This window comes from Cyrtonyx montezumae, unplaced genomic scaffold (assembly GCF_038088225.1).
Source record: "Cyrtonyx montezumae isolate F1298 unplaced genomic scaffold, pur_monq_1.0 scaffold_23, whole genome shotgun sequence".
Classification (NCBI taxonomy): Eukaryota; Metazoa; Chordata; class Aves; order Galliformes; family Odontophoridae; genus Cyrtonyx; species Cyrtonyx montezumae.
In genome coordinates, this window is record NW_027071970.1 from 3,353,195 (window position 1) to 3,604,163 (window position 250,969).

At 47.8% G+C, this 250,969-nt stretch overlaps 10 protein-coding genes and 2 non-coding genes across 14 annotated transcripts; 2 read left to right on the forward strand and 10 right to left on the reverse strand.

Annotated features, from left to right (window-relative positions):
- Positions 1-21,185: 21,185 nt before the first annotated feature.
- Positions 21,186-62,161, forward strand: BICDL1 (BICD family like cargo adaptor 1). The gene is made up of 11 exons (XM_065738654.1): positions 21,186-21,524; positions 26,100-26,315; positions 48,227-48,343; positions 48,973-48,984; positions 50,163-50,309; positions 51,806-51,985; positions 52,253-52,471; positions 53,529-53,672; positions 55,404-55,534; positions 58,339-58,459; positions 61,961-62,161. The coding sequence occupies exons 1-11, from the start codon at positions 21,201-21,203 to the stop codon at positions 62,159-62,161; spliced, it is 1,812 nt and encodes a 603-aa protein (XP_065594726.1). The 5' UTR covers positions 21,186-21,200.
- A 5,430-nt stretch (positions 62,162-67,591) lies between these two features.
- On the reverse strand, positions 67,592-81,850 carry RAB35 (RAB35, member RAS oncogene family). The gene is made up of 6 exons (XM_065738836.1): positions 81,744-81,850; positions 77,946-77,996; positions 77,132-77,255; positions 70,164-70,288; positions 69,945-70,069; positions 67,592-69,409 (listed from the first exon to the last, which is right to left on the reverse strand). The coding sequence occupies exons 1-6, from the start codon at positions 81,793-81,795 to the stop codon at positions 69,281-69,283; spliced, it is 606 nt and encodes a 201-aa protein (XP_065594908.1). The 5' UTR covers positions 81,796-81,850; the 3' UTR covers positions 67,592-69,280.
- Positions 81,851-86,769: 4,919 nt separating this feature from the next.
- Positions 86,770-124,522, reverse strand: GCN1 (GCN1 activator of EIF2AK4). 2 transcript variants are annotated; one of them, XM_065738837.1, is made up of 58 exons: positions 124,471-124,522; positions 123,580-123,682; positions 122,906-122,969; positions 122,215-122,346; positions 121,179-121,287; positions 120,400-120,498; positions 120,183-120,317; positions 119,650-119,718; positions 119,457-119,565; positions 119,000-119,074; positions 118,718-118,846; positions 118,438-118,488; positions 117,945-118,043; positions 117,505-117,678; positions 116,686-116,838; positions 115,895-115,987; positions 115,173-115,245; positions 114,871-115,030; positions 114,084-114,273; positions 113,832-113,956; positions 113,307-113,485; positions 113,040-113,133; positions 112,220-112,333; positions 111,940-112,138; positions 111,014-111,169; positions 108,065-108,246; positions 107,831-107,911; positions 107,209-107,352; positions 106,372-106,499; positions 106,009-106,198; positions 105,544-105,614; positions 104,589-104,754; positions 103,880-104,074; positions 103,478-103,724; positions 102,727-102,848; positions 102,439-102,553; positions 101,776-101,955; positions 101,202-101,422; positions 100,410-100,478; positions 100,120-100,258; positions 99,817-100,013; positions 99,333-99,475; positions 98,454-98,571; positions 98,099-98,314; positions 97,610-97,774; positions 97,053-97,214; positions 96,540-96,632; positions 96,193-96,336; positions 94,876-95,145; positions 94,469-94,582; positions 93,703-93,933; positions 92,920-93,113; positions 92,192-92,306; positions 91,023-91,119; positions 89,991-90,139; positions 89,276-89,380; positions 87,823-88,041; positions 86,770-87,450 (listed from the first exon to the last, which is right to left on the reverse strand). In XM_065738837.1, the coding sequence occupies exons 1-58, from the start codon at positions 124,486-124,488 to the stop codon at positions 87,325-87,327; spliced, it is 8,010 nt and encodes a 2,669-aa protein (XP_065594909.1). In that variant the 5' UTR covers positions 124,489-124,522; the 3' UTR covers positions 86,770-87,324. The 2 variants fall into 2 exon arrangements, with proteins under 2 accessions (XP_065594909.1, XP_065594910.1); XM_065738838.1 differs by lacking the exons at positions 120,183-120,317; positions 120,400-120,498; positions 121,179-121,287; ... (2 more) ...; positions 123,580-123,682; positions 124,471-124,522 and having other exon boundaries at positions 119,457-119,560; positions 119,650-119,689.
- A 109-nt stretch (positions 124,523-124,631) lies between these two features.
- Positions 124,632-127,217, reverse strand: RPLP0 (ribosomal protein lateral stalk subunit P0). Its single transcript, XM_065738839.1, has 8 exons — positions 127,155-127,217; positions 126,914-127,017; positions 126,604-126,779; positions 126,440-126,527; positions 126,027-126,173; positions 125,457-125,642; positions 124,918-125,058; positions 124,632-124,820 (listed from the first exon to the last, which is right to left on the reverse strand). The coding sequence occupies exons 2-8, from the start codon at positions 126,965-126,967 to the stop codon at positions 124,659-124,661; spliced, it is 954 nt and encodes a 317-aa protein (XP_065594911.1). The 5' UTR covers positions 126,968-127,017; positions 127,155-127,217; the 3' UTR covers positions 124,632-124,658.
- A 1,454-nt stretch (positions 127,218-128,671) lies between these two features.
- Positions 128,672-166,730, reverse strand: LOC136050185 (paxillin). 2 transcript variants are annotated; one of them, XM_065738876.1, is made up of 11 exons: positions 166,664-166,730; positions 146,169-146,395; positions 145,596-145,711; positions 143,728-143,867; positions 143,161-143,362; positions 142,492-142,627; positions 132,587-132,760; positions 132,070-132,243; positions 131,413-131,494; positions 130,908-131,056; positions 128,672-129,050 (listed from the first exon to the last, which is right to left on the reverse strand). In XM_065738876.1, the coding sequence occupies exons 1-11, from the start codon at positions 166,674-166,676 to the stop codon at positions 128,784-128,786; spliced, it is 1,680 nt and encodes a 559-aa protein (XP_065594948.1). In that variant the 5' UTR covers positions 166,677-166,730; the 3' UTR covers positions 128,672-128,783. The 2 variants fall into 2 exon arrangements, with proteins under 2 accessions (XP_065594948.1, XP_065594947.1); XM_065738875.1 differs by lacking the exons at positions 128,672-129,050; positions 130,908-131,056; positions 131,413-131,494; positions 132,070-132,243; positions 132,587-132,760 and adding an exon at positions 137,364-138,519.
- On the reverse strand, positions 133,828-136,684 carry LOC136050189 (uncharacterized). The gene is made up of 3 exons (XM_065738887.1): positions 136,439-136,684; positions 135,369-135,761; positions 133,828-134,813 (listed from the first exon to the last, which is right to left on the reverse strand). The coding sequence occupies exons 1-3, from the start codon at positions 136,655-136,657 to the stop codon at positions 134,514-134,516; spliced, it is 912 nt and encodes a 303-aa protein (XP_065594959.1). The 5' UTR covers positions 136,658-136,684; the 3' UTR covers positions 133,828-134,513.
- A 518-nt stretch (positions 166,731-167,248) lies between the features above and the next one.
- On the reverse strand, positions 167,249-167,389 carry LOC136050434 (U4 spliceosomal RNA). The gene has a single exon (XR_010622386.1). It is a non-coding gene; the product is annotated as a U4 spliceosomal RNA (small nuclear RNA).
- A 431-nt stretch (positions 167,390-167,820) lies between these two features.
- On the reverse strand, positions 167,821-167,961 carry LOC136050433 (U4 spliceosomal RNA). The gene has a single exon (XR_010622385.1). It is a non-coding gene; the product is annotated as a U4 spliceosomal RNA (small nuclear RNA).
- A 1,512-nt stretch (positions 167,962-169,473) lies between these two features.
- SIRT4 (sirtuin 4) lies at positions 169,474-172,571 on the forward strand. Its single transcript, XM_065738655.1, has 4 exons — positions 169,474-169,973; positions 170,427-170,721; positions 171,722-171,924; positions 172,368-172,571. The coding sequence occupies exons 1-3, from the start codon at positions 169,474-169,476 to the stop codon at positions 171,872-171,874; spliced, it is 948 nt and encodes a 315-aa protein (XP_065594727.1). The 3' UTR covers positions 171,875-171,924; positions 172,368-172,571.
- Positions 172,572-174,215: 1,644 nt separating this feature from the next.
- Positions 174,216-176,162, reverse strand: LOC136050041 (phospholipase A2, minor isoenzyme-like). The gene is made up of 4 exons (XM_065738656.1): positions 176,119-176,162; positions 175,880-176,039; positions 174,666-174,787; positions 174,216-174,340 (listed from the first exon to the last, which is right to left on the reverse strand). The coding sequence occupies exons 1-4, from the start codon at positions 176,150-176,152 to the stop codon at positions 174,216-174,218; spliced, it is 441 nt and encodes a 146-aa protein (XP_065594728.1). The 5' UTR covers positions 176,153-176,162.
- A 5,106-nt stretch (positions 176,163-181,268) lies between these two features.
- On the reverse strand, positions 181,269-182,917 carry LOC136050042 (phospholipase A2, minor isoenzyme-like). Its single transcript, XM_065738657.1, has 4 exons — positions 182,884-182,917; positions 182,645-182,804; positions 181,795-181,922; positions 181,269-181,393 (listed from the first exon to the last, which is right to left on the reverse strand). The coding sequence occupies exons 1-4, from the start codon at positions 182,915-182,917 to the stop codon at positions 181,269-181,271; spliced, it is 447 nt and encodes a 148-aa protein (XP_065594729.1).
- Positions 182,918-187,052: 4,135 nt separating this feature from the next.
- On the reverse strand, positions 187,053-213,031 carry MSI1 (musashi RNA binding protein 1). The gene is made up of 15 exons (XM_065738840.1): positions 212,878-213,031; positions 212,584-212,624; positions 212,377-212,458; positions 212,178-212,262; positions 207,769-207,810; positions 206,077-206,169; positions 196,978-197,026; positions 194,869-194,951; positions 194,214-194,331; positions 193,075-193,155; positions 191,726-191,782; positions 189,003-189,071; positions 188,723-188,877; positions 188,221-188,286; positions 187,053-187,374 (listed from the first exon to the last, which is right to left on the reverse strand). The coding sequence occupies exons 1-14, from the start codon at positions 212,934-212,936 to the stop codon at positions 188,245-188,247; spliced, it is 1,056 nt and encodes a 351-aa protein (XP_065594912.1). The 5' UTR covers positions 212,937-213,031; the 3' UTR covers positions 187,053-187,374; positions 188,221-188,244.
- Between the last annotated feature and the right edge of the window lie 37,938 nt (positions 213,032-250,969).

Below are 250,969 nucleotides of genomic sequence, written 5' to 3' on the forward strand. Positions count from 1 at the left end.
CCCCTTCTCCATCCTGCCTTGTACACAAATGCCATTAGCCCCATCTCTTGTAACTGCTAAAATCACTGATAAATATCCACACTATTTCTAATGCCACTTGGGAAATTGCCATATCTATTCATCAGTTTACATTTAGAAAATGGGGAACGCAACAATGAGTTCTCCTTCTGACAGTTCATTTCTATATTGGCTGGTGTTACAAGTTCAGGCTCTTGCTTGGGACACCCAGAGGTAGAGTTCTCGTTGCAGAAGGGGAAGGGCAACATAATGAGGATGAGGTGAAAGATTTAAAGACCCCTCTCCTCAGCCAGGCTTTGGATTGGTGTTCTGTGCCTACCCACAGAGATGAAAGGAGAATCAGCCACACCTTGTAACATGAACACAAGGTTAATTTTTCTTAATAAAGCAGGTGAGGGCTCAAGTTAGGTAGCTCCCTTCAGTAACATCCTCAAATACGTACTGTTGTCAGAAGCAGCTGTGATCACATAAGCAATAGCAGATCACACATTCACTTTTCTTCTGTGTTGCTGTGTGAGATGCTCACGTTAACAAGAATGTATGCTTATGAAATAAAACACGCAAAAGATACAGCTGTGACCAAACTTATCAAAACGTTAGGAAAAAAAAAGTTGGAGTGATGGAGGGATTTGACAGAGAAAAGCAGTGCAATTTCGCTGACAAAACCCACTTCTGATATCTCAGGTGAAAAATACATACTCTTTCAGACCAATATGTATTTAATTTTCCTTCAAGTTGGAGACAGGAAATATTCAGAGTGAAAGTGATTTCCTTCATTCTTCTGATTTGTGAGAAAGGGCAATACTGTGTCTACCAGACAAATTACATATCACTTCTTGATCTCGGCAACTACTCCAGTGGATAACCTCAGTTAACTTGAAGGCTCATGAGGAAACCTGCAATTGTAGAAAACTAGGGGTTGTTCCCTGCAATTAAATGAATAGGTCATCCAAAAACGAGCAGAGTAAATAGCTCTATGACTTTTGCTAACCAGGTCCCAGTATGGTGCTCAGTGTGTTTCTATGTCTCACTGTGCATTGAATTGCTTTCCATCCATTTGGCTTTTTGTTTTTTTAATAAAAGTAGAGATTTCCCTTTAAATTCCTTGGCCAAAAAGTTCCCTCCCTCGTACTGTTGTATAGTGCCCCAAGGTGACTGTGTTGCAAACATTTCTTATGAATGACTGTAACACCACTCAGGCTTTCTCAGAGTCTAGGACACTAAATATCTTTAAAAGCAGCAGCTCAGGCCAGCAAGTACACTAACATTTCACCAAGAACTTGATGCTCATTCTCATCCAAACTAGCATAGCCGTATTTTAATGGACAGAGAGATGCCAAATCCCTTTGTAACACCATCTGGCTGTGTGAACTTCTGTACCTACAGCATCATCATTCTTAAGTACTTTGGACTTTAACATCTTTGGAGCAGCAAGACACTTGTGGCTGCTCCCTGGAAGCTGACTTCCTGAGATTCACTGATGGCTAGAGGGTAGTAAAAAGGCTCATGCATCACAATTCTGGGAGCAGAGCGTGATGAAAATCTCCTGTCTCTTGTCCTACCTTGAAAATCTGCTGTTTCCAAATCTTACAGGCTGCTATCCGTTTGCAATCTAAGCTTCCAGAGCATATGGATCCCAGAAATACATCAAGATCTTCAGTGACTTTTTGTTACTGTGAATGTTGTGGCTGGCCTTAACCATATGACCTTGTATGCTATTACAGAAACATGGTGGGACCTCTCCCATGACTGGAATACTGGGATTGATGGCTACAAGCTCTTCAGAAGGGATAGACAGGGAAGAAAGGGTGGTGGCATAGCTCTCTATATCAAAGAGTGTTTTGATGTTGAAGAACTAGTGGTTGGAAATGACAAAGTAGAGTGTCTATGGATAAGGATCAGGGGGATAGTCTTTAGGAGTGACATCATGGTGGGGGTCTGTTATAGACCACCTAGTCAGGATGAAGAAATAGATGAGATGTTCTATAAACAACTCGTAGATGTTGCACGATGGCCAGCACTCGTTCTCATGGGGGACTTCAACTTCCCTGATATATGCTGGAAATACAATACTGCACAGAGGAAGCAGTCCTTGAGATTTCTAGAATGTGTGGATGATTGCTTCCTGACTCAGCTGGTGCAAGAGCCTACCAGGGGAGATGCCTTGCTTGACCTACTTTTCACTAACAGGGAAGGACTAGTAGGGGATGTGAAGGTTGGAGATTGTCTTGGCCGGAGTGACCATGAAATGGTGGAGTTTGCTATTCTGGGTGCCGTCAAGAGGGTGACTAGCAAAACTATTACCTTGGACTTCCAGAGGGCAGACTTTGACCTGTTCAGGACGCTTGTTGCAAGGGTCCCTTGGGACTTGCTCCTGAAGGGTAAAGGGGTCCAGGAAGCCTGGATGCTCCTTAAGATGGAAATCTTAAAGGCACAGGAGCAGGCAGTCCCGGAGTCCTGTAAGTCAAGCCGGAGGAGCAAAAGACCAGTGTGGATGAACCGGGATCTTTTGTTGAGACTCCGAGAGAAAAAGAGAGTCTATGTCCTCTGGAAGATGGGTCAGGCTACTTGGGGTGACTACAGAGAACTGGCCAAGATCTGCAGGCAGAAAATTAGAAATGCTAAAGCCCAGCTTGAAATTAGGCTGGCTACTGCTGTAAAGGAGAACAGGAAACCCTTTTACAAATATATTAACAGCAGGAGAAAAACTAAGGAAAATTTCCCTCCTTTACTCAACGAGGCAGGCAATATAACCACAGACGATAAGGAAAAGGCTGAGGTTCTCAATGCCTTCTTCACATCTGTCTTTAATAGACAGGACAGTTATCCACATGGTACTTGCCCTGACCTGGAAGTCCGGGACGGGGTGCATAATGCACCCCCTGTGATTCAAGCAGAGACGGTCAGAGATCTTCTCCTCCATCTGAACTGCCACAAGTCCATGGGGCCAGATGGGATCCACCCAAGGGTGCTGAGGGAGCTAGCAGAGGTGATTGCCGAGCCACTTTCTGCCATCTATCAGCATTCCTGGTTATCTGGAGAGGTCCCACAAGATTGGAGGCTTGCCGATGTGACTCCCATCTTCAAGAAAGGCCGTAAGGAAGACCCGGGGAACTACAGGCCTGTCAGCCTGACCTCGGTATCAGGGAAAGTTATGGAACAGATGATATTGAGGGAGATCACACGACACGTGCATGGCAATAAAGGGATCAGACCCAGCCAGCACGGGTTCACCAGGGGCAGGTCGTGCTTGTCCAACCTCATCTCCTTCTATGACTGGGTGACCAGACAGGTAGATGAGGGAAAGGCTGTTGATGTAGTCTACCTGGACTTCAGCAAGGCCTTTGACACGGTCTCCCACAGTATTCTCCTAAGGAAACTGGCAGCCCGTGGTGTGGACAGGTTCACTCTTCTCTGGGTGGAGAACTGGCTGGAGGGCCGTGCCCAGAGGGTAGTGGTTAATGGAGTTAAGTCCAGCTGGCATCCTGTAACGAGTGGTGTCCCCCAAGGGTCAGTTTTGGGGCCCATCTTGTTTAATATCTTTATTGATGACCTAGACGAGGGAATTGAGTGTATGCTCAGTAAGTTTGCAGATGACACAAAGCTGGGAGGATGTGTCAAACTGCCTGAGGGTAGGGAGGCCCTTCAGAGGGATTTGGATAGGCTGAACAGCTGGGCTGAGCTCAATGGGATGAGGTTCAATAAGACCAAGTGCCGGGTCCTGCACTTTGGCCACAATAACCCCATGCAATGCTATAGGCTTGGGGCAGAATGGCTTGAAGAATGTAGAGAGGAAAAGGACCTGGGGGTGTTGGTTGATGCTCGGCTCAACATGAGCCGGCAGTGTGCCCAGGTGGCTAAGAAGGCCAACAGCATCCTGGCCTGTATTAGAAATAGTGTAGCCAGCAGGAGCAGGGAGGTGATCATCCCCCTGTACTCAGCTCTGGTACGGCCGCACCTCGAGTACTGTGTTCAGTTTTGGGCCCCTCACTACAAGAAGGACATTGAGGCCCTGGAGCGTGTTCAGAGAAGGGCAACAAAACTGGTGAGGGGCCTGGAGCACAAGTCTTATGAGGAGCGGCTGAGGGAGCTGGGATTGTTCAGTCTGGAGAAGAGGAGGCTCAGAGGAGACCTTATTGCACTCTACCACTTCCTGAAGGGGGGTTGTGGTGAGGAGGGGGTAGGTCTCTTCTCCCTGATAAGTAATGACAGGACGAGAGGGAATGGCCACAAGTTGCGCCGGGGAAGATTTAGATTAGACCTGAGGAAGCATTTCTTTTCTGAAAGAGTGGTCAGGCACTGGAATGGCCTGCCTAGGGAGGTGGTTGAGGCACCATCCCTAGCGCTGTTCAAGAAGCGTTTAGATGAGGTGCTAAAGGACTTAATTTAGTAGTTGGGTAGAGATAGTGATAGGAGGATGGTTGGACTAGATGATCTTATAGGTCCTTTCCAACCTTATGAACTTATGAACTTATGAACATAGCTAACCTATACGCGTATTTTAAAACAGCTCTAGGCCATTCTGTAACCCAACAGTATTTAAAAGATGTTTTAATAAACCATGGTCTTCCTTTTTTTTCACCCTAGCCTTAGCCCTGAGCACAGCTGGGTGATCACTTTCTGCATCAAAATAAAGCTTTGAACTTGGCTGATTTGTGTTCTGTCTTCAACACTTGATAATAAGTAGCTCTCACTTTTGACTACTGAGATTTAGGAAACACTTGGCTCCTTGGCACATTTTTTCCACTTTGTTTTCCCAGACTATCACAAAATATCCAAATTAGCTGTGATAGTGATGCACACCTATAGGAAAAATACATATTGGCACAATACATACTGAAGAATAACAGCTATGAAAGAGGCAAGCGACTTCCTTTCCGAAGATAGTAAGGCAAAGAGAAATAATCACTAGGAAAACAGCTACATTGACTTTCCTCTGCCATACTTTTAATTTCCTCTTTGTAATTTTTGAAAGAAGACTGCTCTGCAATTATTCTCCTAGGATAAACAGAAAGGAAATGAAACATTAAGAGACCTAAATAGTTTTCTTGGTGTTTCTTCCCTACACTTCCAGTAGAAGTTAGATCCTGAGGTGCATCTGATAATACCCTTCAAGGTTATTCTGACTGAAACACAGAAGGCCTTCGTTTGTGTTAGCAATGTGCTCATGTATTATGTAAGTTTATCTTCACTATTTTTTAATACAGTGTTCTAATTTTCTTTATATTTACACAAGTGCAATCTGCTAAAATAATGTTTTAAATAAGCACAGTCGCCTTCCTATTAGTTACATAACCTTCATCTCTGTTTTTAATTATTTAAAAAAGAGCAAACATGCCTATGATGCTCTTCACACCTCATTCTCCAAACAGCACTCAGTGATTGTCCACCAAACTCTCCCAGCATTACAGCCCTATGCTGAATCACTCTTTAAAGCCAAAACATAACCATGCTGTTTCAGGCATGACCAAAATGAAATGGTAACTGAGTCAGAACAATCCTTTTTATATGCGACCTAAGCATTTATAGAAGAAGCTGCATGGGAATCTCAGAACAGTAAGAAATACCTGCGTCTTAGACCTGTGGCCAAGTAATGCTGCCCCACTCTTCTCTGAAGAGCGTGTTCCCTACTCTAAAGTAATCAGGCTTGGAGTAAACTGATTAAGAGAGTAAAGGGGATTTTCTAAGGAAAAAAAGTAAAAATTCATGAGGCACTTGTATAGATAGTGAAGTCTGTACAGTGCTCTGGAAAGCATCTTTCACTGCTCATACCCACAAAGCATATATCTGTCTCCTACTGATATCACTGTAGCACTGGGGAGCCTTATTACATACTAAGAAGTGAAAAGCTGGTAGTCAATTTCCGATGTCAATCACATATAGGAAAGAATTTGTTACTTTCTTTTTTAATAAAGTTTGGGTAAAGGCAGTTGCGTGAAGCTGGGCTGAGAAAATGAGATTATATCCACTTCTGAATGCTGCTCTCTACGTTTGCCACCTCAAGCACTCTGGAGCAATTTATACTGTAAATTATACTGTAAAGATGTTTAAACACTTCTGTCATCTTATTCCTGAGCCTCGCTCTTGGCTACAAGCTTCACATCAGTCTCTTTCTTATGGAGAAATAAAACTTTAGCTTTTGTAACTTTGAAGTTATAGCGGTGGTTTTTTTCTTAATGGTGAAACTATTTACTCCAATAAAGCTTCATGGAGGTGTTTTGCACAACTGTTGCCTTAAAACTGTAAAAGAGGTTTAAAATTCATAGAGAAAAGAACAGCATTTTATACATAGGTTGCTCCAAAAGTAATGCCTCATTTATTTCTATAGAAACCACAAAAGAGAGCACGATTACACTATTAGGTAAAGCAATTTCCAGCTGAAATATGCTGTTTTGTAAACGTAGTCACCACCAGCAGTGGCAAAGAGCCCATAAGTTGTGCTTGTAAAAATCTGCACCAATGGACACAACATGCTGTTACTGTCATCACTGCTGAAACGCACCACCCACCACCTCACTGTGCTCACATCCACTGGTAGATCTCCGTAAACGTTCAGCAAACATTGACGAACGTCAGTGGGTGCCTTTTTTCCACATGGAGAAGTTCAGTTCCACACCTTAGCTTCACATTCACTGCCATGTCAGACACCATGTGTCAGAGTGCCCCTCTGCTGCCTCTGTCACACTGCAACAACATGCAACAGGATATCGGTGGAAGGTTCAGCCTCTACTGCTGTGCCACCAACACCCACCTCAGATGTTGTGGGCTGACATAATAAAATAGGAGGCATTACTTTCAGAGCAGCCCTTTTATATTATACAGGTAGGACAGTCAGGTCCCCCTTAGGGCATGCAAGAAAGACTGCATGGAAGGAGGGCATCCAGGAAATCAGAAGGGTATAAGCCTTTAGCCACATTAAATTAAGCTTTTTCTTTCTCATAATTTGTCCTCCACACTGATTTTTTTTCTTTAGTATTTATCATAAAACAAGTACATAATTAGTTGCTGGATAAATTATGTATTGATTTTAGATACAGTGAAAAGCAAGTGATCTCTGTCATCTCTCAGCCTCAGGCTTCCTTTGTGCTATTACGGGAACACCCCTGATTTAAAAAAATTATTTCATGGAAAGCAATTTATTAAACCTCACGATCTGTCAAGGCACATGAATATTGATGTGTTCACATTAGCATCCCCTGCAATAGCTGGAAACTAAATTTGGCATAACATAATGGGAGTTGTGTGTTGCAGAGCAACAAGTGACAGGGTCTTAATTGAAGTAAAACGGACAAAGTATCTGTGCAATTACAGTAAGCATACTGTTTTGTCTTAAATGTAGCTAAAGAACTACTTGCATATTTTCAGTGTCATGGAAAATAAGATAATATTGAATTTTTTAGAAGGTAAAACCTGGAACAGTGCATGTACAATTTAACATCTGGAAATTGCATGTAACAAAATACTCAATTACTCTGGAATTTAAATCCAGTAATTGTGTACACAATGGTTATACCAACTTATATTTTACCTAGATTCCAAAGGAAAACACTAAGTGTCTTTATCATGTGTGGGGTAAATAACTCCCAAGGATGGTACTCCACAAAGAAATAGTATAGATGATGGCATATTTTGAGTAGTACTATATAGATAGTATACAAATGAGAAGATGGCTCACCTTCAGGATGCTGAGGCTCACAGAGAACTCCACGTGGGAGGGATCTCCAAGAAGAGATCCTTCCCTGGTGGTGGTCAGCCCTTAAATGGGGTTTGGGAGAGGTGCAGCCAGGCTCCACCCCTTCCACTCACACAGGTATATCACCTTCACCTGTGGCCACATGGCTGACTCGGTGCTCACCTCAGGTGACCAATCAGTGGTTCAGGCCGTGATTCAGCAATTCCCATACAGCATGAATGTATGAAATTCTGTTGAGAGCACAATTAAAACTGAATAGCAGCTTAATCTTAAATTGGCCCGCAGACAAATGAGTTCCAGTGGTTTGAAGGAGGACTTTTCCATGCCCTAAATCAACAACTCAGCATGAAGGACACCACAACAATAATTTAGTTGCTGGTGAGATGCTGATATGTGCTTCAGTGCCATGTGCTGTACTTCCATTTGGAAACCTGCTGTTCCCGTGGTCCTGACTTGTGTTGAAAGAAGTTCTGACCCATTCCAGTCCACGCACCATATTCAGAAAATGGAGATCTGACTGCTGTCAAGAGAAAGTAGCCCCAAAAGAATAATTCTGTCTTAATATCATTAGTAGGCTCTTCTTAGTTGATCTCTATCATTGAGATCAGCCAGAAACAGTGATGTGCCAGACATCTCCTCATCCAACCCTGATGAATAGCAGAGCCTTGCATACCCATCAGTCTTTTTGGTTGACTTCCAGGAAGGTGTGAATTAGTTTAGGAGTTAGCTAGATGGCATTGAAAGTGACTCATGTGTTGCTATCCTGCAGTGATTCTGGACAGGATAGGCCTGGTCACTGTTTGGAGTTTTATGGAATAAATTGGGTTAGACTGAGGTGTGAAGAGTTCCAATACCTGTTATCTAAAAGCAAAATAAAACTACTCACTTACACCTATAGTATAACAAATACCTTCAGACTGAAGCATGAAAATTAAGTATTAAAGTAGATGGCTATGTGAACTGTTTTGAAGTGCCTTGTTACTAACTCTGGGGAATTAAATTAAGATATAAAGACAGACCTCACTTATTCACATAACCGAACCTAGAACACCTTACCTGGTGTAGGGAACCTGCTTTGGCAGGGGTTTGGACTCCGTGATCTCTTGAGGTCTCTTCCAACCCCTATGATTCTGATTCTAAAAGTTCTAATTTTTGTCTTTTAAAGATTTATCCCAAACGTTCCAGTGAACAACAATCTGTGCGCAGAAGCCGTGCAAGATGGCGGCAGGCATGAATAGAGTATAAAAGAACAATAGTAGCAGTAGTTCAGAGTAAAAATAAAAGCATCAGATGTGGCAATGACAGCTTTAATGTAGAAGGACTCTTCCAGGTAAGACTAAAAGGAATTTAGTTCTGATTGCCTGTCTATTTTTTAATTTGGAATCACGATTTTGGTACTTTACAGATTTAAGATGTTCCTGCTCTGAGTGGGTGTGTTCATTCCTGTCTTGAAGAAATCAGCCATGGCAGCCTACATGTTACTTTATTTAATTCTTCTAGAATTAGTTCTATACTGTTTGCTTGAAGGCCAAGAAATATTTTATAGTAACTATTGTGGAATTCTGATTTTTAAGCAGTTTTCCATTATCAGAACTGGAATGACAAGGGATTAAGAGAAGGCAGTGACAAAGACTGAGGCAACATAATGTTCAAATAGGGATTGAATGACAATTGCTGGCTGTGCTGCAGGTCAAGTTGCTATTGGCCTGGCTCACATTGTTTTCTTACACTTTTACATTTACTCTGCTGTTTAGCTGCAAGACCAAATGAAGAGGAAAAATAAATGGGAGATGGTTGCAGCGAGGCAGTGTTCACAGTCTTCCAAGAAGTTGCATTTAGCCATTTTTAGCAGATGGGTCAATATTAAAATACTGGTTCTGAAAGAAGAATTGAAACTCTGGATAAAAGAAGAGTTTCTGTGGAATTAATGTTTCTTGCAATAGAAAAGGATTAGGACTACTTTTCTTCTATCCTATCTTAAAGCATTGCAGATGGACTTCCTTCCTTAGGTTATAAAAATAAATGTTTAATTAAAGGTGTTTTTGTACTTGTGTTTCAAATTCCTCTATAATTGAAAGAGTCACGTAAGTACAAAAGTAGAATATGTTCCACTTTCTGCTCTTCCCATCATTCAGCCATCCAGCTTTCCTCAGAGCACTGACTCTCTAAAATTTGAAATGGATCGGAAGCAGCATTTACGAATTGTACCTGAGGGTGAAAACAGCTCATAGCAATTACTTTCTTGGGAATAAAGGCAGAGGTACAGATTTGTTGGGCCTTAGTAAATAATACACTTATCAAACCTTATAAACACGAAACAGAAATCACTCAGCTCTTCATATCCAACAATTATTAGGAGAAAGCCCAACAGCCAGCCTAAAAATGATAAATAAAAATGACAAAAAATTCTAGATTAAGGAATTGTGATTTGCTAACAGCCCCCCTAGCGCAGACCACTGGCTGCTACCTAAAATCCTCCATAAGACAGCAGGGAAAGCACTGGGGAAGGCCAGTTTATGCATCAACTCAGTCCATCATGAAAATGGCAGTGGGTATTTGGAGATGAAGGCTTTAGAACACAAGGTGCTGGAATAAAAGACTGTTTTCGCACAGGCTGTATAGTCTGTTTGTCCTCTGTCCTTGTGGCATTCTCCTGGCTTTCAGTGGGATGCCGCTCAGTAGCCAACAACAAAAGATGATCCATCTCCTAGTCAGGGTCAATAAGCACAGCTACTCCTCCTCTGAAAAGAGCTCTTAAAGCCTACTGCTCCTCTGTTTTTCCACGCTGGGATTCCTCGCTGAGGAGGCACAGCCACGGCAATGCTGGCAGTGCTGATCAACAGCCACCATGTGTGTGCTAAAGGATGGCTGTCCCTCAGCCAGTCTTCCCACCTTCTGGGCAGGCACTTGGGCAAAAATACCATCCAGACATTCAAAAACTTTCAATAAACAGGATAGTTATAAATGATAAGAGGCAGTAAAAAGCCTGCTTCATGCATCCTCTCGTCCAATGCCCAGCTGTGGTGTGAGCAGGAGGGTGCACAGCGTGAATCAGATCAGAAAATGGCAACTGCTAAGTAACATTTTTCTTCACTGTCAAGTCTCTTGTCAGGAGCCACTTCTGCCCAAGCTGCACATAAATTGTGGGTTGTTGGTAGATCGATGCTCTCTCGCATCATTTGCACAGTGCTTCACGCCAGAACCACAGGACTGCAGGACCTCAGTTGTAAAAAACAATCAATAAACCCGGGCAGCTTGTGATGCTTAGTGACAAATTTTCACTGCCTGGATGGCTATATTTTAATTTAGACAAAAATAGCTAGCACCGCACTTGCAATGCAAAAAGTCATCTGCTACTTATCTAATGTGTAATTCAATAATTCCTATAATTGATCTTCATTGACAGTTTATGCAAGCTCACTCACCCACACTGCACATATTGTGCTTCCTGACATAATTCCCAACATAGACTATGATATTTCAACAGAGGAAGCTTGTTAAATCAGGTCAAACAAAATAAAGAATCAGAATCTGCTGCAGGTCCTTACAGCTGTCTGTATTTTCACCTCCCCCTCAAAAAAAAAAAAAAAAAAAAAAAAAAAAAAAAAAAACCATTTAACGGCTGACCATCACTGGAGAAGGAGATCTTGTTGGAGATCCCTCCTGTGTGGAGGTTTTTCCCTGTGAACCTTGATTCTCAGAGGCAGGTGAGTGTTTCTCTTTATATCAATTGTCTCTTTTCCATCTTGATTCTTTCTAAGTTATACCATCTGTAAAATATCTCAGCTAACTATACCATTTGGTATTATGTATTTTGTTAGCCTTACAATGATTCTATAAACCTATGATTTTATACCAATGTATTGGACATCTTTGGTTTAATTTTCTGCAAATACAAATGAAACTTCAGCTTTTTAAACAAAGCATTAATTGAAGCACAGACACTTCTCCAGCATTCCATTATTACAGATTATCTTGTCAACTGTAAGGACCAATGCTATAGCACCTGAGCAAACGACTCCCATGAATAACCTCTTTCAACCTCAAACCTTTTCCCCTGTTAAATGGAGGTAGTCTGCAGAGTAACTTACCAACTGTGCAGCTGAATGATTGTACAATTTTTGATGGCTGTAGCACTTCACCTTATTGAGCTAGTAAGTCATTGTGAGAAAAAGGGAAGCAACCAAGGGTGACCCACGTGCAGAGACAATAAAAAGTCACAGCAGTCTGCTCTTATCATAGCCACAGCAAGGCATTAGAGATGTTTGTGTGCAGAAGGATCTTGGTATGCTCCAGAGCATAGCACAGCATTTCACAAGCTCTGCAGCCATATCTTTTTATATGGAAGTGTCTTCTTTTTCCCACAGAGCAACTTCTGAAACACTGGATGAACAAAAACACTTCAAGAGCAAAGCCATAAATACTTCTGTTATTTGTATACAGGTTACTCTCTTGGAATGAGAAATGGAGTAGGACTGATACAGCACGTATCTTATCTAACACTAACTACAAAACTGACTCAAGGATTGGTAGCTCTTGACCAGGCTGTGTGGCATAGGGTGAATCACACAGGCTCATTTGGTAGGTGTGTTCAAGCAGCACTTCAGGAAGTAGTTGCCTTCCTCTCTTTTGGCCTTTTTATGGCTGAAGTTACTTCACTTAAATGTAAAATTTACGATATAGTATGCATTTCTCTCTGCAATGTCCTTGAATCAAAGCAGTGAGGGAAATAAAAAAAATTATGAAGTTCTTCATATAAGGCTACGTCTGACACTTAAGAAGAGTTTTGAAGCCTCTTCTCCTCCTACCCAACAAGACAGATTTCATCTGGTTCTAAAGCTCTTGCCATGCAACTTTCTGGAAGCTTTGGAAACCCAACCTGATCTCCAGGAAAGGGGAGAAGCACATTCCTAAATACAAGATGCACAAAAGAGCCATCAGCCAAACCAGGCTCTGATGGAGAGCCTGAATTGCTGTAGATATATATCAGAGTCTCTGCATCTAAGCCCAAAGGCTGTCAAGCAAACAAAATGTGTGCATGATCTCTATATCCTTTTACAACAGCATGCCAAAGTGCTCATCAATCCCACTGAACAGTATTTGGCTTTGTGTTTGTCACATTGCAGGTCACGCTGCTGTCACATGGCCCATGGGAGAAGTGGGCTGTGAACTCAGACCAAGGCTGCACTGCATGTTCATGAATATCATTTCCAATGAGTCTGAGCTCGCCCAGCCTTTGCAGACAGGGAAAAAAATAAAATGAGAAACAAGAATAGAAGGTGCATTATTAAGGTAACATTCCTACCTGAATTTCATCCCCATATAGCTCATGTGTGGGTGAATATTAGATTTAAGCAGTTAATTGAATGCTGAATATGTTGGTGACAAATAGGGTCTATGCACTCCCTAAAACGTCTAGGAGTATGCAGAGCAATAATATGGGAAAGGCAGGGCAGAAAGACAAAGGAAACTTTTAATCTTTGGGTTTATTTTTAGGTCATCTATTGAATGAAGCTTTGCTTTTTCCATCGAACACCCACTCCCGTGCAGCAGAGCAAAGATCCATCAACCCAGAGCATCACAGCTTTCTTCGTGGTGTTGTTTTTTTTTTTGCTTAATGTGGTTAGCTAATTAGATCTCCTCTGATCAGTCATTGAATTACTGCTTCAAAAAGGCATTACAATCTGATGAGAGTGCCTCACAGCATTTTAACACTTTGATTTTTCTGTCCTAACACATTTACAGCTACTGCGAACTAGGTCCTCTCAGCAAGAATAAAGAAATACTTTTTATTAAATTACAAGTGTGATTTATCTCTCAATTTAATAAATGACCAATAAAGCTATTGTAATATGGTTCCTTTCCTTCTCCCTTCTTGTACGTAAGACTAATCTCTTTAATGTTTTCCATGCCTCTTATGTTTTGATCTCAAGCTCTTTCAATCTGCAGCCTCCTCTCAAGCTCATGTTCCATTCAGCTCTTTTAAAACCATCAGCATTACACACCTGTGACTTCAGCTGTGGTTACAGCATTTCCTTCCTTCATTCTCAGGAGTCTGTCCCTAAAAAATGAAGAAATGTAGATTTCAGAAAAGCCTGATAGCAGTGTATGTGTGTCACTCAGGAGCACTTGCGTGGAAGTGTGACAGCCACACATGCATGGTGATGTGACTTCCTGGGCTGTACAGGCCAAGGGGACTTCAACCCTGCTGACTGCTGCAGTGCAAAAAAGGTGAGTGGAACGGATCCTAAGGCACTGAGATCACCCCTAATCATTCATTTTTAATGTCGCTATAAAGCAGTGACCCCTGGCTTAGCCCAATGCTATACAGAGTTTCTGCACTAATGGTCTAGCAGAAAAATGAAAAGACTTTCTGAGTAATGCTCCTCTTAGAGATGCAAAGCACTATATGGGGAGAAATGGGTTTTTTTTCCCTTTTTTCTTTTGAGTAGTGGAAATAGAGGAAAGTGACTTACTTTTTAATCCCAAAGAGTGACATTTGCCAGATGCAGGGGAGTGGAACAGTGCTATGGGAAGTCTGCTTTTGCCTTTCCAGAAGGATGGTGCAGTCTGCAAGTAATTAAACGACAGGAACCAATATCCATAATTCAATGACATGTCTTAGCTATTTTTTTACTTTTTTTTTTCCTCTTGCAGTCTCTTATACATAAATAAGAGCCTAAAATGGGAATTACTCATACCAACTTTTGTTTCATTGTAAAATATTCTCATACAGTAACGTGTGACCACATTGGTAAAGAAAACAACAGGTCAGCCAAAAGCTGACCTGTGCTCTTACAAACTCTTACTCTGCTATTCTGAGTTGGAATGTGCTACCCGCTTTGTGAGCAACAGGCTCCAGAGAGATGCACGCCAGCCTGGCAGCTCTCCATTGAGGCAGAAAGGTGGCAAAGTGAAGGCGATTTAGAAACCAGGAACTGGAATATGAAAACACTGGATTTGCATTTTTCTAGGGAGATCACGAATGGAGCAAGATTGCTGCAAGATTGATGACAACACCCAAATTAACCCCCATTAATCAGACTGGGAAACAAATGACCGACTGGAAGCTCTTTTCCTGGCACCTGCAGTGTTCCCCGTGCCCAGACTGATAGAGGAAAGATGGACATTTCCAGGTTCCCTCTGTTACCAAGAGGATGAGAGGTCTCTGCTTCAGACCGCCCTGCAGAACCAGTGCTCCTGGGGACATGGACATCCAGGCTCCTGCCCCATGATGCTATTTCACTTCCTGAAAGCTGTTTCAGGAGGAAAGAGCAGTTTGAATAGAACTTGGACTTCTCGAAGAGACTTAATGAGAAGTTTGATTAATTTTATCCTTTTTTTTTTTTTCTGTGTTGGTTTCTTTCTGAACACCCATTTCAATACAGAACACTCCATTTGTTCTGAGGTCGTTTTTAGTAAATGCTACAATGGGACCTAGTACTTATGCAACATTAAGAAGCAATATGTGAGTTTTCCAGCTTGAACTGATACAGGCAAGATGAAACGAAGGAATATTTCCATGTATGATCCTATTACCAGAACACACGTGTGTAGAAATCTCACCCTAACTAACCCCTGCCTAACCTCTGCGTCCAGGTGCCAAAAAGGGCAGGCATTTAACTTTGGCCTTAAGATGACGCGTACGAGGTAACAATGGCCCTTTCAGTAATTAAACAGTTTAAAAGAAAGAGAAGTAAAGTAACCATGGTTTGAAAGCATTAAAAGGGGGAAGGATGCTGGGGAATAGCACTCCCTGACTCACACTAATGCAGGGTTCCTCAACCATGTAGAGTGAGCTCCAGCTAACCAGGAGCCACTTAATTACTTCTGTTCAGTGGTTTTCCACCCACATGTTTATCACAGTTCATGCTGCTGAAAGGAGCTGAAGAAACAGCTCTGGAGATGAAAAGCTTCTCCTCTCATAGGTAATGAGGGCTGCAAAAGCTCTCTCTGAAAGCTCCAGCACTGCACACATCCAGGATGCCTCCACCCCTGTAGGACTGCCTGCTTCCTAATGATGTGACAGTCCAGGCCTTGAGAAGTTCCATACTTGGGATTAGCACCAGTCAGAAGAGTAAGTTTCTTTAGACAAAATACCCCAAACCAAAACCCCAATTGCTCATTCCTTTATTTTAAGGTAAGAAACCAGTGTGTGCAGTCTGTCTGAAAAGTGTAAGCAGATTGAACAGGAGCAAAAGGTTCTCAGATCAGATTATCAATGTCCTTCAGTCTCCACTGTCCCAGAAGTCAACATCAAAGGCAAAAGGACACATCTTCCCTGCCGCAGCCAGTTGCAGCGTTGGCCACAGCACGAACAGGGTAAATTCTTAAGTGCTCATGAGCCCCGTGGATGGCACTCACAAACATCCTCCACACACGGGAACCAGCTCATCTCCAGCTGGGCACATCCACTGGCACTCATTTTCTATGAGGGTTAGCTGGTCAGATCTTGCACAGATGCTAAGGCATTGCCATTGACGTGAAGCAGCTAATGAGCTGTAGATGTGTAGCTTTTTTATTATAATTTGTGATGGTATCTTGTACTTTCAAACTTCTTGTTCGCAATAAATGGATCAGGCCTCTCTTCAGATAATTTATAGAATACCAGTTTCCATAACAACATAATTGTTCAATGAAGCACAAATACCTGGTAGAATTGCCATTGTCATGAAATGATTGACCACAACAGTGAGTGAAGGAGGCTGTGCTACAGCAAAGATTGCTTCATGTCAACACACTCAATTACAGTCTAATGATGCTAGATCGAAGATCACCATTCCTTTGTGAATCACTACAAATCACAGCATAAACATAAGAAGCAGAGCAAGGTGGTCCTAAAGAAATATATATATATATTTTTTTCCCTGCAACAAAACACAAAGTCACACCTAATCATTTAATGTTGGCAAAACTGTATGGTGGCCAATACCACTGAAGGTAATGCTAGGACCTAATAGTTTCTTATGAAGAAATGCAAGCAAGAACATCTCACTCAGACTCTCACCTTGGACTCTCTCTGTGTCCAGAGTCTGCCTGGAGTGAACTTTCCCATCTGCCACAACAGTTTTTTTCCTCGGTGAGTAGTTAAGTCAAGAAGGAGGCTAGGTGCAAAGCAAAGTGTCACATATGTCACCCAGCCCTTTGGGACCAGGAGCAAAACCAAGTCAAACTGCCAGACCAATAGCCTTAACGATTCAAGTTGGCATGAAATATTGGCTGTGTGACTCCACGAGCTCCAGAAGAGTTCTGTTTGTGCTCAAAGCTGTTGTCTGCGTTGTCTGGAGAGATGGCTATGACTTGCTTCCAAGCTTCACACCTGAAACAGTGACTAAAAGCTATAGTATTAGTGTATTTCTATCTGTAGCTCATAGGTGCCTTAGCACAATCCTCATATGTGCTACATAACAAGTTAAATCCATTATCCTATTCTTTTTCCTTTGCATCCCTTGTTCCTCACAGCTTGGCAGCAGTTAGGTGTCAGCTCTGTCCTTAGGCAGTACTGAGTCACTCAGGCCATGTTTTTGTACCCTTAAGCAATCAAGACATTTTTCTCCCAACTTCGATGTTATGAGTCACCTTGGTGTCAGTGCTTTTTCTGCTCTTTAGGACATAATGTTGATAACCATGGGAAACAAGCTTGTTGGGAACTCCTTGGGGATCTGTTGTCTTGGGAAGAATGAGGATGGTCTTTTGTTTTACTGCATGTTGCTCAGCTATCACTCATAGCCACTTTGCTTTCTTCTCCCTTCAGTTAAACCAGGAATTTTTATCCTCTTCTCCCTTGCCAATCTCTACCAATCACTTTCCCATCTTGTATTTCCCATCCCTAGCACCGGGGAGAACCTGGGCACACACAGACCAGACAGCTTTGGATGTTACAGAAGCAAAGGGAAAGAAAGGTCGCACAGGAGTCTTATCTCCAGCTTTGCAGTTCTGGACTGCTTTGAAAACAAGACACGTATTTCCTTTAATTATTCATCTGGGTAACTGCAACCTCTGAGCAAACTCTCCTTGCCTGCCCGCGCCTCTTGCTGCCCACCTTGCAGCAGCAGGAGGCTGAGGAACACAGAAAACACCTCAGCATGCATGCACATGAACCACCAGCATAACTTAAAACTTTGATAAGAAAGAAAGTGCAACAAAGCAAAGAGAGAAATCAGGCAATTAATCATTCACACAGATAAGAGAGAAAATGGCAAAGGAAACCCGAGATATCGTAACGTCTTCCCCGGAAGTGTCAGCCCCCTGACAGGAAGATTAAGGATGCTGATGGGAATTCCTTTCTCATCGCAGTTGGATGTGGAAGCATAGGACAACAATCTGCTTGCACAGGTCCGCCTGTGGCTTTCCTGCAACACATCTTTTAGACTCCTTACTCGAAATAACAGAGGATGATTTCCTGCAGTGCTCCATTTCTGCCTGCTGCCCTCACAGCCGAAGTGGAAGCACTCGGGTCTTTATTGGATTTGTAGCTTTTCTGATGTGCTAAAAATGGTTTGTTCTGCTTCACTCGCACAGCTCAGTGTATGCCAGTGTTTCCTGGTGTAACAACCAAAGGTGCAGACCCTCTGCTTCACCTCCACTGTGAAGAGACCCAACAGTGGAACCCCCAGAAGGCAGAATGTTCATTTCAAAGCACCACTTCAAACAGAGCACTTGACACTGGGCTTGAAGAGCATGCGCAGCTTTAAGCTCACCTCTCCTTGACCCTCTGGGGAGGACACTGCCATATGTGCTGCTTAAATTGGATTGTCCGTTTCAGTATCTCGATCCTTTGGGAACACATCCAACAGAGCAACGTGCCCTGAGTGGCTCCTTCAGGTGAGTCCTCCAGCCCTTCCCATGGCTTCGTTTCTGAGCTGGTTGATCGTCAGATGGGGAAAAGCCAGAAGGAAGCATTACTTAAGAAGAAAGTCAGTGCTGTCCTTTTCCCTGTCAAAGTCAGACTAACTTTTGCTGCTTGCTTTTCTTTTGCAGCCCTCAAAGTTTCCCACCTGAGCAGGAAAAGGGTGATCTCTTATACCAGTATTTCATTTTCCCCTTTGTTTCCTAATGCCACTGGGAACGCATACACCCTGGATGAGAGGCCGCACATACCTGTGATGTGATTATATCACTTGCATTTCTTACTTACTCTCAATTCTCTGCTTGCTTGAATCAGTCTGTCCATAGGGAGAGCCAGAAAGGCTCTGTGCTGTCATCACCCCTTTGGTTTTGTTGGCTGTGGTTCTCCAAAGGACATATCCGAGCCCATCTGTACTTCTGTACTGATGGATCCTTACCCATTTTCCATTTGATTGGGATAATGCATACAAGACAGAATACTGGTAAAGTGGTCTATAAAGAGATTTTAAATGTATGTACATCTCTAAAAAGTCAGACCAATAATTAAAGTTACAGGATACTGGATTTTTTATTGAAGTTGAATTTTAATCACAGGTCGTGTTGTGAACAAAGCTTTAATCCAGGGTTACTCTTGATAACACTGTCATGTCATGCAGCCAATGGGCCCCAAATGAGCACTAAGCTTGTGGAGAGGCATGACTGAGACGGTGCCATACCTGCAATATATGGCACTGATTTACATCTCCTCCATCAAGCAATAGCATTTTTCCCTCCCCATCCAAACAGATGCAGCTTTGGGGTTTGTTTCAGGCTTTGTTTGGGGGATTAAAACCATCTCGATATAATCTCTTTCTGTTTTGCACACTGAAAGAAGCATTAGAGATGAACATTAAGGCCACAATGGATTTCATTAATCACACCAGGCTTGGTTTGCTGCAGTAGGCACTTCCAGCAGAAGGTGCTCACATTCAGTTTAATCATTAAACTCCCTCCTCTGTTTAAACAGTGATGAACAAACCCATGCAAGCCAGGTTCCCGCATCAGGGCAGGGGGATTCTTGTAAAAGCAGCAGTGCTGTTGGAGCCACCACCCTTCAGGTTAAATTCTGCTTTTGGGTGTCATAGGCCCCAGCTGATTGCAAGGACAAAAGGTCTGGAAAAACTGGTGTTTGGGGAACTGCTACGAGATAAAGGAGGAATCACTTCTGGGTCACCAGTGCAAAAGAAATCAGGGTCCTAATGGCCAACAGTTACCATGTGGAGGCAGTGGGCCTCCACTTGGCTTCAGTAGAGCAGGTGCTGGCATCAGAAAAAGAACCGGTGCCAGGACAAGGGCACCTACCAACCAGTCCTGAGAGCTGGGCTCCTGGGGCACGTCCCCCACAAAAAGCCACATCCCAGTGGCAGATGGCCAGAGGAGGAGCACGCGTGGCCACAATTCATGCTCTGACCGTTGTGAATAATCAGCAGCTCTCCAGTGCCCCGGGTCTGTCACGAGGCAGCAGCCAGCCGTGCCAGAAAGCTGCATCAGCCATCAGGCAGCCCAGCCAAAAAGCTCCTGGGGACTGATGTGGGCAGCTGCACACAGATGGACGCAGCCCAAGTGGATGCCTATAGAAGGAGAACAAACCCCACGGAAGCGGAGTCTGGGGATAAAAGCTATAAATCCATCATTTCGTGCTTCTGGAAGTCAAAAGCACAGGTGTTCTTAAATACAAACAACAACAAAAAGCTTTTGTTCAATCACTTGCTTTGAAATTAAAGCACCGCAAGAAAGTGAGTGAGCACCATCCAAGCTGACGTGCCCCTGCTGCACTCTGCCTCAGCCTCCCCTCTTGTGGCAAGAAAGGAAGGGATGTCCGGACCTAAGGGGGCATAAAGGTAAAATAAAATAAACATGAAATAAACGTGAAATGATATTTAAAAAATGAAAGAAAATAATAATAAAGTCAAATAAAAATAAATAATAAAAATAAAATAATAAAGTAAAATGAAATGAAATAATAAAATAATAACAAAAGAAAATAAAATGACCAAGTCCCCGGAGTGGGATTACCTGCAAATCCCGCCCCTGGTAAAGGCTCTTCCCAGAGACAGAAGCGCCATGAGCAGATTGACTACAACTCCCAACATTCAGTGAAGCCGCTGTTAGGACACATTTTATCCGGGAGCATCCAAAACAATCAGAAAACGAAAGCAAGCCCCAGTGGCTGCTGGAAGCTGTAGTCAGCTCTCCAGGTGCGAATCAGGGGGCAAAAAGGCGCTGAGAGCCGCTCTCCTCCCCAGCAGAGCCCAGCCGGGGCTCCGGAGGAGCGGGGCAGCGAGCAGGAAGCGCTATGCCCCACCGGAGCGCCGGGCTCTGTCCTTGGGCTTTTCACGCCAGCGCGGCGTTTCGGGAGGATTCTCCCCCCTGTCCCGCGGCACAGCCGGCCAGAGCCGATCGCGGCGGTCGGGCGCGGGGGGACGCGGGCCCGGCTGAGCCCCACGCCGCGCCGCGTCCGCGGGGCCGAGCCGGGGCGCCGAGAGCCGGGCGCGGCGCCGGGGGGCGGGGGCCGGGGGCGGCGGCGCTCCCCGCCCAGCAGCCGCAGCCGCGGGCCGGGCGCGGGGGGCGCAGCGGAGCGGCGGCGGCGGCGCGCAGGGCCATGTCGGCGCCGTGCCTGCGCCTGCCCGCCGCCGGGTCAGCACCGGCGGAGGCGGACAGCGCCGGCGGCATGGAGCCGCCCGCCGCCGCCGCCGCCCTGGAGCTGGCCCTGGAGGAGGAGCTGGCGCTGCTGGCCGCCGCCGGGGAACCGCCGGAGCCGCCGCCCGCCGCCGCCGCCCGCGACCCCGAGCTGCTGTCGCTGATCCGGCAGAAGGAGAAGGACCTGGTGCTGGCGGCGCGGCTGGGCAAGGCGCTGCTGGAGCGCAACCAGGACATGAGCCGCCAGTACGAGAGGATGCACAAGGAGCTCACCGACAAGCTGGAGGTGAGGCCGGCCCGCAGGGGCCACGCTCGGGGCCGCGCTCCCCGGGAGCCCAACGCTCTCTCCCCTTCCCCGACGAACCGGGGCGCGGCCGCGATAGAGTAGAAAAGGTCTATAAACCCCTCCTAGGCCTGGGGTGCTGCCGTCCCCGCTCCCCGGCTGCCGTGCGGGCCTGGGCTCGGGCTGCCAGCCTCGCTCGGGAGGCCCCGGCTGCTGCTCTGCCCCACGTCCTACCCGGGCGGGGAGACGCGCTCCGTGCTCGGCTTGTGGCAGAAATGCCTCCGAAGTTACGTTGATATGGAGGCACGGAGCGTTCGGACCCGCTCTGCTTAAGCTGTTGCAGCTGAGGCATTAGGCATGGCAGGAGATGAGAGATGAGCCCTGCTGATACGCTTCTGCTGGCTGTTCGCTCCGCAAAATACCTACAGGTTTCTCACAGAGCCGTTTGCCAGCAGCTGCGCCAGGTGGATGGAGCCACGTATCGATTTTTAAGGTTGAGATGGAGCTATTACAAAGGAAAAGTCGTGTAGGGAGCTTCTTTCAGAACTCTCTCGTGCCACTGCGTACGACTGTCGTGTTTTTTTCATAGATATTCTTGAAATGTACACCCCCTGAGCAAGCAGTAAAGCTCTGAGTTGCAGTACAGTGCTCACCTTCCTGGAGAGCGTCTGAACAATGGTTAACACCCAAATTTCAAGTAACAGCCCTAAAGTGATTCCTTCTGCAGTCCCACCTATCCCTGTGCTCGTTCCTCACGGACTTACAGCCCTCAAGCACGAGTGGATCCGTGGGATTACTGCACGGCCTTTGTTCTCAGATCTTTTTCTTCCCCAGAGGAGAAATTCTTCTCTGTTAATAAACTCAGCGCTTCGCCGTAGCTGCTCCCTTCCTCTTTGCAGGGAGATCTCTCTGCATTTACTGTTGGGTTAGAAACAATACCGAAGGTGACGTTTGCCCACATTGTTACTTAGCAGCACCATTTCTCAGATTAGAGTTTCTCAGGGTATTACGGTTTGCCGGGGTGAATGTTTTCAGGTTGGTCTTTAAGCAAGAACAGACATCGGTGGCATTGTGCTGACGTGGTTTCCCCAGGAGTTGGAGTAAATCCTTTCCTACCATCCAAGAGAAAAGCACAACTTCGGGCACTTCCTGGGAAGTTCTGGGGTCTCGAACAACACGTTGCAAAGCGTGAGGGTGAAAAGGAGAGGGGGAAAAATGAAAGGTTTTACAGTGCTTTAAGTAACATTCCCCAGATGTTTACCTCCTCTGCTATGGATCCATTTAAAAGGTGAAGGAAGGGATGAGAAATGCTTACATTTTTCATCCCATTGCTGTTGCTCCAACTTTCCAGTTGAATGACAGGTTCTGGTTTTTCAGGTGATATGTCTGACAGGAGTTCTCTGCTTAAGGGTCGGGGGGTTTTTTCTGCCCCAGCTGGTCAGACCTGAGGCTGTGCTACTTGACACACTGTAGGATGTGAGGTTAACAGAATGAATAATACCAAATGGTATCGTAGCCAAGATATTTTATAGATGGCATAGTTAGACAGATTATTGTGATGGAAAACAGACAACTGAAATAAAGGGGAAAATGCTCACCCGTGTCCTAGGCTCACAATAGGAAACCCTAAAGGAGCAGTCTCCATAAAGAGACCCTGCCCCAGTGGTGGTCAGCCCTTAAATGGGGTCTGGGAGAGGTGGAGCCAGACTCCACCCCTTCTGCTCACACAGGTGCATTACCTACACCTGTGCTCCCATGGCTGACTCAGTGCTCACCTCAGGTGATCCATCAGTGGTTCAGGCCGTGATTCAACAGTTCCCATACACACAACACAAACTTGTAATATTCGACAACACAAGCCCTGGAGTCCTTGTTCCTGCAGATTAGAAGCTGGCTTATTCCTGTTGCCACTGACATGAACTAATTTTCACAGCTTGTCCATTTCGGGGGAATGGGGACGAAGGACTCACATCTCTCACCTCCTTCCCTGCACTGACAGCTCTCCTATGTCTGGAACCAAAGTCCCAGATGGGATCCTTGATCACATTGCACTGCTATAGTGATGTGTGAACAGGATTCAGGAGGAGAGATTTCCCTTCAGGTAGCAGCCCAGGGTTGGTTAGGGGAACTCAGTGAAGCCTCCCCATTTCCCAGCAGCCAGCGTGCTGGCCTGCTCTTCTGGTACTTTGCCTCAAGACTGCCTTTGCAGTGTTATCACCACGATGGTGAGAAACATCTCTTCTGCCTTTGTTAACTTTGTTCCCAGGGCTGTGCACACATAAAGCAGAGATAGCTACTGGTGGCCAAATACATTCTGATTATGCAGGTGTGGCACTGAAGCTCAGAATTCCCACCATATGCTCCTACTCTGGCAATTATTTCTCTTCAAACTGAATTTCAGTTCATTTCTAAACACACAACTGAAGTCCTGTAATAAACTCTGATCTATGATCCCAGTTTTATCCTCTGAAAGTGGTTAAGACAATTCATATCTTGTTCTGTTGGTACAGAGACGCTTGTCCCATCTCAGCTTTTGCTAAGGGACGTGGTTTAGTGGGGTTACATTGGTGGCAGGTTGGACTGGATGATCTTGGAGGTTTCTCCAGCCTTGGTGATTCGATGGTTCTGTGAGTGCAAGAGCTGGAAACTGTGTGTGGCACGAGTTTTCCTTTGCACTGAGGCACCAAAGTGGTTGGTAAATGGTTGGGAGGGCTTGTCAGTGGCTTCTGAATCACACGTGGATACGTGTGTGTGTGTGCTAGGGAACTTCAGCTGCACTGCTGCTCCTCAGCAGCCTGAAGTCCCACCTTCCATTTAGAGAAGGCCCTGGATCTTTCTCAACGTTGCCTAGCAGTGAGAGAGACAGAGCTGTAAAATACAGCGTTTTTAGTGCGCTGCTGAAAGTGGAATTGTGGCTGCTCCAGCCACCCTTAGTTATCACAGGCCTTGTGCTAGGAGCTCCTGCCTACTTAGTGCATTAAAAATAAGGGTCGTAACGTTGAGTATTTGCAAGGGCTGCTTGTTCCTTCAGCATCTGGCAACACAAAGAAACACCTGTCTTTGTTTTTTACCCCTTGCATCTGAGGGTTGTTTTTTTTTTTTTAGAAAGTCCTGGATTTGCAGAAGGATTGAGAGGGATACAAGCAGGGCGTTGCTACATTGTGCTGGAGAGAATGTAGAAGATAGGGATAAGATCAAGAAAGAGACAATATGACATCTTCTGCAGAGCAGGAGGAACATTAGTGATAACACAGGCCAGAGTGCTGCAGAGCTGTGACATTCACACCTGCCCAGGAAGGTGACAGAGACCCCGCAAGGGAGGCTGTGTGTCATCAGCAGTAGGCACCCAGGGGAAACTGCCACCTCACAGCCTGTGTTCCTAACAAGCAATAAAAAGCCACTTCACATAAATGCAGTGCAATTTTCTTTCCCTTCTAGCGGGTTTATTTTCCCTTCCTAACATAAGCGTCATAGGGGATTGCTCACTGGGGGATGATAAGCTGGGAAAAACGCTGCCAGCTCTGGGCCTGGATGATTTCCGTTCTTTGCTGAGACATGTTCCTAAAAGGCCATGGATCTGGTCGAGAGTAGCAGCAGTTTATTATGGGGGACAGAAAACAAAGAGCAAGGAGAGGGCTCCTGCTCTTTCGGTTTCCTACTAATCTTAGGACGTGGCCATGTCCCAGTCTGACTGCTCTACGAGTATGCACGTGGTTGCAGTCACCAGGGGAAATCCACACTCAGATTTTCAGAGCAGAGATTCTTCCAAATGAGCACAACAAATCTATTTTGACCTCATTTGCAGCTCTGTATCAGTCGAGCCCTCATTTAACTTGAGCCTGTAAGGCATCCAAAAGTTCCACCAGGTTCGTGCTGTCCCTCGTTTTGCAACCAGTCCTAAACAGAGCAGCTTCCAGAGCTCAGGGTTGTTTCTGAAAGACTTGCGACCTGGAATGTGCACATGTCATGTCTAGAGAAACTACTTCAGTGCATCCATTGCCACCCCAGAGGGGACTGCATCAAACAATGGAGTTACTGTGGACTATCAAATCACCAGGCAACTAATTAGGTCAGGAATAGAAAGAGCAAATGGATAGATGACTCAACTGTTGTTCGTAAGACCCGTATGACAAGAAGGATGCCTCATCTAGTTTCTTCATCAGCAGTAAGGGTACAATTTGTGTAATTGTGACTGTAAAGGCAATTTTAAAAAGAATTCTGCCACTGCCCACTGAAATACTGCTTTGGAATTAGCTAGGCTCTGCTAATCGATTGGCCTGCCCAACCTATATTTTCCACCTATTGCCACACAGCCTGTATTACTCTTTTGGCAGTTATTTCAGTAAAAATTCAATGCATTGATCTACAGAGGCCAAGGACAGGCCAACTGCTGGAAACGAGAAGCGAGTTCAGTGCCTGTGACCTGCCCTGACACAGGGTGGGATTGCCACCTCCATAGCACTGCCATGGTCTAGTACCATTCTCCTTCCTGCACCAAAGGAGTCAGCGCTGAGCACAAAAGCAGCATTCCCTTTTTTCCTCCCTTCCTAACCTCTTCTCCCCCTCCCTGTTACCTAGCACCTGGAACAAGAGAAGCACGAACTGCGGAGGCGGTTTGAGAACAAAGAAGGAGAATGGGAAGGAAGGGTGTCCGAGCTGGAAAGCGACGTGAAGCAGCTGCAGGATGAGCTGGAGAGGCAGCAGGTTCACCTGCGTGAAGCCGACCGCGAGAAGACACGGGCTGTCCAGGAACTCTCCGAACAGAACCAAAGACTCCTGGACCAGCTGAGCAGGGTGAGTGAGCGCGGCACGGCCGGGGCAGGCACCAGCCACCTCGGATACGGCTCCGCTGTGAGCAACCTCTGGCAAATGAGAGCTTTCTGAAGGAGCAGAAATGGTTTTGGGTCTGCTCAGGTGACGCTGGTGTGTCTGTAAAGGCATGCTGCCTTTCAGCTCAGCTTGGCACCTGTAAGGAGTGTTGTGCTGCGTTGGCAAAAAGTTATGCTGTGGGGGTCGAGCGGTCATTTATTGCCCAGGTACCTTTCTCAGCTCTTTTTGTCTAAATCTGATTTGGCAAATCTGTTCTTCATTTATGAATAGGCTGAGCAAACATAAAATGCAAGAAAAAGGCTGATCTGTGGCAGGGCCAGGGAGGTGAAAGGCACTTCGTTGCCCTCCATTTATAGTCAACGTCCATTGACTGTAAAGTTATTAACTTGAATATACCACGTTGTTCCGTGATGGTGTGTCATGTCTGAGAATGTACTGAAATTCCTTGGAGTGGCATGTTTCAGCCAAGAGCTTAGCCTCTGAGTGAAAGAGGATTTATGGTAAGGCTGCTACAAATCAGCCTAATTGACTGACTCTTTCCAGCACAGGTTTCGTCCTGACAGCAAAAGACTTAACAGTTGCTGCCTCCTCCCCCAGATGCTGACCTGTCTTATAGAATTAAGAGCCCTGTCTTTTTCTCCCCACTGGACAGCACCAATCATAATCTTAACTGCTTGGGAACACTGTTAACTCAAATGAAATGAAAATGAAAGCAAATGAAACCATTTTCTCACCAGTTGCAAATCCCCAAAATAGAGTGAAACAAAAGCACACGCCAAAACTCATGCTGAAGAGTCCCACCTAAGGGTAAAAGAGCATATTTCAGACCAGATTCAATCAGAGGTGGGTCTCTGGGGCTGGCAAAGATATGTTTTAAGGAGTGCCAATAGTTCAGTTTCAACACTAGGACAGAAGACTGAAATGGGCCAGGAATAAAGGCCTTTTCACTTGTCCCTGCTCAATCTGGGTGTGCAGTTTTCCTGTGGCTCTGGAAGAGGTCTTCACTAAAATATTTTATACTGGAACTTGAAAAAAATCATTCCTCACTCTGCTACAGGTTTTCCTGTCAAGTGCTGAGAAAGTCACTTAGTCTGTAGATTAACTGGTCTTTAAAAAAGCAAGAAGAATAAAACATCCTTCTTAGCTCAGGAGAACTGCTTAGTGTGCCACTGTTTTTAAAGCAGTATCTCCCAGGTGTAACAGATGAGCTAGAGAGGATCTTTCACCTCTCCTCTGGATAGAGCATCTCATGTACAATGTGAATAAGTTCTATCCAAGCCCCTGCAGATTTCCTGTGTTATGTCAGATTTATCATCTGAGGCCAAAGGCTTGGCTGTCATTAGGTTTGGTGGCCCCCAGGGATTTTCTGTGAATGCATGATTTCCATTGCTGGCTAGGAAACGTCAGATCTGTGACTGTCCCAGTGTAAGCAGGTACTAAAAGACAGTCTGGAAGGTAGGAAAGGAAAACCAAACAGCTTGCTTTGGGCTTAAAACTGGATGGCATTATCCTCACTTAACACTTCTGCTGCAGGAGCCTCTCACAGCCCAGCTGCTCAGTAAAGCTTTGTGCAAAGGATCCAGCAAGTTAGGTCTACCAGCAGCATAAGAGCACGGGTTTTGTTCCCTCAGCTCCCTATTCCTGACAGAAATAATCCTCCCACTTCAGAATGATCCCATCTCAGGAAAAAAATCACTCCTTGGCACTGACCTTGCTGCTCCTGCCCCACCACATTCCCAGGTTTGAGCTGGGGACAGATGTTCTACAATGCTCAGATGAGCAGAGGGAGCAGCTTACTCTTGCTGAGGCTTTCTAGCCAAGATTCACCAGGCTTTGTCACCTGGCTAAGACTTGAAGACTTCCAATAACTCAGATATACCCAAGGAGTTAGTAGGTGTGCAAAAAGTTTTCCTTGAGTCGTGGGAAACTAAGCAAACTGAGGCTAAGTCAGGAACAGTCTGGTGTTCAGCCAAGGCTTTGGTTGAGGCTTTTAAAAATCCCAGCCCTTGGTTACTGCATACTCATTTGCAGTTCAGACTTTCTGGTTCTCCTACTCTGAAGTGGCTACGTACGCAGTGCTTGAGGCAGCAGTGTGCCCTGGTCACCCACATAATTCCAGCTCCTATTAGTATTTAAGCTTTCAATAAACAAATGCAGCTACATGGACACACTTCCCTACGGTTGTATTGCCATAGGCTGGTGTCCCTCTAGGGATCATGAGCTGAGCACCAGCAGAGGAAAACTGACAGCTTCTGAGAACTTAGAGGTGCTGCTGATAGCCTCTGTGTCCCCGATGCAGCATTTTTTGTCACGGTGCTTTGTCTGGGAGGAGTACATGAAGAATAATCAGTGATCAGGCAATTAAAGCCTCATTCAGAGCCTCAGCTCTACCCCCATCCGCCACTGAGTATCCTACTAGAGATTTCACTCACAGAAGGACAAAGAAATGTTGCTCTCTGATATGAGTTGTACTCTACTAAATAGGCACTGGCTCTTTAAAATTTAATTTCTACAGATTGGCAATTAACACCTCATGGCCCAGTTTCACAGTACTTGAGTATCTCTCTGGGAAAGGCATTCCCTTGGCACCAGATATCAAGTGATGGTCTCAGCCTCACAACCTACCAGCCCACATCGTCCTGCTTGCTTCTTTGGGGTTCCCAAGCTTCTCCCCCTGCTACCTTAGAGTCAGGCAGCACCCGCTGTCTCCTATCCCTCCTCCTTCTTGCTGAAACTCTTTTACTAATTAAGCCTTACTTTTTTTTTTTTTAATTCATTCTACCTTTCCCAGAGATGAAGGGCCAGCTCCCCACCATGCTTTTTTCCCATATGAACCTGGCACAAATGCTAACTAATTGAGCACGCGCTCCCACACACACGTAGCACAGGGACCTAGAAAGCTCTGTCCTGCAATTAAAGCACAGGACTGAAAAATTCATCCTTGATTCTGGCACAGACTGGTAAGGAAAGCTCAGTGATAGGGATTTAGAGACTGTTCCAGTCTCTAGAACTGGGGATAACTGTCTTGCCTTAGAGTTGCCAAGGGGCTACAGTAAGGTCTGTAAAACGACTTGAGGTCGTTAGATAAGATGATGATATATGAGAACTTTAGATATCTAATAATAGTAAGTAGGCTATAAGGAACTTTGCCTCTTTTTGCAATACAGCCTTCTGTTAGAAGCAGAGAACCACACTGAACAGAGATACCAGCCGGAGTTATAACAGTATCAAATGATATGGAAATGAGGTAGGACTGGGAGTCATAGTGAAAGACATGACTCAGATGCCGAAGATCAAGTTTAAGATCTTCACGGTAACCTTATTTTTTAATTTTCTAAGTGATGATTGCAATCCCTTCTGCATGATTGGATTTCCCTCCCCCTGCTTCAGCGTAGCAAAGCAGGTAGCACTTCTCAGCAGTGCCCTACCAAACAAAATGCTGATTTTTACCTCGGAGAGCTGCAAAGCGTGCCCACCAAGGTACATGCTGCTCACCATAAACACTCAAAGTACAGGAGGCAAAGCGCAGTTCTGCCAAGAAAGCCATGGCTTGGAAATTGTTTTGCTTCCAACTTCTTTGCTCTCTCCCATCTGTTTCAGTTCCCCATTTAAGGAAAAATACATATATAAAATTCTTATCCTTTTAAGTTACAAAGTTAGGGGGAGAATGGAGGTGGGGAGCCACGTAGTGAAAGGTTTCCTCTTATATTCGCCCACAGCAGCAACCACAGCAGAACTGTTCCCATCTTTGGACTTCCAGGAGCTACTAATATAAATAACAACAAGCAGCTCTTTGCCTATATTAAGGCAACACATTACTACTTCGTCAGGAAGTGAATGAAAAAAGAATTTCACACTGTTTCTAAGTAGTTTCACCAGATGGCATTCCCACACACTTCCTGCTACCAGCCCTGGGCTCCTGGAGCTGTTTGCTGCATGTAGCTTGGACAAGGATGTATCCTTCCTTGTTCTGTTGGGTTTCTTTTATGGTACACAGAGTATGAGGCAGTAATCTTGCAACGTCAAGCTCAGGTAGTTTTTGCAATGAAAGTCTCTTTTCAGTGGCAGGAAGCAGAGTGTCACCTTGCACCGCTGAAATAGCTCTTTGTTTAGAGAGGAGCACTGTGGCATCCCTCAGAGGGACCCTCAATCACCAACCTCTTATATTCCCTCAGCATCTAGTGCCAACATACAGCTACAAAGAATGAGGTGTTTCAGCCAGTCCCTTCAGTAAAGCAAGGAAATGACCAGCCAACCCTCAAAGTCTCCAAAGGTCTTTGCCTTTACCAGCCACAAAACCTTCATTTCAGTGATATTTCAAGGGAAGGAGTTCTGTTTCTTATTTCGTGCTGCAACATGCAGCACAGCTCCAGAGGACCAACAGGTGCTGCCTGACTTAGATTTGAAAGAAACATAGTGATGCAGTGGAACAGGTTACCCAGAGGTTGTGGATGCCCCATCCCTGGAGGCACTCCAGGCAAGGCTGGATGTGGCTCTGGGCAGCCTGCTCTAGTGGTTGGCAGCCATGTCCATAGCAGGGGGTTTGAAATGAGATGTTCTTTGAGGTCCTTTTCAACCCATTCTGATTCAAGAATGAACTGAATATAGGGTACCATCCTTTTCCAGTCGTTACTGCTTTAAATACCTCCTCTGATAGTCAACAATATTCTTAGAGAAAAAAAATGCCCCAGTTGTTAGTGTCTGAATAAGTGTGTTGGGCATGATTGGTGCCTTTCCCATGCCAGAGATGCACAGCCATTACAGTGTGAGCTAGCTTGTCTTTAATTCCTCATTGCTATCATACAGATGCTTAGTACAAACTTTCTTAGTTTGTTGAGTACATCTGCAATAGCACAGCAGGGCGTACTGAGAATAGTTACTGCCCATGCGTAGCATGGAGGCAAAGTCAGGCTCAACCCAAGCACTGCTCTGAGGGCTTTATTTTTTAAGCAGAATAAGGCCCCAAGCAGAGCAAAGCTGAAGAAGAGCTGCTGTGACATGCCTCACATGTCAAGGTGTGGATCAGTCACCACAATTAATTCTTTGTGGGTTTTTTTGTTTTTTTTTTTGGAAGACATTCACAGCAGAAGCTAAAATAAAGCATTCACCAAAGAAACTTCGGTAAGAGGGACTGTGTGCAGAGCCCTGTGTAGCAAATCTTCGTCTGCTTTGCCTCTGGACAGTATAAATTCAAAAGAATGGGGGAGACTGCACAAACCAGAGCCAGACACTGAAGTCAGCAAACCTCCCACTAACCACACTAGGCACCTGCACCTACCTGCTCCCTCTGAAGCATCAGCAGACCCCAGCACCACGTAACCAGATCCCCCATCACCTGCTGAATACGGATTACTGTGCAGGTAGGAATGGCTTCCTCTTACCAGCTGTTTCTCCTCTAGCAGAAAGCACTTGTTAATAATTCAGCTTCATGCCACATCAGGACTGGAGCGCTGAGGCTTTCTATGCTGAAACTGTAAATATAGGACGTGAGTGCAGCTGCATGTTCTCTCCTGCAAAGTCCTACAGTGAAATGAGTCAGTGCTCTAGGAGGTAACGAAGACATCTCAAGGTCACTGCTCAGTGGGGTTCCATCCATCTGGGTGGAGCGAGGAAGAATGAAGGGCTCAGCCCCCCAGTGAAATTATCCTCAACCCCTGCAGCACCCATTAACCCCATCTGAGAGCACCCTGAGCTTTGGGAAGCAGCCAGCAGGGCATAAAACAACAAGGCAGGAGGAGCAGCTGGGGCAATAGGCACTACAAGAGTTTGCTCAGAGGTTTTGCAGCCACCCATTTCAAGCAAGTTTTTTTTCTGTGTGTCCTTTGGTTTCTAGTGAGCAGTGGCAGAATGGACTTCTGTCTGTTCTTTTGGATGCACGCAGAATGCACTGCTAACGAGCCACAGCACAAAGCCCTCTGGGTGGAAAGAGTTATAAATTGCTGAGAGCATTACTGGGAAGGCAGAAGTACACAAATCCGTGTTCACGGGGAAAAGGGAGAGCATTTATCCACCCGTGGGCTGGATGAACCTCACGGCAGGGGACCTGCACCCCGCCATCTGCAGGGACCCTCGGCTCGTTGCTAGGCAACAGCACTCCACATCACAGCGGGTGATGTTGCCACGGTGACTGGGTGTGATTCCACTGCTTGTGATGCTGTGACAGTCAGAGGACACGCAGGGAAACGCATTGGTGATGTCAGAGGCGGTGAGTGGTGGGGGCTGTGGGCTCGGCTTACTGCCAGGACATCACCACTTCATCCTCTTATTTCCTGTGCTGCTCACTGCTGGTTTTTGGGTAAATTCACCATGGAAATCTCCCAGCCCAAGGCAGCCTGTTGACCATGCCACCCGTGGTGAGATTTTCTAGCTGCTACTGGAGAATAAAAGATAAACATTTCATTTTCCCGGTAAACAGAGCCCCTCGTGTGCAGGTCAGCCAGCCTGTGTGAGTGTGACTGCCAGGCCCGGGCACTGTATGTGTCCACCCTCCAGTGAGCCCTACTCAGAGGGGCGTTGCAGCAGAAATGTTTTTTTGTCACAGTCCATTACCCTCTGCACAGTGCACAGCTCGTCCCGCATCCTTGGAGGCTGGTGGTGCCCAGATGGAGCTGCAGACACCAGCCCCATGAGGCACCTCCATTCTGACCTCACACCATGGGCAGCACATCAACTGGAACAAGCATCCGGAGCACCATCTAGGTGACACCTCCGTACAACTGCTTATCATAACTGGTAATCAGCTGCGTGCTGTTCTTCCTCATACTCCAGCCAAGCCCAACTCACATTCTGCCTTCACCTCTAACAAGTAGTTCTGGAGCAGACCTCAAGGGTTTCAGCAAGGCTTTGTGCCTTGACAGATTAGTAGCATCACTGAGCTGTGAATATCTGAAAGCAGGAAAACAACATAGAACTGAAATTGAACTCGATATATGATGAGGAAATAAAAAGCTGAATGAATCCTTTCTTCCTCAATTACACCATACTAAAAAATTTCAAGTGTCTATTCTGTTTGAGTCCAGGTCTTGGTGTTCATAGGAGCTGCTTTATTATGCAGTAGCTCAGAGGCAGGGAGATGTGGGCAGAGAAGATTTTGTAGGAATATTTCTGCTTATTCACACTTGCTGTAAACACTTCCTCCAGGATATTCTAGAAAGTAGGACACAGAAGGTGTTTGCATCCAGCCACTGCATTGCTAGCTAGAACCAGAGCTAAACATAAGTAGAGATGTGCAAAGCCTTCAATTAAGAAAAAAACAAAAATTTGGTCTTTGAAGAGCTATTCCAGGTTATAAACTCTGAACACATTGTAATGAGAGCCTTTAAATTCCTTTTTTTTTTTTAAGTAGGATTGCTTTTTCTAAGCATGACTTGGTAGGCAGCTCAGAAGGGAGCTCTCCTACGCCAAAGGTTCTCTGCAAGATGTGTTAGGTGCTCTGATTGTCCATCAAATTGTAATGCCCCTTACAAAACAGCCTAGAGCTTCATCAACATGTTGTTTAGAATTGCATTCAGCAAAATCCTGCTTATTTTGAGCACGCATAGAAGATCGGCGAGGCTCTCACTGGTTTCCAGTAAATGCCACAATGAAATGGAGAAGTGCCATGCAGCTGAGAAGTTCCACCACAGATGGGAGCAAGAAGCTACCCAGTGGTGAGAGTACAACAGGTAACAACTGATCCTTTATACAGAGAAGATTCTCAGTAAGGAAGGATCTCAGTGAGGACGGATCATCCTGCTGTTAGTGAATATTGAAGGAAAAAGGCAGAGAGGCCCCAAGGAGCATTCACAAACAACACACGATGTTTAAAGCTTCAGAACACACCGTTTTTCAGTTTACATGGGCATGAAGTAACTGTGGGGGGAAGGGGGGGGTTAGGGATCCAGAGAAAAGTTCAATATCAACAATACAACAAAAATCACAAAACCATAACACACCCTTTGCTTGAACACGAGCTCTTGAACAAATTCAGCTGCTAGGGGAGCTGCGCTTTCCAGCAGATTTATGCATCGATTATGCCAAATGAGAAAGTCTAAAATGATAGTGTTTGCCAGAATCTATGATCTCTTCTGAATTATGTGATAGTTTTTCAAATAGCATCCATTGATCGGCTGTGAAGTTGCACGGGGATTTGCTAACTCTAATGATTTTTGTAGTTTTTGCCTCTGATCCAGAGAGATTTATTTCCCTAGGCTTTATTGAATGTTGTATTTCACTTCAAACACAAATTCTTCTCAAGTGTTGTGCTCATTTTTCCCCCTCCACCTTAGTACAAGAGAGCATACTTCTTCAACAACTGGTAAATATTCCAAGCATTAAGAGCTCAAGGCAAACACTCACAAAACTGGTGATTTTGGTAATATCTGCTCTACCTGGGGCCTTTTTGTCCCTGGAGCAGTGGGGCTGTAGGTGCACAACCTCACCCTGCGGAACTGCAGACAAGTAGGGGTGTATGGTTAACAAAATGAGTAATACCAAATGGTATTGTAGCCAAGATATTTTACAGATTGTATAGTTTGAAAGATTATCATGATGGAAAGAGACAATCAAAATTAAGGAAAATGTTCACCTGTGTCCTAGGCTCACAATAAGAAACCCCAAAGGAGCAATCTCCAGAAAGAGATCCTTTCCCAGTGGTGGTCAGCCCTTAAATGGGGTCTGGGAGAGGTGGAGCCAGACTCCACCCCTTCTGCTCACACAGGTGCATTACCTACACCTGTGCTCCCATGGCTGACTCAGTGCTCACCTCAGGTGATCCATCAGTGGTTCAGGCCGTGATTCAACAGTTCCCATACAAGAGGGATCTAGCTCTTCATCACCCTCTGCTGTAAGGAGCTGCAGGGATGTGGAGCTGCCCCATAATTCACCTTGGTCAAAGCAAGGCAGCCCAGAAAGCTGCTATTCAACTGCTCACACTTACCCATCTTGTTTTTGCGTTATGGAGGAATGAGCTCACCCCAGAGGGAGCTGGAGAACGATACACACTTGGAAACATCATTTTTTTTTCCCCTGCCAGTGGGAGTTACGTATCCCTGACACTTGTAAAGCTCAGTAAACACAGACTCCTTGAGAGCTCTCAGTCAGCACCCTACTCTGAATGGGAAGAACAGGTGCCACTGCGGAAACATCTGGGATAGCCACCGCTGATTTGCACTGAAAACCCACCTACAGAGGATTAGCAGATTCATTTACTTCACGTAAAGAGGTCTCCTCCATTCTAGGCATTATCCAACTCAGCAGCTCAGAGCTACTTACCAAGATTAACTCTGGCACCACGAGGCACAGTCCGTCAGCTGAGGGCTGGCTCTCAGTGGTTTCTGCCTTCTAAGGAAGCTATTTGCATCAAGGCATTGGAAAGTTGGGAAATTGCTTTATTTTCCTCCTCCTCCATAGTTCTCCAGTAAGAGATGGTATCGGAACAGAAAGCTCAACTTGTGAAGAAGGAAGGAGAAAGCCAACCCTCATCCCTTTGTCAGGTCCCTGCCTTGCCTCCATGAAGGGGAGGGAAGGTTTGCCCTGTGTGGGCTAGTGGCAGGCTGTGCAGTTTTAGTGCTCCAGGTCCTCTGTCAACCTGTACCCCTTCTCAGCCAGAGAGCACATGGCTAAGAAAATACTTTACTATGTGAATCAGACAGTGCAGAAGCCTTTCCTAACAGCGTGAGCTTGTTTGAATGAAGACATGAATTCTCCCACTTCTCTATCTCCCTAAGCAGAGCTATAAGCCAACTTCAGGTCAGGGTGAATGGCCCAGCCTGAGCAAAACACCCATTCAAATCCATGTACCAAGCAGCACATGATGTTAGTTAGCACCTGCACCCTCCAGCAGCTGGCCTCACTGCAACTGGGTTCACCCTGAGGAAGAAGGAAAGAGCTGGTTGCACTTGGAACCACTGCCAGAGTGCACACACATCTCTGCCTGTACACACACATGCACCGTTTTCCACTCTTCCTTCCCCTCACGCTGCCTGACATCCAAGATGTTTGCACAAAGCACCTGCTAGTATTTCAGGCACGTGAAGTGGCTGCTTTTCATTAAGCCCGTGTCAGCACCACGGGCCGTAATGACTTGTTTATCCATACGGTCTGCTGACGCTGCAGAGCGCAGGCGGATGGGCAGCCATCTCAGCACTGCTTGTCCGCCCCTTTACGTGACAGCAGATGAGGCCTTCGCAGGATGAGTTGGAAACCTCAAGGCCGAGCTGCTGCTTTAATATCATAGGGCATAGTGAGCTTTTGCAGCAGCACATCTCCCATATTTAGCACAGAAAAGGTGATATTTCAGAGGCATTCGAATAATCGCTTTTTGGTGCATTCCACCAGCATCGTTAGGCAAATGTCCATAAATACCCTTCTTGCATATCTTGTCTCACTGAGATTATTCTCGTCTCCTTGGCAACTGTCAGATGATGCGTAATGCCAGCAGGGATTAGCCTCAATGAGCCTGGTAACCCTCGTGTAAATTCCTGCTCTGTGAGGAGACCTGGCGAGACTCTCTTCTTCCCCACTAACATTGAAGTGTTGCCATAAATAATGTTAAATCCAAGAACCTTTCAGTAAACTGGAGTGAGGATGAAAACTAATATGGTGCTTTTTAGGTGGCAGTATGTCTTTTACCCTCCGGAAAGCAGTTTGAGACATGTGGATAAACTTGGTGTCTCACAGCCTGACAAGTAAAGCTATGTTTTGAACCAGTGCTTAGGAGAAGGCTTGTGCTGAAAACTTGGGCTCTAATATCTTTATCTCCTTTGTTCCTGGATGCCAGTGAGGATCACGCTGGGAAATTCTAAATCCCCATGAGAGCTTAAACTGATGCTGTGCTTTTAAAGCAATTAATTTCTGAAAACTAACCCAGATTTTCTGAAAAATAACCTGAATTTGGGTCAGCATTTGAAATCCAGGTGCATCCTCTGACATCAGTTGCATCGAGACTTTCTGTCCCAGCAAGCAGCTAAGGCCTGTACCTTCACCCAACTGCTTGAGCAGACACAACCAAAGAATCACATCACAGAGGTACAACTGCAGCAACTCCAGTTTTCTGCATGCAGAGCATTTCTCTGGGTAACAAAACACATCTGGGCTTACTGAGGAAGAATTTTGTTTCTGGGTGGCATGCCTGGACTGTCAGAGCTGGCTCTTGTGCACTGTGCTGATGGTGCACAGATGAGACCCACCCTAAAGCAGTGTCCCAGCTTAGGAAGCCAAGCAGCACTACATTATAGTTGACCATTAAGGGCTGTGGTGCACAAGTGACATGCTGAAACTACTTTTTGTTTTCCCCCCATCAGTCCCTTTCAGTCTTTATAATTCCCTACCTCGGCGGCATCTGCTCTAATTCAACAGGACAAAACAAAGAAAACCAACCAGATACACTACAGCAGAAATTAAGAGTATTGCTGTAATTAAACATACACATCTCTGGCACAGTGCTGCACTGATGTGGCATATCAAGGCTGATATCCATCAGAGAGACAACTGGAGAGCTGAGGAAGGACTCCAAGATCGTTCCAGGAGTTAGGTCACAAACCAGCCAAGGCAAGGGGCAACGGGGAAGCCACTGCAGGCAGAATAAGAAAACCCAAGTCTTGGCGCAAGCTCCTTAGCAATGATGCAACATGATTTCCTTACATGCTTCGTGGATCTGTTTGCTCCCCAGCCATCTGCTCGCTCCAGCACACACTTGTCACAGGCAGGACAGGGAGACGGGTCAGCAGCCTGGAGCAGGTGGTTATAGCACAGGGAGGATTAAATGCTTCTGACTGACCCACATGCCTGTGCTCTGGCAGAAATTGGAAGCAGAACCATTTTGGACATTCCTAAACGCAGCAAGAAGTCAGGAGATGCAACATTGCTACCACGGGCTTGAGCACAGAGAAATCCAGCTGCAGCAGCAGGAGTGAAGTATTCGCTGGGAGCCAAACACTGTGATCTCCTGTCACTGATCACACTATTCTTGCTTTCTGGCAGCAAGAGGAAGAGAAATGAAATCATTTAGAAGTAGTGATGCTAGAACAGATCCCAGTTTAAAATCCTGCTGTGGTAGCATAAAAAGTGGGCAGCAGATCTGCCTGCACTCAAGCGCAGGATGGTCTGCATGCATCCCAACAGAGCAGCCCTCACCCTCCTTTGAAGGCAAAGCAATTAAAGAATGTAACTGGAAATCAAAGCAGCCACAGTTAAAAGTCTAAGAACACTCAGGATTGCAAAAGCCACTCTTAGCAACCCAGTAACTGAGCAGGGAGGCTTGGAAGGTAAAGAGCAGCCACTGACACCTCAGTTCAGTCATGCTTTATTTGGTGTTATTTAGCTTGTCTCCTGTTACCTGTTTAGGGACAGAATTCACATGATACATAACATGCTCATCAGTTCTGATGCTTAACAGCACCAAAGCCAACAGTTTTGCACTCAACTTCTATCCCCAAATGGGGCTCGTGGACTTTTTCTCATTCCATCCTCTGAACCATATCACCGAGGTTGAAAGGGGGAGACTGGTGAAGGAGGGGAGCACTGTCCTTGCTCCAGCAGTGCTAACCTTCCCAAGGATGCCTTTAGCCACTGGGAGAAAACATCTTTTCTCAACACCACACAGACAGGACAGGCTATAATTCTCACAGCACCTGTCATCACAGTAGTTCCCAGTCTAAGCCTTTGTGCTGTGCCTGCAGATCCCCACACCTCAACATCAGCAGCATTATGGCTCAGCCACATGGAAACCCAAGCTGTGGATCTCCCTGACCCCACATCCTGCTGGTACCTGCTCCCTCACCAAGCACCTGAGCCCAGGATCACTGACAGCTGTTTCTGCATCAGGGAAGTTGTCAAAAAGCAGCAACCTTAATGCTAACAGCCACACTGGGAGTGATGCCTCTAAGCAGCAGCAACTGCAAGGGAAAAAAAAGGGCTTTTGATTCAATGGAGCATGACCTACATTTGAAAAAACTTTGGCTATGGGTACAAGTATGCATGTGCCAAATCTGAGGCCCACAGCCAAGTGCAGAGCCTTTGTCCTTTTCTGCAGGCTGTCGTTCACATCGGGTTACAGAAAGAGGCTCTTTCCCCTCACTGGAACTGATAACACATTCTCCTGCATGTGTATGATTTGGCACATATATTTGATACACCATCCCACAGTATGTGCTGCGTTCACTCTGTTTTTCAGCTAAGTTTGCTGCCTGCATTTTCTCAATATATTCTTCCACCAAGCCTAGCTTTTTGTAAGACTTAAAGTACCAAAACGCCTGTGTGTTTGCCAAAATCTGTTATTTTAAGAAATTCATGCAAAAACTTGGTGAGGATGTGACTGTGGGAGGATAAGGCTCCAGGGAGAGATCCATGTTCTTGTTTCTGGACTCTCACATTGCCCAGTGTCTCTGGCCATAGCAACATCCATGGTCTCACAGGAGACCAGGCTGACATGTGCATAGGATCTGCCCTCTTACAGAAATGCTCAGCACTCAGCTTTTGAGCTGAGTTACAGGCACTAATCAGAAACTCTTTATCCTGGACTTGGAATATACCTGCTGTGATTTAATCCAGCAGCTCTGGCCCGTATTATAAGTCACTAAACATACTGCTAACAAGGTGCTCTGAAGGTCGAGGCCCTGCCCTGAGGATCTACAGCAAAGACCCAATCTCTTACATCTGTGGCACTGCACAAGAAGGTAAATAAGCACTTTGGTGTTGGAGCATCTGCTGCACTGAGTCATGAACTGAGCCACTTTAGTGGAAACAGAGCAACGCAGAGCAGAGAAGCGTGTGTGCATGCACTTATAGACCATACAGACCAACACTTCATGCATGAGTGTATTCTACTTAATCAGACTGCTCAGATGCTATTACTAATATGTAACTGCCTTTTGTCAGTGATCACCAAGAGCAAGGTCTGCCTCGTGTTACAAGTCTGCTCCAAAGACATTATGCTCTAAGGAGCTGACAAGGGAGAACGACTCAGGAATAGCTGAAGGCAGCTCAAGTATGGCAAGAAGTATTGCTGAGTTAAATGATATCTCAGAGCTTTTTGCATGCACAAATCCAGCATGATTCTGTCACGTTTAGAGTGGTAGATCAAATACTTGATGACCAAGAAATAGATGATCTATTTTTAAACTTAGATGCTACCCATCAGCTCCAGAACTATTCTTCAACAAAACAGATGTGGATGGTCTTAAGCACTGTAGTTGTGACATACTGCCACGTGGGGTTGTTTTGTTTTTTGAAAGCTTTATAACAGTCTTGTCCCTTTTTATGGCCCTCATCTTTCATTTGTGGCTGACTGCACCTATCAGTGATTAAAACATCCCCTCGAGAAGGGAAGGCTTTAATGGAACTAATGCTTTCATAGGAGTAATAGCCTGAAGCTGGAGCTTCCACTCTAGCTAATATTAACTACAGTCTTTCAGGTCTCCTTATTTTTCTACAGAAAGCAACTACAAGTTTTAATGTATCAACTGTAATAAGCCTTCTGAGAGAGCATCTCCCATCTTGCCTTAGTCAAGTCAGACAGGAAAAAGAGATTTCTTGTCTCAAAACCCAGAGGAAGAAGAGTTAACTGCTCAGGTTGACAAAGAGCTGAGCAAACACGTAGAGTGCTGTTCTGCAGAAGTAGGCTAATACAAGCTACTGGGACATGTTTCATTAGCTGCCACACCTGTTGCCCAGGTCAACCTGTCAAAGTTTAAACACATTTGTGTTTTAGAAAGTTTTCTCCTTTCTCGTCTCAAAGCTTCCTCATAGAAATCATAGGTTTTAAGCTAACTGCTGGAATTTTGCTCCATTATTTGTTTTGGCACCCACTGGTTTCACAAGTGTGGGAACAGACTTTGCTATTTCCATGCAATCATGTTCGCAAGTGCAAGTCTGAGCATCAGGTCTAAATACATTGGAAGGCTTTTAGTTTGTATGTTACCACTAAATCCCCAAAGAGTATATCCTAAGCTTAAGAGAGTGCATAGGTGAAGATTTTAAAAGCAGGTGAGAATTCCTTCCCTGACATCTACTGCTAGCTTGCTACTCATGAAATATCCTCAACAGAACACAGTTCATTTTCTTTGAAACAAAGGAAGTGTCAGAGTGCTTAAAGCCATTGAAAGAAACTGCAAGGAACTCAGTTATCGTGTCTTGCTTCCAGACACACACCTTTGATTTTGAACACCTCCAGTCTGCAGACTCAGACTAAAACAATTTCAAAATAAAATAAATTCAAGAATGGAGATTTGCTGTCCTGGCTTCTTGCTGCCAGGAAAAACAACGAAGCCTCTCAAGAGCAGCAGTGTATGTCACACTTACCTTTGCCTTTAGCATCATCAGTATCTGCTTTTTCTTTCCAGAAGGTTTTAATGACTGTTAAATATTCATTTTTCCAGTTTATCAGCTACTTCCAAACTAATCAGGCACGTCATGTTTCATTAGGCTACCACCTGACCCACACTTAACTGCTCACAAGAACTCTACTGGAGGAAATATTTTCCATCCTTTGAGTTGAGAAGTCAAATTGAGCTCAAGAACTGTGGATTAAAACCCCCACATTAAAAGTAACACAGTCCAAATGTTCTATCATGGTAAAACATGGCTTTTGTGAGGAAAAAATAGCTTATGGAAAGTAAGCATTAGAAACGGATTAGAAATTACTGAGTGGAGCCAACGACTGAATTTATTGATGCAGAAGACCATCCCATGGGCTCCCACACAAAACTGGAGGAGTATGGAGGCTTTTTCTAACTTGAAGGTCCCAAAGGTTGCTGCAACAGTGAACCTGGGCTATGCTCCACTGAAATTGGTGTGATGGTTCCTCTCAGTTCTACCTTAGAGTCATTGACTTGATTTAAGCTATAAACCTCTCTGCCTCCATTTACAAGTGCATAACTGAACTGCAGAGCAACAGATGTTTCACTCAACATCACAAGCACCATCTACACAGAGCTGGAAGAGCCTGCTGGTATCCCTTCTCAACGCCCAGGAGCCGAGCTGCCGATAACAAGCCCTGGAGCCAGTTCTCCATCTTGAGCCCAATGACAAACACCATTGGAGCTGCTGTAGAACGTATCCAGAATTTGCACACAGAGAACAAGAGCCACTTCTTGCAGTACTTAGCATCATGTGTCCTCCAGGCACACTCTGTCCTCTGAGTTATCTCCAGTGGTAATTTATTACAGTGTTCGAAGCATCGGGCTCCAGCAGTCCCTCCCTCAGGAAGCTGGCTGACTCATTTGTCCATACACACTATTTTTCTCTCCATAAGACCCAAGTGCTTGATGAACAATGAACTTAGAGTTATTGCACCCACCCTGGGTTGTCCTCATCCTGCACACAACCCTCTTTGCTTTTGCTGCCAGCAGCAGTCCCTAATCCTGTAAGATGATTTTGCCTAAGCTAATGTCTGTTAGCTTCATCCAGCCAGTTGTCTGAGTACTCATGGACCAACGAGGTGAATGCCACCATTTGACACTCACTCCATTGAGCTCTTTGCCAAAACATTCTGATGTTTACCTTGCAAACCAGTTCTCTAAATCAACCAGCCTTTTAGGAAAGGAAAAAAGAACTGCATTGCCAGGAAACTCTCCATTATCCACTCTGCCATGCTTTGCTTGGTGATGCAGCAAGAGCTTGCTCCCCCTATTAGAAGGATTTTTCAAGGACTCTTGGAAACAGCAAAATAGCAGCACGTTATTGCGTTACCTGGATGTTAATAGCAGCTATCTCCAGCAGCATTTCCAGTTCTCTAGCTCCTTGAAACATGGGAAGCAATCAAAGCCAGCCAACACATGCAGCTTCCCCCTTCAAAACACGCTTCAGATTGAACAGGTTTACATTTTCCTGGAGATTTTCACCAAAGAACAGAACATCTAATGCTCTATCAACACTTCATTATCTCCAAGGGGAAATGCAAACCCTACTGCACACAAAAACATAGCACCTGCTGCTTGTCTCTTACAGGCCAGCTCCCCCACTGGTCTGTGTGGCTCAGGTGTGAGGTGTCTGAGCTGATGCTGCATTAACCCTTTGCTACACACAGAAAGGAAAAACTGAAGAGTAAGAGACAGATTTGCAGCAAAGAGTTTTCACTTCCATGCAAGCACCTCCTTTCCAAGACACCATGACCGTGTGAGAAGTGCAGACTTTAGCATGAGATGCCACTGCCTCCTCTGTTTTATGAAGTAGGTTTAATGTTACATCTAAGAGATGTTTCCCATCAGTGATGCTTAGAAAAGAGCAATTCCAGGTCTTCTCAGATGCCAAGCTCCTGACTTCGGCAATTAAGAGTCCTCATCCTTTAGATCTTTCATTCCTTTTTATTTTCTTTTCTTGACAGATCAATTTTGTGCTAAAAAAATGCTCATTTGTTTCTTCTTTTGTCCATCTGCTGTTAGTATGGGATGCCCTGATCCCTCCAGCAGGCCTGCACCTTACCACATGAGCCTGTTTCTAAAAGCTCATCGACCTGTATGGTTGATGAGCTCTCAGTGGAGATCAGACATCATGCTGCTTCAAACCCTTCTAAGTAGATATGGATTTATTGGCTCTTCAGAATAAGAAATAACAGGAGGAGCCCTTCTGGGTGAAAGGACCATTGCAGATAGCTGGGGTAACGCTCTCTGGAGTGTTAGGAATTTAGCACTAATTAGGGCTTGTCTTATCTGTTTTAGGCAAGTAAATCTTCAATATCCTTTCTTAAATTGGAATCCTCTTGTTTGTAGAAGCAAATCATATGGCAGCATTGGTTTCTTTACCCAGTTACAGTCTGTTCGACTTCTTGCATTCCCTTTTCCTCTCTGACATGACTTATAACCAGATATTCTGTATGCAGTTAGATTTATGGAGCAAATATTCTCCCTAAAGAGGGTTTCCTCTGAATGAAGCTGACCAGCAAGGCGTTCATTTTTCACTGTGCCACATTTCCGTGGTTCTGGACCAGGGATCCCACCATCCCCTGGGCAGACCGTGCATCACTGCTCTTTCTGAGAAGAAATGTTTCCTAATATCCAACCTGAACCTCACCTGGTGCAACCTAAAGGCCATTACCTCTCATCCTGTCACTGTAATCTGCAAAAGGAGGCCAATCCCCACCTCACCACAACCTCCTTTCAGAGTGGTGTAGAGAGCAGTAAGGTCTGCCCTACTCAGTATAAGTATTCATTTATTACCCATACATTTCAGATGTTAAACCTCATGCAGTTATTGTAGCTGGTAAGCCACACTTTTCTATCAAATATGTACACAGTTTCATGTGTTTCAGCACTTCAGAATTAATAATGAAAGAAACGTAACAGCTTGGCACTGAAATGAAGCCCTCATTAGAGCAGAGATCCAAAGGTCCCGGTCTTCCCTTCTTGCGTTTCCCACATCTCATCTAAGCCCTGCCTGAAGTGCAGGAAACAAATCTCACAGCTGATTGAATACCTCTAATTGTGAATGGATGTTTGTGCTCCTGCAGATATGTTTCAAACTGTTTGGTGGCTCTGCTGCCTGATTTGCCTATACCCAGGAAATTAATTCTTTCTTAACTACAGAGAAAAGCTGTGGTGTCAGGGGACATGTCTGCTGCTCCAAAAGGAGCATTTCTTTAACAAAATCAATGCATCAGTAAACGATGGACATAACCATAAAATGATGCAGCCTTTATTGTTTAGAAGAACACTGATGGGGAAGAGAAAGAACTATTGGCTTGTGTAGTAAGGGTAGAGCCAGACTGGCTGGGGCAGAGGAAGCTCCCTTCAGTTCAACAGACATGAGAGCCATGGCTTATTTGAGCAGTGAATGTAAAATGTAGATAGGAGGTTGCATCCTCTGATGATGCTCTGATGTTTGAAATAATCAATAGCAAGGCTCGTGGTTTAAAACAAACATGCACAACATGCAAACGCTGACAGCGGTGTGATAACCGAAGCAGAAACCATATGAAAATCCATCATAAAGCCTGCAGAATACCAGCTGCTGTCAAGGTGGCTTCCTATGTACTATGCAAATTAACATGAAAATCTAGACTTTATGATCAATTAGGAGGGATAATTTGGCAGCTGTATTAATAACCTCAGAAACAAATGTAGCGTGAAACTCTAGAGCACTAAAGGGAGGGTTGTATGACCTCAGCTCAGCTCTGCAGACTTTGCCTTGTCCATGAAAACTCAAATCACTGCAAAAGGTGAGACACGTGCCTCAGCCATTGCACTAGAAGAAGCACATGAAGATTTTTCCTCATTTTCCTGTGGAAGGAAATACGTGGTGGAGTCTGTTTATTTCTGTTAAACTATTACTCAGGGGTAGTTATTCTGCACTGCACGAGGCTAAAGAATTATTTTTCCTTTTCTCTACTGCTCCAGGTAGGATGCAAATTGTTCAGACTGAGGCAACAGCACTGTGGCATGCTGTCTGCATTAGTGCCCTGGATGCTAGCAGTAAGGGAGTCCCTTCTTCCTTAGGGAGGTTGTAATTGCAGGAATAAGATGTGTGAGAGCATAGGCTGAGCAGTGAGTAGGTAAATTCCAGATGATGATGTAGAAGTGATTAATACAAACCTTGCAGTCCTGCAAGCATTGTAGAACTGGAAAAGACCTTTGAGGTCAATTCATTTCCCTTCTGTCATAGGCAGTCCTCTGAAAGACACTGGGTGATAAAGTGATCCAGCTCCACTGCAAAATGTATTTTTGGTACCATTCCTCCTACTGTAATTGTGCAGGAAGAAGAATCTTACTGCAGCTCCTTGGAAACTTAGAAATCTTCAAATTCCCAACCTCAATATACTCTTACTTGGTTTATTCACATCGGTTCTTCTGCCAAAATTGTGTTTCTGCTTAAATCACACTTCCGTGTGCCTATCTGTGATGTATTTAGAGGGAGCCCTCTCTCAGCAGTCACCGCATGAGATAGAACAAGCCATCCTCTTTTAGTCTCCTTTCATGTAACAGATTTGCCATGCTCTGGATCACCCTTGCAACCCTTCTCTTCACCTTCCCCAGCCAGAGCACAGGGGCCAGAACTAGCAACAGCAGCCACAGTTTGTCTTAACAGAGGTTTATACGATGCCATTAGCATTCCCTTCTTTCTTACTGCTGTACTGAGTGTTGTGCTGTCTGCACATAGGATTATTCAAGCATATAGATTACAATATACAATTAACCATCAGCACTGGAGTGTCATCTCATCTAGTGCCACTTGTGCTCTTTGGGAGTGTGGTCAGCATCTCGCAGGCAAAATCCTTCAGCACTTTTCATCCAGTGCTTTTTCATCCTTGATAGCTCCTGCGGTGTATTTCAGCATGAAGAGGTTCCAGCAGACTCTACAAAGGCAAAGTGAATCATTCACAGAAAGCACAATCCATCCATCTCCTTTAGTGTCACCAATTAATAGCAGCTCAGGATGCCTTGAGATCTATAGCTGCTTAAGGGAAGAAAAATAGTCAACCTCTTCCTATAGTGCTGTGCTGACATTGTGTTTTGTGTACTCTGCCTGTGCAAGGGAACTTTATTAAATAAACAAATGAGGGGAGAGTGTGCAAAAGCCTCTGATGTGAGGCTTGAAAGAAAGTGGAAAGACTGCTAATGCTAATCCAGAATAGGAAGGGAGCTAAAAACTGAAAGCCAATTGGTATTCAAGATGATTTCTTACTATTGAAAAACATTTCTCATTCCAGAAGCCAGTGCCTCTTGCTTCTGATTTGGATTATTTTACTGCATGCTGCAGAAATTCGGGGACCATCCCTGGGGCAGTGTAGCCTTCATGAGCAGCTCAGGCTGGATCTGCGTGCTCGTTCCTCGGGTTGAGAGCTGTTGGAGCAAAATCACTGCACCCTTTGTGGAGCTGCTGCTTTGAGCTCTCTAGCAGCCAGAGCACCTCAGGTCGAAGCCTGACAGACAGAAGAATGCACTCCCAAACAGCTGCTGACACTGATGCGAGTTTTCTCTTCTTGCCCTCATCCTTCCCACCCTCCTTGTTTCCCTGGCTGAGGCATGGGGACTGCTGATGGCATTCACCATTGAATGCAGAGCTCTGCCCGTGCTCTGTGCAGGACACGTCTTGAAGGGGATTAATTCACTTCCAGTTAATCTGCCAGGGGGGAAGTCTGTGCCTAAGCGTAATAGAACCTAATGGAGGCTAATTAAACAGAAAACCATCCATTTGTGCTATCTCATTAGGGATTTGTCATAAAAACCTTATGTTCTCTCACAAACCTAAACAAGTGTGTTCACCGTGTGAAAAACAGCAGTAAAACTGTCCAGAGGGTAGCGAGGTTCTGAGCTGTCGTTTATACATCCTCTCTGCATCCTGTAGGTAAGGAATGGCCCTTCTGCTGTCCTCAAAGCACCTGCGTAACGCGGGCATCCCTCCTTCAGAACGGGAAAGAGGGCCAAGCCCAGCACTGACAGCCGCCTGGAGCGGATGCTTCTCCGTCTGGCCCTGTCTGGAGCCAGGAATCAGAAGCAGAGGACACTCGTTGTTTCAGATCTGTGCCAGAGATGTTTGGAGGTTTACAGAGTGTGAATGTAATGGTGTATCTCAGGGGCTATGGACACTGGCTCCCCCAGTGCCTGGTCTCTTCCTCAGCCCCAGCTGGGTGTGTTCAGGAAAACTGAACTCCCTGTGGGTCACGGGAGTTGTCGTGCTGTTTCACAGCAAGAGAAACTTACGGGCTGTGTCCTCCAAGGGGAAATTTCCCAAGGGAAAATGAGCATTGTCTATCCAAATGGCTGCTCCCTTTGACTTCCATCCAGAATGAGATTTTCCCTGGTCCAAATTCGACTTAACTTCAGAGTTTCTGCCAAAACTAAGGCTTGTGCAGAAGTCATACGAGGGCAGGGCTGCAGATCTTCCGCTGCTCAGGAGGAGATAAGTGCTTTCCGGCCGTGGGACAACCCCCCGTGGTAACGCCAGCTGGTGTCTCCTTGCAGGCATCCGAGGTGGAGCGGCAGCTCTCCCTGCAGGTCCACACGCTCCGGGAGGACTTTCGGGAGAAGAACTCCTCCAGCAGCCAACACATCGTGCGGCTCGAGAGCCTCCAGGCTGAGGTGAGTCGCCTGTGCTCGGCCTTGCTCCGTCCAACAGCTGCCGTGATCCATAGGGCGAACCGCTCTGCACTGGGTGAGCAAAGGCAGCAGCTTGGGGTGAGCAAGGAGAAGGTTGGGTAGCTGTGTTGGCCAGGGTGGCAAAGGAAAACTTCCGCCACTGCCTCAGCCACGAGCGCACCCGCAAAATGAATGGATGGGAAGGATCTTCCAGGACCTTCACCATGGAGCTGAGGCACGTGAGGCATCTGCCTGTGCAGCTTAACCTCTAGGCCATGGTGGGAAGATCTGTAAGGTCTGGGTTCTTTTTGCTGCTCCTCATGCTTGCAAAGAAAGCAGTGATCCCCTCCTACCTACGAGCCAGTCATGCATGGAAAGTAAAGAGTCCCTGCCTGTTTTAGCTCTGATACATGAGCAGGGTTGATAGCTTTTTTTCCTCCCCTTCCCTGATGGAAATCACTGGAGCTAATGAGGTAGATGTCCAATCCTATCACCCTGCTAGTTTCTTTTTATTTTATTTTTAACCTGTCAGGAAGAGCTTTTCCTAAAATCTCTCAATTTCTTCTCTCCTGCTCCCACCTGCTCCCCGCTGGTCCCTTGCCTTCTCTTCCCCTCCCCTTGCTGTGGAGCAGCAGGTCCTTGAAGTAAGTATGGAGGCTTGGAGGTTGTTTGCCCACACGTGCACCCGATCACCATGCATGCCTGTCGTTATATACGCCTCACCTCTACTTCTTCCCATCTCTTGCTTTCCAAATCCCCCTCCTCTATTTGCATGGCCCAGGGCCCATGTCAAAGTCACAGAATCATAGGGGTTGGAAGGGCCCTCTGGGGATCATTGAGTCCAGAGTGATGGCTTTCTCTTATGTGGTCATTTGCAGCATGCTCATCTCTGGTTCAGATATCAAATACTCTCAGTGCAATCTCTGTATTATACCTCTTATTTTTCTTGTACCCCTTTTCTTCAACCCACACAAATCATGACAGTGGTGGGAGGAGACACCTCAGGAACCATTACTCACCTAGAAGTAGCTTTCTAATACCTACAGCAGCCTTTACCCTGCAGAAACATCAAGATGTGCTTTGCTAATACTCCTTCATGCAGCCAAACATTTCCAGCATCCTGGAAAACAGCAGAAGACAGGAGCCCATAGAGGCCAAGAAAACAGTAGGGTGTGCTGAATTTGTCTGTCGTCCTTGTTCAAAGGAGTTGAAAGGAGACCATAGGGCCTCTTTAGGGCTGTACTGGAGTGGAGAACAGCATACACAGTCCTCAAAGGTCCTGTGTGCACAAATCTGGAGAAAAGGTTCCTTTTTCTTGGTTAAACAAAAGTGACCTTGGCTGATGCTGATTCATCCTGTGCACTGTTCCCAGCTAAGTGAATCACTGAGGTTTTGCTTGGCACGTTGTCCCTCCTCACCTAAAATCACTGTCCTTGACAAGTAAAAGAAATGAACCAATTTTAAAGGCAGCCCATCCCTGGGAAATTAAAAATAAGTGTGGCACAGAAAGGAGCCTCCACGAATAAAAAGCAAGAAAAATCCCTGGTGACAACCTGGTGAAAGTGCAACAGTTAAGAAAAGCATACCAGCAGTGCACTGCACAGCCCCGTGGGGAGCAGGAGCTCAGGGGCTCTCCCTCTGCTCTCCAGCATCCAGGAGAAGTAGCTAGTTTCACTCTTGCAAGTTACACACAGGCACTGAATACACACACGCACACTTCTGAAGCATTTTTCCGCTTCATTCCTCTCGTGGGGATGTGGTTTCCCTCTTCTGCACTTCCTGGAAAGCGTGGGGTCCAATGCCAGCTCTCATCCCTCTGCAGATCAAAATGCTGACAGACAGAAAGCGAGAGCTGGAGCATCGCCTCAGTGCCATGATGGAGGAGAACGACCTGCTCCAGGGAACGGTGGAGGAGCTGCAGGACCGAGTCCTCATCCTGGAGAGACAAAGCCATGACAAGGACCTGCAGGTGAGAGGGCAGCAATGGGAGAGGGAAGAGCGAAGGAGGTGGGAAATGGGTCAAGGTAAAATCAACCAGAAAGATAACAAGGAATTGGGAGAGAGAACTGAACAGGCTGAAGTTGCACCTGGGAGGTTCAGGTTAAATATTAGGAAAAAAATTCTTCACAGAAAGAGTGGTGATGTGTTAACACAGCTGCCCCGGGAGTGGTGGGATCACCAGCCCTGGAAGTGGTCATCTGTCACTCCAGAACTGTGGAGATGTGGCACTGAGAGATGTGGTTATGGGCACGGTGGGGATGGGTTGGGGTTGGATTTGGGGCTCTTTGAGGTCTTTTCCAACCTTAAGGATTCCATGGTTCTATGAGAGAATAAAATGCACTGTCCTGTTCCTCATAGGGATGTAAAAAAAGGGAGAACATCTTGATATAAAGGACAATTTAGGAGGGAGAGCTGAGCAAAGGAACAGGATGGAAGGCTGGGGGAAGAAGGGAAATGTAAAAGGAAGTGGAAAACGCTGGTTGCAGTTCCTATTACTTAATGTTTTAATAGTAGCTTTGGCTCCAGAAGGCTCTCATTTACACTAGCCTGGAGGACAGTGAGCAGCCTTGTAGCTCTCATAGCTCTCCGTAGTGTCTGCAGCCATCTCACCAAACGTCACTCCCTGGAGGAAAGCTGGCACAGCTGTACCTTTAGGCATCTTCGTGGAGAGCACGATTTCACCTCGCTTTACTTTCACTTCACATCTCCAGGCTGCCAACCACTTGCACCCCCAGCTCTTCAGAACAGTCAAAATCATTTTTTCCCCTTCCTTAGAGGAACAAAAAAGCTGCCAAAGTGTCAGACAGCAGCATCCTCCCCAGCACCCGCATGTTCAGCTCTGCTGCTCACACAACACCTGGCTGTGCCCCAGCCCCGTGCACAGCTCCTGCACACAGCAGTGGCTGCTCCTGCCCGGGCAGACTGCAGCTCAGTGCCTACAGAATTACACAGTTGGTTGACCACGGATAAATCCCAAAACAAATGGATGCCAGCGTTGCGTTTTGCGTGTTTCAAATGCTGTTAACTCAGATTGCAAACTGGTGAATTAGGGAGTTTGACATCCGAGTTTTGTGGCAGAATGTTTATAGTCATACAGAGACTGATCTCAAGGTGTGTTTATATTAGTTTTCTTTTTTTGCATTCAGTTTCTGCTGTGTTCGTTTTAGTGAGCTTTTCTCACCCGAGTCTAAGCTCCTTCACGGTGTTCCTCATTTTAGCACTGATTAACCTGCTGATTTCATCTTCCAGGATATTCCAGAGCCTAAACTGTGCCTAATGACATTTGGAGGTTATCTAGCTCCAACAATCGGTAAAATCAGCCAAGGGCACTTTCTTTCTGGCTGGAAACCCTCTTTCACACCACCTCTTCCTCCCTTACAGCTCCTTCACAAATCAAGAGATTCATCCAGTCCATATCACCTCCACTAACATTTTCTCCCCCAATTCCTTAATTTTCTTTGGAAGCTGCACCAAAGCCAGCTGGAGCTCCAGGAGGTGCGGCTGTCCTACCGGCAGCTGCAGGGGAAGGTAGAAGAGCTCAGCGAGGAGAGAAGTCTCCAGAACTTCAACACAACCAGCACATCCCTGCTATCTGAGATAGAGCAGAGCATGGAGGCAGAGGAGCTGGAGCAAGAAAGAGAACAGGTATTTGCCCTCCTGCCCCTGGGAATGCCCATGGACCTCACCAGCCCCAGAAACAGGTTTAATAATGTTGGATCTGGATTTGAAGCTGAACCAATAGCCAGAAATTGGGGTTGTGGTTCCAGCTCTAGAATGAGTAGATTTCAAAACTGATAGAGCAAACCAGGTGAATATTTGTGAGCTTTAGCATACACACACCTCATTGCACTGAAGGAGGAGGACCTCCGCAGCCTTGACACCCTGAGCTCACCCCGGGCTCTCTCGTTCCAGCTGAGGCTGCAGCTCTGGGAAGCATATTGCCAAGTGCGGTATCTCTGCTCCCATCTCAGAGGAAATGACAGCGCAGACTCCGCCGTCTCCACGGACTCCTCCATGGATGAGTCTTCAGAAACCTCATCAGCCAAAGACGTCCCAGCTGGCAGCCTACGAGCAGCTCTCAGCGAGCTGAAAAGACTGATACAAAACGTGCTGGATGGGGCAGACTCCACGGTGAGTTGGTTATTGCCCACGTCCCCCTGCCCAAGTGACAGAGCTTGTAGCATTCTCTCACTTGACCCTGGAGTCCCCTGTCTCTGATGAAGCCCACGGAGACAAGCTGTCTTGGCACACAGCCTGTTCTCTGTCCCAGAACATCAGCCAAGGGCCAAACCAGCACATGGAATTTCAGCCCCATGGATTTCAAGGTTACGTGCTCAAGCAACCCTTGTCAATCTGGGAGCCATTCTAGAAAATGAATGGAAGGAGATTTAAGGTTTGCAGCAAGCTAGAGTTTCAACATGGAAATAGTGCAGATGGCCGTGTGCATCCCAGTTCAATTATTTCTGTTATGATTTTCCTAACCTTATCTTAGTAGCAATAGTGTAGTAAAACCATTGTAACCCCTACACGGGTAGGTTTGGGCTCTACAATGGAGACTGCATACAGATGCTCTGGTGAGAGTGGCCAGGCATGAATCCATCACCATGTGAAGGGTTTTGCTGGTACGTAGTGATGTTCATGGGGTGCACCTTTGGCACTTTGAGAGGATGGTTTGGGGGGAGCACTGAGCATCCATAGGAGTACAGAATTACAGGAAAACACCTGGATTTTTGCAAAGTATCAAAAATCAGGCCTGTTTTCATCACCTGTAAGCTGAGTATACTGCCAGTATGACTTATTTGAGAGGCAGTGCTGATGCAGGCAGTGCAGACCCTGCAACTGCACATGCAAGCTGCCACCCTCCTCGTTTCAGTACCTGTAGCAGCTGGAAAGAAGCTGAGCATGGAGGTGAAGTGGTATTTGTTAAAGAAAAAAGATTCCTGCAGCAGGTCTGCAAACACAGAGTGCAGTCCCATGTGTGGTCAGTAGGTCTCAGTGAATTCAGTGAGCTGAGCACGTTTCCACCACGTAGGTTTGTGGAAAACAAAATGGAAACTCAACCAAAGTCACATTCACTCTTCCATCATCCTTGTATCATACCCTCTACCCCCAAACCATGCAATTGCCCTTAAAAATAATATTATTTTTTTTTACAAAACTGATCAAGAGATTTCTCTCCTGCTGCCAGAGCTCTCGGCGGAGTGACGATGACACCTTAGAGGAACAGATCAGGAGAACAAGTGAGGACTCACGAGCCCTGAGGGAGTTAATGGAGGGGGAACGGGGGAAACTGAGGCAAAGCTTGGAGGAGCTGCAGCGGCTGCACAGCCAGGTTAGTGATTGCCACGTTTTGCAGACGGCCTTGTAAGAGTGAACACACTTTCTGTAGAAGAGATCTCCATGATAAATGACCCACGAGGATCTGGGTGAACAGCTACGATTGGAAGTGGGAATCTGTGTTAAACACCATGCAGAGGCTTCACGTGTGTGGGATCGGAGCTTCTGAATTTTGCAGGTGTCAGGGTGCCCGTCCCAGACATCATCCCAAGCAACCAAATAAATTTAAACCTTTTGGCCAATCTGCTTTAGCAGCCAGCCTGTATCACTTGAACTTTTCTCAGCAGAAGACTCCAAAGGCTGCTTGATATGGAATGCTGGAACCCATAGGCATCCGTTCTGACCCCTCTTGCTTGCACTAAGTCCTCTTAATGGTTTTATATTTTATAATTTCCATTTACCTAAGGATGGGAGTGTTTGCTGAACAGACAAACCAGTGCTGCTGTGCTCACGTGGTGTGAGACTCACACCCTTCCAGCACATCCCACTGCAGCATCACGACACACACTAATTGCACACCCAAAGAACCCTAATTGGGGCCAAGCTGGCACCACGCAGCACCTCTGAACCGACAGGGCTGATGCCAAATCGAACACAATGGCAGCAAATGATCCAACCCCAGAACCAAATTCCACAGCCAAAGAGTTGAATCAGACTGCATCTGTCCACACTGAAGGCAGCAGAAGCATCATCTGAGGTCATATTCCAAAAGCAGCAAGCACAGACATCCAAAGACACACTTGGCAAGCCCTATCTTCTGTGGGTCAAGTCTCCCCATGCCACAGGAGATCTGGAGGCTGTGGCAGAAGCAGCCTTTGGCTCATGCAGCACTGACTGCATTGGAGCAGGGAATGGGGTTAACACCCTTGGCTGGTTATGCCAGTGGTGCTGCACTGCCCTTTCACTGCATCCTTTCAGAGAAGGGAAAAGAAAATACATCCCTGTCCAAGAAGTCAGCACAACTGATGGACTCATGCAGAGCTATGGGAGCTCCTACCATGGTGCCAAAGCAAAAAAGAGCAGGAGCATAATTAAATACTCCTAGTAGCAACAGCTGTGCATGTACAAGGCTGGGAAACAGCTTTGCTGGTGGAGCAGCTGTGGTCAGAGGCACTCTGCAGCCTGGGAGCAGCCATGGGGCCCATCCTTCCCTCACAATCACTCCTCTCAGCAACACAGTCACACCTGAGATGGTGAGGATGAGGGCTTGATCACTGCAGGTTGGCTGTGCAGACAGAGACCTGAGCTGCAGGAGGGCACAGCTCAGGCAGTGCTCCTCTGTCCCCCAGCTTGCATACACGCTGCACACACACACACACACAACTTCCCCTTGGCCCAAGCACACCACACCAGCAGCAGATCAATGTGCTGAGCCCTTTTTGACTGTCTGCCCTCTATGTAATGATATTTTAGGATTCAAAGGAGGTGGGTCAGGTGCTGGAAGGGTTTCCAGGTGGTAGAGTAGCATAACAGAGCAAGCGTGTGCCACGGACAAAGAAATTAAATGCGTATGAAATATTGCAAAGCTGTGCTAATGCAATCCGTGCATGATTTCACACCCAATTAACTCACTCCGCACAGCACCAAAACGATAGATCATTTCTCAGACTGTTTATGATTCCACTCGTATTTCAAAGTCTAATTAAAATTGTCAGACGTGCCAGTAACGCCTTCCGTGGTGTGAGAGGGAACCTTCACGTCCTTTGCCTCCTCCCTCTGAGTGCAGGTCACACTGCTGAGCGTGGAGATGACGACGCTGAAGGAGGAGAGGGACCGGCTGAGGGGTGCTGCTGAGGACAAGGAGATGGGTGAACAGCTCCTGCAGGCCATCAGGGACCGGGACGAGGCCATCGCCAAGTGAGTGGGGCAGCAGCCCGAGCCAGGCTGGGTTAGGGAGAAGGGAGCTGTTGCCTTCAGAGTGGGGTTTTTCCTACACACGTGAAGTTTCAGCAGCTGTCAGAAAGCTCTGGAACAAATCTCAGCCTTGTTAAGGCTGATGGGAAATGCTGCCAGGAGCTCAGATTCTTCGAGCTACCCTGTGGCAGGACTAGGGGCCTTTCAGAGGATGCTGTGAGCCCTGATTTTGCCATCCGTGGTGCTGGTGTGTGGCACAGCAAGGAGAAGACTCCTTGAGGGAAGCAAATGGAATCCCTAGCTCCGTCCTGTTCTTCATATTTTTCTTCTTATGCTCTTCCAGACACACAAGACTTGCTTCCCTGCCCATCTCTATTGCAGCCTTGCCTGGACCTCTTCCATGAAGCATTCCTCTGCTCACTCTCTGTCCTTTCCTGTTACAGGGTCTTTTTTGCATCTCTCCACTCCTGTACTTCTCTTTTTCCCTGGTCAGGATTCTCACACTCTTTTGAATCTTTATTTTTCCCCGTCTTCCTCCTCTGTTGTCTCTGCAGTTGTGCTGCCCCATACCTCCTCTGTTGGCTCTGCACCCTGCTGAACTGCCCTGCAACACTGCAGAACAGTGCTGCCCTGAGCTCTTTTCCCCAAGGACAGGCAGAACAATTCACCCCCTGTTCTGTAGGTGGAAAGGATAGGTCTGATCATCTCCAAAATGAGATGGCCAGAACACCACCAGTACAGTGTCCTTACAGACACATCTAATACTCAGGTGCTTGTGAGAGGAGGAGGTGAGGGAGTGCATGCAGAGACCCTACGTCTTTTTTTAAGCGGATTGCTCATCCATGCTCCTCTTGCCCAGGTATCCAGCTACCAAATTCCCACTGCTGTCCTCTGTTACACCTCCATCTGTTGGCACAAACCAGGAGCATCCCAGCTGCACAGAGACGTTGTTCTGACATTTCCCATGCATGTGGGCTGCTGGTTCTTGCTGTGGCTATGGCAACGTGCTGCCGCTGCAATAAATCCCACTGTCATATCCAAGCAGCAGTGGGGAGCTTCAAAAGGCTATTTCAGGTGCTCAGACCCACAGCCAGGAGTGGAAGGGTATGGCTCTGTTAACGACCCTATCAAGCCCAGAGGAAGGGGACGTGAGAAGTGTGCGTGGATGAGTGGTGCGTGATTAATGAGCAGTAGCTACAAGTGAATGGAGACAGTATATTGATGCTAGAAATGAAAGTGTCCCCCTGCAGACAGAGGGGATGGTTCGTAGCAGTGAGCCACCCACCAGGCACGCAGTGCACTGCCTGCCTGCACCTCGAGGGTTAAATCATGTCTGTTTAAGTGCTCCTCCCAAAAAAAACCAACCCAACGCTGCACGAAAATAAAATCACTGCCTGAAGCAGACATCTGGCATGGAAAATTTTTAGCTTGAAGCTGAAGCTTGGCAAACATGGGAAGCAATAGGAGATCAGGGTCCTAGAATGGGAAGCATTAAGCAGTGGCTACCTAGGATTATAAACTCAGATTCCCAAATTGCTCTTCTTCGGGGGAGCGTGAGGGAGCTGTTAGGAAGTGATGAATTAGAGACAGATAATAAGATGCAATTATTCCTCCCCAGAATATTTGCAAGGAAAAATGGTACCCAGCAAAGTCACATTACACAGCAATTGATAACTTCAGGTTTGTGGCCAAGCAGCCTGCACCTACCTGCTTACTTCCCAGCACAGTGAGCATTTCCCAGCTCAGACAGTGTAGGGCATTGCTCCTTCCCAGGAGATAACTCCTTTCCACTTCCCTGTGGCAGCTGGAACATCCCACCCACTGCACAGCCAGGGCTCAGCCATGGGCTCATCTGCCCTCAGAATGCCTGGGATGACACAAGAGAAGCATTCCTGAGAGCCAGCATACTCCATAGAAACAGAGAGCTCTGTTTGAAGCATACTATTTAATTCAAACTATTTCTTTTTAAGAATGACAAACTGTTAAAGTATATGCTTTGATCAACTCCTTCCTTCAGTTCTTCCTTTGCTCAGTGCAAGTCCCACCTCTAGAAACTGGGATTTTCATATTGCAACTTCCTGATCAGCTGAGCAGAGAAAGGGTGTTTGGTTTTTAGCACATTCTATTTCATTTCTTATACATCAGGAAACAGAAGAAATGCAAAAATAATATATATATAGATTCTAACTCATTTTAGTCCTCCATTTTTAATGGCAGATCCTGCACCTTATTCAGATGTACAATATTATTCTGTAGAGCAGCATGTCTGAATACCTTTTCCTATTTTTCACGGTGTCGTTACCTAAAATCTGCTGGTTTTATGGTAAGGATGCCTGCAGTTCTGGCCCACTCTTCAGATAAATAGAACAGAATACAATGGAGAACTGCTTAGGGTTTGGGGACTTTTAAACTGGGGACTTGTTAAAAGCCAATTAAATATAATCATAGAATTGTTTGAGCTGGAAGGGACCCTTAAGGGGCATCTGTTCCAACTCCCCTGCAGTGCACAGGGACACCTACAGCTGATCGAGTGCTCAGAGCCCCATCCAGCTGACCTTGGGTGTCCCCAGGGATGGGGCACACACCACCTCCCTGGGCAACCTGGGCCAGTGCCTCACTGCCCTCTTTGTAAGAAACTTCTTTATACCCAATCTAAATCTCCCCTTTCAGCTTGAAACCATTTCTCCTTGTCCTATCACAACAGACCCTGCTGAAGAGTCCGTCCCCTTCTTTCTTTTAGCTCCCCTTTTAGGTAAAACGTAAATTAACTCCTTAATTTAATTCCTGACTTCTTGCTGTCCCCGCAGGAAGAACGCTATGGAGGTGGAGCTGGCCAAGTGCAAGATTGACATGATGTCCCTCAACAGCCAGCTGCTGGATGCCATCCAGCAGAAGGTGAACCTCTCGCAGCAGCTGGAGGCCTGGCAGGTGAGCAGTCCCCACCACTGCAGGGCAGGGTCCGAGGGCATACAGAGCACACAGCACAGAAACCCACCTGGGGAGAAGGTGTCCACGTGGGAAATGCCCCCCTGGGCAACCTCAGCATCGAGATACGTGGACACAGCACATCTGTGTTTCCATAGCTGAGCAGAAGGTGGGAGGTGGGGAGGTGGTGGTGACTGATCCACTGCGTAGCACTCTTTTCATCAACTTGGAAGACGTGGCACGATGGAAAAGCTAAAATGCCAGCTCTCTACACCAAGGTAAAATAAAGAAATATATAAGTAATCGAATCCCAGACCCACAGCAGCTGGGGGCAGCTGCCCCAGAAATGTTCTGCTGGGGGTCAGTGGGACAGACCCGTGCCAAGCAGAGAGCCCTGATAGCAGGGAAAGCTGAGTCCTCTGAGAAACCAGCACTGAGGGAGCATGAAAATGAGCAGCTATGAGAGAAAAGGTCCGGGGCAGTTACAGGAAGCTGGTGCAGCCCCTGCAAGACCCCAACTCTACTACCACCCAACCTGACTGGTAGAAACCTCTCCCATAAAACCTCACTCCTGTTTCAACTCCACCGTGTTTTCGTTTCTCTTTTTTTTCTTCTTCTCTTTCTCCTGCTTACAGTTTGCTTCCTCAGGGCTTTTTACTATCTGGCTCCTTTGGTTTCTGATCTAGTGGCCTTTCTCAGTTCCTGTACCAACAGCTTTAGTCGTACACCCCTCCTGCCTTTGAGGTGAGATCCCTGCACCCACCGAACACCCACCATCCCCTCGCCTGCTCCATTCACTGCTGTCACCACCTGCATCTGCCTCTGTCCTCACCACCATCTGGCAAGAAACCAATAGGGGTTCCTCATCACCCCTCAGGGCCCTGCATCCCCAGCACCGGGGGCAGAACCTGCAGTGAGGCAGGTCAGCATGGGGAAAGCCAGGCTGAGGTCCACATGCCATTAATCCTGTGTATTCAGCTTGTCTAGCTTCAGGAAATTTCCTGAGGAACATGCTGGGATTTTACTTCTCAAGCTCATCATCTAGTGAGTGACACATGGCACTCTGCAGGTTTGAATGACCTGCTTACTAATACTGCCTGTATTTGATAGGACATCTCCAGCTTAGGGTTTTGGCAAAAGGCATTTAGTCTCAAAAACACAATATTTACACATCCATCTATATATGTATCTGTGTATGTGTAGGTATATTATGTATATACATATATATACATATATATACATATACACACTTTCCCTGGAGTACTGCATCCAGACATGGAGTCCTCAGTGCAGGAGAGACATGGACCTGTTAGAGGCCACAGAAATGTTTCAAGGGTTGGAACATCTCCGTGCAAGGACAGGCTGAGAGCTGGGGCTGTGCAGCCTGGAGAAGGTACGGGGGTCCTATAAGAAAGAATAGTCCGGGGTCTATAAGAAAGAAGGGGACAGACTCTTTAGCAGGATCTGTTGTGGTGGGACAAGGGGAAATGGTTCCAAACTAGAAGAGGGGAGATTTAGATTGAATATAAAGAAGTTTTTCACAATAAGGTTGGTGAGGTACTGGCACAGGTTGCCCAGAGGTGGTGGATGTCCCGTCCCTGCAGACACCAAAGGTCAGGGGACGGGGCTCCGAGTACCTGATGGAGCTGTGGGTGTCCCTGTGCACTGCAGGGGGGTTGGACTAAATGGCCTTCAAAGGTCCCTTCCAACTCAAATGACTCTATAATGACCCTATATAAAATCATACCCATCCCTCATTATGTGACTGGTCAAAGATGGATCTGCCATGCTGGATGTCCACCTCATCTGACAGAAGAGTTGCCTTCCAAATCCAAGTGCTGTAAATTTCGACATGGCAGCTTCACCTCTGCAAACCATTAACACTGATATTTACCTTAACCTTTTCAGCTCTCCCTCTGCCTCTTCCCTTCCCAGTCCAAAGCTTCCCCTGTTCACTTAGCTCTGTACCCTTGTGCTTTCTAGAGAAACCCGTGATACTAAATTCAGGTCCTGGCCATGGCCATCAACCTTTTCTCTCCTGGAGGTGGCACTTTCCCACGTCTTCTTCTCCCCTCTGAGCCCCACTTGTGGCTTCCAGGGCTGGGGAGCTTGCCTGCCAGCAGGCAGAGAGAAGAATGCTGCTTTTCCTGGGCTGTCAAATAGCCCAGCTGTGAATAGCACCAAGCCTGATGTTTAAATCCAGGTGGGAAACTGAGAGTTGAACAGTAAAGGAAGGGAGGAAGCAGTAAAGATTGGTGTGCACCAGTTCAACACCAGTCACGTTGCAGCTTTCTGGATGGTGAAGTGTCTCTCTGCTCAAAAAAAAAAAAAGCAAACAACAAAAAACAGTTTTCCTCCTATCAGACAGTGATTTCACCTCCTTGGTAGCTTTCAGGCCACCAATGGAGCTGGACAACCCCTAAACAAGGATCCCAGGCAGCCCTTGGCTATGGCTGCTAGCACACAATGCCCTGAGCAGCCCCATCTTCCATGCTGTCCCAAGGAGGTGCGTGGCTGGGATGTCACCTGAGCCCACCAGGGCAACAGGCAATGGCTTGTGGTGGCCATCCAGGTCACCCAGATTCCACCTGAGGGTTTCTCCCAGCAGAGGCTGTGTGCCATCACTGCTAGGTCCATAACATCAGCAACTGCTGAGGCTCTTCCAGCCCTCCCAATGGCAGGGTCCACAGGTACCCCAAAAAACACAGTTAAGCTCTTCTGTGCACAGTGTCCAAAATATGGCACTTCCCATGCTGCAGTCTGCCCTGATAACTTTGTTCTCCCAATCTGGGATCAAAACCCTGGAGAAGAGCTGACTTCCCCTGTGGGGATAATCTGTGTGCATAGATTTTCACTGGACTTCAGCTTAAGTACACAGTTACAGCAGAAATAACGTATCTGAAAGTCTAAGATTTGTCAGATTGTAGCCAGGTTTTCAAGGAACACATCAGTGCACCACACTAGCAGCAGCGTAGCTGACATTGTTTTTGTAGAGCAGCTTCACTGTGCTGCGAACATGGATGAAACCACAGCACCTCTGGTGCTTAAAAAGACAAACAAAGAACTGAAGTGCAGTTGTTGGTGCACTGCTCTGCCAAAACCACTGGGAAGGAGCTGGGGCTGCGGGATGAGCACCGAAGTGACAAAACCCACATGGGGTCTTGTGGGCCTATACCTGACCCCGGTCCCTCTGCTCCTGGGGGCACTTCCCCCAGGAAGGCCCTTCAGTGGGGCTGCACAGCCAGCTCTGCCATTCCCTGCTCTGCGAGGCTGCTCAAACTGTTTATCCCCCAAGCAATGCAAGTTACCTTCTCGCTCACTAGAAGACCTCACAGTGGCTCTTGGGGCTGAGCCTGCTGCCGGGCTGGGAGCTGGGGCTGTCCCCCACACTTGTCATCATCCCTCCTCCATCTCATTGCAGCGCGTTTCACACCCGCATCCCCACACAAGCTCCCCTTGGATGTCAGCTGCCTCTAACGCCCATCTCCTCTCCCTCTCCCTCAGGATGACATGCACAGGGTCATTGACCAGCAGCTGATGGACAAACACCCGAAGGAATGGAGCCAGCTTGCTTATTCCTTCTCCAGTGGCTACGTCGTGAAGCAGAGTGCCAGACCCTCCCCCGTGCTCAGGCCGGAGCTGCAGGGGGATGAGCCTGGCGGGGCAGAAGGGAAACGTCTCTTTTCCTTTTTCAAGAAAAATTAATTTGAAAAAGAGAAACCTCTCCATCTGTTGTTGCTTCGAGATGGGGAGGGGGCAGCTGCCCAGCTTGCTGATGGACCCAACGCTTGATCCACCAGGAATAAGAAGGGGGCAAAGGAGTTAACCTTGAGACTCTGCACTATTAACGCCGCACCTGGTCTGAACCAAATGTTTACATTATAAATTGGAGATTTGCAAATTGACATTGTGCTACTGATGGAAAGCAACTTTTCTTGTTCTTCAAGTGAAGCAATGAACTTCAGGGTATATTTAGGCGCTTTGACACAGGTTTAGTGTCTGCTGTGAAGAATGATCTGATTGATTGTCTTAAAAGCATTCTGATGCTGGAGAAGGAAATAAGCAGCCCCAAGACAAAGCAGCACAGGGAATTGGGAACTGCCATCACAGGGAGTGCAGGGGGAAGAAGAGAGCCTAATGCAAGAGAAGTCCCTCGTACAGCTCTCCAGGCCTGGCCAAGTGATGTCCTTCATCCGTCCCACTGGGAGCAGAGCTGCTCTGGCTGCAGCACTGCCATGCTTTGAGAAGATGAACCCTCACTGCACATCCTACCCGAGCACTGTCTGTACCCGTGGCTCTGTGGAGGTGCTCACCCCTCGCCAGGAACCCAGGCTCCTTGCAGGTCCGGACAGTTGTAAGTTTGTGTCTTCTTCAGCCTGTTAGAGAAAGAAGAGTTGCAGGGTCTGTAGTTGCACAAAAACGTTAAGGACTTCTCCCCGTCCCTGTTGGCCATCTACAGCAGATTACAAACTGAATAATGTTGTGGATGTTCAGTCCTGGGGCCCTCCAAAGGTCAAAGGTAGATGTGGAATTTCAGCACATCGCACACCTTTCCCCTAAAGCCATGTACCCCTCCCAAACCGGGTAAGAAACCTGTTACTGTAACAGGATAGCCTCCCAAAAAAACCCACTAATGACTCATTGAGATCCTGTCCATAATGAAATCAAACACCTACCAATGTTGGGTTGACAGATGAGATCCTTAGAAAACACATAGGCACCTGCCTTCACTAAAGCCCCGGGCAATTAGGGGTCTGCTGAGCTCTTTGCCCCACACGGTATGGTTGGCTATGGCCTGAGGGAAACGATGAGTATTTGTCCTGCCCATGGGTCATTTCCCACTCAGCCCCTCAGCCAAATCTCCCTTTAACCCAAGGTGATCAACGTTTGCTTTGCTGTAACCAAGACTTGACCGACAAGAAGGAAAATAGCATGTGGTGCTGGATGTCCTGCAATACATTTCCCTATGCACTGGATGGGCACCTTAGAGCTCTTCCCTTTAGCAGAGTCTACCTTCACGAGGCAGTGAGGCAGGCAGGCCAAGCTCAGAGCTGTCCTGCCACCATGGTGCCACTTTCACACGTTCTCCCAGCGCCCACAGACCCTGATTGATTTCCCTGCTGCTTTGAGGAGGCTACCACCTACACTATCCTGCAGGAGATGAAACTAGGAACGCGTTCAGCTCTGCCCTGCTCTGCAGAGGTGCTAAAACACCTTCCTAAGGGGAGCTGTCAATCCCTGCTCTGTTTTTATAGTCACAGGCTTTCCGCTAGAACTAGCTGTCGAGCACCTCCTCCCGAGAAGCAGGTAAGAGGTTGGTGGGTTGTTTCTTAATTTATTTGACTTATTTATTGCATAGGGCATATATAATACCTCAGTAGAGATATCCTTTCTGCCTACAAAGATTTGAGCATTCCCACGTAAGAAGTCAGTAAAGATTGGGCTTGAGAATGATGAGTGGTAAAACCCATTTAGCTGAAAGCAATGAAACCTGGATGCCACGTCCTCCCCAGCACCGTCAGTGTTGTTTGATGCTAATAGGGAAGGGAGCCTAGAGCCTCATCAGCAGGAAAGGAAACTAAACATCTCCTGCTGAGTGTCTGCTTGTACCCACCTGTGCAAGGGAAGGGACTCAGTGCAGTGCCAAGAGTGCTCTCAGGACAGAAAACCCTCATCCTCCCATCATACCTACATTGTGACTTCTCATAGGACAGACACGAGGCACGTGCTCAGCATCTCCTGCTGTCAGGACTCACTCATGCCCACATCCATTAAGAAACTCTGATCCCTGCAGAATTAGGTGTGGATAGATGGATGCCAGCGATACCTGGGGACAGTTATCCTATAAGGCATATTTCTGGGAGCCGTGTGAACCTCTTGGTCCTCACAGCTCTTCATTCTGCTGTCAGCAATCATCTCCAGGGCCCCAGCAGCTCTCTGCAGGACCACATGCTGAGCAGCTGAGTGGAGCCCTGCCCCCCTTGAAGATGTCTGTCTGTATGCAATCCTAAGGCGAGGGCCTTCAGTTATCCAATGAAGACGCAGTAATGAGATGAAGAAAGGTGCCTTCTGCTACACATTTGCTGAGAGGAAAGTGACTCGTTGGGTTGCAGGGGTAGGCAATCAAAATGCACAGCACATCTCTGCATTTGAGGAGAAACCCACCTTAATCCCATTGCAATTTTATTTAATAGCAGTGATGGAAGGGATTGCAAAAGAAGTCAGCGTGCTCCAAGGTGCCAGCTGGGTATGGTTTCTTCAAGCTAACCCCATAATCCTAAAGACTTAGTTGCACTACTAAACCCGGAAATACAAGAGAGTTGGGTTTAACGAACTGGACAACTGACCAAAGGAGACCTCCATGTGCTCAGCTGCTACTCAACAGGAACAGAAACTGCCTTAACATAGCAGCTAAGCTTCATTTTGTCTTTTGAAAACTTGATCAGTGCAGTCCTTCACATTCCTGTATGTCACGTTGTGTTTTAAGTCCTAACTATTTCACCTTGAGCCACCACTGAAGCACTCATCCCCTTCCCGTAGCGGCCAGGAAGCTGGAAGTGTCCTCGCAGGGCTGGGTTAGGAGACACTCCACTTGTGATATTTTATATTTCAGGACACACGTGGCATATAGAGAACATCGGCTCCAGTGAACGGAATGGAGGAAGTGCATTAATCCAGCAGGCACTCAGGATCCCAAAGTAGACTTAACAAGTGGGATCAGCAGCTCTAAATACAGCACTCATCCTCCTGAGAGGACGGGCCATAATCCAGCCGTGCTGCTCGAGCTCTGCACACAGAGAAGGTGCCTGCTCACACTGAGGTTACAAAGAACTTCCCCACAGTTCAGCAACAGGTGACTGGGCAAATATTTACAGCATTACGTGTAAGGGAAGAGGGACGCATCTCCCTTTAGTAAACTCTGCAAGGGAAGCAGCAGGAAACGTACATGAAAGGCAAGTCACTAGCACTTTATGTTAATACAAACTTAGATCAGCTACTTGCTATCGAGATGAACGCTGAATCAGACAGTGACAACGGAGTAGTTTTGCACAGAGCAGCAGGAAGTGAGGATAGAGGCAGTGCTGCACGCACAAGGACTCCGTAGCTGCATGCACTTGTCCTACTTAGGATGGTAAATTCCAGATATGCCTCTGCAGCAGGCTAACTCCACTCCCCACTCGGCTATAAAAAGCAAGATGGTTTCAACCAAAAGCCAAGGAAGGAAGCGCCTGGGTGCTGCAGGAACCATTCCCTTGGATCGAAAGGGAAAAGCACACAGCAGGGACAAGCAGAAAGAATGTATCTATAGATATGTACATAAACCACAGTGCTGTAATTTTTGTATGTAGCAGCCATGTAAATAAACGGATGGTTTTTATAAGATGCATATTATAAAAATCTATAAAGGCATATTTTTTAGTAAAAAAGAAAATGAAAAAATGCTCTTCTTTTGTAAATAGTTCTCTTCAGAATAAAACAGATCGTTTGTATAATGTCTCAGCTCTCGAGTCACTGCTTATCCTGCCCACCTGCAGGACAAACTCACTTCCTGAACGCACCTAGCAGCATCTTTAGTACCTCATCACCCCAAGAAGTTCACCCAGAAAGCACTTGCATGTGTTCTGCAGAGAACAGGCCTGGAGGAAGAACATCTGAAGCATTCACACCTCCTGCTGCACAGGAAAACAGGCAAATTCAAGTCTCCACCATCCAGCCACCTGCATCCTTTAGGGACCTTCACATGAAGGGGTATTCAAACTTTAAAAAGTTGAGGCAAAACTCAAATGAGCGATGGGACACATCCAGCCTGCCCCAGCTGCATTCAGGCCATCTTCCCATAGCACCTGGTGGTGTTTTCACAACACCTCCCGGGAGCGAGGACCTGCCCTCAATGATCTGCTTGTGTAAAGTGGCAACAAGCACAGTGCAGCTGTACAGCTCCTGGACAGATGCACACAGGTTCAGGAGCCCCTGGGAAAGCAAGAAGACTCCGGGTGCTTTATAACCAACTTGGGTTCTGACCAATGCTGCCACTGCTGAAACGCTTTCCAAGCTCTCTCAATGCTTTTTATGGAAGAGAAAAAAAACAACCCAAAAACATGAGCAAAATCATTAGCATCTCACTTTCCCACTGAAATAAGTCAAGCAGTTACAACCTCCTCTCTCATTCACATTTAAATCAAGGATAACAACTACAGGTTTGAAAGCATAAACTGTTGTTTCACCAATACCCCATTCCCAGAAAGAAAACCCCTCCACGTGCAGCAGAAGGGCTCAGCCCTGGCTTGCCTCCACCCTCCACCTCCAGATGATGGGCAGCAGCGGAAACAGAGCCTCAAAAGAAGATTTGTCAGCTTGTAACCTTTATTTTTAGTTTTTTAAATTTATTTAAAAAGCATAATTAGAAACTTTCATTACAGAAATAATCCTAGCAAACCAGTTAGACATTCCATTGCTCAACATTTAGGAAACTTCACATCAGCACACCACTAGAGATGCAGTCCCCACCCCTTCCCATTGAACAGTCAGTGGCAAGAGCAGATAGAACCGCTCCTCTACAGCCAGGATCAGGAAGAAGACCCCATGTCACACCAGAAAGTTGGACACCTGGATTGGCAGAGCCAAAGACCTGGACTCAAAGAGAACCAATCTTTCCACATAAGAGAACACTCCAGGTTTGGGTGCACCATTTCCTCATTTTATTGCATCAGTTCCAGTCATTTCAGACATTTCTTTACTTCAGCCTGCATGAAGTTGCTCCTTCCCAGATCTGCACACTTGCTACCACAAGAGCCCAAAAGAAACACAGTTGGACCCTTTAATCTGGAAGTGGTAACTGTCACAGGACAGCTTCATCTCAACAGGAAGGCTTTGAGGACTGACAGAGCTCCCTCCTTGTGCATACACCACATTCAACATGAGAAAGCATACAGAATGGATGCCTGGTGCAACTAAAGCTGCCCCTTTCCACAGCTGCCTGAGCCTTACCATCATCAGAGCTCACATAGCGATGCCATCCCAACTCATTCTTTTTCTCGGGTTACCAATACAAGATATGTGAAGAAAACATGGGTGAAGGCAGCTGGCAGTGTACTCCCAGCACCTGAACTGATTAAAAATGTGTCTACACATTCATTGTTTGCATTTTTTTTTTTAAGGAAAAAAAGTCTCCAAAGTGATTGATCGTGATGTGATTGTATGATGAGGGCTCTTACCACAACCCGTAAAATCTTGAAAAAAAAAAATACAGGCAAAATAAGTGACTAAATTTTAGCCTCTCCTGGGGGAAGTGGGAGGAGGGGAGAGGAGGGCTGATTCAGAGCTCATGGACATCGGTGAATCACATCCTACCAAACCAAGGTCAGCAATCCCATCGGGCTCACTGATAAATTAAGTCCACCTTCAAGGTCTTAAAGGAAATCCTACCTTCCATGCCTTTTCGTCAGCTTAAAGAAAATTCTTGATTATTATTTAGGCAATTATTCAGGTGCTGAGCACGTACATTCAGCCCAGAAATCTAATACTTCAGTTACAAAAACAATCTCCCCACCTTTATCTATATCTATCCAGGGCAACAGACTGAGCCCTTGTTATCCCAGAAAAGCCAACACGGGCAAGGAAAACATTGCTGGACACAGCAAGAGCAGTTTGTTTCCAAGAGTGATCCTCCAAGCAAGTTTTCCATTTCCTTACATTAAAAAGCAGACCTCCTTTCTAAGAGAAGAGTCCTGGGAATGATCCTGCAGCAGCTTTCATTTTCAGACACCAATCCAGAACGGTCAGATTTATTTTCATACCTTTTCTCATTGAAAAACACAGCTTTGCCACCACAATTCACATTCGTGTTCAGATCTCCCATTTGTTGACGGGACAATGAGGAGAAAGGGGCATTGGTTTTTTTTGGCAGAACCACACAATTTTTGTTCTCAAAAGAAATGGACCCTCACTTAGGACCGTGGCAGAAGCAGAGGTCAAAAGAGTTTAATTTCACCCTTAAAAAAAAGAATAAAAAGGTTTTATCCAAATAAATCCCACTTCTGCAGGCTGGTTTGTTTCTCGGTATCTTGATACAAACGGAAGGAGAGCACAGGTACAGCTGGGCTGCAGCACAAGATGATGAAACCCAAGGACTCGGCCACAAACCTGGATCATGGCAAACTGAAATTCAAGGCCCCAGCAGCAGCACCAGCTGCCAGCCCAGGGGCTTGACAAGTGAAACCCCAGGCTTCAGCAACAACACCTGCAATCCCGGTACCTAGAAAAAGAAAGCCTGAGCCCCAAGTAAAAGCCTGGGACTCTAAGTGAAGCCATAGGCCCCAGGGGCACCAGTTGCCAGCCTGGAGCCCAACAGAAGTGAAGCCAGAGGCCCCAGGAAGCAGTTGCTGCCAGCCTGAGGCCAACTTGAATTAAGAACTTGGTACTATTTCATTAAAAAGGTGAACTCTGCAGTCCATGATTGGTTGACATTAAGAAGGCATAAGCCAAAGCAACAACGGGGAGGTGAGGCTGGTTAAAGCAATATACATTATATACAAACTCTTGGGTTAATTAGTCCACTTGGTAGGCAACGTCCTTTCCTGTCTACAAGGCGCACTGGAATGAGCAGGGGAGGAGAGAGGGGCAAGATTCCATCCGATACCTTCTTGGCACTGAAGTGGTAAGGTGCCAGAGCCTCTTGATAGAAAACATGGAGAAAAAAAAAATAATCTTTAAATAACGGCACAAAACTGAGAAAGTCCTCCCAAAGCCTGCCCCAGTGGAACTGCCCGAGTCTAGCTGGAAGGGCTGATCTGTCAGAGCAGTCTCTGCAGCAGGGAAAGGGCATTAGCAGCACCGCTTCTTCCTTTTACTGTTCTTCGTTAGCTTCACCACATCGTTCTGTTGCTGCTGTTGCTGCTTTGCTAAGTTCTCTTTCTTTGCTCGCAGAACTAGCTCTGTAATGCAATTAAACATCTGCAAGAGAAACAAGCAAGATCAGACCAACTAGGAATTCAGGCTAGTCATTAGAGAGTTGCCTTAAAAAACAGTGTCTGCTCTTGTAAACTTTTCAGTAATGGCTCAGAGATCTTTTCCAACCTCCCAGGACAGGCCGAGCTCATAGCTGGTATCCTCCAGAGTCACTTCCAAGCTACATCAACAATGCTTCTATCCCCTTTCCCAGACCAGTAAATAAAAGCAGGTGAGCTTGGCAACTGAAACCTGGAGTGAAGACTGAGCAGTTCTTCTGGCTATAAGCACCTCCTCAATGAGGCATCTTTCCTGAGAACTACGTCAGTGCTGTAGAACTAATAAAAACGCAGCGAGGTCTTCATTCCACTTCTCAACCTTTTCCAAATGCAGTCAGATGCCTCTTGTCATGCTACCTACTCACATGCAATTTGAGTGAAGCATTTTATCTTTCTCCCTTAACAGAAATAACGTAATTCTTTCTTTTTCCCAAGCCAGCATCTCCAAGTAATTATTCTGCATACTCTGCATATCATATTACCTCTTCCACATTAATATTTTCTTTGGCGCTGGTCTCAAACAGTTGGATCTCCATCTGCCCAGCAAATTTATAGGCATCTTCTGTTTCTACTACTTTTCGCTCCGGGTCATCATTCTTGTTCCCCACTAAAAGAAAAAAAAGGAAGAAAAAAGTCAGCACAGTACTTACTCAGTGGACTGACTTGACAAAGAAGCCTTAAACCTCAGATGGATGGTTTACCTAGTATCCGGCAGACATCATCACAGTTCTGATTAATTTCATGCAACCACCGTTTCACGTTCACAAAAGATTCTGCACTGGTTACATCATAGACAACAATGACTCCATGCGTTCCTCTGTAATACCTATGGAGCAGGAAAAGACAACAAATGTTAATTCAAGTTATGGATCACTTTCTCAGCTCTTTCTCCTGCACTTTGCTTTGTTGATGTTCATAACGAATCCCCAAGTTAAGGCACTCAAACACCCCCATTTCAAAGAACCATCAAGGTTGGAAAAGACCTCTAAGCAAGTCCAGTCCAACCATTCACCTACCACCAATATTTAGCCAGGAAAGAGTGTATATGTCCAAGTCAAGGGCTGCCAGCTTCTGCAGGAGAATACTGTGAGAAACAGAGTCAAAGGCTTTGCTGAAGTCTAGGGAGACAACGTCAACAGCCTTTCCCTCATCCACCAGCTGGGTCACTTGATCACAGAAGGAGATCAGGTTGGTCAAGCAGGACCTGCTTTTCACGAACCCATGCTGGCTAGGCCTGATCCTCTGGCTGTCCAGCACATGTGGTGTGTGTGACCTCCCTCAAAGATGATCAGCTCCACAACCTTTCCTGGCACCAAGGTCAGGCTGACACGCCTGTAGTTCCCCAGATCCTCCTTACAACCATTCCTGTAGATGGGAGTCACACTGGCAACCATTTCCTTTCCAGTGGAATCTAGAGTTCCCTGCTCATTTAGCCCATGCTAACAGATTTCAAAGCCTGAAGTCTGCTGCTGACTCCCTTGCTCATGCTGCCAAAACTCTCAAAGATGAATTGTGCCTTCTGGCAACGTGAGCCAAAGGCAGCAGTGCCCCCAGCATGTCCTCAGAACTGGTTGTGTTGTGAACCTTAGCACTCCATGGGCCACATCAACTCTCTGCAGTAATTTTGTTATCCATGAAAGATTACTTCCAGATTAAAATCTCCACATATACTCAACCCCCCCAGTCACAGTTCTCCTGAGCTCACAAAAATTTCTGTCCTGTTGAACAACTGTGCTCCAATCACACCTTCCTACACAACAGATCTACTCCATATGCACATTCAGTGCGTTCTGCTACCTCCAGCCATTAAAAATAAGCTTTGCTTTAGTTTATTCCTATTCGTCTTGGGCAATCAGCATCTTTAAGAAATAAGTAATAATGATACAAAAAGAAAACAAATTCAAGTTCCAGTGTTACCACCTTCACAAAACTACTGGAGGCAGGCAGCATGCACACAACAATCTATAGAAAGCAAGCTGCACCTCCTCAGTTTTCAGCCATGTTCTCAGGTACTTTCTTCACTGTAGGTTTGCAGCTTTGACCAAAAAAAAGTAACTGAAACAGCTGACAGCAAGGCCTTCACCAGTATCCAGCTTTCTATCTCAAGTAGCTTTATTTCTTCCTCATTCACCTCCTTTCTTCTGATAATATTCAAGATCTTTAATGAAACAAAAGCATACCAAGATGAGGAATTTCCCTTAAATTGTGACACTGCTTCTAGAGCTAGTTATTATACCACAAGCACTTACTGCAGCAGTCTCACTTCGGCTGCATTTTAGACTTATACTGTGACCACTCTGGTTCTGATAATTCCTTCCAACTCAGCAAACATTGTTTTGAAATTCAAAACTGTTTAATCTAATCCAAATGTGCTACCACTGTCTTCTGTTAAAGAATGGATGGTGAGGCCACCCCACCTGCCTCTGTAAAACATCAACGAAGACTTCTCAAAGATGGGCATATATCACAGAGTGCACCCCTCCCTTTCCCCCCCAGCTATTTTCACCTCCTAAAGTCTTTGCAGTTATAGTCATGGCACATCAACACTTCTCTGTAATGAAATGCACACACTACAGGAGTAGCAGAACCCACTCCTTTTGCTCCCCTGGGTGCTTTCAGAAGACAGCCAAATGCACCTCCCATGCCATGCTTTACCAGAAATCTGTGTGTGCACATCCATGCTCCTTGGCAAGAACTCAGGTGAGATTATTTATGAGACCCTGCACTGCCACACATTCCAACTCATTCTCAATCTGTTCCTCTAATGCTTGAAAACTTGTTACAGCACTGCACTTGTGGTTTACCTAGTTACAAGTTTATATCCCTCAGAGGAAAATATTCCACAGCCTGAATTCACGCATTGCAAAACCTTTTCCTGATGGTACTGTTCTATGTGATAGCATCAGAAAAGGGAAAGACTCTTGATCCTATCAAAACACATTTCTGAACTGCAAGCTCACCCCTATCCCTTCATAGTCTTTTAATTCAGCACCTCTCAGGCCAGCCTACCACTTCCTCTCCAACACTGAGCAGCATCATGCTTACAAAGACAACACAGCCTTTAGAGAAAAAGCAATGGTTCAGTTACACCTACGCAGAGCTGCTTCGTTCTGCTGGGCACACCACAAACCCATGCCCTGTATCTCCACCACCCAGACCAGAGACCCAATGGAGGGAGCATCCTGCAGCTCCTACCTTGCCCACGCATCCGGGTTTTCTTCTAAGCAAAAACATATGGTGCTGGGGAGTAGGATAACATGCACCCTGCACACATAGGTCCCTCTCCTGACACGTTGTCAGCACAGTTGTTTGCTTCTAAAGAAGAGAGCTGTGGGCTGGGCCATGAAGCACAGACCACTGTGACATTCAAAACTCTGCAGGAACTGGGATCTCCTGCCACAAAGCTAATATCACCAGCCACCTCATAAGAAATATCTTCCTTTGTGCAAGACAGTAACCCCTGACTCCTGCTGAGTTCCTATCAGCATACATTGCTTCTATTTTTGGAAGAGAGACTTGTCTGGCACATCTTTCTAGAAAGGTTGCCAACCCCTCATTTACACTAAAATGTCATTTTCTCCATTGGCTGACATCACCTTTTAGCAGCTCAAGAGATAAGACTATGACTACCTTTTATTCCCTAACTCCTAAGCCTTAAAAATACACAGTTCAGTTTTTTCAGGTTTTTTTTTGTTTGTTGGTTTGTTTGTTTTTGATTAAAAAAGCTAGCCATGACATTTTCTCTCATTTATTAGATACAGCCTTGGGTCCCAGAAAACATTTTAGGCTTAGCGAGTACAGCAAAGATGCCCCAAACCCAAGAGCAGGACAGTACTAAAAAAGACAAAATCTGGTTTATCCTTCTCCATACTTCAAATTTCAGAATGATGCAGTGCAGAATTGCTTTTATAAGAAGTTGTGGGCATTGGCAAGTAAAGAACAGATGGGGCTTGCAGGATTCATGGATAAGTACGTGTAGGTTCTGTCTTTTGGCAACCAAGAGGTAGTTCAGGTTTTGGCACTGGAGAAAGAATGCCACAGCTTCTTCCCATCCACATCTCATGGAAGATGAATACTGTAAGAGTGACAGCAAAAGAGAAACGAAGCTCTCAGTTTCAGAATTGCATTGAAGGACTGAATGACTGATGCTAGCTTTCCTCTGCAAGGCAGCTGCACTCTGCCAGACCCTACAAGAGTCAGTATCTGCTACCACTCCCAGTGACAAATATGTTAAGAAAATACAGCAAATAAAGTTATATTCCCAAGATATTACTCCGTTTTGCTGACAGACCTAAGCTATTTCCACACGTCTGTGCAGTTGGATGCTCGGTAGTACACAACTACCTTCCATGCAGTTGGAAAACACACCTAGATCCAGGGGCTTTAAATACAGCTTTGGTGTGGAAAATGACTAAGGATGACAGCATTTAGGTTGAAATAAGCACCAGAAGTACCCAAGCAGCTTCTTTTACCTACAGAATTGTAAAAAAGTGCCTTAAAACATTACCTACTAATACAGCTGACTTAAATCAGAACATTTTTAGAACTGGTTCATCAAACTGATAACATCCTTCAGCCATCTGCACTCCCTTCTCATGTCCTCAAAGATCACCTTTCTAAACACAAGGGAGCACCTTGACATCTGTTGGTGCATTCTCTACCTCAAGATACCAGTAAGAAACCTCTCAAATTTCCTCCAGTAAAAGCTTCCAAAGATTAGCATCTGGAGATGTAGTAACTCATTTTATGAAGGGAAATAAATGAACAATAACTACAGCTGACCAACTTGAAAGATAAGTCAGTGATTTAATACAGCATCTTTGTATTTCACTTGTTTGTTGTATACAATTCCTCGTTTTTCGTTCCTCTAGGACTCTAACCGATTGCGGAGTATTTTAATTATCAATTTCCATATTCATCTTTTTGGGGGGATGTCCTGGAAGCACATGTGTTGTCAGAGGCCTGTTTGACTGCCTTTTGGTCACCATGTCTGGCTTACAGCACATATCAATTCAACCATCCCTATCGTGAACATGCCATTCCTTGTGAATGCATGGGACAAAGTTTATCTGCTAACATCTGATAACTATTATGCAAAACTTGAATCGTAAAACCAGAGTCCTGAAGCAGAACAAGAGCAGTCCAACTGCAAATCAAGTACAGAACCTAGCTGTTCATACACCTTAAGTATTTCTGCTAATACAACAAAGAGATGGCATGCTACACCTCTGGTGAATTTAAATCAAATGTATAGTTGGGATGAAATTACACACCAACCAAATCCATACTTGTCCTCTCCTTCCACTACAAAGTAGCTGTCCCAGTTCTCTCACATTTAATAAGCAGTAAAAATAGTGGCTATCTTTTATAATTTTCAGTCTGAAATTCTGATTTAAGTTTGATTTTTCCTCCATTTCTGTAGGATCTCTCCATCTATTTCTATGTCATTTCTATCCCTTAACACTTTTACTCTGTTCTTCAGTTTCTGCACTTTACAATACAATTGAAACAATATGTTTTCCAGCTTCTTTACTATTAACTTTCTACTATCTCAGCCACTTTGCAATCCTGGGTCTAAACTGCAGCACTTCCAACTTATTACTATTACCACGTGGACTCTTAATTTCTGTCTTGCTTGCCTCTTGGCTCAATAGAAATCTCAACATGTAACTGTAAAGGCACTTCCAGCCTGCAGTAACACTGAAGGAACACATCTGATATTCTTAACCTCAATCCAAACAGTCATTGTAACAAAGACTCTACATCACTCTGTTGACAGCCTGCCTGCACCCCACCCATGATGTGGTCAGCCAAGCCCTTTCATAAATACTAACATCATAACTCTATTTGCTTGGGGCTCAGTTTGGCCTAAGCAAATCAGTTACTGTATTACTTTGCCAACGAACAGAGAGAGAGGAAACTCTTTCCAAAATCAGAATCTTGTAATGTATCACCTGTGAAAACAGTACATATAGGTCAAGAGTGCCTCTGAAAAAATCCCAGGGAATGCTATGCAGTCACAGCAGCCCACCCAGCAGCAAGGGAAACACGATAACGTAATCAGCATTTTCAAACTGTTATCCTCAACAGCATAAGAGCACTTGGACAGAGGAACTTCTGTGCTTACAGTTGCACAAAGTTCAAATCTTTCTTCCTGGACAGGCAAGATTCTGGAGCTGCTTTACCAGCATTCGGGCAGGAGAGCTGCAGCCTTCACTTCCTCAAGAGAACGATTTGTACCTGCTCTGGTAAAAGGCAGTGCAAAATAAAGGAAGAACTGAGTTCAAACAGATCATGGCACAAGTGCCTCCAATCACTTCAGCTTGTCCAATTTCTACTGCAACTGAAGAAAAAAATTCCATAAAATACTAGGCAAAGTCTGACCTGCAGCTATTCCTGCTCACAAAAGGAAGCCTCTTTTCCTGGTATTCCCCATTCAGTGCCGGATACCATGGCTTTTTAAACGAGCTGGCATCAGCCCCTTAGCCCCATGAACCAACACTCATTAACACAGCTCTGAATTGTGTCAGGGAATCTGAAAACAGGAAGGCCCTCTGCTGACTCAGCACTAATTGGGGCACGGCTTGTCCTGCATGGACAGCTGATAGGAGCTGCAGTACAGCTTCACCGCCCTCCCCTCGCTGCTTCCTGCCCCAGGCTGGCTGCAGCACTGAAAGAAGAAGTGATGTCACACACAGGAACCCTCCCAGAGGTAGCAGAGTTTTTTCAAGCTAAACATTTAGGAAACAATGGAAGTAATCCAGTAGTATCTGTACAGAAGTGCAGAGGGAAGGGGCGGGGCACACATATCCAATTTTGCCATTTCTAGCTGTTCAGGCATGATAGATGCAAGCAATCCCACTGTTTCCATGTCTGAGTAATTTAAGCAATACATCAGACAAAAACAATCCTCCTCTCAAAATGCAGCCACTAAGAAGTCAGACGTGAAAGTAGAAATGAAATACCTGACTCTTACAAGAAGATTTTTTTTAATACTCAAAGGAAAGCAAAGTTGCACTTTCAAGAACATCTCTTCCTACTGCCCTCAGTCAGGCACTAGCAGTCCAACATTTACAAACACACATCACTCTTAGTTCCCACCGCTGAAGCTCTGGGTGTGGTTTCTCCAGGAACAGGAAAAGCTGTGCACACGCTGTTCAAAAGGACAATGAGCATGAAACTGAACCCAAACCAAGGAAAAGGTTAACTTCGTGTGGGTGTCTGCTTCCACAGAGCTCGACACAAAGATAGCCTCTAAAATGCATTTGTTCTAAAAGAACACCCCATTCTTAGTCCTCAGAGCTACTCAGTAATACAACACAGAGGATTTGTATCCACACTTCTGCAGCACGTTCAACCAGGGGATGATCTTCCTGGGCAGGCTTTCAAGATAAGTTTCCTAGTATATGCAAAACAGTGAAATAACTCTGCTTGGAAAACTAGAAGCAGAGGAGTAAGACAAAGCCATAATGGAAACACACAGAATGTTGAAGGAATTTGAAATCTCAGTTTCAAACTTACCCAGAGTGACACCACCCCATCTGCTCTAAACCAACTGAGAGAAGTCCCACTACAGACAGCAAAGCAGCCATTATCTGATCAACTGCAACACTAAAACATCTCAACTGCAAGTTCCATACACAGAGCTGTAAGTCACAGCTACACTCACGTCGATGTAATAGTTCGGAAGCGCTCCTGTCCAGCTGTGTCCCAGATCTGTAGCTTCACTTTCTCTCCATTGATCTCAACCGTCCGGATTTTAAAATCCACTCCAATCGTGGTAATGTAGCTGCCTGAAAGGGTAAGTGAGGCCAAAAGTCTCATTTATTTTGTGTATCTCAAAACACACTTCTGACCCCACCTGCTCATCGTTTAAAATGCTCTCTCAGGTTATGCTGATCTCTACATTTTTATCCACAGCTAACAGATTTTTTTCTAGCCAAAAAGCCACATCTCCCATGCCATCCTAAAAAATTTTAAGCATCAAAAAATTACTCTTCTATTGGTGGTCAAGGTTCTATTGGTGGCCCAAATATCTTAAGTAACTATGCAAGTATTCTTTGTGTAAAAATTCAGAGACAAAGCTTCTCCTCAAATGCTAATGCAATTGCTTACTTTAATGCAGTCTGTTCTAAGAGTTTCCTCCCAATAAATTAGTTATGTCACAAATGTAAGTGACTGAGCTACAATATTCAATCAGCCTAAATCCCAAAGGGCCAATGGGAAGTCTGCACAGAGCACTGATTAAGCTAAAACACCCAAGCTATTTCTGGAACCAAGTCAGTATTTAAATACTGTGGTACTTTCAGTGATGAGAGAAGATCAAACAGGATGGCTTATACAGGCATGCAGCAAAAGAAGCAGAGCTAGAAACAGCGTATACAGCTACCAGCATGCAAATACAACACAACAGCTCCTTGCCAACCAGGAGCACTGGAGCAGACCTTGACCATTTCACTCAGCGAAGTCAACAAGATACTCACCTGAGAATGTGTTATCTGCAAAACGCAACAGCAAGCTGCTCTTGCCCACACCTATGACAAACAAAGACATCAAGAACTTTCAGTGCAGTCATCCTGGATGTCAGGTAACCTACAGTATTTTAACCATTCACTATTTTTTTAAGCAGAATCTTTTCTCAGCAGATACCTTAGCACCATCCCCATCCCCCTTGAGCAGCCACCTCAAAACTGTTCCTGAAGATCTGATCAGGTGTTAAGTGGCACGCTGCAGTTACTCCAAGACATGGCATCCTTCCCGTTGCAGCACAGGGATGTTACCAGTTTTGTGTCCCCTCATTTCTCCAGACCTCAGCAAGCTCAAAACAGTATTTTCAGAACGAGTCGAAGACCACAGCCTGAAGAGGTCTCAAGAGTCTAATGACCAAATGCAATTATCTGATCCATAGGCTTACATTTGCTCAGGAAAGATCCAAAAATGAGGACGTCCTGCTAATTAACAAGTGCTCAGAACACTAAACTCCTCTGCTGAATTCCACTTGCACATCAGGCTTGCATAGCTGCCTACCTCCCATTCATCTGTGTTGTGCTGAACAGCAGTGGAATTTGGACTACTTAAATAATCAGACCAGGGTTTGGTACTATAAAGCTTATGATATCGTGGCCACAGTTTAACTGAAACCTGAGCCAAACAGAGGAGCTGTTTGCTTTGGAGCATCCAAAAAAGGCTTGTTCTCTATCTAAGAGGAGTGACACAAACCTTTCTGAAGTTGTACCTTTTGCCAAAATGCTCTGTGCTTTGAGCATCATCCATGCTCTCCTTAAACTTGCTTGCACCTTAATTACACCCTATTGCATGGAAACATTTCTCACCATTCTAGAAACAAGAATCACAAGACATTTGTTACACTCAGCCAAGAGAATCTGGGAATCAGAATGCCTCAAAGTTATCAACTCTGCAGAACAACTCTTCTGTTGCTGTCCCTTCCACCTTCCTCCCCCCTCGAAAAAACAACTGCTACAGCATGAAGAGGAAATTGAAGTTCACCAGGGAGATTATCTATTGGATCTTTTCAGGTAGAAGTTATTTAAGCTAACTATTTTGATGATCTATAACTTCCAAGTTCTTCCTAACAGTAGTGTTCTAAAGGCAGATGTAAAGGCTATATAGAACTTCTACATCTATATATACGTACATATATAGAATGTAAGGGTGAGGAGACATATATATATTCTATATATAGAATACAAGGGTGAGGAGACACTGGAACAGGTTGCTCAGAGAAGCTGTGGATGCCCCCTCCCTGGAAGCATTCAAGGCCAGGCTGGCTGGGGCTGTGAGCAACCTGATCACTTGGAGGTGTCCCTGCACATAGCAGTGGGTTGGAACTACATGATCTCAAAGGTCCCTTCCAACCAAACTATTCTATGCTTCTATGAATACTTCTTGGCCGTTCACATCTGAGGATAGCTATCAAAAAAAAAAATAATAATAAAACAAAATCCTTGAAAAATCAGTATTATACCAGTATTATCTGCAAAAAGTTTACACATTCAGAGAAAGGAATATTCAGTTCTCGTTAAGGAGGAGGGAAAAAAAATTAAAAAGGACACAGACATAGTGGGTATATACTGAATATACATCTCAGAGCACTTCCCAAACTGTAACAATGCACTGGTTATTTAGGAAGAGCTAAGACCATGCAAAGCACCAGTCAGCTTAAAAAGGAAAGAAAAAGAAATGTCTTCAGCAAGTACCCTGCTTTCTGATCAAACCGCCTTCGCCTCCAGCCTAATGAAAAGAAATATGTGCTGGAACCCACAGACACGTCAGACCACACCACCTTGTTAAGAAGCTGGCCAGCCCCAAGCTATGCTGCAGAGCTGCATGGCTGCACATGACCACTACTCTGTCAGCCCATGCAGCACCGCGTGGACTCACGCTCATGCACAGCACTCAGCTGGCTTCCAGAGAAGAGAAACCTCCCGAGCTCAGCAAGTTCCACATGCTCCAGATGACAACGATCTCACACCACGTCTGACCCGCACGCTGCCAGTGCTGAGAAACCACACTCTTCTTCATACTCTGCTTCCTACACAAAGTTATTTGAAGATCTGAACAGAGAAGGATAAGAGGGCTCCTGGCTTGTTGGAGACAGTAAAATGAAACAAAACAAGAATGGGCCTATTGACTTGGCAAAAACAAAATTAAAAGCAAATTTCTGTGCTGTATCAGTTTCTAAAACCTGAATGTTACTGAACAGCGAATTAAAATTGCACAAATGAATTGAAGTAACACACACAAAGCCCAGATCATCCGTATTATTTTAAACATTCGGAACAACTGAGATTAACAGCAGCTTCTCAAGATGACCTGCTCTAAAAACACACAAACCTACTACCCTTGACAAATTTGCTTACAGAGGGAAGTGGATGAAACATTATCATTCACCCAGTATCAGTCTGCTTTCCATTACAAGGCCTTTCTAAACACCAACAAACAAGGCAAACAGACTAACGTGTGGAAGCAGGGACAAAGCCTTACTGTTGTGGTAAGCAAAAAGAAAAAGAAAGAAAATCAATATTGAAACTACTCAGTGGGATTTAATTACAGCAACAGAGAACCACATGCAATCAGACAATTCTCACAACACTTTCTTTCCTCCCTGGATGCAACACAGAGACTTTGCTCAGCACGACTCAGCAAAGACATTTCATTTAATTGTTCAAGACAAGGAGAAGCCTTCCTCAGAGTTTTCACCATCCTGTTTATCTTGCCTGAACAGTTTGGCACTCATCAGCAAGCAGAAGCATTACTGCTTCACTCAGAATGCAGCATTTGGTTTTAATAATCCACAGGCTCCCAGAAGGGCCTAGGGTTTTAAGCTGTTCTGAAGCTCTCACACTTTCTTCCTATTCCTTTCTCAGAAAACAGCCTTTCCCTTCTTGCAGACAGTTTAGCATAGAATAGAATATTTTTTACATACAGTAAAAGCTTCTGGAGGTGACAACTGCCAAGAGCGAGCATCGCTGCATGCTGGGACCTGCTGCCTTATGGACCACACCTCTCTTAAAAGAAGAGGGTGGATACCATCTACTCCAGTTTATGGAAATGTAACTGTGAGCTGCTGGAGGGTTACCAGTGCTGAATGGGACCGAGGGCGAGATCTTCCAGCCCCACGTCCCTAGCACAAAGCACAGCGCACAACCTGAGCTCACTGCTGGCCCTCCAGAAGTTTCTGAAATTGCTGTAGAAGCATTCAGTGGTTTATTTCCAAGGCACATAACGATCCCTTCTCCGTAGCTCTTCTAGGCATTTGCACACGGTACCAGGACTAGGAACGCTACGAGCTCATTGAGGTGAAAGAAGTGTCAAACTCCACAACTGAGATTCCAGGCAGTCCCAAGGGACGATCTGGTTAATAACCAAGAATTAATATCTGAGAGAAAGCAGCGATTGCAGCACCGGGAGCAGGAGCCGTGATGCCTCTACCTCGTCCACTCCGGCAGGGAACTCCCTCCCAACCCGGCGGGGACCACTCAGCAACCCCGCATACCGATGCTGGCACAGCCGATGTCACCCACACTTGGCCGTGGCCAGGCTGCTCACCACAGCATCCCGCAGCCCCACGGCGCTGCGGAAGCCCACGCCCGCCCGCGGTCCCCACACGGGTGGCACAGCCGCAACCCCCTCCCACCCCCTCCACCCCCACCCCGCCGGGCCCAGCCCGGCCCCGCCGCCCCCCTCAGGCCCCGCCGCGCCGCGCAGCCCCCGCCCCTCACTGCCTAATGGTCGGGGCGGGGCGGACCGCAATCCCTCACCGCTGTCGCCGATGATGAGCAGCTTGAAGAGGTGGTCGTAATCCCGGGCCATGGCCGGGAACGGCGGGAGCGCGGCGGGCGGGAGGGAGGGAGGGAGGGAGGAGGGGGAGGGGACGGCGGCGGGCCCGGATCCACTTCCCGAACAAACAGCCGGAACTGACAGCGGCACCGCCGCGCATGCGCATACGCACCGCCGTAGGTCTCCAGCTGCGCCGGCACGCCGCCGCGCACGCGCAACGCCTCTCCTTCCGGCGCGTGCGCGCAGCCCGCCCAACGCGGCTCTGCGCTGCGCATGCGCGGTTTCCCTATGCTGGGTGAGGCGGTACTTGTGCGCCTCAGGTCGCCATGATACCTCGGGTGACGGGTTCCGCGCCCAGCTCTGCTGGTGAGGAGGTTCACGGCGGAGCGATTGGGAACGGGCAGACCTGTCGGCATCTTCAGCCTGGGGTTAGATTCCCGAGGATTTAATCCAGAGTTCTACTCGTGTTTGGCGTAAGGAAGAGCCCCGGCTCAGCACTGCACTGTCCCAAACCCACTTGAGTTTCAAACTACGCTTTCACAGTTGTCTGAGGAGCATTGCTTATTTCTCAGTGTCAGTTATGTTGATGCTGACCGTACGGACAGCACGAGGTCAAGAGAACAAGGGATGTGATGTTTTCTCTGCGATGACTTTTCTACAGAAGCATTTCTTCGTGTTGGTGTTTGGACTCCGTAGCGGTGCTGTGTTTTGGTGTAAATACCTCAGTAACACAAGACAGCACGCTTCCTGCTTCACAATACTTACCAATTTGCGTTTAGCACAGGGACAAACCAAAATAATGACATTATTTGATTGAAGTATGGGTAAGATTAGAAACACCCACTTTACAGAGGTGTCTCATTAACATGCATTGGTCCTCCAAGCAAGAGCTGTATCAGCTCAGAAGAACACAAACTACCATTAGCTGAGCCTATGTAGGCATTTAGGATGCACATGCAGTGAGAAACTTTTGGTGGCACTAAAGCATCTCTGATAGACATCAGCAGAACAGCACTGCTTCAAATGGCACTGCTGAACGTTGTGAGGGTGTTGGAGGAGCCCCAGCCCACCGCAGTCAGGTGCTTTGAGCAGGACTGTAGGCTCACTGACCTCTCAGTTACAAAGTTGAGCTGTGAGCATTCCTTACTGAAAGACAGACTTCTGCTCGTGGTACTGCATTCTCCTTAATATTGACTAAAAAGCTACAAGTTCTTTCCTCTGGGTTTATACAGTAGGGTTTGATTAGGAGACATAATAATATTTTTAAGGCAATTGTTTCTAGTCAGTTCTAGAATTATTGCTTCTACATAGGATACTCTGGTGTGATTCTGCTGTTACATTTTTGCTATTTATGCGCAACTCATCTGAAAACAAAATAGTATAGCTAAAGTAGCATGTCTAGGGTGAAGAATAGTTTAGCATCTTCTAAATACTTCTGACTGAAAATGCAACTGTGTTTTCAGTTATAAACATTCCTTGATCTTAACCTTCAGAAGAGTGTTCTGGCCTTCAAAGCTCAGCCCTATCACATCCTCCTTATCCTGAAATCCGTTTGGATGACCTCCATCTCACATTCCTATGCCAAGGACTTAGCCATTCACAAATGTAGAACATCGCACCCATGCTGGAGTGCTACCAGACACATGCATGTGCAGTTCTGCAGATCAATACTCACAGAAACACTGTTGGAAAAGGGGTCTATGGCAACATCTCCTGTCTATCTTACATCACAATGCAGCATTTTGGCAGCCCATCAACCCAACACATCCACTGTATGGGAACTGCTGAATCACGGCCTGAACCACTGATTGGTCACCTGGGGTGAGCACCAGTCAGCCATGGGGCCACAGGTGAAGGTGATATACCTGTGTGATTGGAAGGGGTGGAGCCTGGCTGCACCTCTCCCAAACCCCATTTAAGGGCTGACCACCACCAGGGAAGGATCTCTTCTTGGAGATCTCTCCTGCAAGCCTCGTCATCCTGAAGGTGAGCCATCTTCTTTTTTGTATTATTTGTATACTGTTTATATAGAACTACTTAAAATATACCATCCCCTATACTATTTCTTTGTGGAGTACCATCCTTGGGAGTTATTTACCCCACATCACCCTGTATAGGAGAGGCCCCTTGAATCTATCAGGCAAACCACCAACTCATACCTTAAGTCAGTGTCTCCTATTACCTTTACTTGTAAGCTTATGAAACCCCACGTAGAAAGCATAAGATGGGGTCATTTTGCCAAGTAAAAGACTGCGTGCAACTGGGTGACTTATCTTTAAAAAAAATCACAATGTTTGAATATTTTGTTTTCACTTTTGTCACTTTTCCATTGAAATTTTTAACACCTTGTAAGTTAAAACATCGCTCTCTATTTTGTGATCTTGAAATGCACACAGTTCAGCTGTCACTCAGAGACAGCTTCTTGACAGTTCAAAGATGTTATTACAGTCATTTGTGGGGAAAAAATGATCTTACACTGACAACTAGTATTTTCAAGACATTTGAAGTGAGAGAAAAATGAATTCCTTAGTCTCTAAGTTGGCACAATCAATTTATCATCTCTCATGTTGGGGCAAAAAAATTATGGGTATTTTAGCTCTGATGTATTGTACTGTGGTATATGAATAGTTTAGTGAAAAGTAGCTATCAAAATCCAAATTCTGTGTTTTTGCTGTAATTGAAAAATCAGCATATTCTCAATCAGTGCAAACGAGTTCCTATCTTTTACTCCTCCCTGTTGGAAACAGCTGAATTTCAGCACTCAATTTAGTTGCTATTTGGAAAGATGAATGAGCTTTTCCACTTCACATTAGGCAAAGTTAAAAATGCAAATCTTCAGAATACCCTTAATTCGATTACAAAAGGTAGCAATTGACTAAAATTAATATGCTAATAAAAAACCCTTCTGCTTCACTGTGATTTTCTTCCACGTTTAAGCAGTATCAGTATCCTGGAGAAAAATAGCTATCTATGGCTGTGCTCAAACTGCCATTCTTTAGAGAAACTTGCACATTTTTCCTCCTTCATATCTACAGTAGTCAAGGAAGTTATTCCAGTACAACCACTGAGCTTTGCACACCTATTTTCCAGGTATAAAATGGCTTAAAATTTTGTTTACTGCTGTTATAGTGCATAGTACTTTTGCATTTGGTGGTTTCACTGCTGCTCCTCTGTTATCCCCAGAACACAGTTCATTCACTACAGGTGAAATTAATCAGTGTTCTAGGATTGCCAAACCCTTAAGGGCAGTTTTAGTTTTCACTCTGATTATTACCAATGCAACGTGAACAGAGTTTAAACTTTATAGGTAGTAAGCCAAAAATACAAAGATGGATTTGTTTATTACCACTCATGCTCTAATTCTTGTAGACAAGAATTGAGACTTAGGACTGCAGAAGATGGCAGATAAACTCTTGCTGCCCAAGATTGTGTCTTTAGTGAAGCAGCCTTTGGATACACGTTACAGCCTCATAAGCAGTGTCATTCAGACTGAATTCAGCTGCTTGGGGGGATATCCACCAACAGTCCTCTTCTCAGTGTAGTTACTCATAGCTCACTGTCAAACAGTATGCAGGCAAGTAGCTTTCCACAGTGAATTATGACTGGTACAGCTTATTACTTTAATTATCTGGATGAAGGGATGAGAATACATTTTTAATTGGTAGATAACAGAAAGCAGAACAGATTTGCAAGTATTCTGTAAGGCAAATAAAGAATTCAAAACCACCTTCAAAATGCAGATAAATGTTACTTAGTAAGAAACACTTAACTAAGTTACAGGTTCAGTAAGACCAACTGGAAAGTGGTGACAAAAATACAAGATTGGACATAAATAAAGAACAGTTTTGTAGCCTGGATTCATATCTGATTGTAAAACGTCTCCTATTGCAGCCAAGACTCTAGTGTAGATAGACAGCAGCGTGTTGTGTAGAACCTGCAAAATGACAGCAGAAGAGCTGAGCCAGCAGTGGACACCACAAGGCAACTGTGTATCTGAATGGAACAAATATGGAGGGCAACAATGTGAATTCAGAAAAGCTGATCCACAAGAAAAAAAAACACTAGAGAATCCAAACTTGTTTCATCCAGGGATGAGAACATTGCTGGAGAAACATGGCTGCTGCACAACAGAACAGCTCTCAGTGCCTGTGGAAGCAGGACAAAAACGAATGGACTCAAATAGCAGCAAGGAAGGTTTTGATGGCCGTGAAGTGAGCTCTAACACTCTGAAAAGTGTATATGATGAAAGAGATGGCACAAGAGAGTTATGGGATCACAGCAGTTGGCAGATTGGTTCTAGTAGTGTTCCCTCGTGGTTGCATTTATGCATTCAAATGTTGCGAGCAGCATTTTTTTCCTCCCATCATCATGGCTGAGCCACCCAGAGTTACATCAAAGGAACACCATTGCCCCTATTTGAAACTATAAATTGTACTGCTTTGGTTTTTGAAGTGCAGCTTTCTTCTTTGTAGTTTCATCAAACAGATAGGGCTCACTGTTAATATTATTCAATGTAGAATACAAAACTAATTTTAACAATTTTTATTCTGCAACACAGCTTTTCACTATTTCCTTCAAATAGCATAAAAGGTAGGAGTCATTAAAAAAAACACAAGGTGACTATTTGGCCAGGTGAAATAAAACACTGCTTTCTCACAGCAGTAAAATTCATTAACAAAAAGAACTCTGCATGTTGGAAATGCCAAATATCTTTTGAAGCCTCTGAAGACAAAAATAGAGGAGCTTTTACAAGTCAAAAAGCTACTTGTAGTTCAAAATACTCCAGAAATGAACAGGAGTTAATTACAAATTTCACAAAATGTCAGTTCTAGCTTGTTTTTAAATCCTAGCTTACCTCAGTTTTGCTAAAGGGTTTTTACAGATTACTGCACTACCCACTCTATAGACTGTATGCCCTAAAAAAATAAATGCACGTCCAGAAAGTAAATCACAGCATTTGTTTGTTGGCAAATGAATGTGTAAAAAGAACAGTTTACACCAGAAGGATCAAAGTCAAAGCCTTTATTAAATGTTCCTTCTTTAAACAGACTGTGTTTAATTCCCCCTTTGCATTTGTGATTTCTAAGGCTGTTTTAAATACTGTGTTTTACAGGGATTTTCAGTCTTCAGAACAGTCACAAGCAGCAAGTTAGCAGTAGACAAAAACAATTCCAGCTTCACAGGGTCTCTGGAAAAAACAACAGTACTTTCCATACTGGAGTTTTGGCACAGACCCTGGAAGACAAACAGATTTCACCAGAGTTTAAGCCTGATGTGCTCTAGCCACATCTCACAATTGGCCACAATTTATCAGTATAGATTAGTATTATCTGTTTCATGTGCATTACCTATTTCAAAAAGGGGACCAAATTTTCAAATTTCAGCTATTGTGGGTCTAATTAAGGCTATTCTGGTATATTTGATACTAAAATACTCTCTGGGAGTCCTTTTCATGAAATCCCATCAGAATTAACATTTTCAAAAATGAAAACATTTAAAGTAGGTGTTCTGAGTGGAAATGCTGATGCAGCGGTCGGGTCGGTGCCGTCGGGAGCTCGATCATCACGTCAGGATGGTGTCATCTATCTGTTCCTCAGAGTCAGCCTGGCCAGCCAGCTTCTTAAGGGATCTCCTGCAGCTTTCATTGAGCAGCTCCAAGCTGGCAGCATCTAGAATCCTGGAAACAGACTGAGGAAGGAAGAAAACACCAAATCATTGATTCCTCGTGACATGCCGTTCAAAACACAAACAACTTTAAGTGCCTTACAAGGTGCAGTTATCTGCATCCTTCAAATATACCCAAAGCCTTCACCTGGTTTAATGACTGCAGACACAACAGCTCAGAAGAGAGGTCTGGATGTGGACGTACAAAGAAGTATTCCATCTATCCTTAATATACTCTCTTAATATACTAAAAATGCAAATAGGAATTATCCCACTCCATCTATCTCATATAAGAGACTGCCAGCATGCCCTGACACTCCAGGCAATCACTTAAACACAAGCAGAGCCACGTGACACAGCCTTCTACCACTGCTTCTATTTTCTTCTGTCCCATACCTCGAGCACTTGTTCACCCGTTCTCATCTTCAGAAGATTAACAATGGCTTGGTCGCTGTAGGCTCTCACACTGGTGTTTTTGTCTTTTGTGTTGTCCAAAAGTGCTTTGAGAATTGGTTTAATTGTCTGAGGATCCAGTGCAGGAAGATGGTTTTTATTTGCCCACCAGATCATTTTTTCTGCAACTAACTTTATGTCACTGGATGTGTTCTGCAGACACTGAAAGAGACAAAGATGGTTTTAAATTTAGATATACTGAGGACAAGGTATTGAAAGCACAAGTTTACCTTTTCTTTCCTAATTTAAAGTATCTTAAACCACAAAACCAAGTAGCCTTTAATTCACAGGTATACAAGAGCAAAACATCAACAAGCTTGAATAAACTTATGTATCAGTGAGGGTGGATGAAACCTTGAAAACAGGACACTTTTTCAAAAGAAAACAAAAATGGTTGTTGACAGAAGTGCACAATATCAAGAAATGACAGGGACTTCTAACTGCAGCAAAGGCTGACAGTACCTCTGTAACAGACCCCATCAGCAGCAACAGCCAAAAGTCTGCTTTGAAAATTGAGTCTCCATGCTGACGTGCATTTATGACAGATTTTCAAGTAAATATAGTCTAAAATGTGAAATGTAATACATTTTCATTTACAACAACGATGACATAAACTAAAAGGCAGCAGTTCACTCGTTCCTGCTCACTCCTCTCTCTGTCGTCCCTTATCTTTTCTAAGACATTGAAAACACTCTCATGTTCAAAATTCAGATTCTTCCTGCCCTGAGGGATACTTCTATGGGGAAAAAAATACAGAACAACAGATAAGGAAACAAATTTTGGAGTAGATTTTCAAGTAGGTATCAGTTGAGAAGAAAAAGCACTAACATCAATATTCTCTTTCATTCCAGGCTCTAGGAGCTACTCCCATTCAAAAAAAAAAAAGAAAAAATATAGAAGTCAGAAAGTACTGATGCAAAACCAGGGAAGGTAAGGAGTTGGTATCTTAACAACTTTCTAATGAAGCCCCTTCGATCTTTATCAGAGTTGAAAAACAAACTGACATCTGCCCCCCCATGCTTTTCTTCCAATCTATCAGCCATTGTTTCTGCAAAGGAAAATAATTATTCACGTTGAATCAAAGTTTACCAAAGAACAAGTCAAAATTCCACATTACAACAGAGATGCAGGTACTGTGTTCACAACTGCAAAGTAGGCCTGTAAAATTATTCTGCCTACTTAAGAATAATAATAAAAAAAGACTTATCTAGATATTTCCAACTATCAAGGGATTTACAGCTTCCCAAAATAAGGCAACTGAGGTTTCAGCTTTCATGTCAGGTTACAATATAATAATTTTACAAAGAAAACTAACCATGAATTAGCTGAAAGAAAAACTGTATTACAGTGGTTAAGATCAGAGGAGAACAAGACCAGGTAGCACAAAAATTCTTACCTTAATAAAGAGGATGGAAAGTTTTGGAGGCAGGTTCCCTCCTTCTTCCATGTGGTATTTCATAAGAAAGCCCATCCCTCTGATTCCACTAACTGCAATGGGTATCTTCAATGTAAAAACAAAAATTTGGTATTATTGATGTTATTACAGTTGAGTTCAACAGCCTTTCTAGCTAGGCCCACAGCCACGTGGAATGGTGAGCTTTTGCAAAAGGCTAAAACATATCCTTCAAAGAACTGCAGCACACAATGCATGAAAACAATATAATGTTGTTGGATAAATAGGATGAAAAAATCACCACGTGACTGTGAGCCACGTGGAACACCATGGCAGGCCCCACATAACCCACACGTTCCCTACACTACATTACTCATTCAACTCTGTTTTTAAAGTCTTCTTCTACATTGAAGTATTTGCTTGTCTTGTAAACCCAGCCTGTGAAGGAGAACACAAGTGGAATTTACCCCCAGTGAAAGTTACTCTACAGCTGAAGATTAAATAATCTTCATCTTGACAGAGACAGCAGGAATCAAAGAATCAGAACAATTATGCAATTTCACAATAAAATTGCATCTAGTTAAGGGAGAACATTCAGATTACGTTTTTATACTGTTTTTTTTTTTTTACTTTTTGTAACACTGTGAACCTGTGTGCCTTTTGAAACTACTCCCAGAAGCACTTGAACAGAATTTGCCCATTCTCAGGAAGCACTTACCCTGTCAGCAGTGGCATTGCTGAGGATCATCTCCAGAACACTGTTATAGTACTTGGGGGAACACAGCCTATGAGGAGCAACATTCACAGCCACTGAGAGGGCCAGGCTTCGTCCGTGTCTCACCATCCAGTCAATTCCAGAGATGTCTGCTAGAAAAGGCAAAAGAACTACCTCTAAGAAATGCTACCTGTATCCATCTGAGAAAGCATTTGTCAGTTTGACAACTCACTTCTATAAAAGCAGCATCTTCCTCTTCCCACTCCTCCCAAAGAAGCCATATAAACTGTGCCACAACACAACACCTCTGTCAGAGAGGAACACACTCTGGGCAGAAATCAAAACCCAGCACACTGACTTTCTATCACTGAACTGGGTTTTTTCTGATGATAATCACCTGTAATCACATCCAATCACTTGGTGCATGAAGAAGCTTGCTGTTGCAATTACATAAGCTTTGGCACCAATAAAATTGTAAAAGTAATCTGTAACTCGAAACCAGCTAGTAGATTCCCTTTTTAATTCCATAAAGCACTATAACATTCCCAACCTCTACAAGTTCCTACAAAATTCATGCTTCTGTCTAACTAACAGGCAAATCAGTTAATTCTCCAAAAGCATGTGAAGCCAATGGATGTGGTCTGCAATAGCCATAGGCAATCTGTGATCACAGTGTCATCAAATAAAGTGGAACAGCCCTCTCCCTCATCCTGCCTGAACATACTGTCACCTCCCATCCTCTGAGCATCAGCACTGAGGAACTGCTCAGCCATGCTGGTACTTGCATCAACTCACTTGAAAACAAATCCAGAAAAAAAATATGAGAAACCCAAGTTATAATTGTTACCTTGTGCTCGACGATGTACCAGAGTGTAAAAAAGAGCAGCCATAAGCAAAGAAAAGTACAAGGAAATCTAGAGGTTTGGGTTTAAAATTAAGAGAAGGAACCTGAACAAAGTTTTCATAAATTACTGGGCAAGAATGTACTTTCCCTTGCTTTTCAGACTTAGTTGTAGTCACAGGAGCTTCACCTACCCAGTAAGTGCTGGTGGAGAACAGTATTGAGCTCCTCTTCGGACAGAAATGCACACAGTTCCGCTAAGCAGCCAGCTGAAGCCATGCGGGTGGCATCCTGATGAGGAAAGGAAGGAAAGAGGAACACTGGCTGAGCTCAATCCACATCAGAGACAAGTAGAAAGTTTCGAACAAGTGACAGAAACTGATTTGAAATAAAAAGAGGAGAAGAAAAAGTATTAACAGACTCTCTTTGCCTCCTGATACCTGTGGATTTTTGCTGTTTTGTTGTACTTAACAGAAGCCTTGCAACAAGTCAAAAAAAGCCAGCAGAGATGGAAAAAATTACAGGTCACATATGAATTGTGACTTGCTAAATGGAAAAGTTATAAGATGAAAGTGACTATTTTAAAAGATACGTTAAGAATGACATTTTAATTCACAGACTAGAAAATAAATATTACTTCTAGCCATCTCTGCGTAAGCTTATTGCTGTGAGAAGATCCTGTGAGTAATTTTAAACTTCCATATTGTTGGTTTGGTGTGGTTCTGCATCTATAAATATCTGCCCTAAAACTTAAAATCCAATAGGAATTCTTCTATTTTGCCAAGAATTGTATGTCTGTGTTGCAAATATTGAAACATAAAGATTATTTAATCTCAAAGTTGAGCCTATTGTTATCTGCCACATACATAAGATCCCACCTTAAACTTTGGAGAGTTTCTAGTCATTACAAAAAAAATTCCTCACACTGAATGATAAAGCCCACCTGCGAGCCTGCAAACACACATGTGCTTATAGTGAAGGTACTGTAGGCTCTCTCTGAGATAAGAGAGCATATCCTGACTTCTTAGCTGTCTCATGCACGTTGGTAAGGAACTGTAGGTCAAATCCACCTGTGTGGTTGCTAAGGAAACATTAAACTCACAGGCTTTCAGATAGAAAGTAATTGGCTGGGAATCTCCAGTTAACACCATAAGGCTCCAGTGAAGTCAGTTTTACAGACCACATTCAGTTTATCAAGAGATGTCCAACTGCAGTATCTCCTTATATAAGTTTCATTCCATTCTAACAGTAATAATTTTCCCTGGAAGGTTATTTTCAGAAAACAATTTTCTTAGCTCCAATTTTAAATTGAGAAATCAGAGTGTCTACAGCAGGGATCCTCTGCAGCTGTCCGAAGCAATACCTCATCATGTCCCAGCATCCCAAGAAGCACCGTGCTGATGTTCTTCCTAATTGTGGCATCTACTTTTGCCCCAGCTCCTCGTGTTACAAACCGCAGTGCTTGCAGCATTGTGTCTCTAGAAGTGATCACAACGTACAGTCAGAGATTCCCATCATCATAATGAAGAAACAGAGCTCTGGACACCTGTAAGAAATTCTTACACAGCTATTTGATTAATATTCCTTATGATTTGGGAGACTCATGCTCTCTCCACTAATGAAAACACAATGCCAGAGTTCATTCCATACGTATAAACCTGTGTCTTTCAAAATATATATCTTTGAACGATTCGAAGATTAAAACAAAACAAAACAAAAAACTCTAAGAAGTTAATTTCTCAGAAATTAGTATGTATAGGCTACAAGAACAGCTACGTTACTTCAGGTCAACACAAAAACTGATGCAGTCTTGTATGTGAAAGTGGGTTTAGAGATCGCAGAAGAGAGAAGAACTGGGCAGATGCCAAGCAACACCTCTCCTGATAAGATCTACCAGAGCACAGCTTCTGACCCACTATGTCCCTATCATCCACATTATTGTTTTCATGACCCTTCATTAACAGTAAATAAAATTTACTGTCAAAATCAAGGGGGGAGTAGAAGAAAATCATGTCAAATAGCTATAGTACATTCATCCTAGCCCCTTATCCTCAATAAGCAGCATGACCTGAGATTTCACCTACAGCTTACCTGATGGCAGAGTCATCACTGGAACGAATTCCATTCAGTAGCTCAGTAAAAAGAGGATCCACTTTTACATGGATAACAATAAGTTTACCAAGAGCATCAGCAGCTTTAAGGCGAACAGCACGGTTTGAATCCTGCAGGGCTTTGGTGAAGGTTGTTTGCAGTTGAGGCAAAAATGGTTTCAGGGCAATCTCAACCTTTAACAGAGATAAAAGAAGGAAAAGTGATAGAGCTGAGTATGTAACCATGGCTAGAAATCAAAGCCTGTAAGCAGCCTGACTTCCACAACAGTTAATTATCACAGTAGCAGATAGCCCTTACTCAGATCTAACACACAGCCAGAAGAGGAAAAAAAACCCAAAATGATGATTTACAATGAAACACCCTTTTCAAATCTAATTCTATTTTCTGTAGACTGAAATACAAGAAAGATTCTACATTGTCATGGATGTTCTTTTCTATACAGAGCACTAAATAAAAGCCCAGCTCAGTTCAAATGCATAAGATGATCATCTTTGGACTTAACATTTCACAAAAACAGTGGACACAGGAGAGAAATAAAATGGTAGCTTTCAATCACGTGAAAGTGAGATAAGCACTTAGCAATATTTCTAAGAGGTCCAGTGACTCAGCTGGTAGGAGAACACAATCCAGTTCCATTGCCATTCTAGATATTAGATCTACATCAACTGATATCCTAGCTTTATTAAAATGAACAGCAACAGATTTTCTGAAGGCTACCACAGAAAACATTCACAAACTACTGTCAATTACTTTGAATCTTACCTTGGCTAAAAGAAGGCTTAATGTTTCAAGCAGAGCCACCTTGACATTCCAGCTGAACCGATCTCCCAAGATCCGAATAAGTGGCCCAGTAATACTCACTACAGATGGTTTAAGAGCTTCAGCAGAAGTCAGCTTAATAACCAGCCCTAAAGCCTTTGCTGCTTCCTCCTTTTGCTCTGGATTACCAGTGAGAACACCTTCACGTAGCACCAGCAGTATAGAAGTCACTCCCTGTCAGGACAATTAGATAACGAAGCTTATAAGCTAAAATGCAAAGAATGAAGTCTTATTTTTGCTCCTGCTATATACCAGATGAACAAACTTAGCCAGATTCTCTCAATTTCCTGTTGACCTTCAGCTGCCTGCTTCCACATTTACAAAGCTACTTTTATTCAGTTTGATTTAATGCATCTACGCCTTGCTAAGCCAATTGCTATGAGGAAAGTGCTGGTGGATGAGGGAATTTTTAAACCACAGAAATTTGGCACAGTCCGGTATCACTCCTCCACAAAAAGCAGTCAGCAAGTATGACTTCCAGGCATCACAGAACTGTCAAAGATCTTGTCACAAAAGGAGCTGTCTGCAGGGTAATTCAAGAGCACCAGTAACCTACGAAAAATCTCTCCCAACATAGGGGTTTCAAATGCTACAGTTTCAGTATTTCTAATACCATAACACAGTATCAATCAGTTTCCCCAACAATTGAGATACCGTGGTTGTGATTGAGACCATTTTTGCATCACACGCGCTTGTTCTGATCCTTTACCTTCTTGGGAATACAGAATCCTGGCACATGCTCCCCTTTGGCCTCATTCCCTACAACCCGGATGTCCTTGTGTAGGTCCTCAATGAGAGCAAGCTGGTTTCCAGCATCTAATTTCTGCAGGAGAGAGAGGCAAGACAAAGATGAAGCAATGTCACAACCTACAATTCCTCCTGAATTCTCAGGTGTGTCATGAGAAGACACCTGTTTCCCAGCTCTTCCAAAAACCTAACTATTCACTGACAATGCTGACGCCAAGTTCATTTTGCAACTCTCAAATCTTTGCAGCATTTACCAATATAAATGTAGTTTAAACAGGAGATTCAATTTAGACAATATTTTACCAGTTATCTCCACTTCCTCCTTGCCCACCACTACCACCCCTGTCAACTTTTTAAGCTGCCTCTTACCTTGGTGATGGAATTAAGTGCATCCCAGCTTTCATTCAAAACTACCGGGTTGGTATCATTAAATAAACGAATCAAGCCTGAAACCAAGTTCTTGAGATGACCAGTATAGTCTGCTTTGGTCTTGGAGCAGTAGATATTCAGAATGATAGCTGCTGCTTGTCTCATTCCCAGGTCAGGGCTGCGGGTAGCTTCTAGTAAATCTTCAGTTATAATTCTTTGTCCAACATCATCTTCCACAGAAAGGATTACAGACTGGCAATTTGCCATTTCCTAAAGAGTCCAAATTAACTGTATGTTAACTCTCAAATAGACTAAAAGCAGAGTGAGCCCCAGGAATCCCCATGTAATCCAGAACATCATCTCTTAGAGAAATGATACAACATCTACATCATATACCACTTGCTAATCTTTCCTTTTGGAATAGCTGGTCATGATGCCATCAAAGGTATAATTCAGAGCCAACTTCCTACTGCTACCTCCACCCTTATGCTTACTTAGTAAGGAATGTCAGGGGAAAAAAAAAATCACTATGAATAGGACACCAGTCCTGGAAGAGATATAAGTACATAATCAACTCTCAAAATGCAACAAATGACTTAAAAGTTGCACAGGTAGCTTTACAGCTACAGAAGGGCTAAATTCCAAAACTGAGATTAGCTCAGCCTACCCAGGCTTATTCCCCCACAGAGACTGCAGGTCTTGCCAGGTAAGATTTTTTAATTAATTTATTTTTTCTAACTTAGGTAGTTTAAGTCTTTGCATTGTAATACTGATTGCAAGCACAGCTTGGTACACTGGTCTAGAGGCTGTGCAAATGGGCATCTGCAGCAGAGCAACAACAGGACTATCCACAGCACTCACAATTCACCAGCCTGGGTACATCTATATGCAATCACAGCTCCAGGATGTTCTCTGGAGTCCAAACAACAGATGGTTCTGAAAGCAGTTTAGAAGAAGCACTACATGCAAAATAGGAGCTTTTATCCTTTCAGCCCTTTAATCTCTCAGTCTTATACCCCACTAATACACACAAAGTTAACCAAACTCTCTGACAATTTCCCAAGAATAAGTAAACTGAGAACTACATCTCGTTTGGGCCAAAGAGACTTCTTTAAGGATACAAATGGATTTAGAAAGCATATGTTTTTCAACTCTCAATACGGCACCAGGCAAGAAGACTCTGCCTGAAGTAGTTAGTGAACAGAATTAAGACATGCTGTCTGTAAATCCAGGGAATACAAGACTCAGTACTGAGAGGTAAACCCAAACTGTCTTCAGGCAGCCCATCACAGCAGAGAGCTGAGCCATGCTACTTGCCAGTTGCTCTTCACTAGTCCCCAGCTTCTCTTTCAGTGCAGACATCATAGCAGGCAGGATGACACTCAAGTGCCGTGTCAGAGCATCCCCTGCCACTGATGAGAGGAAAGCTAGCACACGGGTGTTCACAGGGGGAGCAGTCAGCTAAAAAATAAGACCAAACAGAAATAAAAATGAGACAGGCAGAAAGTTTCCTCAGAAGGAATCACAGGTCATTTATAACATGAAAAAGTTTTAAGTATGAGCGCACCACAATGACACATTTTTTGAGCACTGTTCCAATGAAACTGGCAGCAAACACAGGAAAAAGCACAGCTTTGAAGTTCAAACTTTGTTTTTATTTGTACCTTTGGCACCAAATAAGGCAGTACCACACGGCTCTTGACAGCCATAACTTGTTTAAGACCATCCACAGCAAAGTCAGATGTCTCTTCATTATCCTACAGAGAGAAAAAATTGAAACATGGGACACGACTTGTGACACATCAAGCTAATCCCCTGTTTCAAGTGACAATTCACCACGTGATCATATATCCAATACGTACAAGGTCCTTCTACATAAAATCACTCTCACACTACATAGCTAAAATCTAAGCCAAGAAAAAGATGTGACATCAGGCATGGTGGCCAATTTACAGAGGTGACAATTGCAATTCCCTAGCAGAGCCAGATGTAGCAATTCTTAGGCTGTGCTTTAGTGACAAAACTTTCTCTACTGATGGCTAGCATGACTCCACAGAGGAGACAAAATAGAGATGGGCATTCCCTAGAAGGTCTGTCACTACAGGTTTCCTTCTCTTTTAAGCTTGTTATTCAAAACCTGTCCCACAAGTCGTTGGTTCACATTGAGCAATGCTTACCAGCTGCTTCAACAAAAATGGCAGGATATCTTCAAGAGCTTGATGTCCAATTGTTGAGTGCAACTGCTCGAATGTTTTAGCTGCAGCCTCTCTCACTTCTTCCAGAGGGTCACACAGTGCTTTTCTCACTGTAGGCACTAGGGACTCAGAGAAAACCAGTACCTAAATATGTAAGATAAAATTACAGGTTATCTAAAGCACAACAGACAGATGCAAATCAGTAAAATAGCTAAAAACCTGAATTTGTGCAACAGAAAGGAAACCACTGTTTGCTTAAACACACTGAAAGAAAAGAAGGTTTCATTAAAGGTTTGCACTGTTCTAAGACTGCCTTGTATGTGTTTCCTACAGCTCGTAAGTGTCAGAATTGTGCAATGTTTTAAATTTACCAGTAGATGCAAATACACACATTTGCCTCAACAGCAACTCACATTAGATACGAGCCTTGAATTTAGTCCATAAGTCCAACACTGTCACTGTATTTTTGCAGCTCAGCTGCAAGATCATAGCACAAATATGTAGGAGATGGCAGAGCTCACCTTCCTGATTTAACTTACCGCATCCCTGCTGGTAGACTTCATTATCTCACTCAGCCCAATGCAGACCCCTTGCCTTTCATCATTCTTGTCTGACCTTAATCCATCTTCCAGAATGGGGATGATTTCAGGAAGGATCTTCTCTCCCAACTTTCGGACAAGGTCTCCTAATGTCCGCGCTGCAACCTGTTAATTCATTTACTTAATCAACTATTTTCCTCGTTTATAAAACTTAAAAAGTTGAATTTTGAGCAAATGTTATTTTTTGACTATAAACTGCTTTTCAAAGCTCTGACAAAACTGTAGCAATGGAAACACTACTAAAATAACCAGCCATAGAAAAACTGTTTTACTTCCACCACCACTGCCCTCAGCAACGAATTCAGATATCCTCAGAGCAGTTCAATTCACTACAGCTGTAGAATGATTCAAAGACAAGAATTATCCTGTATTCTTCATTACTTCACAAGGTCACCTGCAGAAACAAGAAAGCACTGAGCAATTTCTCACCGTTCGCTTATCTGCACAAGTGCTGGCCAGGAATTTCAGCAGGAGCCCAAAGAGTGTTGGCAAAATTTCACGCAGTGTGCGAGGAGTGTTTGAAACTACAATCTTCCAAACGTGTAAAGAAGCTTGACGCACTACCAGCTGGGTGTCAGAGCGGCCCATGTACAGCCCTGCCAGCACCCTGTTCCTCCTCTCCACACCAAGAGCATTAATAATAGCCTGCAAAGAAGCACAGAGTTGTATTAACCACTCCTGAAACTCAGAAAAGGGAAGAAAATACATGTTTATTCACTAAGTCCTTCTAGCAAGCTTTTCAAGCTGATTAAAAAACAGGCACATCAGACAAGAACAGCTTTACCTTGTTTGACTGGGCTGTTCCAAAGTTGTCATCCTCTGAGGCAGTTTCTGTGGTCATTTTTCCAGTGACACCTGAGATATGGAATAAAAGATCTCCAAGGAGCTGAACTGAGCTAAACCTGGTAACAAGAAGCATGTCAAGAGTTACAAACAGGGTAATCAGACAGGAGGTGTCCAAATACAGCAACATGTCAAACACAGATACGAGCAAACAGCAAAGGAAAGAGCTATGTCAGCTCTGAAACACTGTACAGGCTGATAGGTAGGACCTTCCTGCCTACAAGACAGTCAAGAAGCAAGCTGAAGAGAAAGGGAAGGAATTAATTCCAAATCAAAAGGGGATGAGAGTATCACAGTAATGTATCAAGGAATACCGTGGACTCTAAAAAAGAACAAGATACTGACAATATCCCTCTTAACCCAAAAGACATTCACATGGGATAAGGCACCCAACAGCACTCAGCTGCTGCACACCTTTCAGTACAGCTAATTTCTGAGCTATTGCCATTACTGTGAGTGTTCCACTGCACATCTCCATGCACAGGAGAACAATAACTTACTCAGCATTTTGAAAAATGAGAAACAATATGTAAGGACTAAATGTTGCCACATCAACTGCCTCGCTGTAAGAATTTATAACCTAGTAAAAATGCATTGCACATATCAGGAGATCTGATCCACAGCTAGCAAGGGCTTCTCAGCCTCAGTGCTATAAGGGCATCATATTCAATCAACAAGCAGAAAGAGACATTTGCTTTTTCACTTCATAGTTGGTCTCTGCGTTTTTTTAAGGAACATCAGGAAGTCTGAATCACACCATTTCTCACCAATTCACACCACTGAGCATTCAAATGTCTGTGGATAAGGTGTTATCCCCTACCTTATCCTCCACAGGTCATCAAACAGGCCATCCTCAAGCTGTGGCAGAAGCAGTGCAATGGCTGTCTCTGCATACATATTTATGATTCTCTGGCCAGCACGCAGGGCAGTGTCCCGCACAAACTCATTCTCATCTGCCAGTGCCTGAGAAGAGAAAGAGTGTCTGTGAAAGCTGTTTCCTTTTTTCAGCACAATATACCAACAAGTAAAATAAAATGTTTTTTTCTCAGCTACAAAAAGTAAATCAACTGTAGGACTGCAAATGGACCTTGATTTCAAGAAATTACTAGCAACCACAGAAAGCAAATAATTTGCAAAAGCAAATGACTTATACTTTCTATTTATGCTTTTTTTTTTTAGTCCAGCAATGCTGGAAAAGACTCTGCCGTGTCTCAGAATTATTGGAAATGTTGAACTGTTAAAATACTCTGGAGTCTTCTTTTTATCCACTAATAAATAAAACCCTTCAGGCTTCTGCTACGTACCTTAAGGATACAAGGGATGATGGGACCAACATAGGGAATGAACTTGTCTCCAAAAGTAATTGGCAGGTAGTTAAACATCATGATGTAACCATCTCGTACATGTGGAGCAATATCCACCTTACTGGCAGTAGCTACAATCTCTGGCATAAGTTTCTCCAGCTTCTCCACCCCTAAACCAGCCATAACTTCAGCCAGACCTGGAGAAAAAAAGCAAGTAGCAGAACTGACAAACTGAAGAAACACCAAGCTAATCTGATTGAACGGGTTAAAGTCTAAGTTCAGTATTCAGACAGTTGTCCTCACCTTGAGCTGCACCAGATCGGTCCACTGAGCTTTGCTCGTATGTCAGTGTCTCCATCAGCCATGGCAACAGATCCTCAAAGCACGATTCTCCCATGCCCTTGACCATGGCTCCCAGGGCCTTTGCAGATACTGTACGCACCTAACAGACAACAGAAACGAGATCTGCAAAATACTCTGTCAAAGTTACTAAGACAGAGATACGTCAGCCTAATTACATTTCTACAGGAGATGAGGACAAAGCCTAACATTCTGTACAAACACAGTGAGTCTTTCAGGCTATAAACACTTACTTCAGGTACAGGATCCAGCAGGGATGCCTTCAGTCCAGGAGTCACACTGGGTAGGTAAGGAGCCAGATCCTGAAACAAATAGCCCAAAGAATAAGAACTAAATTCAAAATGAGAAAGAAACCTAAATCATCTTTATGTAAAGGGCATTTCAGCCTTTATTGTTAGCAATCATCCTTAACATCCATAAGGTTTTAATCAGTTCCTTTTACAACACTGCAAATGACTGCACGTTTAATTGTTCTTTAAGTATAAGAAACAATGCAGAAATCCAAACCATTCAAAACCTTTGTGATGCTCACTCATAACACAGCACTTTGTATCTAAGGAAAATCCAGCACTCTTGACATTTATACAAGGTTTAAGTGCAGAGATTATCAGCACAAAAATTAAACACTGTTCTTCAGCCTGCTGTGAAGTTCTACAAATACTTTTTAAACAAACTCAGGATCCTTTTGTAAGCAACTGATTTTTCTTTCACTGGTAGTGGTTTTGCTTGTTTATTTGTTAAGATATTTTGTATATGGTAGAAATCAAAAGACTTCTTTGAAGGGACAAATCTGGTAATACTTAGATGAGCAGAGTACAAAGCTGACAGTCTCAAGCACCTCAGAATTTTCACTGCACTTACAGCCACTTCCATTCATTTCCACGTATTAAATTAAAGAAGCTGCTTGGATTCTAGTACTGCCTGCCTTAAAAAAAATTTGAAAACCTAAGAAATTATTCCTACTGCTTTCCTGTTAGCTTCTACATGGCAAATACAGCATACAGAGAGCTTTTTTGGTACTGTACCTTCTGATCAGTCAAGGAGTACATGTTCCCAATAATCTGGGCAGCCATTTTCCTGGTGTCTGTGGAACGATCTTGAAAAGCTCTCTGAACAATTGGCATAATAAGTGCTAAGGATGGAGCATCAATGAAATGGACAAATTTGGTATCCAGTAGAGTCTGCAGACACTTCTGGGTCTTCCTGGAGGGGTCAGTGAGAGCATCCAACAGAACTGGAGCTATTGCTGAGCATTTATTGAAAGGAGAGAAAGTACTTTATTTGCACATAATCCAAAAAATGCACATCAGAGTGAGATGGTGTTCTCTCACAGGTGCTCTTACATCTTTTTAAATCATTCAGAAGCATAGGAACAGACAAAACCCTATCAATGTTAAATGACAAAGCAGGAGGGAGTATTCAAAAAGATGTGAAGCAGACAGCTGTCGTGAAACTTTCATGCTGTACTGTTCCAGGAGTGGTTTCATTTCTGTAGAGGTCCAGATTTAATCCCAAATGCAATGAAGATAAACCCTACTATTATAAACTATGGTCCAATCAGGACAGCTGTTTGCCACTAGAGATACAGACAGCTCTTACCAAGGATCTCTGGATTCCTGATGACGGACCCGATCTGCCTGAGAGCTTGCTGACCTGCATTCTGCACCTTCACATGAGAATCTGTGAGCACTTCAGTGAGTTTTGGCACAATATTGGGTAAGCAAGAGGAAAGCTGTTTGGGAGCACAGTATGCCATCGCTCCCAGCAGTTCCACTGAGCCTGTGCATGAAATACACAAAAAAGAAAGAAAAAAAAAATCACAAATACACAACGTTAAGAATAAATACAAACAGATGATTACATTCATGTCAAGTTCAAATATTCAAGTGGTCTGACCAGTCAGAGAACACAAAATGGCTGAAATGCACTAAGTCACTCTGTGCCACCTGAAAATAAAAACGTATTATCTGCTTTTGTACTAGGAAAAAAAGAAAGCTGTGGATAGGAAAGAAACATCCACTTTTTAGAACACTTCTGGGGAGAAGAGGCATAAAAAGTGCTTCTTGTATCTGTGAGGGGAAGAAGAATTTGCTCAAATGTGTCACAAAACTTGTGTATTTCTAAAGCTATAAGTTTCCAGTCCCCTTATGAGACAGTAAACTGTCAAGGTCATCAGTAAGGATGAAAGAATAAGCAAGGAGAACAACAGCAAAAGGAACTGTGAGCTACTCTCAGTCATGCCCATCAGATATTGATCCATACCAGCTTTGGTTCTCCAAGATTCCTCTTCTAGTGCTGCAAGAAGTGATGGCAAAACCAGCTTCACCCCATGAGTACTCAAGTTGCTCATCACCGCTTTGGCACAGTCATCTGCAGCCTTCAAGGAGAAGGGAACATTTCTTAAGGGTTGTCACATGATTAGAAAGATCAAGTTATATTAGCAGTGTTTCGAGTCATGTGTCACCTTCTTAATTTGTCCATTATAAACAGTATTCATATCCTCAATTTCTCTCTTAATACTTAGTGTTCTCAACATCTGAGGTCTCTTACCTCTCGAACATACTGATTCCCATCTCCAAAACAAAGCAACAAGTGAGGCAGCACATGAACCACATAGGGCTCAAAGAGCTTTCCAAGCATGCTGCAGAGCATCTCAAAGGCAAACAGAGCCCCTAAATAAACAAAAAGGATCGTCAGAAGAAAACACTTGATTTAAAGGGGATGGGAAGGAAGAGAAAATACAGTTTGCCAGATATGGGCAGAATTTCTCCAAAAGCACTTAGATCCCAAGACTCTTGCTCTCTTGAGCTTCTGGCTATTGCTGTGTTGGAGATTTGCAGTCCCAGAAAGGACAGCAAGAGGTCTAGCAGTAGTATTACAAACACCCAACAGTCCTCTGAGTCCTAGTTTAGGTAAGCAAGAAATAAGGACAGGGAACATTCAGCAGCAAGCTAACAGTAGGCTCTGCAACCCCCCCTGGACCAGCTGTATCAGAATATGTCATTTCTCTCAAGAGGAAGAAGGCCACCTAGCAACACCTGCTTTTGAAGGCAGGAGGGACGGGTGCAAGCATATTGTCAGGACCAGGTAACCTCCCACCATAATGTAAATAGACCAATTTTAGGACACCATACAGAACCAATAGCTTCATGACAGTCCCCACTTCCTACCCTGCACATTTTCATAAAATAAACACAGACAAAACAAATACAAAGGTTCAAGTGTCACCCAATATAATCACAGTGGTAGGAGAAACAAGAAAAATGTGAAGTATTTAGAAGAAAAAGCTCTTGCCCCTTACCCTCCCGCCGACGAAAGTTCTTCTTGTCTTGAATAGCATCAGTCAGTGTGGTCATCATCTCCTGCTGCTTGAGAGAAAGGATGCCAAGGCCTTTCACCAGGCCTGCCAGACCATACGCTGCACCTTTGCGCTCAGCATATTTATCAGATTCTAAAAGCAGCTGCATTAGCTTCTGTATCATTCCTCCCGCATCCTCCTTAATTGCAGGCACCAGTGGTGGCAAACAGCTTGCCACTGACTCCTGAACCTGTAAAAAAAATGTTCATAACTAACCTAATTTCCACTTGGACCACACCTACAACGAGAACTTTCTGTCACTAGAGCCATTTTTCATCTCTCTGACATCACAGTGTTAACCTGCCTCTACATGGCACGTGGGAACTCCTCCAAGAAGGCACCCACCTGCTGAGATGGTGTGGACAAGGCTGCAATCAGTTTGCCAACAATTGGTTTCACTTTAGGGTCGCTTTTGTCCAGATGTTTTGCCAGTGAACCCATCAGAATGACCACACTCTGCCTGACAGCATCATAACTGGCATCATTAGGAGCATTTTTCAGGAATTCTTCAAACACTGGCAAGAGAGAGTTAACATTGTCCTGAAAAACAAAACCACAGAACTTGCCACTAGAGTCCACTCAGAATGAGATTTGCTATGCTCAGTGGACTTGTTTGTTCTTCTCTGAGCCAACAAACTGAACAATCAGACAGTATTTACAGTTCATTTCATACGTCACATCACATAAAATCTTGAGCCATTCTGAGAGGCAACAGATATTTCCTGCTGGAGAGAAGTTAGCTCTTAAAAATTAGATCCCCAAACCCATCAGCACAATGTTCTGCCAGAATTAATGCAAGTTACTAGGTGAGCTGCTAGCCTAAACATCAGAGCCTGCTCTTTTGTTTGCTCTATTTCCAAAGAAAGATCAGGAAAGTAAAGAAAATCTCTCACTATTTTTTTAAGAAACAGAAAGGAAGACTGAATATTATGAAAATGCTCCACTGGTCTTCACCTGTAGGGAAGAAAAAGTAGTTATCTATGGGCTCCAGCACAGTATATACATTTTCATTCCACCAGTTCCCACTGCTAGAGAAAGAAGTATTCAGACTTACTTTGCCATGAGTGTTGAGTGTTGAAAGAGCTGCGTCCAACATGCACTTCCTGACTTCAGGATTGCGATCATTCAGAGCATCCGGTACAAAGAACTGAAAGAGTGGCTTCACCTGAGAACTGTCCAGATGCTCTGAGAGCTTGTTAAGGGCCAAAGCAATGCCACACCTGTGAAGATGTTGAGTTGTGTGAGCTTACTTATCTTTGAAAACATTTGCTTGAGGTCACAATCACATCTGCTATCAGTAGTACGTTACAGAATAAGACAGAGGCAGTATGTAATTGAAAGGCTTCAGTGTCCAAGCAACTTGCATTTATTCTCATAACCCCATGCTGCAGGTTCCCAAAAGGACAACAATCCTTCAGTCACATAATGGCCACTAGCTGTTTAAGCATTACAGATACTTGGGCCAACACACAGTCAGATGTCAGGATCACTCCATCTACTGCTGAAATACAACAGCTGTACAGCAGCAGACATCAGCAATAAAGAACAAATTAACTTAAGAGAGCAAACAAGATGTTCTGCAATTAGACTTGTATAGGGCACAAAAGTAGTCAAAAAGTAATCACACAAACTGGAATTTGTCCAGTTCATTAAGGCTATCCCTGCTGCTTGCTACTCTTGAAACAAACAATTGCTCATACAGAGGTGAGAATCCAGTAAGGTAAGACAGATTCAGAGAGACTGATAGAGCAAGTCTGTCCTTACCAGAAGGGCACAGAGAAGACAGCACCCAATATTTTGATGAACTTAGACCACCTCAATTAGGTGTGCCCAGCCTGCTTGAGGGGCACAAATGTTCTTTTTGGGAAGGAACCATCAAAACAGCAATAAACCTGCATGTATTTTGTTCCTTGAACTTTATTTATACAATGCCTGACCATACAAATAAAAATCTGGAACGCTGCATCTGAACGGACAGGAAGCAATGAGATAAAGCTGAAGATAACTACCTTGCTTCCCACTGGTCAGGAGGTGATTCAGATATCACTCGTCCCAAAGCATCCAAAACTGGAGGTGGTCTCTGCAGGGAGGAAAATTTTCATCAGAATGGCTTTTCCAAGCACACATACACAGAGGATGCTGTGAAGCATTCTTGTAATGCTATTTTAGAACACTGCAGAGAGGTACGATACCACTGGCAGAAAAGAGTGAGAAAACACAGGCAGAGAGCTAATTGTGATCAACAACAGACTGTGGCATAGAGCTGCAGGGGCTTTCTCTATCACCTGAAGCATGCTGCCAATACTTGCTGGTAACTTGAGCACCAATACATTAAAGTTTGTGAGAAGCTCCAACATAGCAACAGAAGGCTTCACATATACCCTCAGGGCAGACAAAGGGAAAAAGGATTATTAAAAGATAAAAATTACAGCACAAGCTTGAGCCTATCAACCCACGGGGACAAGGATACTTACATAGAGCTTCTCCTGGTAAATCTCTGTAAGTTTATTCATAACCTCTGCTGCTTGGTTTGGGTACTGAGCTACAGCTTTGGAAAGAGCTTCAGCACCTGCTTGTCGCACTGCCTCTTCATGGTAGATGACATCCTTGATCAGCAGAGAACAGAGGTCAGGCTGCAGTTCCAGACCCATGGACTCCCACAACCTGCAGCACACACAAAGAAGCCACGAATCACCTTTCAGGTAGAGAAGCCACTGCTACATGCAGTATAAGGCTGACCTAGAGCTGCCCCCCACCTCTGGGAGGCAAGCTCCTTGCCTGAGAAGTTTCTCAGGGTAAGCAGTGGAGAGATCTAACCAGCCACAAAAAACTCTCACCTCTCTGCCAGCTTCTGAATCTCATCTTCCACATCAAACTTTACAACCCAAAGGCGACGCAACAGATTCAGTCCATTCTTTTCATCACTGTCTGGGGTTGGTAGAACCATCTGTAGCTCCATCAGTCCCTAAATTAATTTACAGGAGAATTGGTGTGAATAGGAACAGATATTCATTTTAGAAACAGATGCCTTAAAGCACTTAAAACTTTTGCCAAGTCAATCTCTCTCTGATTAGAAGAGTCAACATGTCCACTTGTGCAGCATACTGCCAGTGATCAAGGACATCCTGTGGTGAATAGCTGAGATGATACAACTCAAGAATAGTGCTCCACTTGCAAAGTGCAGAGACACAAGTAGGCACTAGGTTGTGCTCTGGTGACTACAGTCTTTTCTGCTCCTAAGAGAAGCCACCTCAGGAGAGCTGAGCAGAAATTTGTTTCATGGCAAATAACAAAAAAAGAGCACACTTGGTTTCTATATTTTTATCTTCTTTGAAGTGACTAAGCCTGAAGCTTTCCAAAAACACCAGGCCCAATGCAGACAAAGCAATTTTTTGACAGCTTCCTCCTAAGACTAAGCTCTATGCAACTCAAAATAGAAAATGTTAAACTGTTGTTTATCACTAGTTCTAGCAAAATAAAAGTGTGAACAGACCCAGAGAAAACCTCGCTGAAGGAGCACTACTTAGACAATTCCTGTTCTGTAGCTACTGCCTCCTCTTGCAGCCACACTACAGTAACTACCATCACAGCTAAAACCTCTCCAGCAGTGCTGGAGGGGACTCACTTCCCAAAAATTAAGGAATTCAGTGTGACCACGAATGCTTCCCACCTACCCTGAGAGCTGCATCTCGAACATTCATGCACGGAGACTGCAGGGCCTGAAGCAGCACATCAATCTCCTCTTGTTCTGCATAGGCACAGCCATCTTCCCCACTGCTACTTGTGCACAGGGAGGTCAGTGCGTTGGAAGCCAAGACCTGAAATATCATGAGGAGGTATAAGAGATTCCACCACTGCCCTCCTGGTGATAGCCAGCACAGGGTGGGATGTGAGTGCCATCGTAAGAGAAGAAATTCTGAAAGAACAGTGACAAGGTTTGAGGATGACAAGAACTGAAGAGTTCAATCCAATCCTCGGCCTTTTTGTCACTATTGGTCTTCCTCCCCTTAGAACAAACTGCTGGCCACTAGGGGGAGTGACTACCGATTTTCTTGGAGGAAAGCCTTAGAGGAATAACAAAATAACACCTATGAAAAACTGAAGAACACATTTGACGCATAAAACTTACAGGAAAAAAACAAACAAACATTTTATCCCAAGGAAAACACCATAAACACAGGAGATGAATGATATACATCAACCACTGTTCACAGACATTTTAAGCGGGTGGATATATTTTCCTCAGTTAGATGCTGATGCAGAATCCTGACTGTGGTCATGAAGCTGAGAACTGACCTGTAACCGTGGAGAGCCTGCTGCTATCACACGGGTCAGCAGGAGCAGCATATCCCTTCGGGGCAGCAACTCTGGGCCATTCTGAAAGAGAAGGTAGGAAGGAAAAGCCTTATATCTCGTGACTCCAAAGTGTCACCATGTATGGAACTCCTAATTTAAGAACAATAAAAAACCTAAGTCAATGCACACAGCCAAAAATCAAGCACTCTTACTTCGTTATCTGACAGCTCTCACCTCATCCACCAGCAAAGCCTGGCTATTTACTGATGATCTCAGCTGAGCATGAACTGTAAGGATCTGCAGAATCTTGACCAGGAATTCCTCCTTATCTTCACTGTCATGAGATGTCTCAGTCATAACAGTCTTTAGAAGAGGAAAGACTAAGGAAAATGCTGGAGCTGATAATGGGGCAGCACCTGTGAAAAGGAGAAATGATCCTGTAAGCAAACCTATTCATCATGATTTCAAAACACTGACTGATGTCAATCTCCATCCCTGAAGACATTCAAGGCCAAGTTGGACAGGGCTGTGGGCCTGATCTAGTGGTTGGCAACCTTGTCCATGGCAGCAGGGCTGGAACTAGACAGTCATTAAAGTTCCTTTTCATCTAAGCCATTCTAAGACTCAATGAAAATGTGCACTGGAGTAGGTTCAAATACATATGGCTATCTTCAACCTCCTGTGCAAACACACCAAGTAGACAGACATGCAAAACCATGGTCTTATCTACCTTAGATATACCTGGGGGGGAGGAGGAGACAGCAAAATTAAGCCCATCAGAGTTTAAATTGAAAATGTAGTATTTAAATTACATTCTTTGAATGTGCAGCATCTGAGAATTCATATGAATTAAACAAAACAAAACAAAAAAAATATATAGTCAATTTTATTCTAAGCAAGAGAATTCACACAGGGATCTGATTCAATTTAACAAACTCACTGTTGAAGTTGCTTTGCACAGAATAAGGGCTCATTTGCCAGCTGTATTCCCTTCAAACACTTCCTACAAACCTAGCTAACCTGTTGATCCACCCTTCATTTGGATTCTTGAGAATGAGGTTTCCCTAATGCAGGTACAAGGCTCAAACCCTCTTCTCCTTGTTAAAAAAAAAAAAAAAAGCTTTTAGATTCCTGTTATTAAAGACTTTGATCCTTCCTTCTCACAGGGCTTGGCTATTGGGCATAACAAATGCTCATCCCAATCCTCCAGTTAGTTCAAAGCAAAAAAGTCTAAGGAAAATCTAAATACCACGTTAAAGAAAAATGAATGACTCTTTCTGGTTTCAGATAAGCTGTCAACATCACTTACATACCATCTGGGTATATGTATAATTAATTATCAAATATATTCTTGAACATATACCTCTGTGACTCTGCTGGAGAATTTTTTTTATATATATTTTGTTAAAACTAAAGTACTGGATATCTAGAGAAAAGGGGGTTTTTTTTCAACATCTTATCTGCACTGTCAGAGAACACCACATTATGAATTTCTAAGATGCAGATGAAGAGCACTGCAGATACAATACTGCAGTATTAGTCAGCTTATGTAGGGCACAGATACTGCAAAAGTAGTTCAAGGGAGAAATTTTAAATACCAATCACGCTGGGAGCTTTCAAGTATATAACATGAATATTTTAGCTTAAAAACCCCTCAGAAGAGGGAACTGTCCTTCCTATTTGCTTTTTCTTTTCCCCCAGTTATTGGACAGATATTTTTTGGCTTAAGCAACAGTCCCACTATATGCAGCAGGAAGGAGAAGGCTTCATCTGAGAAAGTAAATGTTCTCTTAACACACAGTAGCTGTTCCTGACCAATATGAAAATGATTTGGAATTGTATCTTGTCACGTCACCAATTAATGACATTTCATCACATTATAAAGGCACCTGGTTTCTCTTAGATCCCTTGGTAACCCAAGAAACAATCCCCTACTAAACAGTATTGTAGGACTGCATTCTTAAGTGTTTTAAGAACTTTCAAGAAAATTATTTGGGAATAGAATTTGAGTTGTCCAACACAGTATTAGGAAACCGACTTCCTTTCTCCTCCAGTGGAAGTAAAAAATAAAATAAAATCAGGCAGTAAACACGAGGAAACACAGAAGGAGGAGTATTGAAAACATTGTGCTACTTTCTGGAAATCAGCAATCAAACAGATTCAAATGTTAAAGAATCTGCACTATGGAAATAAACATCACAGAAGAGACACTAAATAATCACCAAAATGTTTAGCACTGAAGTGGTGCTCAGCGTGGTCAAATGCTGCTGCTCAGCAGTGAGGATTATTTGTGCCATAGTCACACAGCTGCAGAACTGACTGACAACAGAATTATATGTGGAGAACTGAACTCCTGGGGTAAGGAAGCAAACAGAATCCTAAATTTCCTTTGAAATGTTATCAACTGTCCACCACAGCAGTTTCTGACTAAGCTTGAAAGTGATCAGCTCCAAAGCAAGGATTTATCACTATCACCTCTATCATTACAGCACACCATATTTACAAAGACAGGCTAAGCGATCCCTGCCTCCAGAAGAAGCAGATTTACCCAGCCCTTTCTGCACTAATGCCTATCACCATGTAGAGATACAAGTATTTACACACCTCATCACTAAGCAGATACTGGAACTGATCTGGATTAAAACTATGTGATCAAAACCAAGCAAACAAACAGGTTCTTTTTAACCCACATCACTATACTTGCACTGTAAAAATATTGGTGCTTGCCCCTCGTGTTACAAAAGAGGAAGGAATTGCTTCGTCTGCAATCATGCCAGAATAAAATATTCATGAACTGCAGTAGTACATACCAAACAAGCAGAGGCCACAGGCACTTCACTGCTGAGATCACAGATGACAAGGAATTATTTTCATCTTTCCACTTAGTCTCACTAAGTCACTTATGCTAAGTGGCGCTGCAAGAACTTTCTTTAGCAAAGATGAGTTTTAATTTCTCTCCTGTTATTTCTGTCTGAACCATTTTAAGAAAAAGTTATTTCAACTACTGTCAGTTTCAACTACTGACACCCCAAAATGAGGAGGAAGTCACAGTTTTTCATGACTATGAATAGGCTTAATGCAATTTAAAAAGACAAAAAATTGAACTCTCACCTACAAAACCACCAAAACTCAAACAGCTCACAAAGATGTTGTGGAGAGGGAAGATCTACAGTACTTTTTTACCTGCCTCTCCTTTGCCAGTTCGGCTAGGAATGGTGTGGGCATGCAGCAAGCTAACTACTCTGTTGAGAGCAGTAGGGAGCTCTTCTTGACACCACGATTCATCTAATTCACATTCTGGTTTCATCAGGCGCAGCGTCACATGGCTCACCAAAGTACCTGGTATGGAAGAACAAAAAAATCCATGAGAGGAATAAAACCAAACATTTCTTGAGAAAAAAGTCCCCAAGAACACAGACCGAAGAACTCTAATAAAGCTCTGGGAAACAGCCCAGGCTGGAGAAGAGGCACTGAGAAGGAAGCACAGCCCCGAGGATACATCTTCCTTCACAGCAGTTACACTTACTACTATATGAACACTACCATGTGTTCCCATAAACAAGAAGCAATTCCTTTTTGCTTTGCAACAGCAGTCAGGAAATGTCAGTGCTTCCAAACTTCTCCCAAAGGTGTGAAAGTAGCCCTGAAAGCACTGACTTAAATCTTGCAGAGAAGGCAGCAACTGTAATAGATACCAGAGCACCGGGTTCAGAAGATGCCATAAGTAACTGAGGAGTTTATATCCCACTGAAATTCTTAGCCTTTGCCACTCTGCAAGCACCATTATCACCACCCATAGCTGTTGATTCCAAGTGAGCATTGGCTGGCCTATCTTCAGGCTACCACAGCTTCACTCACACCCTCCAAGCTCTCCAGAAGAGACACAACCCCAGCACGATCAGCTGCACCAAGTGGAGAACTCCTTATCTTTGTCCAGGACCTATGCAGCAGTAGGACCCCTGGGATGTTGCAGTCACCTCCTTTTTTGTTTGAGGTTTTTTCCCCGTGAGTGTGCAGTAATGACCCACAGCATGCAAGAGCAAGGATTCTGAGCACCCTGCTATGAAAATAATGTGCCCAGCCCTTAAACAGCAACTGCAAATACTAACCAAAGGTTTTAAGTCGAGCAGGCATGACACAGGAAGCTAAGGAAAGAAAGGGATCCTTAATTCTTGGAGCAGCCAAAGGCGACCGGAACAGCGGCAGAAAGGAACCAATGAGACTGGGGATGTACTGAGTGAGACCAGGAGGTTTTCTCTTGATAACAGTGTCCAGCAGTCCCAAGGCTGTCTCCAGTTCATGATCAAGCTGTAAGAGAAACAGTGTGGATGATTACCATAAATTACTGCAGTAGCTGCAGAGCTGGCAAAAAAAATAATCAAAACTTGCCTCCTTGAGTCGTTTTCTTATCTGAGATTCCTTTTCCAGCTGTGCATGCATCAGCTCTTTCTGCTTACTAGTCAGTTGCACTTCGTCCTTTATCCCCTTCTTCTTCTTGATCTCCTGCAAAGAGCACATCATGGTCATTATTACCTAGGAACTCTTAACACTATACCCTCACTTAGGCAGAGGAACAAGTTGGCCACATTGCTTTTCACAGTTTACTTTGAAAACGTTATCAAAATATTTTTCCAAGCATATCACTCTGAAGACACAAGATGGAAATAAGGAGGTTAGCAATACTTCAGTGTTCTACTAGCAGCATAACATTCATTTTTCCCAGCTTTCAATTGGTCCAAAATTATTTTCTATCATCAGAGAGCTGTCTACTTCCTGCAGTGGATGGACACATATCATTCTCCCCAGAGCAAAGAAGTCAGCCTTTAAAAAAGGAATACTCCAATCAACCTGGTAAGTTCCCTTCTTTTCATCAGATCCTTCCCTCAGCACACACACACACTGCTCTGGCCAGGCTGAATACAGCTGCTGGCTGCCAACAAAATGAAAGCATCTATTTAACAACTCTTACTGAGGCAGTCACACAAAATGCACTGAAGAAGAGATAAAGGCAGGTATTACCAACTAATAAGCACACTCATCAAGCAGCATAATATAGCAGAAACCGATACAAATACAGTTTTAATAGAAGAGAAATTCAGAGAATCTCTCCCAGCAGTGTAAACACATGCCACAAGCCATGCAACAGAACAGATGAGACAGCCTGGTGTCACAACCATCACTAATGGCTCTCTGGTTTCCACCAACTCACCTCCTTCAGCTCCAGCTCAATGATTTGCTCCTTGAAGGAGTAAGCTTTATTCTCCCTCTTCATGTTAGCCTTCTTCATACTATCCTGTTGAGCACTGAGAAAAGAAGCACAGAGAAGAATGGGGACTGTTCTGAATTAAGATGCAGGCACAGAAATTAAGAAACACCTGTCCAGAATAAGAGTATCTGAGAAATGCACTCATCCAGCTAGGTGCCAGCAGGAGTCAATCGCTATGTTCACAGAGAAAAGAAATTATACAAGTCTTACCTCTGTATTATAGACTTGTCATACAGTTCTCCCTCTGGTGTCTTCATGATGGCAAATTCCTCTCGAGTAACCTGGCACAGAGCTGGGTTCTGCATTGATGCTGAGATGGTGCTGATGAGCTGTGGGAGCACTCTACCAGGTGAAAGCAGAGAGAGAGATCCCACTGCATTCATAGACGACTATCAAGAAAACAAAGGGATAAAAACCATATAATCAGTACTCCTTGAAGAGTATGCTCAGTTGAAGCAATGTTATATTCTTCGAGAGCAACATCCTGCAAGTTTTGATACCTCATCCAGTAGGTACCAAAGATTTATCCAGAATTCTACTTAGCTACTGCTACACATTCTTCCCCTTAAATCCCAGATGTTTTTACACTGGAGACATTCCCTTTGTAACTGCCTTTTCCCACGTCACAAAGGGACCTCCTCCCTTACAAGCCAGTCAGTACTTAACTCCACCAAAAAATTATTTTGTTCAAAAATACATCCTCAAGCTAACAATGGAAAAGCAGAAGTTTATCACCTGGTTGTCTGGAGCGTAGGCAGTGAGTCTGGGCAATATGTCATTCAAGTGTTTGGTAATAAAATCTTTGGGATCTATCTTCATCTTGACAAGGAGGGCTGGCCAAAGACCTGGCTGTACTGCCACTAGCATGAAGAACAAACATAATAAATGCAAAGCAGATTGTGAATACAATTAAACAGAAAGGTAAGATTAAAAACAAAACAAGACAAAAAAAATCACCTGTGAGAGTGATCTTATCCCTACACTTACCCAGAGATGGATGGTGGCTCACCAGCAGCATCTCTAGAGCCAGCTTTTCTGTCTCAAAGGAATCCACATCCAGCCCAGCTACACTTGAGATGACACACAGTGCCTCATGAAGGACACGGGGAGGAATATATGTCTTTCCTTGCTCTGACAGCTCTCCCGACTCCATCACCAGGATCTCCTGAGGCATAACCTAGGGGACAACTCATCATAAACATCACAGCAAGCCTTCCTGAGCACACTTTCCTAGAGTAATACCACACATAACACCAACATTCAGCTCCTTCTGAAAATGCAATCCTGAAGTTTTCAAAGAAAAGGAAGGATAACAGTGGAACCAAAGCAGAGTGCTGACAGTGATGGAAAGAATGGGAACAGACTATCCTAGATTTGGCACACTAAAGTAAAGTAAAACTATCACTTTTAGCAAAGAGGGCTTTGGAAAAGGCTCAGCCAGCTGGCTAGAATATGTTCAAATTTTGTTGCCTACTTGCACTCAGTATCTTCCAAAAATACTTTATTCAGGCTATGCCTGTAACACAACAAGACTGTTTATGAAGTCTCATTTTTAGTACATGATTAGTGCAACTTAATCTATTTAGAAAGGTGTCATTGTGCTACCTTGTTCGATGGTACCACACTCACTGCTTTTATTTTTTTAAACAAAGCTGAAACTGAACCATTTTCACAGCACGCTGTATTTCAGTGCTAACAGCAAACCTAGGGTAAGGAGCTGATCAGCAGCAGCATACGAACGAGTAAGAAGGGACTAGGTTTCTTGATTACTCACCTTATGAGAACTGAGAACCACTTTTAGCTCCTCTAAGAGCCCATAGGCCAGTTTGTACCCTCCCAGGGAGGACAAAAGCTTCCTAACTGTTTGATGGGCCTGTCTTCGAACTTGCCAGGTCCGACTCAGCAGTACTGCAACAAGGGCACGGTGAAACTGCCTGAAAATGGAGAAATAAACAGGGTTAGCAACAGGACACAAAGCATTCAGCATTCTGTGCAAAGTCCCAACCCCTCCACCACCTGCATTAACTTTCAGGAATCAGACACAGATCAGTATAGCAGCAAGTGCACTCTACGTACTGGATTTTGCCCTCGGGGAGCTGTGCATGGTCCAGGAGGAGGTGCTCTGTCAGCTGCAGCACAGTGCACATGGCTGGGGGAACAAACAAACAGGTAAAGCAGCATGGAATTGCATCAGGAAGCAGATGTTTCTTTTTTTAACCTGAGAATGAACAAATAGCAAGCAGGACACATTCAACTAACTGTCCAAAATGAGCCTCTACATAACCATTTCTCAATGCAGCTACAGATAAATCCAGCTCAGATCTGACAAGACTGGACCAGAACTGTGAGCTACAAGACAAGTTGTTAGCCTCATCCCAGCACCATTCCCATTTCATTGACCAGTATGAGATGCCTATTTTTGTTAAGTAAACAGAGCAAACCAAATAATAACCACCCTATACACTGCACCAGTACTGTTAATTCCTAAGCACTACTGAAACAACAAAATGTAGAAATGAATTCATATAGAAGTGCATAATGCTATGTGAATTGTAGCCTTGGTGTTGACAACACAATGATTTGTTATTGGTTATTAGTGAGCAAAAGTATCCAGCTGATGTGTTTAACATCCCTGAGCTATCTCATATCTTGAATGTCAAAAGTCACCAGCATTTATTTTTGGAGCAATACAGAAGTTTCCAAGGCTTACAGAACAGGGCTAACTACAACAGTAGTTCCCTTAAGTACCAGGACATGGAATTAAGCAGCAGCTGGATACACAGTAATTGAGAATTTACCTTCCTCTGAAGCAGACTGCAAGAACTTCTCAGAGGTAAAAATTTGCTTCTTCTCATCCAGGATCAGCTGCCAGAAGCCACTCAGCTTAGACTCTGTTGGGAGAAGAACAGATGTCTATTAAGGACTTCCCAAAATAACTAAGAGCTTACCAGGGTACATAAAATACAGTTGATTTTTTTCTCCTGAAATTACTGAAGCTATTTCTAGCTTTACTTGTCTTCAGTTCAAAGCCTCTCATTTCTCATTTAGAACTATAAACACGACTAAAAAACATCTGCTGAAAAAAATATCTATTTCTCCACATTATGCTTGTGAAATGTAAAACCTGCTTCACCGTAACCTTTCACAGGACAAGCCTTTGTAAAAACAAAGGAGGAAGAAGTTGACATCTGCCATTTGATAGAACACATCTGGATTTTCTACCCTGGCAGATGTATAAATTCAGATAGTTCTTGTAATATGCTCAGATCCAGTCCTGCTCTTTTCCAAAGATAGTTTGTAAAAAACACTACACAAATGACAAGCAAGTAACACTTAATGCTTCAGTCATGTCCTAGCACTTAAGGACTGGGTGAATTTTCTGTCAGAAAGAGAAATGCTGCCCCAAGTGAATGGATGCTGCAGTTTGCAAGGCCACAGAAATTCATCGCTGACATCACCGGAGTGATCAGAATACATCCTTATAAAGCAATATACAGATTAAGGAATGGCACCTCATGCACACAGACAAAAAATGTTATTCCTCAGAAACTGTTCACATTGGATTCTGCTAGATGTTTTGTCATCTTACCAGTTTGTCCCTCAACTACAGACATCCTGCAGATCAACAAAGCTGCAGCAACTCCTTCAGTTACCATGGGAATCTGAGTACTCTGAGATGCTGCTTTTTCTACTGTCTGGATCAGCATTGGTAGCAAATCCATTGCCTGTAATAACGTGTCACCTGAGGAGACAGGAAGAGACAAACTGCAAAACGTGGTCCCTCGCATGTTACACCAAAGATATAAATGGCTCTTTTGTTTTTAGGATGCAAGAAGCAAACCACACACATACACAGAAGACCTTGAATCTCCCATTGTATCTGCCTGTCACTACAATAATTGGACTTCAGCCATGAAGGTGAGAACAACTTCAGCCTTTCTGTCACAGATAAAACAGTCCCATCCCAACACAATTTCTATTCACCAGATGAAAATGCCAATTCAGTGACATAAAAGGAAGGAGTTCAAATCATGGGAAGTGTGACTTTAAAGACTACATTTCTCTAAGAGAGTAAATGTAAATTCCTGACAAGCTACAACCACCTGCTCCATCTCAAATGGTCACAAGCCAAGAAATCCCACTGATCTGCAACCCGCACTTCCAAGGGAACTGAGCTAGCTGCTCCTGATATTTCCAGGAGCAACACTTCATATGACACTGAAAGAAAGAAAAAAGATGCTGCAATTTTGTACACTGAGTATCTGCAGGTGGCGTTTTAGCCATAAACTATGAATGAAAAAAATTCTCTTCACCCACACAACCATCTACTTACAGTCGAGAGGTACAAAAGTTGATTAATTTTCTCTTAAGACACACAGAAAAGAGTTATTAACAGCTGCAGTCTTACCTTTGAAAGAGGCCAGCATGCACTGCAGGTAGGCATGCCTCACAGCTGAAGTTGAGGTTTTAAGGCTGAATGCTTTCTTCAGCCATTCCACCATCTTCTTAGGGACTTCTGTGGTGAAGCGAACACACCACAGAGCCAGGACAGAGACTGCGTGAACCAACGTGCCCTCGTGGACTAGGAAGTAACACAGCACCCACATCAGTACAGTAAATGCTTAAAACACAGGAACACAGAAAACAGACAGCAGGTAGCAATGCTGGGGCGAGGAAGGAAAGGAATGCACGTGCCTCTAGCAGGCACAGCACTGTCTCCATGGGGCTACTCAATGTAACAGCACAACAGGAAAGAATCAGGATTTATCCTGAGTAACAGGCCACAGAAAGATCCTGCCAGAGATGAAAGCAGCTTAGCAAATCCAAAACGAAGGCAAAAGATCTCACCTTCTTGTTGCAGGAAAGGGATGAAGAGCTCAGCCATGGTTCCAGCCAGAGCTTGGCTAGATGATCCAGAAACCACATGGTGACTAAGGCTGCCAATCCCTGAAGGAAAGACACGTCTCATTAATGCCCAAAGTACTAGCAGTCACTGCAAAATCTCAAAACAATCACATTTCAGCCATGGCACAAACATCTCCCTCTCACTGCTACATCTGGATGCCAAATTCACCACCAATTAACACTGCAGGACCTGCTCTTCATTTTTACCCAGGATACAGTCACCTCCCTTGCCGAAAACGTTTTATCTTATGAGTCAACTACGTCCTTTGAAGAGAAAGTCCAGAATTCACCTGCAGTATCCAGTGCCCTCTATGACATTAACTATGGCCAATTCAGAACAACCATGCAGGGATTCCTAAGGGCCCAGAACTCCCCCCATTCAGTCACCTGGTGGATTTGCTCCATTAGAGAAGCAGCTTTCTTTTAGGATCCTCACCTGAAAGGACACTCATCTTCTGTGCAACAACTGTCAGCTTCCCCTCTGAACCTGTCAACAAGAATCAAACAGGTGATGGCTGACCTACAGTCAGACAACGGCCATGTGCTACATCAAGTATCTTCTCTGAAATACAAATGCTTGCTTTGTTACCCCTGATCCTGGCTAAGGAATCCTTACCATACAGACAACCAAAACCAACAGAAAATAAAATACACAAAACCCCCTGAAGGCAACAAACCTTTGCTCACCTCTACCACTTACCCTAGATTTTACTCACCCGCTAAGATGGCAAAAAGGTGTCTGCCCAGAGATTCCACGGCAGAAGGATCACTACACTGTCGAGCCAAATTCTTTAATGCAACAACTGCTTCATCCATGAGCTGCACACTGTTGGATTTCAGGTGGCCTAAAACAAAGTTATATTACCAAATTATAGTACTGTCCTCCCACACAAATAAATCAGTCTTGTTACCAGTAATCCAGTAGATATAGGTACAGCCAGAAAGCTGAAGAAAGCCTTAATCTGAATTCATCATTCCCTCCAGAATTAAGCACTTACCAGCCAGTCCTTTCACAATGTCCAGAGCATACTGGCTAAGATCCAGGTTAACAGACAAGAGCAAGCAAGAGATCGCTGAGGACAGAAGAAATAAAGTCACATAGCATTTTGTTAAGTAAGTGATTTTAGCTTTTTAATACACCTTTCCACACAGTACACATCAAGAGCAGAAAAGGGCCAGGAGGGATGAAAAACACCAAAACTGATGTCTAATCAACAGATTCATTCAGGATTATTCTTAGCACTCAGCTGTGAAATTCTATCCTCAGCACAAACAGTAGCTATCACATACCCAGACACCACAAATGTCACTTCTCCAGACCTCAGACACCACACCGTTTATGTTCACAGGCACACAAGCATAGTCCAGAGGGATGCACACCCCTCACAACTTCAGAACTCTGAGGAACAACTGCTTGTGCTCCCTGGCAGAGCAATGTACAGAGATGACACTCACTTTCAATGACATTCTCGGGGCTCCGTAGCAAGGATTTCTGCAGGGTTGGCAAAAGTATGTCTTTGAATTCAGCGTGAGAGATATATCGAAGAAGTGGAGAGCAGCTGTCCTGCAAAGGGAACAAAGTGCTCAGCACAGCAGCAGACACTGCACAAAGGACAAAAGTATAAAGTCCTGTAAGAGTATGTCTCACCAGCACATGCTTCTGAGGCTTTGTCTTGCTCATTAGGATGGTCTTCACGTAGAAATCCAGAAGAGCACTCTGAACAAGCACAAATACCAATGACAGCCACAACACAGCCTACACAGCTCTCTGCACACCACTGGCCAGGCTCGACACCATTCCACTTTGCTCTGGAAGACAGCCCCATCCTCCAAGCAGAAGCTTTGTTTCCACCCTCATATAAGACAGCCGAGCAGAGATCAGTGCTCTCTGCCATACCAGCCCAACACACAAAACCCACCAAAAGCCAGCTGCAGCCTTCCACTCCTACAACCAGAGAGAAAGCTGCAGCGTTGGCAATCTGTGTAAAAGCACAGACTCACCTATCTGGTTCCTCCTCTATAAAGCCTGTTTTAATTAGATGTGCATTCCTACTGAACTGATAATGAAACCAGAGGCAGTCTAATTGAAGCACTCTGCCTCTCCATGACAAAAAGCAACACTACTTGTTACCAAACCCCAAGAAAAAGGTAAAAAATAAAACAGGAATATGGCAGATTTACCTTGTGGCGTTTAATAACATCAGTCTCTTTCTGTGCTGTGCAAAACTGCACCAGGAGTCCCAGCATTGCAGCATAGCTCTGGTTTGGTTCAAGACCCAGAATGACAGATAGGTACTGATCCACCAGATCTTGGTTCTGATGAGGAACAAAACCAAGTATGTTAACACAACAGAAACTAGAACTGCTACTGAATAAAGTTTGATGAAGTACACAGCACCTCTTTCCAAAGTCTGTTCAGCTTCTTCACTGCTCCAACCACTGCCTGCTTATGAGAGCCTCCCAAGACTTCCAGAAGAAGTAAACACTGAACCTCCACCTGCCAAGGGAAAGAGCCAAGAAAACCCTCACAGGCCTGCTCCTCAGAGAGCTCATGTCAAACAAGAGTCAGATGCCAGTGATCAACTCCATCTGCTTACAAACAAGTCCTTAGGCCCTTGGAGTTCTTCAGTGGTGGCTTCTGATTTTGCCTGCTTTCAACCTACATGTACCACTTTGCAGAGCTGTGTGTAACAGTTCTAGAAACTCTGACTTTGAAAACAGCAATTTACATCAAGTTACACCTCCTCTTAAAACGTATGCAGCTACATCCCAAGATACTATGAGTGTGGTCCCAGCCACAGATTACCAAAGAAGGTAAAATGAAAGCAAAAGGAGACTTAACACCATACGACTGAGTATCACAGGCAAGTCAGGGAGCTGACAGCACGTTGCTGACAGCACCCTGGAGGCACAACAAGCACAGCCTAGTCTAGAAGCACAGGTACACACCATCATGTGCAGAGCATGTGCAAAACCACCCCATCTCTTGCCTTCTCCAGAAGAACAGGAGAGATCAAAATCCACCAGAAAGCAAAGAAAATCATCCTATAAAGCCACGTTTTAACCTGACCTTGCTAGACATGTTCAGAATTACTTGCAGCGTTTCATCCAATTAAAGACACGAGAAGTATTAAAGTGCTCTGCAGTGGGTATTTCTGCAAACCAAAAAGAACCTACCAGTTTTTTCCAGGTTTCTCCTTGTCTCTTCTCAGGTGTTGGAAACACTGTGCGTACTAGCAGGCATGTCCAGGAGAGTGCCAGCAGGGCTGCAGATCCACTGCTCTTACTGTCATGGAAACAGAGAACAGAGGTAAACCTACAGCTCCTGGTACATACATTACACCTACTAATCCAGAACCAGCACATCCACACCAAGACAGAACACTGCCTCAGTGAAACTATTTTACAGCAGAAAAAAATACAGCTAAACTCTTTGTTTTTAGAAGCAATAGTTGGTGCTCATAAGCTCTGGCAGGGGTTGCTTGTTGTGCTCCTGCTCACATTTAACACTCAGAAGTTCTCATCAGCACAAAAGACGTTAAATCTCACCCACTGGGAATGAAAAGATCTTTTTCTGATCTTTCCAGAAGTGTTACAGAACTGAGTTAAACACTTTGCCAACTGATGCTGCCCAAAAAGTAACTCAAGATTTCTCATCTCCTGCTCATTTTTACCTCACAGCCACAGATGCCAAATCATTTCTCAGCTTGCATTTCTTCCTGGCACACTGCTCTGCCCTCATCTATGCCAACTCTCCTCTCCTTCCTCCATTTCAAGTGGCAGAAGCCACTCCTCAGCTCCCCACGGATCCCATCCCATTTTGATCTCTCTAAATGAGGTAAGGTAGCAAATATCCTCATGCACAATGCCAACTGTAGCAACACAGTCACCTGAAGGGTAAATACTACACCACTGCACACCTTTAAACCCACATCAGGTATTCTTCTACAAGCTGCACCTCTGTTACTGGAGGCAAGAGGTGGACAGAGAAGGTGCATTCATAAGAGTTTATCCTCATCACTCCAGCCTTTATCAGAAGTCAAACTGTAACTCAGCCCAAACCCACCAGCAGTAACACACCAGCAGTGAGATGTGAAAGAGGTAAAACAGCAACGTTTCAACAGCTGCTACTAACTTAGCCTCTAAATTTCTTTAAAACCATCATTCCGAAAGCCCCAGCAATTCAGAAGTGCTTCCACACAACACGGCGTACCTGGGAGCTCCAGCCTTGCCACTGATCCCTGAAGACTGAAGTGACTGCAGCAGGTTTTTTGCTGTTGCCTCTGGCTGGGACTCGGCGAGCTGCTGAAGCGCCAGCTGCAGGGCTCTGCGCGACGCCGCATCGCTGGCGGAGTGAAAAACACAGCTCAGTACAGTTACCAGTGCTGCCAGCATGACACACGTTACAATCCTCACATCACATCAAGGGCTCTGCTTTCTCTTTGCAGCCAGCAGTTATTTGATCCTCGCTGTGCCAAGAAGCAGTTTCTGGCAGAAAGCTCCGCTCCCTCCTCCAGCTGACAGAAGTTAAGTGGAGGCACTCCAGCAGGATCCAAAGGAGCGCACAGCCTCTGAGCAGCGTCCTGCAATCCTGCCTAAGAGCCCACAAGACATCCTCGTCTCACTCGAAAAGGACAGCGACACGGGGACAGGCATTCTTGCAAACTGAACCACAGGATGCAAGTTTTAATTCCAAAATCAAAATTGGAGCACAGAGCAAGTGCAGTAACACTTTTTAATGTCAAATCTTGAGAGGACCATTACTAGACAGCATCCTTCCATGTCACAGGCATCTACGTGACACTGCACCATGATATTTCCAGATGCTGCGTGCCTGTTTAAATGATAAATGCCTCAACACTACCAGAATGAATAACACAGCCCTCCTGCATCAAGTTACTCACCGGTATCGGTGCAGAGTGAGGCAGAAGAGTTTGCAAAGGCCTTTCACTGCACCCTCAGGAAGATCTGTAACAGATTGTATTTCAGAATGCTTCTTTATGGATCACCAAGGTCTTTAATGCACATATGACTCACTTTGCAACTGAAACTGGGAAGTCATTTCATCATACACGAAGCTGCTTGCAAGGATTATATTTAGATTTCCCTCCTTTTACAGATTTCATGCATATTTTTTAAATAAAGACAACGTTGGATCACACACTATTCCACACTCAACCTTCAGAACACAGGAGAAATCCACAAGATTTTTAAGAACACAGCTTTTCTGAAGGCCATCTTAAATCTCTGCACACGTACTCTCTCTATACACAGCAATATTTATGTGGGTTTATATAAACACTCCACGAATCATTACAAAGCCAAGCAAACTGTGACAGAGAAACAAGCAATCCAAACTTATACACGTGATGCTACAGCTCCTCAGTGGAGAAAGCCCACGTGAGAAACAGGAGTTCCATGTTACACACAAAGCCCACACGTGGAGTTGAAGCTGAAAAGGAAGCACACGCTCCAGGTGCCACCACCCCATGCACCCCACAAGTGCCACACAGATCTTAAACAGAGGACTCCAACACTCTCCACCCCGGTGATCAAAATGGTGCTCCAACAATTTTACCTTTCCCAGAAATGCACTTTCCCAGCTCACTGAGGATCTCTCTCCGCTCCTTCACGCTGGCTGTAGTTACTTTCACTGCAAACCTCTTCAGCGTGTCAGAAATCTAAAAGCACGCACAGATGGGAAAATACATCAGAGTGCCTTTGGTGGCCACATACAGAACACAGAAGCCGGGCTGCACAGCCTCCTGCTGCCTGGATGCCACCAGCCGTGGCCTCACCCAGCAGGGAAAGGCTTGTGCGAGATGCAACTCCACAGATTCCCTGTTGGATTCAAGGATAAGGGCTTTCTGCTTGCTAACCTATGGTCAGAGTACCCCTTAAGGTTGTTTACCCTTCGGAAAGGACACAGTGATAGGTAAAACCGATGCCTGAGAGCACAAGGAATTGAAAAGCCAAACTCCTTGGGGTGTGCTAGCTCCTAAAGTCCAAGAATCCCTTAAATGGACTTCTGACTGCAGGGGGCCCATCACAGAGTTAACCACGCTTCCCAAAGCAGCGTCCTGTGGTGTCAGCGGCTCTGAAATCACTTGCAGGGAATCAGGAGAACTCGCCTTTATCCTCATCCAGGACGAGCACGCACGTCTCAGGAGCTCTGCACACCGGACTCGCCAGATTCAAAGAATTCACGCCCCGCTCTCAATCCCCCCCTCGCGCCATCAGCAGCGCTCAACAAAAGAGCGCACATCTCGGGACTGAACGCGCTGCCACATCCGTGCTGCCGCGGCTGTGTGCGCTCCTGCTCGCGCAGGAAACCCAGCGAGCGAGAGGTGGGCACGGCCCCCGCCCCTCCCAGCGAAACCCTCTGCCCGGGGACAGTTCGTCCCGGAAGAGACGACGGGCTCCACCCGGCCCTTCCCGGGCCGACCGCCGCGGCCCGGCCCGCACCCACCTGCGTGTCCGCCGCCATGGCGCCGCCTGCGCCCCCGGAAGCGCTCCCTCCTTCCGGGGCGATGCGCGCCGCAAGGCATGCCGGGACACGCCCCGCCCCGCCCCTCCCACCCCAGGAGCACAGCGCCGGGACGCGGGACACAGCGTTCAGTACAGAGCTTTATTTGTGGGCGCGGGGCCGGCGGCCCGCTAGTCAAAGAGGCCGAAGCCCATGTCCTCGTCCGACTCCTCGGACTCCTCCTTCGGCGCCTCCTTGGCCGGGGCAGCGGCAGCAGCAGCGGGTGCGGCTGTTTCCGTGACCACCGGAGCGGCCACCACGAAGGCAGAGGGGTCGGCCAGGAACGCCTTCACCTGCAGGGGGAAACGCAGAGCTCGGGTCAGCTGCGTGTTTGGGACCTTTACCGGCACACTGCGAGCAGTCCCGAGCCGCCAGCGGTGCAGCTGTTACCTTCTCAGCCAGAGGGAAGCTGTAGTTGGTCTCCACTGCCACTGCCAGCACCCGTTTGTACCCATTGATGATGGAGTGGGGCACGGAGGCAATGGTGGGGTACCCGATCTGCAGGCAGACACTGGCAACGTTACGGACACCCTGCGAGAGAAAGGCTCGTGTTGGTGTGGGGAGGGCACCCGGGCTCTGACCACAGGGACACAGAACACAGCTCCAGTGAGCTACACATCAGCATCTGAACGACCTCAAGCCTTTCCTGAAGCAGCTTCCACCTTCCATACGTGTTTCACTGCCTCAACACGTTCACCAATCCTATACACACTTCAGTGAATGAAACGCACAGCACCTTTTCCCTTGGCTTCACACAAAAAAGCCTACAGAAGGCACTCACTCCTTGGCCAACTGTTCCTCCAGGACACACTGGGATTGCTCCTGGCTCTGCAGCACAGCACAAAATGCCAGAGGTGACACTGCCCCCTGTCAATTTTCTCCCCACAGTGGAAGAGGTGAATATAACAGATGTGAGCTGCAGCACTGACCTCCAGGAAACGCTTGTGCAGGGCCTCCTCAGTGATGTCCAGCACTTCGGGGTTGTAAATGCTGCCATTGTCAAAGACCTGCTGGATCACCAACCCGAAGGAGAAGGGAGAGATGTTCAGCATGTTCAGCAGGGTGGCTTCACTGGCACCCACTTTGTCTCCGGTCTTAATGAGCTGCACATCACTCTGAAAAAAGAAGAGGAAAATGAGTGAACACACCAATATATTCAGGCAAACCAATGCAGCAGCACACAAAGGCACTTTCCTAACCACAAGAAGCAGAACTGAAGTCATAGATGAGCACAAGGAAAAGACACCCAGGCTTCACCTCTACAAGCTAAGACCACACAAGCAAGTGCTGCTCAGCCAGGAGGAAAGCGGTGCCTTAACACAGCTCCCTGCAGCTCATGAATGCCTCCAGAAAAGCTTAACCACACAGCTGAGATCTGATGGAGGGACTTAAACCCACCTCCCACTCCACCGTAAAACTGAATCTAGCCCCAAACGAAGCAGTCAGACTGCTAATACAGTATGTCACTATGCATGGAGCCATCAATTCTTGTTCCTGACCAGAATTTCAATGGTCCCCCTGGAAATTTTTGTGGTGATGCCCAAGGCCTGGAAAAAGGAGGTCTTCTCAGGTCCGAGACCAGTGTTCTGGGCTGGCACAGTCACATCACAGGGAGCAATTGCACCGGCACGGGCAGCTGCTGGCACCTGCAGAAAGAAGAAACAAAATGGTTGGAAGAGTACTGACCTCTCAGATCCTTTGGGACAGCATCAGCCCCATCCTGGTGTGCTGCAGCAGGATGGGCATCGCCTAGGTACACACAGGTGAGACAGGACCTGAACACCCCTGAGTCACCCACAGCTGCAGGGGCCTGGTTCCCTGGGGCTCCCAGCCACCACCTAACCCCAACAGCTCTGCATTACCTTTAACTCAGCAACTCTCAGCCCTGGCAGCTCAAGGCCACGCACCGTACCTTATTGGCCAGCAGCATGTCCCGGATCTCGGTCAGATCCTCCTTGGTGAAGACAAAGCCCACGTTCCCACGGATGTGAGGCAGCAACCTGGAGGAGAGCAGCAGCGCTCAGCCCCGCTGCTCGGGCACTTCCCCCAGCGCAGGACCCGGGGAGCGATACGCACTTCTCCAGGGCGGGGTTGTTCTCCAGGTGCCCGCGGATGGCTTTGCGCATCATCGTGTTCTTCCCCATCAGCACCACGGCCTTCCCTCGCAGCGACATGCGGATCTGCTGCATCTGCTTGGAGCCCACGTTGTCCGCTCCCACCACGAAACACTTCGGGTAATCATCCAGCAATTGCTGCGGCACAGAGAGCGCCGTCAGCGGCCGCAGAGCTCCGGGCGGGGGCAGCCCAACGCGCGGACCCACCACGGGCGGGCGACGCTGAGCGCACAGCCCGGCCCCGCTCCCCCCCGCGGCCCTGCGGCACTCACGATGATTTTCATGAAGTAGTTGGACTTCCACGTCGCCCTGTCTTCCCTGGGCATCGCGGCGGTGCTCCAAGGATCGCCCGGCGGGTTTAAAGACGAGCTGTGACCTGCGAGAAAGACGCGGTCAGGCGGCCCCGCTTCCCCGCCGCCCGGGCCCGGGGTCCGCGCCCCTCCCCCCCCTGCAGCGCTCCCGGGGCCGCCCCGGGCCCACAGCCGCCCGGGAGGGGCCGCGCGGCCAACGCACCTCCACGAGGGCTCCGGGAAAGAAGGGCCGCAGGGCGGAGCCTCCGCCTTTCATACGGCGGCTCTCGACCAATCGTAGCGAGCCACGGGAGGGCTCTCTCGCGGCCCATTGGGTGCACGCGACTGCCAATCGGGGCGGAGCGCGGCCCCGGTTGGACGACGCGCCCGTCACTCACGGGATCGGCGCCGGCCGCGCCATGGCGGAAGGCGCGGCGCGAGTGCGCCCCCTGGCGGGCGGAGGAGCGCGCGGTGGCGGGAAAGGGCGGCGCTGACGGACAGAGCGGCACCGGCACGGAGTAACGGTACGAACTTTATTGGCGTAACTGCGTGAACTTAAATGGAAGCAAAGCACAGCGACACGGTTACATGGCGGGGGGCCGGGCCGCGATCTCCTCGGCCGCGGCAGCTTTATGCCTCCCGGGGGCGGCAGCGCTCCGCCCGCCCGCGGCGTCGGGGAGGCGGCACGGCCCCGCGGTACCGCCCGGGGACGCTCCGTGTCCCGGAGCCCCGAGCGCCGCTCCCCGCTCGGGCGGTGCCGGGCGCGGTCCCGGTCCGGCGGTTCACAGGCGGCGATGCATCCCCGCCCCGCGTTGAACGGAGCGCTGCGGTGACGGATACAAAAGTCGCTCTTAAAATCACTTCAAAACCAATTTCTGTATAAGAGGATTAAAAGCAAATTAGATATGAATCGAAAAAAAAAAAAATCAGTGTAGAAATCGTATCAAAGACGGATACAGGATTCATTCCGACAGTAAAAGCAGGCGCGGGGCGCCCGGCGTACCGCCCCCGGTCAGTACAGACTTATTGCTGGAGCGGCTCTGAGCACAGCGCGAGGCACAGGAAGGGGAAAGGCCGAGGGCTGGCGGGGCTCGGCAGCAGAGAGAGGGAGAAGAAAGCAGAGAAAGGTGGGACTTTCTGTTCTGGCTTCTTCAACCCCTCCGCTTCCTCCCCGCTCCGTGAGGAGCTCAGGCCCCGACGTGGATGTGCACACGGATCCTCTCCCGCTGGGGAGAGCAGCTCCTGGGGGGGGGGGAACAGCACCCACCGCCTGCCCCTGCTGAGAAGAGGCGGCAGGGAGCAACAGAGCAGGAAGAACCCACAGAGCAACACCTCCATTCCTCTTAAAAACAACGAAAGAAAGTGGTATCGACTCCTTACAGTGTAACAGAACTGGAGAAACCCTTGCGGGGCCGCGCTGATGCCGTGGGCTGTAAGCCACGCGTGCCACGTGGCTGCACTGCAGCGCTAAGGGGTCAGAGCAGGAACAGAGGGCGGCGGGAGCCGCTCGGAGCTGACACGGCGGGATCCCACCGGCAGACGCAGCTCCTGCCACGAGGGGGCTGAGGAGTGTCCCCGGTGCAGCCCTCGGGCTCAGCTCAGCTGCCGGGAACGCGCACACCGCAGCGAGGGCACCGAGCCTCTCTCTACCGCCACACGGCAAGGGCATTTCCAGTTTAACGGTCCGTCTCATCTCTGGCTCTACCGCCTCTCTGCCGCAGCAGCGAGCGCTGCCACCCCCCCCCCGCCCCCTCCCCTGCCTGGTATGGTTCCTAAATCACAGTAACGTTCAGAGAGACAGAACCGCCGCGAGGGGCGGCAGAAAGCTGCTGAGCTCCCATCTATGGCGCCTCTAACAGAAGAGTTTGAGAAAGCAGTTCTGACAGTAGGGCTTGTCGTTCTGTTCTTTGAAGGTTCCTTTGTTGAGCTGCTTGAGGCAGAAGGCACAGACAAAGTGTTCGGGGTGAAATTTCTTGCCCATGGCGGTGATGCAGCGTCCTGTGATCGGCTTCTGGCACCCCGAGCACAGCGAGCCGCGCCGCTCGTGGTAGTGCACCTCGCAGTAGGGCTGCCCGTCGTGCTCGAAGAAGCTGCCGTTGATGAATGGCGTGAAGCATTCCTGCAGGAGGAGAGAGCAGAAGGGGATGGGTTCAGGAATGAGCTGGGGAGGGGGGCAGCTCCACAAACCTGGCACAAACTGCACTGCGGGCAGCGCAAGCTGCTGCCCTTCATCGTGCTGCCAGGCACAGAACCAAACTCCTTCCAAGGAAAGGCTGAGATGGACACACACAGCCATGAGCCCTTTTCAAGCCAGCTTCCTTCAAACAGGAGCAGCCACACCGGGCAGGAGGAGGAGGAGGAACACTCCTTCCCTTGGGACAGGAAATGCTGCAGCACCTTCCTCTCATTTTAACTGCTGATCTGAGCCCAGCTTTCCCACAGTGGGAAGCAGAAGGTGGGGACCAACGAAGGCTTTCACACAGCAAAATGTACTGAATGTGGGGCTGGTTCCAACTGGAAAAAAATGAAACTATTCATCTCCAAAAGCGTTGTCTCCAGAAGAGCTGGCATCAGAGAAACACTCTGCACAGGATCAGGATTGCACACTAAAACACCAGGCACACACGCCTCACAACCAGGAGAAACCACTGCTCTACAGTGCTCATGATTTTGAATAGAGAAGAAGCACCAGCTGTGTGCTCACTGGAGCCCAGCACTTCTCACCGCTCTCGGTATCAGGCAGCTGAAGGGATGCAGCACCAGAATCTGCCTCCCTGCAAGACTGGGCACATTCCCTTCCTTGGGTAAGGGGGAACTGAGGCAAGAGGGAGAATCAAGGATCCCCTCTGCATTCACTGAACGCAGCAGCAGGGCCCAGAGGAGAAGCCACATCTCCAGACTCCTGGTGTTGCCAGCCCAGACACCAACCTCTCCCACAAGGAAGTTCAGCTGCACCCCAACACAAACAGGAGCCCAGCAAACAATATGCAGAGCCACAGGTAGCTGAACGCTCACAGTGCCTACAGCAAGTCTAAAACTTACCTAATGCAGACAATTAGTCCAATAAAGTCTCCTCCCTCAGCAGGACAGCTGAAAAATTGTCTCTGCTTTAGCAGAATGGGGAAGAGAATCCTGCCTTGTGTCTCAGTGCCTCACTAAAACAAGCAGTGTGGCAGCAGCGAGAAGAAAAGCAGAACTGCATGGAAGAAGCCTCAATGCTGGCACCAAAAGCCTGGCCCTGCATGGCCCCACGCAGCCAGGACTGGCTCCACTCCCCACGCACTGCTGCAGGAGCCAGACAGCACCGGACAGGCAGTGCCAGCAGAGTGGCGACGGTCTGTGGCTGCAGCATGGGAAGCAGAGCAGTGCCCTGAGCATCACAGCAGGAGCCAGCAGCTCGTGATTCTGCTGCTTAATCCGGTCTCTGCCTTTTTGTTTCACTCTAGGAAACACTGGCTTGTATTTGTTCTTCTCTTGGGGCCTGTAAGAGATAATATTTGCAAGGCTCTCTGAAAGAGCGCCAAGCATTTAATCTGCAGTATTCCTGTTTATTGTGCCTGCTGTATGCCTGCCACTATTTCACCGACTTGCATGCTTGCCTGAACAAGGTCAGTTTCATTAGTTTATGTTGTCAGATGGAGCATGAGAGGAAGAGCCTCAAAATCTGATCGTTGAGGCCAGTGCTTAGAGAGAAGCTTAGCTTCCATTTGTTTAAAGGTCACACAGCATGTCTCTGTTTATCTGTGCACTGCTGCAGAAGCCCTTTAACTACAGCTGGGGACAGAAAGAGCAGTGCAGAAAGTTTCATGTAATCAGGCAGAGGAGCAAGAAAGTGTTTGGTTGCTGACATTTCCTTGTGGGGCTGGCTGTCCCTCATGACCCCACAGATCCCTCCTTCCTGATATGGGACCAGATGCGTGCAGGCTGTGAAGGACAGGGGTTGCAGAGCAGCCACAGAGGACCTTGGTTTTCTTACCCGACAGACAAAGCACTCAGGGTGCCACAGGGTGTTTAAGGCAGAAATGTAATTTTCCAGGATAGCCCGGGCACAGCCTCCACACTTGGGAGCAAACATGTCAAAGTAGTCCTTGCGGCAATAGGCTTTGCCATCCTTCTCATGAAATCCTGAAGGAAAAGAAGAACAAAGATCATCAGCTCCTGACCCTCACCAATGGCAGCCAAGCACTATGGGGTAACCAGGGTGAGTAGGATCAGCTTTCCCTTCCCCTAACACACAGCAGGCAGCTGTTCTTTGTCCTGCTGCACTTCCTGTCCCATGCACACACACACGCTCATCCTCTCCAGAGACAGTGAAAAGATTTCTGGTAGGATCCTTCCCCCACAAACAGCTACTTCCCTTGGAACTTCCACCTCCAGTATTTCCTGTCATCTCAAGCCAGCCCCTGACAGAAGCTCTGCCTTGCACACTTTCTGTAGTTCAGGAAGTAGAATGTTTTTCCCCTTGCATTAACCAGTAATACCTTCAGGTCCAAAGAAAACTCCACACTGGGCACAGAAAAAGTGTTCAGGGTGCCATGTCCTGTCCAAAGCCGTCACCACTTTCTGTTCAGAAGAAGACACAAAGAAAAGTCACATAAATGTCACATAAACACATGGCTTCAGCTTGGAGGTAAGTAAGGGGGCTTGGGAGTGGGGAAGAACACATTTAAGTTGATGCCGACAACTGCATGCATCAAAATAGATTGTCCTTTATAGAGCTGAGTCAATTCTTCCCCATCTCTAGCTCATTTAGACCTTCCCCACAGGATATATATATATTTTTAAGCCTAAGAAGACCTTACACCCTGCTTCCTCCCTTACACAGTGCCCCGTCCAGCTCTCAGGACTAGCATTGGTGCTGTTAACACTGGCTACCAGCAGAAAACAGCTGGGGAGTCCTCACCAGAGCAGTGGGACCACGTGGAGTTCCAGAGGAGCACAGCTTCAGGGAAGGTAAGGGGATCTAACCCCCCTCATCAGTGTAAGAATTGCACTGGGTCAAACTGTTTGCCTTTCAGAGCCAGGGCAAAGTCCTTAATAAAAAAAAAAGATCTTTTGCCCAGGACATGCGGATGGAGCTTTGATCAGTGCAGCCTGCAGCACCTCAACAGCACTCTTATCCCGACGCAGGGACTCACATCAAGGATTGGCCCATTGCAGTAGTAGCAGCGTGGGGAGAAGAGGTTGTGGTAGTCCTTCTCGCAGTAGGGCTGCCCATCCCGCTCAAAGAAGTTCCGTGACCCAATCTCCTCCTGGCAGTGGGTGCAGACGAAATGCTCAGGGTGCCAGGTCTTCCCCATGGCTGTAACTACCTGTTGGGAAGACAAAGTATGAAGGACGACTCCATCTCGCTTTCCCCAGACCACATGACAAGACACCAGCTGGAGGTCAGCAAGAATGGCAAGTTCTACTACTCAAGTGAGCCCTGGACTGGGGTAGCATGAAAACTGAATTACCTATCATCTCAGGAGAGGGCAGTCCCTCAAGGGCAGAGTAGAGGTCACTGGAGGAGCTTACAGCGTACCTAGCCAGTGGATAAATAGAGTACTTCAGTTTCTCCAGCATCTCCAGTCTCTTCAGCCTCACGAAAGAAACCCTCCCCACTGCTCCCAGCTGCAGGCCAAGGCTCAGCAGTGAGACAGAGCTTCAACCCACCTGCCCGGCTATGGGCTTCTTGCAGGCTCCGCACACACCCTTGGCAACTGTAGCAACACCCAGTTTGTTCAGGTCGGACTGGAGGCTTCCCAGCATGGTGTCCAGCTGGCTGCCAGGCTTGGGGGTGGTGGATGGTGGGGAGCTGCCGCCGCCAGCTTTCCCCTGAGCCATGAACTGTGGGGAAGAGAAAATCGAGGTTATATGGCAAACGGTGCTGCACTTCCCAGAAGAATCCCTGCCCTTGCTGCCAGTGGCACTTCTGTAGAGACAAACCAGAGGCTGCGAGGAGACAGCTGTACTCTCTGCAGAAGCCTGGGAGAGCTGGGATCGAGTACACACATTCTGCCCATGCAGAGACAAGCAGAGACCCTGGGATGTAAAACAGCAGAGCTGGCAACTAAGGATTTGACTTTCATTCTCTGTACACGCAGCAGAAGTTACTAGCTGTTCCCAAACACTCAGTACAGTGCTCTCTAAGCCTCTGCCAAAAATCTCCCTTTACCTCATCAGTTCCTGGCCAGCTGTCAAAGCAGAGACGCCATCCAGAGGGCCCCTTCCCTCTGACCTCCTTCTATTCCTACAGCCACTCTCTATCCTTCTTCAAAGGGATTCCTCTTCTTTTTCACTCTCCCTTTCAGCTAGAGCTCCCTTTCCTCCATCTGCACCCTTTGTGCACATCTTCCCTTTTTGCCAAGGCTCCTTTGCCCCATCAGATGGCTCTCATCCCACGCCAGAGCTATACAAGCAGGAAGGGAGCTCCCCTGGAGCTGCCTGCCCCCACACAGAGGGCAGCACATCCACAGCACAGCCCGAGCAGACAGGGCTGTGATGGAAACACACCACGTCTGCTGTGGGACCTCTGGGAATGCAGGGGGAAGGGGTTATGATGCTCATCCCAGAGGCAGTTTCTGGAATCCACACTGTCACAGTACGCACAGATTGGAAAGGAAGAACAGGGAGAAAAGCACTGTTTAGGTTCCCAACAAAGGATGTGCTCTCTTTGGACACCAAAGCTCCTTTTACAGGAGAACTGCAGTAATGAGATGCACATTATTGTAAGCTGACTGCACTGCAAAAGCTACTCTCAGGTTTAGAAAAGCCCACAGAAGTCATCTCCCCCCCTGAGATGCTGCTCTGCAGCATGTTTTCTTGTGACAAAGGGACAGATTAAAACCAGACATGAAATCCACACTTGTGAACGACCCACCATCCTGCGGCCATCACAGGCAGGGGAGCAGGCCTTGCCCAAGTGCTCCAGAGCCCTGGCAGAACTTGCCCTTCCAGCCCCTGGAGAAGCTCTACTCCCTGTCCTGCAGCCAAGCAGCTGACTCCGTGACAAACCCTGGTTTCCACTTGTTTGTAGAAAAATTCTCATGACATACACGATTTCCCAGCCCAGCAGCACAGAAAAGCCACAGCTTTTGGAGCCTGAAATAAAACCCTCTGCCATACAGCAGTTATTCGCTACCCAAGTGTTTCAGTGAACATCTCCAAAGTGCACTGCTGCAAGGAGACCGCTCACAGGAGGGGGACGGCAGGCACACAGAGCCAGGGCACAGCCCCAGGACAAAGCCAGGGCTTCCTGCACAGCACAGCAGGAGGAAAAGGGCTGGACACAGCTGAAAAAATCATATCCTCTCGCTAAGCAGGGGCTTGCAGCCACCAGGCAGAGATTACACAGAGACAAATCACAAAGACCACCTGGAAAGGAAGGAGAAGAATTGAACACACAGCAACACAGTACTCGCTGTGCCTTGCCTGTGAGGCCCGTGCAGATGACCTCAGGGCAGACCTGGTGACCTGAGCACACCACCAATTCCACCAGGCTTGGTGGTGCAGCCTTCCTGCCAGCTCACGGTCGAGCCCCCACCTGAGAGAGGTTTGTGTCCACCTCCTGCACACAGTGTATGCTGTTTGAAGGGGACACTCAGCACAGCAGCCACACAAATCCGAATCCATAGTGCAAAGGCCCTTCAAACTGCCCCTCTGCCCACAAGACCTGCCAGCACTCTGGGAGCTGTTGGAGCACCAAACCATGCACTACCAGACAGCAGCTACGTTCACCACGCTGCGAGCTCCAGCAGCAGCTCCCAGCACACACACCCAAAAAACACACCATGCTGAGAGGAAACAAAGGAGCTCCTGCCTTCTCAGGGCTGGGGGGAGCCAGGGGGGCAGAGGCAGCCAGCAGGTTGGCACTGCGGATGAAGGGAGGAGCAGAAGTCACCTGAAAAGTACAACAGTTGAAGATGCAGAGGCTGGCTGGCTGCTGAGGCCTGCATGTATGAATAGCATGGCATAACACAGTGCTGCTTGCATGTATTACAACTTCCCACCCTGACAGGAGGCACAGAGCACCAGCCCCTCCCCCAGACACACCGGGGACACCTCGCTGCACGGAAAAGCACAGGAAGGATCCAGATTCTGCTGTCATTTTTCCATCCCTCTTCTCATCTCGTGAGAGACTGTGGCAGGGTGAGTTGAGGCCTGATTTTCAGAGCTACCCTCTTCATCTCAGAGGGAAACAAAGCCTACATAAATCCCTGCTGCACAAAGGGCAGACAGGAAGCACCCACATCCCAGCAGATTACTGCACAGACGTAGTTTGCAGTGCTAGACAAGCACAGCTGGAATTGATCTGATCTGCTCTTTCATTAAGTGGTTCAGTGCCAGTTAACCTGAACATTACATCTGCTGAGCTATCAAGCTGGAAGCAGCGGTATGACTGGACAACACCCTGCTTAAAATTGAATAAAAAAGAAAGCAGAAAAGAGAATCCTGCCTGCATCCGTGGGAAGAAAGCCTCATCTTCTGTCTGACAGCCAACAGAAACGACTGTCTTGGTGCTAGGGGTCCGGGCCTGGGGAGAAGAGTGCCTAGGATCTTCAGAAGGAGGGGTGCCCACAACAGAGAGCTCATGATAATCAGCATCAGAACCTTCCCACTGGAAGAGTGGCTGGGGAGCCAAGCGGAAGGAACAGGAGGAGACAGGACACGGAGCTGAGGTAGCTAGCACATGGGAGGGCTGAGCTGGGGGCGGGAGGAGAGGTACACGAGAGGGAAGAGCATTAGCAGGGACTGTCTTCATAGCTTCAGTGGAAGGTTGGAGTGGGGGAGAGGCTGAAACAGAGACTGTCCTCCTTCGGGGGTGCGGGGATTCCGGAGGGAATACCACCTAGAAAGACATGGAAGAGAAGTGAGTAAATCCAAAGAGGAACCAACAAGCACCTCCTGCAACAGGAAGGCTGGAAGCACAGTGCAGACAGTAACAATCTTTGCTGCCTAGTGCTCTCCCTCTTGCTCTTCTGAACCTCCTTGGCTCACATCAGAGCACAATGGGACAGCAACCTCACTGCCATGGCCAAGCAAAGTGGATAAGAACAGAGGCCTCTAGAGGCTTCCATCTTTATCTAAGGATAAAAAAAAAAGCAGAAAGGAACCAAGGGACAGGGAGAACAGAGAAGGGAACTAGGAAACTCACTTCTCTGTAGCTCTAAGAGCATCATCTCGCACCCCGAGCTTCCTGCACAGGCACATACTGGGCAAGACAAGGCATCCCCCCCTGACAGGCCTCCCAAAAGGGCTTTCAAACAGTACCCACGTGGGTATTTGATATGCAGTAGCAGCAGATTGCCCAGATACATTACCAGCACCCTCAGATATCACTCTGATTCTTACACACAAACTAGGAACTGAGAGCCAGTTTACTTTTCAGGTTGGACAAGGGTGAGTAGGAGGAGTTAGTTCTTCATTTCATGTTCTGTAAGGTACAACCTAACATGCACCTCCACAAAACGCTGCCTAGGCAGAGGAACATGCTCAGATTTCCCAGGACATGCCCTCACTTTCTACCTTCTCTACTTGCTGTCCACCATTCTGCTCTTCCCCCTGGGGTCGGGCAGTGATAACGACCCCCTCTGTCAGCCAGTCATCCTGGCTTTTCGGCTCCTCCTGCTCCTGTTTAGCAACTCCCAGTCTGTCCTGCAGCTCTTCAATCAAGCGATCTTGGGACTCAGTCTTGTGAAATATTGCAGGACCTAGTTTACGCCTCGGAGAGAGGTCACGACTCATTGGGTGCACATTGGAGGTTTCTTTTGTCCTCTTGATTAAGGACTTAATCTAGACGAAAAAGGCAATAGTGTCAGCAGAGAAAAGTGTAAGAGCAAGCCTCAAGATGCAACGGCACAAACTCAAGCCATTAGTGACAACTGTAAGCAGGAAGTGATGACACTGATTCCACAACGCCAAAATTCTTCTTGAGTCCAGAACAGTGACTCAGTGCAAGGAAAAACTCTGTAAGGATAACTACCATAGCCAAAAATAACTATCTGGAAAAGGAAGGGAAAGATTACCTAGCAGAAAGCCAAGATAGGAGGTACAGCACAACCACTCCACTCCTCAGCATCACAAGGAAACACGACAGACTCTCAGTGTTTGCCCTTTACAAGCGTAAGACTCTTGGTCTGGTGCACACAGTGCACTTCCAGAGCTGGAAGGAGCACTAACAGGTCCAACAGCAAGACCTAAAAAGGCAGAGGAGCTGTGATCCCAAAGCAGGAACATCCTCCAGAGGAGTGAATCAGCCCTTTAACTTTTCAGAGGCCCTTATGGACTAAGCATCTGCCTCATTCCATTTAAGGAATAAAAGCCCATTTCACAGGGCAGTCCCTACACTCTGCCACGTTCTGTGCTGCTGACTGACGTGCAGAACAGACCACAGGATAAAGCAGAGGACTTAAAGGCTCTGTGACATGCAGCTGTCAGTAACACTGCTCAGCACCACATGCTGTTAGTGCGGGTGAGCGCAGGCACACTCACACCACACACAAAACGTTAGTGCACTGTCAGGACAGCCCTAGCTAGGGCTCATCCTCCTCCCACATCCGTTCAGTGCCTGCCTGGCCTGATGCAGAAATCCTTTCAATGGGTGGTTTGGAGACGCATGGCAAATCCCATTCAGCTTTCCAAGTGTTCTCAGGAGGTTCTGGAGCAACTGCAGAGCTTCTGATCTGCTCACTTCCCTCATCTCCTCCAGCCTTGTTCACATCAGCAGTACCTGCCTTCCTAGGAGTTCTCTCCCTGCCCTGCCTCTTCTTGACCAGGTCAGGACAGCCACCTGCTTGGATTTCACGTGGTACTTCAGCCTCTGGCTCCTGTCCTCGTTCCACAAAGCCCAACTGTTTTTCAGTGTCTGGGAAGTGTCTGACATCCCACCGATTCAGGGCCACAACAGGAGGGTCACACACAGGACTCAGGATGCTGTCACTCTTCACGTGTGCTTCTGGTACATGCTCAGACAGCTCCAGAGCCCACAGCTCATCTAAAGCTGCTTTCACACTTCTGCCCTGAGAAGGAAGGGCTGAATTATCCCTAAACACTCCCTGCTGATCCAGCTCTTTAGCTACCTGCCCCTTCCCTTGACCGCTTATTCCGGTTGGGATGTTTGAGAGTTTGGGGTCACTTCTCTGCTCCCTTTTCTCACTCTCTTTCACCAGCTCTAGGCCCTGTGCCTCCACCTTAGCAGATCTACTCAGCAGCTCAGCCCTGGGAGCCGACACAGCCTGGGCAGTCTTGCTGGAAGAATCAGGCTTTCCACTCAGCCTCACCAAACCTGCAGAGGACATCTGCTCCCCACGAGTAGCAGAAACAGAAGAGACACGTGGAGGGGGCACAGGGACCACTTGTGGCCAAGAGGGCACGTGTGGGAGAGTGGTACACCACTCTGAAGCAGGCCACACTACAGCACTACTGCCTTCCTCAGTGCAGAGAACTGCTGAGGGGACACATGCTGGCACAGCCTTGTCCCCACTGTGCCTCACAGAAGGGCATTTGGAAGGGGACAGCACTGTGACACTGGCAGGAATGCTCCTGGAGTCTGCATCTGCTGAATTGGGAACCGGCTCTAGGGAGGGTTCAGGAATCAGAGACATAGTCTGTAAAAAGGAGACAGAAGAAATAAGGAGAAAAAAAAAAAGAAAGATGAGAAATAAGTAACGAAGGGCAGAAAAAAAAGGAAGCATGGTATAAAGCATTATAACAGTTGTGATCTCCAAAATCAGGAGCCATGGTGATCCCAAACCTTACATCAGAGGAAAAGGAATGAGAACAGGGTAGCTAAGAGCAGAAAATCCATGTGACATTGTCCTGATCTTTGCATGAGACCACAGGATAAGAAGCTCTATAGCCATCAAGATCCTTTTTCTCTGCCACCCTCTTAAGTAACACCTCATGTGTTCACCTGCAGCTGTGACGGGGGCACACAGCAGCTGCCAGGAAGCCAGCTACAAGCCCAGGAATGTCTGCACTGCGAGTGAAGGTCACATTAGCAACTTAACTCATACTCAGCTATGTGCGTTCTACGTTTCAAAGCTGAAAAAAAAAGCCATCCGTGAATAGAACAAACCATGACATTTTCTTCTTGATACACTACTAACGTACTCCAGTTGGCTGAGTGCATGGCAATGAAAACAAAGCTTCAGGGCATGCACAACAGAAGCGGATGACATGGGCTTTGTTCCATTCACATCAATCTCACCTTGGATGTGACACATACTGAGTCTCAACAGATTTGCCAGTCGCCCCATGCCCCCATAGGCTTTGCTCAGATTAGGCCCCAGTCACCACATTTAAATTGTAACAAGATCAGTATTCATTTTAATCCAGAATACACCCTAACAAGAGTGACTGACAGCAGGGTTTTGGCTCTCCTTGGCTTTGAGGGTGTTGAAAAGAAAATAAGTATCACAGAGCCTCCTTTTCCTGTTTCCAGTGGCTCATGGCTGAGCTCTAGGAGACAAACTGGCATTATTCCTTTTTCTCAAAGGGAGAAACTCAGAACATTGCCTTAGCCAAGTTCACGCAGTAGGTCAACCTAAGGCCAATGCAGAGCCCTGTCAGTATTAAAAACCTATCCAAAGATTTCCGCATCCATCAGGTACCAAGACATGCTCTGATTCTTCACCGTGTTTCTTGAAAAAGCTTTAAGCTAGACACTCATATTCTAACATAGCAACAGCTCAGTCTCTACTTACCTTTATGGGGCAATTGTCATGAGTGAAAGGAAAACATTAACCAGAACACACACAAGATCTGCCAGTAGTTGGAAGAGACGGACACCTTCAGGCCTACGCAGCTCCATGCCAAGGGGTCAGGAGCCAGCAAGCACGCACATTGGTGAAGTCCCACAAGTAGTGCTACAGAGAGGCATCTTAGAAAGCAGCAGGGGACTGCAATTAATCACAGGTTGCTCCTCGTTTCCAGGAGCAAAGCAAGATGAGAAGAACCAGCAAGTACATTAATCAGTTAAACTAACACGGGAATTTCCTCCAGTTACCCTCCTCCCTGTGTTTTGCCCAGCATGGATGTATTTGTCCAAGCAACAGTTCACATTTACTCAGTTTCCAGACCTTCTGAAACAAAGTCCACTGTTTTCAAGGCAGGACTGTCATTTTGCTCAGAAGCAAACGTTTCCAGCTAACTCCAAATTAAGAGCAACAGCTAAATACACAGCAGTAACATAACAGTTAAGTACAAGCACCGCAGCACGCTGGCATCATGTTACACAGAAATGTCAGAGGCTGAAAAACCAAGTGCATTAAGCAATCTCAGTGCCTGCTGATGAGCTAGATAACCAAAATCAAATGGATTCTGTAAGCAAAGAGAATGAGCAACTCATTAAAGTGAGCAAAAGATGATAAAAGGGTAATGTATCAGTCTGTAATAGCATCTGTTACTCTGGGGTATGATGGAGGTTAAACACTGGTGCTGCCTCCTCTCCCACCACCACCCACTGGGGCTTGTCGTCACCCCAGCTACCGACTCCAGCTAATTACATCCTGCACTTCGCGTCTTCGTCCTATTTCTTGCAACCACATACAAGTCTGGCACTTGAACGACAGTCTTTTTTTACTTCACCTTTTGAAAGGATCCCACTTCTCCCCCTTATACCCTGCCACCCATACATTATCACAGAGAAGTTACAAGGTACCCCAATGGCACAAACAGGAGAGGTGAGAACAAAGAAAAAGGACTGAAGGGAAAATAAAGAACAGGAAGAAGGAAAGTAGCTGTTTAAAAACAACCGGTGACAATAACAACAAAAGAAAAACCATTACAGAAATCGTGTTGCTGGTTCTGCAGGTAAGAACATGATGAGCTCTATGCCTTTCAAAAATCCTAACACTGCTTGAGATCTTACTGCATTTCAGGTTGCCTTTGGAGTTCAAGCAGAAATGAAGCCAGGAAGGAGGGCAGAAAGCATCAAGGTTCTGTCATGCAGCTTTTAGTGGAGCTGCACAAAACAAAAAGGCCTGTGCTGAGCAAGGGCATTCCCTGTTGCCAAAGCTCACCTAGGAGCAAAGGCTGGCGGCAGCAGCCACACCCTGAGCTTGTTTTCTGAGCCCTGATAAAGCAGCAGGAAACCCTGGCACCCTGACAGCACGCAGAAGGAGCAAGGCAGCGTACACTGCCAGCAGCACAGGTGGGAGCTCTCCCCAGCTTCACAACAGCACAGTTTTTCAACTGTGTGCAACAGATACTCGCTGATAGCCTGCTCTCTACCCTAGGACCTAATATGGAAAAAAGAAAAGCACCAGTAAGGCATCACTACTTGCAGTGACTAAACACATACTAAATTAAGTCCAGAGAAAACAGCGAGTAGCTCCTTGAGTACGTGAGTCACAGACTGCAGACTTGAATTAAAGCCAGTAAGTACAGGGCAGTTGAAGTCCCAAGGAGCATGCAGGCTCACTGCTGGCTTCTCAGAAAACATTGCTCAGCTCTGGACCAAACTCATGGTAGGAGACAGAGGTTAGCACAGGCATGAAGCACCAGCAAGCACTGGCAGATTCTTCCATATGAGGAAAAAGTTAAGAGAGTTTGGGACTGTCATAGGATTACAAAGCAGATTTGCACGTGTATGTAAGAAAGGCACACCCAATAATGACAACATATTAGATATTTGCTTCTCCACCTCTCTCAGAACAAATTCAAGTGAATAATTGAGCAATGCTACAAGCAAACCAACTGAAAGTAGAAGGAATTATTTTGCTACGATTGTGGGTAGATGAAAAACTGTGAAAATAAACTCTACTGTTAACCATCTAGTGTAAAAAAGATAGTATGCCTGTATGAATAAAAGCTTGTGCACTGATAGGTTATCCAAGTACACAAAGCACGAGCTTGATGCTCCATTGGCAAGTTATTCTTCTGATTATTCTACCATGGGATATCTTTTTATGTGCCACTTGTGACTGAAGTAGCAGTAGCAGTTCTTTCCCAACACAACACACTGATTTGCAAACAAGATTCTGACTAGTGTCTGCCATCCTTCACCCACACGAGCTCAGTCTTTAATCCTATTTGCAGCTGAGTAAGTGATATTGTTTTAAAATTGAAACCCTTGAAGTTTTCAGCTGGGCGATGCAAAGGTTTCAGTGCTCATACCACATGCCTTTAAGCCCCTAACATCCCCTCCTCAGGGAAGCACATCAAAGTATAAGCACACTGCAGCTGAGGCTCAGCCCGTGGAACAGAAGAGCCTGGTCTCTGTCAGTGAGCAGACTGGTGCTGTCTTATGCTCCCCTACTTCTCGTTCGGTTCCAGCGCAGCAAAATAATTCACCCTGCACTGAGCAGTAACTAAGCTCATTATCTTTGCCAAATGCAGACAAACTGCAGAATGGATGGAAAAACAGACCCCAGAATTCCCTCACCCACACCAGCAATGGGAAATTATTGCAGTCAAGAACCTAGAGCAGCACTCAAATATCACCACAGGAAGTTCCACAGAATGAGAGGTAAAGAAGACATTCAGGAAACCAGGTAAGGTCAGCAGATGTGGCCAACATGCAAGAGCCAGGGCGTGGGGAGGGACAAGATGAGGTGCAAGCTGTCAGGATAAGGCACCTTAAAGTCAGAGAGGGATGCCATCAGCTCATCCAGTTCTCGTGTAGCTGAAGAAGCAGAGATCCGGGTCTGCTGCTGACTGGCGGTGACACGCTGGGGGCTGCTCACCTCCCCTTGGCTCACAGTGATTGCAGGGCTGATGAAAATAAAATTATTTATTTTTAAAGAGTGCATCTAGGCCTGGGGGAGCACTCCTAGACTGAAAGTCTCTCACCGGCCCCACTAAACAAGCACAGCACGGCAAGTGTCATCAGCACTGCTCGGCCTAGCCAGCCCTCCCCCAGTCCCAGCTTCTGCAACACACACAGGTCCTGTCTCTCTTCCAGTCTGCCATGAGGGTACATGCACATACACCTATCCATTAAGGAATGGACCATGACCAAACACTCCTGTGGCCAGATGGTGGGGATTTGTGATCAGCTATAAATCCGAGTTTGAAAAAAACGTGCTGCTAGTAACACAACTCATGTATTCTTTGTTTCATCCAGGAAGTGCTGCAGCAGATAAAAGAGCGTCAGCATCTTCAACTGCCTGCCTGATTTCCCTCCCTTCAGCCAAAGCACACCTGTCTGTCACTGTCCCACACCATGTGCCCCTCCACCACACTCCCTACTCCTGCCACATCCTGTCCAACCCCAGGTAAGCCTGCATCCACCACACACTACTTACACTGGGCTTGGCACAGAGCTCTCCAGCTCATCCAGCAGGCTCTCCACACTGGGACGCACATCTTCGAGCCCACGCCCACCATTTCGCTTTGGTTTTTCTTTTGTAGGGGGTGCAGCCTTCCCTCCCACAGTGCTGCTGCTCTCTGGGATGACATAGTGAGGTCCGGTCACGTTGGGCAGCGATGGGCTTTTGCTGACTTCATCTTTAGAACAGAGAAGCAGAGTTGTTCAGACACAGAGGCCTATGCAAACGTGCATATTAGAGAAAAGAGCCACACACAGGCTGCCCAGAAACCCTGTGGAATCTCCATCTTTGAGGATCCTTAGAACTTAGAGCATAAGTGTCTAAGCAACATAATCTACCTTTGAAAACTGAAGTCTGAGTCATTTTTAAAGTTGGCTCAGCTTTCAGAAGGGTGCTAGACCCCAAGAGATCCCACCCATATTAAAGGAATCTTCGATCAGGGCTGGAGTCATCTCCCTCAGGAAGGATGTTGGAAGGCAGAAGCAGGCTGCTACTTTGGGAAGTAAACTATTCACTGACACCAAATGTCCTGCTAGTCCTTACCTGCTGGGAAGCCACTGGGGGGATTATGTTGAACAGCATTCAGTTCCAGGAGAAGCCTGTCCAGTTCTGAGAGGTTACTGCCCAGGGAGGTGCTGGTCATTGTGGGAGATGGTTCTGCAGACTTCTGCTTATTTGGGAAGCTGGAAATAAAAGAGAAGCGTAAAACTTCTGCTTTAAGAGGCAGCAGAAGGCTGGAGGGAATACTAGGTTCACAGATTTACACAGGTACTGTGTACTTTTCAGGCTGAGGCTTTTAGCTCTGAGAGGAAAGCTGTATGCTTTGTGAAATAACCCTCAGCACAGCTGCTGCTCAGCCACATCCTTACTCATCAGTTACAAAGAAACAGCACTGATAGACAGGGGCTCAGATCTTAGGACTCCGTGCTGCACAGTCCTACAGCAAAGAGTTAATTGTCTACAGATCCAAGATGCACAAACAGCAGCAGAACCATTAGCTGGCATACAGGAAAAGGGATTGTTTCTGCTGACATCACACCAAGCAGCAAAAACCTCTCCTCTGAAGCAAGGGGATGCAAGGTACAAAACTCAAGCTACCAACAAAAAGCCAAAAGCAGCAGGTTTTGTGTCCTGCAAAAGGCTGCCATGAGGGCTCTTTTCAAGCCTTCAAACCATTACTTTGGTGGATTGTAATCAATTTATGAGAAAGCAATCTGAAAGCATTTTCCACTGTGTTCAATACACCAGCCTTTAAAGAAGTTTACTACACACTGGCTGTAATTACAGCTTATGTTGTAAGAGAGATCCCATTTAGCCATGCACAGCTCAAGGTTTCAAAGCAAAAACAGTACCAATGCAGTGATTTTTACAGTAACTACATTCATAACCATCTTCCCACTGTCAATAACAGGGAAGTAATTTTCTCCTAGCTTTACTCATGGACAAATAACTTCTAATGCTTTAGAGGTTCTTATTCGACCAAAGATACTTCCCAAATCCAAACTGGGAACTTGTCTTGTGCACACACCCAGCCTTCTGCTCAGAAAGTTAATACGTAACAGGCTTAGCACTGCCATACCTACAGCACTAGTGACAGCTAGGAACTTCATGAAGCTGGTTATTATCTTTCTCTTCAGATTGAAAGCAAAGTCCACAAATGCAGTCTGAGAAGGGCATGCTTCATCCTGGCCTGAGCACACAAGCTCCAATTCACACAAGAACCAGACCGTGCCAGACTCTTTTTACAGGAGGATTTGGGGCACTAATTATCTTGATTTTGTACTAATTGCATAGAGCCCTGTGAAAAATCACAATTACTGCCCCCACTGAGCCATCTCTGGATATGTCTGGTTCCCCCCAGTAGTTCTGACTGCAGGCAGCTTTCAGCTCAGTATAAAGACCTTGGCATAGCTAGAACATGACAGGAGAGCAAAATTGGTCCCCATGCTGTAAAGAAGTACCCACAACAGAGTGCATTGCCATGGGGCCATCAGGGATGGAGTTCTGGCAGCTTCTTCCTCTCTCACCCCCACGTCTGCAGGAAGGTCTGTCTCATCACACAGGCCAACCCTGCAACCTCTCAGTGCAAGAACAGCTGTCTGTGAGTATAATACAATTAGTAACTAGTAATGTCAGAAGTATTGTATCCCTCAACACAATCCAGATCCAGTCCTGCCTGATGGACCCTCAAACTTCTTCTACAGCTGAGCAAACTGAAGGCCCAGATCAATGCTTTCAGAGAAAATAAAAAGTATAGCAGTAGCCTCTTACAGGTGAGATAACATAAACCAACACAGGGCAGCAGGAAACATACAGGAAGCACAGTGTTTGTTTCCAGTTACAGAAGGCAGCCTGAGCCACAGCAGGCTCAGCCTGTGAGTCAGGCCTCTCTCTTGGCAGGGACAAGGTACCTGTAGACGTGTTCCTCCTCACTGGCACGGGGAGAAGGGGAGCTGAGCCCGTCTCGAGGAACAGAGGCACTGGAGCTTTTGGCACTAGAGCTGTATATAGGAGACGGGGCCTGAGGCTGTGGAAATAAAATTTGCATTGGAAACAGGGAATGCAGCAAGAATGCACACTCTGCATTGCAACCCCACGTACTCCAGCAGCAAAAAACTGTTACAGCCAACCCAGACCCCATATGAGATGACCTACACCGCAAACAACTGCTTTCCACTTGCCTCAGATTTGCCTATGAGTTGCAGACCTGAGCTGGAAACCCCCAGCAGCCTGCTTTCCACAGGCTACAGGACAGATGACTAACCCTAATCCTGTCACACTACCACACTTTGCTGAAGCATCAGCAATGGGGTTTGAGATCTTTTCTGCTATCTGATCCGACCTCCCCTCACTTCCCAGGTCTGTTTTTATCCGAAGTCATCATCCCTTCTCGCCGTTCCCTCCCCTCATCTAGTCTCTTGAAATACTGTACCAACACACCAAGCACACGCTCTCCCCACCTCCACCAGCGCGTGCCCACTTACTTGCTGGTGGGTGTATCTGGATCCGCTGGGTTGCCACTGCTCTATGGAATCGATCACAGTGCCATTCAGGGCCTCACTGGAAGGCGGCGGAGGCACAGGGGGTGGCACAGCAATCTCCTGGTACGTGTGGTTTCCAGTTGGGTAGGAGTAAGGCGTTTCCTCCGTTAGAAACACTGGTCGCTTAGAGATATGTGAGGTGGTGGATTCCAGGTCTGCCAGTAAGGCGTCTGCAGGAATGAAAAGAAAAACACGCAGTGCTGTGAAGTCCCAGCTGACAGCTTTTGCCTCATTCATAGTATCCACATCAGAAAGTGTTCAGGAGGAATCTACCGAACGCACTGCGAGACGCTGCTGCACCCCGGACTCCCCGTACCAAGAAAAGGATAAGAGGCATCAGAGCAGTCAGGAAAGCTGTGTCAGCCTCACACCTTTGTCTTAACTGGAAAACCACGCAGTAACTGGGACCTGCAGCCACACAGAGTGGGCTTCGCAGAAGAGCAGCCCGCGAGAAACCTGCCTGGAGATTGACTCGCAACAGGATATTGACACAGGCTAATTACAGTCCCCACATCATCATGGAGTCATTTAACGTGGCCATAGACGCTGCTTTTTGCAGGAAACAAGATCTTGGGAGGGGTTTTCTCCATAGTTTAAGGCACTGCAAGAAGCATGCAACTTTCAAATGAGTCTGCTGCTGCGGCAGAAGGAAGACGTGCTTCCACTCTGGACATATCACACAGTAAACTCGTTGCCAGGGCCTGCCAGGTAGACGCAATTTCTTCTCCAGGATACAAATCTCAGCTTGCTGGGTGGAGCCTGCTCACAGATTCCTGAGCAGAACAAAAAACTTCCACTCACTAGAAACACCAGCACTCGTGCCAGGCAGAGGAACCCACACCACAAGGCCAGCACCTCTCAAATCTTAATGCAGGAAGAAATACGCTCCCTCAGCAGCAGAAGGAGAAAACCCACCTTTTGCCTTTCTGGATTTACTCCTGCCATTCCGATCCCCGCACTTCTCTGCTGTGACTCAGGCAGATCCCAGCTTGCTGGGTCTTCTGTCCTGCGATCCCACCCCGCTGAGCCGACTGCAGCCCGGGGTGGGGGAAACTCCAGCAAACAACTGCAGGTCTGCACTGCACACGCTCCATCAGAAAGCCTGGCTGGCCGCCTGCCCAGCTCTCCAGCGAGCTCAAGCACACACCTCTCTAAGGCCATTAGAGAGGAGCTGGGCTGCCGGGGACAGCAGCGCTCTCCATTACAGGAGCATCAGGACGTACCTGCTCGGACCCTGCAGTGACGTGGAGCTCAGCCAGACACCAGTGACATGACTTGAGCAAACCTCGAGGAGAGGCCCTGGGAAGCCCCTGCCCGTGGAGCTCCCACCCCACGCACAGCCCCGGCTGTCAGAGCAGCCTCAGTGAGCAGGAGCTGCCCTTCTCCCACACACAACGGGGAACTCGATTCCCACATTTCGGGGCGAAGGGACGCAGCAGCCTCCTGCAGGCAGGGTGGCAGGGAGCTGAAGGGAGCAGGAGGCAGCAGAACAGCCGCTGAGCCAGCTCACCCTCATGGCTGCCTACCAGCTCCCAAGGGCTGCCACCCGCCAGCCCAAAGCCACTTCCTCAGCACAGCCAAGGCACTTAGCAAGCCTCCAAAAAGGGTCAAATGGAGTACAGCATCATTGCATTACAACACAGGAAGGTGCTGCTTCTATATTCAACTCTTCCACAAAGCAAAGCATCGTAAGAACAAAAAAAGAGCAGTTCTGCGTTCAGATAACAAATCTGCTATTAGCAAATTAAATAGTCCTTTCATTTAGCCAGAAAGATGCTCCAACATCATTTAAACCAAAGGCATCTTCCCAGAGGGACCAAAATAGCCCAGGAACAGATTCCCCAAAGGGACACAGCTTGCTGCTGCTGCAGAAGAATGAGTTTGATCCTCTTTTTAAGCATAAGAGCAGCTGGTGGATTCCACAGTGAAAGGCACAGACATACCTCGGGAGAACACTGAAGAGCTGCAGCTTTCTCAGCCTGGTCCTGTGGCTGCAGGTTTCGTGCACACAACCTCCAACAGAAGTGCTACCCGAGAAGGTGTGGCTTTTGCTTCTCCCCACCAATGACAAAAAGCAAATCAAACTCTACCAGGAAGTAAAAATCTCATGAGGATGAATGGCTCCTCCAGCCCCATATGGGGACCCAAGTGATTTTTCCACCGTCCACCCGCGGCTCCCCCTGCAGGATGGACAGCTGTAACCATCCCACCACACAGCCTCCTCAGCTCAGCTCCCTCTGCTGAACGGTTCCTCGGGCAGAGATGCAGCATGGCACAGAAGGGAGCTCAGCTAAATGCTTATTCAGACAAGTCTGCAGAGTCTGCCAGGGGCACTCTGCTCTCAGGATGCAAAGGAGTTAAGAAGACACTGCAGTTAATGATTAACTTCCCCCCTTCCCTCCTCCTCCTGACTTGAGCAAACGAGGCAGAACTGAGGAACAGGAAGCAAAGGGAGGAGAAAAGGCTGGAGAGGAATCATGCACCCAACTTCCCGACCGATGCCTCAGCAGCTTCAGGCACGCGTGCACGCCTCGCTTCCCCCGTGGCACAGGACCCCTTGCTCTCCTTGCTCCCCCTGTGCTCTGCAAAGCCTCTCTCCCTGTGCCTAACAACTGATGTTGCTCCTCCCCACGCTCGCTGCCACGAGGCAGGGAAGTTCTTCCCCATCCACGTCCGTCCCCGTTTCTGTTTCCAGCCACACGTGCCCTCTCCTGGACCAATTCCAGTTATTGGAACGCAACACGAGGCAAGGGAAGGACGAAAGAAGGGAGGTTTATTGATGGAAAGAAGAGCCACTGCTCTCTTAAGTTTCTTTCACAAAAGAGACCACAGGGACCAGGCAGCCCCAACTTGGATGAGCGTAACGAAGGTGCTGCGCCTTATGCAGCGCTGTCACCACAGCAACTGCTCCACAAATAGAAATACTCAACTCTTAAACAGAAATATTAAAGGCTCTATCGATTTCTCAGCTAATGAAGTGTTCCTTCCCAAGGCAACTGTGTGGCACAGGGCTGCAGGAGGCGTCCATCAGCCACTTGGTGCCATGCAGCCCATAGAGCACAACTGAATGGAGCGACACAGCCGTCAGAGGGCACCAGCACGGCCCGTGAGGACCGAGCAGGAACCCCAGGTGGCAGCAGCTGGCTTGGCACTGACTGCACCTCACTTGGTCACCTACAGCCAGGGTCCTGTCCCTGCTTTCGGGGCACAGAAACCTTCAGTCAGCCCTTCTGTGCTGCAGGGCAGTGTGTGGAAGAGCAAGGGACACTCGCTACCAACAAAGCCACCTCTGCAGTCACCAAGCCCCAGCTCACCATGTGCTACACACAGCGCGTCCCAGGGCACACTGTGCCTCAGCACCACCCAGCACAGCAGCCTGCAGATGTGGGAGAGGCACAGAAGAAGAGTTTTCTTCCCTCCACCCTCAGACTCAAAGCTTGCACACACAAGGGAAATCACGCTCTGACCAGAGGGCTGCCCAGCCCACATCCTGCCCGCTGCGGGAGGACATCTGCGTTCACCTTCAAGCAGCACTTCAATGCTGTGTTTCCTGTGGAGGAGGGACAGCTAAAGTGTGATATCATGATTGATAATTTACTACTAAACAGCGCTCTGAGACATCTAGAGGTCTGGGCACGTCTGACTCTCCCTCATGCGAGAGAAGTCATTACTGTCTATGGGGTTCTTGGGATCCCGACCCTCCAATCCCACACAAAACTCTGCAGATGCATTAGATACGGATGAGCAGCTCCTAACACCAACTGCACTGCTGCCAGCCCCTGTCAGAGCCCTGCCCAACACAGCCCGGGACTGAAACTGCAGCACAACATGCTCTGTGGATGGAGGAAAAGACAGCTGATGTCCAGTGTGCTCAACTCCCCAGAAAAAGCCCTTGCACCAAGACAACCAGCAAGACGAAAGGGCAGGACAGCACCAACTTAGGGGAAGCCCCACTCACCAGTTCAAGTTGCACTGAGAAGAGCACTCATGACCAGAGGTACCCTGTGTGTCCCTGCACACACCTCTCGCATTCCCGGAGCGGGATGCTGCGTGTCAGCACTCGCTGTCCTCTGAATGCTCCCCAGCGTGTGCAGCCCCGGGGTACATTCCTCAGTTTCATGTGATGAAGAGCAGTAGAGCCCACCTGGGGTCACAGCACAGCCCCAAGGCAGAGAACGGAGGTTAACATGGGACCCTTTGTACTGATGAACACAGCAACTCCCTTTTCAATACAGCTGAGCTGTGTTCAGCCCCACTTAATAGATAGTGAGGTGGTTAGAAATGATACTGATGTGTATCTTCCCATATGCAATGCGTGCTCTTGGGTCACTCCCCCCTCCCCATGCCTTCCACACACATCAGAAACACCCCCAGACTGAGGCAGCACAGCAAAGCAGAATGCATTGCCAATCAGCACCAGGGAAGCATGCGCAACAAGGCACTGACAGATCTCCATCTGCCCATCAGCAACAGGTAAATTTGCTTTTGCCTATAAAGGAGAAGCCTCCTATGCCGAGTGTCCAGCATGACTCCAGGCTGAGAGGGCTGGAAACACAGGAACCTCAGCACTAAGATGCCAGCATTAGTGCCAGAAGAGGGAAAACCACCTTGGCTTTCCACGTGGAGTTCATGGCTGAAGATGAGCCATTAAGCCGTGCTGACACTGCACTCTGGAGCATCACCAGTGCAACAAGCAGATCAAAAGAGCCGTGGTCACATTTTCTTCTTCATCTTATCTGCTGGGAAGGAAACGGACACATAACTGAGGCAAGATGCTTCAAGTGCTCCACATATCAGCCTTCCACGTTCAACAGCTGAAACCCACATATGCACACCCCTCAAACCACACACTGCCTGCAGCTCTGCTTCTCACAAGGGACATCTGGAAAGCAAGCAATGCTACAGACAGCATTCTTCACCCAGCCACCACACGGAGCCCTGCTGCAGTGCTCAGACACAGTCCCACCTCCCCACATTGCTCTGCCACGTGTCCCTGACAGCCTAGGCATGGCACACCAGGACAGCAGGTGAGATGTCTGAGCACATGCTGCAGCACTTCCCTTAGCAGAGCACAGCACAAGGTGGCTGCACCTCTCCCATTCCTCCCCACGCAACCAGAACCATGTCAGGCTCTCCTGGGTTAGGCAGCAGTAAATTTGCCACTGACTTGGCAAATGGAAATAGAAAGCAAACTAGCTGCAATTACTGCTGTGAATGAGGACATGGACTTCACGTGACAGCCACATCCCTTGGCCTAAGACCAACTGCAGATCCCCACGTGCAGAATGACAAGCCATTCTCCAGCCACTATTTCTTAACAGCTTAAGATACTGAACTCAGGTCCAGATTTCTGCTGTTGCTTTGAAGAGAACGAGGGGAACTGCACCTACAGAACCAACCACCAAAAGTTCTCACACTCATGTGAGCAGGCTCTTAGCAAAATCCTGAAATCCAAACATTAAAAACCTCCTTAGGTTTAAGTGAGCCTTCCCTCCCTCAGCTCCAGCAACGCCAGCTCACACACAGGGAGACAGCGCAGGGCGGTAACCCAACCCCTGGCAAGACAGATTTACATTGTGAGTAACTGCAAAGGAATGGGGAGCTTGGGTATATTTATCCCGTTAAATGGCCTTTCAGAAGAAACATGTGCAGTGCTCAAAGGAGCACTTTGCATCCCAAGGACTTGCTGGAGCCTCGCTGCACAACTTCTCACTGCCTTCAGGCGTCAGTGGGAGCCCAGAACAGCAACGCTGCTGTCAGCAATCTCCTCTTCTATGGTAAATTCGACTTAGTGAAATCAGGGAGAATTGTAAGAAATCAGACAAACACGAACAGGTGAATGTGGGCATTAACTTCCAGGTAAAAGAAATGCAGTGGCAGGTTCTTATGGCGTTATATCCTAACCAAGGGTTTTCAATGAAAAGTAGTAATAATAATCAGAAGCTGCACGAGCAATAACATCCAAGACTACGTTCAGAATGAGACCTGAAAAACTGCATGTGCTCTTAACTCCTGGTGTTCACTAACTCACATCAACAGAAAGCACGGAAAACAGGCTGGCTTACTCTAAAACATCTCTGGAAGGGAACATTTTAAAGCTGTCTCAAATATAATAGTAATGCTGAAGGTGGTTAGCATCCAGGACACAGCCCTCAGCTCTCCTGTCACACTGTGTCAGATTGTTGTTTAAGACAGAAAAAAATTCAAGGCACGGGAGGTCGGTCATCTGCCAGCCCTAACAACTGCGGGGCTGCCCACGCTGAACTGCCACCGGCATTTTCAGTTCCCATCATCAGGACCCACCCAGGGGAAATTCAGATGACATGGCTGAAAAACCACTGTGCTATTTGCCATGTATGCCAGGGGCTGGTGCTTATTTCTCCTCGTGGAGGTAAGAGAGCAAGCTGTGCCTGGGGTCATGGACACAGCCCTGAGTAAGAGGGATGTCCAGACTGGTATCAGTACTGAGCTGGGCAGCTCCAACAGAGGGCAACAGGTGAAAATCCCTGAAGCTAACATTTCCCCTTAGAAATAAGGGTGGATGGGAAAGGCACAACAAGAACTCATACTGTGACAGACAGAACTGCTTCCAGCATCACCTGGTGGCGGCCACCACAAATCCCACCCACTCACCCCACAACCAAAACACAGCCAAACCCAACAGGGTTCCCCAGGGCAGCAGCCCACGCAGCCAGCTCTGCTCAAACGTTTGCTGGTGGCGGTCACAGAGAAGACACCGCACCGAGGTGTGCTCTGTACGATCAGCTGCAGCAGTGGCTGTGGCTTCCTGACCCAAGCACTGAGCCTTCCTAGGGCTTGTGGCCAACTAACATGCACTACCTCCACCCCAACTCTGGGTTGCAGGGGTGTGCAAACACAGCCGGTCCGACGCTGTTTCAGTGGTTGTCCATTGGTCGTTGCACGTTTGGGGTTTGAGGATGAGCTCAAGCCCCACAGCTTGAGCTGTGGCGGGGCACAGAGCCCCACACTGCCCCTGAACCCACAGACATACACTTCCCCACCGACCCAGCCTCACAGCCATGCAGAAGTTATTCCTTTTAGATAAACTCGCTACGTTTCTTGGAAGCCGCTCTATTGACTGAAGAGGCTCTTAGAAAACATCCTAAAGAGAGTGGCGCCAAAATTCAGCCCTTCTCTAAACTCACAGAATAAATAGTCTGGTTGAGACAGGAAATACTGTACCTCCACCTACCAAACTCTGGACTGGACACAAGCTGAAATCCAGCTCCATCCAGTTGAAAGAAATCCCCCATCCTCCTGTCCCATTCCTGTAATTATCCCATGTCTCTGATGCAGACCACAAAACCTGCAGCCTGAATAGAGAACAATCAGCAGACAGACTCTGATGCTCCCAAATTCAGGAGACATCCCTCACCACCACCAGCCACTACCACGGGCTTTGCAGTCCCACAGCACACTGCTACCGGTGCTGCTCTACTCACAGCAAGCATATGCTTAAGCATCAGCTTTTGATACAGACTACCCCCTCCCATACAACTCGGAAGAAAAGCCAGCTCAGCAAGCTACAAGAGAAGGCATTAAGGGAGCTTGCATCCACTACAGGATCCTTCTGAGGAGTGGAGGCAAGAGAGCAATGTGTGCTTGTCCTGGGAAAACACAGAGGTCAGCGCAAGATCCTTCCTGGAACCCAGCACACCACTTCCTTCCAAATTAACAGAAGCATTTCACTGCACTGCTTAACTGCCCGGTAACCTCAGCAGTGGGGCAGAGTCATTGTGCTGACCCAGCCAGCTCCTGTGCAGCCAGCCACGAGGCTCCCAAGGGCACGGGCACCGCTGGGGGCAGGCAGCAGGCTGCAGGAGGCACCAGAAGCCCCAGGGAAGAAGGGCTCCATGCCTGGAGGGAGCAGCACCAACCCATTACTGGCAGGTGCTGGGAAACCCTTCCAGTGCTGGCTGCATTCACCCCACGGGTTGGCAGGAAGGTAATCTCACCTCACCCAGACTCACAGGGCATGGGATTGTCATCGCAGCAGGCAGGATGACAGACACTGCAGCTGCCATCAAGATCTGTGTCAGCACAGTTTCCTGGATGAAGCAACACACATCCACAGCATTCCTTACAGTCCGGCACGGAGGAACCACAACAGATTTTCCTGCAGGAACAGAGTTTTTCCATTTAGCTCTTAAGCAGTAAATGAGACCCCAGCTCAGGTGGAGGGAAGCAAAGCACCACCTACAAGAGGAATGCACATTCTGCCCCTGGAAAAACCTTCACACCCTTTCTGCTATCTCAGAGCACTCATGAGGTGTTTCACATCACCTTCAATGCTTTGAAGACATCGTTACCCTCACACAAATGAGACACACCCATGAGATTTCTTAAACTTTTGAAAAACCCTGTGTTAAAGAGAACCAGCCTGGCTACGTATGTGCTAACAGCAGCCCGGTCCCAGCATGGCTAACAGCCACACTGCCACAGCGATACGTCCTCCATGTCCTCAGCCCTCTCCGTGGCTGTGGCTATTGCTCTTGGAAATGATCATCAGCAAGACCAGGAGCAACAATCTATCACTGGCTGTGTAGATTCAAGGACAGCTAGAGCAAAGCAGGGCTGTATAGATGCAGCCTAAGCTGGCTGCTGAGGTACGCACTTCTGTGTCCAGGGAGCAGCACCTGAGCTCAGCAGCAGCACTGACACAGCCCTGGTTTCTCAGCCTGCTTGCACCCAAAGGTGTGACCTCCTACTTATTTCTCATTTCCAGAAAGTCCTGGGGAACGTGGGAGGGAGGAGTTACTTCCTGTCACAAACCACATCCACTTTTAAATAGCACAGTTTCCCCCACACCAGAAGTGAAAAGAGCCCTCTTATCGTCCACTGTTTAAATTTACAGTCCTGAGCAGCAACCTCGGCTCATCCCAGGAAAAAACACCCTTTGTTAAGGCTGGTGCAGTAAGCTGAACTCATGCTCTGACTGACAGGGCAGGCCACAGGTGGAGGTGTCAGAGCCACCAAGTGCTGGTGGCAGTGCCAGAGCTCAAACCTCGCGTCCTCCGCAGCACAGATGGGGGAAGAGACAGAACTTAACCGCTTGCGTGGTTCCTTCCCATCTTGATTCACTGCGCTCTCAAGCTGAATCCTAAACAACAGGAAACGATTACCAAAAATGGACAAGCTTAAGTCAAAAAATTCTTCTGCTGTTCTATGAACAATCTTATGAAGGATCAGGAAAGGGTGGGAGAGTCGCAGCCCCGGCACATCCCGTGACACAGCAGCAGAGCTCACCCCACGGCTCACACATGCTGAGGGGCACAAATCTGCACTCCAGCTTTCCAGGCAGGGAAGCTGGAGATTGCACAAGAGAAGTTCGGAAGTGTTCTACCACACTGCAGAGCCTCAACCAGATTTCACTTGGTGCTTCAGCTCACGGCCATCAGAGATTCACACTGAGGAGACAGCACAGGATGACCATCCTGCCCACACGTTACAGCACTCAGCAGAAGTGGGAGCCGTTTCCAGCCAAATTTTTCTGTTAGAGCAGCTGACAGCTCCACACCTTAAACCTAAACCTCCAAGAATTCCATGTGGCATCAATACAACAGGCTGCAACTCGTAGCAAAGCCTGCAGCCACTGCACCCAAGCTCTCACGGGGACCACAAACCAGAACACTCACTGTAAAGTCCGAGTCCCTGACAGCAAAAAACCATCTGCCATGCAGGAGTGGAGCTGACCCTCAGCAGCAAGCAGCTCAATTTAATACGGCAAGTCCACGTTATATCAGAACAGAAAGCAAGCCTGCCTCTCAGACCTGTCCTAAAAATACTGAAGTTGGAATTTCTCAGCCTCATTCTGTTGCCTGCCATGAACCCCACCTGCCACCCCATCTTCGTCAGAAGCCTCTCCTCCGGACAGCAAGTAAACTGATGTTCATACAGGACGTTACAGCTGGCCCCCTGAACAAGAGAAGCAACAATCTGCACAAATTAGATTGCCTTGGTCTCTCAGCCACCAAATTGGAAACAGCTTTCATCTCCAAGGAGGGTAAGCACGGCCTCTGACAGTGCCCTCCCAGCACGGCTCTTCTTGTGCAAGATCTATTTCTGATCTCAGCCTGAGAGCACACAGCTCCTCGGGCACTTCCAGGAAGCCCCAGACAAAGGCACCAGCAAATGGCCACCTCTGACCTCACTGTCTCCAGGAGGGAGCTGAGTTGGCTCGCACAAAGCTATAGGACATTGGCTCTACCAAAGCACGGCCACCCCCACACCGCACAGGGCTGAAGGGCTCCGAGCCGACTGCAGGGGGACAGGTTGGGACACGTGTACGTTTTACATACACGTATGTTTTACACACGTGATGGAGCAGCTGCTGCCAGCTCACTGCTGACCTGGGCTGGATTGCTGCCAGCACCCTGGGAGGGAAAAAGCTCAAGAAATACTAATCACAGACGTATGAACATTTTAGTACTCCTTCTACCCCTCTCATGCAAAAGGGCAATTAAAGCTTCCCCATGCACACCATAGGATTTTTTACTTGCTGCTGGTTTCCTTCAGAACGTTTCTAGAAACAGGGATCAACATTCAGAAAAGAATCCAACAAGATCTGCTCCTCCTCTGCCAAAACAACAAAAATTAATCATGAAAACCAAACAAGCAGCACTGAGCTGACCCCTCAGGGGCAATTTCCCAGGGCCAAAGCTGATCAAAATACCAGCTCCCTTGTACTCCTGCAGGAAGAGGGGCTCAGCCCAGGCAGCTATCTGAGGAACCAGACCCTTCCTGCTGGAGCAGCACGCAGATCCACAGCCCACTAGGTCAGACAGTGCTGCTCCACAGGCTGCCACACCTCAGCCACGCTGCTGTCTTCAAGCTAGATACGCCACACTGATGCCATGTAATTCATACACTGCCAAAAGTCCATCTGCAGTGAAAGCAAGGGTTCCTCTACCTCTTACTCTCCTTCCCACACGCCGATGCTGGGAGCGAACGCCGCATGTCTCCTGCAGCAGAGCAGCAGCTCTCTTCTTCCAGGTCTTCCCAGAAAACAGAGGGGCAGAGAACTGTACTGAGAGCAAGGACAGTATGCAGGAGTGCAACAAGCCCCCAGCACCTGTGCACCAGATGCTGCTCAGCCCCTTGCTGTATGTGTTTGACAAAACAGCCAAAAGCAGAGGTGTGTGGCACCCAGCTATTTCCAAGCAGCCCTCCACGTGCCCACTGAAAGGAGGACAGACATTTTAATGGCATTTTTTAAGCCCTGGGTGGACTGCATTTGCATAACTGTAGGCAGCACTGAAGTTACAGTATGTACTAATGAGTCGCAGATAGGTCTTCTGGCTTCCAAACCTTTGGGCCACACCAGCCCTCCTCCGCTCATGATTTCAGGGCCCCCAGGTGGAACTGAGGCATTAGTAAATGTGAGATTTAACAGGACACCTCACAGCTGCGGAGCACTTCCCTCCTGCAGATCATAACGTGGAACTGCTGATTCTACTCATCTGGGGAAGGAAAACATCACATCTGAAGATCACCAGAGTGCCAGGGAACAGCGAGCACCACAGAGCTCAGGATACGGTTTCACAAGATGCAGAAAGACAAATTAACAGCTCACCACTGCCAAAAATGGAGAGGTTTTACTCACTCTTCCAGACATGCGCTGCTGCCACTCACATCTCTTTGCTCCGGCTCTTACAAGACCCCTCCACCAACCAGTTTAACAGAATACAGAGGTGAGCAGAGCAAGCAGCAAGAAGGATGGGGTACATCCACAGGCAGAGGAGGCAGCAGAAGGAAGGTACAGGAGATGGAAGACCAGCACCCCTTCCAGCAGGGCTCAGCCAGCCCCCTGGCACAGCTTCCTGCAGGACCACTTCAGATCCAGCACCTCATCTGATGAAAAACTGTTGGAGTTAGCATGTTCTCACTTATTACCTCCCTTTTACAAAGTAAGAGAAACAGGGAAGCATGTGGACCTGTAACCAAATAAAGGGAAGGATAAGATTTGCACAGTTGTTTCATAGACATGAAACTTAAGGGAAGAAAAAACCTGCATCTTTTAAACAGTGGAAATCCTATCCAAACAGCATCGACAGATCTGAATACAGACCCTTCCAGGCAAAGCGCCAACGGCAAAATTTGAGACACCCATAAAGATGATGAAACGAAGGACAGAAGTATTAGTTCAAATTCCGAATTCATTACAGGCATTAGAAGCACAAATCCTGCCCGTGAGATACAGAACCCTCTGACCAAGCAGGAGACCAGCAGCAGGCTGAGCAAACACTGCCATCAGATCCTCCCTTAGTACAGCCTCACTGGACACTCCCAATACGAAGGGTACCATAACACAAACCTGGAAGTTCCCAGCTTACCAGAGGTTATTCCATGCACAGTAGCAACTTGCCCTTAGTAACAAGCACAGCTCTGAAGAGCATAAATGCAAGCAAAGTCCAACAAATGCAAATCTGCCCTTCAAAACCACAGTGTCTCACGCTGGAAAACCTTATGCCTGCAAGGAGAAACATCACTCGGATACTGAAAATAACTCTCTTGTCAAGAAGTCTGAAGTTTGCCAAACGTGCCATATGGTTTAACTGGTGTTTTATAAACTTGGCTACCATCAGAATACGCTCAAAATGGTGGCTCCTTCTTTTCAGGAAGCTGTTGTTTCTGTAAGGGTGCTCTGCAACAGCGTGGGAGCAGACTTGGAAGCAACGGCGACTTCTGCCCAAGCCAAGAAGTGTGAAGTCATCACCGGGAAGGACCTGCACGAAGCACCGCCAGCAGCGAGGTGCAAACTCCCCGAGCAGGGCAGGGGGAAACAACACAACACGTAACGCTGCTCAGCCACGTAGATCTTGTAACTATAATAGGAAGAAAGCTTAAAAATGGGGTTTACAATGAGCGCAGTACTGAAACCTAAAGATAACCCAAACACGGCGGTGAGCAGCACCTTCAAATGTCTGCCTCCTGGAAAAGACCGCAGAGCATATGGGGGCAAAGAGCCCATGGTAAAAAATCTTTTCTTCTCTCTTTATTCTTTTTTCCTTTTTAACTTCAACAGAAGCCAATGGGAACGGCAGGAGAACGTTCCAGAACTGAATGTGGGCCTTGGTTCCCCCGGTGAGCTCTGGGAGATGTGGGTGGCAGCCCCAGGACTTTGTGTTTCTCCCAGCAGCAGCAGGACATGGCCCAAGAGCTACAAAGAAACCCACAGAATAAGAGGAAACTGTTAAAGCCAGACAGAAAACTGCACTGAATGTAACCAGAGAATGGAGCAGACTTCAGGCATCTGAGGTTTTCTCATGTCCTCGTGCCACACCAAGGCAGATGAGCGACGGTTCTGCTCATCCCACAGCAGAACCCTCACCAGCACCTTGCTGCTTCCTCACCTGCCAGAGCAATAACGAGCACCCTTCTCCAAAAGCAGTGTTAATTAAGCTCTGCACGCGAGCACTCTACTCTGACAACAGGAGGCTGCTTTGCTCACAAGAGAACTCATGACCACAGAAGACCACAATTAAAAAATAAAGATGGAAACAGAGTAGAAAGATTTTGGGAGGTAGAAGATGAGTAAAAGAGACCTATCTCCAGAGCTGACCAAAAATGGAAATGCCAGCAATGCTGAAATAGAAGCGGCATGAGAATAACTTCCCTCTGTAGGTACGTGAAATAAATCCTTCTGCAAATCACTTTCTAAAAAAGGGTTTTCTGTGCGATCTCTGGTTGTCCCTCCACCCATTCCTAAGACACAGATCACCAACCAGCTGAGAACTGGGGAAAATATCCTGCAGTGATTTGCAGAAGTCGAGATTCCTGGTTCCTCCATCTCTGCTTTGCTGAAAATTAAGTTGACTTTGCTTGTCTCAACCCATCATAATCTTACCCTTGCTCAGGGTACAGCAGGGATAACAGAATTCCGTTCATTTTCTTGCCGAGTTCCTCAATGCATACTTATCTTAGACACAGGCATACCTACTCACATCACTTTAAAATTAATCTGATCCACTTCAGAGCCACTTTGGCATTCACATCCTGCAGAGAACCAGATGGGCCGGGCCCGATCGCTTACATGTTATGCACACAAGGACAACATCCCCTCCCCACACACACTCAGCAATGCATCTGCCCACTCCCTGAGGACAGTATCCCACTCCTACCTCTGCTACAAACTCACGTTTCACTGCTTAAAGCAGCAGGAGAACAGACTAACCTCAACTCCTTCCCCAGCAAAACTTCCCACTTTTCACCAACGGCCGTTTCTGCCGAGCGAGCGCTGAACGCGCTGCATTCCACTTCATTAAAACAATTACTCAGAAGGCAGCCAACAATGACATAAAGCTTCCTCCACACCCCCCTGGCCCCCAGCTCCGCTGGGCAGGACCTCACTGAGCCACAGAGCACGGTGCTGGCTGGGCCGGCCACGGAGAGCATCTTTCCAACACTGACAGCAGGGTCAGAGGAGCCCAATGGGCCCCAAAAGCTCCAAATGGGGTCCCCCGTATGCGGGACCACAGAGATCCGTTGGTGTCATTTGGTGGCAAATTAGCATCTGTCACATTGCGCCTGTGCCCAGCTCTTTGAGCAAAATGAATGCTAACCTGGCAGATCTGGTCTAAGACTCGCACAGCCAAGGCTTCCCTGCATGGTCCTGACACAGAAGGCACTGGAAGTGCCAGATTTAAGCCATCAAGAAGCAGAGGAGCAGCGTGCCATAGCAGCTGTGCTGGCCAGGCACTGCCAAGGGAGGTGCTCAGGGAGCAAGAGCCCCGACCTGCCAGATCACCAGCAGGGCAGGCTGACAATGATGAGCTCCACGTTAGAGGAGCCTGCCTGACAAACACATCCCAAACTTCCACGCACTTGGCCTCACTGACAGTTCGAGCTCCCCACATTTCACAGCAGAAATAAAAGGCAGCTTCTCCTGGCATGCACCGCTCACCCACCCACGCCAGAGCTGGCCGCTGATAAGAGGTTTCATGACGTGGCCGAAATGGCATCCCGCTCCCTCCCCCAGCGCCCGGCGCTCTGCAGGGATCATGTCCAACTGCTGGAGCTGCTCACGGCTGCAGAGCAGCTCCAGCTGTGCCTCGTGCTGCCTAAGCAGACACGGCCCAAGAAGAGCTTCCTCCACACGAACAAGAGGGAAAGCTGTAAAGCCTATCTGTGCTTCTCAGCATCTCATTCTGTGGGTCACCTCTACCCCAGAGGGCAACTTGCTAGCAGCACCCACCAACCCTGCTTGTGAGGCAACCACTGGTGCTGAGGAATGGGGAACAAAGACATAACTAGTGGCCAAAGGACAGGCAGCGAGGGCAGCCGGCCGGCCTGCCGCCTTACTGCAGCCTCTGGGGCATCGGGGAGCTCAGCTGAGTGTGCAGATGGCCTCAGGCTCCTCTGTCTGAGGACCCAGTTCAACAAAGCGGCTCCAACCAAACAGAACTCCTTTCAGAAAGAGCCCTGAACTTGTTCAGACCCAAAGAGGCTGGAACAAGGCAGTATTAAATTCCTAATCCTCAGCAAATCATTTACAGCCCTCCTGCCCGTGACCTTTGCCAATTACAGTTTTCTTTGCCCTCTTCCACTCACAGGAAAACCCGACCCAGCCGCAGTGCCTGGGCTGCCACAAGCTTCCCCAGAGCAGGGAGAGAAGGTCCCTGCTCACCTTGCCCAAGATCCTACAGTGACACAGACAGACACGGATTGATTCCACTCGCCAGCTCAGTGTTGTGACAAAAACATGGGACTGGTTTATTCCTGGAGACCCCATGCAGTCTGCCTTACAGCTAAGCCATTTAAAGCACAATTCCCCATGCAAAGCGTCATTCAGAAAGTTCATTCCCCGGAGCAGCACTTTTGTTGTTGGGTTTTGCAAATGTTCTTTGCAACGTTCGCAAAACGTTGGAGGTTTAAGCAAGTGCAATGGGGAGTAAAAGTCAAGCAAGGAAGCTGCAGCCACAGCACGCTGCCAGCCGGCCCTACAAAGCCATCCACAACGAGCTCACACGTGACAGGAGTGCTGTGACGAGCAGGGTGTCAAACAGCACCTGAAGTCTTCCAGCTCCCCCCAACCTCACGTAATTCACTTCTACTAAACTCGTTCACAGAGCAGAGGACGGCCCTGGAGCAGTGCAGGAGGAAGGACCAGGGCACTAGCAGTGCTGGCTGCCTCCTCCCCAGGCTGCCCTGCACGCTCTTGGATCTGCAGCACAGAGCTTCCTCCAATGGCTTCGGAGAAGTTTCCCATGTAAGTTCAGAATAACTACTGCCCGCTGCATTTGTACGAGCAGGAAAAAAAAATGCTCACCAGATTCCTAAAGAGCACAAGCACGAAACCTCTGGGACACGAGCTCCTATGGCTGGAACACCAAGAACACCAAAGTCATTCCCACTCCGCTTTGTTTGCTTTATGAGGATTTATAAACATAACTTCAAAGTGTCCAAACGCTCCGGATCCCCTGCCCAGAAAGCCCGGCCAGCTGCCCTGTGCCGTCCTGGTGCCATGAGAACAAGCACAGACAGGGGAAAAACAAAATTACAAGTGATATGTCACAGTCCTGTGTTACTTTTTTTGTGGTGTATCTTTAGCACACGACATTCTTTGAATGACTTCACGACATTTTGTGGCAAAGACTTGGAGCAGAACTGCTGTGGGGAACATGGGAGGGAAAGGAAATCTCTCCCCGCTCACAGACTGCCCTAACAGGGGATGCAGAAAGGATGAGCAATCAGAAAGGCAGCACGGGAACATAAACAGAGCTGAGAACAGGCACGTATAAATCTAACTCAAACTTGCCACTGTGTGTTTTTCCAGCAAGAGCAATGGGAAGCGTGAAAGAGCGACTGTTCTGAGACCCTGTGGGATGCTGTTCTAGAAACACAAAGATTGCAATCAATGTTAGCCACGCTTTGCAGGTAAGGAGCTGTCAGCCCTGTGGCACAGACGAAAACACTCCTTCCAATCCACTTACCTCCAGCCCAAAACAGAGAGCAGCAGCCCGGCTCCTGCACCGCACTGAGTGCAAGGGAGCACTGCTTCCCAACCCAGCAGCACAAAGCTGCCAGGGCTGGCTGAGAGGGCTGGTGTCCTGTGGGTCAGCACCGGTCCACCCCACAGCCCCGCTCACTACGTAAGCAGAAGCACACAAGGGATGGGGAGGCAGGAATCACCATTTTTGGCTGCAATCTGAAACCGAACTGGATGAGATATACAGCGAGATGTTACACAGACTGAGAAACAAGAACAGGACCCAAATGCCTCCTCAGTTCCCCACTCAGCATTTTAAATGTAATGCCTAACAGCCGTGACATCCCGTACTTCCAGGGAGCGCCATCAGACCTCAGTACAGACAGAGCAGATGAGGAAGCAACTTGCTCCCCGTGTCCCATCTCCCTGCAGTACACAGGGCAGCTCCTCCGGACAATGCTTCACTTTGATGCAGCTGAAGCAGAAGAGAGTGTTCATTAACAGCTTCCGCATCACACAGAACGGGGCACAGATCAGCACACACAGACAGCAGCACAGCCCGAGCCGTGGGCTCAGACCCCACTCACACACATTGCTTTCCCATCAGCGTAACACGGCTGAGCACAGAGCCTGCCCCGGCTTCCCCCAAAGCTGCAGGAGCTCTGGGGTATCATGGCTAACGAGGCTCTCTGATTCTGACAGATCTGTCTCGCGGCTGTGGGCTGTTTCCTGCGCTCCTGCAGCTGCACTGCTGTCACAGAGATTCAGTCTAAGGAATTCAGACATTTCTGTCTTCAGAGTAGGTCAGAAAAACCACCCCGATGTCACCAGAAGTGCACTGGTATCACTTGTTCTGCTGCCAGGCTCCAGAATTCTGACATTTCTGGAGCTTCACGTTTTGTACAATACAGTTTAAGGGGGAAGTGGATGAGGAAAAAAGGATGAAGGGAAATCGAGGTGCTGTGATTCCCCAAGAGGGAGCAGGCAGTGTGATGCAGCTACCCATTTCTTCGTCTAATGGTTGAGATGGTGTCCGAAGATTGGTTTAAACCAGGAGGGCAGCTGAACACTCGGGGTAAGCTGACCTCTCCCAGACAGAGACAAAGCAGCTAAAGACAGCGCGGAGTCCCGGCTTTCCATGGAAATAGAGCAGCAAAAGAAGCCTCTCTGCAGCACACACTGCTCGAGGCAGAGGACTCCCTGTCTGAGCTGCTCAGGACAATGAAGCCCCTGTTTTACAAGGGCTCAGAACAGCTAAGGAGCTGAAACAAGTCAGAACCCCATTGTGCAGAGCAGCAGCTCTGTTTGCAGTCTTCTCACCCAGCACCATGAACAACTCAGAAACTTGAGCCAGCAGAAAGCCCGAGCACCAAACCACCTGAGCAGCCCTTCCCCCCACAGCCAACCCTCAGCATTTCACAGTGAACATTTCAAATGAAACCAAAACCCACTACGTATGATTTCAGATGGGAGGAACAGCCGGGGGCAGGCAGGCACCCCTGAGGCTGACAGCACAGACCTGCCAAGAGAGATGGCAGGCAGACCCCCTCCACGTGCCCATGAGCAAGCAGCAGTAAGCCAGTCCTCAGGGGGATAAGCCATGAAGACGGGGTGGATGGAAGAGACAGCTCTTAAAGTACAATCTCTTGTGCTGCTGAAATCTGTGCCCCAAGTTTCAAAGCCATGTTTTTAAAGCCTATGGAACTGCAAAGCCTCTGAAAGAAAGTTTGTAAAAGCAACACCGCTTCTGCCTGGAGTTGCCAAAGCTCTCAGTAAATAAATAACACTCCACATGACTTAGACAAGGTAGTGCCACAGAACCAGGAATAATTCAACGGCTCAATCTGCCTGGAGCAAATGCATGTGACAGATCACCTGTTGCTGGGGGCACAGCACGTAGCACCGCACTGCGGGAAGCTCAGGGGGTGGGTGATACTCCCAAGTTAGGACCTGCACTCCTCAGGACCAGGTTTTATTCTCCACACCCATTCACAGCACCTCAGAACGCCAGCACAGCAGCGAGCTTCCTGCCCAGCTCCAAGCACGTCCGCAAAGCACTTCCTCTGAGGCTGAGGGCAGGCAATGCGAGCCTGGCCAGCTGCCCAGGCTCCCCACCCCCCGTCCCCACCATGTGCTGCTGCAGTTTTGTCAGGCCCAGCACTGCTGGGACGCAGCTTCCTGCAGGGGCTGTGCACCGCGACGCCATTCCTCTGGCACTGTGGGTGGGGAAAAAAAAATAAAATCAACAGCAAAGTCTTTTCACCTCCAAACAAATCCCCCAGTGCAACCCAAACCCACTCTCACTGGTGTTTCATAACCTGTCCTGATCAAGCAAGGTTACCTCTGGGTCTGAATTTCACAGTGCAGGAGTACGCACTGACCAACATCCCATCAGCTCCTCTGGAAGGGCGGGGAATGGACCAAAGATTTCTGATAAATCAGGGGAGTTAGGAGCAGAGACATCTCTAGCACTGTGAGGTGCTCCCTCGAGCCCAGCCAGGCCTGACAGCAGTTCCTGCACCACACAGAGCACAGGGCAGGGACACCTTAGCTAACCTGATGCAGCACCAACTCGGAGCCTACACAGCATACTGGCTCAGCACAGCACTTCGCTTTCCATGTGTCCCAAACACAGAATGGCTTGGGTTGGAAGGGACCCCAGGGATCACCGAGTTCCAACCCCCTGCCACAGGGAGGGCCCCCAACCTCCAGAGCTGGTACCAGACCAGGCTGCCCAGGGCTCCATCCAACCTGGTCCTGAACACCTCCAGGGATGGGGCACCCACAGCCTCCCTGGGAGCTGTGCCAGCACCTCACTGCTCTCTGTGTGAAGAGCTTCCCCCTCACATCCGAAAGGTGAGAGCCCTTAGAAAAGTAAGGGAGCAACAGTGATTTGCAGAGGGAAAGCAGCTAGTGGGCTCTTAAGATTAATTCTGTAGATTTAGGAGAGAGAAAAAGGGCTTTTCTCATCCGGATGGTTACTGTTAGATCATCAGGTGCCGTCCGACCTGAAAGACCGCACAAAAACAGAGAAGGACCCGACGTAAGCGCGCCCCGATGACACCAAGTTGTTGAGACACAGAAGGCGAGATTAGAACTCCCACTCCTCATCGCGCTACCGTGCAACACCTCCGAAGAGCAAAAGAGGTCCCGGCTCGGAGCTTCCCAGCCCTTCAGCTCCACGCTCCTCCGGGGGCGGCACGCAGCCACGGCGCGGCCGTGGAGGAACGCGGCGGGGGCCGCCACGGAGCCGCCCCTTCCCCGCGGCACCGGACCGCGGCCCCTCCGCAGCCCTCCGCCACCGCTTCCACGCGCGGAGCTCGGCCGCACCCCGCGCGCGCGGGCCGGGAGCGGGCAGGCGGGGCCGAGCCGTGCCGTGCCCCGGGCCCGAGCACGGCCCCGCGGGGAGCCCCGGCCGCCGGCACGGACCCCGGCCGAGCCCCGCGGACACAGGAACGACCCCGGCCCGCCTCGACGCCGGGGAACTCACCGAGGTCGTCCATGGTGCCGGTGCAGCCGCCGCCGCCCGCTCTCCTCGGCGTCTCGCAACTTTCCCGCCCCGCCCCCGCGCGTGCCCGCCGCCTGCGCGCTCCCGGCGGCGCCGCGCGTGCCCGTGTCCGCCCCCTGCCGGCGGGAGCGGAGGGAACGCCCCGGCGCGGCGCGGCACGGTTGGGGCGGGCGCGCTCCGGCTTAGTGCCGGGGGCTGCAGGGGGCGGTGAGGGCCGATCCGGCCCCCGCCCCCAAAATTAAAAGCGGTTCTGCCCCGAAGCTCGAGCCCGTAGGGCACCGCGACCCATCTGCTCCCTTATCCTCCGCAGGAGTTGTGATGGGAGTTATCGCAGCCGGGAGTGAAGTCAGCGAGTCAGCGCCAAGCGGAGCGCTTCCCTCCGCGCCGGCCCCACGCGGGACACCGGCTGCACTGACAAACCGAGCTGCCACGGATCACCCAGCGGGGCCGCGAGCTGCGCTCCTCCCCGCAGCCCAGCGGCAACTGCAGCCCGGCATCCCAAACCACGGTCCCACCCCACAGCCGCCCCCCCACCCCGCACTCTCTGCTCTTTACACTATGATTCAGTCTCCGTAGAGACTGTCAAAAATTGCCAATGCCGACTATATTTCAAGTCGTCATGGCGGGGTATTGGGAAAAGTTTTCAATTAGCAATAATCGCGCCTCGGATTAACCTCATTGGCTACGATACTGCCACTGCGCAAAGCTGACCGCCCCTTCCCGCCGCCGCCACCCCAGGCCCCGGGGCCACCGCGAATGTCACGGTGAGCGGCCTCACACCGCCGCCGGCCCCCCGCCCGCACCGCCGCCGCTCCCGCCCGGTACCGCGGCCCCGGGCTCGCCGCGAGCAGTGCGGATCCCGGTGGCGCCGAGCCCCGCGCCGGTTGGCGGGCGACCGCGAGGCATGCTGGGAACGCTATGCAAAGTAGGCGCGACGTCACGCGGGAAACCCGGGTTCTCCCCACAGCGCGGCCCCGCCCGCGGGTACCGCGCGCTCTCCGCCGCTGCCGGGGACGCGGAGCTCCGTCTGGGAGCAGCTCGAGGCGGCGAGCTGCACCGTACGGAACGCAAAGGTGAAAAACCTGCGGGGAATTCCCTCCGTGTTGCCACCGCTCTGTCATTTAACCACGAGTAGTCAGCCTCCGGAGAGGCTCTCAAAAATTGCCAATGCCGACTATATTTCAAGTCGTCATGGCGGGGTATTGGGAAAAGTTTTCAACTAGCAATAATCGCGCCTCGGATAAACCTCATTGGCTACGATACTGCCACTGCGCAAAGCTGACCCAACCCTGCGCGCCGCCGCGGGCCCCGCAGCCGCACCGCTGCCTATGTCAGAGCGCGTCCCCGCGCCCCCGCGCGCCCCCCGCCCCGCGCGTCCCCGCCGCTGTCCCGCCGCTCCCGGAGCGCCGCTGTGTACGGGCGGAGCGCGGCGGAGCGGAGCGGCGGCGGAGCTGACCCGCGGGGCGCGCCGGGAGCCCGCTATGGTGATGAGCGCGGGGAGGGAAGGCCGCCCCGGCACTCCGCGTCCCGCCCCTGCGGGCGGTGCTCGGCGGCGGGGAGGGGTTACGGGGGGCGCGCTCAGATCCGACGGTTTGCCGCGAATACGGATTGAACGGGGAGGCTGAAACCTGCGCCTAGCGGAGAGGCACAGCCCGGCAGGAGCGGGCAAGGCAGGCAGCACGGCGGATGAGTTCCGGCCGGGATCCGCTGGCCCAGAACCTCCGAATAACCGCGGTGCGGAGAATCAGTGCCTGCAGAAAGCCCGCACGGAAACCGAGCAGCTTCCTTGCAAGCCGAGGGAACGGCCTTGGCAGGCTGTAACGCGGGATTTTTCAGCCGATGTTACTTATATTACTTTATTCCCGGCCGTTTCCTACAGGGCAGCTGCGAGCACTCGGTGCTTTCCGAGCTTGGCACCGCTTGAGGCTCCTGCTCTTTGAACCTCGGGAGCTGTAGTCACCGCGCTGAGCTGTGCGCGGACTGCGTTTCCCACAAAGCCGTGCCGGCACGAAGCCCTCCCCGGAGCTGGCCGCCATGCAAGGTACGCGTCTGTGCTCTGATCACCCTAGCGTTGCTGTCCCCCCAGCCGCCTCGCTCTGTTACAGCAGGACGGACCCGGCTGTCCCGGTGAATCCCCAGCCTGTCCTCTGCCTGCGGAGCGTTTGGGGTGGGTGCTAAAGCCACCGCCATCCGGGGGTTTCGGGTTGTGCTGCTGACATCTGCTTGGGTTTTCAGAGCAGCCCTGCGTTTCACAAGAAGCGTTCCGCCCTCTGTAAGCTTTTCCCTGGCCCTGTTCTGGTGCTTTGCAGTGTCTCTCAGATGTATTATCTTTGCTTCTAAGCCTTCCCCCTGCTTCCCTCTCTCGTGGGCCAGCCTACACGCTGCCTCCATCTGTGGGTCAGGTTGTCACAGCTCCATTTTATTCCTCATCAAAATATTTCCTTCTGAGAGCTCTCCTGATGGTAAGGGGCAGGAACGGGGCGCTGCCATCAGTGGAAGCAGCTGGAGCACCACAGCTGGCAGCATCACAATGGGTGCTGTTCTCAGAGCCAATTACTGCTCCTCAGGAAAGCGTACCTCCTGAGTGGTCCTCTCTGTGACCGGGACGTGGGAATGAGGAATGCTGTCCCATTTCTAAATTAGTGTGGGTTGCTCTACAACAACAACAAAAAAAACAAGCTCAAAGAACGATCAGCATCATCTGCTGGAGAAGTCCAAGGAAACATGTTCGGGGATACGCTCTCCGCTTTCATTTACCTGCCTCGTGCTCCGTTCTAGGCCTTTAGCTCAACATGTTCCCTGCTGGGAAGCTCCCAGGACGCTGCAGAGCCATCGGACCGCACCATCTCCGGCACCGCTGTGTCCCCACGGCGTCCCCAAACCTGGCGTTCGTACCGGCCTGCCTCCCCCCGCATCCTGCTGAAGTCCAGAAGCTGCAGCGTTTTGTTTCCAGCTCCAAAAAGCTGTTTGTCATGACGGGAGCTGGAATCTCCACCGAGTCGGGGATCCCTGATTACCGCTCGGAAGGCGTGGGGCTGTACGCCCGGTCGGAGTGGCGGCCCATCCAGCACGCAGAGTTCATCCGCAGCGCCGGCGCCCGGCAGCGCTACTGGGCGAGGAACTTCGTGGGCTGGCCGCAGTTCTCCTCCCATCAGCCAAACACGGCCCACCTGGTGCTGAGGCACTGGGAGGAGCTGGGGAAGCTGCACTGGTTGGTGACCCAGAACGTGGACGCGCTTCACACCAAAGCTGGGAGCCAGCGTGTGACAGAACTGCACGGCTGCACGCACAGGTACGCTCCGGGCGGAGGGGGGTGGGTAACTGCTGGCGTCCTGCTCCGGGTCACCAGCATGTGGGTGCAGCGTTAGCTGCTGAGAACAACACCTGAATGCACTGTGCTAGTGGAGATGGCTTGTTCAGAGGTCGAGAGGACAGTGCCAGGAATGCTCAGGACAGGCACAGCAGAGAAGAGCTCCACAGGCTGCCTGTGGTCACCCAAAACTTCACAATGAAAAAGCACAGCCTTAATTGTGTGAGGGAACACGAGGTAGGGGTCAGAGTGCTTAGCGTAGAGCATCTCTGCAAAGCAGTGCCGGGAGGCAAGCAGGCAACTCAGTCCTGCACTATGCAGCAAATAAATGTGATAACAGCAACAGACTTCCCAGGCCTTGCAAGGAACAAGCTACTGGCCCCGGGGCTTCGGCTGACATAAAGCTCTCTGTTCAGGCTTTGCTCTGCATTTCAGGGTTTTCTGCCTGACCTGTGGAGATCAAACCTCACGCTCTGAGCTTCAGGAGCACTTTGAAGCTCTGAACCCCAGTTGGAAAGCTGAAGCCCTTGGTGTGGCTCCGGATGGGGATGTCTTCCTGACGGACGAGCAGGTGCGCAGTTTCCAAGTCCCATCTTGCAGGAAGTGTGGTGGAATCCTGAAGCCCGACGTGACGTTCTTTGGAGACACAGTGAGCCGGGAAAAGGTGGATTTCGTGCACCAACGCCTGGCAGAATCGGACTCCATGCTGGTGGCAGGATCCTCTATGCAGGTAGCGAGGTCTTTCCCCCACACTGATTCCTGTTTCTGTACTTCTCAGTCTGCAGCAGCCCTGGGTCCCGTAGCTGAGGATGGCTGCTTGCTGGCAGATCACCACAGCCACTTCAGCTTCTCAGTAATTATTATTATTGTTGGGATTTGGATCCACAGTTGTCCTGTCTGGGTTTCCTTGTAACTCCACTACCAACCAGTCTGTCGTGCTGCTGTAAATACCTCAGTTCTGCAAACATAGCACTCCACACAGAAGCTTCTTGAATATGTAAGCCTCTGTTAGCTTTCTAGGCCTCGTGGAAAGCTATGTGAAATACCAGATTTTACAACCTCTTAGTCCTAGTTAACCTTCTGAAGAAAGCAGAAAAACTTCTGCTTGCTGCTCACATCTGTCCTTTGTACCACAGCGTGTTTTCTCTATTACCTTACAAGTACAGGGAAAGGCAGTTTAGAAAACACTGCTTTTTAAGCTGTGGAAGCTTTGGGAACAGAGTTTGTAGGTGATTTTCCAGGAACAAGTTCTACTACATTAAGAAAAATGACTTCAGCACCTTCAGAAAGGCATAAAGTGAAGGCTTCCTGATTGCACTTCCCTTTGCTTCAGGATACTGCAGACATGTGCCTTGAGTGCTCACAATCCTTCAAACAGGAATGGCTGAAATGCCTCAGGTTCATTCCTATAGCACCTAAGCTGGGCCACGTGAGAACTGCAAAAGTAGAGGTGTTTGAGGACCTGTGTTAAGTAGCAAAAACTGCTGCAGACAGTTACTGACAGACAAGGACTTTCCCTTCAGTGTACTTTCTCCAAAACTGAAAACCCCTCACTGAGGAGAGATTAAAAGCTGTTGTCTTTTTCTGAAAATTAAGTGTGGCTGCATAACCCAGCCTACATATACAGCCCCGTTTCCCACTGCCAACCATCACCTATTTCATTTTCTTCAGTCCTTTCTGTCACTCTTCTTTGCCTGTGCTCCAATAACTGTGCTGTGGTGTTCCTGCAGGTGTACTCTGGTTACAGGTTTGCACTGGCTGCCCAGGAGAAGCGGCTGCCAATTGCAGTCCTCAACATCGGGCCCACCAGGTTAGATCACTTTGCATCCCTCAAGCTGAATTCCCGCTGTGGAGAGCTGCTGCCTTTAATTGTTGCACACTGAGCCAACGAGCTGAGCATCAGCGGCTGTCAGGGTAAAATTATCTCTGCAAGGTGAGTACCTCCTGGGGCAGTCACCTTAAAGGGTAAGAACGTGGGTTTAAATAGCCAGCAGATGCTGGGGCTGAACTAAAAACTCCTTCAGACAACGTGCATCAAAGCCTGGCTGCACCTTCCCACGTGCTTCTGGTGCCCTCGGGTGGGCCGTGGTGCTGCGATGGTGAACAAACAAAAGAACGGCCCCAGTCCATTTCTCACAGTCACAGAACTGCAGGGGATCATCTGCAGATTCAGAGAACACCATCAGTGCTGGTACCTTTGCACACTGCAACGTTTCTTGGTCGCAGAGCAGTTCAGGAGGGCTTCTGCAGTCACTGATTTGAAAGCTGTGCCTGGTTGAACCGACCGAGTTCATCAAAACACCGCTGTTGTGAAATGTGAATAATATAAATGCTCAATTCCATCTATAAAGCAGCATCTCCCCTCCGTTCCTGCAGGACTTTGCCTCTCCAAAGGGGAATTACTTCGGCCTGAAGGGCAGCTGTGATTGTTTTGCATGGCCTCCGGTGACACCAGGAGAGGGCAGCAAGACAGTTACCTTCACTGAGACCATCTTAACGAGGAAGAAGGATGTTGAAAATGAGCTCTTCTCTGCCTTCCCTCTGTGTAAACAGTGCCTTTTCTTTGCATTCACTGGCGAAAGACAACTGAGACAGGATATCCAGACATTTGAGAAAAAAGACCCTTTTTTTTTTTTTTAACAGTCATCAAGAATGGGGGTGGGAGTTTAACCAAGATACTTCAGGCATCGATGTGGGACACACGTCATCCGTGGGCAAAGGCAGGGCATGCAGAGAGGGTAAAGGAGGCAAAAGAAACTGTGGTTGCCATTTCCCCTCCAGAAAAAAGTGGATCAAAGGGGAAGCTCGACAGGAATACTGCTCTTGTAATGAGTTATTTGAAAGCACAGGCCACAGAGCTGATGTCAGCAAGGAGGGAAAGTCAGCACTGCTCTAACTGCCAGCTGATCAGCTAAACTGCGTACTATCTCAACCTTTTAAAAATGGTGTATTGTTGAGATGCCAAAGGATTGCCTTTCAGCTAATCTGACCAGAGCTGCTTTCAGAGTTGCTGCTACCTTTTCAAGAACGCATTTTTAAAAGGTGTTATATAATTAACAAACAGCTAAGTTGCAAATTAAAATTGTTTACATGACTGCTGTTTGTGCTGTCATTTCCTTTCCCTCCTGTGATTAAGTCAGCCTCAATAGCCAGTTTAGATTCATTTTTTCCATTGCAAAAATGCAAGGTGTAATTACTAACAGCTGATTAATTAAGATACACAATTAAATCTGTGCAATAGGCTTCCCTAGGGATGACCTCAAGCTTTTATAGATGTGATTTGGTGCACTCCTAACTGTCACTTCTGGGCAGCCACGTTTTGTTGATCCGTAGCAACACAATTGCTTCAGGAAGGTGGAAGGTAGAGCCGAGCCAGCTGGGCCTTAAACCCACGGTTCCAGATACAGATGCTACCTGCAAGCTGGGGCACAGACCCCAGTCCTGTCCCTGCCCACTCACATCCAATACCTCATTACCACCTGCTGTACTTATTTTTCCCTCCTTCACCACCTTCTTCAGTGCAGGTAAGAGGAAAAGCTGAGCCATAGTGGGAGAATAACAGTGGAGGTGCATAGCATAGGACTCCAGACACAAACAGAAACCAAAACACAGTCATTAACAGCTCCAGCAGGCACTGCTTGGTGGAGGACACAGTCTGCTCCTCAAAGTCCTCAGTGGAAATCCACTCACAGAAACATACACTGAGGAAGCACTCCTTGTCAAACTCATCCAGGATTTCCATTCCATCCCTGATGAAGACGGCGGTGCAGCCCCACAAACTCCTCAGCTGCAGGAGGGAACGGAGCTGCTTTAGGGTGAGACACCATCACCTCGCCACTCCCTTCAGACAACGCAGGACACGAGTGGGACGGCCCTCAGAAGGCTCCCCAGCCCCTCCCGGCCGGGACTCAGCCCACCCGGAGCAAACAACGGCCGGCAGACGCCTCAGCACCACACGCGGCCGCGCCCCGAGGGCTCCGCACCGCCCCGGGACCGCTGCCCCACAGCGCGGGACGGTGGTTCTCCCGCGCCTTTTCTAGCCCCGCCCCCGCCCCTCCTCTGGGCCAATCAAAGCACGCGTTTGGCGAAAGGGGCGGAGCGTGCCGCCGCTCCGCGGGTGGAAGTGGCGTGGCGTGGCGCCCGCCCACGCGCCCTCCCTCGCGGCGCAGCGCGGAGCAGGCGGAGGCGCGCGGTGCGGGGCGTTTATTGGCGGCAGCGCTGCAGTTAGCTGCTGCAGTATTTCTCCTTGTCCAGGTGCAGGTGGGCTTTCTCATAGGGCGCCTCGGCGAAGCACATGGCGGCCGCGCGGTCGCAGTTACAGGTGAACATCGCACACTCGTCGTTGGAACCTGGAGGGGAGGGGCGGCGGTCAGAGCTCAGTGCTGTGCCCCATCTCAGCACGAGGCCCTGTATCTCCCCTCACGTGACTCTGCCATCACTGTGTGACCATGTGGCACACAGTGACCCACGTCCCTCGGGTGTCCGAGGCACTGCAGTACTCCATCACCCCAAGGGAACGCTGAGCACCGTGCACGCAGTGTCACTGCAGCGCTGTGCGTGGCGGAGCCTCCCCCTGCGCGTCCCTCCCGCACGCAGAGCTGTGCAGCCCCACTCCTTCCGGACAGGGCAGGCACAGCGGCACGGAGCACGGCCCGGACTCGGGGTGGGACGTACTGCTACACGTGATGGCCTTGTTCTCACAGGAGTACTTGTACGACTTCGTGTAGGGGGTGTCCGTGGTGGAGGAGCACACCGACTTTGCCTTAGAGTAGCACTGGTCATGTGCTTGACAGCACCTGGGAAACATGGAGGAAAAGGATAGAAGATGCTGAAATGCTAACTCAGCTGACTTGTAGCATGGGTAAGTGTGTATAATGAGGCACTGAGCACTGAAATGCTCCAGATATTCAGTGATAATTCAGAGGGGACAAAGGACATCAAAGGGACACACATCAGAGTGTGTCCTGACCACAGGAGCCATTGATTCCAACTCCTCCGTGCCAGCCCATGCTCCCTGAGGTGCCTGCTGCACGCTGTATGGGAACTGCTGAACCACGGCCTGAACCACTGATTGGTCACCTGGGGTGAGCACCGAGTCAGCCATGGGGCCACAGGTGAAGGTGATATACCTGTGTGAGTGGAAGGGGTGGAGCCTGGCTGCACCTCTCCCAAACCCCATTTAAGGGCTGACCACCACCAGGGAAGGATCTCTTCTTGGAGATCCCTCCCATGTGGAGTCCCCTGTGAGCCTTGTCATCCTAAAGGTGAGCCATCTTCTCTTTTGTATTATTTGTATACTGTTTATATAGAACTACTTAAAATATACCATCCCCTATACTGTCTCTTTGTAGAGTACCATCCTTGGGAGTTATTTACCCCACACATGCATGCTTACTGCAGCAGCTCTCAGAGGACAACAAAAGCAGCACTTACCCTGTGTCCCCATCAGCACCTGGTGCCCAAGGAGCCAACAGCTGCCACAACCCAACACCCTCTGGCTGTCAGTCCAGCAGGACTCATGGCTGCTAAAGCCACTTCTCAGCATTTTGCAGCTCAGCCCTGAGCATGTCGATGGTGGAGCTCTGGTTGGTGGGCTCAGAGCTGCCCCTGGGACTGCAGGCACAGCGCTGCTGCAAAACAGTGCTGGAGTGCATGTGGCTCAGCCACCACAGAGAGCAACAGATGCCATTGCATTTCTTTCCCAGTAATAGGGCACAAAGGTGTGGCACTGGGACACCTTTTCCCTTGAAGCCGTCTCCAGGAGAATGCTTCATCCCCAATAACCAGACAGCTCAGTGAAGGAGTACAGGAGGGGCTGAGGAGGGGCTGGCATCCAGAACCACGAAGCACAAGAGAGGAAAGAGCTTTGTAACAGCAGTCCTACAAACCTGTCCAGTTCGTCCACGGGTGTCCCACTGCCTCCCAAGCCACAGAAGCAGCCGTAGTTGTTATATTCAAGGAGAGGATTGCTGCTTGGGATGGTGCACTTGATCATGCTGCGGAACTCCCATAGTGCGCGAGGTGAGATGGCAGCGATGGCAGCCACCGCTGAGGAGAAGCACACGGGTTAGTGTTGGGCAGGAGGCAGCAGGGTGGGGGGCCGAGGGGGGACGTGTTGCCTACACACCTGACAGCAAGAAAAGCACACCCAGAGTCTTCATGCTTGTGGGATCTGACGATGTGACGGCTGCTAGAGAAAACGCAGCTCTTTATACTACAAGCTCACCTTGAAATGGAAGTGGGCTCCACACAACAGTGTTTATGTTATCAAACAGATTTCTCCTATCTGAAACTGCAAGTGGCAGATTGTGGCATGAGCTGCTGAAGGCCAGTGGAGTTGAAGCCAGCCTTCCGTTTTAACAGCAAGGGAAGAGGCAAAGCTTGTCTTTCCCCAGCAATCTAAAATACCAGAGCATTTATTCAGGAAACCTTGAGTTCAGCAACCCTTCAGCAAGCTCGACTGCATCTTTCTGTAAGCGATGGTGACCACATCTTCTCCTTCAGAGTGGCTGAATCTGTTGGGGTGTGCACAGGACCCAGTGCTTACGGACCCATAGGACACCTCTGTAACGTGGATGTGCTGCTGAGCTGCCAGAGCCATCACCACCTGTCACAACCTCCCTGAGTCTCTGGGATTCCCCACTCATGCATTACCTGAGGCCAAACAGGTGCTGAGTTATGGGCTCAGGATTCCTATGTCCTCTAACAGTGAGCGCATTGAGCAAACACTGAAGACTGATGTAAAGGAGCCGGTGCCTCAAGTTAGTGGGGAAAAAACCATCTTGAGCTTTTGCCATGGACCAAGCTGCTGACTTTCCCTTCAATATCAAGTGTTCTCTTTCTGCTTTGCTTCTTTGGCCACCTTTACTCTTTGTAAATATTTCATTTCTCAGTTTTTTAATCAATGAACCTCAGGACTCTGTGGTTCCTTCTTCCTCCTTTCTCACCATCTGATTTTATTATGGATGTTGCCAAGAGAGCCCCCAATAAATCGGCCCTGTTAGGTCACAAATAAGTAATATTATCATATCTAGGATCTAGATGAGGGGATCACTCAGCATGAGAATGTGTAAATTCAAGATAGACCCACATCTAACCTCTGAACTCCAATGCTTGGACTCTGTAATAACATCACCACAACATTGGTACAGCCATCGTGTTTGCTTATTGCTCCTGGTATCTCTTATAATAATATCAAACTTGTATCAACCATACAGCTTGTTACATCAATGGGATATGCCAAGGAAAGATCTCATCATCCTCAAGTGGATGTTCTCACTACATACATTTTCAGAAACCACTGCATCATGGGTGGAGATGTTTGCAATGTCAATACAATGAGGTTGACATTGTCTGCACATTTTGCTGCATCTCCATCCACACTGCTAAAAAAGACTGAGATTGGATGCTCGTGCATCCTCTTCCTTTACAACTGGGACTGTGTTTCTGACTTAGTGGTATTGTTTTACAATTTGTTGTATTGTAGATAACTTCTGGGTGCCATAGTGAGTGGTGCAGAACGACTGGATTATCCACGGGATGGCATCACAATAACCACACTGGTAATGGTATGACAGAAGTGGGTGATTTCCCTGTGTTACTGATGCAACCCCAAGGATTACAATTATTAGGCACTACCTAGGCTGCTGTGTGCTTCCTCCTCAATTCTACTAGTGGACCAAATGTGAACTGAACAGGATTCAGTGTTACCAGTGCTGGATCTACAGGCCTAGCTCTTCTAGGTGTAATTCCAGCACCCCACTATCAGTAATGCCCAGACACGATGCACTTTGCCTATCAATTAACCTTTCCTTTATTTGCAGAGACAGAACCTGGAAAGAAACCCCACGCAAAGCTAACGGAGGACGATAGGCTATAGGACGTTTGGCTCTTTCATCCTCTACACAGGATGTTAAACACATGACTGTGCATCACTCGATGAAGGCACACGCTACCTTACTTTGTTTCAACATGTGATTCAATATAGAATTCTGGAATACCACCCAATGGACGTTCTGGTTCACTGCTCCCTTCCATTGGCACCTCTATGGGACCGACTGAAAAATGATCCTGAGATGGAACAAAGTATTCTGACAGTTCTAAGGGAACTAATATTTGTGGCTGTAGCTGCAAATACCTTGTTTTGTAGAGAGCTGACCTTGGTAGTTTATCTTACTTTTGTAGAGACTTGCTTTGCAAGCAGGTGTTCTGCTTGGGCTCTGTATCATGCACTGGCCACGCAGATATGGTGTGCAAATGGAAAAAACCCTGCAGACACTGGGGAAAATAAAAGCAGGAGAGACACTGGGAGGGGTGAGAGAGGAAAAGTGCACCTTGAAGCAGGGGAGGCCCTGCTGGCCCTGCACATCACATCCACCGCCGCCACGTTCCTCCGCTCTCCTTGCCAGCAGTTTGCCATCTCTCAGAGGTCAGTAAGCAGTGACACACTTGCTTAGGGAGCTTCTGCTTCCTGCTTATGTTTATCTAAAATGGATGCCTGTGTGTGTGAGTGTGTGAGTGTTTAGGGTGAATAAAAGTCCTAACCCTCTGTGCTGCTCTGAGCGCATAGTTTGCTTTCCTCTGCTCCCAGTGATGCTCTAGCAGGCTTGCCCAGTGATGTTATTCTGACTGACATGCAACTTTGCCAAGCTGGGTGGCCATTGTTTTTCTATTATTAACCCAAGGGCGTGGTTGTGAGGATTTTAAAAGCATATCTTGAGTGAATCTTAGTGATCATTCAAAATCAACACATCAGAGCCTACAAAAGTTGAAGATTCTCTCCAGTCAGTTACACATACTCACAGAATGGGACCCTCTGGGGCTCTTTTCCAGGTTGCAGGAATTTGGGCCATGGGCCAAACATGTTCCTACTTTTCTTAATGGGTTCAGTAGCATTTCGTGCCATTATGCTAATTTTGCCTTGTCTCTTCTCTTGCATTCATCATGCTGTCAACCAAAGCCTTGATTGAGTCACGATAACCTAAATGCATAAGGCAATGCTGTTACAGAGCATTGCACAAAACGAAGGGGAAAGCTCCAAGTCAGGCAGTCAGGATGCTGTGTACATGATTACATTAATAAGAAGATTAGTGCCATGATTATGTAGAACATTAATAGTTTGCTAATAAACAAAAAAAGTGGGAAATGTGGGAGTTCAAGACAGAATATTCAGAGCAGATGTAGAATAAGAAACTGAGGAAGAATGCTAAGAACAAAGGGTGCCTCCAGGAGACAAAAACAAGAGTCAAGTGAGCTGCGTAATCACCACATAATGGTCCAGCTAATGCAAGACCACTTCTGGGACATTCTGCTATCCCATTATCCCAAGATTCTTGAGGGGTGATGAGGAAAATCCCTCACAGAAGGGTTTCGTTTAACCACCAAAACCATCCCCACACTGGGGCTCACTCCTGGAGCATGAGGAGCGGTCAGTGACGCATCCCACAGGCACAGGGATGCACAGCAGTGTTGACACTGACTTCAGCAAACATAAGTTCCAGCTCAAAAAGAGCCAACAAAATATTTCTGATGATATGGGAAGGGTTTGCCATACCCTTCACTGCATTTGTTTTCTGCATATGGAACACTGTGGCAGCAAAAGATGCTTCAGGAATGTTGGGTAATGATTCCTCGTGAATACTTCCCTTTTCAGTCTAAGGGACACCTCCACTCAAAAGATGCATGCTTTTTACATTGGTTATTTTCTGGGGCAGTTACCTGAGGCAACACAATGGCCAACAAGCACACAGAGGATTCAGCACAAAGAAAAGCACTGCATTTGGAAGGATGAGACCAGAACGGATTCTCAGCCCTTTGGTCAGTCTGGAAGTCACACGGCAACATTCACAGTCACTCAGCCTCTCTGCAGATGCTGCCCATAATCTAACACATGCAATACCATGACCAATACCTTTTGGTGAAGCACTCTGAGGTCTACTGAGAAAAAGCACGAAGGAGGCAGTAGATAAATGGTATCACTATTCTCTCTCAGATCTTTCCGGAAAGATCAGGAACACAATTGCTTCAGGAAGGTGGAAGGTAGAGCCGAGCCAGCTGGGCCTTAAACCCACGGTTCCAGATACAGATGCTACCTGCAAGCTGGGGCACAGACCCCAGTCCTGTCCCTGCCCACTCACATCCAATACCTCATTACCACCTGCTGTACTTATTTTTCCCTCCTTCACCACCTTCTTCAGTGCAGGTAAGAGGAAAAGCTGAGCCATAGTGGGAGAATAACAGTGGAGGTGCATAGCATAGGACTCCAGACACAAACAGAAACCAAAACACAGTCATTACCTTGAGCACAGCTGTTTACTTTCTGTATACATCATCTCAGCCAGAGTACCTTCACTTACAACTCTGCAGTGTCCATAGAGTTGGAGTAATTCAACTCTCCCTGCAGAGGCAAACAAATCTTGGCCTAGAAAACATTAAAGAAGAGGAAGATAACACAGCAACACAAACTCAGGCAGCCCCCCTGGCATGCCCCAGCCTCCACACTGCCTGGGCCTTGGCGCTTGACACTGTGAGACAAGTTTCTCCACCTAAGGGCTTGCTGGGAGGGGAGGCTCTTTAAATCTACTGTTCATTCTTCTGCACCACCCAATGAGTGTGAATAAGAAACACATCCAGGATCCTCCACATTTCTGTGGAAAACCAGAGCTCAGAGCTTCCAGAAACCCACGGACAGGCACAGCTGAGGGAAACAGGAAACGCACATGGCTCCAAAGCGGGGACTCGTTCTGCCCTGAGAGGGCGCAGCCACACGTGAGATGCACACTCAATACTCATTCTATTTTTATAAAGAAAAACGTGATTCGCCATCCTAACCTGTAACCATCGCCACACCCACAGTGACCCAGGGACCCACGGGTCAGCCCTCCGCAGGGAGCAGCGGGGCAGGGCGCGCTCTGCAGGCCGGGACACGGTGGGACGGCCCTCAGAAGGCTCCCCAGCCCCTCCCGGCCGGGACTCAGCCCAGCCGGGGCAAACAACGGCCGGCAGACGCCTCAGCACCACACGCGGCCGCGCCCCGAGGGCTCCGCACCGCCCCGGGACCGCTGCCCCACAGCGCGGGACGGCGGTTCTCCCGCGCCTTTTCTAGCCCCGCCCCCGCCCCTCCTCTGGGCCAATCAAAGCACGCGTTTGGCGAAAAGGGGCGGAGCGTGGCTCTCCCCGATGCCCTCCCCGGCTCCCTGACCCCGCCCTCCCTCGCGGCGCAGCACGGAGCAGGCGGAGGCGCGCGGTGCGGGGCGTTTATTGGCGGCAGCGCTGCAGTCAGCTGCTGCAGTATTTCTCCTTGTCCATGCGGTGGTGGGCGGGGTCGTAGGGCGCCTTGGCGAAGCACATGGCGGCCGTGCGGTCGCAGTTGCAGACGAACATCTCGCACTCGTCGTTGGAACCTGGAGGGGAGGGGCGGCGGTCAGAGCTCAGCGCGGTGCCCCATCTCAGCACGAGGTCCCCGGTTCCACGCAGCCGCTCCCCCCCTCCCCTGCCCTCCCCTGCCCTCCCCTCCCCTGCCCTCCAGAGGTCTCTGCCATTGCACTGTAGCCGTGATGCACAGCGGTGCAGTGATCCCGGTACCCACAGCCCTCGGGTTCCCAGGCACCACTCCATCACCCTCAGGGGAGGACGGGGATCCCGCTGTGCTGAGCACCGTGCACGCAGTGTCACTGCAGCGCTGTGCGTGGCGGAGCCTCCCCCTGCGCGTCCCTCCCGCACGCAGAGCTGTGCAGCCCCACTCCCTCCGGACAGGGCAGGCACAGCGGCACGGAGCACGGCCCGGACTCGGGGCGGGACGTACTGCTACACGTGATCTCCTCGTTGTTGCACGAGTACTTGTATATCTCCGTGTAGGGGGTGTCCAGGAAGGAGGAGCACACGGTCTTGTTCCTTGCTTCAGAGTAGCACTCGTCGTGTGCTTGACAGCACCTGGGAAACATGGAGGAGAAGTCAGAAGATGCTGAAATGCTAACTCAGCTGACTTGTAGCATGGGTAAGTGTGTATAATGAGGCACCGAGCACTACAATCACCAGACCCTCCAAATATTCAGTGATAACTCAGAGGGCACAAAGGACCTCAAAGGGTCACACGTCAGAGTGTGTCCTGACCACAGGAGCCATTGATTCCAACTCCTCCCTGCCAGACCACGCTCCCTGAGGGCACGCTCTCAGAGGACAGCAAAAGCAGCACTTACCCTGTGTCCCAATCAGCACCTGGTGCCCAAGGAGCCAACAGCTGCCACAACCCAACACCCTCTGGCTGTCAGTCCAGCAGGACTCATGGCTGCTAAAGCCACTTCTCAGCATTTTGCAGCTCAGCCCTGAGCATGTCGATGGTGGAGCTCTGGTTGGTGGGCTCAGAGCTGCCCCTGGGACTGCAGGCACAGCGCTGCTGCAAAACAGTGCTGGAGTGCATGTGGCTCAGCCACCACAGAGAGCAACAGATGCTATTGCATTTCTTTCCCAGTAATAGGGCACAAAGGTGTGGCACTGGGACACCTTTTCCCTTGAAGCCGTCTCCAGGAGAATGCTTCATCCCCAGTAACCAGACAGCTCAGTGAAGGAGTACAGGAGGGGCTGAGGTGGGGCTGGCATCCAGAACCACGAAAGCACAAGAGAGGAAAGAGCTTTGTAACAGCAGTCCTACAAACCTGTCCAGTTCGTCCACGGGTGTCCCACTGCCTCCCAAGCCACAGTAGCAGCCGTAGTCATCAAATCTCAGGAAGGGATGGCTGTGTGGGATGGTGCACTTGATCATGCTGCGGAACTCCCATAGTGCGCGAGGTGAGATGGCAGCGATGGCAGCCACCGCTGAGGAGAAGCACACGGGTTAGTGTTGGGCAGGAGGCAGCAGGGCGGGGGGCCGAGGGGGGACGTGTTGCCTACACACCTGACAGCAAGAAAAGCACACCCAGAGTCTTCATGCTTGTGGGATCTGACGATGTGACGGCTGCTAGAGAAAACGCAGCTCTTTATACTACAAGCTCACCTTGAAATGGAAGTGGGCTCCACACAACAGTGTTTATGTTATCAATTTATGTTATCAAACAGATTTCTCCTATCAGAAACTGTGGGCGGCAGATTGTGGCATGAGCTGCTGAAGGCCAGTGGAGTTCAAGCTCTGGAAGCCAGGAGGGCAACTACTTTTTGCTGCTGATTCTTTTAATTCCCAAGGTCATGGAAAGGGGCTCTGAGCACTGATGGAGTGAGTGGGTGTCCCTGTGCATTGCAGGGAGTGGGACCAGATGGCCCTTAAAGGTCTCTTCCAACCATGAAGATTCTAAGAGGTTCTCCTAGGCAAGAACCAGGAGCAAAGCAACCTGGAAAGCTTCTGAAATATCTTGGGACAACAAGAAACAACCACAGCAACAAAGGAAGGTGTTGCTGCAACAAAGCAGTGGGAGCTTGAGACAGGAAGCTTTAACTCAGTACACAGGGATGCAATGCTTTCCCTCTGTTTTCCATCTAGGCTGTGCAGATTTGTCCAGCTTCCTCCAGTTGCTGCTGAAACCATCTCACACCCGTCACCAGGTGAGGGATAACATCATGAACAAAAATAATGATAAATTCATTTCAGGTACAAGCAGGTGGCATGGTACCCATCCTCCTGGCAAGGCCAGCATGGCTTGGCTACAACAAGAGCTCGTGGCTGTTTGTACCTGAGCTCAGAGGAGCTATGCTGGAAATGAACCGTTCTTAGAAAGCATTTCCATGGATGCAGCACAGTGCCTGAGCTCAGAGAGCAGTGTCTCCATCAGCAGAGCAGCAGCCAGTTAGGCCCTGTGCTTCTCTATGCCAAGGCATGAGCTGACTCAGGAACCTTTCTGACCTTGACTCAGGTTAAGAAAAAGCCTCTGGAGTCAGCCAGCAGCAACCCCATATACTTTGTTCATTATCACAACCTCAGAGGCCCTAACATTGTCAAGGCTGTGGGGTTGGCATCATTTTATACTTGAAATATTCCCTTGACAGTAAGAGCCTGTGCTTATTTCTGAAGCATGCAGCCAGCCTTCCGTTTTAACAGCAAGGGAAGAGGCAAAGCTTGTCTTTCCCCAGCAATCTAAAATACCAGAGCATTTATTCAGGAAACCTTGAGTTCAGCAACCCTTCAGCAAGCTCGACTGCATCTTTCTGTAAGCGATGGTGACCACATCTTCTCCTTCAGAGTGGCTGAATCTGTTGGGGTGTGCACAGGACCCAGTGCTTACGGACCCATAGGACACCTCTGTAACGTGGATGTGCTGCTGAGCTGCCAGAGCCATCACCACCTGTCACAAGCTCTCTGAGTCTCTGGGATTCCCCACTCATGCATTACCTGAGGCCAAACAGGTGCTGAGTTATGGGCTCAGGATTCCTATGTCCTCTAACAGTGAGCGCATTGAGCAAACACTGAAGACTGATGTAAAGGAGCCGGTGCCTTAATTAAGTGGGAAAAAAACATCTTGAGCTTTTGCCATGGACCAAGCTGCTGACTTTCCCTTCAATATCAAGTGTTCTCTTTCTGCTTTGCTTCTTTGGCCACCTTTACTCTTTGTAAATATTTCATTTCTCGGTTCTTTTATCGATGAAGCTCAGGACTCTGTGATTCCTTCTTCTCCCTTTCTCAGTGTCTGACTTATTATGGATGTTGCCAAGAGAGCCCCCAATAAATCGGCCCTGTTAGATCACAAATCAAAAATACTATCATATCTGGGATCTCGATGAGGGGATCACTCCGTGTGGGAAAGCAGGCATGTGAGAAGCAGCAGAGTGCCGTATGAGAAAACTCCCACCAGGGTAAAGATTTCTCCACCAGAACTATTTCTGGCTTCCCCCGTCAGTACGGTGCACAAGGCTGCTGCTGCTCAGTACTCTTTTGATGCTATCCCAGTGTACAACTGGTTCCCAAAGTCAGTGTCTTGAGCCTTAAATTATTTTTAAGCATTCTCTGTGTTGAGGACCTGCTGCACAGGATTCTCCACCTTGTTTTCTTTACACTGTTGGAAAGTCAGGGAGCAGAACACACAGCCAGACAGACCCCTGGGGCTTCCATCCTGCCAGGCACCAGCTCACCCGCAGTTCCCACCCCTCCACCACCCAAGTAACGACAGAGGACACTTTTCAAATAATTTATTAGGAATTTAAAACTGAAATCTGGAAAAAAAAGGGGTTACAGGTGTGGAGAGAACAAACATCGGAGTGTAATAACTTACTGGCTTAAAAACACAGCTTTATTTCTTTTTAAAAAAATGCCCACCCTGAAAGCAGAGCCCCGGCCTCCAGGCAGTGGTGGCACTGGCCAGCGAGTGGCTCTCAGCCCAGCAGCAGCACAGCTGGCCTGGGATGTCTGGAGGGGGCACAGAAGCAGTTCAGCGCATGTACCAAGAGGGAGGAAAGCGCTGTCCGCAGACCCAAATTTGAAGTATATAGAATAAAAATAAACCCAATAAAATGCAGCTCTTCTTTCATTAGGAAATATTTAAAAAAACAGACATACAGACTCTTGTCTCAGTAACAAAAATTATTGCTTTGTGTTTTCAGTACTAATCTGTTAAGTACCCTCTTACCTAAACAGAACTCTCCAAACGTATCACCCAGGTCAGGAAAAGCTCTGGCACGCAGGGGGAGGGATGGGAGAGAAGAGCCCTGTGGGCACGACGGCCCTCTCAGTCCTATTTCAAACGCCCCTCTCCCTTACAAGGGCTCAGTTTGGGGGAAGAGAGGGAATGATTTTTAAAACTTAAGATGAAGCTGTTATTTCCCTGGGAAAAGAGTTTGGCTGCATCTTAATGAAAGGCTCAATCACCCCCCTTAACAAGGTCTTTGGTTCACTGAAATCCAGACCCAAACCTGCCCCGTGTGCTCCCGCTGGAGGCCTCCCCTGGCACAGTGCTCAGCGGGGCCCTGGGTGGTGCCAGGGGAAGTCCCTGCAGGCTCTGGAGAAGGGACCAGGTCACCTCCGCACAGCACAACGGACGAATTCCCACAGTCTTCAGAACACAGAGTAAAGCAAATGGGAAGCTGCGATTCTATATTTCATATAATCCCTGAGAAGCCCTTAACCCGCCCCCGAATCACCACCCTAATGCTTTTCTCCCCGCTAACGACTCCCCAGCCCGGCACCCTGCCCTTACACCACGACCAGCCCCGCCTCCCCCCGGCCCCGGCTCACTCCCCTTCCAACACCCTCGCCTCCGGAGGAGGAGGAGGATCCCCTTTCCCAGGCAATCTTGACGCAAGCGATAGCGTTTGGAGAGTGGATTCCTTTCAAAGTAACCAAGACAAACGGTGGCGGTGAAGCCCTTTACCTAAAGCCAAACCAGACGCTGGCACTACGGAGCCCAGTGATGGCAGTCTGTACACGGAGCGATTGGAAGCAGCTTTAACCCGCTCAGACACGCAGCCCCCACCCCCACCCCCACCCCCCATTTCATCTCATCAGAGGTCTTAAAATCTTACAGTAAAAGGTGTACAAAAAAAAGAACGGAGTCCTGTCAGGATTCTGCTGGAGAGTATTGCTCACACTGCGGCACCGAGCCCAGGACCTGGAGCTGCTCCTCGGAGCCAGGCTGCGCGCGGCAGCCGGGTTCAGCTCGCCATATTTACATATTATACAGGAGGAAAAAGAAAACCCCACGTAAAACTAAACCTAGGAAAACAAAAATTCTTTCAGCTGTAAGATAGTGTTTTTCACTTAGCAAAATATACATTTGTTTTGTTCCATAGCGCTGTCCAACGTTTTCGGATCCTTGGAGTTTCGCACTTTTCAAAGCCTCACATTTACAAAACAGAAACAATTAAAAACAGTTTCTTTAAAAAAAATAGAAATACATCAGTTCCTCTCAGCCTCTGCTCTCTCTGTGTCTCTTTCTTTCCTTCAGAACTGCATTCTCGTTACATACCGTGCTTTAAAAACACTGACGACAACAACAACAGAGTTGAAAATATTCAAAACAGTTTCAAAGCCAAATAAAAATACTCCTCAATAAAAACTACCTAACACAATCACAAAGCCAATTCATAAAATAGGTCTACTAGCTCGGGAAAGAGCAAACAACAAAAAAGAAGGGGGAGCCCCCCCCCCCCCCCAAAAAAAAAAGATAAAAAAATAAAATAAAAAAAATAAAACTAACCAGCTAATAAAATAAATAAAAGAAGAACCGGTGGGCTGGGGGAGGGGAAGGGGGAAGCGTAAACCGTCGGCGGTTAGTAAGAAAGCGAGATGATCTCCTCGGGTTCAGTCCAGTGTGGTCTGGTCAAAGGGAGAGATCAGGGCAGGGGGCAGGAGCTGGCAGCCCGCTGGCAGGTGTGCAGTTTGATTCAAGAGGAAGGGAACCGTGGCTCAGCCCCCGGGGCTCCCCAGACCCTCCAGCCGCTGTCCTCGGTTAGGTCACTGGGGAATCTGCAGGACACAGCAGGGGAAGAAGGGGCAGGATCCAGAACACCCAACTGCTTTTCTCGTGGGGCTCTTCCAGTGTTACGTGACAGAAATGCTCAGTGTCTGGACTTGCTGTGCACGCTGCTGGCACAGGGCACGGCCGAGATGCTTCCATGCAAAGGGAGGGCCCAGGAAGCAAGGTTCCACACGCTGTGTGCCTGCCCCGACCTGCAGCACTCCTGCTTCCAGGGAGGCTGCCACTGCAAAGCAAGGTCCCCTTGTTTCTCCAGGCTGCTGTGGGGCCTTCCCTGCAAGTTCTTGCCCTCTTTTCTGAAGCGTTTCGCTTTTTAAGCCAACAAACTTCAGACATGTTTGCAAAGCAGAGACCATCCCTCTCAGCTAAGCACCAAAACCAAACTGGTAAGACTCAGATCCCCCCTGCCCTTCTTCTCCTACACAGGAGAGGAAAAATCCTGCTCTGCAGGCAGTGGTGAGGCAGCCATGAGAACACACAGCCATGCACAGGAGACCCCCCCAGCCACACAGGTTAGCCAGGTTTGCCCCAGGATCACCTACTATGATTCTGACCAGCCCTGAAGACCTTTCCTCTTTCTGCGAGTGCTCCCATTTCCTTCCCCTTTGCACTTAGACACTAAGCAATCTCCTCACAGCACACCACACCTGGACAGCAGGAGGCAGGAAGCAACCTGCCAAGCCCCTGGTATTGAATAGAGCCCTCATCTGGCCACAGGATCCTTTGCACTGGGCTGAGGCAGTGAGCCTTCGCAGCTCGTGCTGGGAGCCCCAACACAGGGGCCAGCTCAGAATGTCACTTTTCCCACTACTTTCTCCTGTTTGAAGTTCTCTTACCTCCTGCCTCCTTGGTCCCCAGCTTCAGTGATACCCATTGGTAAAAGCTGTTGCAATCAAGGGACCCTGCATGGGAGGAGATAAAACTCACTGTTAAGCAAAGAACAGAAAAGCAAGGAAAATCACTACCAAAACAAAGTCAGTCACGGCCCGGCTGGCTCCAGTTGGAGGCGGTATGTACAGAGAGCCCCAGCAACCTGAAGAAAACTGGATCAGGGCCAAGATGAGCTCGAGGAACATCTGGGCCAGAAGAGGGAAAGGTCTGGAGATCAGGACCTTGAGCAGGCTGAGTAGAGCCAGTGGAGACCTGAGAGGCAGGTGAACTGCTGTATCCTGCAGCAGCAGTGTGTGGCCTGGGGCTCAGCAGGTGGCAGCTCTTAACCAGAAAGCAGGCTGCCCAACGCTGCTCGTCTCCATCACCACACGGAGATGCAGTCCCTTCCCTGGCTGCGCCACTCTCCACATCCCTGCCCCTGTGCAGAACCCCACGAGGAACACTCACCCCTAGGCTGTGGCCGAAGCCAGTGCTTGGGGCTGGACTGGCAGCACTGATGTAACTGCTGACCCCTGAGTCCTGGTTGGCAGCTCCATAAAGCTCAGCCATCGGCCCAGGGCTGGTGGTGCCCAGAAATCCACCGGTGCGACTAGGGGTGGAACCTACAGGAGGCAGCAAAACTACACAGTGAAAATCCCAAAAGTGCAACCCCGTCCCACCCCCCTCCCCCAGCCCGTGGCAAACCTCCGTGGCAGGACACGGCGCCAGGGAGGGAAGTGGCAGTTACCTGTCCCTCGCACCACAGCTGCCGCAGCCGCTGCCGCTGCCATTGGTCCATACGCAGTGAGGGGGATTGCTGGAAAGGAAGGAACAGGCATGTCAGGGGTGTTGAGGTTACATGGTGAGTTCCTCAACGGGAGCCTTTGTTTTGTGCTGCGAAATAGCAGGGTGGCAAAGGTCCATCAGCATCACACAGCACATCCATGGGGCGAAAAATGGGGAGCCTTGTGTTTGTTGGTATTTGCACTGTGGATGTCCTGCAGGGGGGACACCACTAGCCATGCCCTGCTAAGCCCAGCTGCTGGAGCAGCCAAGGGCACGATGTGAAGAGCTGAGCCAGACACAGCAATTTCAAATGCATCCGTTGCTCCTTAGCTTGCAAAGAAGAGTTAAATCTCAAGCTACAGATCCACACTTAGGCTATAAACGTGGAGAAAACCAGGAGCAAACATGGAGAAAAACAGGGACAGCTAGCAGCTCAGTGTCCTGTGGCACAACCCCCCTCCTCTCTTCCCTTTGATACTATTATTTTAATAGCCTCTTTCTACCTGTTTTTCTGGTCAAGATCCTCTCAACTCAGCTTTCCTCCTGAATTGCTCAACCCCTCGCTGCTCATTGTAGAACAGAGGAAGCATATAGCTAAGGAGCAGGATCTAGAAATGGCTTAATTAAAACAGTAAGTCTTAATTTATACGTAGCAGTTCTAATTCCTAACTCTGCTGCCAGAGGCAACCAGCCCTCAGGGCAGAAGGCATCTAGACAGTGTGGTTCTCTTTGCCCTTAAAATGACTGGGTCAGCATTTCATGCTTGAATGTGAAATTTGTTGTGATTCTGTTTGGAGTACCATAAAAAGAGGTCAGAAGAAATCGATCATGTTAAGGCTGAAATCCAGACTAGCTTATAAGGGAATATTTAGTAGCAGGCACCAGTCTGCTTCAAGCAAACGTCACACGGGGTTTCTACCTGGGTTTGCTGCTCATTCCAGGCCCTGGGCCAACGCCAGCATGCTGCAACTCTGCATCAGCCCCAGAGATGCAGTTCTGGGGAGGAAAGGCTGCTGGCAGCCAGCACTCTGCCCCATCAGTGCTTCAAGACCCTAACACACAACTGAATTAAAATGGTTTTAATGAGAATGGAGGCCAGGTCTTCTCACAGATTCCAGTTGTTTTCAATCATCCCTGCTTGTGCCACCCCCTCAGCTCAGTCCCACTTGCCAAACCCATAGACATCAAGCACAAGCACTCACTCACTCCAAGGCACGAGGGCCCTCAAGCTCGCGTGGCCTTTGTAGCAATGGAGGGGGCCTTGCACTCTGTGGGACCAGCTCCAGCCTATACATGGGAACTGCAGCTCTCAGCCCAGCCAAGAGGCTGCACAGTGGCTGCTTAGCAGTAGGTAAGCGTAAAGGCAAGGGAAGAATGCCACAATCCCCAGCTGGTACTTCAGTGAGGCACTCAGGACTGTAAGCTGTCGTGGCACCCAGCCAGGAGAGCAGCACTAATAACTTCTTGTTGTACAGAGCCCTGGTACACCCTGGCTGCCAGTGACAGCGGGCCCCAGGCAAACACCTCCACAAGGAGGGGCACAGTCCTGCCTGGAGGGAAAGGCACTTTTGGCAATTCATCAGTGTTCCTCTGCCAACGTTATGAGGATTGTTAGAAAAACCATACGTTTAAACACACACTGGACCTAAATATGCTTTGTTTGGCAACCAAAATGCTTGGAGTTAGGGGTCAGGTGCTTATGTAGTTGCATATCGGGGAAGCATTTATTAAGAGAGCTCAGATTTAATCTCTCCTACCTCCCTCGGGGCAATTTGTTCATTGGTGGCTGCCAACCTCAGCAGACTCCCTGAGGATTGCCATGGATTTGTACCACTGAAAGTGATTTCAACCCAGTTTGTACTGATAAATCCAGGAGAGCTTCTCAAGAAGCTTTCTCGTTGCAGAAAGATTCACACCCTGAAACAGGTGGGGGCAAGGAAGCACTGGAGAGGAGCAACACTATGGAAATGAGATGGCACAGGGGGAGCAGGGTGCTACGCAAAGCTGCTCTTCTACAACAAACACCATGGACACAACAAGGCTGGGGAAAACATGGCCATGGGAGGGAGAGTCAAGAGAAGGAGCATCACCCAGAGAGGAAACAACACAGTCCAGGGGCTGAGGATCCAGAGGGTATTTACACTGTGAGGACACTGAGCCAGGACCCGACCCTGGAGAACAGCCCTCTGTTTCCATTTTTCTCCACAGTATCCTATGGGCACTGTGGGTCCTTAACATATCCTGCACAGGGTTTAGAGTGACCAGGAGTGCCCCACACCTTCTCCCCCCTCCCAGCAGTGCAGCACTTGTCCTTACAGCAGATCAGGTTAAGGTCATTTCTAAACCTTTGAGAAGCCACCCTGCCCTCTGGACTTTCCCAGCTCTGCTTTACACCCAGCCCAGGGCAAGGAGCTAAAAATGAGGCAAGCAGCAGGAAATGCCACATCAGAATTACATGCCTTTACCTGGTACGAGCTGCACTGCCCTTCCCAGAGGCAATGCCCAGGGCTGTGATTCCCTCTCCACCTTTCCAGACCCAGCTTTCATTGAAGTTTGTACAGACAGAAGATGAAATAAAGAATGTTTCCAGACCAACTGTGCCAGGCTGCAGAACAGCAACACCACTGGAACAGCCCAAAGCCCCCTTCTCCCAGCTTGTGAGTTTAGGAAATGAGTGGGACTGACCTGTGAGCTCAGGGAGGACGGGGGCACTCGGGAGAGGGGTCCGCTCTACACGGAACTCTAAAAATGAAATGTAAAACAGCTTAGGAACTTGTTAAACTCCCCAAGGGAGACCCCACAGACAGACAGGAGCCAGGGCTGCTGCAGCAGCAGCCTGCAGCCAAACTGCAACCAGGCAGTGCCATCTCTAAACTAATTTATAACAGGTGCTGAAAGGTGCTGGACTCCTGCCCCAGAGCCTTTAAGGATATATTTATCCTTAGAACAAATCTGGTGAGGCAGAGCAAGTGCAAGCTTTACCTGTGGCCCAGCTCAGCAGCCTCAGGCCTGCCCTGGAGCACTACTCTGCAGCTCATCAGATCTGACCTCTCAGCTGCAATGGCAGTAAGTGCTCAATGTGTGCCAAACTCAGCTGGGCATGGTTTTTATAATGAGACACTCCAAGCCACAATGACAGAGCCCCATAAACTGGGCTCACAGAGCTTCCAGACAGCTAGGAGGCAACAGCAACTTTCAGCCAAAAACATCCTGGCCTCACCACAGGCAAAGAGAGAACTTCCCATTCCCAGCCCTAACACCAAGACTTCATATATAAACCATTAAATTGAGAAGCTGAGGTCAGGAAGGGATGCTCAGAGTTGCCACTTCTCTAGAAAATAGCGAGATGTTCTTTTCTCTGAGTGTGCTCTGCCTCAATCCCCAGGACCACAGAAGAGGGGGAGGGAGAAGAGGCCCCACTCAGCTCAGAGCAGCTGTGGCACAGCAGGTTCCAGCCATTGACTGCAGGGTCCATGCTCTGAGCACATGGTGGGGCCGGGAGCTCGACACCACAGGGGGACTGCAGCCGACTGCCCCAGCAGATGTTCTCTAGGGGCTATAAGTGGCCCGGGCATGATTCAGAAAGCAACTACAGCATTGCAAACACTTCTATTTTGGGTGCCCAGCAGTTCTCAAGCCCACGGAAAGCTACGTTTTAAACTCCTGTGTTATTTTCAGAGCAGTGGCAACTCTGTTAAAAGAGAGACAGACGCACATAAAGGCAGCGAGACAGGCAGAGCTGCAGGGGCCCTCCTGTGTAACAGCAGCAGCCCTACAGAGGAGGCCAACATAAAGGGCGTCAGAGCAGCCTAGGGCTCTTCCTGCCACTGGGGTGTGAGGATAATCCTAATGAAGGACAGGCTGCTCCCACCTATTCCAGGGCTTCTCCCCTCCCCCTTCCACATCCGTCTCCAATTTAAACAAAGACCAAACAGGGAAAAGGGTAAAAGGGGCACAGCCTGGGTCACAGATCATGCCAGGGAGCCCCATCACCTGCAGGCAGACCAAAAAAACAAGTAGGGAGCACCACTTACCAGGGAACTGGTAAGTGTAACCAGGTGCAATGCCAGTGTAGCTTCGACTCGCATAGGTGGCAGCTTGGAAGCCTGGATAACCTAGGGGAGTAGAAAAAGACTGTTAACTGCAAGCTCGCAGGGTCCCCTGTGCCTGGCTGCTCTCACAAGCAGCAAAACAGCATTATAAAGAACAAACAGGACTAATAGGAGAAAACCCACAAAACTGCTGAGGCAGAGAACAGGATGTATGTGAATCTGAGCTTTAACAGGCCCAATTAGATGTTTTCATCACTGCAAACATGTAAGGACACGGAGGTTTCCTTCTCAGAAGCTCGCAGCACTGCAGACTTAGGTTTTCTGATGCATCAGATGCATTTAGGAACAGGAGATTAGGGAGGTGGTGACATTTGAAAGGCTGAATAGCTCTGAGTCACTTAGAGGCGCCGGGCAAAGACAGGCAGAGCACTCCTTCCTGGTGCTGGGCAGAAGGACAGTGCCTCCCATTCCCAGGAAGCTGTCCACCCCTACAGGCCTATGGCAACCCAGGACATTGACTCAGATGAATATTTGATTTGAGATCTCTCAGGAAATGAATGTGTGGACTTTGCAATGACTCAGCTTGAGTCTTGCTACAAACACAGGCTGAAGATTTGTTTTCCTTCAGCAAAGTCGAGTGAAAATACTGGGGAGAAAATATGCCCCTTGGGGAGTTTTGTTCAGTGGCTACCTGAACATACTCATCAGAAAGCCTACAGAAGTGCAGGAGGAAAATATTCGGGCACGGCTGAACCAAATGTGGAATAACCTACCTAATTGTGTGCAGTTCCGCAACGGCCATTAGAGAATTACACTATCACACCGCAGGAACCTGAACTGAGCTACAAAAGGCCTGCGTCCCAGCACGAGGCTCCCTCTGACAGTCCCTCCCTATCGCAGGCCAACAGTGCCAAGTTTGCAGTTTCTCCAGGTGCCACCAGAGGGCAAGTTGTGATCACAAACGGTCCCGGTGCTCCCAGTGTCCCCAGCCCCGCACCAGGGAGAGCTGCCCTTGGCCGCCCTGCTCGGCTCAGCGCGCCAGGAAGCGCTCCCAGAATAAAACCTCTAAGCTGCTGCCGGGCACGGCCGGGAGCTGGGAGGAGATCTGTCCTGAAGCTTACCCAGCATGCCGATCCCGAGCATGAAGGCATCCATCCCGTAAGGCATGACTCGGGACCGCCCTCGTGCTGAGCCTGTTGGGGACATCACCTCCTTGGGCTGGGCTTTTTTGCACTCCACCTGCCACAAAGAAAGTGAAGACCAGACTTGGCTGTGACTGGCGCAGAGCATTTTCACTGAACACGCAGATCCCAGGCTGTGGGCTGGCCGAGCTGCTGCTGGCACGGCTCTCCTCAGCCACAGCCAGTGCCACCAACCTGTCCCCGTGTCCTTCCCCAGCTGCCCTGCATGCTGCCAGCCTCCCCTTTGCTCTGCAGACACTACAGACAACGAGGAATTCAGGCACTCTCCTGCCCCCCATGCTCCACACCCAGCCCTGCACAACGGCCTCAAAGCCTTGTTTTCCTCACTTCTGAATCAAGGTAACATTGTGGACCTTCCCTAAGCCACCATGAGGTTTCATTGTAACTTCAAAGCTACAAGAACCCTACAATTCCTATTAGCAGCTAAGTCAGCTCTTTATCATGCTGGGTCACTGCATGCTTCCTTCCCACACTGCCTGCAGTGACTTTTGGGGAGAGGAACCAATTCCCCAGAGCACAGGAAACGCCTCACACACTGCCCAGCTGTGCATCACTACCTGTCCCAGGCACTCACCATTTTGTTGTTAATCTCATGGAAGTGGATTTCACATACTTTTTCCACAATGTCTTCACTTTCAAATGTGACAAATCCAAACCCTGAAGAAAAGGCAAAACTTCTTGGTCAGGTCAGAGCTCTGTGTACAGTTGGATCCCATTACCTACGTTCTCTTATTGGTAGGATAAGGAGCCACAGTCTTCACGGACAGTACAATCAGCCCTTGATAACAGCTGTCCCTCATCATCCTTCTCCAGCAAATCCTGCTTTTGTGTGACTGAAAACAAGACCATCCCATATGGATTCCCCTTTCCTTCTCTTTTTGTACCTCCCACCCTCTCAGAACCCAACCGCTTTCAAAACCAAGTTTTGTTTTGTTTTGCTTTTTAACTTGACTATTTGCAAGACAAACCACATGGCTGATAATGCTGGGGAGGATCCCAGCAGACACTCACACAAAGAGAGCTGAAGAAATGAACAGCTGCTTTCCAGGACATCCCCATCCTTGCTAAATGCACCACGCCAGCAGTAACAACCTGCATGTTTCCTCCTCAACCACTCATCATAAAGTCTGGCCTAAGCAAGCAAATATCAGCAAAGCAGTTGTACAGAGCAAGACAGAGCTGCACAGATAATGTGCAAGCCAACTGATTTGCAAAGTTTCATTAAAGTAAGTTTAGTCCCTGTCATAAGATAGAACAGCACATCCTGGGCCATGCCTGCACCTCCTTTCTTTCACCAAAACCTCTGCTGACAGTTTTGGCAAATATCAGTCACGGTGGGCAGACTAAGTTCAGCTGACTGCAGCTCTCTCTGAAAAACTGAATCTGGAGGATCTCTAAATGTGCTATAACTAAGATATCAACATGAAGCAGAGCTTTCCACTTTTCAGAACTGGCCTGTTTCACGGTGCTTTAAAATAACTTATAAGAACAGATGGGGATCCACTACGCTGAATCCCACTTTTTTTCCACATTATATGTGAAATCTTTCTCCATAAACTCTTCCTGTCTGTCTGTGCCCAGGTAGTTATGGACCTTCCATCTCAACATCTATGAGTGTGGGGCCTCGGGAATTCAAGAGTGAAATCCTGATGCCAAAATGAGCCCTGGGACCAGCCAGACCACTGCCAGGCCTGCTGCACCCCACACTGCTCACATGGCAGCATGCAGCTCTCCCTATTCCTTCTGACAATACTTTTGTTAACTACTGACTGGAAGGTACCCATGGAGGAATAGGGGTTACACGATTTATTCCCTTTTAGGATAAAGCTGAAAAAACATCTCAAGGCAGGCAACCAGAACAGACCTAATGGCTTTTGAAAAAAGAAAAAAATAAAGAAGATAAAAAAAAACCCAACCAAAAACCCGCACTGTTTCTGCACAGTGTAGTAAGAGCAGAATGAAATACCCCTTTGCTGACCTGGGGGCAGAAGTGCCTGGAAGTGCTTCAAACAACACTGACAGTGGCCCAGCACAGGGCTGCTACCGGCCCTGATTTGGAAGGTGCCAAGACTAGGTCTGTAGATGAAGTTGGGAATAAATCTCTGAGCTGGTGTAACAGGGGTGTCAACCCTTGCCATGCACCGAGGCAGTCTGAAGACACACTTGGAGAATAGGAGACAAGGACACCCATGGGTGGGTTGGGTCCAGACACAGCAAATATTGCAGCCTTGTTCCCATCCTGTAACCAGACTCCACCAGGGCTCGGGTAAGAAAAGGTGACCTGGGAGCACAAGCGGGCTCCATGCCGAGGAAGGGGTGAGAGGCAGGCACTCTTCAAGGCTCTCATGTCAGCGTTCCTGGAGCTCGGATTACGCAGGACAAGGTAAGACACACACTGCGGGCTGGAGCCACAGAGGTAAGTGGCAAGGGGAGGGGGCTGCCTCCTCTCACATATCTGCAACTCGGCGAGTTTACAGCACAGGAAATGCACTGGACAAAAGCTCTCTGTGCTGCAAAGGACGCTGGTAAAGGATGCAGATGCAAAAGGACGGGGCAATTGGAGGCAAGATAAAGAGCAGCTGCGACCTGCATGCCCTGCTGCTGGGATACCAACCCCTCCCTACTAAGGCAGGAGGGGAACTCTCCCTGCTTCCCGCTCCTATGGCCAGAAGATTGCTCTCACCTCGGTGTCGGTTGGTTGTCTTGTCAAACATCAGCATCGCATCATCCACCTGCAGAGAGAAGCGCTCTGATCAGATTATTGCTCTTGTCACAAGCATCGCTGACATATTTACAAAGACCTGGCTTCCCAAAGCCAGAGGGAATAAGGACGAGACTTCCCACCCGCACGAAGGAAACAGGGTGTGTGCAAACTATGCTTCTGCTACTGCACCGAGCTCATCCTACAGCATAGGCAGCCATTCCCCTCTCCACAACTAAAGCTCCCCCAGCCTGGGGCAGGTGCTGCTGGGCTGAGCCCCTTGGCCCGGCCCCAGGCCCCACCGAACCCCCCCTCCCCACGCCACAGCCAGCGACCCCGATTGTTTGCCTGCGGCTCCAGCTGGGGGGCAAAGAGCAGGGAAGGCATTGTTCCCAAATGCTAGCCTCAAAGGAGAGGAGAATTAAAGGGGGGGAGAGAAGCAAAGCTAGAGAGGGGAGAGGAATAAGGGGCCTCCCAGCGACAGGGGAAACGGAGGCCTCAGACAACAGAGCCTGCCTGGGAAAGCTGGGAAGCAGCCCCCGCCCCCACCCCGAGGAGCCTTTCCTCTAAGTGAGGTTTCCCACTGCTGGAGGCTGTAATTAGAGCAAATTTACTGCAAGGCCTGAGCGAGGGCTGCCTCCCGGGGGGAGGGGCGGACAGCTCCCATCCCCCAGGACCACGGGCTGCTCTCCCCCCAGCAAGGCGAGGCGAGCCCCCCGCCCAGCTCATCACATCACTGCCTGGTGCCACTTCCCCCCCCCCCATCTTCCTGCTGGGCGTTTCCTTGCAGAGACACATCTGCACCGCACCGCAGGTCAGGGCGAGCAGGGTTAAAAAATATACTTCAATCCCCTCTGTGTAAGCCCCAGTGTAAACCTGTCCCACTGACCCATCCCTCCTCTTTAATACCACTGCCTTAATCCGATTATGAAACTGGACATGCAAGTGCTCGGGGGAGGTGGCGTCACTCTCCATCCAGCAGCTCCTGCATGCAAGGCAGCCGCTCACCCACCCCGCAGTGGGACAGCCTGCATCCACACCGCTGCTTCCCCGGCACGGGCACAGGCAGAGCAATTCCCTTTACCCCCCCACAAACAGATAGGGCACCCAGCTCCAGCTCGGTGCCCTGATGACGGCAGGAGCCATTCCTCATGTTTCCAGCGCCACCAACAGCAGACAGATGTCATCGTCGATGCCCTTGGGCTTGTCCGACACATCCGCCCCACGCGAGCAAGGTGACAGCAGACAACCGGGCTCCCAATGCTCCTGCCCGGTGTCCCTGTGCCAACAGCATCCGTGAAAGGCTCAGGCAGGCACAGGGCACATTCCCCATCTCCCTTCGAAGCTGCGCTGGGGGGGGGGGAGTGGATGTGGCTTAACATATTTCGAGGTTTTACTGACTATTTTTATTGGTCTAGGGCAGATCCACCCCCAGCTCAGCTCAAGGAAAGGCTGCTCGGCACCGGCTGCTCTCCTTCACACAGCCCAGCTCACGGCCACGAGAGAAGGGCGGCAGCTCCGTCCCACGGCGTCCGCGGGCTGAGGGGGGCCGAGCCTGCCTCGGCGGGCTCCTCGTAAGCCTCAGCCCTACAATCAGCGCCCCGAAACGCTCTCGTTCGGCGCCCGCCCCGTTGTGACACACGACCCCACACGGCAGCAGCCCTGCCCGGCCCAGCCCGCAGCGCCCCGAGGCGGAGCCGGGCCCCGCGGAGCAGCCCCGCGCGGCCGGGCCGGGCCGGGCCGGGCCGTGCCCCACGGGGGTCGCCCGCCGGCCCCGCCGCCACAATGGCCGCCCGCCGGGGGCCGCGCCGGGCCCCAACAAAGGCGGCCGCCGGCGGGGCCGTCTCCGCGGCAACGCGGCCGCCAATCGCAGCTGCCTCCCGGATTAGAGCGAGCGGCCGGGCCCGCACAAAGCCGCCCCGCGGCGCCCGCTCTCCTCCGCGCGCGGGGAAGAGACGGAGCGAGGAGCGGCCGGCGGCGCCCAGAGGGGAAGGCGGGAGGTGAAGGAGGACGGCTCCCATCGGGATCGAGCCGCCATCTCGGCCCGGCCCGGCAGCGCGGGAAGCGCGTGGTTCACAGCCCGCGTTCATTTGTGAAGCGGTGCGCAATCGGGCTGTGACCATAGCTGTACTCGGACAAAGGCTTTCTTGCCGGGTGAATTGTCCTTCTCCTTCTCCTCCTCCCCCCTCCCCCGGCCTTAAATAAATATTTGTTTCAACTCTTTAAACACAGCCAAAGCAGCAGATCTCTTACTAGAAAGCTGATGAGCTCCGTGGCCAAAGCTCTCCTAGGGAACTCTGGCTTGCCGCTCCGGGCTGCAGCCACCCAGCAGCCGAGGGCACAAGTTCAAGGTCTGCTAAGTCCAAGCCACGGATGAGACGGTGCCTTGTGCGTGCAGCCACGGGGACCAGGCACAGAGCAGAAAGGAGGGTCACAGCTCTCTAGATACCTCGTTCCGAGGAATCCTATGGCAGGAGATCAGGATTTGACAGGCACGTGGCAGTAGCGATGTAGGTACCACATCCCTGAGCCTTATGTCCAAGGTAACATCACCTCTCCACTCTCTTCAGCATTGGAAACCAAAATTGAAGTGGAAGAAAGGCTTTGGCTCATTGAGCAGTTAACTTTTAACAAAACAAAACACACGTATATACACTGCCCCTGGGGAGGAGCCTCTTCTCATCCTGCAGGGATTTGGCACTGCTGCAGGTGGGCAGCAAGCAGCACTGTCTGAGAGCTGGAGAGGCCCTTCTTGCACCAGCACCTGGTGACAGCGAGCAGGGCAGCAGTGACAGGCACACGAAGACAGTTTCACAGAGAACCTCCACCAAAACATCGAGGTGCCCGGACAGGAGATGGACCAAAACTAAACGCTGTACAATCCACCCTGGCTTGGCCAGAAGGTCTGACTGTTTTCAGTGACCTAGTCCCACTCTATCTTTCAGTCTTCCTGGGACAGTCAAAGGTCTCTGCAAAAGAGGAACTCAATGACGGCCTCATGCAGACTTAAAACAATAAAAAGAATTTCCTACACACATTTGATGAGAAACGTTGGGTGCACTGCCACCCAGGCAGATCTTGAAGAAAAGATCCTGAAGTAAATATTCAAGTGAATGCTTTGCAGAGACAAGTGCCTTCTACCTGAACTGCAACTGAAGATTGCTCACTGGTCCTAGGAGGAACCATGGCAACATACTGGCAAACATAAACCAAATGATCAGAAACCACTCAGCCAAGGGAGGGCATTAGCAACCAGAGAGGTTCTCCTGGCTGCTCAGACAGGGCAGGTTGATTCTGCTGATTCTGGGAAGGAGAAAGCACCAATCCAGAGCCTAACTCCACGGAGCAGCACGCTGCATCTACATGGCACCAGGCTCTCCTCCTTTCCTTACTCTTCTGCAGAACAGTTCTCCAAACTCTGGGAACAAGTCTAAGCCAAGGGCTTGAGCCCGCTCCGTGCCACAGGTGAGCAGACAGCCTTATCCAGGTGTTCTTCCCTGCTCTCACACTGTACTGCGGGCACCTGGCAAATATCAAATGAACCACCGAAGACCTGAATGACCATTAATGCTCCAGCATTTTTGGCTATCTGCCTACCAGATGCGGAGCACAGAGTACCCTTTGTTCCAGAGGCTTTGTTACCACCAGCCAAACTGCCTACTGCCACAAGAGAGGTGATCAGATTCCCCTTCTCCTCCCCTCCCCATCTGTTCATTGCAACCCTGTTCTGTGTGAGAATTTGCATAAGTTGCCCTCTGATCTGTGGAAGAAAATCCAAAATCCAGTTTGGAAATCCATAGCAGGTTGACAAGTAGCTTTGATCCCTGAAATTTCCAGAGAATGGCAGATTAAAGATTAATTAATTAAACAGCCTCCCAATCCAAAGTGAGGGAAATCATGCCATAAGCACAGGAAACTTTCTTTCCTTTAAAGAAACTATCAGTATCTAAAGGTTCTCCAATTAGTCAGCAGGGAAAACTCATTTAATATATCCAAGCCAAGCACACCATTTTTCTAGCAGGTGTACATGAATATGTATTTGTGATAGACACACACTGTCATTAAAACCAGCGTACAAGATACACTGGTTTTTCTCTTGGTCAGGACAGTACCAGAGCCTTTGCCTGAGTGACAGCTCTGAATCTGTCTTAAGCAAATGGTCCAGAGTTTGGACTGAGTATTAGATGGCAACCTAAAGGTCAGAATCATACTCTGACCTCAGCAGATTTTCTTTTCTTGCTCGCTTCCAGGGTATTTTTAGAGGGAGTAGGTCTCTCTCTGGGCACGACCTGCCTTACTGACAAGCTGAGGTTTCGTGAGCAGCTCATCCAAATGTGCAGATCACCTGCAAGCCCAGGGAGAGATGCAGACTGTCTTCAAGTGCTTTTCAAGCACTCTAGGAGCCACAGCTGATTAGCGAGTCACGCAGAACCTTCCTGGTGAATTAATTTCTTGCACTTTTGTCTCAGTGCAAAAGCACACAAGAAAACCATCAAGCACAAGTCTGTGGCCCAGGTTTGCATTTGTTCCAGTACTTCTGCATTTCTAGTTTCTGAAAGGAACAACCTCTCTACCATTAATAAATAAAAGCCAGATTGCAGCAAGTAAGAGAAGTCCACATTGCCCAGCACACCCAAGGCACAGATCAACAGCAAACACCTTCAGAAGAACATAAAGACAAAGGAAAGATATGATAGACCCCAGAATTCTCCCTCAACTTCCAGTCACTTGCAATTCAAGGATTTCCCAAACTTGAAAGGGTGTCTGTTTATTTAAAAGGCTTTCCACAAAGTTGTCCAGTCATTTGAGAATGTATGTAAATTTTATCAACAATATCCTGGGGCAAAGATTTCACAGTTTAGTTGAACTGAGACAAAAATAGACCTTATTTGTTTTGAGCTTCTTACCTTGCAATTTATTAGACCCTCTCTACCCCAAAACCTCATCAGACCGACCCTTGACAAAGAAAGATGATAGGAGGTTGTTTGTTGTTGGGTTTTTTTTTCCCCAGTTATTATTTGAAATAAATAACCTTGCTTACAAGCTCAGAGACCAAACAGTCCAAAGAAATTACTCTGATGGGACAGTCCCATTTCCCCCTGAAAAAACGAATCAGAACAACCTATTCCCATAGGTTGAAGTAGAAAAGGAGGAAGCTGGGACTTGAGCTCCAGAAGCACCCTCATACACATTGAGCAAGACAGAGAACTAGCTATTAGCTATGCCTGAGGTGCTACGTACACAGTATCTTCCTCCTTTCTTTCTGTTTCAGGTTTCAGCGAGGGTGGTACCCTGAATCTAAAGAGGCTGTTGAAATACTTCCTTGTGAAGTCTCAAGATCTCCAACGCTCTCCAACTTGAGCCTAGACACCTGGCTGCCCATACTGTGAATGCAATTCTCTGGACTTCTATCCTACAGTTGCAGAAATCTAGTCCTTTAGAAAACACGTCCACCTCCTCAGCTCACACCTCAGAGAGATGCAGGTTTCAGAGCCAGAAATGTTTCCTAGAGATCCCACTATGTTTAAAGCCCCAGCAGCTGCACCTGACAAACAAAAGCCATCTTGAGAGGCACTTCGTGCTCCCTCTCTCTCTGCACTAAAACAAAACAAAACAAGAATAAAACCACTTCATATTTTTTCCCCATGAAAACATTCAGCCCACATTTTTCATTCATAGTTTTGGAAGAAAGAAAAAAGTGGTATTTTTCCTAAGCAGAGAAACTCTCATACTGTACTTGGAATTGTCTTTTGCTTTCCTGTCAAAACCAAGTGTTCTGATCTGAAGAGTTGGAGTGCTGTCCTATCCATCTCTCCCTTTATCTTTAGTAATGCTCAGGGATTTTCTTCTCACACATCTTCATTTTTCTTTTGTCACTTCCATTTTACAAAGCTCAGAGAAGGTTTTGGACTCGGCAAGAAGAGAATACAGAACAAAAACAGGACAAGAGGGAGAAATGCCAAAAGGAGATGGCAGTCCTGGGAACTTCGTGGGCTTTTTCTAATGGAAAAACATTTCATTTTGAAACCAATCAAACTTCCATTATTTTTCCTGCTAGTGAGTTCTAGAGGCTCTAAGTGCTGCTTCTTATCCAAAATACACCAATACCAGCTACCTTGGTAGACTTGCTAACTGCAGTTCACACATCTGGACAATAGAACATGACCGTAATCTCATTTGACCTTGTCTGTACTGCAGGCCATAGAACTTCCTCTCGTAATTCCTACAGCACACGCATGCTTTCTGGCTAGACTAGAATGCATCTTTCAAAAAGCACCTACCCTGATGTAAAGATGGCAAGGTGGCAAGTCTACTGCACACTTAGGCCTGCAGCCTCAGGACTACCAGGAAGATGACCTCCAGCAACCTGTGCAGAGGATGCTTCTCTCTGAAGCCAGGATCCACACTGAGTCTGCCACTGGAATCACGAAAACTGGCTGCAAGTCACCCCCAGAAAGCAGGTAGCTTGGGTTTGCAGAATCATGACTGTGTGTCTCCTGCTTTTATCTCCTCCGGAATCTAACCATTCTCCAACAGGAGGAAAGAAGAGAGATTTTTCTCCCTGTCAGATCCTGGAAAACCAGGAGGTCACTCAGAAGAAGAGGGAATGCAGACAAAGCCAGTCCTCCAAGAAGGGCATCCTTAACAGCTCCTTTTCAGACAGTCACAATCCAATTCCAGAAGTCACAAATGACTTGAACAGCTATTGTTTTTAGAGAGGCTTTCCAAGATGAAGCTTTACCTCTCACTTAGAGGTGTCTTAAATTAAGGAGATGGAAGACCACAAAGGCAGGTGCAGTGTGTGCCTTTAAAGAAGGGATCCTAAAGAACCTCAGAAAACTAGGAGGACTCAGAGCATAATAACAAACACCAGAAGAGCCTGTGTACCAAAATCATGTTCTCTGTAAGAATGACTCACATCTGAAATTGCAGGCAACAGGCTTTTCTTTGCCCTAGAAACCAGAGAGGCAGATTGAGAGCCCAGAACCCCAGCTCTGATGGCCACAGAGGCTTCCCTCTGAAATGTGTTTCCAACTGATCCTGGAGATCAGCTATACAGAACTACCAACTGCGGAGAATTTCTCGGGAAACAGTTTTCCTGGCCTTTGATGAATTATTTGAGGCTTGGCCTAGAAGATGGTTAAGGGCCAGGAAGCACGCTCTACACCAGAGCTCTGAGGAGCCTCCTCAGCTCATACAGCCAGATGAGTCAGAAAACTGCCCCAAAAACAGAGAGTGAATGTGACCAGCCCTGACCTCTCCTCACGGAAGCTCCGGAGAGCAGAGGCCAGCTGCATTGGCCTCATGCAGACTTTGAGCACCGGATGTCATCCGGGATGCCGGTTCTTCAGCAATGAATCACACTGAGCTATGCAGAACTCTCTTTTCTGCCCGGACCCAGGAAAACAATCTGCCACAACCAGTTCTTGCCAGTCTCCTGGTGTCAGGACACCTTTCAACACGTGACCATTAAACAAGAGGAACACAACAGAATAACACTCCAAGAGAACCAGAAAGTTCTCAAACCAGAACAGACTGAAACTGTTTGTAAACTGAGTTTTAGGTGATATGGTTCTGCTTCAAATTAACAGAGGTACAGTTAAGGTTAAAAGGGGATTGTGCCTAAGACATTTTGGTTTCCTATCGAATGCATCCAGCAGCACAGAAACACATGCAGCTAACAGACTTCAGATGCCAGACACATGGACAACACCACCTTTAGTGGAGCACTGTGGTGACACCATCTGAAAGATCCCAGGGACACAACGAGTTTACTTATTTCTTACAGAAAAGAAAAATCACATAGAGCTTAGGAACAGCAAACATGAGGGCTTCTGATGACTTTTGCAATTACCACTCTCTTAGGGCTGAACAGAAACACTAACAAGTTCCACTTCGCAGCCATGACATCATTCCAGAACGCGCACAGATTTGGCTCTCAAAGCTGAGCAAAGGTACTGAACTAATACATACTCATTCCAAACTTTCATCCCCAAAGTTCCAATTACACCACAAAACATTTGAAATGTCCCCCTCCTTTCCACCAATGAATGTATCTTAAAACAGCATTACCCTTTTGCATAACCTTTCAGAAGAAAATGAGTACCAGAGCCTTCATCCATAACACTCTTCACAGCTCCACATCCAGAGTGCAATCAGACTGCCACGCAGCAAACCTTGTTCTCTCCCCATGGGCTGGCAGGAAGTTCCCAGCCGCTACAGAATCCAACACTTCTTCCCCAAAGCAACAGTAAGTGCACAAGTGAAACAGTTACAGTGCCCTGTCTCAGAAGTGACGGCACACAGCTTCCCTCTACGGAAATCCCATCAGCTCCTAAAGCCATTACAAATCGTGGGACCCCTCTGTCCAACATTACTGAGTAGTTCTGGAGGACACCCACAGCTTCCTGAAGCAGCTGAAAGGCCAAGACTGAGCCCTGCACACCCCCCAAACTCTGCTGCCACTTGTGATTTGCACACCTGGCCGCCACAGAGCAAGGGCACAAACAACTTCAGTCCACAGAAGCCTGTTCTCCCATGAGCCACCAGCTGGCACAGAAGTCCCAGGCCAACACAAGGCACTGTGATCGTGCCAGTTTTAATTCAAACATCCAAGAACAACATCAGCACTTGCCCAAGACACAGCAGGAGAAGTTTCAGGACAAAAAGGCTTATTTTAATAAAAGATTACAGAAATACCAACCATAGGGCTTACAAACAGACCAAAAATCACAGGTTTGATGCTGCAGCAGCCCCATTAAGGGCATCTGCAAATCCTCCTTCAGTGTTTGAACAAGCGACAAATCTACAGGACCAAAATCCCATAACTGGGCTCTGGATAGAGGACAAAATGGAAAACCATTTCCCTTAACCCAGCACAAGCTCTTTGTTTCAAATCTGCACAGGGCTACAGCCCCTTCAAACACATTATAGCTACCTAACCTCTGTAACTGACCTTCAATTTACTTAACCCCACGCAAAAGACTGGCAGGCTCCTAATCCCACCTCCAAAAGAGTTCACAAAACTCCTGTTTACCCCAGAAGCAATAGCTTTGATCCAACGCCACTCAAGAGTCTTACCTTCCCAAACTGCTCGAAATACTGTTTCACATCCTCCACAGTAGTGTTCACTGACAGACCACCCACAAATATCTTCTTCGTTCGGGTCACCATCTGGAAAAGGGAAGGACAGGAATTCACCAAATAAACTGAGAGCAAGAGGAGAATGAGACTCAAAAGGCCACTAACTCACCCTCTGCTGCCAGGAGGCAGCTGCCTCTTCACTGCAGTCGAGCTCTCACCCACTCAAAGCACCCCAAATGTCCACGCTGGACCCTACATGTGCTCCCCCCACAGCAGCAGCTCAGTGACACCATCTCAGCCTCCCACAGCACTCTACCAGCCTCTCCCCTCACCAAGCTGCTGCCTTGGCACCCTTGCACACCTGAGAAGCAGACCTTGACTTCCCCAGCCCTCCAGCTCCTCCCACAATCCTACTGCTTCACACACCCAGCCTCTTCCAGGCTCCCCTGGAGAAGTATGCTCTGCTTCCTGATGCAGGAAGACAGGCTGGAGGCCTGCCAGCACAGGTAGGCTCTCCAGGCTTCACCAGTCTAGCTCATTAACTGCACAGCATCCAGCCTTGAATGGGATAAGACTCATCATGTACCCGCTGCCCAGTCACCTCCCAGTCAAATCTTGCTTGGCTTTGCAAGAAAGCAAAGAGAAGACCTCTCTGCCCCTTCTCACTCATGCTGCTGGGACAAGGGAACAAACTAACTACTCTGAGAGGGGCCACTGCTGCCAGGCTGAGGCACACTGACATCCTTTCAACTTGCTCTCCAGCTGCATCCTCCCCTTAGCTGCTTGGCTACACCCCTGCTCTCAGAGGAACACATGGTCCTAATTACCCCAAGGAGCATAGGGCTAATCCGCAGCAATTCCCCGGCTTGGAGAGCAGCCCGTTCTAACACTAAAGCACCTTCTGTCACCAAACTGCTTAATGGAATTAACCCAATTCCTACCATGTGCTTCCTGGCTTCAGTTACTTGGGATACCTGCTCACCAATTGTTCTCCAATGCTTGATCCCCTTACTTCCCTCCAGCACCAGCCTTCTCCTCCCTCTGTGCTTCCCTGCACGGCTTCTGCACAGCTCCTCCTCCTGTGACACCACGTGGAACTGAGATTCTGAACTTTAAAACTCCCACCTGAGAACAAACTTAAAAGGAGACCCAAGCAGTATCCACTATTGGCTCCTCAGTCAGAAGCCTCTAGCTGCACACCTGGAAAGAGTTCCTGCAACTGTTCCCTTCAGTGCCAACATGGTCCAACACTAACTCCTGACTTTTCCAGCACCGAATGCAGAAGGCCACTTCACGAAACAAAATCCTTCACTCCTTCCCTGCCATAAACACATCTGTACACGCAGCTCCCTTTCCACAGGGATCACGTCACACCACAGAGCTGTCCTGTGTCTCCTTAGGCCTGCAACTTCCAGACACTGACTGCAACTTCCAAAGGACTGGTTCAGCCTGGGCAGAGTTTATTTTCACCCTTTTTAATTACTGCCTCCCGAAGTACAACGAGGAAGGCTGCTGGTTCTTCCAGCACCACACGACCCGGCACCGCACTGCACACCTGAAAGGAGCAGCTCGTGCTCCGAGCAAACCTGAGAGAGCGACTCTGCTGCATGCAGTGCAAACCCCTGCAGGGGGACAAAATTCACCACCACTTGCAGCCCTGGAGAGGGGATGTCCACCCACAGAACCCACCTTGGGCTGTGCTCGGCGGGGGAACGCTACCTTCGGGTCAATCTGAAAGAGAAGACAGAAAGAAGAGGTGAACACACTTTTGTCACCTATTTACAAACACCATTTCCTCCATGCACAGGGTTATCTCTGCCCACGTGGCACCTTGCTAAATACCCAAAAAATCTACCTGAGGTGCACCGAAGCAGGCTGCAGACATCTTCCCTGCTCGCTAAGGTGTAATCCATGGAGACTACAAGTCCCAGCATGCAGCAGTCTGTCTCCAGCTGAGCACTGGCCAGACAGCACCCGAGAGCCCATCACGTGCTGGGATTAACAGGCTCGGCTGCACCCTCCCGCTCGGCCTGCCCCCGGGTGCCCTCCATCATCAGGGTCATATTAAAAGTGCTTTCTTTTGCCTTTTCGCTCTCCCTCCCCCGTCACTCTATCTACAGGCACAGAGCTCACCTGGTTAACCGCAGGCTAGAAAAGAGGCAGCGCTCAAAAAGCCCAACATTTCACCCCGAAAACAGAGGCCGAAGAAAGAAAAGAGCAGGCAGGACACTACCAATGAAACACAGGGATCCAAAGCCGCAGCTGAGCTGCAGACCAGCAGGGGCCGCGGCCACAGGGCAGCGTGCTGCCCCTCTGCTGTGGGCCGCGCTGCACACGCTGCACACAATGAAGGACGCCTGCCCTCCGCGGGCCGAGCCCTCCTTTGTGCTGCTGCACGGACCTGCTGCTGGTCGGAGCCGGGCCCCGCACCCCTCCAGGTGCCGCGCGTTGTGCTGGAATCAGCATGGACGAGCGCGTGCCTGTGTCGGCCTCACAGCATCACAAAGCTGGGCACGCAGCTGCACACCAAACATCCATCCATGAAGCCTGCGCTCCTCCTCTTTCTTTGTAGCCTATTTTTACAGCAACTCCTGTAAAGTTACATCACATCAGGGATGATCCAGACCTACAAATCAGCTTAAGACCTGTGGTAAAGGCAGGTCTGGCTCATCCCCTCAGCTGCAGCTGAGAGGGCAGCCCAGAGCACCATCCCACCCGCCAGCAGTTCAAACGGCCCAAAGGAAGCTGTGTTTCTTCAGCTCCTCGAGCTGCTTTGTTCAGCCTCGCAGCCCTCCTGCTCGTCCGCACCGCCCTGCAGCTCGGCCTCCCTGGGCCCTTCCACCAGCCTTCCCCACCTCCATCCTGACTCACAGCCTACAACATAAATAAACTCAGCACGTAAGTAAACACAGGCAAAAGTGAAGAGCACAAATAAACTCAAAAATAAACTTCTCTCCCCAGGCTGCAAACGCGAGCCGATTACTGTACCCTCTGGGTGCCTCCGTGGGGCATCCGAGCTGTCCCTCCCCTCCTGCACACACGCACACCCTGCTGCTTCCTGGCCAGCACAGAAACCCACGGCGAATTCTGAGGACAGGGGACGGCAGGAGACCAGGAGGCTGATGGCAGATAATAAGCAAAAACAATAATCTACTGTCTTTTACTTCTCAGCCAGTGTCATTCAGCTCCTGCCAAGAAGATGCTTTCATACTCAGCAATGCTAAGCTCGGCCTCATTTTCTCATTACCCTGAGTGTGATCAACTGGGCAGAGATAACGCGTCCTCCTGGCTGGAGGGAGCAGGCAGTCATTGCACAAATTCTTCTGCACAAGCAGCCATTGTGCAGGTAGGGGAGGCCGGGCGCCCGGCTGAGGGGCAGCCCTGGGAACACGCGGAGGGAGCGAGCTCAGCACTGGACTCAAGTTACTAAAACCGGACCGCTCCTCAGCGGCTGGAGTCTAATTAAAGCAAGAGCACCGGTACCTTTTTCCCTAATTTCTGGTGTTCAAACAAACAGCCCTGGAGGAGTTGTGTTTCAGTGTCACCCGCTGACGTAACAGATCATTTTCACAAACTCAGATAGAAATCTGCTAAGAGTAAAAGCATTCACAACTGTTCAGATTGCATTCGAAAACACAAAACCCCACGTCAGGCTGTGGCAGGCGCGAGTCACCTGAGCACAAACCGCCCACGAGGCGCCAGGGACAGGAACCCCACTGATGCTGTGGGGTACCTGATGCTGCAGGTGCTCACACAGTGGGCTCCTGATGCTGCCCATGGCACACTGAACAGATCAGAGTCCCACAGCAGGGCAGGACAGGGAAGCCCAGACCTCACCGCTGGGTCTGCTCGGCCTGCAGCCGCCCTGCCTCCATCTGCCAGCACTGCCCCCTGAGCTGTACATCTCACTCTCCTCCACGAAAGAACAAACCCAGAAAAAAAACCCAGAAAAAACTCAGGAACGGCAACAAAGAAACGAGTCAGCGAAGCAGCACCACGGAGCCCGCTCTTCCCAGGGCACATAAAGAAGAAGCTCAAGGCAGCGGCCAGCTGCAGCTTTACAAAGTCACGCAAATCTTTTACCTTGAGACTGCAAAGCCAATTCTCATATCAAGCAATTCCATAAATAACCCCACAGGCTGCTGCAATCTAGCTTACAAACAAAGAGAAGTCTGAAAAGCACAAGGTTTCCCCGGAGATTCGGGCCAACAGCGCTCGTTAGGATGGGGAGAATTGGAAAACAATGAAGCAACAAGTTGGGCAGCCACTGCCTATCAAACGCTGTTTACCAGGAGACACCAAGCCCAGAGAGAAGGCTGTCCTCTCGGCCACCGGGCCTTTTCCTGCATAGTTTCATAAAACCCTAAATTAGGATTCAGATGAGTTTGTGTCACTCAACCTGTGACTCACGGCAGAGCCTTTCAGGCGGACGGACGGAGGCTCCGCGCAGCACCAACCGCTCACCCGGCAATCGTTGGGCAAAATACCCCAAAACATCCGACAGCTGAAAGCCAACCCAAGTGCAAAACAGAAAGGATGGGGAGGAGGACCAAAGTTCCTAACAAAGGAAGGACCCTGTGGAACCAGCCCCATTCTCTCTGCCATGCCAGGAAGGCGAGCGGAGCAGATGCAGTCGGGAATTTCAATGGCCGGTCCCCATGTGCGCTGTGCCACGAGGCCGCCTGCTCCCCACAGCGCCCGGCCCCTTCCCGTCCCTCCCCAGCCCCACGGCTGCGGAGCTGCACACAGGAGGCAGCGACAAGAATGGAGGCTCTGGATGGCACCGTGCTCCCAGCCCCACGGCGCCGGCAGGATTGCTGCTGCACAGCTCCATCGCTTGCCTTTCCAAGAGGGACTACACCAGCCAGGCTCATGGTGGGACTAGCTGATCTGATACTGTGATTACGTGGGCTAGTAAAAGAGAAAGGAAGGAAAACAAACAAAAAAAAAAAACCTGGGTCCTCCACAAAATACTTCACCACAGCCCTCCCCCCAGAGCACAGCTCCCTTTACACCACTGCTGGAAGGAGGTTTGGGAGTCCTGGGGACACAGGCTTGGCCAGGAGGGCTGGGATAGGCTTAACCCGGAGCTGCCAGGGGGAGGAAGGACCTGTGCACATCAAAGGGAGCGAGCCAGGCAGTTTAACAGGAACAGACATAAATCTCACTGCAACCCTTGCCGTAAACCCTCAGAAAGGGGGTCCTGCTCTTTCACAATAAAGGCAGGGATGCCCGAGCCACTCTGAAAGTAAAGTTGAGCATTTGGACTGCTGTGCTGCCCGTGCCCAGCACGGGAACCCCTCCCTGCACCTCAGTCCCCCCCCCACACAGCCCCCGCCGCTCCCCATCCCCATCCCTACCCTCACCTTCACCTCGGGGCAGCAGCACGGGAAAGGAATCTGGGGAAAGGGAAGTCACTACAACTGCAGATCAGGGACCTCCCACTCAGACACCTCACCCCCACCCCCCCAAAATCGAGCCCGCACATCTCCGAGTGCCGCGGATCAGCTCCGTGTGCCATTCGCCACTGAAATCTCCCGCTGAGCCCAACTGGGGGCCCCGGGGCTGCAGAGCGAGAGCAGGAGAGAGCGCTGGTGGCCCACATGGGCGGGCACTGGCCACGCTCAGAGACAATAAAGTCTTAAACCTTCACAACCGTTACAAAAACTTCGCCTGGGGAAAGCAGCGGGGCACGAGGAACGAACGGCTCCGTGAGGAGGGGAAAGCACGGGCCGTGGGGCTGCGGGAAATGGGGCCGCCAGGAGGGAACACCCCTCGGCCCAAACACCCTCAGCACAACCGGGCCCGCACACCCTGGCTCACGGAGGGGCCTCCGATCAATGGGAGGAGGATGGCCGCCGCCGGGATCCGCAGATCGATGCCCGGACGTTGGGTCAGCGGTCAATAGCGAGCGCAGAGCGTGGGCAGCAGCTCCGTTACCAGCTGATAAGTGGGGTGGAGAAGGGCCCGATCAATCTCTATCGGTAATCGATAGTTTACAACCTCTAACTGGAAATCAAACACCGCGATCAATGGCTGCTCCGAGAGCAGCCGCTCCGCCAGCAAACGCACCCCTGAGATGAGAGAAGTCATCTCACCGTCTTGGAGTCCAGTTCATGTCTGGATTGGGCCAGAACCTTGTCGACGCCAGCCTGGTCCATGAACGTGACGAACCCGAAGCCCCTGAGCCCCGCAGCCCGGGCAGGAGAGGGGATGCGGAGAGAAGAGAGAAAGTTGGTTAAAGTGGCGGCCGGGCCGCGGCGGGGGCGAAGGGAGGAGCGGGCCCGGCCTCCTCACCTGGATCTCTTTGTCAGCGGGTCCCGCATCACCAGGCACTCTTTCACCTCTCCGAACTGGCTGAAGTACTCCCGCAGGCCCTCTGCAAAGCACAGCGTCCGCCGTGGGTGTCCCGGCCCGCCCGGCCCCGCCGCCCCCGGCCCCGCCGCACCCCCCCCCCCCACCCCTCGGTCCCGGCGGCAGGTGCGGGGCGGCCGCGGCGCTCACCTTGCGTGGTCTGCCAGCTCAGTCCCCCGATGAACATTTTGCTGCGGGAGGAAGAGAGAGAGCCGTGAGCGGGGCCGCGCCGGGGGGCCGCGGCGCCCCGCGGGGTTGGCGGCGGCGGCGGCGGCGGGCGGAGAGGGGAGGGCGCGGATCGGCCATGTTGGCAGCGGCACCGCCGCCGCCGCCGCGCCTGCCCGGGCCGGGAGGACGGGGCCGGGGGGAGGGGGCGGCCGCGGCCGCGAGCGGGGCCAGGGGGGCGGCGGAGGAGGCGGCCGGCGGCGCCCGCCGCGCCGGTACCAGGGGTCGTGCGGGGAGTCCGGGGAGGCGAGGCCGGGCTGGCTGCCGTCTGTCTCCATTCGGACCTCTTCTCCCTGCGAGGAGCGGCGCCGCACTCCCGGGGCAGATGAGCGCTGGAAAAGGGGCCGGACGGACAGGCCATGCTGCCCCCTCCCCCGACCCCTCTCCGCCGGGCGGGGAGGGAGCGAGGGAGGAGGGCCCGGCGGGCACAACCTGCCCGGCTCCTCCCACCCCCGCCGGCCCGCCGGCCGCCGTGCGCATAAAACCCGCCGGCGGCGCCGGGCCGCGCTGGGACCGAGCGTCGGGAGCTGCGCCCGGACCGCGCCGGAGGAGAACGGACGCGGAGGGAACGGAGCGGAGCGGCGGTGGTGGTGGTGGTGGTGGTGGTGGTGGTGCCGGGGCCGGGGCCGGGGCCCGCGGGCGCTTTGTCCTCGGCCGCGCCGCTCCGCACCTGCGCTGGCGGACAAAAGGCCGCGGGCTCTGCCGGGCTGCGCCGGGCCGGGCCCTCCGAATGCCGCCGGATGAGGCCCGGCTCGGGCCGCTCGGGTTCGCCCCCGCGGCTCCGGAGCTCCCGGCGGCGGAGGAGGCACCGGCAGCGGGCGGGTTAAAGCCGGCGGGCGGAGGGCCCGGCCCGGCCCCCGGAGCTGCCCTGCCCGCCCGGAGCGCTCCCGAGGCCACGGCCCCCGCCGAGCCGGGGCTGCCCGCGGGCTCGGGCTCCCAGCGGGTCAGCGGGCACGGGAGGGGAGAGCCCGCACCCGCGGCTCCTGCCCGCAGCCCAGTGCTGCCCGCCCGGGCGGCTCCTCCGGCGGATCCCCGCGGCCGGACGGCCCCGCGTACGGCACCGGAGCAGCGGTTCGGAGCGGCCCGGCCTCAGCCCTTCCCCGCGGATGGAGCGGACCGGTCCCCGCCGCTCGGCAGTTCCTCGCCCGTACAAATGAACAGAGCTGTGCCGAGCTCCGGCGCCTCGCTGTCCTCTCGCAAGTTCACCCGCGTACTGAGGGCCCTGCGCGCTGCTCAGCGCCGAGGCAAGCTGGCTTGGAGGAGCCCAGGGAGGAACAAATGAAATGCTGGGTGGCAGATGAGATCGGGAGCCTGTCCGCCCTGCCTGTGCAGCGCCCTGAGAAAGGGCACTCGTTAGCGTTGGTGACACATCAGAACGCAGCAGCGCACAAAGCCGCTCTCAGGACAGGGCCATCGCGGCTGGCAGGCTGCTCCTGGTGCGTGTCACAGTGCTGCCAAACATGCCCCCGACTCATCTCCGCACCTCAGCACAAGGCTTCCCCACGGCACGAGGTGCCGAACAGCCGTAGGTCAGCAGCAGCCTCACCTGACCTTTCTTCCCCCTCTTTAATGACTGCTTTTCACTGTCCCAATACATCTCACCCCCCTCCTGGAGATGAACCAGGACACCTTTGTTTTAATAACACCCTGTAATAGTATTTTTCACTACCTAGACTCATCCCAAAGCCTGTGGCTGCAACCGAGAGCTGAATTCGTCTGCCCACTAGCTCTGCCAAACCACCATTCACCCACTGCACTTCCTGAGCTGAAGTCAGTGACACGATCTCATCTCCTGGCCCCACACTTGGGCACAGAGTGAGCTCACAGCCAGACATGCATCGGCCAACCCTGGGGACTGAGCTACGCTGTACCTCAGCCATGGTTGGATTGCAGTCACCTCCCCCTGCACACCCTGTGAGTTCTGGGCCATCAGAAAGCCACTGCCACCATGCTGCCCAAACTCACTGCTGCTGCACTGCCTCCTGGCACCTGCTCCGAGTTGGATGGCAAATACTCCAAGCAGGGAACCAACGTTTTGCAAGTCACCTGGCATAGGCTTTCATGCTCCATTGACTGCCCAACTTAGGCAGAGTAGCAATGCTAATTAAACACAAGAAGAAAAGAAACAAGAGATCAATGCTGGGCATGCAAAAGGACAACATCCTTGGGCTTACTGCACCACACTGTTACAATTTTAAGTATATTGTACACAGCAGATAATGTAGAACACTCAGAGGCAGCATTTTATATATATATATATATATATATATGGTGAAGTGTTTTAAACTTCTGCATTACACTTATTATTTTATTGCTGTCTTTTCCACCAAGATAATACTGGAGAATAGAGAACAGGATCAAAGTAAGCTACCATCTGTGAACATTAGAGGAATAAGAGCAATCTTCAGGAGGGGTTGGATGGAGGATGTGGTTGGGGCCGCATCGCTGGGAGTGACGGTACACTGTACCATGTAATTTATTCCAAGGCCCTTTCCAAAACACAGCCATATTTTATGTTTCCACCTCAGAACCCCAAAGCCCTTTGGAAGTATCAATACATTTATCTCTATAACACACAAGCCAGCAGATCCTGAAAAATCTGTTGATTAGGGACAGTAGGAAGCTTCCCTCACAGAGAAGTAAATATATAAAACATTCCAGACCTTATGATTGGAAAGATGATCTTCAAATATAAAATAATGCAGCATTGTATTCCTGGGGCTGCAGACAGACAGCTGTAGTGCCTCTGTGGCTGCTGCTGAGAGGTTGCCAAACACCAGCGAGATTAACAAAACTGCTCAGTTTTCTTGCTGCTATTCAGTGTCTCGTGTGTGGTAGAGTGACACTATCAAAATCATGTCCACTTCCTGCTGGGGACGATGATTGGCAAAGTGCTGCCCAGCACCAGGGGCAGACACTGGAGTTATTCATGGGGAGAGGGAGGTTCCTAGAAGTGGAGGTTAGGGGAGGGGCAGGGCCTCCTTTGCTCCCCTGTCATAGGAGACCGGAGGAGAGAGGAGTCCTGGAGGCTCAGCTGTGTCCTGGAGCCAGGAGGTTCTGGCCAGAGGGCACTTGGAGAAGTTTTGTTTTTCATTCAGTTTGGACACTTAATAAACAACCTTGAACTGGAATCCGAATCATTCCTGTCCTATTCGCATTCCGATGCTGAACAAGCAAACCTGGAAGATATTAAGCTCAGCTCCAGGCAGCCCGGGGGCAATGCCAGCCTCTGACAGCAGCTTCCAGCCACGCTCCTGTGTGCTGGGGAAGCAATGCTGACCCCCAGGAAGGCTCAGGGTAAAACTGCCCCACGCACAGACAGCCACTGCAAACCTTAGAACCCCTCAGCCACCGGGCTGGGCAGGCAGCAGGCACAGCCGGGGAGAGCAGCTACTGAATGGAAGTGTTCAGGCTCTGCTGCACCTGCGGGCAGAAGGACATGGGCAGTGAGAGGATGTAAAACCACAGAGGATCTCTTTACTGTGTAGGAAACCTCACTGAGAAAGGGTTGTGGTGGGAAAATGGGATACATGGTGCAGAGCATCAAATAATACAGTGGGAAAGAAGAGGGGAACTGAGCTGCACGCAAGAAGCATAAAGGTAGGTGAGCAGGGAGTAAATAAAGAGGGATAACTGGGAGAAAGGAGTGAGGCAGAAGAGAGACCAAACAAATTACCACAGAGCAGCAGGAGAGATTGGAACCTCAGAAACAAGAAGGGAAAGAACTCTGTGTGGAATGAAAAACAGAAGTAAAATATGATTTTGCTCTCTTGAGGAGAGGATGAAAAAGTAACTCTGAGATTTGTGAATAGCAGCTCAGCATAAAACAGCAGAAGAGGGCTGTGAGAGCACCAGCTCTCCTCTGAAGGGGTTCTCCCTTCCTCTCTGGCAACATCTCCACTTCCCATTAACCTCATCTCAAAGCAAACAGCAGATTTGAAAAACAGGACCTCTCTCTCCTCGAACATGCTCTGAACTCCACCTTCCCTCTCATCTCATCATTACCATTTGTCACAGACTTCCATCAGCCACTGCTTTCTGCTCCATCCTGACTCCTGCTTAACCTCTGCCCAGCCCTCACTCAGCATCCCATGCAGAAGAGGCTTTCCTGGCCCATCAACCCACTACCATCAGGCTCTTCCCACCCCAGCAGCAGAGCACTGCCTCCTGCTCCTCCCTTCTCCACCAGGATGTGGTGGGGTGGTGACTGTGCTGATGGCTGAAGACAGAAAAGGTCATGGAGATTCCTCAGCTGAAGATTTTTAAGAACAAATTAAGCAAGCACTGGTTTGGTGGTCAGGTTATCTTTCGCCCTTGCTCATGGCTGGGAGGTGACTTCTCAGCAGTGCTTTCAATTTCTTCACCTTGTCAGGTCAAGAGCTTCTAAAATCCCCCTTTTGAGACCAGCGAGTTCTAGGGAATAGGGGAGCAAGGGGAAAACAGGGCTGTGGGAAGGATAGTTGGGCCCCCAGCTGAGATGCTTGCAGGAGACAGAGGTCTGGGTCCTGGCACTGCCCCAGAGCAGCACCAGAAGGAATAGGCATCGACAGGAGCAGGCAGAGAACTTCTGGCCCAACACACGAGCAGGAGCTGGGTGGGCAGAAGCAGTTTCTCCTTCCCTCTCTTTCAAGACACAATCAACTTCCCACCCCTGCTGTAACACACCAGCTCTTAACTCTCCCACTTCTTCAGGACTTATTTTCTAATCTAATTTGGAGGGACCTTTGCTCCACAAATCCCGACAGCACTTCCCAGAAGACATCTTTATAGCATTCTGGTACCTTGGTGGCATAAAGCAACCAGGACTACACTGTTAAACTTAACAGCACAAAATTGAGAAGGTTTACAGATCGTTTGGGGAATGAACAGGAAAAAGCTTCTTCAAAATCCAAGGTACATGCTGGAGCTCCTGAGACAGGAAAGGTTCAGCCCAAGGCGAGTGCACAGGACAGAAATACACACTGTAAATCCCCTTAAGCAGCTCAGCCTGTCCTGGTTCCTCAAGGTTTTGTCAAGGTATTTTGTTTGTGCTTGTCACGTGACTTACATCAGGCATCATGTCCTAATCAAGACGGACAACAGTGTCTTCCCAGGCAAAGCTCCATCTTCAGCTTGCAGAAGCAGCTTAGCTGCTTGGTGCGTGTCTCTCCTGCCCAAGCTGCCTCTGCTGAGCCAGACTACAAGGTCCAGGTGCACCTGGAGAGCTCCACAGCCATTCTGTCTGCTGTTCAACCATCACCTCACCAAGCGAGGCCCTAACTCACCCAGTGCGTGCTGTACATAGAAGAACTCCTGACTTCCCAAAGTAGTGCTCTCAGAACAGTCATTCTGGGGCCAGAAGCACCTTTCAGAGAAGGACAGTTCTGCTCCTGAGCCTTTCAGGATAGGGAATGTCAAACAAGAGGACTGTCGCTTGAGACTCCAGTCACAGCAACCTCAACCAAGTTTCAATTATGTTTAGAACTGAAAGCAGCCCCAAATCTGTTCCTTGGTCTGAATGATTCCTCCCTGCCCACAGACCAGTGAGCTGACCTCTAACTGAAGGCAAGCTCTGATTCCGCATCCCTCATAACCTAGTGGAAAATACTTTGCTCCTGCTGCTACTTGTCTGTTCTTGCCCTTGTATCTTCTGCTCAATTCTCACAGCCTTTAAGCATTTATCTTTTCACGCCTTTGCCTGCTCTGGATTTCCCTCAAGGCTGATTTTGCTACGCTCAGGTCCTTATGCCGTTTTCTTTTTTTGCTGCACACAGACCTCCACCACCCACCTCACACCCAAGCAGACCACGAGTTGAAGGAAACTGAGGCATCGAGCCTTCTCCCCTCAGAACAAGCAGCGATTTGCCAACTCAGAGCACCCAGCTGGTACGTGGCCAAGCCACCACGACCACAAGGGACCAGCTCCCTCTCAAACGCCATCCAGGACATTGCTCAGCACAGAGATGGGACGTGAGCAACATGGAGACACTGCCAGAAATGGGGGAGATGCGGAGGAGTAGCAGGAAAGCTCTCTCACAAGGAGGTACTCAATGTATATTGGAACCACCCCTTGACTAGGAGCAGGAATGAAACTGTAACTGCTACAATTTAGAGTTTGTCAGATACGTGTAGCAAAGCACAGGATCCCAGTATCAAATCTTAAGGGCCATAGAAAAGTAATTGAATGCTTGTAAGTTTTTAACTCCGAGTCCCACTGCAAGGTCAGGGGATAGGGCACTGAGCTCTGATGAGCTGTAGGCGTCCCTGGCTGCTGCAGGGAAGTTGGACCAGGGGACTTTAAAGGTTCCTCCCAACTCAAACGACTCTGTGATCTACTTGTGGCATTCCAGATTGATCAGAGAACAGACCCTCGCACTCCTGTCTGCAGGAACAACCAGGGCAGCTCTAGAGGCTTCAGAGGAGAGGAATCTCACGAGTTACACTGGAAATAGCGGGATCATACTCAGGCTTGTGAAATCCTGACTCACTGGACTTGTAATCTGATTACATGGGTGTTTTTGGAAGCCTTGTTTAGTGTGTCCTGCCCTGCTCCAGTATGACCCCTCTGGAGATCACCAAGTTCACTGCTTCAGGCACCCATGGGTTTGGAAGCTGCCTACGTGGGAACGATGGAAACAGTGAGGCAGAAAGTTGTTTCTGAACATTTTAGTCTGGAGGTGGGGTAAAGATTCTTACTTCCAGACAAGGCCTGTAGGAGCACTGGGCTCATGTTTCTGCAAAACACAGCATCCCAATGTGCATGCCCACAATCTGTATGACCTTATACATGGTGGCAAACTCATCGAGGTAGAAGACATGACACTTACATAATCTATACCTCATGTTTGCACCCTGCTCTCTGCTCAGGGGCAAGCTGCTAGACACCAGGAAAGCTAGCACAAATATTTTCCTACCTCATAAGATGTAACAGGAAGATGGCAACTTTCAAAGTGTATTTAAATCAAAACACATTTTAGAGAGTGAACCTAAAAAAAATAAAAATAAAACCCACCTCACTGGTGTTTGAAGGAAGCTGGGAACAGAAGAGGCATTTGCTGGGAAAGCAGCTCTAGAGCCAAACAGATTTTTCAGGTGGGAAAGCTCCTCTTACACACTCCTGCTAGGCAGACAAAACGTGTTCAAGTTTGTTGGTCATTCTGGAGCCTTGCAAGAAATTCAAAGTCTGGCAAGTTCATTCCCAGATGCTGGGGGAACAAGGAGTTATGGGATTCAATTCAAGATGGGGAGATTTACTGCAGAACAGAGGAAAAGCAAGTCAGTGGAAGTTTGTTCAGCCTTACTTCCCTTTTTTTTTCCTTCTATTCAGTGAGGCTGCAATAGGAGAAATTTGGGGATTTTATGCTTGTGTTGCTTTAAGGGCAGGAATGCTGGAAACAGAGGTATTTGATACCTTTGCTGCTAATTACAGTGCAAGCTCTCCGTGTCCTGACAATGCCCTTGTCCCTGACCTGGAGGGGCCTCACTGTCTCAGGGTCAGCTGTAATTTAGTTTTAGGTCAGACCAGGGACTCTCCTGCCCAACTAACTGCACTTTGTTTTGAAGTAGAAACCATTTACTAGCAAGGAAGAGTCTGAGACCATCAAACTCGCTTCATTAACAAGAAACAGGAATGAAGTGCAGAGCCCCAGAGACGAAGGTCAATGTAGAACACAAGGAGGGCTTGCTGAGCTGCATCACTAAAGAAGGGGCTGTTCTCCTCACCAGCCACACGAGCTCACCTCTCCCGTTCCCTTCAATTAAACATGTTTATTACAAAAGCATCTAGGGACCAACCAGGCTGTGCCAGTCCCCAGTCTGGCACAATGGTATTGTCAGCTTCTCACCTTAGAGAGTTTACTGCACACAGTAAGAGGCTTGAGAAAGAGGACTGATCTCAGTAAAGTTCATGAGGTGCTCACACTGCTCCTGCCTCTTATCATGGGTTAGCTAAGTGATTTGGGGGCAAGAAATTCCGTTTCTCTACTTGAAACCTGGGATTTTTCTTCCCTACCTCAAGAACTGCTTTGAGGCCTTCAGAGGGAACATGCAGCAGAAAATAACCTACAAGCTGTAAAGGAAAATGCTTTTCAACTTTAAGCACTCTAACCTAGAGGGAATGAAGTATCTTTCAAATCAACTGATTTGCATTTGATCTCCATCCCCCTCACCATATTCACGGGCAGAGATTATATTGTCATGATACCACAGAACACTGCCTGAAATTGGTTTGCCATGTAAAGAACTGTTCTTTACCATTTGTGGGTTAGTTTCAAAGACCGATGCATTTCACATGTTTTCAGAGTCCCCACTTCTGCATTTATGTGGACATAGGGCTGTGTTTGTCAAAGAAAGCCCGCCCAGAGCACAAACTTTGCACATCATTCTGACAAGAGGTCAGCTTGCACTTACAAGAAAAAAAGAATAAGCTAGATTTAAAAAAAGTTGATGCATTAAAATCTTTTGATAGTGGGTCAGTGTTCAATGTCCAAATCGTAAAAACACAAAGAATAGAGCAAAATATGCTCTTTGGGAGCATCTTCAGTTCCAGATGCTGGCCACCACTGGAGTTGGAGATCAAATGCGAGAGACCACAGCTAAGGAGAGAAGTGGGACAGCTGGGGACGTTCAAACAGTGATGCTCAAGTCTCTCTTTGATAAAAGTTGACAAGACAGCAGCACACCCTGATGTGCGTTAATGCTTGTTCACTGCCATGCTTGACAGCTGCAAAGCATTGCAGTAGGAAGAATAACCCGCCCTGCAGACTTTCAGATGAGTCCCAGTTGCCAAACACCACAGACCCCCAGCTACACATAAACCCAGTCTCTGCTCTCAATATTGATTCCTCTGTAAATACCAACACAGCATCCAAGAGCCCATCTGAACTGGCAAAACTCTTTGTGGGACAGGTCCCAGCTACCCAAGAGACCTCTTCTTCATGACTCCCTGACAAAGACATGATTTTCAGGAGCAATGCAACTGCTGTGCACCAGCACAAGGCTCTGGAGCAGAGCAGATAGCTTTCTTGGCAGCTGGCCCTCAGTGCTGGAGCTCGCTCCCAGGAGAGATTAGAGGGAGTAAAAACCTCATTGCCTTTAGAGCAAAGCACTCAACCTGCTTCTACCAGAGATTTCTCACAAGAGAGAAAAAGAAATCCAAGTGTCTCTACAAATAGAAGACTGCAGGAACAGAGAATAGATAGCCCAGTTAATGCCATTTGTACCACTTTGTGAACAGCTCAGCTAGCACTGTGAGCAGTAAGGACACACATGGGCTCTAAACAGTGTTTTACACTGGAAAGATCACCTGAATAACATCTGGACAGGTAATTGCCTCCCTACATAAAATCAACCAAAAATCAGGTCTGTGGTTGCAAAGTTTTCAAGTCAGGTTTTTAAGTTGCTGAATAGCATTAAGTGTATGTTATCTCCCAGGCAACCTTGTTCAAGCCCCTTTCTTTTATTTTTAAGGCATGCTAGAGGATGGAAATTATCCTCAGGTTCCCAGGTAGTGCAATTTATAGACAGGCTGCTGAAAGTGCAAGTAGAAACTACTCAGACTCACTTAGACTCCCCTTTCACTTCAGGTGTCACCACATCCACATAACCTCTGTAGCAAAGAAGAAAAGAGAGAGCTTTCACTGGTGTCAAGGAAGGCTGAACTCTCTCTATAGACAAGGAAGTTTTATGTCCACACACAGAGGACTCTGCACAAATGAGCTGCTTCCCAAGGGCAGAGAAGAGTCCCCTTCAGAAGCAGCTCCCAGTGCTGGAGCTGCTGTGCAGCAGTGCATGACACTGGCTCACCCCACAGCCCAGCAGGTTCCCAGGGATGGGATCAGGAGCACTGTAGGGCACCCGGTTAACCACAGTGAGATCACCTCCTGTCCTCTGCTCCCCTGCCACCGAGGCAGGGCTCTGCAAGGTGCAGCACAGAGCTCGGGGCAGGGTGTGTAGGCAGCAGCCCAGCCTGGCCTGGGAACTCAGGAGCAGCAAGGAGGGAGAGGATGCTGGAGTGGAAGTGATTTGAATTAGAACAAACCGGCTGCTGAATAGAAGCTTTTATTCCAGCATGGAGAAAGCTTTGTTAGTCGAGCACATGTGATGCACAAAAGCCTCCACTTGAATTCATTGAGTTTTAATTGGTTCTCAGGTGGGGGAGGAGACGGGTGTTAGGAATTAGGGATTCCTTAAAGAGGCAATATCATTAAATCTTAACGCCTCTTCCCTCTCACCCCACACCCACAGCTTCAGCTTAGGAGTCTGGCCTCATTCAATTGTCTTATGCTAGAGAATCAGAAAAAATGAAGGAGAGAAAGGGTGGGAGGGGGAGTCACTAATAAAGCCTAAAGGGAGATCAATGAATGAGGAGGGTGAGGGGCAGGACTAAGGCTGAAGAAAGAAAGGCTGGTTGGGAGAGGAGGGAGGTTACACACGGGCAGGAGAACCTCCAAGGGATGAAGGAAAGAGAATGATGCTATTTGAGTCATGGCTTTCTTTCCTGCCTGCATTCCCTCTTTTATTGAGCACTTGAAACTTCCCTTGGAGGTCCTCCATCTTGGCTCTGTGAGACTGTGCTCAAAAATAAGTCACTCATCATGAGGAAGGAAGAAAATCCTGGGATGGGCACAGGGCTGTGTGTGTGCATGAAATGACAGCAGCAAGAGAAACCTGTCTGGAAGGACCTCGTAAGAGCTGCCACTTGTTTTGCCAGACACAGCACGTTCCAGACAGAAGTTTTGTCACTAGGAGCCTGCTGCAGAAGTAGCTGAATCAAGGTCCTTGTGAGTGAAAGAGAAAGGGAGTAATCGGGAGCTAAGGAGATTTCACAGTAAGCATTGTAGGAGGTATGGCACACTGCCTGCTTTATGAGACCACAGGTACCTGCAAGTCAGACCCTAACAAACGACTGCCACAGAGTGATGGGGGATGTCTCAAATGTACAGTGATTTCTATCAGCCCAATATATCATAGGAAAATGAGTTAATCTTGTTTTACCTATTACAGTTGGAATTTAGATACGTAAGTGAATGACGTACCAAACACCATTGCAAGCATTAACCCTAATGCACTTTCTGTTAGAGATCCTAACAGAAGAATGCTGCTTCTATATTTAAGACAGAACATTTATCCTGTGTAAAGCCATACATAGAATATCTGCTATTCAGGAAGCACAGCTTACTGTTTACTATAACTCTCAATTACAAAATTAGACTGCACAGTCTCCAGCTGAAGGCTTAGCCACAGCACTAATCTCCTCCAAACAGGGACACTGCAACTAATTGCTTGATGGACTCCAACAGGAGCTCTCGGGCTTCAGATCGAGCACATTGTGAGATGCTGAAAACAACATTCCCATGGTGGCCTCTCCTCAGGAGACCATCTGATCTGAGTCACTTTGTGGGGTGAAACCTGAAGGAAACACAAGATTCTCCACTGACCCAGCTGTGGTATGGGGCAGCTCTCACATACATGCGAGTTATTCATGTATTTCAGGGGAAAAAAAAAAGATGAGTGAATTCACTCATTGAAAAAGTCATAGGATCCCATTTTTCAGACTCCCTCCCTGAAAAATGAGCCTAAGCATCACTTAAAGAGTGACACAGAATGGTCTCATTTGGTCCTTAACTCCAACTTACAGCAGACGGGGTCTCCACCTGGCGAAGGCATTCGTGAGCAATGGGATGTGACAGTGCCTGGCATCGACCACACAGAGTGCTCATCCACACATGGAGAAGAACTAACAATACTTTGCCTTGATTTTAAATCGTGCAGAGTCCACACTCTGACTTCACCATGCTGCCTACTGTCACTGCTTGACCCACAACAGCCCTGCCCTACAGGAGCAGCAGGGCTCTCCACCAACAAGACAGCCTCCCCTGGAAGGCTTGTGTAGGAAAAAATGAACAAGAAGCCCCACAAATAATATTAGAGATACAATTTTTCTCTAAGCAATATTTCTTGTCCACTTCAGTTTGCCCCCTCTCATAGATGCACCTGCACACCAGACAGCACGCACGTTACAGATTTTATTTCTTGTTTCCACCTTGCACGTTTTCATTAATCCACAGGCATCATTTCAGACAATACCCAACTTGCTTGGAGCACCCAGCCGCTCTTCATCAGCAGCAGTAACATTTGGAAGGTCCATATTCTTGTGCACAATTCTAAATGTAATTTCTGCGTTCCCAAAAAGCCACAATGCTGTGGAGGACAAAGTCAAAGGACTGCTTCCTATAGCCCTGCATGCTAGAGGCAAAACTCCTGTGATCATCTTCCCAGTAAAAAAGCCTAAGAGAAGGCTGCTGTGGCAAGGATGGGCAAGGTCACACCTCCAAGTTAGCTCCCAAGATCTGTTCTGTTCTTGTTGCACTGGATGTATTTGCTCTCCCTCCCAGTTTTCTAGTAACAGTCTCTCCTGTAATTGTATCCCTCTCATTCAGACACATTCAGTTTATACTTCAGTGCAGGACTATCAGTTTTCCCAATAACTCCTTGCACTCCAGAAGCTCTCTGTTTTGTAGCTTAGAGCAGAATCACACCATTAAGTGTCATTCGTGCCTTCGGAAAAAATTACATATATATATATTTTTAAATATTCCATTTCCCTCAGAAGCCTTGCATTCATCGTATGGCTTTTTGTAGATGCTGTTGGTAGCAGAAATCCTGTAACAGCATCTTTCCTAGTAGGTCCCATTTCCATGGGCTCTTGGTATGCAACAGCAGGCACTTCTGAACTGCTTCGCTACACAAGCCCCACGTTAGTCTGTCACAAACAGTGTCAGTTATTACAGCATCAAATTTGCTGTATGCAGCAGGTCTCTTTAAGACTGCCACAAATTGAAAATTGTTTTCCTACCTCTTCTCATTGCCTGATGGAACTGGTATCTCAGCAATCAGCAGTGGCTTTGGGGCAAAGTGTGACTGACACATCTATATCAGATATCTAGTTAATTTTATTCCCAGCCTGTTTTGTTACATTAAACCTCAAAATGCTCACCACACTTCCTTCTTACAAGGCAGGAGAGAGCAAAACCAACCTTTCAGCTCCAGGAGGAGCCTAGCTATGGCTGCTCCCTCAGTTAGAGCAGCTTCACCTCTCAGGAACTCCTGGAACCAGAAGATTGGTTCTTGTAAACAAAGAGTCAATATCACACAAAGGTAATATTCAGCCTTAACAAAATATCACTGCCAGTTTCAACAGGTCCACATAGATACATCTTACACCAGGCCACTGGTCAGGTACAAACTCCAACTTTCCATTAATCTTTGTGAAGGATTTATATGACTGCTGACAGTTTCATTATAAAAATGAAGACCACACCAGCAAACCTGATCAGAATGCTAGCAGAGGAATGCTCTCCACTCCCTTTGGAAATCATCTGTTTCTTCACCAACAGCCAAGCAAGCCCTTGCAAGGGCTTTGGGAGCACCCATCCCTTGCTCTGTGGCTGGTCACACCAGCACCTTGTGGACACACCAAAGGTTTCCTGCAACTCATACACACAGAGATGGACTGCAGGTTTTTGTGTGTGCAGCCCCTGGCAGGCTCCCAGTGCCAGTTTTGGTCCCAGCCCATACAGGGCTGCAGCTGCCATAGGACTGGACCTCAGAACATGCACAACCACTCTGGGCCCAAACATCACATCCCAGTTAGTCCAGGGAGAGGCAGAAAGCTGCATGAGAGCAGGGTGCTATGTACTACAGAGACAGAATGAGGCTAGGATGACTAATGAGAGAAACCAGCGCGGCAGAAGCTTTCCAGCACGGTGCCCTCACAGGTTTCTGTGCAAGATGGTAACACTTTGCACATTTATTGGTGCAATACCACATACTTATCATTTCTTAAACGAGCACAACACCACACCTCTGGGCCCCACCAGCATTGTGCCTTGCTTGGAAGGATCTCTAAAAACATACAAGGCTGATATCAACCAACAACACACAAGTTACCACTGTAAACTTCTGGGAACACTTTAAGTACTTCTGCCCATTGTATCTATACAGGTTATTTCTCTGAATGATATCACTGTTCCGTCTCCTGTGTTTTGACATGTAAGTAAGAAGATGAGGGGCACTGTGGCTTTAAGAAGGTCATTTCCACTGTCCTGCCGACATAATTAGCCTGCTAAAGAAAGGGCAGAGGCTGGAAATTGGATTGAGCAAACCAGGCTTTAGCCGAAGGATGAAGGCAGAGCCCCAGGATTGTTATGTTAATCACCTGAGCTCAGCAGTCCCTGCCCTTCAAACCAGTACAAGCCCAGTACAAACCTGGGACCTGTCTGCAGAGCAAACCCAATCTCATTCACATGAGCTCCAGCTGCCCTACAGCATCTCCTGTGCTGCTGGCGACAGGGACACCAGTGCCACCTCTGCAGGCAGACCTGGGGCCACTCAGCACCGGGAGGGGGGGAAGCTCCTGTCTGCCAGCAGGCACAGCCCACAGTCACACCGTGCCACCCATCCTAAGTGCAGGGACACAGCTAGGTGAGGTGAAGACTGAGCTGGGGGTGATGCTGTGAGCTGATGAGCCAGGGCTGCCTCGCACCAGGTTGAAGCCCTGAACGTTTTGAGTCAATAAGACATCTGAAAGCACAAACTGATTCCTGTTATTTCACTGATAGAAACATAGCATTAAGAATAATAAGCCAGATTTGCACCTAGAATAATAATGACCACAGGCAATGGAGCTGCATGAGATGGGATCGGAGTTTGGTTCGGAACTAATGACAGCATGAGACTCCCAGGAGCTGACTTCAGCACTAGTCCAGCACCTTCAGAGCCAGGGCTGCCCCCAGGGTAACCCCACGGGTCAGCCCGGGGCTCTGCACCAGTTACCTTCCTGGTGCACTTCACTGGTTTCCCCCACAGACCTGTCAGCCTGGAACTGTGCCTCCGTGTTTCCTCTCTGCTCAAAAACCTTCATGCTAACAACTCTCATCACACCACCCACCCTCCCCTTAACGCAACAGCCCAGGCAGGCCATTCTCCCCTCCCTGCAGCCCGTCTTCGTAGGGCAAGCTCGCGCCTCCTCCCTTGCCAGGCTGGTCGGGCTCCACGCTGCCTCCCTTGTTCTTTCAGAGATTTTTTCACTGCACCCCTGCACTGCCTGGGAGGGGGAGGGAAGCGTCTGGCCCCGCGTCCAGCGTGCCGGATGGCATGGTTTTGGAGAGGCCTGGCTTAGTGAAGTTATTCAAGCCAACGGCAGCCTGGCAACCGGGCGGCCACAATGGGAGCACAGGAGGAGGAATGTTTCCACATGCCTGATCAATGGGAGCAAGGGAGACAGCAAAGCAAACAGAAGCTGGGAAAGAGACACAAAGAGAAAGCAGCCTTTTCTCTGCTCAGTTCCTTTCATTTGTCACAGCTCTTTGTGAAGCTGATGACAACGGAGGCCCTTCGGAGGCTAGTTTTAGGGAGTTTGGTTTTTCTAATTAAATAAAACGCTGTGTCCTTTTTCTTCACTTGTCACCTTCCAGCTCACCAAAAAATGTCCAAGCAGCCCTGTCTGCACTCCAGCCCCCAACCCCACACACCTCCTACCCCACTGCGAAGGCAGAGACACCCCTAGTTCAGTCCTAAGCATCTCCCGGGCCGCGTTGTGCCCTGCCTGAGCACGGCTGGGGGCCAGCAGCACCGAGCTGCACATGCCACCACCCCCCAGCTGCTCATTATGGGAATAAAGAGCTCGGCAGAGGACAGCTCCTCTGGAGGTGGTGCGCTCTCTGCAGCAGCTGCTGATGGGACTAACGGGCAACTTTCTATGGGAACAAGGCAGCGTTCAAAATAGGGTTAGAGGCTAGTTGCCTTGGAAACTTGGATCACTTCTATCTAGGGGTTACAATTTTTCCCCAGTAGGTCCCAGACAGGATTTACCTGGGAGCCAACTGTGGGGCAGGAGTTCCCGTTTGCTGCCTCCTGCAGCCTGCACAGAGGTTCCCAGGAGGGGGGCAGAGGCAGAGGAGGTGTTTCTGGAAAGAGGCACCAGCTTGGTGGCATTTAGCCACGTGGTGACTAACAGTGGCCAGATCCAGCCCTGTTGTGTAACCAGCGGTGGGAGCCCAAAGTTGTTTCCTCTAATTACTATGCAAGAGTTCACAACAACAGCCCTCCTCTGTGTAGCAGTTTACAGAAAAGGTCCTCCCTGGCTCCGAGTCAGAGCCAAGCACATCAACAGGAGCAGGAGTTTGGGGGTGAGCTTTCCTATATCGAGGTCAGAGCAGAGACTTCTTCCTAAAAACATATTAGTCTACATTGATGTATGTAATCCTGAAGAACAGAAAGACCCCGTTGCGTGCCAAAGACACGCACCTCTTCCTAGCCACCAAATGCAGGATTCTTCTGCAGCATCTCCATCCTCACCAAGGCACCACAGGTTCAGAAGGAGGACTGGTGCTCCTGCCCATGCATCTCAGCAGCCTTTTACTCAGCTTGATTCAAAATGTGGCCAAACGGTGGAAGGGCAACCCAGCATCACAAGCTGTGCAAATGGCAGCACGAGCTCAAGGAAAGCCATCAAAATGTGGTCCAAATCACTGATGTAGCAACTGGCTCAACAGCACAAGAAAATTCCTGACCATTTCCAACAGCCAAAAGATAACAACAGCCAAATACAGGCTCCTCAGAACTGCAGGCTTGCTTGCTGCCAGGCTCTTCAGGCAGACAACAGGTTCCTCAGCTGATACCTGCTTGCTCCCAGCGTCACCACCGAGCCTTGTGATAAATCTCTTGGCTCCTCAGTGGTGCTGTTTCTCATCCAGCAGGATGCATATCGAATCAGGTGCTTTGGCAGTCAGCTTCTGTATTGTAAGGTCACATCATCTGACCGGCTCCAGTGTCAGCCTAAGCACATCTCCACCCAGCCCTATCCTTGGAGCACTCAGATACTCCCTGGCTGTCTAGCCAGGTTGAGGAGGTTCCCAAGAGACATTCTCCATGAAAGCCATGGCAGTTTCTTCTAGCTCAGCCTAGAGGAATCGAGAGGGTGGCACTGACTCAGTTTCACTGCTTGCCCACCTCTCAACAGGGTCACATGTAATCATCATCTTGGCAATGCCATTTGTCAGCTGCTCATTTAACATCATACCTCTAAAGAAGGACAATCATAACAAAAATCATAAGTGACTGAAGAACGGGGTTCCACCTTCTCCCAGACTCCACAACATCAAGCTGCTTGCTTCTCTGTAATCAACAAACACACCGTGTTTGTTAATCAACAAACGTGTTAATCAACAAATACACATTTCCATACTGGAGTACATCGCTGCCATCCCACAGACCCACCTGGCTCTCCCGCTGCCCCCAGACACACACCAGGCACCAGCCTGAAGCTGAATGGAAATCAGGAACCTCGCCTCTCCAACTTCAGGGCAAAAAAATCTCTCCCCACAGGCATTACCTACTGCCCAAAGAAATTATTCCAAAACTCCTTGAGCCTTCTTGTAAGTAAGGAGAAACCCTCCTTCACTTCTGCTCAAAGGACTGCTTTCATTAGGGCCTCTATAGATTTGCAATGGCAAGTATTTAACCTGCTTCAAAAATATTCATGAGACTCTCACATGCATTCAGTAAGGGCAGACAAGCAAAATCTTCAGCTCACATTCTCCTGGGGTCCCACGGCACTGATGGCAATATACATCCTAATTACCATACATACCATATTGAGAATGAGACCTTGCCCAGGCCTGGCAACGCTCTCTTTGAGAGAAAGAAAGAGTCTGGAAGTGATTGTGATTATTTCTCAGTAGATCAGGAACAAAGTCTAATGCCATGTGAATATTTTTAAATACCTGCCCTTGTCCCTGGCCTCGGTGAGAAGCTTCTCAGCCAGGTCACAGCAAACAGCAGATCTATTCCAGAATATTCAGACACTTCCAAAGCTCAGATAGCACTTAAGAGTGAAACGTGCTCCTCTCCAGAGGGAGGGGGAAATCCTCAGATATGAAAAGCTTTCAAGGGAGAAAGTTATGCTATTCACTGAGCTTCTAAACAACAGCACTGCTCTTCTTTATAAACAGTGTGTTTGAAATGTCACAGCACAACATGCATGAGACAAACAAGCAGGAAAAGCAGCATCCACTCACCACACACGCAGCACAGAACACTAATCAGTTACTGCATGTTCCCAGAAAGGTTGCAGACGAATGCAAAATGCAATGCAAGTGGTCCCTTATAACAAAGGAAAACAAAGTGTACTCCCTTTTAACACAATCACTGCAAGGCAAAGCAGTTCTCACATAGACAGTGTTCTTTCACTCTTGCACCTGCTGAGAAGACACTGTCCTGACAAGTAGCACCACTCTATAGCTCCCCAGTCTGCCTCTCTCAACAAGACCCTTCTGTGCTGCCTATGGATTCATCTCAAGATAACATTCTTCAGTGTGAGGACAGCCTGCTGACGGACACATGCAATTAGCAGCCCGCTGACAGGCACCCTTTCAGCCTCCCTGTGGCCCCTTTTCCTCAGGTGAAGCTGGTGGAGTGATCCAGGCACCCGTCTTTTGTTACAGCTCTATAAAGAGGAGGAAATAATTCAAAAAGTCTTCAAGAGAATCTGAGGGTAAGAAGAAAAAAACCGCGACAGGTATTCCATAACTGAGGAAGAAGCAGCATTTTATCACTGTTGAATGGATGCCACTATTGAATCAATAAGTGCTTGAGCTTTTTATGATTCTCCTTAGCACAGGTAGTACAACAGCCAGGCAGAGTCAGCAGCTGCAAGTAAATAAACCTGAGGGGAAGGGGTGGGCAAAAAAAGAAGGCATTTCTTTCAGGAATGGCTGCATTTATCCCAGTGGCATCAATCCCATTAATCCTACACAGGAATACCTCTTCTTATACACCTTCTTTCTGCCTTTTGAAAACACATCCCTGATGCAGGCAGCACAAAGCCACTGGGATGATGTTACCACTGCCCCAGTCTCTGGTGTTCTGCAAGATACAGGGAGTGCTGTGTCCAGCACGACACCTCCAAGCAACACAATTATGTGACCTTGCCGCAAGGTTCAACCCCCTGGGCAGGAGGGAAAGAAATCCTTTCAGACATGTCAGAGCGTCTTGAGATCTTCCCCATTTACTTGGGGCTCAGTCCCACCAGGCTCACATATGGGCCATAGCTTTAGGTAACTGTTTTCCAAACAAAACCAAAATGATCCCAGTACATTTTTGTATGGATTGAATAAAACAACACCACACGGTTGCAGGACAGATCACAAGCACAGCCAGAGCTCTTTAACAGAGAGCAGAGATACCCCTTCCCTTGAGTATGGGATGCTCATGCCCCTGGGTCCCAGGAGCAGACCATATCCAGCCCCATTCCCTTCAGCACCTGAGACCTGACCTCGACCAACTGTTTGGCAGAGGGTGTGTGTGTGCTGTTCTGACCTTCTCCGCTGCTCATGGAGACATGGCAAAACAGTTCAAACTTACACAGGAGACAGACAACTGTGAAAGACAGCAATATTTTCTATAGAAGTCCGCCAGCCTCTCCTTCACCTGCCACATCCCACTTCAAATGCTCTTTCAAAACCTTGGAAAGTGCTTTTTAAATGTTCTCTCACTTGCAGACCCCTACAATCTTCTCACAATAGGTAGAGGTCTGCACACAACAAACCTCAGCACACTGAAGGCAGGCTCGCTGTGGCTGTTGTACTTCACAGGCCCTGGGGTAGTCCATGAACCTCCAGAAGAGTGCAGACAGACAGTAACAAATCAAGAGACAGTTACACCACACTTATTTGGTTAAAGCACATAATAAAATACTTCTGTGCTAGAGAAGCCGCAACTGAGTAGCAACAATCAACAAGAAAAATCCTAACTATTTATCCTTACCTGGGGAAGAGGTTTTTCGCTCTATCCAGGGAAATGGTCTTTACCTTTGCTCCAATGAAAGGGATTTTTCATTTGATCATTTCATTCTGCAGCTTCCAGAGATCTCAAAAACACTTGCAGAGCCTTTCCCTCATTTTGTAGTGCTCAGCCAACCCACGCAGCACAAGGCAGAAACCTCTTCTGGCTTCTATTCTGGCTTAGCTGGGCAGACCAAAGAGCAGATATGAGCATCACCCAAAACCTCCACTGGAATTAAAAAGCCATTCACACAAAGCCATTGGTAACCTCCTATGCTCTGCCAAGATCTGCGGCTACACATGGAAGCTATCTCCTCATAGCTTTACTAATTCCCTTTTGGAAGGGCTGTAACAGTTGATCTCTGATATAGCACTTAGCACCTGGTGAGCAGCAGCTGGGAAGGGGGAGCAGGGCCTGGGGATGCTTACAGGTGGCCACAGAAATGTGCTTCCCAATACAGGGCCTACCAGTGGCAGATTCCTGCACTTCTGGGGGAAAGCAGGTTTCATCATCCTGCCAGTGCAGCAGGAAAGACCTCTTCTGCATCGTCACTCTATCACACTGGCTATGGGCAGTTGGGTCTATCTCTGGGAGCACCACAGGCTACTGTCCCATTTCCTCTGTCATCTGCCTTCTCTCAACCCTGAAAGACACAAAGATCCACAGTTAAATCCACCCACTGCTGCGATTCCAGAGGTGTATACATGATTCTAGTGCATGAACACTGCCACACTAATGGTACCCAGCAGCAAGTCTTCCATCCTACCTGTTGGTCATTTGAAAATAGCTCTAATTGTCTCCCTGTCATGCTACAGGAGTTTGTCAGCTTGTACCACACCTGGCTCTGGCAGTACTAGTGTACCCAAAAGACATCTCACAACACCCACCCATCACAAAAACAGCCACGGGGCTGAACGCTGAATCTGGCCGTGGGACGGGTATCTGCCCGCAGCTCCAAGAAGCTAATCTGAATCATACCAAGCCCCACAGACTCAATAATTAACAAAGAATGTACCCGAAGCCAGTCTATTAAGGGGTGAGAATGCATTTTAGGTCTAGAGAATTAAACCATTGTAATCAGAGAAGAAAAAAATAAATAAATAACTGAATCAAAATCCTTGCATAGACCTTGACTGTTCCCTTAGCAAGACAAACCTGATGACTAGTTGTTGTTTACAACGATAAGGTCAGAGGAAAGGCCATTTCCTCTCAACAATTGTCAGAAGGGATTAAAACCTGCATTCAGGCCCGCTTTGAACTAGCAGGTACTCCATTCCCCGATGGTATCAGGCTCCATTCAGCGAGGTCTCAAGCAGCCTCCGGGGCACGTCTCCATAATGCCCCTATTGTGGAAATATGCAGGACTGCTTCCTGCATTCACTCTATCTTTATGAAGCTTCACCCTTGTGGTCTGATATCCAGGTCAGGAAGCAATCCTGCAATCACTGTTTAATTAGTCATTTCCCAAGTCTGCCTTAGCTGAGAGCTGCTGTTGCTTGTCAGCTTCTAAGAGGGGGTTTGGGAATCAGAAACATCACTATCACATTGAGAAACAAAAGTTGCTCACAGCGTTTGAGACTCATTTGTAGTGCAGGGTGACGTTCCATATTCTCAATTTCCATCTTTTTTATTTCTTCTGAGGAAAGAAGGAAATCGAGAGGATGAAGGGGACACGGCACTTTCTGCAAGTCAAGACAAAAGCTGATTCATAACAAAAGTGGGTTTTATTTTTGTCAGTGTGTTTTTATTGACTGGCCTTTGGTTGGCTTGGGTTCGTTCGTTTGTTCTCTGAAGAAATAGCACTGCTCATACAAAACACACTTGAGGAGAGGACTGTCCCGGGAATTCCAGCTGCATACTTGTGTTTGTGGAAGTCAGCACTGAGCTGAGTTTGCACACACGTAGCTCCTCTTTTCCAGATGAGTTCACTGGAAGAGGCATTTCCTAACTCACAAACATCAATTTTAAAAGCATGGGAGTTATGTATTAAATTGGAGTATTAAAATATTTGTCTAGGTAATGACTGTGCAAGGAAGAATGCAGAAGGAAAAAATATGGCTGTTGAAATCCAACTGTTTTGGGAAACAATGACTTTTTCTGTTCAACAAAATAAATGAGGCATTTCAATAACATCAAGGACCCATTTTGCCATTTTCAGTCTATTGGGGGTTGTCTGGAAAGGCTTTCCAAACCAAGATAATACACAGTTCTATACTAAGTTCCATAAAGTTGTGTACGTTTAAAGACACAGAAGTCAGAGGAACTGCTCTGATTGTAGCAGTGTTTTCAGTTTCATTTTGTAAGAAACTTATATCCATCCTGTAATGGAAAGGTTGCAAAATCTTAGCATTTCTCAGTAAAATGAGAACTTCTGTCCTTCTCTAGTTCCAGTTTCTTTTGATCCAATAAAATATTTATAAAAGAAGTGTGCAATAATTCACCTGTGACAGCAGGACAGCTCTGCTTTTGTTAAGTATGTGTGAGACAGGGAAAAAAAAACAACAGAAGACTTTAACAAATCAGTAATCCCATTGAGAAAATTGCATACTTTTCAAGAGGTTGTATTGGAATTCACAGAAACCACTGCCAATGGAAAGCAGAACTGGAGAGGGAGTTATAACCGGGATTGCTGTTTCCACCACGTGAGAAGCTCCTGCTTGCTCTCTGGATGCAGTGTGTGAGTGCTGAGATCTCACATTTAGATCGGTCTCTGTACGAGGCCAACGCACATTGCTTCCAGCTGCTCCAGAAGAGGCAGCGGATTTGCTAGAAAAGATTGCAGCTGTGCCCTCACCAAGGCAATATTACCCCCAGCAACAGCTAAACCCAGAAGACACAGAGATAACTTCAGATGAAGCTTCTCCTCTGCTGCTCTTCTGCATCTCGAGGGGATGAGTAGCACCTGCTCTGCGCTCCTCTTCCCCTGATGTTCCCTGATCGTTCCTACCCACAGCAGTGTATCTGGGATTGGCCTCTGCAGTCTTCTGTTATCTTTCCTCTAAGCTGAGATCTCTTGCAAAGTGCCAAAATGCAATACTGAAAATTATTTTTAATGCCTGCACTGATCAAGGAAGGGTGCAAAGAGAGCTGTGAAGAGAGCTCAAGAACACCTGCGAGATTGTCCTCTCCACCTCCTCACCTGGAGGAACAAAAGCTCAGCATTACCATAGCCCCAATAGCAGTAAATAAATTGCTCTTGTAAGAAAAGAACAGATGTGGCAAAGATTGTTCCAGGGTCTATAGCAGGCCACAGCCAAAGCACAAGAGTCTAAATGTGCTGGGCAGGGATGGCAAGGGAAGTCACAACTGGGTTCCATCTAGGGGAAATTATTCTTACGTTCAATTCATCAATTTATGGGCAAGCAATTCCACAGGCAGTGCTGACTTGATTAAACAGAGCCATAATGACTGTGAGTGTAGGGAAGCATCCAGCCAAGTATGCAAACTAGCCTTCTCAGCCTAGAATAAAAGCTTCCTAACCAATAATTTCATGCTTTTATCTATCTGATCATTAATACAGATACCAAACAATGCCAGCTCGACGTGGTGTCAAAGGCTCTGACAACCTCTAATTGATAATAAATAATTCAATTTCTATCCCGATCCAAAACTGCTGAATCTTGGGGCATGTTCCAAATAAACGATTAAAAAGAACTTTGAATGTAATTATATCTAACACAATTGGGGATATTGCCCAGATGAAATTTACAGCAACTATTCAGAGCTACAAAATTTCAATGACACTGGCAACTCTTTGACTGCTGGAAAATGAAATGTTCTTTACTCAGGCAATGGCAGAGGCTGCATTTCTATCTGACAGCTGTATAGCAGCAACTCAGCCAGGCCAACTGTGCTGCCCACAGAGGTGCAGTCTATCCCAAAATCACCCAAGAGAATTTGGGAGCATAGTTTTACCACAACCTCATTTCCTTTGTTCTGTATATGCAGAACTTCATTATACATATATATATATAATGATACAGCTGATTATTCTCCTCTTCCAAAATTGCCTACATGACAACTAATGAAAGTTAATTTAGAAAAGATCACCCCTACTTCCTGGAATGAAAGTAAGGCAACACGTTTCAGAAAGGAAAGTGACTATCTGAACAGCCCTGACTTGAAGGCAGCATTTCAGAGGCACATCAATTGTTCCCAGTAATTCTCAAACTCTGAACACTTAACAGTGAAGACATAGGACAAGTATTTACAGGAACATCCTTTACGTTTTGACTCCTGTTCTCCTCTCAGTAAATCATCTGCTGAAATCTTAGTTTCTGTATCTCTAAACCAGGGATGGTCACACTCACTTTGGTTTCTTTGAATACAGATTGTTTGGATTGCCCATTTTTCCTTGGGAGAATGGTGTCTTTAACTGGCCTGGAGAAGTGGTGCTGCTTAAGAACCTTTTACATCTGCAGCAGTTATCTCTGAGAGCTCGTAGGGGTTTCCAGAAACACACAGGGCTCACGTGCCTTGTCCCACCTGTCCCATCTCTTCATCTGCAGATCCTTCTGGAAAATGCAGCGCTGGTGCCACCAGAATCCCCCCACTGACAGGCAGACAAACACAGCTCCAGTGGGAAGATGTTCAGACCTGTATCATCCATCTAGAGCTCTCATCACTACTTAAGACATATTCCTCAGTCCATTACTTTTTGTTATTTGTGAATATAAAGGAAACAGCAGTTGTTCATCATTCACAACAGGCTGTTCCGGGCTTTGACCTCCAACTGTGCTGACCTGGCAGATACAGCAGCCAGCCCAAAACAAAGAGGTCACCTGCAATGTGTGCAGGATCCTGAGAACATCTGAGAGAAGAGCTCCACAATTTGCTGAATCGATCAGTCAATTGATTGAGCCAAGCTAATTTCTTCAAGAAAACCATAAAACATAAAGGAGGAGGTGCCATGAACACTCGGAGGTGTCTAGACATGCATTATCCAGAGCTGCACTGCGTGCTCCATATTATAGACATTAAACAGTTTGCTGCTCTCCAGCAGACCTAAAGGTGTCACTGTGCTCTGAACAGTTTCAGATCTTGCCCAGCTAGGCACCTTCACATTAGTATTCAAATAACAGAAAGAGGGATTTATAACAATAATTGTAACAGACAGTTATGTTAACCAGTAGATCAGTAGACCATTTAAACATATATTTTGCTGGAAGCAAAGATGTAGTACTACTGAAATCAGTGGTTTATTGGACCCTATGGGACCAGCCCACGTGCTGAGGTCAGAGCTGGAGCCTCAGTTCATTGCAGATATTCACTCTGCCTTACCTGCAGGGGAGAAATTCCCTCACAAGTGAAAAATCTAAATGATTCCTCATTATACATTTTCTTACTTTAGATACCTCCTCCGAAGGTATATACTAGCTCAGGTAACAAAGAAAGTATCGTATAAATCTAGTGCTGATGGCAAAATAACAACGATAGAACTCCATAGGTTTTCTTTATTAAAGGAAAAAAACACTTCTTAACTACTATTAAAACCCGATATTTGAAACGAATGGATCTTCTTTCACAATATTCACCAAGTTATAAGTCACTATGTCACCAAATTATAAATCTGTATGATTTATACAGTGAAGTAGAGATACATGTAAGTTATATAAAAGGGTGAACAAATAACAAAAATAAATATCAGTAAATATAAGGATGCATTGACCATAACTGTGTAATCTATCCTGGGTGGAGTGGATATTATTTTTGTGGAAACCCGAGGTGCCATAAGCCCAGGCACCACAACTCAGTACGGTTGGAAAGCACCCTGGAAGTTGACAGAGATCAGAGACTCAGTAGCAGTCACTGCCAGGTCACAGGTACACAGTGTTAGTTCACGAAGGAACTTATCCTTAGGTCTTTGTGCTTAAGTCATGTATCAGTAGTTACATTTGCTACACACGGTTCAGTAATGGAGTTTGCAGCAGTTCAATCCCAAGTCCACGTGGCAGAGTCCTTCCTGAAAGATGCCAGGGGCAAGAATAGAGAAGTCAAGTTAATATCCTGACTTCTCATCCCACAGTTGGAGCAAAGGGGCATGAGATACCAAGAGGACAGTATGCATCACCTTCAGGAGAACAGGCAACACATTCCTGTTAAAAGGAGCTCTTCTGCTGAACAGAGGGGGCAGGACTGGGAGACGTGATCTATAATCTGTGTCAAAAATAAATTCTTGAGGAAAAAAAAAAGCCTCTCAAAAGAAAACAAGAAAGACAATCATTTCAGAACTCTAAAAAGGGTTCGAAATAAGATAAAAGCAGAAATGAAGAAAGAGGTAATAAAAAGATGGCATCACCTCCTTAACACATCACTAAGTGTTTTGACTTGCCAGCTGTAAATATTCATCACTTCTCCATTTCCACTGGTGCACAAGATGGGAAAAGGCTGAGTCTGTAGCACACTCAGGGCTGGTGGCTGGCTCCAGCCTTGCTGACCAGGCACAGGGCAAGTGCTGTGGAGGTGAACTCAGTTTAATAGGTTGCTACTTACAGGCTTAGGCTGATTTACAGGTGTTTGTCCTGAAACATGACCATCCATGTACTCGCTGTTAATCCTTTCCCTAACACGCCTCCTCCTCCCTCTCTGAAATCTTCCAGCTTTGATAGACTGCTATTTTTGCACACCAAAAAGCAACCTCTCCCTCTAAATCTCCTCCCACAGGAAGGGCAGTCTGACTATCACACACCCAACACGCTGTCTGGTGCAGCACAACACCAAACCCATTGCTGCCTTTGACACAGCGGGTGTCAGCCGTCTGCGTGCGACAGTAAGAACAGGGATGTCACAGGGAGAGCTCACACTGATCTTGCATCTTTGCAGCCTGGCAGAAAACCTCCTGTTGGCAACACAAGGCCCACGAAGCAGAGTTGAACGGCTATTGTTGCATCCTGGGGAGCAGAATTTCCCATTTTCTCTCCTGAAGGCATTTTTTGCTCTCACGCCTGTGACCTTTTTTCTGCAATGGGGTTTCCATCCAGCTTGTAACCCAGCTGGGGATCCCAGCACACTGCTCAAGACCCAGCCTGGTGGAGGGAGCTGCAGCATCCAATGGACTGAACACTGTGACACTCTACACCTGGTGATCAGTTTCTACTCCTGCACATGCTATTCCAGCACCATGGTAATGATCTGCAGACAAACATGAGAATAAAGTTCACAGTCTTTGTAATCTAAAAAATTAATTAATTAATTAACTTTGGATCTAAAGTCAATTTACAAAAGTAGATAACCTCTCTTTCCTTAAGTAATATATCATATAGGTTCTGACTGCACTGCCTTCATCTGTCTCTTAGCTGAGAATGGCATCTAGACATCTGTCACTCACACCAAATACAGGTTCTAGGAGCTCAAGGCTATGTCAAGTCTCACACAGAGCTCAAGTCTGAGTATTCTTGCTGACACCCTTTGCTCCATAGCCACAGGACCTGCATTTCAGCTATTTTGACTCCCTTTTTTTCTCTCTTGTGCTTTAAGATTTCCACATGACAGATGAGATGGGTGGTTGGGTCATGGTGAGCTCCACAGCTTTGCCAGGTTCCTGGACATACTGTGGGAGAGTGAATCACAACCAGAAAAACTGCTGCTGGAAGGCAGGAGCCTGGTGCTGCAGCCTTTCCCATGGCACAGACCAACACATCCACCTGGAGGGAGGTACACACAACCTACCCAGGCACCAGGATGTCAGTCCACTCAGCATATCCTATAACTTAGACAGTCAAATGCAAAGTCACAAACCTCTCATTTTTTAACGACCAAAAAAATCCAGGCAAGTCCTGGAAATGTTTATAAACTTCCCAAGCAGCCAAATGAAAAACATAAAGCCAAACTACATGAGTTAGAAATGAAACTGGAGAAAAGTCCCCAGGAAATCTGACTTCCAAAACAGCTGAGAAAATTCACCTCCATACTGCTGTAACTCACACTGGAGATCACGACATTGCAGGAACAATCCCATCAAGGATTTCTCACTTCTTTTCAGTGCTACAGAACCAACACCTCCAGTAAAAGCTGATGGAGACTCGAAGTGCTGACAGTGCAGGGATCCCATTCCCTGAAGTACAGAGTACAAGGAACTCTTTGTACACTTCAGGTTTCATCTTCACCTCTCCTATTCCTGTCTGACAAGGAAAATATTTTCAGATATCTGGGTGCAGACCAACACACCATGGACTTCCCTCCAGTGGTTGCTACCACTTTCCAAAAGAGGACAGACAGAGGCATATTTGTGTTTTTGCCCTGGTTAGTTTTCCCAAAGGCTTCCTCTTTCTGTCCCCTCTTGGCTTTCTCTGATATGTCCTGCTTTTGTTGTTCCTTTGCTATGTGTGCAGTTCTCTATTCTTGCTTCTTTCTGCTCCAAGTCTGCAGAGCACTTACTTGTTGGTTACCTAAAATCCAAATAAATTAGGTCAAAAAGCCTGATTAATCTGATGTGGCTTGTTTCACATTAAAGAAAAAAGAGTGAAACTGAAAACCACCTTATTGTTCTCTACTGAAATGCTGCATCCCTATTAATTCAGGTGTATAAATAACGTTCTCTAATGCTGCATCAAGGGCTCTGCTGTGTGATTAAACCTGCTTCTCTGACCTGTAATTAGAAACTTTGTCTCTGAAAGTCAGTTTGCAGAGAAAATAAAGGGAGAAAAAGAGAAGAAACCAGCTCTCAAACCCAACAATTTTGTTCTTAATAAATTATTCAGCATTTTTGAAAGTTGAGCTGGATTTCCATCTGCTAGCATTAACAAACCAACAAGAAAAAGTACTGAAGGAGTCTGACCACAGAATATAACAGTACGGAGCATGGGGCTGGAAATAAGAAGCCAGCTGAGAAGTTCAGTGTGTCCTTTGCCTGTCCCTGCTCAGCTGCTGCCTTTGAATACCTGGATATCTGACAGGTCTTGGAGTAATGCAGAGTGACCCTCTAGCAGAGTCACATCAACTGTACAGTTCAGGATACAACATCAGAAGAAAACCCCAAGGTTCAGTGAATGCTTTCTTAGTGTCAGCAGAACAGACAACAGACATGAAATAAATGGTGATAGTCATGAGTTGAGAATCAATTTAGAGACCAGACAGCGTGGCCACACATAAGAGATACATGGCCTTTTCAAGTCAAGTAATGTAAAGATGAATTCATTAATGATAAGCTGTTCTTTTGCTCGAAAGCTATTTTGACAGTATAAATTATTGTACTATTAATGATGGTAGTCACTGTTCCAATCCCAAGGGTACACCTGATGCTGTAAGGCGAGCTTCTCTCTTGGAGGTGAGGAGATAAGTAATGTCTTTTCATCCTGGAGTCACAGAAAGAGAAACTATTAATTCAGGCACAGGTAGATTCATTTTAACAACAGCAGCAAAGACCAAACAGAATATTTCAATTGCTACAATGAATATTAACAACCTTTCCAAGAAGTGGAGACAGAACAAGCTTAAGATTACCATATAACACAAGAACTGGCCCAAGGATGAGAATTCTCTGGCCTTGGGTATGTAGCAGCTGTTCCAGAGTTCTGCTTGATTTCAGATCAGATTTAGTGGCGAATTCCTGCTCTGGTTATGTCTATATCCTTTGTGTTGAAGGTGTGACTGTCATCACAGTTTCAGTCTTCTTTGTTTTCAGACTCAACTTCGCCAGATTTTACATGGGGTGAATCTAGAATCTGGTAATTTTGTTAATAGTTATTTTCTATGAACCTCACAAGTTTTATCCAGGGTTTCAGGGAAGCCTTATATATTATAGTATCAAGTCCAGTGAGACTTATGGAAGAGAGGAGGAACCTATTACTTACATATCAAGGACCCATTGATCAGTTCCACAATGCCTCCTATCTTCTACTGTGGTTTAGACATACACAATTTTATCACAAAGAACACAAGGAATTTAAACTGCCACTGAAGGAAGCTCTTCATTCCAGATTGCCCAAGTTTATAGACATGTGAGGTACAGAGCCATGGAGAGAACACAACTGAGGGATCAGGGTGACGTACTCCATGAAACAAAAGAGCTCTTCAAACTCAATAACAACAAATTTAAGTAATCTGTTGTGTTTGTGATGTGGTGGGGTCCAAGTTTATCACAGAACTCTCAGAAGATAAATCTGATACACAGTACTTTGGATTAGATATCACAGCAGAAAGAGCTTTGCTGGAATACTGTGACAACTATTATGAACTTCTTTAAGAAACAGAGCTTGGACATACTAGCAGTGTTGTTCAATTATTGCTTAGTAAGCTTCAACGTCCACCACTAAGATGGAAAGAAGAGAAGCTAATGACTTCAGAAAACAGAGCAGTGCTTAAAATCTATTAAGGCTCCTTTGTTTTTTGACATCATTAAGTCAGTACTTAAAAGCTGAGCCCTGTGAAGCCAATGCACTCACCTTCCTCAAGCCAACCACAGGCTATATCTTCTTCCCCATTCTTAGAAGTCCTCAGAATGAATCTGATCACAGCTCACTGCTCTTCCCTCTAAGGGCCTCTCTCATCTTTTAATGCTAATGTGCAGCACAAGACATGCTCCCTCCACTTCACAAATGCCTCAAGTGCCATCTTTCCAAATCCCTCTCTTGGCCTCCCCTCTAACACCAGAGGCATGCATGTGCCCACAGGCAGGCGTGGGTTGGTGTGATGCCAATATCTCTCCCCTTCAGGAATCCTCTTCCCACTCTCCTTGAGAATCCTTCATTCCCTCCTACAACAGGAACACAATGCCCCATCTACCTCCTCTAAATGCCACTGTCAGCATTTCTGTGTGTACCTACACTACTGCTGCAGCAGGGTACCCTCATACCAGCATTGTTGCATGTCCACCCCCCTTTCCTCCATTCCCAATTTCAGATCTCTGTTTTTCCTTCAGTTTTGCGCAGATTTCATACAAGCTCTGTATTATTTATCTAGCTACAGATCTTTCAGATCTTTCTTTTAGAAAGAGAGGAGACAAAGTTATGGCTATGCTAGGGACACAAATGAGTGCTAGTACCCAGTTATTTGATCTACAAATGCAGTGATATCTAAATTACTGCTGCTACCTCATTTTCCCATGTTGCTTTCTACTGTTTTCAGAGTAGTGGTGCTCACTCCCACAGTAATAATAGGAAGAACTGAATTTTTGCAATTGATCAGATGGAGCATTTAGAAGTTGTCATGTTCCATAAAGTCAGGGAGAAATAATGTCTAGATGAGAATGTGGTTTCATGCCTTTAGCATCACGGAAATCAATGTGATCCTTTCGTCCTTCCAACCCTGAGCGGAATGAACCACAGTGGGATAACCTTCACATGGTATGCTGATGTACTGGGAAAAGTTTCTGGGAGGTCTTCTTGGTGATGCACTAAGTGACTTCCAAGTATCAGAACAATAGAAAAGGCAGATCCAGTGGTTTCCAATTTACTGGTCTCCAAACTAAAATATGGCACTACACTGAAAAATCACCTTCAAAAAATAAAACAAAGAATTGTTCTTAATAATTACCATCTAATGACTCTGAAGAATATCATCTCTGTTCCTCAGTACAAACGTTTTTCTAGCTTTCAGAATGCAAAAAGGCTTCTGAAAAATCCAGCTGCATTTCTGTGCACCAACTGAGCCAGAAGGTAGTACTTCTGCACAGAGGCTTTGCAATGTGATTGAAATCTGAAGCACAACGCTGTGCTCCATGGGACATATCTGATCCATACACTGCCTTTCAACTCTGCATTTTCTAAATCACATACATTACGGTTGAATAGGAAGAAAATGTGTAAACAAGAACATAAAAGATCACTGTGAATTCATTAAATCTGATAAGCTGAAAATTGAAGTGTGTGAATTCCATTCTCTGAACACCAGGATAAATTTGAAGAATCTCTATTGACTTAACTTGCACTGATATGCATTACAATCGTTTCTGCTGCATTCCAAATAATTATTACAGCAACATTCAAGACCAGAAGGCACCTAGTTCCCATTTGGATAACTAAATGAAGGCCTGCCTTACAAAAGAGTCCAGCATATGAAAGAAGAAATAATAACCTGGATTAATCTTTTAGAGGTGGTGCAGAGGTGTGGCTATAGGGCCCATTCAATTTGGGTCTGGCTTTAAGAAGCAAGGAGAACACAGAGCACGACTACTGTCCTCCAGACCTGTCTCTTTCAGAAGAAAAAGATCAGCTGTATACTGGGAGACTGAACTATTTCAAGAACTTTGTCAGATGAATATTCAGAGTTGTACTGATAAATTGCAGAGCTCCTTTGCTTGGAGGACCCCTTGCAGGTTGTAAGAAATCCAAATTGTTACCTTCGATATCATTCTACTCAAAGACAAGGATTGCTTAGGAATTCTTTCCTCTGTGGTTAGGATGCTGTTCATTAGCTTTCTTGGAAGGTAAAATAAAATAAAATAAAACAAACCACTTGCCTCTGTGCAGGGACCAAAATTAGTCCTTAATATTCATGAAAACATTAAGTTTCTCAATCGACAACAGATATCACAGTGACAGAAGGAACCTGAGAAACTTGGGATGTGGAGGAATTAAAAATGCATAAAATAAAGTCACTGAAGCACCTCAGCCATAATACCACAAAGTTATCTGTGCCTTCCTCGAGGAAGTACCTTTAAAGTGATGCCCTTAAAACATGCCATACAGCTGTCCGAAAACCGATCAAGCAAAATGTCTTGAGAGCTCCTCCTGCCGGCTGTTTTCTCAGCAGACCAAGCCCTTGCCAATAGACGCAGTTTTGGGCTTGTCTTTTTAGGAAGTTGGAAGTCAAGAGAGGCAAACTAATGCAACGCTTCTCTTACTTGTCATAGCAATAAATCAGCATGACTCCCCAGCATCTCTAGTACTACTACCCACATACTCTCTAACTTTCCAGAGAGAGATGCTGTGCCAGCAGGCTGAGGTCAGTGCTGGGAGTGGGGCAGAGTGGGAGCTGCAGAGGAGCACAAGGCAAACCTGGACACCGTGACAGCAGGGCAGGCAGCGACAGAGACCTCAGCAGCAGGCATAGTGCCACAGAGCCCAAGGAAGAAGAGTGGAGCAGGTCAGGTAAGAGTAACCAAGTTTAGCCAGGAGTCCAAGAAGCATCAAACAAGCCTATAGGTTCAAGGGCAAGCCAGAAAGTCAAGTCAGCATGTTAAAATCAAGAAGGGTGACACTTAGACACACCTACAGCCTACCCCAGACAAGGACAGCTCTGTGTTGCAGCTCTCAAGGAAAGTGGAGAGGCCTCAGCAGGCTTCTATCAGCACTCTGGTCCCAGGATACACCCGCTGTATCAGAGCAGACCTAAAACACAGGCAGCCAGGCCTGCAGGGCTGCTGGAGCTTGCAGAGTTGGCTGCTGCATGCATGGTCCTGACGACACACTGCCCAGCACAGTTAGTAAAGAACATAAAAAATATGTGAAGTACTGGCAAGAACCTGGGTACAAACAAAGCACAGGGGCTGGCAGTGTGGAAGGCTGACAATGAGTACTTGAGGTGTTTGAGTGCCCGGTCAGGACTGACCTTTGCAGCCACTGTGTGCTTGCTTTTGTTTTGCCAGTCTGCAGGGAAACACGTCTTTCAAAGCCAGAATAATTTTTAAATTACCACTAGGATGTAATAACAAAAGCCCTCCAAGTTTTTCACCCATCATTTAAAAAATTAATGTAAACTAATCCTGGCTTCTCACGAGAAACCCACCCACACACATCTGTGACATTTTGACTGCTCAGTTTTTTGGCCAAACTATGCCCCAAAAGAAGAAACAGATGAGGCACACTGGCAGCTCCTTTCCTGCCTCCTCGCAGGTGACATTTGCTGTAACCCCGCACTGGCTAGATCTTGCAGGTATGTGCACAAGCCCAAACTCCCAACCCTGCCTGCATGAGGAGGCAGAGCATCCTGAGGTTACAAAGCTCAAGTGACAGGTGTGAACTATCTTTCAAAAAAGGAGCTTGTCAAATCAACAGGGGGAAGAATAACCCTTTGGAAAAGGTTGGCCGCGATTATCTTACAGAGTTACAGCAGGAAAAATCAAAGGCAGACATGGATGGGAAAGGAAACAAAGTGAGGTGAGTATCCCAGCAGTGTTCCCAGCTGGACTGACACTGATACACTGCTTCAATAAACCTAGGCTGCTCTGCAAAGATTGTGTGACTACAGAAGAGAGCAATGGTCTGCTAGAAAAAGAACATTTTTTTATCAATATTGAAAAAAAACAGATCAACTCCAGATTGTGTGAGCTATTTTGGAAAAAAAAGCCACATACACGGCAGGGACCTGTTCTCTGCTAAGTTGGCCAGGGATATATTTTGTCTCCTTCTGTACTGAGCACTGAATGCATACAGGACTTAATAAACGTGGCTTTTCTGCCAAGCAATTGTGTTTCTGCACTTTATATTTCCAGTGTGAAAAAATTAATGAAACATTTTAAACCAAAGCCGTTTCCTTGGAGCCTCCTCTGACCTTCTTTTCCTCCTCTCTCAGCTGAATCTCCCTGGCAGGATGAATTCAGACCTGATGTCTGCTCCTCCCACCAGGCTTTTGGATATGTGACAATAACCTAGGCACTGGGAGCCGTGCCTGCTGGTGTCCATTGTCCTGCGTCCAGTTTAAGAAAAAGCCCGGAATGAAATTTACAAAGAATACAATGATTTACAGGAATGGTCAAAGGTTGTTTCTGCACACATCTATCAGCAGCTTGTGAGTCCTTGCAAATCAACACACAAGGCTGCAGCATGGGAATGATTCAAGGCTCACCCACGGACTTTCAGAAGTTAAAAAAAAACAACACCTGAAATAAAGCACCAATCTCAAACTACTACAGTTCTGAGGAATTGCTGGAGCTGCAGCAGGAAGTCAGGATGTGCCTGCGTGGGGACTGCCCAAAGCCTGCCATGCACAGCCTGTTACATTCTCCAGCAGACAGCTGGCAGGCACAAAGTGGGGATGTGCACTGACAAGAGGAGCTGCTGGCTGCACTCTGTGGACGGCATCACTTCAGCAGTGGGCACAGAGTGGATGTGCCAACTGACTGCAGCCACTGCTGAGTACAACCAAGCAACTACATCAAGTTAGTTAAGCCCCAGTACAAGGAAAAGAGACACACAGCATCCAAGAAAGCCAATACCCATAAAGGAGGTTGCACTGTCCAGGGTGGAACTGGAATGGGCCTGTGGGACAGGGGATACAAACCACCAGCCAGGTACAAGGCCCCACATAACCCAGCAGTGATGCTCATGGGATAGTAGGGGGTTACCAGAAGGAAATTTACACGCCTTCTTTGCAGACATTTATTATCTGTGGGTATTATATGCCCACATCCCACAGTGTTACCTGCTTCCCTCTTTCTGTGGTACCATATACACTTCCTGCTCTGTGCATTTTAGACACACAAACAAATACAGACCAAGGTAGCAAGTAAAACTGCTTTCTTTATTATAGCATATCCCATAATCACACTGCAAATAAGGTTCAGAAACCTTTGCAGATATTTATCCAACTCACCTTAAATCAGCACTTTACCTAACAGATGCTTTCATTTAATGACCAGCTACCTGTTAGGAATTCACAACTAGCATTGACCCCTTTATCTACAAATTTTAACATTTCTTCTGCCCCGTCCCCTCTTCCATCAGTGTTCTGCAATACTTGCCAGCCTTCTTTATGTCTCAGTTATGCATTGACAATGTGAGGCAGGCAGACTCATGTGCCCACAAACAGAAAAGCTCCTCCAGCTCACAATAACTCAGCAGGTTTCTGTGATTTTGAGACTGCATTACTGTGTGCCCATGTCTGCTGGCAAATTACTGCCTGGACGCAGGCTCCATGGCTAACCTCAGCCTTACCCCAAACACAGAACTGTCCCTAAGTCCTCAGAAACATCCATCTTCTCTTTCAGCACTGCTTACAAAGTAGTGTAAGCCTGGCTGATGTTTCTAAGAAACAAAGAGCATGTTTACCTCTCTGAAAACTTATTATGGTTCTATATCCTTTTCCTGCAACCTCCCAAGAGCAGCCGTACTCTGCATCATGAAGTGAAAACATATCAAAACAGATTTGAAACACGGATAGCCTTCCTGACATTTCTAAAGGAAAACAGAGAAAAAAATCCATAAAAAAAAACAATCCTTCACACATAGCAGAGGTCGAAAAATAAAGTCTAAACTTAAGTTCTTTTTTATCTTTAGTCCCATGACTTTTCTAACCCTTAGCAGCTTGCCTCGGGCCCTGGCTGTAGCACTACAGCAGCAAGGAAAAACCCAGAGCATAGCTACTGTGACCTTAGCCACCTTCCCTTAAACCCCCCCACCCTCCCCTACTCCACAATAAAAGAAAGCTGTTCCTAGAGCTCCTACAGGGGAAGCAGCTATTTCCGTGTCCTGCCTTGCTTTAAATACCTGTAAGTAGTGAAGATAGCATACAGAGATCACACAGACCTATAATTGAGGCAGGATTTTCTTCAGTCATGGGCAGACACCACTGCCTGCAATTGCTGTCGTCTGTTTTGACCTTCTCCTCGAGGTGTCTCCACCTCCCATTACAATGTCACAGCAAAAAATTCCACGGTGGTCTGCAAAGCAGCAAAAGAAGCAATGGAGCCACAGAACTGACATTGTTTATATGCTACAAAGTGAATTCCAAATCAGCACATTGAAGGAATTAACACTGTTGCATAGAAAGCAGCAAAAACAGCAACTACATAAAGCACCTCAAACTCCCAACACGTCAAAGAACACTATACTACTGTTCTTCAGTGTTTTACAGGAAAAAAATAATGCTATCAGGTGTTTGTAGGGCTTGTCAAAGTAAGTGAAAATTCACCATCTGAAAGAGTAGAATTGAGTCTTTTAAACTCCTGTCGCACAGTTATGCGCATTATTTTAAAGCAGCCCTTGGATTTACTCATTTTATCACAGGTTGGATGAGAAGGAACACTAAAGCAGAGAGAAACATGCATTCCACATCTCAAAACAAGACTTTCTGGGTGGAATGGCAATAAGGATACCTTCGTTTTTCTCCGCTGCCATGAAGTCTGCATCCTTCTGACTATGCTGGTAGCCAGGAAAACCCACAATCCATATTCTATGGCAAGTGCATGCTGAGGGAGGCAAAGATAACAAAGGCTATGACTTCCCTCTATCAGGGAAGTCCTTTCAGGCCCCATTTCCATCAGCTCATAAAAGGAACAGCCTGGACACGCATGCTGGGCCCTGCTAGGGCTGCTCCAGGCTGCAGCTCTTCATTTGCAAAAGAAATGACTCATTCATTTCTCCCTGACCTCCGAAGGCACTTCAGGCTGCTGGCCCCCACCACTTCCTCAAACAGGTTACCCTGGACTCCATCTCAGCCTTCCCAGACAAGCTGACCTAATGCAGCCCCAATAACCCTGCACTGGGCTCCAGGGGTGGGATGCTTCCACACAGTTTGGGAATGCTTACCCCTCAAAGCATTTATTTCCTATCCAGAAAATCAGAGGTGAATACAAAAAGGAGATACAGATGACAAGGTGTAACCTGAATTGAAGTTGAATAAATAAATACAAATCTGGTTGTGTGCACCTGCACACCACTGCACAACTGATCCCCCTGCAGCTGCCCTTCATATTGTGTTGTGGTTGCACAAGCAGGCCCTGTGGTTCCTGAAGAGAACTGGCTTCTGATGTGACTAGGGAACTTTTTGCCTCTGCAATAGATTTCCAGATTTGACTTTGTGTTGATGGATGAACAGTGACCATGAAACGCCAGCAGGGAAATCCTCATGCTTGGATTGCATTCCAAGAAAAAGCCTGACTTCTTCAGGTATGCTCAACACCCACACTCACCTCAGAACTCACAGCCTTAAAACCAAAAGCATCACAATCCATATCTTTTGTTCTCAACAGCCCCATTCTGGAGAGATGATGCTGTTTCACAGCTATAGGGACAAGGTAGCCTCTGGTCAAAGGCCATAAAGGCCCTCTGTGGCTGAACTGGGAACTCAGTGCTGATTTTAAGTCCAAGTTCAGAGCCCCTTTCAGTGCACTAACCTCTAAGCACTTTTCTACTTTGCAAACAGCCTCCAAAGAACGCACAGTTATCAGAATGAACACAACCATCTTTAGTAAGTAAGCTGGTTTGGGAGCTGACTTGTTTATTTTTATGTGCCACGTACACACAAGCTCTGTTACTGGAAAAGGAGTCCTGTGATTCAGAACCCTAAGTCTGATGCAAGAGAAAGTGGGCGTTTCAAGCTGCTTTCCCCAGAAGAGAACCACCGCATTAGTTCAAGAAAGTCCCCTGCCCGCTTTCATTCTGAGTAATTAAGAGAGAAATCCTCCTCTCAGTGACCCCAGTGCTCTCAGCCTGGGCTGATTTACACATGAAAGGCTCCCTCCGAGGGGCTTTCTCCCTTTCACATTCGCAACCAGGCAGGACCTATAAATAAAACCTTTCTGAAAACAGGAGCTTTCAAAAAGGTCTGTGTATATGCCTAAACGCCTATGAGAGAAAGGGGATGGATGTGTGCACTTGAGAATGCGTGT

What these genes read in the sequence shown, in the direction of transcription:
- BICDL1 (XM_065738654.1), top strand. Translation starts at nt 21,201, where the DNA reads ATGTCGGCGCCGTGCCTGCGCCTGCCCGCCGCCGGGTCAGCACCGGCG. An exon ending in TGGAGCAAGAAAGAGAACAG is followed by an intron (nt 51,986 to 52,252) that starts GTATTTGCCCTC and finishes CTCTCGTTCCAG; the next exon opens with CTGAGGCTGCAGCTCTGGGA. An exon ending in TGGATGGGGCAGACTCCACG is followed by an intron (nt 52,472 to 53,528) that starts GTGAGTTGGTTA and finishes TCCTGCTGCCAG; the next exon opens with AGCTCTCGGCGGAGTGACGA.
- RAB35 (XM_065738836.1), bottom strand. Translation starts at nt 81,795, where the DNA reads ATGGCCCGGGATTACGACCACCTCTTCAAGCTGCTCATCATCGGCGAC. An exon ending in TGATGTCTGCCGGATACTAG is followed by an intron (nt 70,070 to 70,163) that starts GTAAACCATCCA and finishes TTTTTCTTTTAG; the next exon opens with TGGGGAACAAGAATGATGAC. An exon ending in AAAATATTAATGTGGAAGAG is followed by an intron (nt 69,410 to 69,944) that starts GTAATATGATAT and finishes TTTCTCTTGCAG; the next exon opens with ATGTTTAATTGCATTACAGA.
- GCN1 (XM_065738837.1), bottom strand. An exon ending in GAGAAACCTGGAAAAAACTG is followed by an intron (nt 120,499 to 121,178) that starts GTAGGTTCTTTT and finishes TTCCCTTGGCAG; the next exon opens with GTGGAGGTTCAGTGTTTACT. An exon ending in TGTCCACACCATCTCAGCAG is followed by an intron (nt 103,725 to 103,879) that starts GTGGGTGCCTTC and finishes TTTTTTTTACAG; the next exon opens with GTTCAGGAGTCAGTGGCAAG.
- RPLP0 (XM_065738839.1), bottom strand. Translation starts at nt 126,967, where the DNA reads ATGCCCAGGGAAGACAGGGCGACGTGGAAGTCCAACTACTTCATGAAA. An exon ending in ACATGCTGCTGGCCAATAAG is followed by an intron (nt 126,174 to 126,439) that starts GTACGGTGCGTG and finishes TTCTTTCTGCAG; the next exon opens with GTGCCAGCAGCTGCCCGTGC. An exon ending in GCTTCCCTCTGGCTGAGAAG is followed by an intron (nt 124,821 to 124,917) that starts GTAACAGCTGCA and finishes TTCCCCCTGCAG; the next exon opens with GTGAAGGCGTTCCTGGCCGA.
- LOC136050189 (XM_065738887.1), bottom strand. Translation starts at nt 136,657, where the DNA reads ATGAGTCGTGACCTCTCTCCGAGGCGTAAACTAGGTCCTGCAATATTT. An exon ending in GTGGACAGCAAGTAGAGAAG is followed by an intron (nt 135,762 to 136,438) that starts GTAGAAAGTGAG and finishes ATGTCTTTCTAG; the next exon opens with GTGGTATTCCCTCCGGAATC. An exon ending in CTTTCTTCCCACGGATGCAG is followed by an intron (nt 134,814 to 135,368) that starts GCAGGATTCTCT and finishes TGTACTTTTCAG; the next exon opens with GTGACTTCTGCTCCTCCCTT.
- LOC136050185 (XM_065738875.1), bottom strand. An exon ending in CCCCAGTGGCTTCCCAGCAG is followed by an intron (nt 143,363 to 143,727) that starts GTAAGGACTAGC and finishes TCTGTTCTAAAG; the next exon opens with ATGAAGTCAGCAAAAGCCCA. An exon ending in CATCCCTCTCTGACTTTAAG is followed by an intron (nt 138,520 to 142,491) that starts GTGCCTTATCCT and finishes TCCTTTTTACAG; the next exon opens with ACTATGTCTCTGATTCCTGA.
- SIRT4 (XM_065738655.1), top strand. Translation starts at nt 169,474, where the DNA reads ATGTTCCCTGCTGGGAAGCTCCCAGGACGCTGCAGAGCCATCGGACCG. An exon ending in CTGCACGGCTGCACGCACAG is followed by an intron (nt 169,974 to 170,426) that starts GTACGCTCCGGG and finishes TCTGCATTTCAG; the next exon opens with GGTTTTCTGCCTGACCTGTG. An exon ending in TGGCAGGATCCTCTATGCAG is followed by an intron (nt 170,722 to 171,721) that starts GTAGCGAGGTCT and finishes GTGTTCCTGCAG; the next exon opens with GTGTACTCTGGTTACAGGTT.
- LOC136050041 (XM_065738656.1), bottom strand. Translation starts at nt 176,152, where the DNA reads ATGAAGACTCTGGGTGTGCTTTTCTTGCTGTCAG. An exon ending in TGTGCTTTTCTTGCTGTCAG is followed by an intron (nt 176,040 to 176,118) that starts GTGTGTAGGCAA and finishes GCTTCTCCTCAG; the next exon opens with CGGTGGCTGCCATCGCTGCC. An exon ending in CAAGGCCATCACGTGTAGCA is followed by an intron (nt 174,341 to 174,665) that starts GTACGTCCCACC and finishes CCTCCCCTCCAG; the next exon opens with GTTCCAACGACGAGTGTGCG.
- LOC136050042 (XM_065738657.1), bottom strand. Translation starts at nt 182,917, where the DNA reads ATGAAGACTCTGGGTGTGCTTTTCTTGCTGTCAG. An exon ending in TGTGCTTTTCTTGCTGTCAG is followed by an intron (nt 182,805 to 182,883) that starts GTGTGTAGGCAA and finishes GCTTCTCCTCAG; the next exon opens with CGGTGGCTGCCATCGCTGCC. An exon ending in CGAGGAGATCACGTGTAGCA is followed by an intron (nt 181,394 to 181,794) that starts GTACGTCCCGCC and finishes CCTCCCCTCCAG; the next exon opens with GTTCCAACGACGAGTGCGAG.
- MSI1 (XM_065738840.1), bottom strand. Translation starts at nt 212,936, where the DNA reads ATGGAGACAGACGGCAGCCAGCCCGGCCTCGCCTCCCCGGACTCCCCG. An exon ending in ATTTCGAGCAGTTTGGGAAG is followed by an intron (nt 197,027 to 206,076) that starts GTAAGACTCTTG and finishes TTCTCTCTGCAG; the next exon opens with GTGGATGATGCGATGCTGAT. An exon ending in GCTTCGGCCACAGCCTAGGG is followed by an intron (nt 188,287 to 188,722) that starts GTGAGTGTTCCT and finishes CCTCCCATGCAG; the next exon opens with GGTCCCTTGATTGCAACAGC.